This window comes from Rhinolophus sinicus, linkage group LG04 (assembly GCF_036562045.2).
Source record: "Rhinolophus sinicus isolate RSC01 linkage group LG04, ASM3656204v1, whole genome shotgun sequence".
Taxonomy (NCBI): domain Eukaryota; kingdom Metazoa; phylum Chordata; class Mammalia; order Chiroptera; family Rhinolophidae; genus Rhinolophus; species Rhinolophus sinicus.
Window position 1 is genome coordinate 188,156,510 of NC_133754.1, and position 242,284 is coordinate 188,398,793.

General features: G+C 57.3%; 8 protein-coding genes across 25 annotated transcripts; 4 read left to right on the top strand and 4 right to left on the bottom strand.

The window, feature by feature from the left end:
• The first annotated feature begins 24,900 nt into the window (after window positions 1-24,900).
• UBAC1 (UBA domain containing 1) lies at window positions 24,901-45,373 on the top strand. 2 transcript variants are annotated; one of them, XM_019756776.2, is made up of 11 exons: window positions 24,901-25,177; window positions 29,598-29,718; window positions 30,546-30,619; window positions 34,477-34,584; window positions 35,613-35,715; window positions 36,058-36,166; window positions 36,825-37,044; window positions 39,888-39,974; window positions 40,730-40,868; window positions 42,400-42,502; window positions 44,797-45,373. In XM_019756776.2, the coding sequence occupies exons 1-10, from the start codon at window positions 25,040-25,042 to the stop codon at window positions 42,456-42,458; spliced, it is 1,158 nt and encodes a 385-aa protein (XP_019612335.2). In that variant the 5' UTR covers window positions 24,901-25,039; the 3' UTR covers window positions 42,459-42,502; window positions 44,797-45,373. The 2 variants fall into 2 exon arrangements, with proteins under 2 accessions (XP_019612335.2, XP_019612334.2); XM_019756775.2 differs by lacking the exon at window positions 42,400-42,502 and having other exon boundaries at window positions 24,903-25,177.
• A 6,425-nt stretch (window positions 45,374-51,798) lies between these two features.
• CAMSAP1 (calmodulin regulated spectrin associated protein 1) lies at window positions 51,799-109,976 on the top strand. Of its 6 annotated transcripts, none has more exons than XM_074331375.1 (19): window positions 51,799-51,931; window positions 52,081-52,240; window positions 71,423-71,685; window positions 72,572-72,733; window positions 82,070-82,150; window positions 83,091-83,126; window positions 85,677-85,818; window positions 92,982-93,121; window positions 93,213-93,309; window positions 97,303-97,480; window positions 97,915-98,006; window positions 98,506-98,590; window positions 99,240-101,577; window positions 102,391-102,527; window positions 102,800-103,008; window positions 103,158-103,260; window positions 104,722-104,840; window positions 105,276-105,394; window positions 108,137-109,976. In XM_074331375.1, the coding sequence occupies exons 2-19, from the start codon at window positions 52,081-52,083 to the stop codon at window positions 108,437-108,439; spliced, it is 4,764 nt and encodes a 1,587-aa protein (XP_074187476.1). In that variant the 5' UTR covers window positions 51,799-51,931; the 3' UTR covers window positions 108,440-109,976. The 6 variants fall into 6 exon arrangements, with proteins under 6 accessions (XP_074187476.1, XP_074187471.1, XP_074187472.1 ...); XM_074331370.1 differs by having other exon boundaries at window positions 104,725-104,840; XM_074331371.1 differs by having other exon boundaries at window positions 83,094-83,126.
• A 4,689-nt stretch (window positions 109,977-114,665) lies between these two features.
• Window positions 114,666-178,554, bottom strand: KCNT1 (potassium sodium-activated channel subfamily T member 1). Of its 12 annotated transcripts, none has more exons than XM_074331379.1 (32): window positions 178,337-178,554; window positions 166,058-166,216; window positions 143,376-143,455; window positions 142,714-142,813; window positions 140,404-140,460; window positions 139,409-139,457; window positions 139,258-139,317; window positions 139,057-139,131; window positions 138,906-138,989; window positions 138,260-138,354; window positions 137,007-137,187; window positions 134,470-134,634; window positions 134,136-134,272; window positions 133,186-133,249; window positions 132,837-132,945; window positions 132,350-132,458; window positions 131,499-131,648; window positions 130,968-131,203; window positions 130,364-130,589; window positions 129,175-129,280; window positions 127,629-127,801; window positions 127,139-127,210; window positions 126,835-126,969; window positions 126,387-126,498; window positions 122,345-122,446; window positions 121,812-121,895; window positions 121,595-121,723; window positions 121,300-121,320; window positions 120,218-120,539; window positions 118,721-118,783; window positions 115,839-115,923; window positions 114,666-115,685 (listed from the first exon to the last, which is right to left on the bottom strand). In XM_074331379.1, exons 1-32 carry the CDS (start codon window positions 178,456-178,458, stop codon window positions 115,565-115,567), a joined length of 3,783 nt encoding a protein of 1,260 aa, XP_074187480.1. In that variant the 5' UTR covers window positions 178,459-178,554; the 3' UTR covers window positions 114,666-115,564. The 12 variants fall into 12 exon arrangements, 11 of the variants coding, with proteins under 11 accessions (XP_074187480.1, XP_074187483.1, XP_074187477.1 ...); XM_074331382.1 differs by lacking the exon at window positions 178,337-178,554 and adding an exon at window positions 177,270-177,289; XM_074331376.1 differs by lacking the exon at window positions 178,337-178,554 and adding an exon at window positions 167,871-168,145.
• Window positions 178,555-181,838: 3,284 nt separating this feature from the next.
• SOHLH1 (spermatogenesis and oogenesis specific basic helix-loop-helix 1) lies at window positions 181,839-186,421 on the top strand. Its single transcript, XM_074331552.1, has 8 exons — window positions 181,839-181,903; window positions 182,193-182,339; window positions 182,851-182,998; window positions 183,366-183,487; window positions 183,576-183,673; window positions 184,855-185,041; window positions 185,433-185,503; window positions 186,094-186,421. Exons 1-8 carry the CDS (start codon window positions 181,839-181,841, stop codon window positions 186,309-186,311), a joined length of 1,056 nt encoding a protein of 351 aa, XP_074187653.1. The 3' UTR covers window positions 186,312-186,421.
• Window positions 186,422-195,702: 9,281 nt separating this feature from the next.
• On the top strand, window positions 195,703-204,534 carry GLT6D1 (glycosyltransferase 6 domain containing 1). The gene is made up of 4 exons (XM_019756689.2): window positions 195,703-195,767; window positions 199,051-199,098; window positions 203,228-203,365; window positions 203,865-204,534. The coding sequence occupies exons 1-4, from the start codon at window positions 195,703-195,705 to the stop codon at window positions 204,532-204,534; spliced, it is 921 nt and encodes a 306-aa protein (XP_019612248.2).
• Window positions 204,535-207,774: 3,240 nt separating this feature from the next.
• Window positions 207,775-211,946, bottom strand: LOC109460889 (lipocalin 1-like). Its single transcript, XM_019756690.2, has 6 exons — window positions 211,836-211,946; window positions 211,326-211,459; window positions 210,502-210,575; window positions 210,187-210,300; window positions 209,383-209,478; window positions 207,775-208,662 (listed from the first exon to the last, which is right to left on the bottom strand). The coding sequence occupies exons 1-6, from the start codon at window positions 211,944-211,946 to the stop codon at window positions 208,619-208,621; spliced, it is 573 nt and encodes a 190-aa protein (XP_019612249.2). The 3' UTR covers window positions 207,775-208,618.
• A 1,067-nt stretch (window positions 211,947-213,013) lies between these two features.
• Window positions 213,014-216,992, bottom strand: LOC141571380 (beta-lactoglobulin-1-like). The gene is made up of 6 exons (XM_074331596.1): window positions 216,894-216,992; window positions 216,036-216,175; window positions 215,356-215,429; window positions 214,232-214,342; window positions 213,416-213,520; window positions 213,014-213,196 (listed from the first exon to the last, which is right to left on the bottom strand). The coding sequence occupies exons 1-6, from the start codon at window positions 216,990-216,992 to the stop codon at window positions 213,180-213,182; spliced, it is 546 nt and encodes a 181-aa protein (XP_074187697.1). The 3' UTR covers window positions 213,014-213,179.
• Window positions 216,993-225,560: 8,568 nt separating this feature from the next.
• Window positions 225,561-230,706, bottom strand: LOC141571278 (beta-lactoglobulin-1-like). Its single transcript, XM_074331553.1, has 8 exons — window positions 230,608-230,706; window positions 229,749-229,888; window positions 229,069-229,142; window positions 227,942-228,052; window positions 227,126-227,230; window positions 227,013-227,034; window positions 226,819-226,906; window positions 225,561-225,671 (listed from the first exon to the last, which is right to left on the bottom strand). The coding sequence occupies exons 1-8, from the start codon at window positions 230,704-230,706 to the stop codon at window positions 225,561-225,563; spliced, it is 750 nt and encodes a 249-aa protein (XP_074187654.1).
• Window positions 230,707-242,284: the final 11,578 nt, after the last annotated feature.

The window sequence follows — 242,284 nt, forward strand, 5'->3', positions numbered from 1 at the left end:
GCTGGGGTCCTCAGATTCAGGCCTGGCAGCCGTCCCCCCTTTCTTCCTGTGTTGGATCCACAAGAACCTTTCTGAGATCCCCCTGGGCCCAGGCAGGCGGGGTTTTGCATCAATGTGTCCAGTGCGTGTGGGTCAGGGCTCTGGCCCTCGCACTTGCTTCCTACAGCTGGACGCCTGCGTGGCGGGGTCCTCACTTCCTTCTGTCCTGCTATGGTCTCGTCCGAGTGGCCACGCTGACCCTCTAGAAGCACCTCCGCTCTGGGGCCTCGCAGTCCCTGCTCTGTCCCCGCTAGGATTTGTTTGCTCACGTGTTTATCAGGCAGGGTCTGTACGTCTGCTTCCTGGTTAGGTTCCCAGAAGCGGTCCCTTGGAGCCATGGCCAGCCCAGAGCAGGACAGCGTCTGGTATCCAAAGGGCACTTTGCCCTGAGGGCCCTCGCAGCAGTGGGTATGCTAGTCTGGGGTTGCCCTGCACAGTGCCCTCCTGCAGGCGCCACGTGACAGTTTCCCCAGGAGTACCCAAGCAGCCTGGTCCCAGGCGGGACCAGGGAGTGCTGGGCATGCATGACCCCACCCGGCTGCTAAGCCCAGCTCTAGCCACCCCAGTCAGTGCCTGGGTCTCAGCTTCCTGCTTCTGGTCTTGTTTGCAGAGCTGTTCCTGCCACTCCTGGCCTCGAAGCCACTGGGTGGGGTGGGTTCCCAGGTCATCCACCTGGGCTGGTGGAGATACCCAGCCTCTGGGCCTCACAGCTGAAAAGCCCCAAATCCCCATCACAGGCCTCCAAGTGCCCCCACCCAGGAAGACCCCAAGCCCCTTGGCAGTCAGGACAGGTGAGGTCCATGGTGTGTATTGGGGGTGGGGGCCAGGGGTGCTGTGGCAAGATCTTGGCTGGAGCCCGAGTCCGGCGTGGTTCCTCTGGGATGGCTGCCCAGCCCCAGTGCCTCCTGGTGAAGTGTAGGAGGGGAGCCAGGCACCTGCCAGCCTGCGCTCTGTCCACTCTGGCCTCCGTCCTTCAGCTGGCCTTCCTGCCCTTGCAGCCTCCCACAGAAACGGGTGGAAGCATCAGAACCTTTGCATCAGCCCTTCCTCGGTGCCCTCAGCCTCTCCCTCCCTCACCCCTTTGTCCTGTTCCCAGAAGAGGGTGTGGAGTCAGCAGGCCCCAAAGGCTCTGCCCAGAGCCCTTTGTCCTTCTGCACAAAGGGTTGGCCCCCCTGGGGGTGGGGGTGGGTCCTGAGCCTGTGGGGAAAGGCGCTGCTGACCCAGCTGGGGGAGGCAGAGGCCCTGGGGAGGGCCTGGCCAGCACAGGGGTGAGCGGGGTAGGTGGGAAGGGGGGCTGGGGCTGCATTGACCACTTCGTGCCAGCTCCCACCGTGATTGGCAAGCTTTGAGCAGCGTGTTTATAACGACCCCAACCGTTCCCGAGAGGGGGAGATGTGCCCTGTGGGCAGAGGAGTCTCCAACTGCCCCCCACACACTGAGCACCCCATGCCGTGCTGGCATCACCCAGCCAGAAGGGGGTCCCAGCATGTCCACTGTTGACGAGGAGGCTTGGGGCGGGCTAGTCACAGCCCTGTGTGTGTCCATTCTGTCAGTGGGCCCAGGAGGGTCTAGAAGTGGACACAGGTACTTGTCAAGGGACCACTGTGGGGTCTTCACATCAAAGGGAAGGAGAGCGGTAGCAGGTGGCCAGCAGGTTAGGGCCCTGAGTCAGGAAGGGAGGGGGTGGGGGCGGGGGAGGAGGGTTGGGGTCAAACCCTCCCTCCCCCAGCTGCCCCCACAGGTCTGAGCACAGAGGGACAATCAGTGACAGTGTCAACAGGACTTCTGCTGTGACAGTGGAGGTAGCAGGCCTGGGTGAGGTCCCTGTGCCCAGGGAGGGGCATGAGGCCAGCTCACACTCAGGCTGGCTTCTCAGGCTCCGGTGGGGTGTGTGTGGCCAGCGGTGAGGACTGGAGCTGGGAGGGGACTGCTTTGGGTCTGTGGGCGTTACACCAATAACAACACCCACAAAAACACGGAGCTCAGAGAGGGACAGGACCCCACAGGATCCCACGTCGGGGACCCAAGGGCTGGGACGGGGCGGGGGGCGAGAGAGCATCCATGGACAGCCCTGCCTTTGGCCCCTGTGCATGTGCCCCCTGGTCTCTGTGCTGGAAGCGGCATTACCTCAGGCCTCACTGCGGGGGAGCTGGACCCGGGCCGACCTCTGCCGGGCCCCACTGAAGTCCCACCATGACCCTGTGAGGTCATCCGATTACAGCCCCGTTCTCCAGACGGGGAGGCTGAGGGTCAGCAGTTTAGGAAGTCGTCCGGTCACAGGTGGAAGGTGGCAGAGCCAGGATCTGAACCAGGTCCCTGCAGGGTGCTGACCCCACTGCCCCTGCCTGGGCAGTGCCCCTGGCCGAGGGGAGCAAGTGTCCCCAGGTTGGCAGGTTGGATGGGCTCAGCCAGGGCCAGTGGAGGATGCTCCAGCTCCTCCTGCCACCAGGTGCCACCTGTCCGTCCACCTCTCTGGTCAGGCGGCGGGGGCGGGGAGGGTGGACTGCCTGTGCCTCCCCCGCTGCAAGGAGCGTCCTCAGCCGTCCCTCTGAGGAGGAGCCGGAGCTGTGCTGCAGGTGACCCGAGGGGCACTTTGAAGAAGGGAAGAGCAGCAGAGATAAGAGCCAGCTCACAGCCTGGCTCACCTGGGACACCTGGGAGGGGGAGGGGGAGGGGGAGGGGGAGGGGAGGGGAGGGGGGGAGGGGAGGGGAGGGGGAGGGGCATGCCCTGGGTGCCCACTTGGGGTCTGCACACAGGAGGGCACAGGCAGCCAGGCTCCGCTGAGCTCTCGCCCGAGGGGCTCCCCACACACCGAAGACGGGTGCTGGGGACGAGCCTCACGGGTGCTCTTTCAGACAAACCGGCTCCCACGGGGGGTGGGGGTTCCCAGAGGGAAGGCAGGTATGGCCCCGAAGAGCCACTCTATTCACGGTTCATGGTGGCTTTGATCTCAACAGCCAAAGGTGGAAGCAGCCCCAGTCAATGGTGGATGCTGGACAAACTAATGTGGCACCGCATGATAGAGAGGCCCTCGGGCTAGCCGAGCTGGCCGCACCCCAAAACCCGAAGGAGCAGCAGAGAGATGGCCCCCACACGGCTGGGAATGGGTCATCTGCCCAAACCCGCCAAGTCGGTCAGCCTTGAACGCGACTTTAGAAGCCAGACCAAGATTCGTGCGTGGCCTGTGGGGCCTGGGACAACCAGGATGGCCCGCAGGGAGGCTACTTGCCATAAAAAGTGGCTGAGGGAAGCCCCAAGCTCCTCCCTTTCTGGAAGCCTCTGCCTTGCGACCCTCCAGGAAGCCTGGGTGAGCAGATTTGGAGGGAGTGCCAACCTCCACACCCCAGAGGCCCAGGCATTTTTCCCAGCGGGGGCCCACACGCCAGCCTGCCTGCTCAGCTCTCTGGGTCCGACTCTTGCTCCCCGGGGCCTCCCTGGCGCCCATGCCCTCTCCTCATGTCCCCGCCCCCCACAGCTTTGCTCTGCAGCAGCCCCCTTCCTCTGTGGGAGACACCCCAAACTGAATGTTGGAACACCTGTCCGATGCCACCTTTTCGTACCTCAGTTTCCCCACATGTTCAGCCAGGGAGGGGGACTAGATCATACTTCTTAGGCTCTGTTGTGCCTCTGATGCCCTGGGCATCTTCGCCAAGTGCAGTTTCTGGTTCTGTAGGTCCATGTCACAGACAGGAATGTGCTCCAGTCCAGGGGTCCACACTGCCAGACGTGATGTCCCCTCACCGTGGACCCACATGCAGGTAACCAGTCCCCAGCAATGGACAGGGGAGTGTCCAGACTGGTGGCCGTCCCACCTCTTTGCTCCGCCCCTCTTGGCTGGACCCCAGGGAGCGCCCTGGGGAGGTGTCCACCCCTTTAACCCCCAATGGCAGGCCAAAACCCACACTCCGATCCGCCGTTTGAAAGTCCATTAGCAAAGTGTCTGGCACGTCTTTGTCTTTCCTTTTGGTGCTGACAGCATCCTTACCCTCCCAGGACAGGCCTGCCGTTGGCCCCAGCCGCTGTGTCCTCTGCGGGAGGTGGTAATGGCTGAGCAGCAGCTCTGATTTGTTACGTCCATCACCTTGCAGTAACCCCACCCCCAGACCCAGGGCAGGACAGACATGCCTGCACACTGTCTTGTGGGCGCAGAATCCAGCCGTCCCAGTCTGCTGAGCTGGGGGCCCCTTCAGTGAGAAGAAGGACTGGGCACCTGAGGTCCCTCCTTGAGGAAGGATCCCCCACCTGGCTGACGGGAGAGCGGATTAGCCGCGGGGCTGCAGCGGAGCCCACTGCCTAGTCTGTGTGGCTGCACCACAGCCAATGCCAGTAAGCCCAGAGCTGCGTGCTCGAGAGGGGAGGGCCAGCGGTCCTGGGAACCACAGGCTGCGTCACCGAGGGGGACACGAGCTGTCTGCCCATCCCAGGCTGGATGAGACTGGCAGGGGCAGGGCTGAAGGGCAGGGAGGGCACAGACCTTGAATCAGAAGGGAGAGGCCCCTCCCTCCGTGTCCCCGGGCATGAGGGTGGGGGGCAGACAGCTGTCTCAGCGGTGACCCTGCCGGCTCCTGCCCATACTCTAGCCTCAGTCTCTGGGGTCACAGTTTGGAAGCGGTGAGAGCTGGACTCGGGTGTAGAGCCTCGGGCCTCAGTCAGGGTCAGCAGGGGTAACTGGTCAGTGGTGATGCTTTGAGGGGAACATTGCATCCTTTGCAGAGCTACAAGAACCCTCTGGAGGGGTAGGGGGTAGCCAGAGACCCCTGGAACTCAACCCCCAAGGCCCTCATCAGCCCCGGGAGGCCCTCAGCTCCACAAGGCACCCATCTGTCATGAGGGAGTGATCTCCTGTGGCCACACTCCCCATGACGCCGTGTAGATGCAGAGCCCATGGCACACTGTGGTCCGCCCTTGGCCTCTGCCCTGCCCTGCCCCTTGGAAGCCACCGAGCACTGAGGGCACCCTCCCCACAAGGTCAGGGCCCTGGGGTGGGGGCTGGGCAGGAGCGATGGGCTCTGGGCAGGATGGGCTCCCAGTCTTGGATGGCTGCCCACTCTTTGCCTGCTTAGTGGGGTGAAAATGAGGGCCACCGGGCGAGGGCGTGGGTTGGGGGAGACGGGCGGTGTTGGGCAGCAGAGGAGGAAGGTGAAGCCGGATCCCACACACAGCCCAGAAGTGCTGCGGGGGCTGATAAGGGTCCTGGGGTCTGCAAAGGGAACGGAGCTAAGGTGCTGGAGGTCTGTCTCCCCACACCGGCCCTGGGAGGTCATGTGGCTTCAGCACGCCACCCCACCCTCCGAGAACCCCCAGGCCGGGCCTCCTACAGACCCAGAGGCTGGCTCAGTGCCCTGGCTGCAGCCTCCCTGGGGGCTCCAGGTTTTGAGTCCACCCTGGGGAAGTGGACTGCCCCATGCTGGGCCCAGAGTGGCGCCTGCAAGACAGAGCCCTTCTCAGAGGAGAGACTGGACATTGGTGTGGAAGGGGTCACTGAGTAGAGAGGATCACCCCTCCAGGCGCCCTGGCTGGGAGGGAAATTAGATCACTGGGACGTGACGCGGACACGCACAGATGAGACCGGCACGCACGGCGGGCCTGCTGGAGGCCCAGCCCAAAGGGATTCATAAGTGATTAGGATGAGAGCCCGGCCATTTAGCTTTATTCAATTGGCAGAGAGGCCCACGGTGCCCTCTGCTTTTTGCCGTTTGATTATACATCTGTGTTCAAAATGCTCAAAACACGTTCCTGGAACCAAGGAGGCTGCAGGACTCTGGAATGGAAATCAATTTGATTAGAGAGCAGTCAATTACGGTGAGGACTGCCGACCCGCAAAGCCAGCTCGCCAAACATGGGAAACTTTCTCAGGAAATGCATGCTGGGCGGGGGTTTGGAGGCGGGAAGGGGCTTGAGGCGGGAGGGGCAGACCTCCCAGAGAGCACCCTCAGCTCTGCACAGTGCCCAAGGTGGGCCGTGTGAAGCGGACCCTGCCACTCACACGCTGTGTGGCCTTGGCACGTGCTTAGCTCCTCTTGCCCTCAGTTTTCTCCTCCATAAAATGGGACCATGCTGATGCTGCCTCTCAGTATTTCAAGGCCTTGGAGAGGACATGTTTACAAAGATGCGTTGGTGCCTGGGCATAGTATACATTCAGTGAATGCAGGCCAGGTGGGTTCTGCTCGGTTAGGCAGGGCAAAAACTCAGCAGGTGATTTGGTACCAAGAACTCTGGGGAAACTGGGTCCCGCAGCCGTAGGCAATTACCCGGGAGGCAAGGAGATCGAGTGGAGACAAGCCCTGGGCTTACATCCATTCTGTGCACCTTGGCCTGGCCACTCTGAGCCTCAGTCTCCTCTATAAATGGAACAGTAACTCCCTCCTAGGAGCTGTGGAGGGAGAAGGGGTACGGTGTGCCAGGTATGTGGCACATTGCAGGGTCATGGTCACAGTGGCCTCCCCTCTGGTTGTCCTCTGCTGGGAGCAGGAATGTGGTGAGTCTGGACCCTCAGCCTTCACCCCACGTGGAGGCTGGCTGCGCCCTGTACTGCCTTCTCCCAGTGGTGCCTCCGGCAGAGGCTGGGGCCCTATAGACTAGTCCTGCAACAGAGGTGATCTGTGCAGGGCTGTGGGAGGGCAGTGGGGAGTGGGGCGGAGAGCTCCCTGGGTAGGCCTGGCACTGGAGGAGAAGCCAAGATGCTGACCCAGGGCTCTGCGTCTAGTGTCCAGGGTGGGAGTGTGGTGGGCCCATAGGCATCCATGGTGCATTTGCAGGACGCCCGAGCTGTGTCGAGTGAGGGAGGCGACAAAGGGTCTGGTGCTCTGGGCCATGGTAAGGGGTCAAGGAAGGCTTCCCTCTGGAGGTGCCCAGGGTGGGCTCCTAAGAGGGCCCGGGCAGAGACACAGCCTGGACAAAAACGGGGTGCCCAGAGCCAATGCTGCTCTACACCAGCCCGAGTGCCCTCAGCCTGGCGAGACAGGAGGACTGCGCCATCCCTCTCTCCCGGCAGATACCTGTGCTGCCCTGAGAGCCGGGCCGGAGGAGGGGGCCAGCCCCCAGGAGTGACAGTCTGCGTGTTACCCGGTGCCTTGGTTTCCTGGCGCTGCTCTGAGTCACGTGCTTCCTGCATTTGTATGTGGAGAGGAGAGCAGATGGTGGGTGCAGTAACACTTGAAATTAAGGATTCCAAAAGCACATTCAATTTAGATTTAATAAGACAGTTACGGTATGGAAATTAGAGACCCGTCAATTACTCGGAAGTGCTGAGGTCTGGTCCTTCACCCCGTTGGTTATGTGGAGGGCGTGTGAGTGCACTGAGGGGGCGGGCGCCCTGGGACCCTCAGTTTGCAAAGCCTTGTCCCTCGGTCCTCACGCCAGGACTCACAACAGCTCCGGTGGTTGAGCCCCAGAGGGCCAGGTGCCTCCTAGGGCTGTCTGGCAGGTGCCATGGAATCCTCTAGAAGCCACTCTTACTTTGTCCACTTTGCGGGAAAGGAAACTGAGGCTCAGAGAGCGGAAGGGACTTGGCTGAGATCACTCTCAGAATCGGGTGTGCCAGTGTGGAAGGCTGATGTAGTGGGGTTGGGGCCAGGGAGGGGGACGCAGTGGCTGGGAGGAAGGGGCCTGGTGAGAAAAACTGCTGGGCAGGGACAGTGCTGGGGTCTTCTGGGCCGCGGCCCCTCCCCGCCTCCTCCACAGACCTGCCCACGCAGTGGGGGTTGGGAAGGGGCGATTCCAGGAGCAGGCCACCCCCACCCCCACCAGCCAGCCCATCTCAGCCCCCAGCACCCGCCCTCTCCCTCCGAAACAAGGTGCTGGGAGCTGCTAAGTGCATGATGATCTCCTATGGCCACAATAAATCTGGTCATTTTGTCCCTCCCAAGACAAGGGAGGCTGGGGTCCTGGGTCTCCAGAGTGGAGGAAACCGGCTCTCCCTCTCTCCCCGAGCTTAGTGCCCTGGTTCTGTTCCTGTAACTGGCAGTGGTGCTGTTAATAATCAATCGTATAATAATCCACCCTAAAAGCAGATGTTATCACCTGCTTCCCAGGAGCCTGCAGGAGGCCTGGCGGGGGGGGGGGCAGATGCTGAGGGCCTGCCCCCAGTCCTGCAGGTGCCCAGTGAGGATGGCCGGTCCTGGGGCGCTGGATCCACCTGGGGCCTGCAGTGCCTCGAGCCAGGCCTCCAGGGACGAAGGTTGGCACCAGCTTTGTCCGTCAAAGGTGCTGGTTTGTGTGGGGCCTGGCTCAGCGCTTGCCTCTCCTCAGTTTGTCACCTCTGGGAAAGGACTTTGGGTGAAGTAGCCAGAGAGCCAGGAGGGGTGTTGTCTACCAAACAGAACCCCCTGCCAGGCTCAGGGTCACTCCCCAGGAGGGCAGTGCTCACATCCCCCCGTGGTGACAGTCTCCCATCTCCATGGCTCTTTGTAGGTAGATCTCACGTGAACTTGAACTGGGATCTGTGTCTTCCACTCTCCTTGAGCTCAGCCCTGGTCTGCTCTGACCAGCCCTGGGCTGGGCGCAACACTGGTCCACGGGGTACCCTGCCCACCACGGCCCACAGACTGGGCCTCTGTTTCCTCATTTGTAAAAGGGGACATGGTGGCCATCTGGGAAGTCTGGTTCCTGGTGACAGCAGAAACCACCTCAGCTGCTTTTCTCGAGGGACAGTGAGGACCCACAGAGTCATGGGAGAGACAAGAGGAGGGTCACAGGAAAGCCCAGTGGGAATGAGGCAACTGCGTGGGCACCAGTGCCCTTCCCTCCACCCTGCCCCCACCCCACCCGCCAGTACAAGTGAAAGACTGAGCCTGAGGGTCAGGGCTGCTGGGAGCCTCTGGGGCCTCAGAGTGGTTGTGGGGGTGAGCTCTGCTTCCAGCTAGGTGCACATATGGGGGATCCCCGAAACAGAGACCAAAGGAGGAGGGCCGGGGTCAGCATGCATCATCTCTTGGGCTGTTGGGAAGATCAAACGTGACCAGGGACCTGAAAGTCTCACATTAAGCAGGGAGAGCTGCCTGCCTGTTCCAGGGGGGCCGACGTGTTGAGCCCTTTGGACCCTACTCTGCCCCCCTCCAGGGCCAAGGCCAATTTACTCTACAAAGCAATTCCTGACACAGTTGCATTATGTATTCCTAAATTAAAACAATAATAATAAGGACAACTAATAATGACAGCGCTTGCTGTGTGCCTGGAGGGTAGCTGGTGTTTTAACTCTTAAGTCCTCCCAGTAACACACAAGCACCTCTCTGCTTGTAGGGGCCCCCACACCCCCAGGGCTATCCAACCCCCACTCCTCAGCCCTCTCGAGTAGCCATCTCCCCAGAGCTCTGCACTTCCTCCTAAGGTAACAGTTTCCTGGTGTCTCCAAGCTGTGGGGGTTCAGGTTACCCCCTGGCCCCTCCACTCCCCCATAGGACCTGGAACAGGGACTGAGTAAGTGGCCGACGCAGCCCTTTAAAAAACTGAGAACCTGCAGACTGCCCCTTAGAGAATGGGGACATTGGGGATGTTGGGTCACAGAGGGGAACCTGCCCAGGGACCACTGCTGTCCCAGCTTGCAGATTAGGAAACTGAGGATAAGAAGAAGTCCAGGTGCCCCCTTCGGGTCTTTCTCTCCCCTCCACCCCCCCACCCACAATGCAGTCGCCCCACCCTCCAGGCTGCCTGTGGAGCTTCAGGGGTTCTCCCTGTGGTGCCCCCCCCACCCCGTACCTCCCACATGAACTGAGGGCCGCACACTGAGGCTGGTGCCCAGACCGGGCTCCTGAATTCTGGGCAGCTGGGGGTGGCAGAGCCACCTCACGGCTGGACATGCACACACTTGTGGGCTCAAACACTCAGGGAGACTGAGGCACTCAGGCCCTCCACTCCATGGGAGACAGGCAGGCAGTAGGCACCCACCCACCACACAGTATGGCAGACACAAAGGCCAAGAACGATTTGCCCAAATTCCTTCCCAGGCGAGGATGGCGAGCCCAGCCCAGCCTGGCAGTCCCCTGGAGGGATGGGTAGAACAGGAACCCCTGTCAAAGGGGCCCAAGGCCCACCCCCAGATCTCTCCCAGGGGCCACTGTCCCCACAGGTAGCAGGAGGGAGAGCGTGGAGAGTGGCCAGGCTGGAGGGGAGGCACCCTCTGCGTCTCCGCCTGCCCCACCGGCTGCTCACTTCTTCTGTTTAACTGGTGGGGTTTCAGCTGGGAAGCTGTCGCCCGCAGTCTGCAAACATCCCTTCCCGCTCTGCTGTGCGCCTGCCAAGTGCCACCGCCAGCTTGGCTCACAGGCGTCGCACAAGCTGCCCAGCCTGGCACGGGCTCCGTGCGGCCTTCCTCAGAGCCGGCCTGGAGGGCTGTCCCCAAGCGCCCTTCGTCTTGAAGCCTCGTGACCAGTCTCCAGCCCCTACAGGTCCCAGCCTTCTCCCTCACTGGCCTCGGCAGCCCCTAAGACCCCGTGGACCCAGGAAGAATCTGGAAACCCTTCAGCTTGAAGACACCTTTGGAGGAATCACAGAACTCTGGGGAGAATTAAGGGGCCCGAGGAGGGAGCAGTGTCACTGAGCCTTGGGGTCAGGCCTACCCAAGTCACTCCACCCAGTTTGCCTTCGGGGTCCCCTCCACTGACCCCTGGTTGCTATTCAGGGTCATAAGTCCCTTCCGGAAGGGTGTAAACTCTGCTGGATTGGCCCCCTGTAGGCATGAGGCTCTGACTTGGTCACACCCCAGTCAGACCCCGGGGTATGTGTGCAAGACAGCCTCTGAGGAGATCAGAGCGGGACTCCACAGCTCCCCTGCAGCCCAGACCACTCCAGGCTCTGTGGCCCTGTTCCCCCCGTTTGGGCCGTTCACTGACTGGCGGGAGGGAGGGGTTTATCTGCTCCCGCCCTCGCCCCCCCCCATTTTCCTCTTTGCCCCTCCAGTCCCGGCACCTGGAGCCCCCAGCCTCTGAGCTGCTCAGCCTTTAAGACTGGGTTGCACAGTTCAAAATTAATAATCTTACCATCTCGTGGCCTCATAATTAAGTGTCTCTTCTTCCTGATTATTGCCACAGAGTGATTTGTTGTTCTCTGGCAACAAAACCAACCTGCTTGGAGCGAGGGCCTGGGAGCAGCTCGGATATCTCCCCCCATCCCCCCCACAACCTGCAACCAGGAGCCCTGAGGATGGGGCCCAGCTCCAGCTGCTCTCAGATTGCGAGACCCTCCCCGTGGTGTTCATTTCAGACACCCTGGGATCTTGGAGGTGGCCCTGGAACTTCCTCTGTGCACTTGGGGGCTGCCAGGCAGAGTGGGGAGCAGGGGGAGTCGCCGGCATCCTGGAGCCTGGGCTGCCCTCGGGCTCAGGGGTTCCAGGAGAGAACACGAGGGTTCCTGGGGTGCTGTGTCCCCAACCTGTGTGCACTGCGCACATGTGAATGTGGCACAGTCACTCCGCGGCCTTCCTCCAGGGCTGGGGGAGGAGCCCCAGCTGGGGGTCTTTGGGCCTGGGTTAGTCTTGGCTCTTCCATTACAAGTTCCAGTTGGGCCTCAGTTTCTCCACTATCAGAAAGGGGTGATGATCTCTGCCCACTCCCTGTCTCCTGGGAGTGAGGGACAGAGTGAGGCTCTGCCCAGTGGTGGGTAGAACAGAGGACAGACTTGGGAGGCCTGCAGGGTGTGTGCCCGCGGCCTGTGCTCAGCCTGCAGCACGCTGGGCGCTGGGCGGCAGCCGTTCAGGGCGTGGGTCGCATCTCCCCCCATTCCCCTCCCCGCACCCTGCCCCGCCTCGTCCTGCACCTGCAGATCTAGCCCCAGGCAGAGGATGAGTCCATTTTCCTTTGAGCATTTAAACAATTAGGGCCGGAACATACATAAAAGAGATTTTTGCGAGGGAGGAGAAAATGTGGAAAAATGAGCTAACAAAAGAAATTTGGTCAAACATCATCTTCTAACAAGAATTGGCTTTAAAATTATGGTTATTAGCTATATTTCCATTCAAGAGCAGTTAAAGACGCTTCAGAAGGTGAGGTAATTAATTTTTAAGTTTCTATTGCACATTACAGCACAGTGAGCCATTAGGAGGTGGCGACATTCACCTTCACGTACTTGGCAGACACAACTGTGGACCTCATAGGACACTGGCCACACGGCTCTGGCACCGGGGCTCCACCCGGCATCCAGGCTGGCGGGGACGGTTGCCTGAGCCTTGGGTGGTGGATGATGTCCACCCCGGGAGGGACGGAGGTGGGCGTGGGCTGCACAGGCCCTCCTGTGACTGCATGTCCCACAGCTGGTAGACGCAGGACAGGGATGGGGCAGAGGGTGTTAGGCTCAGTCAGGGGTGGGGTCAGAGGTCAGGGCTGTCTGGGTCGGAGGTCAGACATGGGGCTGGGGTCTCTGTCACGGCCTGGTTGATGATGTGGGGCTCTGAGAGCCCTGCTGTCCTGGAAGCCAACTTGGGGCGTGTGGAACGCCTGGAAGCTGATGGCTGCCCCGGGGGGGCGCCCATCTCTGCCAGGTTCCAGGCACCAGGACTCTGCTCCACACTTTCTTCCTCCCAGCAACCCCTCTTTGCAGGGGAGGACTCGAAAGTCAGGGCACTGTGCTGGACTCAAGCTCACGGTCGACAGGGCTGGAGTCTGCTCCAGTTTGGTATGACCCCAATGCCAGCACCCTGCCTCTCCTGGGTCTCAGTCCCCTGACCTGGAAGCAACTGGCTGGGCCAGGTGTCTCTCGGGGGTCCTTTGGCTGCCTTTAGCTGCTGCTGGCATCAGCTGGGGCAGAGGAGGCGGCTCCAACCATAACTTAGAGGGCTCTGGGGGCTGGAGGTGGGGCCTCATGGGAGTTGCCCAGCCCTGGCCAGCCACGCTTCCTCATGCCCCCTGTGTTCCCTCTGCAGGGGCCTGGGTGAGCATCTCAGCCAGCTTTCAAAGCAGTGTCTGGCCGGCTGCAAGAATGCAAAAGACAGATGCACTGGCGGTGCCATCTCAGACCTTGCCGAGTGGGGAGAAGCTTTGAGTTGAGTCAGACACAGGCCCTGAAGACTGGCCCAAGGGACACAAGGACAAAGAGGACAGCCTGGGGCTAGTGGGGTGTGGGGGGACCCCACTGCTCCTGTCTGGGCTTTGAACAAGTTCTCTGGGCCTGGGAGAGAGGGGCGCCCAGCCCCCACCCCCTCAAGCAGGTGAGAATTCCTGTCACCCTCTCAGGGCTCCTCTTAGACACGTCCTGGTTGGAGGGCCAGGGTGATCCTTAGTGCCTTTCCTGAAATTTGACCCCTTTAAATGCTAAACTCTATTAAACCACTTTTGTTGGGAACTTTGGCGCCCTGCCTCTCAGGAGGGGCCGCTGAGCATCATGAAAGCTGCTAGGGATGGGCCATCGTGGGGAGTGCCTGGGCTCCCAACTACTCTGACCCCCATCTGTCTCCTCCAGCCCCCTCTGCTTCTCAGCCACCACCAAGCTTGGGGTAGGTGCCCCAGCCTGGAGACATTTTCTTAAGGAGAGACAGTCACAAGGGCTTGGGGGCTGTTTACCACTCCCATCTGGCTCTGTACCTTCCGCTCCAGGTGAGTCTGCAGCCCTTCCTGCCAGAGTGCTTCCCCCAGGCCCTGCTTCCTTCCTAAGCCACTTCCAGGTCAGTCCTGCCCACAAAGGTGGGCTTAGGCTCAGCACCTCCTAGGGCAGGTGGGGAAGAGGGAGGGGAGGGGGGTGATGGGGCAGCCACCCCCACCTCTTGCCGTGGCCTCTGCCAATGAGGCAGACGGGGCTGCAAAGTCCCACACCTATAACTTTAAATTAAAAAGCCATAGGCTGTTTATGGGTTCTCCCGGCAGCTCCGGGCGGCAGCCCCATAAAGATGACATTATAGTACAAGCCATTATGTGCCGAGCTGACTATATATACATTTCTAAATGGTTCAGCACACAGCAGCCCACTTACGGCCGGGAAGGGGAGCTGGTTCATTTAGGGTAACAAATGGTCCTTGATTTGATTTTAAATGCAGTGACAGCCAAATTTATTTCTTATTTAATCACTTCCCTGTGCTGTTGAGAGCAGGGCGATATTAAACTCCGCAGCGCACAGCCGACTCCGGCAGCGGCAGAAAGAGGCGCGCGCATAGATTATGTTTATAGGGTTGAGCGGGATCGAGGAGGAGCACGTAACCAGAATGGATACTTTTGTCATTTATACAGTAGCTTCCATCATTATTTCTTCCCGCTTCCAATTTTTCAGTAATAAAAATATAGGCAATGGGATTCTCTTTGCATTACAGAGAAACCATCTTGATTCTTTATTAAATATTTTTATTAACTAAAGTACTGCGAGGCGTTTGCGCAGATAAATCAGACCGGGGCGGCCGTGCTCTCTCCGCCTGCTCTCCACAAAGTGGCCTGTTCCGGAGACGCCATCCCGGAGAGGAAGGCCTCCATATTCAGTGCCAGGCTCCCCCTGTCCCTGTTGTATGGCCATGTGTGCTCGGCAGAAGTGGTGCCAATGGCATATTTGTTCTTCAAAGTCTCACCGGTTTGGGGAATGGCTCTGCAGCCCCCGTTTTCAGTTCTGTTTAATTAGGAATAACTATCAGGAACCACTGGCACCAGCTGGGGGCTGAGGGGGAGTGGAAGTGTCTCTGGGGCTCGGGCAGCACCCACTGAGTGTTTGAGGCCCAAGAGGCCACTGGGGTGTGAAGTGGTGGACAGGCAGAGGGTCAGCTGCAGTGGAGACCCTGACCTTGGGGTGGGATGGCTGAGGTGGGGTCCTATGGGGAGCAGAGGGCAGGGAGGACAGGGTGCCAGCTCTGGCCAGCTCCCCTTTCCTAGGTGGCCTGGGGTCAGCCTGACTGTCCCCTTGTCATGGTATGGGACATATGGGTGGAGGGCAACAGGCTGGGGTCACCAGTGGGGCAAGTTCTTGATGGAAAGCTCTTTCCAACCACTGCTGTGGACCCACCCCAGAGCCCAGAGGGTCACTTCCCTGGGGGCCTGTAGGAGGTGGTGGTCTCTTGGCCCCCAGCTGCACCCCACCCTATGTCCTGCCTCCACCCCTCCCCACTCATTTGCTCCTGGGGAGTGTGGTTAATGCTGCCTCAGGTTGTCCAGGCTCTAGGGACAACACAATAGGGGGGGCACCTTCTGGGGGGTGTCTGCTCTTGGATGAAATGCAGATATCCTCCCCAGATCACAGGGTGTCTGTGAAGGGTTGGTGCTGGTCCCCAGGCCCTGGGGGACTCCAAGGGCCTCCGGGCTGGATGGAGGTTCACACGGCTCTGGGGATATTGCAAGGCAGCCAATAAACGGGCAGCGGCGGGAAGGGTGCAGGCTGAGACGCAGCTCCGGCCCCGCCTGTCTGCCCTGGCCACCACCCCCACCTCGCCTCTCAGCCTGCCCCGTGAAGGACAAGGCCCCACAGGCCCGCCTCTCAGGATCCGTGGCAGGGTCGGGTAGGGGCTCTCAAATCTCTCAGCCACGAATCCTCCCCACAGAGGAGGGTCCTACTGACCCCATGTTCAGGGCCCATGTGAGGCTTGGGTCAGGGACCGGCTCTGCCAACCAGGGGCTAGTGGCCCCACCCCACGTCCTCCATGCCCACCTTCTGCCTGGCAGGGCTGCTGGGGTCCTGGTGGGCCCTGACCTTAGGCCCTGGAAGGACACCGCAGGTCCACCTCGGCCGGGAGACACTAGAGGAGCAGTGTGAGGAGGCTTCACGGAGGAGGCCCTGTGTCCAGTGTGGGCCTGGGCCCGGGAAGGAGCAAGCCTGGACGTGCAAGCACGGGGCAGGGAGCAAGGAGGACAGCAAGAGGCCCAAGGTGCCAGGCTGTGGAGCTGGCATGACTACCCAGGGACGGTGCCATTCAGCTCCTCGTGCTGGGAGGAACGACCAACCACAGGGCACTTCTGAAGCGCTGCCTGGGATGGCCACACATTCAAAGTGTCAGGTGTCCCCTGTACGGTGGAGAAGGGGGCAGAGCCAGCAAACCTCAGTCAGGCCTGAGACCAGGGCCCATCTGCACTTGGAGGAAGGAGGGGTGACCTGGAACCACCACCCAGTCCAGCCCAGACGCGTCAGCGAGGGCCAGGCTTATGCCCTGTGGGGCTCCTGGCATCCCAGCATCGGGGCAGGCGGGACCCATCTCTGACTTCTTTCATTTACAGGCTGGGCGGGGTGTCCTGAGGGTCTGGGCTATGCATAGTGTGTGTCTGGGGTAGGCAGTGCCCGGGACCTCAGCTGCTGCTAAAAGTGCCTGTGGAGGAGGGAGTGTGGGTGGCCGTCTGGCCAGGCACCAAGGGAACGCCGTGTTCCCACCACCTTGGCTGGGGCCTGATCTGAATACGATGCGTGCGCCAGGCCCAGGCCCAGGCCCAAGTCCAGCAGTGCCAGGCTGGGGGAGGGGAGCGGGGAGGCTGTGGGCCTCCAGCAGCCACCCCACAGGAGCCCCTGACCTTCCCAGGGAGGCCCCTCCACGGCAGAATCAGCCTCTGGGAATCCTGCTGCTCCCTGAAGCTCTGATCTTACTGGGGGGCTGGGGTGGGGGTGGGGAGCTACTTAACTTCAAGGAGCTGCCCAGTGCAAGCAGTTACCCCGTCTCCGTGCCTCCGTTTCCCCATCTCTTAGCCAGACTTGCCTGCAGGACGGGAGTGGTGACCATGTGAGTGAGAGGGCCTGGGCACAGCCAGGTGGGTGCCTGCATTCTGCTCCCGCCAGTGCCCTCTCCTGGCCTAGTTGAGTTGCCCCACAGACTGGGCGCCCAGGTGCAGGAGGGCCAAGTGGCTGGGCACACGTCCTGCCTGCACTGCCCTGTGGCCGTGTGACCAGGAGGGACTCTCAGTCCTTGCCCACAGAACAGGGATGAAACCTGGCTCTGGGGCTGACAGGGCCTCCTGTGAGCCAGGCTAACACGCTCTCAGCACAGGGAGAAGGAAAAGACGAGGTGAGGCCGTGTGTGTTCCTAGAGGGGCGCCAGGAAGCCTGGAGGCCCACAACGTGCCAGGTCCCAGGGTCCAGAGATGAGAAGGCAGGGGCCTGAGGCCCTGGGGCGGACAGTGGGCAGGAGAGCAGCACCCGTGCTGACCTGGTGGCAGCTGTGTGGAGAACCGTTAGCCAAGGTACACTTGGGCTGGGGAATCCGAGGGTCCGGGACAGCCCCCTCTGTGTGTCTGGAGGTTGCCCTGCTCCTTGAAGGGTAGGGTGCCTTCCTGGGGACTGACAGATTCTGTGGTGGTCAATGAAAGTATGGTCAAAACATTCTTGGAGGTACTCAGCCTTAAAAAGGGAGTTCTGACACAGGCTGCGGCATGGATGGCCCCTGAGGACACTGCTCAGTGAGATGAGCCAGTCCCAGAAGGACAAGCCATGTAGGACCCACTTTTGTGAGTGCCCCAGAGGAGTCAGATTCAGGGACAGGATGTAGATGGGGGGGGGCTGGAGGAGGGGTGGGAGTGAGTGTTTACTGGGGACAGAGTGTCAGTTTGGGGAGACGAGAAAGTCCTGGAGATGATAGAGGGGGTGGGCACACCTCAGGGTGACTGTGCCTGGTGCCACTGAGCTGGCACCAAAACGTGGCTGAGATGGTCAGTGTTACGTGTGTTTTACTACAATTTAAAAATTTAAAGGGACCCACATGAATGGAATCCATAGGGGACACAGGAGCCACCTGACCGTGCCCCCAGCACGCCAGAGCTGAAACAAGTTGAACAAAAGACAAGTGTTGGCTTCTAATCCAAAGTAGAAGATGAATACCCATGAGACCCCTGATGTAAACAAATAGTTGAATAAATAAAACACACACAGACACCCCGGGGGAGCATGACCCCCTCCTTAGGTGTGTGCTACACACGGTGACTTCCTTCCAGAGAATGAAATATGAAAAGGAGGAAAGAGTGATGCCACAGGGGAGAAACCTGACAAACACACCTCAGCCCGTGACCAAGGCCAGCACCAGAGGTGACGAGTCAGGTAAGAGCAGCCACCGCTGAGAGGAGGCTCCTCACCTGTCATCTTTGTCCCCAAACCCACCCCAGTCTAAGCATGAGAAACACATCAGACACATCCCAATGGAGGGACATTCTACAAAATCCCTGATTAGTCTTCCTCAAACTGGTCAACGTCATCAAAACCAAGAAGAGTCCGAGATACTGTCACAGAGGAGCCTAAAGAGACATGATGACCCAACTGTCACCTGGGTCTTGGATCCTGGGAGGGACAAGGACATTAGGTAAAAACTAAGGAAATCTGAATAATGTATGGACTTTAGTTAATTAAAAAAGTACATTCGTGGGGTTGCCAGGCAGTTCTCAGGTAAGATGTGAGTTCGGGCGAGTCACGGCCTCATGACTGGATGCCTGGACCAGGGCGTGTGCGGTTCCCTCCAGCCCCTCCCCCACCTTCCTGTGGCCAGAGCCGTCACTCCAGCCTCCACTTCCGCGTCTGAGCCTGTGCTGCGTGCAGGATCGTCCGGATGTACAGGTAAGTGACGCCTGTCCCGGAGGAGGGGAGCCTGGTCTAGAACACATGGACTTGAAGACAGAAGAGCCAGGCAGACAGAGGGACGAGTGGGCCTGGCGCTCAGGGGGGAGGGGCACTCGGAGGGAGAGTGGCCGGAATAACCACATTTTAACCCATCATAATGTGGACAGTTTTGTTATGAAAAACACCAGAAAGCCATTAATGTAAATCATGAAATATTCAACAAGGAAGTCGCTTAAATGTCTCGTGTTCCCAGAAACAGTGCCGAGTGCTTCCTGCTTCGGGGCGCTCAAGCATCAGCTCTTTTGTGCGTCTTCAGAGGCCATTATCTCAGAACTGGGAAGCATTAGATCATTGCTGCGGATGGCAGCCTTGTGCAGGGTGGGTGACAGGTGAAAGGACAGAGCGGACAGGTGATCCCGGGGCAGGGGCCACCCCCTCCCTCCTGCGTATCTCCATCATCGGCATGTGCTCTTGGGGCTCCTCTGGGCTCCCATTAGCTGCCCCCCGTGGTTCCGGCTACCACAGATGGCCCAGCTCCTGGGCCCTGGTGTGCTGTCCTCAGGAGACAGCGGGTGGAGGGGAAACTGTGGCCACTGCCCATGTCTGGGGACTCGCTGGCCCCTCCAGGCCTCCTGGCTCTCCAGTGACCTGTGGAGCCATCGTCCATATGAAAGGCCCCCTTACACCTGCCATCCTTCCGTCAGTAACGATGACCATAAAAGAGCTGCCATGTTTTCACATATGCACCGTGCTTGGCCCCTCACAAGCCTGCTCTCAATCCTGCTGACGCCGCCTAAGGTCACATAGCTGCTGAGCGTTGAGGTGAGGGCTTGCATCTACCTCCTGCAAACACAAGGCAAAGCAAAACACAAAAGCACCAGGTGGCAAAGAAGATGAGGACGCACCCATGGGGACGGCTACTATCAAACAAACAGGAAACAACTGTGCTGGGAGGATGGGGAGAAACTGGACCTCAACATCACCGGTGGGAACGTACCATAGTTCCACCGGGTAGAAAGCAGAATGGCGGCTCCCGAAAGATGAAGCGGGGAATGGCCCTGTCACCCAGCAATTCACTCCGGGGTACAAAGCAAAAGAACTGGAAGCAGGTCTCAGAGGGAGATTTGCACCCCACGTCCACAGCAGCCCGGGGGTGGGAGCACCCCCAGTGTCCACCGACAGAGGACCGGATACACCAAATGGGGTCCCTCCACACAGTGGAATGTCACAGCCCTGAAAGGGAAGGAGGTCCTGACACCCGCTACCACGTGGATGGACCCTGAGGACACTGTGCTCAGTGAAACGAGCCTGTCCCAGAAGGACAAACCCTGCAGGACCCCCTCACAGGAGGTCCCCAGAGGAGTCAGATCAATAGGGACAGGAAGTAGCGAGTGGGGGTCAGGGACTGGGGAGGGGAGGGGTGTGAGTGTTTAATGGGGACAGAGTGTCAGCTTGGGAAGATGAGAAAGTACCAGAGAGGGATGGTGGTGACCGTTGTACAACAACGTGAATGCACCTAATGCCACTGAATTGTGCTCTTTAAACTGGGAATATTGGTAAATTTTGTGTTATGTGTGTGGCACCACAATTTTAAACATAAAAATAAAAAGATGAGAATGGTGAAGAGGCCTTATGAGTCCAGGGAGTGACGGTAAAACAGGAATGCACAGGCAGCCTGCGGTTGAAGGGACGACGCCAGCCAGGAGGGTGGCCAGGTGCCAGGGGTGTGTTTCAGCACCTCGGAGAGGGACATGGCCGCACCTTGACTGCCAGGAGGGAGGCTCTGGACAGGCCTGGAGCAGGAGGTGCTGGCCGGCCACTCTGAAGTCTGCCTGCTCTGGGGTCTGGCGACAGCAGGAGGGTGCTTGGCCAGACTTGCCAGGACTTTGCAGGTCTGGCTTTGCAGGGCTCCCCTGGCAATGGGGGCTGTTCCTTCCTGAGGCTGAGCACATGAGGGCTGCCCCCCCTCCCATGGGAGGAAGGGTCAGTTTGAAAGTCCCTCAGGGGCCTAGATCCTGCTTTCTGCATTGCGCCCGCCCCCATGACCTTGGGAAGGCTCTGGTCCCTCACTGGGCCTCTTGACTCCAATCACAGCCACTGGAGATTCCTGAAACCAAGGTATCTACATACGATCGGGGCAGGGGTTCAGGTGAGGCCAGCTCAGGGAGGAGGGGCATCTGTTTTCCTTCCTGTGTGCTCCTGTCTGAGACCTCCTTACAGCACATTCTCACCTGGGGTGGTGTGCCCCCCCCCCCAGACCTCCTTGTTCTTGTCACAGGGAAGCAAGGGGGCGTGGTATTGGCATTAATGCAGTGGGGGGTGGGGCGGAGGGGCCAGGACTCACGCATGAGCCAGCTCTGCCCCCAGGATCCTCCTCACAGGGCTGATGCTGTCCCTGTGACAAATCACTTCAAGTTCCATAAATGCCATTTCAGCAAAGAGCACACAGCCTTCCTGAAACGGCGCCTCGGGAGGCCCCGGCCACTCAGTCTCCGCAACAAGATTCCCAGGGAAGGTCAGAAACATCCGGTCACACTAGAACTCCTCTGGTGCTGAGGCAATCGTCTCACCCCGGCCATCAATGCCTCATGTGAGTACAGCACTGTCTGTCCACAGAGGGGCACGTGCTCACCCAGCACGGGTGTGTGCTTCATATGGGGGTGGAAGAGGAGGACCTCACCTTGTAAGATGGTGACTTCGTGGTCAGTCCCATCCGGGGCCCGCATGCCACACTGTGGGTGTCAGCAGAGGACACTGCGGGCCCCTGGACGTCCCAATCCCATTTCTTCATGGTATCCTATATGACTCCTGTGGAAAGTGAGGAGTGACATGATTCCCTGGGAGCAATTCCTTCGTGGATCACGCTATGTAAATGCCTCTCCTTTCCAGCATGAGCCTGTGTCACGGGCCCTCTGGTATGAATTCGTTCATTCATAATGAACAAAACCTTGGCTGTCACCTGCTCTCCCATGAGCCCTGTATTAGAGGCTGAGGTCCTGGAAGCAAGAAGACCTGGGGTGGAAGGGAGGGCAGAGCAAATGGGGGAGATGGGAAGCCCTGGGCTCTGGCCCCCACGGCCCTGAGTCTGGGGGGCACTAAGAGTGACCCGAACTCAAACCTGGTGGAGGGGTGGTCAGTGGGCCTGGCGATGCAGGGACGCTCCCGCTGAGATGGTGATGGTGTGACCCAACCTGCAGACTGCAGAGACACAGGGGCCAAGGCGCCAAGGGGAGGGGCCAGGGCACAGCACCCAGATGGCTCACTCAACCTTGTTCCTTGGGCTGACCCTGGGGTGTAGTGGGAAAGCCTGGCACCCCCACTCCACTCGCTGCAGGGCGGCGACTGGCTCCCTGGAACTGTCTGGCTGACCAGAACAGTCACCACCGTTTCATCATTTTGGGGCCTGGAAAATTACTATTCATGACAGCAAACTTAAAAATGCAATAATAAGTCAGTCCTCTTAAAAAGCAAATTGCAGTGACAGAATATTCATGAGCTGTGACTTCACAAGAAGTGGCAGCAGCCAGGAGATTACCATTTGGTTAAGTCAGCAGCGGAAGAATTTAGGGAAATGGACTTGTCACTCGGAGGAAACGAGTGATGAACACTTTCTTGTTTTGGGGCCCCTTCGCGGGTGCATTTTTAATGTAATAATTAACCTTGGGACCACTCGCATTTCCCGGGCTCCCGTGGCCAGCTCCCTGTCCCAGCCCCACACACGGCGGGCATTTGGCACTGACCTCCACTCAGAGCCCAGAGGACAAGGCCACATCCCACCAGCCTCCCACCAAATAAATACCCGTGACCCTTCAGCTGGGGGCTGAGTAGGGTTCCCCCCAAACTTCTGTCCACCAGGAAGCTCAGAACGACTTTCTTTGGAAATCAGGTCTTTGCAGATGTAATTAGTTCAGGATCTCGAGATCCTGGATTACGACGGCCCTCGATCCAATGACTGATGTTCTCTAAGAAGAGGGGAGGACAGAGGCACAAAGAGGGCGACTGGAACACAGGGAGAAGGCCAAGGAAGGTGAGGCAGCCATCGGAGGGAGGTGTCTCTAAGCCAAGGGACACTAAGGGTTTCTGGTGACATGGAGAGCTGGGAGAGGCCTGGGACACATCCTCCCTCACGGCCTCCTGGAGAGCCAGCCCTGATGACATCTGGGTCTCAGACTTGTGGTCTCCAGAACCCAGAGACAGTAAATTTCTGTTGTTGGAAGCCCCCTGGCTTGTGAGACTTTATTCCGGCCACACCAGGACACTCCTTCAATTGGTGACCTTTGGGAGGTGCTACTGGAAGCCAGATGAGGGAATGGGGGAGCAGGGGGTGGCCAGGAACCGGCTGTGAAGCCTGCTGCTGGCTTTTTCTGGGAACGGGGTAAGTGACAAGGTACTGTCCCTCCTCTCTCTGGGCCCGCGGTCTTCCGCTGCAGGGGTGGGGCCAGAGCTGTGGTTTTCAGACTGGGTTCCCCAGTGCACCCACAGGCATGGGGGGGGCTGTTTCCTCTTGTTGGAGAGCTCAGTTCCCCCTCCCCACGTTGCTGCCTGGTGGGCTCCTAGTTACCCTTCGCTGCCCCTTCCCATTACCTTTCCTTGGAGGTGCTGGATGGGCTGCTATGTCCTTGGAGTTCAGCACACGTGCACCGCGTGTCAGGCTCCCAGCAGGGGCCCTGACGTGGTTGAGTTTAGCCCGCTGCTACCTGGTCACCCTGCTCCTTCCCAGTCACCCTCCCACCCAGGCAGGACCACAGCTCGCCCCCGCCCTCTTGTGGCTGCCTTGAGGCACCACCATTGGAGGGTTTGGGGCCTCACAGTGGTTGGCCTTTCTGTGGGCGAGGAGAGCCTGGGTGGGCATCCCTCTGGGCCAGACTTGGAGTCCTCTTTGCCGGGAGACCCTCCCCAGCCTTCCCAGCCTGGCTGATGGCTTCTTGGGGACCAGGGACTGAATCCAGGTGGAACTCAGTGAGAGTGGGGAGACCATGGGAAGAGGGGCGGGTCATTCCCTTGGCTGCCACCACCCAGGGCAGCTCAGGCTCTTTCTAAAGACTGTCGGTGCCAGGCAGGAGCCAGGGCCAGGGTGGGCCCTGCCAGCAATGCTGGACTTGAGCCCTGTACATTCAAGCGCCTCCTGGCAACATCCGCTTGGATGTCCCTCTACGCACCCAAGTTATCACGTGCAAGGCTGAGCTCACACACTTCCCACACCACCTACTCTTCCTCCTCCTTTAGGTGGTGGCCCCTGTGTGCCCTGTCACCCACGCTGGGAGCATTCATGTCATTCTTGATTTTGTTCTTATTTACCCTGCTTGCCCCGGGTCTCCTGTCATGTAGACTGTGTAACAGTCTGCACTTCTGTCTCCCGCACAGAACACCACCCACAGGACTGCACCCTGGTCTCCAGCCTCAATCACCAGTATATGCTCAGTGAGTGGCAGGTCTGGCTCATGGAGGTAATTAGTAAACACTAGACTGACAAGCTGAATTCAGACGCAGTTGAATGATCACATGGGAAAACTGACAATGTGTGTACGAACTGGTGTGGAGTGACACCTGGAGACGATGGATGCTGGGACCTGTCTTCCTACTTAGACCACCAGCCTGGAGAACTGGGTGGCACTCATCTCTGCTCAGGAAAGGTTTTTTGTGTGAATGAATGAGTGAGTGTAGTTCACCCACCTAGTCCAGGGCTGGCCCAAACTGCAGCACAGAGTTTTGTCACGCCCCAGGAAGGAGTGTGCTGCGTCCCTGGGGGGCTTCCTTTCCTACAGGTGTCCAGAAGCACGCCTGAGTGTATGTCAGCGGCTCTGCAGCCCCAGTTGAGGCCCTGGTAGAAGAGGGTCAGGCTGGGCAGGAGCCCCTCACACTGCTGACCAGTTCCCAGGTGTGGCTGCTGGTCTGGGGACCACACCTGGAGAAACTCTGTTCAAGAGCAATTCGTTCCAAAAGAAGCACAATAGCAGTTACATATACAATTTAAGATTCTCTGGTAACCACCTCTTTGAAAAGCAAAAAGAAACAGGTGAAAACACTTTCAATATACTTTGCTTAACCCAATGCAACCAAACTATTATTTCCACATGTAATCAGTATACTGATATTATTGATGTACTTTACATTATTTTTTGTTGCTAACTCTCGGAGATCCGGTGTGTATTTCACACTTGGGGCCTATCTCAATACGGGCCAGCACGCTCAACGGTCCCAGCTACAGGCCCTGAGTTGCAAAGCGCAGGAAGGTGCGGGAGGGAGGGCGCGGCAAAAGAACTACGCCTCCCAGCAAGCTCCGGGCGCACGCTGTGACGCACTTCCGGCGCGGCGACCGCCGAAGAACCACATCTCCCGGCGAGCCCCGGGCGCGTCCTGTGACGCACTTCCCGGCAGCTTGGCCGCGGAGCAAGGCGGCTGCTCAGGCCGCTGCGAGTGACAGGCGGCCGGCCGACGGACCCGGGGCGGGGCGGCGGCGGCCCGCGAGCGAGCGCGCGGGCGGCCTGGCCCCGCCCCCGCCCCGCCCGGCCTGCCCGGTGACCTTCAGGGCCCCGGCGGCGGGCGTAGGCCCGGGCGGGCGGCGGCGGCGGTGCGATGTTCGTGCAAGAGGAGAAGATTTTCGCGGGCAAGGTGCTGCGGCTGCACGTCTGCGCGTCCGACGGCGTCGAGTGGCTGGAGGAGGCGACCGAGGACACCTCGGTAGAGCAGCTCAAGGAACGCTGCCTCAAGCACGTAAGCAGGGCCGGCCGAGGCTCCAGGCCTCTGCGCCTCCCTCCCGCCCTCCCGCCCTCCCTCGGCCGCGGGGCGGACGGCGCCTCCCGCCCCTTTTCTCTGCCGCCCTCTCTCGCCGACCCCTCAGCGTTCCTCCCCGAGCGGCACCGGGCTGAGCGCTTTACATTCAACCCTCTCGTTTGACTTATACAACCGGAGAGGTCGGGGCAGATCGGGAAACTGAGGCTCGGAGGGGCGAAGTCGCCGCGGGGAGCAGGGCCTCGTGGTTTTCGAGCATTTGTGCTGACTTGCTATTGGGGTGAGGGCATTGGCTTCTTTGCAGCGGCCCCAGGAGCTGGGAATCAGCGCCCGAGCACGAAGGGGCCCACGGTGGGAAGTCCCTTGCCCTTCCCGGCGGAGCCTGCTCCTTGGAGCCGTTTCTTGCGGGCTGGCGTGCGGGCCGGGACCTGGCTCTGGCCACGTGTGCCTCCTAGATGGAGTCCCTTAAAATAGAGCCTCTGCTTTCCCGTGGCCTTTAAATTAAGCGGGTAGGTCCAAGGAGGAGGGTCTCCGCGCTGAGAGAGCACTTTTTAAGGGTTTTTCACGTGAAATAGTCTTGTAGTTATTTAGCTCCTCAGGCTGCTCAATTTTGGACCTAGTTCGTGATAGCTTTACTTCTGTCAACGTCTCCACTCAGAAAGGCAGGCTGACATGTCTGTCCCCTGGCTGCCTAAAGAAACTCTGTACTTAGCATGAAGTCTTGTTTCCTTGTCAGAATTTAGGTTAAAGGAGGCCTCCGCTTTCAGTGTGGATTTCTTGTGATAAGGTCCATATCTATACTTGTGACGAGGTTTTTTTGTTAAACTACAACTGAGGATAAACGTGCAGTCACAGTAACTACCCACAGAGATACTGTGAGTCACCTCCGTGACTGGGGTTCTGTGAAGGTGGCCTGTAGGTGTACGAGGCAGCCCCCAAACACGCTGGGTATGAAAAGCAGCGCTGTCTTGGCCCCAGGGATGCACATCCAGGAGGAGGGGCTCCCTGCTCACACCCTGAGAGGCAGGGATGTCTGGCCGCTTTCTCATTTTCCTTCGGACCCCGTTGGTGGGGCTTCGCCCTTTAGATAACCGCCAGGACAACACTAGGCTGGAAGGCTCGGGGTTCCATGGGTGTCTGGACTGTGCGAGCCAGGCAGCGAGATGCTGTGTCCTCCGCCACCCAGGAAGGAAGCTCCCTGGGGACCCGGCTCTGAGTGGGCCCAAGACAAATGTGTGGGTTAATGGCAGAAACCAGAAGCCTGGGTTAAGCCAGTCTGTCTTGGCTGACACGGCCTGTCACCTTCTGAGGCAGGCAGGGAGAAGTCAGATGGTAAATCGGGTGGCATTTCGTTTAACTCATTAGTGGTACAGATTTACAGAACTATTTCCCCCGAAAATAAGACCTAACCGGAAAATACGCCCTAGCATGATTTTCCAGGATGACATCCCCTGACCATAAGCCCTAATGCATTTTTTGGAACATAACAACATAAAACCCAGTTTTATTTTCGGGGAAACATGGTAGAATATTCCTTTATGAAGAGGAACAGGAAATGAGACCTATTTGATGCACAGATGCTTGCTAATGAATTTCAGGAGTGCTTGGGGTTAATTAGGCAGCCAGTTTCAACAGGATGCCGATTATTTGATTCCTGATGTTTATTTTTCCAGTCAGTATTGAGATGTATTGCTTGGGATCTGGGGACACTGTCCTACTTTAAAACGAGATTTCATTCCCCTCTGCAGTCTCTCCAGGCGTGGAGGGTCCAGCCCAGGGGGTTTCACACCCAGAGAGCCGACATAAGCAGGGGCCTGAGAGCTGAGCCTCGGAAAGTGTGCCCCTGCCGTGCCCGTGCGCTCTGGAGGCACCGCCGCTGCCTCTTGAGCCAGTCAGGCATTAGGTAGAAAGGGGATTCTCAAGTTGTGTGCTTGAATGTCGCCCTGGAAACCAGTCCCGGAATGTCATGCTGTCCGGCCTGTGTGTCAGCTCACACTCCTCCTCCCAGGTGTCCCCTGGGGCTTGCTGAAATGCTCTCGTTTTCTTCCTTCCTCTCTCCCCTCACCCACCCGTGAGGGTTTCTTTCCCCCCACAGTACTCCTGGGAGGGTATTGCTTTATTAAAGGGGCCTTTTCTTACCGTAACTCTTAAAGTCGCGGGTTGTCTCTGGTTTCATATGAACGGAGATCCACATGGTGGTCGCCAGCCTTCTTGGCCCGGGAGTGGAGGAAGGTTGTGAGGTTAAGAGGAGGTCAGTGATTTTAAGAAAATGACACCTGTGATGTGGTGGGGTGTTTTCTGTGTCTGGTAAACTGTTACGCCATTGCCAGTACGTGGCATGGTATCTGCTAGTGTGGCTGTGAGCATTTCTTAGGTCACATGAATGTGTGGCTTCGGATGACAAATTACATCAGGTGTCAGAGAAACTCCAGCTCCATTCTGGGGAGGAAGCAGGTTCAGCAGGCGTCAGAGCCTCCCTGCCCCGGCCCTGGGCCTTGTGGGCGTTTGGCCCCGCACCCTGCCTTGCTCCTGCCTGTTTCTCCTGAAAACAAAGAGACTGAGTGAGAGCCCTGTGTCCTGTGGTGACTCATGGGCACATTTTCCTCCTGGCAGCTGGTGACAAGCCGAGCCGGAGTAGTACTTTCAGGAACCAGTGTGAGGATTGTTTTGGAAAATCGTGCTTCCTAGACTGTGTTCTGAACTTGTCAAATCAACTAGCCTGCACATTTTGGAATTAGAAGAAACATACCCAGTATTTCTGGGAGCAGAGCCATTGTCAAATTCAAGGGAAGAGGTGGGTGTTTCTCTGCTCTGTCATAAATGGTGAAAGTGTATCTTACTACTGGCTGGATTCCCCCCTCCGCCCCCGCCCCACCTGCCAGTTTTGTGGGCATGTACGACGGCCCCTGAAGTGTCCACCATCCTTTTTTCCTGTTTCCTGTTAGATTACTGAAAATTCTATTAGGTTGGTGCAAAAGTAGCTGCGGTTTTTATAATTATTTTTAACCTTTTAAACTGCAATTTCTTTTGCACCAACCTAATAGTTGTTATTAAAATGCCAGGGCTGAGAGGTGGGGTACGTGCTGAGGTTTTTCTTTTCTGGCAAGCAGTTGTGTGTGCTGCTGTCCAAGCCTCCGTGGTGACCAAGGGAGGTGGTGAAGCTGCCCATGGGGTCTGCCCTGCTTAACATGAGGACCCTGGGGCTGGGGGCCATCCCGAGTGTGGCCGCAGCCGCCCTCCAGCCTGGACACTGCTCCCACCCACGGCTGTGTGGGTAGCAGGTGCTCAGAGCGCCCAGGGAGTGTGTCCCAGGCTGTTGCTTTCCTGGGCTTCCGTTATTCCAGCATCTGACCTCAGGAAGCCCCGGGGCCAAGGGAGTGTTCAGAGCCCAATGGCGTCAGTCAGCCCTGGCTGCAGAAGTGTCTGTGGGTCTCGTCTGAGTTGCCCCGCGTGCCCACCTGCTCCACTGACGCTGGCTCATGGGAGGGGCTGCAGTCCATCAGGTGGGTGCTGTTGTCGAGGGTGATGGGTGCCACAGCAGGCAGGTGCGGTGTGCCGCGCTGCTGGCACAGGTGAGCGGCTCGCTGCGTGAACGGCTCGGCAGGGACCTGGGGATGGGTGCATTCGGGGCGCAAGGAGGGCGCGCTGCCGTGTGCGCACTGGAGGGTGACTGCTGGTTTGGTCCTGCCCCTCACTGCTGCCCCTCGTGCCGTCCACGCGTGGGGGAGGACTTCGGTGCGTCCTGTCCCCCTGCTGTGTTCCGGGGTGTCTGGGGCCCTCGTCAGTGAGGTGCCCGACAACCCCCTTGGAACTCCCTGGGAGGGCCCCCCAACAGCATCTGCACCTTGCTTTGGGGTGTCTGTGGCCGTCGCCCGGTGAGCCAGGAGCTGAGGTGACTCCAGGAGTGTCTTCTCAGGGTTTTGTGGGCATTTAAGTGGTCAGGCCCCCAGGCGTTGCTCTCTCCGGAGCGGCCTTCTCTCTTTGCTGCCTCTCTGCTCCCTTTCGGTGGAACTACTGAGGAAAACTAGCATACAAATCACACGTAGAACTTTGCAGTTTCAGGACACAACGGACCTGCTCTTTTCATTTTAAAATTATTCTCCAGATCTTTCCAGACTCAGGAAGCCATTCAGGTTGCCACTAGTCACAGCAAGGGTATTTCATGGCAGGCTGTCACCCTATTTCAGGCGTCCTCAGTGGGCTGGCGAGCAGATCTCTGGCCTGGGGGTTTGGCATTTCATTTGGCTTCTACCGTTGACAGGGGTTCTTTGATTTATTTATGCTTTCATTTCTTAGCTGGTAAGAAAAACCAGTAAATTCCTGGTGTGGCTTGGGGTGCCGGGTGCTACGTGTAAGTATTACACTTTATTTTTATCTTCAAATATTTGATTCTTTTTCCCAGTGTGCTCATGGCAGCTTAGAAGACCCCAAAAGTGTAACCCATCACAAATTAATACACGCAGCCTCCGAGAGGGTGCTGAGTGATACCAAAACCATCTTGGAAGAGAACATCCAAGACCAAGGTAAGAGCACCCCCGTGGCCGGCTGCAGTGGGAGGGGGCCTGGGGAAAGGCCCCCCGTAGTGTTGAGTCAGTGTTCGCTTTGGATCCCAGCAAGAAAACCGGTCCACTAAAATGACTTTATTCTCCCTTACGAAAAGCACAGTGTGCATGACATAATACAGGTGGAAGCGGCTGAAACTGGGCAGCAGCATGACTCTGGGAACCCAGATGTGAGCTTTAGTTTTCATTCTGTGTCAAAGCAAAACGAGGTCTCCAGAGCTGCTGCGAGTTTCACCCCGGCCCAGAAGTGCGCGGGTGGCGGCTGGGTCAGGTTTTCGGAAGGTGTTCTACTACACGTCTCCATCTACCGCTCGTGGCTTTGTGTTCGGAGGCCTTCAGGGAGAAAACCCTGGTTTTCTGTGTGCCATTCAAAAGAAGATTTTGATTCTGGATTCCCTTAAATCAGATTTGAAAATACTGGGAGTGTAGTTTACAGACCTCTGTCGAGTGTGATTGTCAAGCTTAGAACAGGGGTGGGGTTGGGGGGGCAGGGGGCATCGTGCTCTGTGGCTGACCTCACCTCACCGACTTCCAAACAGAGCCCATTGCAATGAGAACAGTTTGCAGCATTTCCACCAGTTCTCTGCGTGGTTGTCACAGCCGGGCTGTGTGTGCCTCCTGGGCTACCGGTCACCGGTGGTGGCCCACAGCCGGGTTCTTGCCAAGCCCGAGCCTGTATGTGAGCCTGGGGTGTGCAGACATGAAAACTGAGGGAAGGATGGGCTTGTGTAGACACTCGGTTTTCTGTGCTTGGGTCATCTCGCTTGATGGACACGTGTTTCTGCTAGATGTCTTGTTGCTGATCAAAAAGCGTGCTCCATCTCCGCTCCCTAAGATGGCTGACGTCTCAGCAGAAGAAAAGGTAAGTCTCAACCTCTGGGATTGGAGGTCCTTGTTAGTAAAAACCCCGGCTGGAGACCGTTAGGAAGACGCGTGTGCTCAGTGTTCACAGAGCCAGCCCAGTCCCATAGTTAACAGGACCATAAGGGCTTTTCTGTCGTGGCTGAGCTGAGTGACTGACGCCTGTTCTGGCTGCTGGTCATGTGACCAGCACAGGGAAACCTGGCTCTGCTTTCAGGCCGGGAGAGGAGAAGGGAGGGAGGGGAGGGCAGGGGAAGGGAGGGAAGAGGCATGCTGGCACTTTCTCGAGGCAGGCTGAGGTGTCGAGTGAGTGCTGCCCTCACACGTGCCTGTGTGTGTGCATGCCTTCGCTCCTCAAGCCCCCGAAACAGCCCTGACAGAAAGCTCAGAAAGTTCCTGAAGAACCCCCCCCAAACAAACAAGGAACATGAGTGCAGAGGGGGCAGCGAAGGGCGCACTCACCCTCACCTGGGAGTGAGTCCTGGGGAAGCCAGGCCGCCTGTTTTGTCTGCGTCTTGCACGGCAGCTAGATGTCCTTGGAGTTTGGGTTCCTCTGCGTGTCCTCTCTAAGGCAGGTGCCTTAGAACCGAGCAGGGGCTGCCCAGCAGCTCGTCCTCTGGAAGCAGAGCCCCCCGCCCACTGGAAGCTTCATTCTGTCCACTGGCCCTTTTCTGCTCTTCCATCCGGTCTCAGGCCTGCGCCCACATGCAACGTGTGCTGTTCTAAAGGGGCAGCCATGTTCAGGTTACAATTTCCCCTTACTTATCTCTAGGGGACAGCTTCTTGCTCGTGCTCTGAACTGCTGGGAGGGCGTTCACCCCAGAGGAAGCAGGCCAGGCCATGGGGCTGATAGTGGAAGGAGCTGTTTTAGGGTGTCCACTGGGACAGGTGGTGAGGGAGGGGTGCCTTTGGGCTTCGGTTGCCCTCCTTATCTGCGGCCACACCTGGCCCCAGCCCAACTGCTCGCCCCATCTCCAGAAGACAGACCCGGGCCTGCCTCTGCCTGTCCCTGAGTCAGGCACGCTTCTGAGAGCAGCCGGGTCAGTCACCGTTCTCAAGTTCCAGTTTTAATATTGACGGCAGGGTCCCCACCGCCGCCAGGGCTCTGTAACCTGCAGGGTACTGTGGACCTTACTCGGCAGCCCCCCTTTTCTCTGCACACATTTGCAGAATGAACATTGTACGATGTTAATGCCTATGTTTGTGAGTTACTATTTGTTTTTAAGTGAAAGTAACACAGGCATTTAAAAAGTCAAGTAATGCTGTAAATCTTTGAATGCAAATGAGTGGTCTCCCTGCCCACCTGAGTCAGGCTCCCTGAGGGCAACCCTGTGCACCTCTGCACTGTTGCTTCACTAATTCTCTCCTTGGTTTCGGATTGGACGGTCAGGGTTAGACGCCCTCGGCTGCCTCTTGACCATCTCGGTGTCGCCCCTGCCCCAGCCTTCCCTCTGTCTCTCCTCCCATGAGTGATGTCTCACACTGCTGGCTGGGGAAGGTTTCGTTACCATTAGTATTATTATATCAATGTTGTTTTCACTCTGGGCGAAGTGTGCTCAGATTAGCCTTTCTTCACACAGCTTTCTTTTGTCTAGAGTCAGTAGTTGCCTCGTCGTTTTGTTTTCTGTAGGCTAATCACTGATTGTTTCAAATTCTTCACCAGAATTGGTAAGCTCCTCTGAAAACGGGGTCACGGGTGCGAGGCCACCTGCCAGTCCCCACTTCCCGGGAGACCCCCTCCAGCTCCTTGGCTGCGTCCGTCGGCATCAGTTGCATCCAGGCCTGCAATGTGGCCCGGGCTTTCCCGCTGCACCCGCATGTCAGAGCCTGGAAATCCTCTAGGTCTGTGTACGTTTCCTGGTGCCGCCGAGCACACTGCCACAGGCCTGCCAGCTTACAGCAGCACCCAGCGCCCAGTCTATAGCTCCGCAGTCTGGGTGGCTCAGCTGGGCCCCTCTCAGGGTCTCAGAAGTGAGATCAGATGACAGCGGGTTGGCGTCCCTCCCTGGACGCTCTGTGGCTGGATCTGCTAAGGCAGAGTGCAGTCCTGCAGTGGAAGGGCTGAGGTCCCGTGTTCCTACTGGCTGTCAGCGGGCGGGGGCTGCTCTCAGCTCCTGGGGCTGCTGTAGTCCTTGCCACATGGGCGCCTGTGTCTTCAGAGCCAGACTGGCTCGTGTGGAATCCCTCCGGCCAGAAAGAACCTCGGCCTTTTTAAGGGCTAGCCTGGTTAGGCCAGGCCCACCAAGGGTCACGTCCTTTTGGGCTGTGCCACGTGACCCGACCTAACCCCAGAGTGCATCCATCCTGTTCACAGGCCCAGTCATTGTGCAGGGATGACTGCTGGGCCAGGAGCTGGGGGCCATCTGGAACCCTGCCCACTGCGATGCGAGCGTCTTGCTCCTGACTTGTCTCCTTGGTATGGTGGAGCCTGGCTTCCTCTAGCGTCCAGGAAGGGAAGGCAGCCTTGAGGCCCTGTATTCCAGCATTCAGGGCTGTTGAGTGCACACCGGCCGTTGTGCCACATGTGACAGATGCGGTGGTTCCATGTGCAGGTGGGGGCCATGGGCTCTGACCCTTGTTCCCCGCCCCCACCCCATCGGGCATCGTCCAGGTTCCCCTGATGCTCTGAAATGTCCCCTTGGCCGTGCCTGGCACATTGACGCTGGAGATTCACGGTGTTGAGTTCCAGAAGTTTTTCTGGATGTTGGGATAACTTCCCTGTTTCCCTGTCTCTGGAACGCCTGTTAGTTGGACGTTGGACCTGCTTCTGAGAGATTTCCTGGGCTTCGTCTTCTCACTCTTCTCCAGCCTTTTTTATCTGGCAGTAATATTTTTATGTTTTCCAACTGGACTCTTATTCTCAGATTATCTTGATGGCGTCCTGTTGTGTCGTGTCTCTCAGTGCAGCGGTGTTTCCTGGTTGCTAAACGCTCTTCCCTGCGTTCTCTTTCACGCTTCTTTCTTTTACCCGTTTTTATTTTGGTACCTGTCTTCATGTTGGAGGCCTTCCCCACACCGCTGACTCTCCTTGGCTGTTGTCCATCCCCCTAAGAAGGATGGGACGGCTCACGGGCCGCTCTCTACCTCGGGGTTGTGCCTGCTGTGGCTTCACGGGGGCGGAGACCCAGCCCCTGTGCCCCTCCCGCCCCACAGCTGCATCCCTCCTGCCCAGCGTCCTTGAAGCCAGGTAGCACGGTGGCTGGGTCTCGATCTGAGGGTTGGGATGGCATCTCTCCCTCTGCCTAGTCTGGGCTTCCTGGCTTCTCAAGTTCGCTCTTTCCGTGGTAATTGCCGGCTAAGCAGGTGGTACAGGAGCACCGCTGTCCTCCCCCGGCCAGGCGCTTCCCTCGGCCTGGGCCGGACCCCAGGCCGGGCTGCTCCGCAGGCTCTTGGTCTTCTATCGTAGCCACGCCATCTTCACTTGCTGTCCATTTTCTGGGAACTAGCCGCCATCTCTTCTGGCTTGTTTCCTCTCCCATCCTGTTTCTTCTCATGAGTTTCTGCCATCTTTATTCCTTTACTGTCGCTTGAGGTGGGGGGTGTTCCCAGTGGCCAGGCCTCGCTGCAGGTGTCTGTGCTTCCTGTGAGGGCCACGCCCAGCCCAGCCCCAGCTCATGTGATGGCCATTCTGTGGCCCCAGACACACTGTCCGTCCTCTCCTGTCCTGCACTGCCACAGTCTAGTTACGGAGGCAGGGCTTGTGTTCTGAGCATCATGTCTCCTGTTCCCAAGGGCATGCTCAGAAGCCTCCAGAACCCTCCCAGCGCGTCTTTCCGGGTTAGAGCTGTTCAGCTGACGTGATCTTGCCTGTATTGTTCTTATATTCATTTCTGACTCTCTAATTACTTTGATGTGAAGAAAAAACAAGAACAGAAGGCCCCAGATAGAGACGCGATCGTCCGAGCTACTGCCAGCCTGCCCTCCTGCAACATGGACCGGGCCGTGGTCCAGACCAGCATGAGAGACGTGAGTGCTGCCAGGGGCCTGGGGGTGTCGCCGCGCGTGGGGGCCGCAGCAGTTCGCATGAGTGCTGGGGAAGCTGGCTGAAGTGCTTCAGGAACTGTGTACCTGTTGCTACTTTTCTGTAAACCTAGAGTTATTTTGAAGTAAGAGGTTTAAAAAGACATCTGAGGCGGGATTGAAAGCATAGCTGCTTTGGGGAAAATGTCAGTTTTGTCCTGAGTTTGGCCCAAACTTTTAGATAGAAACCTGATAGGACTGAGTTCGCTGGGATCGGAAAGTTCTAAGCTAACTGCAGCGCGTGCGCAGTGCTCCAGGGGAGGCCTGGGCACCCGTGCATGCGGGAGCGGAAGCGATGGTGCCTCCCCTGCACCCATGCCCATCTGGGCTACATGCCACCCCAGCCCTGGTTCGTTTTAGCAGCAGACCTCTTTGGGGGGCTCTTCCAGAGAGTTCCATGAGGACCAGGGCTTCGGCGCTCTGGCACTGTCTCCCCCCAGCCTGTGTGCGTTTGCCCTGGTGTGGTGTCCTCACACGGTGGCTGAGGCTTATTGTGAGTGAGAGGGGCAGCAGGTCCCCAGGCCCACCTGTGCTGGGGACCATTCAACAGGGCATCTGACTTCTTGTTGAGAAGGTGGAGTCACTGCAGCAGACACTGTTGGTGCTGGTCTTTCCTTCAGCCAGGTGACAGTGCAGCCTCTGGGACCAGCCTGTTGACCTCATTGAAGCCAAAGGAGGGCTCTCAGCTTCCTCAGCGATTGGGGGGGCCAGATGCTTGCCTTGTTGGCTGAAGGGCCGAGCGATGTCACTGGGTGTTCTCTGTGTCAGCAGCTGTCTGTGCCCACAGAGCCTTCCCTCCTGCCCGCTGCTCAGCCCTCCTGAGTGTGTTGTGTCTTGCACTCTCTCCCTTTTTCTCAGTGAAAAGCAACAATTCTGACTCGCGCCTTTGGAGTTTAGGATGGGCATGTAGCTGCGGGTCCAAGTCAATTTGTTGGGCATTTGGTGAAACGAGACCCCTTGCTCCTTCCCTGCAGTTCCAGACGGAGCTCCGGAAGATCCTGCTGTCTCTCATTGAGGTGGCACAGAAGCTGCTGGCGCTGAGCCCCGGTGCTGTCGAGTTGTTCACGAAGGCGAACGGTACGCGTAAGCCTGGAGGGCGGCGTGACCCGCGTGCAGACCCCGTGTCACCCCACCTCGGGGGTCAGTCCCTGCGGCTCCTGCCCTTTGCTCCACGGCCCTCGGCACTGAAACTGGGAAACTCCAGATGACTTTGTACTTGGATGCCCAGTGAGCTGCTTGTGCCTCATCCCTGTTCGTATCGGGAGAGCTGGGTCACATCTCAGGGTGTCGGAGGCTCAGTTGCCACAGATGTTTGGTGCTCAGCCGAGGTGCTCGAGCTCCAAAGGGGCCCCAGGAAGCAGCCCTCGCGGGCCGGGCCCTGCCTGCTGTGGCCCTCACCGGCTGCCATCTCTCCTGCAGCGATGCTGGACGAGGACGAGGATGAGCGAGTGGACGAGGCGGCTCTGCGGCAGCTGACGGAGATGGGCTTCCCGGAGAGCAGGGCCGTGAAGGCCCTTCGGCTGAACCAGTAGGTTGGAGCCAACCCCTCGCCGCAGGCCTCGGGGCTTGGTCTGCGGGGGCTCGCTCGCGGGCGGCAGCCTCCCTCCCTGTCTGACTGGCTCGTGTCTAGTATGCGTGAGTTGTTCGAAGTCACTATATGGGGCGGAGCGTCCAGGACACTGAGATCAACTCCCTCGCTGGCAACAGGACATAGTGGTGGCTGTGTAAACGCTCCCCGGGCGTCGTGTCTTGAGAACGCAGATCGAAGCCCATTCCTAGCAGGGGCGCCAACGACCCAGAGGTGGCCTTGTGTTGTCTGTAATGCTCTTCCTTAGTTTGCTGGTCTCTACATCTCAGGACAGACCCAAGAAATAATCCGTGAACCAAAGAGCGGGCAGTGGGCTACCCTCTTTTTGGCTCCGGTCCTCAAGTCCTGTGTACCTTGCATATTGTGTTCCCTTTGCTTACAAAGGGGGTATCTGTGGTCTGGCCATGACCTTGGGGTAGTTTAGGGCAAGAGCCAGAGTGCCAGACATTAAGAGTATTAAGAGTTTCATTACAAGGGTGGGCAGCTCATGCTAGCGAAGTCTTTGAAATGGGAGTGGCTTTTCTGAGGACGTGAAGGACATAAAGGGCTCTGGGTGAGTGGCTGGGAGCGCTGCAAAGCATCTGTCCTTACCTTTCAGCATGTCGGTACCTCAAGCCATGGAGTGGTTGATTGAGCACGCGGAGGACCCCACCGTAGACACACCCCTGCCAGTCCCAGCCTCACCCGGAGTGGCGGGGGCCGAGGCCTCAGCCGAAGCTGCTGCCGGGCCTAGTGAGGGAGACGAGGAGGCCAGAGACGAGCTGACAGAAATCTTCAAGAAGATCCGGCGGAAAAGGGAATTTCGGCCCGACGCTCGGGTACGTGTCAGGGGACCTGGCTCCGGCCAGGTAGAGATGCTGTCCCCACGTGAGGCTGCACCGCGACAGCCATGTCTCTGACTGTGAACAGCTGGCCCCAGCCCTGGTCCTGGAGGACGAAAGCTGGGTGCGGCCTGGGGGCCGACTGAAGTTCCCAAGTCCAGTTTTAAGTCCTCATTGAATCCAGGTGGCTGTATTTTCCTCTGAATGACTAGTCAGCATCCGTCATCTGCTGAAAAACTCACACTAGGTTCCTGTCCGTGTTACATGGGTCCGTGAGCTGTGGGGGTGCTGGGGGCGCTGTGTGGGATTGCCTGCTGACGAGGAGGTGGGTGGAGCCGTGGGTCTGCAGGGTTGGGGGAACTAAGGCCCGGGACGCCTGGCTGTGCTCTGCCAGCTGACATGCTCATGTCTATGGCCACCTCTTCACGTCACTGTCCCCTCCTTTCTGACGTTTTTGCATCTCCCTCCTTCATTCCCTGGTCTGTTCCTTTATTAGGTGTTAATGTCTTCTTGGATGCTTTTCCCACTGGAAGCGTGCTCTGTGCCTTTCACATCATGGATGTGTCAGCTCTGGCCCCACGTGTTCTGACTGCCAGGGTGCAGCTGTCCATGTGGGGTCTGTCACAGTTCTCCTGTGACTGGGACCGTGCTCCTGCGGGTTGAGTGGGACCTCATTCAGGGACCCGCTTCCACGCGGATCACCAGGCAGGGTTGTGGGCCAGGACGTCTGACCCCGCCCTGGGCGGCCTCCCCTACAGCGGCATGTGCCGTGTCCAGCTCCTCTCCTCTTGGGACGCAGGCCTTTTCAGGGTCCTGCTTTAAGCTCCAACTCCCTAGCTGTGTGAAACCACAGCCCCGGGCCCTGCTAACGCCCCTCCCCGCCCCCACACACCCTCTTCTCCTGCTATTTTGCTCTTCCTGCTTTGTTTTTCTCACTTGGAGATATTTCTTTCTGGTGAGTTCAGCTGTGTGTTTAGAAGTGTTTCTGTCTTATTTTAGTCCACGGTGTCTGGGTCTAGAAGGAAGTGAGGGGACCAGGTCCGTGTATAGCACTGAGACCTGTTTGGCCTGGGTGGCCGCTCTCTGGGAGCCCTTTGTGCTCAGCTGTCAGGCCCGTGTCTCCTCTGTGGTCCTGTGAGGCCTGTGTCGGGTCATTTCATAGGCTTGGTTCCGTCTTAACCCTTTCATGCAGGTGTCGTTCTCAACGGTCTTACTGGACATGTCCCTTTTCCCAAATCCCCATCTGCTGCCCCGCCTTCCCTCTCCTCTCTGGTAGAAACACCCCGCAGGTGTCTTCTTTCCTAACAATCGTCATAAACAGGTGTTGAGGTTGCAGGGGCCAGGGCGTCAGCCGTTCTCCTACTCTGTGCCAGTCGGGAGTCGTCCTAAGGACTGAAATGCCAGCTTAGTTCCTGGGAAGAGTGGGTGAGAGGGCAGGGCTTTGGCTCACGACCGAAACGGGCTTTTTGCTGCTCCTTCCCAGCTGTCACCTCTCGGAAGTATTGTCCAGTGCTCCCCATGAGAAGGCCTTTCCTCATCGGCTGGGAAGAAGGGTGGGGGCACGTCGCCAGGTGTCACCTCTCAGAAGTATTGGGGCATCATTTCCTGGGCCGAGATAGAAATGCAGAGAGAGGATCCTTTTTATTGAGACTAATGGAAGAAGCCATCCTATCCTTGTATCTAGCAGTGGATCCCAGGTGACTTTCTGTGGCTTTGATATGAAAACATGGTGTGGAGGGCTCTTCTCCCAGCACTCAGTGGTGGAGCCCCAGTGTCAGGACGTGGAATCCATTTTAAGTAGAGAAGACTGGCTTCCGAGCTCGCCGGCCCCACGGGCTTCATTTGCTTTTTCCTGAGTAGCTCCCCAGCTGACTTCTTTCCGTTAGCTCCTCTTTGAACCGCTGACAGTCCAGTGCAGGCGTGTCCCACAGAAGGTGGCGTTTGTCGTGCCTGGGGCGCCACAGCACTGGCCTCAGGAGCCAGCGGAATTAGAGCAGGTAACCATGGTGGGAAGTCGAAAAGAAAGAAGACATTAGGGACTTCAAAAGAGCATGATTTGACCTTCAAAGAATTAAGAGAAGTCCTTGAATATTTGATGAAGCCTTTCCTTTTTTTTTTTTTTAAACAAAATTGAGCCTTTTAGGGACTGTATGTTAAGAACAAAGCCGAGGACATACTGTCTTGTTATTTGATTTTTGTCTTGAAAACATACATACCCCCCTCAAAAATAAAGAAAAATTGATCATTGGGCTATTGGCCCCTCCAAGAATTAGCAAATGTTTATGCTAAAAGCTTAAATTTGGTTCAATGTCAGACATTTAAAATTAATTTTAGTTTCATGATTTTAAAGATAAAGTCTGAAGAAAACCCCTTCTTTACAAATTGCTATGCTCCTTTGTCTCCATTTGAATTGGACTTGCGTCTGTGACCTTTCTGTAATGCCAGTCGTCCTGGTAATAAGGTCCTTTGGGATGAGCTCACGTGTGGTTGTGAAGCCGGTACTAGCCCCCAACACGGGGACAAACTTCAGGGACCTGAAGTGAGCCTGGCCCGCCTCTAGCCCTTTGGTCAGCCAGTGTCCCCATCAATGTGCGGCCCCGACCAGCCAGGTCCTGCCAAGTGCAGCGCGCCCCTGCACCCCGTCTCTAGGCCCTTTGTGGTTCACAAAGCCAGGAAGTGTTCCAGTGGAGCTGTCAGGAGACCGTTTTGAAATAGATGGTCCCGTGGCACTATTTTCAAATCCCTCTGCTGAGACACTGTCCGTGAGCTGCGGCCTGACTGCACAGGTCCATGCCGTGTCCCCAGAACGTGGCACTGAGTGACCCCAGCCTCTCCCGCAGGCCGTCATTTCCCTGATGGAGATGGGGTTTGACGAGAAGGAAGTGCTCGACGCCCTCCGAGTGAACAACAACCAGCAGAATGCAGCCGTGAGTACCAGGCCCACCAGTCCATCCCCCGCTTGCCAGCAGGTTCCTCACGTCACCAATGTGATGATGGCTGCATGAGGGGTGGCCGCGCCGTTGCTTTTGAAGTGAAACAATAGGGAAGATGTTTTAAGTGCTGAGAAAATTCTGGGCTCGGCCTTTCGAAAAGAGTTCGTATTCAATGAACGTGTAATTTGTTTATTCGTTAGACGGATTCTAACAAATTGAGATTGAGTCCCATTCTGTGAATACACACTGGCTGCTCACGAGAGCTGCCAGGAGAGGCCGACGGTGGGCTGATGGCAGTGTCCACTTGCGGCCAATAGAGCCAGTGGTCACATGAAACAGACACGTGTGGCTGTGCTCTACACGTCTTGGGACTCACTGGTGAGCCGTCGCAGGGACTCAGCCATACCCAGGCCTCTTCCCTGGAACAAAACCCGGGTTAATGCATCTCTTAATTCCTCTCCCAGTACTCTGGGCGGGTCGTGCGGCACCCTGTTCAGTGATTGGAGAAGTTGCAGCTGTTAAATTGAACCTCAGTGCCGGGAAATGCTCAGAAAACCAGGTTGGCACTTTCTTCTCTCGGTTGGCCTTTCCTGATGTGGCCGCACCGGAGGCCAGCCTGCTTTGCTTTTGTGTTGAGGTCCTTTCCAGTTAGAGCAGCCCTGGGCTGGCCAGGTGCTCTCTGTGCAGTGTTTGACGGTGATGGTGGGTCCAGAAGGAACTGACGGCCGCCTATCTTCTTGCCTCTGCAGTGCGAGTGGCTGCTGGGAGACCGGAAGCCCTCGCCCGAGGAGCTGGACCAGGGCATCGACCCCGACAGCCCTCTGTTTCAAGCCATCCTGGATAACCCAGTTGTGCAGCTGGGCCTGACCAACCCTAAGACACTGCTAGGTATGTGTGCCTCCTTCCCGCCCTCAACATGCGGGTGTTGCCACACCTGGGAGCTGTCCCTGCCCGCTGGGGCGGCCTCAGCATGGCTCCTGCCTGAGTCACTATAGGCTGGAAACCAGGTTCTGCTCGTGGTGTGACAAGCTCCTGTGCGGATGGGTCCATGCGAGCTTTGACAAACCAGATACAGCGGATTATGATGGCCCAGGAGAGCGGCCGCACCTGGCGAGCAGAGGCCTGAGTGGGCCTGGCCCTCACGTGTCAGGACTTCTTCCTTTGTTTGGCCTGTGAAATATATGCACAAAAGCAGATATAACTTTTGAAACTTTAAAGAGTAATAATGAAACTGATAAGCATGTAGCTACCACTCAGCTTAAAAAAACAGTCTTTAAGCCCAGAGCGTCCCAGGCCCTGTGGAGCCTGGGCACCCTCCCCGCGCCCCTCCTGCGCGTGACACCATCCGGGTGTTTCTCACTCCTTTCTGTCCTTGGGAGGGCTGCGCGTGCAGACGTACCCACCCTGCTTCTGTGTGGGCAGAGCCACGTCCTCGGCAGGTTCTGTGCCCGAGGTGCTGTGCAGTGCTCACTGAGCTCCTCCGTTCTGCTGGCCAGGGGTACGAGCTGGTCGTCTCATGCCCGTCCCCTGCTGCACGCACGAGGGCCTCTGGGCCCGTCCCTGGGGCCAGTGTGTGCCTGAAGAGCCTGTGTCAGGACCGGTGCAGCGCTCAGCCCTGTCACTCCCCAGGGTCGGCGGCCCTGGCATGTGCTGCCCCGCAGGCACAGGTGTTGGTGTGCTTTGCCACCGCCCCGATCTGAAGGCTCAGCCCTTCCAGAAGGTCGGCACTGCCAGGACCTCAGCTCTGGAGGCCTTCGGCTCACTTCTGGGCCCCTTCTCTTGGCTTGTTTTCCTCATTCAGTAAGTTCCTCACCTGTGCTGGACACGGGTCCTGTCTGTTGTTTGTATTGTGAATACTGTTTTCCAGCTTCTGACTTCTTTATTTGCTCACATGGCTAAACAGAAGCCCTGTGTTTTAATGTAGTTAAATGTATCTGTGTTTATGACGTGACCCTGTGGTCCCAGGGTCAGAAGACGTCTACCTTTATTTAAGTCTGTAATCTACCTGGCCGTGTGTTGGCGTGAGGTGGGAATTTTCCCTTTGTACCCAGTTCCGAACCTCGATGACATCCGTGTCTTGCTGTGTGTGTATTCCCATGCTCTGGGCCAGGCCCCTGCAGCCCTTCCCCCTGGAAGCATCGCTCCTGCTTCTCCAGGCCCGCTGCCTGGACTGTCCCAGCGCCTCTGCTAAAGCGCTGTCTCTCTGTACTTCACCATGGACACTGCGATTAGCTGCAGGCTTTTTTTGTATCTTTTGAAGATATATTTGGTCAGATTAAGGAAGTTCCCTATTTCCTCCAGTTCAGATGCCGGGAGTTTTGAGACCCGAATGCGTGTCAGTTTTACTGCTTTTTCCCTATCTATCAAGATTATCATGGGGTCTACATTTGTTAACGTCCAGCCTTCCTCGCGTTTCCAGATCAAACCACGCAGAGTGAATACCGCCTACTTGGTGGGGCTCCTAGTCGGTGGAATTGAGCTGAGAGCCGCTGTCGCTGCCACACGGCGGGACTGCACTGGAGGTAGGGCTCGGGGCGCTCACCATGCTGCAGTGCTGCCTGCGCCCGGCCGGCCCTGGTGCCCAGCCCCCCGCAGTCTCAGACTCACCCAGAGAGAATGGCCTGTCCGTGCTGAGGTCCACGGCCCTGCCTCTGCGGCCACACGCTGCCCTCAGCTCATGTTCGGACATTTCTGACGTGTGTTTTTTTGCATCACCGTCATTGTTTTAGATGAAGTAAGATACTCATTATAGAACATTTGGGACATGCAGGGAAGGATAAGGAAGCACGTCGCAGTCCCTCTAACGTCGCCATTGGTGGGTTTCCTTCCATTTCTGTGGGACGGGTGTGGTGACAGCGAGGTCCGGTGTCATGCTGCCTATTTCGTATCACATCGGGTGTCTTGCCTCGTCTCTACTGTTTTGAAAACAAGAGATTTTAGGGGGTGCAGGTATTTCATTCTGTAGCTATGCCACAAATTAACAAATGCTACTTCCTTATTTCTGGTCACTTACATTATTTTCATTTTGTTGCTTTTGAATCTGCGGCTGCAGTAAACTTTGTGCCCACTGCTTTGGGTCCCGCTCGGATTTCCTAGGATAAATAATTTGAAGTCAAAGGCCAAGTCAAACAGTATAGAGAGTTTTTTTTTTGTTGTTGTTTTTTAATTCCTTTTCTTTTTTAATTGGGGAATATTGGGGAACAGTGTGTTTCTTCAGGGCCCATCAGCTCCAAGTCGTCCTTCAATCTAGTTGCAGGGGGCGCGGCTCACTGGCCCATGTGGGAATCAAACCAGCAACCCTGTTGTTCAGAGCTCGTGCTCTAATGAACTGAGCCATCCGGCTGCCCCAGTGTGGAGCGTTTTAGACTCTGTTGATAACATCCTGGCAGCTTGCTGTCCCATCTTATAGCGGAAGCAGCCGCCAGCGAGTGCCTGCCCACCGTGCCACACTCTCGTCCACGCCCATTCCACAGACAGCCCTGGTCACTGCATTTCTGTTCCTTTGTTCTTAGTAAGTTGAGTATGTGTCTGCCGGCTATTTGCATTTCTTCTGTCATATACTGACTCTGTCTGTTGTCCGTATTTCAGTTGCGATATTAATCTGAGCCTTGTTAATAGCTCTTTCAGTGTTAGGACTCTACTCTTTGTCGCATGTTGCAAACTTTTTATTTGCCCTTTCATTTTATATGGAACTTTTTTTTTTTTTTTTAATTCACATGCAGAAGAAAGTCCTTCCTCAGATAAATATTCTTCTGTGTGGATTTTCATATTTAACTCCTTTTTTTGTCTTTTCGTTCAGCTCTTTCTTCCTTCTGGAATTATTTTGCTGTGTGCTGGGAGGAAATGGGACACGAGCTTCCTGGCACTGTTCATGAAACTGCCCTTCTTACCTCCGTAATCTGCCTGCCATGTGGCCGGACTTTATATTTCATTCTCCTAGATGCCAAGTTGTCTTCCTGATATGTTTAGCTGGTTTTCAGAGGATTTTAATCAGGGGGACCCCTGGTGATTGTCTCAGAGCTGGGAGGGTTGTCAGGTCATAAGCAGAATGGGCCACGGTCCATGGGACCCTGAGTAGCTGTGAACCCCTTGACTGAATGCCTCCCCTGAAGCCTGTGAGCGTGGGGCTGCTTCCTGTGGATGGCTGAGAGTTTGCTGAGGTGCCGGGCCTGTGTGAGACCTCGTCCCAGATGGCAGCGCGGCTACCTGCCCTGCAGCCTCTGCTCTCCTTCCTAGCCATGTTGTGTGGATTGGAGAGCGTTTGGCTGGTAAGGCACCTCTGTTTTCTGGGAGGACAATTTTGTAAAACTGGAAAGTCAGTTTTCATTTTAAAGAACTGCTCAGTTACATTTTTCAGGTGCTGTTTTTTTAAAGTCGTGTTCTTAAGATTGAACATTTTGATTTTTCCAATTAGACATTATCAAATTTGCAACATTATCTTCATATGTAAGTCTTTTCTGCATCAGATTTTTTTCTGTCAGGGTAGGACTGGAAGTGGAATTACTGAGTCACGGGCTGAGACTGTTCTTAAGATTCCTGATAGCTGTTGCCAAATTGCTTTCCAGAATCGGTGTTCCAGGGAACACACAGAGGCATGTCCCCCCCGCCACCAGAATGGAGACACTGTCTTCTGATTTCAAGCCTATTGGTTTGATAAGCAGACCAGACACTGTGGGTAGTGGTTAGTAGGGATCTCTGCGTGACCTGGGTTTCCTAGGCAGGCCGTCTTCATTAAGAACCTGTGGAAGGTTACTCCAGTGCGTGTTTGCGCGAGAGGAGGGAGCAGTTACTCAGCTTGGCTCTGTTTTCCCCACAGCATTTGAAGACATGCTTGAAAACCCACTGAACAGCACCCAGTGGATGAATGACCCCGAGACGGGGCCCGTCATGCTGCAGATCTCCAGAATCTTCCAGACCCTGAACCGCACGTAGGCGGTGCCTGGCTGCTGAGCCACCCCAGCGGCCTGGCCAGGAGGGGGTGGGTCCTGGTCGGGAGGGGGCGGACTTCTTAATTTTCAACCAAGTGTGGGGAGAGTGGGGAGACCCCTGGGGTAGGGGGACTGTCCCCGGACCCCGCCTTCAGAGCCCGGCCCTGGATTGTCAGGGCGCTGGGCTGCTCTCATGCTTCAATCTTACTGCTTAGAAACTTGGGTGCCGGCGTCCAGCCAGCCTGCGACAGTGTTTACAAACACGTGGTTGTGCACAGGGAGGGGCGCCTCCCTCCAGGGGCTCCCTCTGGGTTCTTGAAACGCTACTTGAATTGACCCATAGGCGCTGCTTGTAGAGTCCACTTGCTGTTAGGAAGAGGCTGTTTCAATCCCGAGTGTTCCCGTGACTAAGTAGAGGAACTCACACATGACTTTTCTTTAATAAATTACCCTTTTCCTACTTTCTCTGTAGTGTTATTATTCTAGTGCCAGAGAAGTTGTATGTTTGTGTCCTTGATAAAGTTAGTGTGCTCCCCACCACCTGGGGCATGTGCTGCACCACATCAACATGTTGGCAAATCCTGTTTTCATTGGTGTTAGGGGACTGACAGTCTCTGAAGCCCAGTGCCATCCCAGGTCTCTAATGGCAGAGTCTGAGCACCCGCAGACTTGCCCCACCCTGCGCCTCTGGCCGCCTTTTGTAAAGACATCTGGGTGTTAAAATGAGAAAGTGGGTTTCCTTTTTCTTTCTTTCTTTTTTTTTTTTTTTTTTAACTCTGCTTGTATTGTTGGATATGATTTCCTGAAACTTCTGAAGCAGCCCCACCTGCCTGGCCCCCTGTGTGCAGGTGAGTGTGTGCCCGCTGCTCGCCACTCCCGCCCATCTCTGCTGAGCCAGGATGTTTGAAGAAGATGTTTTCAAACAGTTTTCATTGTTCTTGAGATTCAGATTTAAAACTTTTGACCAGAAATAATAAAAATACTTTTTTTTTTTTTTTTTTTAAAGATTTTATTGGGGAAGGGGAACAGGACTTTATTGGGGAACAGTGTGTGCTTCCAGGACTTTTTTCCAAGTCAAGTTGTTGTCCTTTCAATCTTAGCTGAGGAGGGTGCCGTTCAGCTTCAAGTTGTCCTTTCAGTCTTAGTTGTGGAGGGCGCAGCTCAGCTCCAGGTCCAGTTGCCGTTGCTAGTTGCAGGGGGCGGAGCCCACCATCCCTTGCGGGAGTCGAGGAATTGAACTGGCAGCCTTGGGGTTGAGAGCCCACTGGCCCATGTGGGAATCGAACCGGCGGCCTTTAGAGTTAGGAGCATGGAGCTCTAACCTCCTGAGCCACTGGTCTGGCCCATAAAAATAATTTTTAAAGTGAATCTCACATCTTCTAAGCCTCACGTTAGACATTTAGAAATATCTGTGAAGCTGTAGTGTGAAGAGCTTGGGGGATTTGCTCGGCACTCCACTTCTGTTTGACGTCCTGGGCACTGGCCTAGCATGAGCCAGTAGGGAGGGTGCAGGTGGCCGTGCGGAGCGCCTGGGGTGGGTCCCAGACTTGCCAGTGCACCTTCTTTCTGTCACATATCAGGCGTGCCGTCCCTAACAAGCACGCGGTGCACAGGTGGGGCTGCCAGGTCCCTTCTCCTAGGCTGTCCACTGTTGGAGCAGCCCGCGCTGTGGGCTCTGATTGAAGAAGCCCTGTACCTTCCACACTTGGAGCAAGAGTTCGTGGCCTTGGCGGCCAGCCCTCCTTCAGACACGATCCCCAGAAGCCCTGGCAGCCCCTCCTCAAGGCCGGGGCCACCCAGGTTTTCCCACCTTCTCCTGGACCAGGAACTTGGGAGCTGCCAGTTGGCACTCCAACCTGGACCTGCTCCCTGTCCTCTCCTTATTGCCACCTGCCATCCTTTTGAAGTGGCAGCGCATGATGAGGGGTTTGGGGCCTGGTGGCTGTCATAATGTCCCGCAGGGTGGCCCTCCCTGCACTCTGTCCCTTCAGGAACTGAGGGGCTATTTTACGTCAAATGACGGCCAGAAAGAAGTGGGGAGCATCTGCTCCAGTCAATAGGTACAGTGCCTTAGGCACATCTGCAGAATTTATCCTTTTCCAGAGCATTTTGCCTCTAAACTCAGAAGGTCCCAAAGAAGGGGATGTTGGGAGCAGGTCTGCCCCAGTCATTTGTGTTCCCAGGGGCAGCGGGGTGTGTTGCTTGAGGGTCATTTGGCCAGAGTCGAGTGTTCCAGAAAGTGCTGGCCCTGACCGCAGGGCTGGGAGACCCCAACATTGGACTGGGGTTATGGGGACTTGAGGCACATGCCGAGATCCACACCGAGGCATCCCCCCCACCCCGTCCTGCCACGAGGGCTGGAACCCAGGGCCGGCGTGGGGGCTCCGTGGCAGGAAGCAGTCCACTCTCTCTACTGCCCAGTTGCCAGCAATGGTGATGCAGGACGGCTGCAGCGAGAGGATGGGGCTGGCTGGGGGCCAGGCAGTCGCTCCAGGGCGGGAGGAGGCTGCGGTGGTGTCACACGAGCCCTGGGGAACCACACAGAGGTGTGGGCTCACCCATCTCCAGGAACCTGAGGCGGAACAAGGGCGCGAGCCAAGAGTAGAGTGCAGCAGGGGCCAGAGGGGCCGCCTGGTGGAGGACGGGCTAAAGCAGGAGGTATCCTGGAGGTCACAGGAGCCAGGGCTCCCCGCACGGGGGGAGGAGCATATGTAATGCCGCCTCCGGCACCACTGAGTCCCAGGTGGGTGACAGCAAGCCCTGTCTTGTGGCTCCAGGTTCTCACATTCGGCAGATGCTCTTGGCTCCTGGAAGCCTGAGTTTAAAGGTGAGGGACAGGCATGAGCCAGCATCAGGGATGATGGGGGGAAGTGGCGTGGATGGGGGATTGGAGTCCTGGAGGCTGATCCTGTGTCCCACATCATCTGTGCTGAGACCCCTCACACAGTGTGGGCAGCTGTTGGGCGTTGAGTTGTGTCCTTCAAAACAGATGCTCAAGCCCTAAGCCCAGGACCTTGGGAGGTGACTGTGTCTGAGACGAGCCTTTACAGAGGTGAGTGAGGTGAAACGAGGTCACTAGGGTGGGCCCTGATCCCATAGCACCGGGAAGGAGGCAGCCACGTGAACACAGACCCAGAGAAGGTCATGTGCAGATGGAGGCAGAGATGGGAGCCCCAGGACGGGACCCCACGGGAGCCTGGGGGGACCTGGAGCAGAGTCCCCCTCAGCCTCAGGAGGAACTCCCAACACCCGATCTCAGGATCTCAGACTCTGGCTCGGGAACTGACAGAACATTGTCATTTAACAAGTACCAGCAACCCTGGGAACTCACGTCCCCTCTCTCCCTTGCCTCCTTCCCATGGTCCTCGAGGCATAGACAGACCTGGAATGTGTACTGCTGGTGCCACTGCTTGGGGCCGTTTGGAGCGGCTGTGGTGTGTCACAACTGTACCTTCAGGGTGCCTCACTTGTGACACATGTCACGCCTTGGAGCCTCTGGTTCCCCTTCCATTACCGGGGTAGGAGCGCATTCTGCTTCTGGCAAGAGCGGACTGTCAAAGCCTTGTGTTGGAGCCCAGGTCCTAAGGTTTCAGAGAAAGAGGAAAAATGACTCATTCCTAAATCCCCAAGAGGTGTGTAATTTGCACCTTGAAAACTACAGAATGAAGTTTGCAGCCTTAAAACGCTCCCAGGAGGGAGAAGGGCTCAGCAGCCCGGTTTTGCACTGTATCAGCCGGCACAGGGGTGAGCACCAGTGCAGGCCCCCCGCGAAGGATGACGAGATTGCGCAGAAGCCCGTGGCCGGTTTTGCACAATGTGGTGCCTTCAGGGGTCCCCAGGCCACGAGGGGTCTGTGCATCACAGGTTTGGAAGTATGGGCGGCAGACACACTGGTGGCTGTTCCCAGATGCTTTGTCCTCGAGGAAGGGGAGGGGAGAAACCACATGACTCTTCTTTTCAGGTGGGAGTGTCGAGGAGGTGAAGACATGAGGTCACATGTCCCTTCACTCAGCGCAGCTGGAGGAAGGTGTGAAGGGCAGGCTGGGATCCAGCTCCCAGGCCCAGGGAGGCACTGCCAACCCCCACTCCAGTGCCGTGTGTCTGCCCAAGCCTTTGCAGTCCCCAGCTGCCCTTAAGCCCTGAGTTCTCCAAGGGGACTGATACTGTCCCCAGGGGTGGAAATCCCTTTTCCCTGGGGGAGGGGACGCAAAAGAAATTTGGCGTATTACAGTGGTTTGAGGTCTTCCACAGCCCAACCGACCCAACAGTCTCCCCCTCCTGTTTAATTTCTCTCCCAATGGGGAAATTTTAATTAATTCAATTAAGTTTAACTTGAATTAGCATTTTTCCCCCTGGGCGAGCAGTACTGAAAGAAAGTTGGGAGGTTGAGCTCCCCCGAGGCCAGCTGGGGAGCATTTGGGCCAAATGTCCGGTGCCATGGTTGGTGGTGGCCAGGTCAGAGTTAGGAATGGTCGAGCCCCCTGCACACATTTAGAGTGACAGTTTTCACTGGAAGGGTCCACAGGTTTCTCCCAGTGGTTGGTTAGCTGTGGGATCATGGGGTCCACTGTACCTACGAGGATGGAGCCCTCGGGGGCTGGGCCTCCCCATACCTGGTCTGCGTCCTGCAGTGCTGGTTTGCTGAGGAGCTGCTGTGTGCCCTGCTGCGCCCAGCCATGGTGACTTCCCCGTCACACCAGGCCTGCTCAGACGCTACCAGCATTAGACAGAAGGTCTCAGCAGTGAAGTACCAGAATGGTGACTCATGGGGACCTCAGCTGTTGGTTGGGGAGGGACAAGCACATGGAAGAGTGTCCAGGCAGGGAACATCAAGGGCCCATCCAGTGGAAAGGGGCACAGGACTGAGACCCCTGGAGGAGCTGGGCAGGAGGGGGAAAGAGCTGGCAGAACAGAGCAAGCCTGGGGCTCCAGCAGCTGGTGGGTTCTCTGAGCCTTGGAGCTGCCGAGGGCTGCCCAGGCTGGAGGCTGGTCTTGAAGCTGGGGCTGCGTAGCTGGGCCCGAGGTTTGTTTTGTTCTTTTAAGTGATAGGTTCTGTTTTTTAGAGCAGCTTTAGGTTTACAGAAAATTGATACAATCCCCCCACCCAGTCTTTCCATGACTTCCCATCTCATTCAGAGAAGAGGTCAGAGTTCCTGTGCCAGATCTGCCCCCACCTCTCCAGCCACCACCTCCATTTCCCCCCAGTACCTCTCCATCCTGGGTTCTGGACTCAGTGGCCTCCCTGTTTCTTACAACCAGGCACTCCAGTCTCAGGGTTCTGTCTGCTGCACCCCCAGCCCACAACACTGTGCCCCCAGAAATGCTCCCGCTTGCCCCTCACTTCCTGCGTCTTTGATCTGATGCCCTCTCCCAGTGTTCCTGACAGCCGGCCCCCAGCACTCCTATTTACCTCTCCCACAGTGCAGCTCGCTGCCTCCAGCACTGTGCAGTGTTTGGATCTCTCATTGGACCTTAGCTCCATGGGGGGGGGTGTGGTGTTTTGTTCTCTGCTGTGAGCCAGAGTGAGGCCCAGGCCTGCACATGAATGCATCTGTTGACTGGCTGGCCGGGCCTAAGTTTACATCACTGTATAATCTGGGTCTTCTTTCTGGCTGAGGTTGGCTCGTGAAGTGGAGGTTGGTAGCACCTTAAAAACCCCTGGAGGCTGGGAACCATCCTGTGCTTCACTCCCAGGACACCTTATCCAGAGGAAACTTTCTTCCTGCTTTCCTCAGCCTTGGATTTCTGGACCGTGGTGGGTGGTCCAAAGCCAGCACCCCTTTGTGTTTGGCTGTGAGGTCCTCAGATAAGCACCTGTACATACAAGATTTCACGGTGTTGTAACTATTAGCTGAATACAGGCCCTCTGGTGCTGACCTCATCAGGATGAAGCGAGCCCCTCCCGGGGATGTCCGAGGCGCCTCCCCATGGCCCCGCTAGTGCAGGGTGAGGACAATGCAGTGTGTCTTAGGTGTCCAGACGCCCACCTTCCCCGGACAGTACCCTGGAGACCGTGGCTAGTGCCCACTTGGGGCGCTCCCAGGCACAGCGTACTCTGGTAAGCTCTGGGGAGCCCTCAGGCTCTAAGCTCTGAAAGGGGGGAGGGGAGGGACTTGGAAGCTGCTCTGGGGTGGGGTCCCCGGGGCTCGCTGTGGGAGGGTGCGTACCCTGGTTCCAGCGTTGCTTTAGGGGAAAAGAGGTATTCCCGGTGCTGCTTCCAGTGCCACTTTGGGGAAGGGACCCCTTTGCACCAAGGGCCGCTATGGGGGTAGGCGTCCCCTGGCTCCCAGCGCTGATTTGGGGGAAGGAGGGAGTGCATCGCCGGGGCTGCTCCCAGGGTGGGGTTTCCGGCTCTTAGCCCCGCTGTGGGAGGGGACGGCCCCTGGTTCCCAGCGCTGCTCTCTGGGAAGGGGAAACCCCGCGGTGGGGGTGGGGGTCGCCGTCGGCTTTCGCTGGGGCTGGGCCCGCGCCGTCCCCCAGGGGTGCAGAGGCCTCCGCGAGGGGCTCGGCCCCGTCGGGCAGCGGCTGGGGCCTTCGGTCTGGACGACCCAGTGCCGGAGAGGAGGAGGCGCGGCGCAAACAAAGGGATGCTGCGGGACCCTCCGGGGCCTGTCAGCCCGCGCAGTCAGCGCCGCGCGACCTCGCGCCCAGTACCCGCGGAAAGGGGCGGACCCTCGGGTAGCGCCCACAGCGCCTGCGGAAAGAGGCGGGGCGGGCAGGGCTGGGGGCGGGACCGCGCGGGCAGCGCCCTCTGCGCGTGCGGAAAGGGGCGGGGCGGCGGGCCGCGCGCAGTGCGCCTGCGCAGGGCCTGGGCGGTGTGCGCGCTCTCGCCGGTTGGCCGCCCCCTCAGCGGTCGTCGCTGCCGCCGCCCCCGGGTCCGCGCACGCGCCCCCACGTCCGGCCCGCGGCCCGGCCCGCGACCCTCGCCCGCTGCCTCCCGGGCCTCCCGGGCGACCGCGGCCAGGCCCCGCAGCATGCGGCAGCAGCAGCACCCGCGGCGGCGGCGACGGCGGCGGCTCTGAGGTGAGGCAGGCGGGCGGGCCGCGCGGGGGCGGGGCGGCCTCCGGGCCCCGCGCGGCGCGGTCCGTGCAGTGTGTCCAGCCGCGGCCCCACGCGGCCCGGCGCGGCGCCTTTGTTGCCGGGCGCCCGCCGCAGCGCCTCTCTGTGTGCAGATGGTGGACGCGGGCGGCCGCGCGGCCGGGGACGGCTGGAGGAGGATGGAGGCCGCGCCCGACGGCGCCGCGGACATCGTGCCGCTGGACCGCTACGACCCGGCGCGCGCCAAGATCGCCGCCAACCTGCAGTGGATCTGCGCCAAGGCCTACGGCCGAGGTGGGCCGGCGGGGCCGGGGCGGGGGCCGGGGCGGGGCCGCAGGTGCGCGGCGGGCGGGGCGGCCTTTGTGCGGGGCGGTCGCTCGCGGATGGCCTGGCGCGCGCGGACCGTGGAGCGGGGGTCGCCGGGTTGGGCTTCGGCGTCGCGGGGTCGGGGCCGCGGGGTCGCGCCTCCCTGCCGCTCCCGCGTTCGTGCGGGTGGGGCGCGAGTCCAGAGCAACGCCGGATGCCCAGCGGTTCTTGACGCCCGCAAAACTTCACCTGCGGAATTCCCGAGCGAGAAATGGCTTTCGCGTGGATTGTGTTCACTCGCATCCTCACGCCCGGCTCCCTCCTGCTGTGAAGAGCCGGTCAACCGGGGGTCGGGCCCAGTTTGTCAGGCCCTGAGACGTGGGTTAAGACCGGTGCTCCCGTCTGTCGGAATGTCACAGACCGACTGATTCCCATGATTGCTCGGCCCGGAAGGCTTCCCTTATTAATTTCAGGTGCTTTGTGTCAGGTACAAAATTAGGAGTTAATACCGTGTCGTCCTCTTTCTTTCAGTGTGAAGCGTTTTAAAAAATTGCCTTATTCTGGGGAAAACATTTGTTTGTAGAGTGGGAGCGAGATGGACAGTGCACCCTTCTAGGGAGGCGTGTGGCTGACCGGTCTCCAGACTCGCTGAGCAGGCGTTTCCCTGGGTGGGGTCTCACCAGTTGGAGTGGCCTGTGCCACAGCGAGACTCACTCATGAGGACCAACACGCTCCGCAGCTCAGAGGGTTAAATTCATCACCTGATTTTAAGTGGAGTTTCTCGTGTGCAAGGAGAGTTGTTCTCCTTTGTTCGGCCGTTTTCAGTTTTAGAATTCTTGTTTACAGCTGCATGAAATTTATTCATTGTCCACGTAGTACCCTGGGGAAATGCTTGCCACGCGCGGGAATTCACGTGATCTGGGAGAAAAGATGGAGTTGATCAAAAGTGTATGTAAAAGTGTGTATAGACTTTAGAGTAAGGGATGGATAGTAGCACCAGCGTGGCCACGCTGGATTCTAGCAGTGGGTTTAAGGAGAAGCTCGGGCCGTGGACCTCTGGGGGTGTGCGGCCTGCGCTCACACCCGCTGGTCTTGTGCTGGCCGTTGATTCGCCTTTCTCTAATTCACCACAGACGTTCCCATCATGGACCTGTGTCGTGTAGTTTGACGTGTGTCGCACCATTCGTGATGTTTTCTCTGAGACTGCTTTACTCCACGGTCCGTCCTTAGAGCCTCCCAGCCTCATGCCCATTGGCCTCCGTGCCGCTGTGTAGCGTTTCACGGGAGGCCTGCCCACCATCCTGCGTGGGCACTGTTCTTTGCCCTAAGCCCAGTGCATTCTCAGGCCTGGCTGCTGGGGCGCACGTGCAGGCCTCACTCCCGTGACTGTAGAAGATGTTGCCCTTGGAAATGGCCGCGGCTCTGGTAGTGACGTGCTGGAGACGGTACTGGTACGAAGCCTCTCCTGTCTGCCCTCCAGGTTCTAGCCAGTGCGGGTGTTTCTCTGCTGTTGCATTTGACTTTGGCATTCAGCGTGGGATTTGTCAGCTATCTGGAAATAAACGTGTGTCTTTCTCAGTGTTACTGTTGGGTTAGTCTAGTTTTATTTCCAGTATGCGGTCGCTCTTTAATCCTTGTTGACTCATCAGATAGGTAATTCAAAAGCTGGTGTTAAAATAGGCTTTCCAGTTTTGACATTATTAAAGATGGGTATTTATAGAATGACGAGCAGGAGCTGAAGGACACTACTGTGGTTTCCCGAAAATAAGACCTAGCCGGACAGTCAGCGCTAATATGGCTTGTGGAGCAAACATTAATGTAAGACCGGGTCTTATATTAATGTTTGCTTCATAAGACGCATTAGAGCTGATTGCCCGGCTAGGTCTTATTTTTGGGGAAGCACGGTAGGTGCCTGCTGAGGACCTAAGGCCGAATTGCAGGTGCCCATCAGTCACCATCGGCTGCCATGTGCCCGTCAGCCACTGATTTTAGGAGGTCTGGCCTCTGTTCCTTTTTGCTAAATGGGATGGCTTTTCCATTCTGTACCTTGCTTCTGGAAGGGGAGCAGATGTGGAGTTTTCCTGGTTGAGAAGGTCTCTCTAAATTTACAAATTTGGGAGCTCTGCATTCAGCTGAAGGGATTTCGTCTATGTCGATGGCATGGTGTCATGCCTGCCCAGGCAGCCTTGTCACCACTGCCCGGTGTGGGGCCAGTCCTCAGGAGTGGGGTGGGGAGGGGACTTGGGTAGGGTGGTATAGATTTTGTCCCCTAGACTCCTCCTACTCCAGGGGCCATTCTTTATTTCTTCTTCTGGATGTCTCCGTGTGCCTTTGCAGCTTAGTCTTCAGTGAGTTAGACATGGTTCTTTTAGTCTGCATGCTTGACTCCTGAATCAGTTTTTGAGGGGTATCATGGTGAAAGTGCTTAAATATTTTGCTTGTTATGTGGCTGTTCACAAAGTAGCCCAATGTGACAGTCTTTCTGCCTGTGCAGGAGAGTTAAGCATGGACACCCCAGGACGACGTGCTCTGAGGCTGCCTTCTTGGTCTGCGTTTGCCTTTTGGGACTCTCAGTGTCCCTGGGCCGTTGGCCGCCATTAGTAGTGAGTGGGGAGGCTCAGAGCACACCCGTGGCTGGGCCTTGAGGCGGTGTATGGGTCTGCGACTGCTTCCTCCCCCTTCTTCATCTCGGGGCCACAGCCAAGAACTGTGGGCCATCTTGTGTTGTTTTTAGATTCTGCCCCTCCTTTTGGGGGAGTAACTCGTTTCATTAACAGTGTTTTAATTATTTTTTAAGAAATAATACGTTGGACATGTTGCAAGTTACTCATTTAACAGTGTCTTACTATAAGGTTTAGAACCTGCTTAGCTGGAATATTTTGTGATGTATTTTTGGGTGAAAGTTGTAGTAAATTGGTGAAAAAGTTTAAAGGGTGACTTGAAGTACTGCTTGTTTTACAGAATAGAGCACTGATGGGCTCCTGTATTCCTGGGTTTTTATTTTAGTCCACGACCGTAGGAAACTTAACGGTATCTAGGTCTCAGTTTTGGGATTTTGAATAATAGCTTTTGTTACCTCTCAAGAACAATGCTGACAGAACAACCAAGGGAAAGTACTAGAAGGCACCCACTATTTGCAGTCATGGTGCTGTTAGTGCAGTGGTGGTGATGTCACCCTCAGAGGAGCCTTGGAAACCAAGTGGAGACTCACCAACAACTCACCACAGGGCTGTGCTGCTTGGAACAGGGCAGGACCGTAAGGGCCACCAAGGTCAACCTTCTCGTTTTACTGGCAGCAAACGGGTGGAGAGGCCCTGGGGCTGTCCAGAGCCCGCTGCTAGTGAGGGGTTGACGCTGTCATCCTCTCCCTCTCTGGCCGGAGTGAACTACCGGTTTGGGAACCGTGTTGTGGGGTGGGAGATCCTTGCACAGACGTCTTGGTCTCTGCAGCCATGGACGGGATATGTGATCCAGTCGCTGTGGTGCGGGCTCACATGGGCCACAGAAGAGCTTGGACTCTCTTGGCTTAATTGATATCAGGAGAAAAATCCCTTCATGTCAACTCCAGGAGGTCACCACCTAACTTTGTTGTGGTGACACTTGGGTAAAATGAACCGCAGGCTCAGAACCCCTCTCCAGGCCCCAGAACTGGCAGTGAAAGCCAGCTTCTGCTTTTGTCCCTGGGCTAGAGGGAGCACAGCCACCACGCGAGTCTTGGGGAAGACGACCCAATTCATAAGCATACTATTAGATTTTTAACGTGACGATTTGCTCAGATTATTGGTTTATATAATCTTTTTAATAGTCCTTTGATCCTCCAAGGGATTTGGGTGCTTCTGAGATGGGGGGGGAGGTCACAGAGCAACCTGGGCGTATATGCTCAGTGGTACTAGATACTGGGGGGTTGTGTCGCTGGCATGACTTTGCTTCTGCTTGGAGCACTGAGGGCTGCTCCGGGGTTACGGCTGTCGTGCTTATGCCATGTCTACAGGACAGAGTCAGTGCTCACCTATTTGTCAGATGATTAGAGGAGCTGGTGACAAGTGGGACAGGTGGAAGAGAAAGGTGTGCTTTATACTTCTGGCCTGGTGGCCAGACATGATGAATGTGTATTGCTAAAGATGAATCTGTCTGCACGTGCTCTCTTTCCTGTCTTGATGCCGCAAGTTAAATATTAACCAAGGAGCATAAATCCATCGTTAAGTTCAAACTGTCCTAATCCTTTAAGTTAGAGTGACTCTCAAAAGGGTCACCACTATTGTGCTCCAGGATGTTAAATTTGTGCAAATGTTCTTCCAAAAGGCCCTTAATACTTTCTTCTTCGTGTTACATTCACGACCTAATAGCTCCTAGGCTTTTCCCACTATTGATTTTTTGGTGGCCATATCACCAGTATATGTACCAGTGTTCTTTTTCACTTCCTAGTTGAACTATTGAAAAACTCACATTGCTCTCATTTTTCATCGAATCTGAAGGTGACCGGGATGGAGCCAACATTACATTCATTCATCTATTAATAGTTGCGTAGCTTTCCTGTGCATAATGGCTTTTTGCACTACAGGAAGTACAGGGGGCAGTTAAATGATGCTCTCTCTTTAGTTGCTTAAAATTCGCATGAACTATTGACGTATACGAAGGAAAATTAAATAATGCAAGGACTGAAATGCCACCGGACATCTCTCCAGGAGCTGTCTGAGGTAGAATATGGAGCTGTCAGGGGGAGGAATGGGGCCGGACTGCCTGGGCTCCAGGGGTAGTGGTCCCTGCAGGCTTTGAAGAATGGGCAAGGTATGGGCGGCCTCCCAAGTCAGGGGGCGCGTCTGGCCAGGTTCCTTGCAGAAGTGTTTGTGGGCACTTGATTAGCCTTGTGACAGGATTTGTGGACTGAAATAGTAGGTGATTAGTTTAGAAAATAGCCTGGGCCAGATTGTTCACAGTGTTCCAAGCTGGCCAGGGCTTTCTTCCACCATGTGTGCCAGGGAAGGTTTTTGTGTGGGGTGGTGTGATGAGAGAGAGCCTAGCAAGAGTCTAGCAGGTTCGAGTGGGTAGAGGCTGTGGTCAGGTGGAACATCTGGGGACTCATCTGTCCTGGCTGCTGTGACGACACCACACCCTGGGGCACTTACGAATAACAGACATCTACTGCTCACAGCTTTGAGGCTGGAAGTTCAAGATCCTGGCGCTGGCAGCTTGGGTATTTGCATAAGGCCTACTTCCTGGTTCATGGAAGGCTGTCTTCTTGCTGTGTCCTCACAGGGTGGAAGGGGCACTGGTCCCGTTCACAAGGCTCCCGCCTCCTGGCCTAGTCGCCTCCCAAAGCCCCGCCTCCTAACACCACCTTGGGGATTAGGCTTCAGTATGTGAATTTTGGGGACACACACACATTGTGTCCATAGCAGGGCTGATGTTCTGGCTTGAAGTGCCACGGCCTGGCCCCGCGGGTCTGCAGGGGGATGAGAGGCTGGAGCGTGTTAGGAAGCAGAGGCCATGGGCCTGGGTTGATTGTCGGTGGGGTGGGAGCTGGGCAAGTGGGCAGAAGTCTGGGGCAGCCGCCTCCAGCCGGCCGGCGCGCCTTGGATGGGCACATTCATAATCTATTCCATGGAGCTTTTCTATTTTCCTGGCTTTGTTACCACATGCAGAAATGTCATCTTTGAGTTTTTATTTCTATTTCTGACTTCTTTCCTGTGCTCTCGCCTCACCCTGTTTTTCCTAACTGTTCATGCGAACTAGTTCACTTAACTACCCTTGGTCACTGTCCTCCAGCCACTTCAAACTCATTGAGCACGTGCTGTGAAGTGTGGGGTCTCCGCACGCTTCTCAGGGCCCGTAGAGTGACGTGCCCACAAAGACCTACGATGCGAGGCCGTGGACAGTGGTGCCTGAGAGCAGGGCAGTGCTGGGGCAGAGCGGTAAGGGGGGCAGAGGCGCTCCCCTGGGGGTCTGGGATGTGCCAGTCAGGAAAGTGAGGCTGAGGGGTGGCCCAGGTGGGTAAGACCCGGGTGGAGGACAGGGAACGCACAGAAACCAGGACGGGGCAGGAGTGGGGTGTCCTTCACGCTAAAGGAAAGGCTCATGTTCTGGGGATGAAACGCGGATCGAGCTGCAGCAGAGGTGGAAGGTGGCCGGAGCTTGGGAAAGATGCCTAGGGCCAGATCTCGGAAGGCCCTTAGTGGCTGCTGGATAAATGGGGGTTTTGTGTGTGTGAATTAGGAGCCATTGGAGGAGTCTGAGGGGAGAAGCTGTGCTAAACCTGGGCTTTTCAGAGAAGGCTGTGTAAGTGGGTTAATGCCTATTGGAAACACATCCCAGACCCCCAGGGGAGCGTCTCTGCCCCCCTTACCGCTCTGCTCCAGCACTGCCCTGCTCTCAGGCACCACTGTCCACAGCCTCGCATCATAGGTCTTTGTGGGCACGTCACTCTACGGGCCCTGAGAAGCGTGCGGAGACCCCACAGTTCACAGTTTGGACCAGCGATTGAAGTATTCTTTCCACACGGTAAGATAGATGTGCACAACCTTAAGAGTATAGTGTGATGACGTTAAACATACACAGCCCTGTGGACAGGACCACAGTGACATAAGTACAGCCATCACTGCCGAGTGTTCCCTCGAGTCCCTTCAGCCAGGCCCGACCCAGGGCCTCACCGAGTGTCCCTGTCACTGCTGACTAGAGTTGTGCGACCCTGCGGTCACACATCAGGGGGCCTCTGTGGGCTTCCTCCCACAGTGCCGTGGCTTGGAGGCCCACCCACGAGCACACCTTCCCACTGAGCAGTCGTAGGCTTCATCGTCGGCTGCCCACATCTTACTTCCTTGTTCACTTGTAGTGGGTGCATGCATTGCTTCCAGTTTTTGTCTATTACGAGTAGACGTATGTTTGCATGTGTCTTTCTGGGTCATATAGGGGTGTTTAACTTCCCCCCTTTTTCCCAAAGTGCTGTGTCATTTTTATTTCCACCAGCAGAGAGGGAGAGTTCCAGTTGCTCTGCATCCTTGCCAGCATGTGACCTCGTCACCTTTCATTTTAGCCATTCCAGGGGGTGGCTTGTGATTGCTCTGTGGCTTCGTAGGCACTTCCTGGGCAGCATTTTGTTACACACTTTTATTGGCCGTTTGAATCTTTTTTTTCCCCCTATGAAATGTCTTTTCAGATATTTGCCCAATTTTTAAAAATTATTAAACTCTTATTTTGAGACATTGTATTTTAATGTGCAGTTTTTAAAAAGATCATACAGAGATATCCTGGACTCCGTTTCCCCCGTAGTAACTTCTTGCAAAACCATAGTATAATATCACAACCGGCTATTGACATAGTATCATGTAGATATAGGACATTTCATCCCCACGGGCCTCTTCTGTTTCAATTTGAAGTGAGTTTCTTGTATAGTTGTGTCATTTATTTTTATCCGCTCTGCCAGTCTTTGTCTTTTACTTGGTGTGCTTAGAGTATTTACATTTAATGTAATTGTTGCTGTTAGGGTTTAAGTCTGACATGTTATTCTGTTTTCTGTTTCTTGTTCCTGTTTCCTTTTTTTTCTTTGCCTTCTTCTGGATTACTTATTTTTTAGGATTCCTCCCTGATATTTATATTGTTTTGGGGTGTGTCTCACTGTACAGGTTTCTCAGTGGTTGCTCCGGTGTTAGAATATACACACCTGACTTGTGATTGTTGACTGGTATTGTTTCACCATTTCCAGTGAGGTGTGGAAATCTTTTCCATTTATGTCCCGCTGTTCTCCCCACTTCTAAATACCTGTGCCCTGAATATCTGAAGGTGTAGTTTTTGTTTGTCGTTAGGTGTAATTTAGAAAACATGTAAGCAGAAGGGTAGTCTGCTGTGTTTGCTGTCTTACCTATCTCTTTCTGTTATTCTTTCTTCCTTCCTGATGCTCCAAGATTCCTTTTTATCATTTTCTTTGAATTGAAGAACTTCCCTTTTTTTTTAACTTTGTCTATCTTTATTTGTCCTTCATTCCTTAAAGATTGTTTCACCAGATGTGGAATCTGTGGTTGACAGTTCTTTTCCTCAGCACTTGAAAAACGTGTGTCCCTTCCCTCTGGCCTCCATGGCTCCGAGGAGAAACCCACTGTCATCGAGTCAGTGCTCCCCCATGGGAAGGTGTCATTTCACTCTGGCTACTTCAAAATATTTTGTCTTTAGTTTTCAGAAGTTTGATTATGATGTGTCTTGATGTGGATTTATTTGAGTTTATTCTACTTGGGATTCACTTAATTTATTGAAATCTGTGGGTTTATATCTTTTGCCATATTTGGGGAGTTTTCAGCCATCATTTCCTCAAATACTCTTTCAAACCCACTCATTTTCTCTTTGGGGACTCCAGTGATATAACGTTATTATAGATCTTTTGTTATTCTCCCACACATCCCTGAGGCTATGTTCATTTATTATTTTCAGTGTATTTTCTATCTGTTGTTTAGACTGGGTAAATTCTGTTTATTTTTCCTCAAGTTCACTGATTCTATCCTCTGTTTTCTCCACTTTTCTATTAAGCCCATCCAGTGAATTTTAAAATTTGTTACTCTATTTTTCAGTTCTATATTCGGTTCTTTTTATAATTTGTTTTCTTTGCTGAAGTATTCTATTTTTCTTTTGTTTCGAGAGAATTTGTAATTGCTTGTGGAATCATTTTTATGACAGTTGCTTTAAAATCTTTGTCAACTAATTCCAACATTTGGCTCATCTTGGGGTCAGTTGATGTCTTTTCTCATTCAAGTCATGCTTTTCCCAGTTCTGGGTGTGACGGGTGATTTTCAATTATGTCCTTGATATCTTGACTGTTATGTTAGGAGACTCTGGGTTCTGTTTGACTTTTTTGTTGTAGCAGGAAGGCTCCCTGTTTAGGTTCAGCACGCAGGTCCTGGCTTACTACTGGGGACTATGGTTCCAGTGACAGTCCAGTGTTCAGGGCCTTCGTGGTGCCAGTCTGGTTTGCCTGGGGCATCTGCTGGGGCTCCCACTGGCCCTGTCGGCATTGCTTTAGGAGGTAGAAGGAGGTTCCTGGGGCTGGACAGCCTGGTGCCTGTGGGTGGGTGGATGGGGTTCTCTGCCCAGGGGACAGAGAGCTTCCAGGTTGGGTGCTTGGTTGAGGTAAGTGTCCCAGGCTGCTTATTAGTGGGGCTTCCCATCCATCTGCCGGTTCCGCCAGGTGGCCCAGTGTAGTAGGTGGGACTCCCATTCCGCCTGGGGCAGGAAGGAGCCCGCTTGGCTTGTCTTCTGTTGCTAAGCTGGGGGGTCAGGAAATACAAGGCCTGGGTTACCTTCTGTTGGGTGGGGGGTTGTAGGGTACCCTGTTGCTGTGCTGTTCTCTAATTTGGGGTCCCAAGCCAGTTTGCCGTCCTCTGCCACCTGTCAGGGTTCTCCTTTGATTGTCTTTTGACTTGTTTCCAAGATTTATAGCTGTACTTAGTGGAGAGGAGCAGGGAGAGAAACCATAGCGAGGTGTCTGTGCTGTCTTGTCCTGACCAGAAATCCCTTCTGGCTGCTTTAGAAGGTTTCTCTTTGTCTTTGGATTTCATCAGTATTCCTGTGATATTTGGTGTGTAAATTGCCGTTTTTATCCTACTAGGTTTCATGAATTTTACAAGTATTGGAAAATAATTGTCCGTTATCTGTTGAAATACTATTTCTGCCCCATATTTTCTCTCCTTTCTTTCTGGGCCTCCAATCACACTTCTGTGACACATCGTCTGTCAGTTTCTTTTCTTCTGATCTACCGTTCAACATTGTATAAAATTAAGTTTAATTACTGTATTTTTCTGTTGTAGAATTTTTACTTGGTTCTTTTTCTAATCTGCCAAGTTCTTTTTTCTTTCCTTTTTTTTTTTTCATAATTTCCATTTTTCTGCCAAAATTCTTAATCTTTTTACCCCCCTTTTATGGTTTTAAGCATATCAGGTCAGACAATTAAGTTTGCGAACTCATCCTAGAAAAAGTGCCACATACCTCATTACTGAATTCACTACGGTCACCTTTGAAGGACTCCCCTTGGGAAACTATGCACCGACACCAGTGCCTAGTCCACCCTTCAAAGCAATTTTGGAACTCTTTGTCTGGAATGGCCATCAGAGCTGTCATGGTATTACCCTTGATGTCCTGAATGTCACCCAAATGTCTTCCTTTCAATATTTCCTTTGTCTTCGGGTAAAGAAAGAAGACATTGGGGGCCAGATCAGGTGAGTAGGGAGGGTGTTCCAGTACAGTTATTGGTTTACTGGCTAAAAACTCCCTCACAGACAGTGCTGTGTGAGCTGGTGCGTTGTCGTGATGCAAGAGCCATGAATTGTTGGCGACAAGTTCAGGTCGTTTTTGTCTAACTTTTTCATGCAGCCTTCTCAGCACTTCCAAATATTAAGCTTGGTTAACTGTTTGTGAAGTTGGTACAAATTCATAATGAATAATCCCTCTGGTATCAAAACAGGTTAGCAACATTGGTGCAACAAGTTCGCAAACTTGGTTGTCAAACCTCATAGTCACTGAAGTCTGTGGCTGAGCCGTGTAGTCGGGGCGCTGTGATTCCATCCTTGATTCTCTGCAGTGTGACGATGAAGTGTGGGTACAGCTTTTCTCACATTGCTTCTCTTTGGGTTTTCTGGGCTTTTAAGCCTGTAAATTGGTGTCTCTTACCAAATATGGGGTGATTTTAGCCATTATTTACTTAACTGCTTCTTGTGCCAGTGTGTCTGCAGTGACACAGAGGTAAGACCTGTGGTGCTGTCCCCGCCTCCCAAGGGGTCTCCGTCTCCTCGGCCTCTGCTCTTCACAGTGATCATTTCTGTTGACCCACCTTCAAGTTCACCAACTCTTTCCTCTGTCGTCTTCATTCTGTTGAACATCCTTGACTTTTCTGTTGATACTATGTTTTTTAGTTCGGCAATTTTAGTTCCTTTTTAAAAACAGTTTTTATTTCTCTGCAGAGAGCTTCTATCTTTCCATTTATTTCAGAAGTGCTTGCCTTTAACTCACGGAGCCTGGTCATATTAGGTACTTCAAGGTCTTCGATGAGTCTGACATGTAGGTCCTCTGAGGTTGGCATCTGTTGATTGTCTTTTCTCCTGAGAATTGATCACATTTTCCTAGTTCTTTATGTTGAGTGATTATGGACTGTGTCCTGGACATTTGGAATATTACATTGTGAGAGTTCTCTGGGGCCTGCTAAAATCTTTTGGATACTGGTGATATTTTTTGGTCGTTTGTTTTGCTGCTGGGTTGCAGTAAACTGTGTTAGGTCCTCTGTTTCAGCATTTGTGGGCAGGGGCTCCAAGGTCACTTCAGTTCTTTGGGCTATTCTGCACACATGCAGCTCAGGAGGGAGCCCAGGGTTGTGTGGGTTCATACACAGAATTAGGGGTCCCCTTTCTGGCTCTATCCTTGAATTCCCCTCATACTTTGTGGTTCAAAGGACCCCCTCTTCCTTATCTGACTAGAAAGACAGGGCTTCACTCAGTTTGAGCTACCTGTGCTGTCACTGTGCAGTTCTGCACAACTGGGGCCACTGTTGGGGCCATATGGTGGTGACAGAAGAGAGGAAAAGTAACAGGCACCCCTTATGCTGTCTGGACCACTGAGGCCCCTCTCCTGGCTCCTCTCGGCAGTCAGATGAGTTTCTCTTAGAATGTTGGCTGCCTGTGCTGTCTCTGCAGCTCTGTGACTGTGGCAGGCTGGACAAGAAAAAAGGGAACTAAAACCCAGAATTCCCCACCTCCCTGCACCCTACTGTCCAGCCTGCAGGGCCCTTTTCCTGGTCCTCTGGCCAGAAAGATGGGGTTTCTCTCAGCATTTGGCTGTCTGTGTGTGCCGCACAGTGCTGAGTCGGGCTTGGTCAAAGCCGGGGAGGAAGAGGAAGCGAACCAGCACCCCAGAAGTGGGGCTTCTTAAGCTCCGCCTCGCTGCCCCAGGTTGCCTGCTCTGGTTTGCGTGTCAGATCCCCAGGTGGCTGTACTGGTCTTCCATCCAGGGTTTTGGTTGGGGTCACTGGGCTGACTCCACCCTGGCAGCACCACAGGTCCATGAGCCTGTGTCTGTCCTTTATTGTCCTGGGTTTTGGTCGGGATACCTTGTCATTTTGCTTATCTGCTTGTTTTCCACCTGGACTGAAGGTGTAATGTATTAGAAAGATTGTAGGAATCATTTGAGGCCTAAGATGTCACTTCCTCCAGGAAGAGTTATGTTTGCTCCTAGACACACAGCCCAGCTCTGCTGCTTTGGAGGGCTACAACTGCTTCGGGTTCGTGCTTGCTCTTAGGGTGCAGCCTTTGAGGGTCCCAGTGCAGAGAGCATGAGAGGTTACCACGGTCCCCTTCTCCCTTTGCCAGTCCCTGGAGTCCATATTTTGTCCTTTTAACTTGTCCAGAAATGCTTCCTGCCACCTCTGGAATGGACAGAACCCCCTGGGGGTGGGGGTCAGGGAGCTAGACCGCCCCCTCAGGTGAGAGTGGTGTCAGGATGTTGGGGTCTCTGGACTGCAGTTTCCCTGTGAACTTGGCCTGGTGACCCTTCACCATGTTGTCAGCTCACCCCAGCCTGCCCTGTGGCTGTCTGTCCTGGGAGGACTGATGTGAATGAACCATGCAGCCCACGGTTACTAGGAGAACACGGGCCACTCGGTCCACAGGTACGACTGTTTAGTTGGCGTCTGCTTGGTCCTGAATCTTCCCTTGCCAGGTACAGACACATTGGCTGTGCTCCTGAGCCTTTGTTTGTGTTGGAAGCCCTGGGATGTTAGCATGTGGGGACGCTTGTCTGGGGACAGGGGCAGAGTCTTTGAGGCGGGAGTGAGGCGAGTTACCTCAGCCTGGAGAGATGCTGCCATTCGAGCCTGTGCTTAACCATTGCCATTTGGCACCTTCCCACTGAACTGTTTTGCCCCTGGGAAGTCTGTCCCTCTCCCTGGCACCGTCCTTGGTAAGAGCTGTTCTCCAAGTGAGTTGTAATGGAGGTGAGGAGCACGGGGTGTTGGGGTGGATGGGTCCGCTTCCCGCCCGAGTTGGGTTCCCCGGTGTCCTGATGTCCCTGCCGCCTGACTGTCGCGCCGTGGATGGACAAAGCTGCGCTGTGGGGTTTTCTGCTGGCCGCCGCGCCCCCACCTGCGCCTGGCCCTCCGTCCGTCTCAGGTCTCCCTCTGTCCTGGGACTCTCTCCCCGGGCTCCTCAGGGTTTTGTGTCAGTTCTTTTTTGTTCATTTAAATAGTTGCCCTTCCTCCTGCCAGCGCGGTTGTACAGACTGCCCGCAGCGTCTTGGTGCCATGGTTCTGATACCTGGGTCCTCGTGGGGTTGGGTCTGTCGGCTGCCTTTCCCGGGACTTGTAGGTTCCCTCTCGGGTTTCCAGGCGGGAATTCCTGCCTGTTCTCAGGAATTTTTTTCACTTTCCCGTTCTTAAATGCTGAGATATAAACTATTTTCTGTTCTCCACGATGAATCGTTTCCACAAAGTGACGACATACTACCAACCACCTGGGTTCAAGGAGCCGATTTTCCCGATTTCCTGACCAACTTTTCTCAGGATTTGGGATCGGGAAAGCGAAAAAAATTCCTGAGAACGGGTGGGAATTCTCACCTGGAAACCCTAGTTCCCTCTGTTGTCTTTGTTGAGTCCATTTGGGTTGTGTCTTGGCCAATCTGACGCTTACGTGTGAGACTCTGGGTCCTGCTGATCTTTACCCAGGTCGCCACCACCCCCTTGGCTGAGGCCGCGAGTCCTGGTGGCTCCCCTCCATGTCCGCAGTCCCGTGCTGCCTGAGCCCTCCGAGCCTCCGTGCGCCGGACACCAGTGTGCGACCTGTGCTCCGGTTCAGTCCTCTAAGGCGTTGCTGTGCTGGGTCCAGTTAGCGTCACACATGGGCCACTTGGGTCACCCAGGACTGTGGACACAGGTTTGGGATCCCTTCTCCAGCCGCTCACCTCTGTGACATCCCAACCCCAGGGCTTCCCAGGGCTCTCCCTTCCTGGTTTTCTGACTGCAAACAGCCTGCGCGCTTCCTGCCCCTGAGCAAAGGGGAGAGAAGAGAATCTGGGGGTGCCACCTACCTACTACTGCCCCTGCTGGGACGTGGTGACGTTCTCCGCTCCCTGGGTGTAGGGAGGACGGGCAGTGGGCTCTGCCTGGCGGGCTTCTTTCTCTGCTGACTGGCACCCCCAGCACCGGGGTCGGGGTCTGGAATTAGGAGCCCTGTGGTCATTTTCCCCTCACATTATAATTATTTGTACTTATTTTCACGAGAAGCCACCTTGGAGCACATGTAGTGGCGATTCTCCATTCGTGGTGCAAATGCTGCTGCCGGGTACCCAGAGGACATTCTGATAGTTGGGGGGGGGGGGGCGCTGGACAGCTCCCGGTGATGCAGACGCGCTGTCCCAGTGTGTCGTGTGGCTGCGCAGTCTTCTCTAACCTCAGACTGAGTTGGAGGCCTCAGGTTGGGGTGGCCACAATGGAGGCACCTTTCCAGGGTCCTTGCCACCCCTGTGTGCTGCCGCGTCTCCCTCGTCCTGCCCTGGGTACCAAGATGTGGCCTCGGTTGACAGGGTGGGGAAGCTGTGACAGCGCTTGGGAGAGTGCTTGTTTGCACATCTTTTTGACCTCATGACAGTGGTCTATACTAAGAATAATAGCTAAGATGGTCTCACTGAGCTCCTGCCTCTGCTGTCTGCGACGTGACTCACGTACGTGCCTGACTTAGTCCTCACCCAGCCCCAGGAGACCGGCTGTCTCAGTGTCCGGAATTTACACTGGGCGCTGAGGTTCCCAGAGGCCAAGTAAGACGCGTGCCTGGGTCCTGCCCTCAGCCCGCACACTGTCCTGCCTTCCAGGGACCCTGGGCTCCACCCTACGTTCTGCCCTTTGCCAGGTGCTTGTGCTTTGGGCTTCGCCCCCATGTGGACTGCAGGCTTGTCAGAATCCTCTGATCATTCGTGCTGCCTTCCTGTCACGTGCCCACACACCTGCCGAGATCTCCAGCCGCCACGCGAGTGAGCCTGCTTTGCCTGCTGGGTTCTGGAGAATGACAGGCTGTGTCACTACAGATCACGCTCCCTCAAGCCCGGGTCCTAGGCCACCGTCCCTCAGGCTCTGTCCCAGTCCGTCAGCAGGCAGTCCTGCATTAGTGCATGTCGGTGCCCTCTCGCCTGGGCACTTCTGCCCAGTGGACGCTCCGCCTCCTGCTTTCCAGCAGGTGTCTGCTGGGCATTTCTTCACCCTGTGTCCCCGCCACATGCTTACCTGCCGCTTCACCACCCTTCCTTCCCTCCCTCCCTCCTGCCACAGCCAGGAGACGTGGCTTCTCCTGGCTTTACACGCTTGTCCTCCACCCTTGTGCTTGTCCTCCACCCTTGTGCGCTGCAACCCCAACAGGGAGTGTCTCGTGCTCCTCCAGCTTCTCCGACCCACCTGGACTGGTCCTGTCCCTTGCTGTGGGCCCTCAGAGCTCCTCAGCTGTTGTCTTCGGTCTGTCCTGTGCAGGCGTGCGCTAAGTGCACCTTGGGGACCTGCTGAGTGACTCAGTGACCGACATATCCAGCCGTTTGCTGCATGCGACCCTGAGCGTGCCGTCTCCTGGGAGCCTCTCACGGGTCATTTCCCTCTGTCCCCTGCCTGCCTCCTTCCCTGGGTGGGAAGCTTCTCCGCCCTCCCACCCCCACGGTGCTGGGCTGGACGGCTCACCTGCACCCCAGGGCGCACCCAGCACGCTGTGTGGAAATCGGTGATGTCTCCTTGTCTTACTTAAAAGGCTCTGCTCCTGAGAGCAGTGACGTCACCTCCTCCTCGGCTTCTGCACGTTGGTGCTCAGTAAGAACTGCTGAACAAATGAATAATCCTCACAACCTATCTCACTGGTCTAAGGGGAGATGAAAACCAAGCCACTAGAAATAGGTTGGAGGCTTTTACAGAGAGGCTTTCTTTTAAATACACTTCAGAACTGAGCATAAAACCCTCACACTCGCGGACTTCGCGGAAGCGCGTCGTTAGCTGACTGAGCCCGTCTTGGGGCAGGGACTGGCCCCCACGGGCCTGTGGGCACGAGGCTGGTGCCCTGAGCAAAATGGAGCGTTCATCTGTGGTAGATGCAGCATTTCCCCTTAACGCTCATTGTCTTCAGTTTGTAGTTGATGTGAATCGATGATGTGATTCAGATTCATACATTGATGCTCACGGATAGTTTACAAATGGATTCTATGAGTCAGTTTATATCATTTTTGAATTCCACCAAGTGGGCTGCCCTGGGGAAACATTTCTACTGGGTCGATGGTCAGAGAGAAGCTGGCTTCAGAGCCATGGTCGCTGTTCTCTGGCCGTGCCAGGGAGAGTGTCTTTCTGCGCCTGCGCCCGTGCATTCCTGTCCTTGTGCACCTGTGTCCCGTCCCCTCCTCCCAGAGCCATGACCTGGAGGGATCTTTGTCTCCTGAGTCGTGCAGGTCCCTGCTCCCTCAAGGAAGCCCGTGAGTCATTCAGTGGAAGGTGAGGGTGATTAGGCGGAGGTGGCGTGGTGGTGGCCATGGTGTGATGGGAAGCTGTCATTTGCTGGATTCATTTCAAAGGGAAGGGCAGCTGGAATGAGCAGGTCATGCTGCAGCTTTTGGTCTGAGCCCCTGACCATGAGACGAAGCACAGGAGGGGCAGGCTGGGGACGCGTTAGAGTTCACTTCCGAGCACGCTGGGTTCCAGGGCCACTGGGCCTCCAGGTGCAGCCCTCATGGAGGCAGAGGGGTGCAGGAGCCCAGGGAAGTGGCTGGGGTCAGATGCGTTTGGGGGTGACCACCACGTACACGTGGTCCTTTAAGCCACGAGACTGACGGTGGTCGCCTAGGCCGTGAGGTTGAGAAGTGAGAGAGCTGGCAGAGGAGACAGAGGTGGGACAGGCATTGAGAGGAGGACGAGGGAGAGGACATGTCCTGACACTGTCACCCGAGCCCTGGCTGGCGGGGCTGCTGCTGCTGAAAGTGACCCTTGCATTCTTCCCCCAGCATCTGGCATGAACTTACGAAAATGCAATAGGATCGTGGGCCTTCCTGGCTCAGCGTCCTCCCCTGACTCTGTCTCGTTCGGAACAGGTCCCATGTCCTCCCAGGCTGCCGTCTGTTCCCTGGGACAGCTCCCTTCCCTCCCTAGCTCCCTGCTCACACATCACCGAGGAAAGCAGGACTCTCCCCACTGTGCGCTATCTCCGGGCCTCTTTATTGTTGGTAAGTTTTGCTCTGTTGCAAAGCTCTAGATGATTCCCAATGAGGGTGACACGCGTCCACTAAGCCGGGGGATGTCCTCCAGCCCCCCAGGGCTGCCGTGGTGCTCCAGTGAGACGTGCACACAGTGCCTAGAGACTGAAGTGCTGCAGAAACAGCAGCCCTGCTCACCGCTGGTAGAAATTAGAAACCAGTGTGAAGTGCTGAGAAGACTGGCGAGGCCACAGGCCCGGATATAGCGCCTGTGAGGAGAGTGAGGGGAGCAGGAGGAAGCAGAGCGGGGCTGGTGGGCATCACTTGCAGTCGCCGGCTCCGGGGGTAGAGAGTGGGAGCGTCTGGGCAGGCTCAGGTGGGGAGAGGGCGTGCGGCGGCATCCTGGGCCACCCTCGGGGCTGGGGCCGGGTCTCCTCCACCAGTGGGTCTGGAGAGTCAGTTCCCTTATCCGAGGGCGCACGCTCAAGGACCCTCCCTCAGTGGGTGCCTGAAACCAGGGCAGTGCGTGACGTCTCCTATGTTGCTTCCTTCACACACACCCCCGTCTTGAAGTTTAAGTCATGAATTAGGACAGGAAGAGGTTAACAGCAGTAACTGATAATAAACGAGGACCTTAGTGCAGGAACACACGAGAGGAACGGGTGTGAGTGTGGGCGCTTTCCCACGGTGCCTCGCTCTTCCGCGCTCACCGAGTCACTTACAGGAAGCGCTCCGCTCCTCTTGGGCGAATCGGAATCGCCACATCACCAGTCCTGTGCTTTGGGGCCGCCATTAAGTAAATTAATGGTCATTTGAACACCACCACTGCGATACCGCGACGGTCCATCTGGTCACTGGGATGGCTGCTGAGTGACTAACGGGTGGGGAGTGTCCACGGCATGAATATGCTGCACAGAGGGGCGCTGCACGGCCCTGGCCAGCCAGAGTGGGACGGCGCGAGATTTCATCACACTGCTCAGAATGGCGCACAATTTAAAGCTTATGACTTGATTATTTCTGGAATTTTCCTTTTAATATTTTCGGACCGTGGTTGACGGGGTAACTGAAACTGCGGAAACTGAAACCACGGGTAAGGGGCACTGCTGTACTAGGCTATCTGAACTCTTCCGGAGGTGGGATAGTTCCAGAAGGCATCGTGGGGGTGGTCTCGGCATGGAGCGTGTTAGAGGTCAGCTTAGCTCTTTAACGTGGTATTTCCCCGTGTACTTGCCTGCAGTGTCCCCCTTTGGGGGTAGCGATTGACATCTTGCAGAGCAAGGGTGAGGGACACTGTTGGGGAGACTGTCAGCCATCCAGAAAGTGGGGTCCCCAGCTTCATACAACTGGCTGGTGTGTGTGTGTGGGTGGCATAGACGCTGTGGATCAGACTGTGGGTTCACAGTTGGTTTCTGCCTTTCGTGACCCTAGACACATTGCTTACTTTCTCTGTGCCTCAGTTTCTTCATATGTAACATAGGGACAGAGTCTTGACTTGATAGAATTGTGGTGACACTGAGGTAAAATGACTCCTGTCGAGTTTAATGCCACCTGGTCCAAAGGTGAAGGCCTGCTGCCGCTGTTCTGCCTTCGTCACGGTGGCAGCAGGCCTGGTGCTCTCTTGTAAAGACCATGGTGTGTGACTTGTCATCTCCCATTGCCATCAGAAAGAGGGTGCACGGTATGACCAGGCGCGAGCAGCCCCAGCCGACTGCATCTTGGCTCCCTCTGGCCCCACGTGCCCCTCAGGGCTCCCACACCTGCTTCTCGCTGTCCTGCGTCAGGAAAGCTGCTCCAGAGGCCATGATGGTGATGTCACTAAGTGACGTGCATGGTCCGTATCCCCCGCGTGGTGCGTGCAGCCGTTGTGCCAGTCGAGGTAGTGGGGTCGTGAAGTGTCCGGGGCCTTCTTACGCTATCAGTGCCCATGTTACGTATGGCAGCTGTGTCCTCTGAGCGTTCTGAGGCTGCCTGTCATGCTGACATGTCACCTTTCCCTTGGCCCAGATAACATTCCCGAGGACCTCAGGGACCCCTTCTACATCGACCAGTACGAGCAGGAGCACATCAAGCCGCCGGTCACCAAGCTCCTGCTGTCCAGCGAGCTGTACTGCCGCGTCTGCAGCCTCATCCTGAAAGGAGACCAGGTGGCCGCCCTACAGGGACACCAGTCTGTCATCCAGGCCCTGTCCCGGAAAGGGATTTACGTGATGGAGAGCGACGACACCCCCGTGACGGACCCCGACCTCAGCCATGCCCCCATAAAGATGGTGAGTGGCCCGTGCAGCCCCCGCACCCCCAGCCCTACTGTGTCATGTGCATGTGCTGGGGGCGGTGACGGGCTCCAGTGTGACAGGCTCTGGTGTGGTGCAGCAGCCTGCCGTGTCACCAGCTGTCCCTCTGCAGCTCAGTGGCACGGGAGAGGCAGAGTTGGCCTGGAAATTCAGGTGTGGGATGGTCTTGAGTGTGGTGGCCTCCTGTGTCATGTGTCACTGAGTCATGTGACTGTTTTGGCAAGTGGGGAGAAGAGCGGCTTCGTGTCATCTGTCCTGTGGTGGGTGCTCTGCCAGCCGGGCCACGTGCAGCTCCTATAGGCATCGGGAGGCGGCCTGTTTGCAGATGTGATATGTGATTGTTGAGCCCGTTCTCAGGTTGTGTCATGTGTATCTGGCGAGCATTTTTGTGCCACAATAGAGATAGATGTCCTTTCGTCCCCTCAGCAGCCCCTCCCCGCCCTTCTCTGACGGCCACACCCTGACATGACTTTTCCAGACCATTCCAGGTCTGAGCCGTTGGGGGACGCCTCCTGCTTGCTTATGTTTAGGCCATTCGCTGCCATTCTGTGTGCTGTCGTTTTTAATTCTTGGACTTGGTGGACGATGGCTTGTGGGTCATGGGGATGTGACTCAGATTCTGAGAAGAAGCGGCATGAAGGCCTGGCGCGGCTAGTGCACAGAGCAGCTCCTGGGGGTTCCCGGGCCGGTGGCGGGGGTGCGGCCTCGGGCGCGTCGGGCCTCCCTCTACCTTCCCCCACAGCCCCGCAGCGAGGCTGTCCCCAGGTGGTCAGGAGGCGAGGAGGGGCCGAAGCCCTCCATGCCACAGGGCGCCGAGGGGGAGGGGGAGACAGCAGGTGACGGGTGGCTGCTCTGCTCGCAGGGCGCACACATGGCGATGGTGGACGCCCTCATGATGGCCTACACCGTGGGGATGATGAGCATCGAGAAGGTGGTGGCCAGCGTCACGCGCTTCTCCACCTTCAGCGCCTCGAAGGAGCTTCCGTATGACCTGGAGGACGCCATGGTGTTCTGGATCAACAAGGTGAGTGCCCTGCTGGGGGGGCCCGGGGGCTGCGGGGCGGATGTGCTTGTCCTGAGCTCGGGGAGGAGGTGGCGTGAGCAGGGGTGAGTGGGCAGCGGTACCAGTCCCTTCTGTTTGTGTCTTGGGCACCTGTTAGTACGTGCGTTAAAGGACGCACAGATGTGAGACGGCATTATGATAAAGAGAAAGCCCGCATCTTAAATGCCGTTTGCTCTGTTTAGAAGCTTCCAGTGGGATCTCTTACACACAGCGTGTAAAGAATGGTTATTTTTAGTAGCATGTGATTATAGGATTACCTTACCCAAAGCCTTTTGGTTATTAATCCTTTTTATTTACAAAAAGATGTTCCGTTAGGAAGCAGAAGATTGAGCAGCTCCTTGCAAAGTTGTGTGCAAACAATGCCAGGTCACTCCATGAGGCAGTCTGCGTTGTTCTCTAGAATGTGAGGGCTTTACAAGACGGGGGATACACATCAGTGGCCGAGGGATTGGCCGAGCGTGGCCACACCAGGCTGACGCGTGCGCTGGTCACCTGGAGGGGCCGCCCGCAGCAGTGACAAGGCGTGCGTCACGTGCATGGCGACTGCAGCGAGGGCTGGCCCTGCCTTTACTTGGTCTGCTGCCTTGATGCGGGTTTGGGAACTCAAGTTGGTGGGCAGGCCGAGCGCAGTGGGTAGAGACCTTCAGGTCCTGATCTGCACTCAGAAGCTGGCAGTGCCCATGAGGTCGCCCCTGGGTGGTGGGCACCACACCTTACTCATCCCCGGCTTCACATAGCACTGTGTGTGGGAAGCACCACGAGAACTTGCTTAGAGAGCGGTTCAGGACTGGTGCTCACTTCCACGGGCGCCGAGCCTGTCTGATGGCTCTGCTGTCTCAGCATGAGCTGCCTGTGGCCAGAAGTTCAAGTTGTAACTTCGCTTTTTCCTTTAAAAACTTTTGTTGATTTTTTTTTCCCTTCTAAAGGAAATGATTTGGTTACTACTGAAAATTTAGAAAACACGGATGAGCAAACAGAACAAAACATAAATTCCCCATAAGCTTACCGCCCATAAGTGTAGTTTGATACAGATGCTCATAGTTTTTACTTATTGGGCATAAATATGTAGACTTAAAAGTACAGGTGGGTCTTCTCTGGCGTCGGACTGGAGCTGAGGTTTGCATCGGGCAGGCGTCGTGAGCGTCTCTCCGGAGGGCGTTCTGGGGCCGGCCGTCTGCCGAGGTCTCGCTCTAAGCTGGGTCTCCATGGGCGGTCACCACGGATTCCCTCCCACTCGTTTCTGGTGGGCAATGATTGCAGTTTAGCCGAGGTTCATTTTTAAAGACTTTTGATCAGTTTTTGCCAAATTTCTGATCATAGAGATTGTACTGTTTTCCTCATATTGTTTGTGCAAGTGTTTTTTCCCCAGGTCTTCCCATATGTTGGCTATTATGTAAAAATACTTGCCAATTTGAAAGGTGAAAAATAGTGTCTTTGACTTTTATTTTGTCATTCACTGGTAAAGTTGAAATTTGAGAAACAGAGTAAATACAATATGGAGATTCCTCAAAAAGTTAAGAATAGAACTATCATATGATTCAGCAGTCCTTCTTCTGGGTATTTGTCTGAAGGAAGCAAAAAACTAACTCAGAAAGATGTCTGCACCCCCATCTTACTGCAGCATTACAATGGCCAAGATGTGGGAACAGCCCTAGGTGTCCATCAGCAGACGAGGGGACATGTATACATGGAACATTCCTCGGCCATAAAAAGGAAATCTCGCCATCTGTGACAACATGGATGGGCCAAGTGGGCATTGTGCTGAGTGCGATACGTCAGACGGAGAAAGATGAGAATACAGTATGATTTCAATGATACGTAGAATCACAAAAACCCCAAATAAATGAATAAACAACAGAAACAGACCCATAGATACAGAGCGGGGAGGGGAGGCAGGATGGGTGAAATTGAAAAAAGAGTATGTGTTCGGCTAGTTATCTTTCTTCTTGTTAAATTGCTTGCTTGTTACCTTTGGTCATACTTCTTTGGGGAGGGTTGCTGTCCTTTCTCTTCGGGGAGGGTAACGCTCCTTTTTCCCCCTGACCTGATCAGGTTTCTCATACATGTAAAGGATATTGCCCATTTGCCATGTTTTTGTAACTGACTTTCCCAAGTGACTGTTGCCTCTGTCTGTGCGCTGGGCTGACCACAGAGGATCTTCATACGGTTGCAATGACATCGCTGTTTGCTCTCTCGAATGTTCTGGTTATTTACCCCATATTTTAGAGACACGGCCTCTCTGACCTGTCTGTCTGCCTCTGACTTCGATTAGGAGAGACGGTGACTCAGCTCACAGACCCTCCCCCCGTCCTCGCTGTTCTGCCCTGGTCACACGGCCGCCGGGTCAGAGCTGCAGTTGGACTTGACGCTGCGATGACTGGGTGTGACTTTTTCACAGCTCTGGCCCCTTCTCCACCGTTTTTCCTGGAGTTAATACTTGTTCTGTTTCTCATCTCTATTTTTCCCTCGCCCAATATTTATATTTTTATTTGGTGTTTCCCAAGTTTTGCTGTTTTCTTGGCATTTCCGTATGAATAAGTTTCTTACATGAATGATTTTCCATCGTGTGCAGCCTCCGAGGCTGGCTGAGCTGTGAGCTGCCAGGGCTCCCCATCCTTGCTGCTTTCAGGGAGGCGTGCTCCCTGGGGCTCCGTGTCTTTGTGGGGCTCCTCTGAGGTGTGACTTCCCAGCTGCAGGACCAGATGCACTCCCACATCCTTTGTATTTGGAGACTTGCCCCAGCGGGCGTGGCCGAAGCCTTTCCCACCCGCCATTCCTAGTCTCAGGTGTGGCTCCCCTGACGCCCCGGAAGCTTTCCACCTCGGGATGCTGATGGTTGCCTTCCTTTGGGAATCACTGCGCGCTTAGTAAGGCGTGGGTTCTTGCGAGGTGAGCGTGTGGTGAGACCTCTCTCCGGCGTCAGTTCTTTGACGCCCAGTAGGGCCGGAATTCTCTGTGAAACACTGGTCATAGGTACTGTTTCCAGTAGTCCTGCCTGCCGTGTGCGTGCACCTGGGTGCAGATTTAAGCTCCCTCACAGCACCCTGGCCTGTGTCCCACCTGTGAGGACACCTCTGGGGGTTCACTTCCTTTTCATATTTGCCTGTGGCTGGGGGGGTCCTCATCCCTTTCAGTAACTTCTGGAGTCAGAGTTGGGCCTGTTAGGTGACCTCTACGAGTCTCTGTGTGGCATCACTTCCGGGGCTGTCCCACCCCAGGAGAGATGTCTGCTGTGTAGACCTCCTGCACACGTTTCCCCTGGGACTTGCCTTAGGGACCCCTTGCCTCCTCCCTGGGCTGCCCCCGTCCCCTCCGGCCTGTGCCTCTGTGCGGGGAGTGCGCCTGCAGTGCGCTCCGACACCCACTCAGGCAGGCCGCAGCTGTACCTTTCCCCATGGGGCGCTCTGAACCAGCCTCCCCACCCCCTGACGATCAGGCACTCAGCGGGGAACCGCTCTCCCCAGGACTGGGGGGCACGGGAGCTGCTGTCTGGACTCCCCGTCCTGTGGCTGCTCTGTCCCAGGAGTTCTGGGTTTTACCATGAACCATCTTGCTGTGGCTTTTTACTTTTTATCGATGGCCAGCCAGTTGCTTTAGTCTTTAAAAAACAAAACAAAACCAAACCCAGCTTTACTGGTATATGACTTACATGCAATAAATGGATGCAGTTCTTTGCGTTTTTGACAAGTGACCGCCGGTTTAACTTTCACAATCAAGGAAACATTTCCATCACCTGGAAAAAGTTCCTTCCTGCTCCTTTGCACCCCGAGCCCAGGTAACTACCATGTTTCCCCGAAAATAAGACCTAACCGGAAAATAAGGCCTAGCATGATTTTTTAGGATGACATCCCCTGACCATAAGCCCTGATGTGTCTTTTGGAGCAAAAATTAATATAAGACCCAGTCTTATTTTCGGGGAAACACGGTACTGACCTGCCTTCTTCATGAGAGGTTACTTTTGCCTCTTCTAGGTTTTGATAAAAATGGAATCATGTGGTATGTTCTCTGTCTGGCTTCTTTCACTGAACAAAGTGTTCGAAATGGAGTCACCTCGTTGCGTCTGTCAGTAGTTTCGGTTACGCTTGGTAGAGCCACGTTGTATGAACAGACCATTTGTTCACATGCTCACTTGTTGGTGGACAGGTTGCCTCCAGGTTCGCCTGTTAGGAATAAAGCTGCGAGGGGCATTTCTGTGCAGGCATGTTTTCATTTCTTTGAGTAAATACTCAGGAGTGGAATAGCCAGGTCATGTAAGTATATCTTTGCGAAGAACCCACTAAAATACTTGCCAAAGGGATTGCACCGTTTTCAGCTTCCATTCGCAAGAGAAAAGAGTTGGAGTTGCCTCGTCCTTTTGCCAGCACTTCTGGTGGAGTCTGCCCTTCATCTTAGCCATTCATGTCCCGGATGGTGTGGCTTAGCGTTTCCCTCAGGACTAGAGACGCTTGTGTGGGTTCTTTTGTTAGGCGTTTGTTCAAATATTTGGCCTACTTTTTTTTTTTTTTTTTTTTTTAACAGGACTTTATTGGGGAACAATGGTCAAATTGTTGTCCTTTCAATCTTAGTTGTGGGGGGTTCTGTTCAGCTTCAAGTTGTTGTTCTTTCAGTCTTAGTTGTGGAGGGCACAGCTCAGCTCCAGGTCCAGTTGCCGTTGCTAGTTGCAGGGGGCACAGCCCACCATCCCTTGCGGGAGTCGAACCGGCAACCATGTGGTTGAGAGGACAGGCTCCAACCAACTGAGCCATCCGGGAGCTCAGCGGCAGCTCAGCTCAAGGTGCCGTGTTCAATTTTTTTAGTTGCAGGGGGCGCTGCCCACCGAGGAATTGAACTGGCAACCTTGTGGTTGAGAGGACGCGCTCCAACCAACTGAGCCATCCGGGAGGCAGCTCAGCTCAAGGTGCCGTGTTCAATCTTAGTTGCAGGGGGCAGAGCCCACCATCCCTTGCGGGACTCGAGGAATTGAACTGGCAACCTTGTGGTTGAGAGCCCACTGGCCCATGTGGGAATCGAACCGGCGGCCTTCGGAGTTAGGAGCACGGAGCTCTAACCGCCTGAGCCACCGGGCCGGCCCTGGCCTACTTTTTAATGGGGTTGTTTCTCTTAATGAGCAGTAAGAATTTGTTTTTCTCACACACACACACACACACACACACACACACACACACACGAGTCAAGTGCTTTGTTGGATATGTGTTCCTGTAAGGTGTGTTTTATTGTTTCAGTGTCAGGGTAATGCTGGCCTCAGAAAATGGGTTGGGAAATATTCCTCCTCTATTTTGTAAAGTAGTTTGTATGTGATTGGTATTATTTTGTCCTTAAATCTTTGATGGAATCATGGCCTGGAGTTTCCTTAGCGGGAAGGTTTTAATTAGGAATTTTAATTTTTTTAGTATGCTTATAAGGTATTTAGGTTTTTCTATTTAATTTTGTGTCCATTCAGTAACCTGTGACATTCAAGGTATTTATCAGCTTTATTTAAATTGTCAAATTCATTAGCATAAAGTTCATAATGTTTATTATCCTTTTAATATATGTGTGATCTGTGGTGATGTCCCCTGTTTTCTGCTTTTGGTTTTTACCAATTTTTTCTGTTGTTTTCTATTTCATTTCTCCTCTTGCCTTTATTATTTTTTCTTTCTACTTCTTTGGATTTAATTTGTTCTCCTTTCCAGTTTGTTAGGTAGAAAGTGAATTAGTTTCTTTAAGTCTTGCTTTGCTCCTTCCAGAAGCCTCTGAAGCCATTACGCCCTTTAAGCAGTGTCTCTCGTGGCACCTTGCACATTTTTACATGTTGTGGTTTCCTTGTTCTCCTTAAAATATTTTGTGTCACTTGCAGATTCTTGTTTTCGCAGTGGCTTGTCTAGGAATTCGTAGTGTTGTTCCCCAGTATTCGGGGTGGGGATGGTCCTAAGTGTCTCTCATCGCTTCCATTTTTACCTGGGCCGTGGTCCGAGAACATGCTCCTTGTGGTGCGTGGGGACGTGTATGGGTGGGGTCTCACGGGGCTTCACGTGCATGTGAGCAGAAGATGCACTGTGCTGGGTTGGGTGGAGGCTTTGTAAGTGTAAGTTCCGGTTGGTTGGTGGTGGTTGATCTGGCGTTTTCTGACTGTCACTCAGTTACTGGCAGTGGAGGTGACGTCTCTCGCTGTAACTGTTTTATCTTTTGCTTGTGTCCTGTGTCAGTGTTTGCTTTATCTATTTCAGTCTGTTATTACATTTACACACTTTGAGGATATTTATATCTTGATGAATTAACCCTTTTGTCATCATGAAATGTCTGTCTGTGTCACAGGTGAAAACCCTGGTCCCAGAAGTGTACATCATTTAATGCGCTGCTCCAGCGTCCTTAGGACTAGTGTGTAGGAGCCAGAGCTCTTCCCTTCCTTTTATTTTTAACCTCATGTCTTTCTACTGAAAATGAGGTTCTTACGGATACCGTATGGTTTTCGCACATCTTTATTCACTCTGACACTCTGGTCTTATGGTTGGAGTGTGTGGACCAATGACATTTAGTGTGGTTATCCAGATGGCTGGATTTTACCATCATGTCTGCTTTTGCTTTATCTCATTTTTTCTTTTTCTTTTCTGGCTTATTTTGGATTGGGTATTTTTTAGTATTCCATTTTACCTCCAGTGTTTTGTAGAGGCTGCTTTAGGGTTTACAATATGCATCTCTCCGTTATCATGTTTGCCTTCAGATAAAATGATGCCATTTCACGGGTGTGTCCTCTGTGCTGCTGTTGTCATTTGTTTTATGACAGCCCAAGATACTGTTAATTTTGCTTTCAATGGTTTATTATCTTTTAAAGTAATTAAAATGGAGGCTAACATTTATCCACATTTTTAATTTTTGTTGCTCTTTGTGCCTTTGTATAGATAGAGCACTCAAACTTTTTGGTCTCAGGCCCCCTTTACATTCTTAAAAGTTACTGTGGACCTCAAACAATTTTAAAAAATAATGTATCATTATTTACCATATTAAAAGTTAAGAACAAGAAAATTTAAAAATATTTATTTACTAAAAAAATTTTATGTTACTATAAATAATGTATTTTATATGAAAAATAGCAATTTTCCAAAACAAAAAGAAGCGGTGGCATTTTACAGTTTTGTGTTTCTTTCCTGTCTGTCTCGCTGGAAGGCAGCGGTTCTCTTACCTGCTTTTCAGTTTGATCTGTTACAGTCTGTTGTTTTTGTTGAAGGGTGTGAAGAAAATCTGGCTTCACATGAATACAGAGTTGGAAGAGGGAGAGCGTTTCATAATCTTCTCAGATAATTATGCACATCTTTTTTTGATTCTACATCAAAACGTGACAAGTGGTAGTTTCTGGAAGGTTCATTGCAATGTGGAAAGTTATCAATTAACTTTTTAAAAATTGAGATATAATTCACATGCTGTAATCACTGTTTTAAGTGTACCGTTCAGTGGTTTTTAGTATGTTCACCGGGTTGTGCAGCTGTTACCGTTAATTGCAGACATACCTGTAACACCCAAAAGAAACTGTCCGTGTCAGCTCATGCCCATCCCCCCGCCCATCCCCCACTGATATGCTTTCTGTCTGTGGATTTGCCTGTTCTGGACACTCCACGTAGATGCAGTCATACAATCTGTGGCCTCTTGTTCTGACTTCTTTCATTTAGCAAATGTTTTCAGCTTTCATCTGCGTCGCCACATGTCAGCACCTCGCTCCTTTCTGTGGCCGAATCATTGGTATGTGGATAGATACGCCATATTTTGTTTAGCCGTCCTCCGCTGACACATGTTTGTGTTGTTTCCACCTTCCGGCCATTGTGAATAAAGCTGCTGTGAACATTCATGGACACATTTTGGTGGGGTATGTTTTCACTTTTCTTGGGTAGCTATCTAGGGGTAGAATTGCTGGGTCGTGTGTTTCACTTTCTGAAGACTTGGCAGACTGTTTTCTAGAGCAATGGAACCATTCAGGTGTCCACCAGCATCCCTGAGGTTGCCAACTGCCAGCCTCCGTGCTAACACTTATTTCCCGAGCTCTGGAGGGTGTGAGGTGGTATCTCCCTATGGTTTAGATTTGCATTTCCCTGGTGACTGAGGACGGGCCCCCTTTCTGTGTGCCTGTTGGCCATTCCTAGATCTTGTTTGGAGACATGTTTCTTCAGATCCTTTGCCCACTTTAGAGTTGGATAACTTGTCTTTTTATTGTTGTAAGAATTCTTTTCATATATTCTAGTACTAGATCAATCAACTTTCTGTACCCTCTTATGTCAGTCTATTTCTTCCTGGCCCTCTACTCACCGATGATTTTGTAACCTTATATATTGGTCATTAGGAAATTGTTTCATTGAGTTGCATAGATTTTCCCCAGTGTTGTCCCCTTTCAAAAATTACGTTCATTTGTAACAGCTTTATATGATATCAGAGGGTAGTAGATTGGGGGAAGGGAGTTATCACTTTGTGAGAAGTATAAACGTCTAGTACATTGTACACCTGAAACTAATAAAAACAAAAATTACGTCATTAACATCACCAAGAATCTAATCAGAAAATCCTTTCCATATTAGGAGGCTATCTAGCTTAATTTTCCAAAGGCATTTTTTTAGTCCCAATATTTTTTATGAAAAAATTGAAACGTGCAGAAAAGTTAAGAGTTACACAGAGAACACCCATGTACCCACCACCTAGATTTTACAATTAACATTGTACAATTCTTGCTTTACCACTTACCCATCCGTTTATCCGTGTCTTCTAATTCATTTATTTTTAAATTTATATTGATTTTTCTTTTAAAAAACAAATTTTCAGCCTTCTTGATTTGAATAGCCTGAGTTCACGTCTCTATTCGTGTGTAATAATAAACAATCCGCCTCTGTGCCTTTCATCCGGTGATAGCTTGCCCACGTTCCCATGCGTGCCAACCAGTGTTTTCCTCCTTGGTATTATTTTATAATTGCAATTTTGATTTGACCTTTGAGTTGTTCATTCCAGAAGAGGGTACTTCAGTGTTGTGTTGGTATGGTCCGGGACCGTGGGAGCCGCTGTCAGGCTGTTTCATCAGCAGCCTTTGTGGATGGTGGCGGAGGACGGGTGCCGGGCGCTCGCCGGCTGGAGGTGGGGGCACTGCTTGCAGGCAGGAGGTCCCCACACCAGGTCACACAGCTTGCAGGTCACGTGGGGTGCATATGTTTCCACTTATGTGTAATGGGCCCAGTAATACCTGCGTCTAAGAGTGTTAACAGGGAGGTGGGGTCTCTGGGTGGTGACATGGTGACCAGTGTGAGAAAGCAATTGCCTTTTTAATGCATTTTTCTTCTACTTTAGGTCAATCTTAAAATGAGAGAGATAACAGAGAAAGAAGTTAAGTTAAAACAGCAGTTACTGGAGAGTCCAGCTCATCAGAAGGTAAAGGGCGAACTGCAGTCTCTGCAAAGCACAAGTTCATGTTGCTCTCCGTCGGAAAGGGCTGTGCCACGTCCGCCACCTGCTTACTCTTTATTTTATTGTTACTCACAAGGAAGGAGCGAGTCTCCTGCACCCCGGCAGGCTGGGTCTGTGGCACCTCCGTGGCAGTGGGAATGGCAGCTTGCTGCCCTTTCTCCCTGGCAAGGGGCCTGTCTTATATTTAACCTCGTGGGTGGGGGATGTTGGGAGGTATTGGGAAGCCTGAGTATGGGACATACAGGGCACTGGGAGTAGTTTCTAGATGTCAGCAGTGAGGAGAACAGTGCCTACTGCCAAAGGCACCTGGCTAAGCTCTCACGGCCCTTGGGGTCCGGGAGGCTGCGTGGCATCGGGGGAGCAGCGCCACGCAGCCGATGGAATGACGCACATGCTTCTGTGCATTCGGTCATTTCCGTCCTTTCTTTCCCTGACGTTACTATTTTTTACCAAGCACGCATATGACTTGAACGTCTGCACCACGTGGCCTGGCTGTGTTTGTCCTCTGGCGTCCTCTGGTTCCCTCCCTCCACTCTTGGACTGGGGTGGGGTGCCGGGCACCACCCCCGTGCCCACTTTTGTTCCTTGTCCCTCAGATGGGCACAGACGATGCACTGAGCCCCTCCCGAGTTGCATTTGGCATCCGTCCTTTTTGGTGCACACCCTGTGCCGAGTTTCTGGAGTGTTCTTTGCCCCGCTGAGGCTAGTGTTGTAGAAGCGCCTGGGACCTGGTTCCACTTCAGGCATCTGGTAACATAGAATGTCCAGGCCCACGGGCGCTGGACGGTGGGACTGCTCAGAGGGCACCTCACCTCGCGTGTAGACATGAAAGTGTGTAAATGCCCGTCCACACGTGGACCCACACGCTGATGCTCCTCTCCTGCCTTTCTCCCTTGCTTCCCAGCAGTCTCCCTCCAAGTGGTACTGGAAGTTAGTGCCTGTAAGTGACTCCATGCGCGCCAGCTGCCATCCGTGCCATCCTGTTGCAATCACTTGCTTCCATTCAAAATTGCTCGCACCACCCGAACCTTTTCCTTTGTTTAAATGTCCTCCTTGCTATTGTTATTATGCTTTGTGTAGTGCGCGCGGTGACCTGATTCTGGCCTGAGAGGGCTTCATAACGTGGCGCTTTGGAGTTCTGAGTTGCATGTCAGAGCACAGAGTGGTCTGCCAGTTTCTTAGGGGATCTTCCAGGTAGACTTTGTGTTTCTTCTTGGGACACGTCACTGTGATGAACGTGAATGTAAATGGTAGGATCCGTTCTCTGTTGTCATAGACACCAGGACTGACCGCTAAGCTCCTGGGTCGGTCCCGTGTCACCGTCCCTAGTGGTGTGAGTGAACGTGCCAGCTTGCAGTAACGGTAGCGTGGGGCGTCTGATCGGGAAGGTGGCTGCACTGTGGGAGGGCGCCCACTCATGCGGCAGGGAGGGCCTGTCCCTGCACGGTGGGAGAAGGCCATCCCCTTGCTCCGCCCCGCTCGGGGGCCTGCGTCAGGTCAGCACAAATACAGGGTTTCTAGAACCAAGTTAATGTGAAGTGTGAGTTTTCCCATATAAAGGAAGGTGAAAGGTGGTGATTTGCTTCTACGCTGTGACCCACTCTGGAAGCAAGAGGGTATTTTCCTAGTGGAGGTCTGGAGTTCAGGGCTTTGCAGACCCCATTAACCATTTGGGTATATTAGAATTCTTCTTGTGAAGGAAAGACCAGGGATACAGCTGGGGGAGTGGACCCGTGTGAGGGGGACAGGGTCTACTGGTAGCTCACAGTCAATTTAGCTTCTCTTGAAATTTATTAACGAAGAAGAAAGCATTTTTTGTGAATATTTACATATCTTTCAACTTGAATCCTGAAGGCCAAAGAGCTAAATATTAAAAAGTTACGTGCTTTAGTGAGGACGTAGTAAAAAATTGAGCTCTCCTCTAGGAAGTAAGGTTTCGGATGAGAGTTTATAGCAATTGAAAGATTGACCAAGAGCAATGGCCCTTCAGGTTTCCTGTTAGCGGCTGATAGCCATGCCTGTCGGACTCCAGTGTCCCACAAGTAGGCTGATGAGGATGAGTATAGAAAGGTCTGGTCAGACGGGCAGGTTCCGAGCTTTCACCATAATGTTCTACAGCTGAGAGGTTTAACAAACCCGACCGGAAGGTAATTACACAGCCCCCTGTGCCCTGTACTTTGGTGTTTTCCCTCATTTGAAATTCACACCATCCATCTTCAATTGAGAAACCATTTGCTTTACTGCATGCTGTGCTCGGTCACTGTGTGTGCTGTCTGTCTGTCTGTCGTGTGGGAGCTGGCCTGGCGCATGCCCGCACACCTGCCTGCTGGAGCCAGGACCTGCCGGACAGTGGGCGTGTCCGCGTCAGAGCCTGTGCTGCAGCCCGAGAAACAAGTTAAAGAGTCCAGCACACGGATGTCAGGGACATTAGCTAAGCCTTAGTCCTGCTTTCAGAAGGATGCGTTAGACACGTTCTATACCAGATATCAGTATTGCTGATGCTACGCTCTGTACTTACTGAGGTGACGACTTGAAATTCTAGATTGCTGAGAGACCGTTTTTCTTTGGGTTGAACTCCTACAGCACTGAGAAATCCACAGTTGTCAATATAGACAGCTGGTTTTCTTCCTCTGATTTGTCTTGTGTATTTTCCTCCTCTGGAGAAAACGTGGCTGCAGGATACACCATGTTTTAAAGCTGTCTTATGAACGTTAATGCAGAAATACAAGGGGACAGCGGAACGTTTGGGACACTCTCCTGTGCTGACTTCCCGTCCCTTGGCGGCCCATGCGTCTGCACACACTTAAACCGATGCCCAGTTATGGGGGTGGCACCGGGGGCTTTTGGCAGCACAACCTGTGCCCCCGGTTTCCCCTGAAGGCGGAGTCCAGAGATGCTGAGAAAACAGGCATTTTACGTAGCTCCTTGAATGCATCCAGGTTCCTGATGCTTCGTTGCACTTATTAGACGGGCTATTGATGTAGTAGACAACATTTTGTCTAACCTGCTTTCGGAAGTTTCTCAAATATATTATCAGTGCTGTTCTGCACTTGTCTCACTGGCCGAGGTGAGTGCTGATAATACCGAGACGAGTGACAGTAATGCGGAGTCTTCCCAGCTTCCGCTGTTCACCATTTAACTTGTTTCTCCTGTGTTTATAGTCTGTTGGCTTCTGGTAGTGTATGTGCCTTCTGCCTCCTTTCCTGTCTGGGCCACAGCTCTCTTGACTGAGACGGCCCAGGGGTCATCAGCAGCTAGTTGTTGTCACCCCATGTACCCACGAAACTCAGTCCCCTGGATCTTGACATATGTGTTCCAGGCAAAGTATGTGATCCAGACATTTGGAGCTTTTATCATGCGGTGGCTGCTGTTCTTCTGAGCATTGTCCAGAGGGCATTGTGTTAATTCTAGATGTCACAGTCTGCCTGTGACATAGGTGGCAGTGAAGCACATCATGTGTAGAGACCATTTTTCCTCTTACCGACTGCAGGTACGCTACCGCCGAGAGCACCTGTCTGCGAGGCAGCCACCCTACTTCCCGTTGTTGGAGGATCTGATGAGAGACAGCAGCGATGGGGCCGCCCTCCTGGCTGTGGTCCACTACTACTGCCCCGAGCAGATGAGACTGGAGGGTGAGTGGCGTGGGCCTGGCACCATAGCGTGTGCTCGTGCCAGGAAGGAACCCTGAGCCCTGAGTACCACGGGGCTGCGGGCATGAAGGTGCAAACATTTGAGGCTGGTGTGCATGTGCTTAACCTGCTTTCTGTCTGATGAAGAAATTGGACTTAGACAGTGTTTGGATAATGTGTGAAATATGTGTGACTTAGGTCTCAGAATGGGGAAGGTTTTGTCGGTCCTGCTACAATTGTTTTGAAACACCTGGAACTTAGTTTGAGGCTGGAAAATGAGTGCGAATGCAATCTGTTTACAGACCGTTCGTGAACGACCCTCCATGCTCCTTGGTGACGCCAGTGCGTGTCTGCAAGGCAACCACAGTGACGTTTGTACAGGGCCATGCAACAGGGATTCTGATGCAGGTTTTGCTAAGCATCCTTCTTCCTGAGGGAGGAAGACACCAGGCCCAGAGAATACCCAGAATACTACCCACACGTGAAATGGGAGGCTCTGGCATGGGTGGGGCTGGGGGTGAGCTGACGGTCCTGCTCCTGCTCCAAAGACACAAGTGCTGGATTATACGGCTCCTGTAGACAAAACAGTTTTTAAAACACAACGCTGAAGTCGAGAGAAGGAGAATTCGGGTTTCAAGAGAGGGTTTTTATGTTTGAGTGAAAACCCACGAATCACACATGATTGCCCAGGGGCCTGTTGGGCCTGTGCTGCTCGTCTGACCTTGGGCCTGTGTGGTTGGGAGCTGTGACCAGGACCCTGGGAAGGACCAGGAAAGCTCCAGCCACCAGCCAGGAACTAGGGAGCTTGGCCGAGGCCGCAGCCCTAGGGGCGGGGGCAGGCACCTTTCATGAAGAAAGGGAGCCGCCAGGCTGGTGGGAGCCCAGGACTTGTGAAGCTCGTGGGTCCCGCAGGAGTGGGCGCGGAGTTTTGAGGTGCAGGAAGACTGCCACAAGCCAGGGCATGCCAGATACCCAGAGAACCCCGCCGCCGGAAGTGGGGCTCTGTGGAAAAGCCGAGCCACACGACAAGACAGCCTTCACCAGAGTCCCCAGACGCAACAGATAGATTTGGCTCCAAGACATCGGTGACAAAGGATATCTGAACAAGAACACAGTGTTTAATGTGACAAAGACAAAAAAGAAGAAATAGAAACCATAAGAAAGATGAGGGAACGGGAGTATTACCTGTCTCCTGGAGTTTTCCCTTGTCCTCAGCACCTTTTCTCGTGTTTTCATCCCTTTCCCCTCTTATTCTGGACGTTTTCTCAGTCTCCCTCCAGTTCACTGACCCAGGCAGCTCTTGCTGCAGTCGTGTCAAGCCGCTTCCAAGCGCTCCACTGGGGGTGGAAGACAAAGGGGGACTAGGGGTGCAGGACCTCAGGGACATGCAGTGTCAGAGCTCATTGCGTCTAGTGGCAGAACATCAACACCGAATTCCAGGGAGAAGTGAAGCGCCACACGCAGAAGCGGGTTGAGGAGGAGGTAAGGGGCAGTGCGGCCGTGAGTGTGGCACAGGCGTGGTCCAGGTACCCGCCGTTCCTGAGCACCTTGAAAGGAAGTGAAGGGGGTGTAGTTACACAGCTGGCCTCCAGCGAGGCCACAGAGCAAACCTCAGCAGGTTGCAGAGAGTTGATCGTCTCCCCTCAACACAGGGAAACACGAAACCAGTGACAAACCACGCACCTGCTTTCTCCAGACCTGACGTCGCTAATGTTTAGAAACCACCTCGTGGATCAAAGTAGAAACCGTCGTGGAGTTTTCTAGTAAGAGCTCTCCAAGGGTAGGGATTTTTATCTCTTTTCTTCACTGGTGCATCCCAACCATTTAAAGTCGTGTTTGGGACAAGTCGGTGAATAAATGAGTGAACAGCATCCATGTGAGAGCTTGTGGGCTGCAGCTCAGCGTGGTTGAGAAAAGGAAACTCAGTGTGTATTCTGGAAGGAAGGAATTTTACAATTATGAACTGGCTTAACCTCAGTGGGTCAGGAGAGAACATGGACGTGAGCCCCAGAAAGTCGGAGGAAGGGAAATGCCAAAGAGTGTGAACCTGTGTCCTCTGGTCAGACAGAGTCCGCCCGCACCAGGGGAAGAACCCAAATCTCTCCAGTTTCTGGGCAGCAGCACCTGGTGAGGGTTCAGGACGAGGAGAGGCCAGTGGCTCACTCCCGGAGGGTCCCAGGAGGGCTCCAGCGGGCCTGCCACGGATGTGCCACGGGCACGGGGCAGTCGGGCTGGAGAGCAGCGAGAGCCCAGGTCCCTTTGCCCCTTCAGACAATGATGACACCTCCCCATACACCCTCAGGAGATTGGGGGGAGACGGGCTCTGTTCGCAGACCCCACACATATCAGGGATGAGGTGACGCCGGGAAGTCAGGCTTTGTGGAGACCGGCTCTCGTCCCTGTTTGCCCACCCAGGAAGCCGCCTTCCCTGACTTGGCTTCATAATGCTGACCTGCCTGTGGGGCCCAGGGACCAGGGATGGGTTCTCTGCAGAAGCTGGCCTCTGGCCTCGGCAAACGCCCACCGCCACTGCCATGTCCTTTACAGCCAACTGGCTCCCGCTCAGTCCCCTGCCACGAAGCCCCCTCCCTGCCTTACTCTTCACTCTGGTCTGCTGAAGATCCGACACTGGAGGAAAGCCACCGTCCTGAATGGGAAGCCCGATGGACCGAGCCCTGCGGGCGGGCAGGAGCAAATGCTGGTGGGGAGAGCACCGGGCATTTGTGCCCAGGGCCCAGCTGCTGGAAGAGGACGGGCCAGGTGTTAGTGTGTGCAGGGTGCGTTCTTACTGACATTAAGAATTCACCAAGTGCTGGGTGACAGGAAGTGCTAGGCCCACCTGGTGACTCGTATATCAATGAAGGGCCACAGCTGAGCATGTGACAGCAGCTCCAGAACTCCTGGGACAGAGTGCCCACAGGACGGGGAGTCCAGACAGCAGCTCCCGTGCCCCCCAGTCCCGGGGAGAGCGGTTCCCCGCTGAGTGCCTGATCGTCCGGGGTGGGGGGAGGCTGGTTCAGAGCGCCCCATGGGGAAAGGTACAGCTGCGGCCTTCCTGAGTGGGTGTCGGAGCGCACTGCAGGCGCACTCCCCACACAGAGGCACAGGCCAGAGGGGACGGGGGCAGCCCAGGGAGGAGGCAGAGGGGTGTTCAAACAAAGGACGTGGAAAAATGAGGCAAATATTAAATCCAGGAAAAATGGAACACTGTCAGCTCAGCAGCAGGAATAGTTTCTTGGTGATGTGAGACTCAGCTGAATTTAACCACACACACTGCACTCTGACCCGCAAGAGGGCCACGTGCGCCCTGCTCACCCTCTGCCCCGAATGCACTTCACAGGTGGTGGCCCTCGGGCGGGCTGGACAGAGATGCTTGCAGGCCAGACGCCGAGGGTGGCAGGTGGCGGTAGGCTGGCCAGAGAATTGCTGTTTTGCTCAACAAGCTCCTTAAATATTATTTGACTTTATAAAGACTTTTTATGTACTTTGTTAAAAAATAAAAGTTAATATAAAATTTTTAGGTCAATTCAATAGCAAAAATTAATAGTTCAGAAATTTTAAATGTGTAGAACTAAAAGCATTCTTGTAAAGGATTGCTAAAATAGTCCTCTGGAAAGACTGATCAAGAAAAGATGGCAAAAACAAAGACTAGAGTAGCTGAGATTAAATACAGATCTAGTGGGCACTGAAATAAATACTAAGGAAAATACTGAGAATACTGTAGGCCATACATATTTGAAATGTTAGATGAAGTGGGCAGTTTTCTGTGGAACCAAGAAAAGATGAGAAACCTAAGTGGACCCGTAACTGCAGAATGCATGGACGCGGCTTTCAGAACATGTCCCCATGTCCCCACAGGCTGGCTGTTCACCGGACGTCAGACAGGGCCAGCTCTGTCCGCCTGCCCTGCACAGTCCTATCAGCTCTTAGAATGTTGTGAACGAAATGAGCTTGTGAGTAAACTCAGCAAAGAAGAAGGAAGACCCCTGGAAGAAACTGAACTTTTCTGTAGTACTTGGGAGAAGACTTGGACCGTATGCTGAGATGCCAAGAATAGTATAAAAGTGTAATTTTCCCAGGTCATAAATTTATTGCCAGTCCAGTAAATAATTTTTTTATTTCAGAAATTGACGCAATAATGTAAAAATTCATGTAAAGGGTAAAGGCCAAAGGGACAAAATTAATGTTTGTAGCATTTTGTTTTGATATGTTTCAATTTACAGAGGAATATACAAAGAATTCCTGCATGCTTTCACCCAGATTTTCTAGTCGTTACATTTTGTCACGTTTGTGTTACATTTGTTGGTCTCTGCCCCATTGGAGAGTACCTTGGAGAACAAAGTGAAGACCAGGAAGCTTCACAGTGGTACAGCACTAATCTGGTCCTGTGTGGATGTTGTCAGCTGTCCCGTAATGTCCTCGACCCCAGCAGCCCCGTGCAGGCGCTGGCCCGGCGCACTCAGCAGTCGTCAGCTTTCTGGTTCCCAGCATCTGGTTGGAGCCCTTTTCCAGCCCTCCGGTGTCTTTCTTGAAGAGTACACGCCACTTAGTTTGTTGAATGTCCCTTGTTCAGTGTTTCCTCCTGATTAGATTCAGAGTGTGATTTTTAGTAAGGACGCCGCAGAAGCGATGTGTCTTCCCAGTGCATCTGATTGGGGACCTGATGGCAGTGCACCCATGACACCAGCTTTGGTCCCTTGGTTCAGGGGACAGGTGATGGGTTTCTCCACTCTGAGATCACTAATTTTGCTTTATAATTAACGAGTAATTTGGGCGAGAGGCTGCGAGGCTCACTTCCTGTTTCTCATGAAGCATCTGCCCGCTAGTGTTACTACCGTGCTTTGGGAGCACGTGCAGCGCCTCTCCTCCTACGCCTGTCACGTGGCCATCTGCCGAGGGGAGCGCCTTCTCTGCGTATTCGTGTGATTGGTCTTAGATGGCCTCGGGTTCCAGCTTTATTCAGCAGATTATAATCCATCGTGTTCATTAATCTCTAGTTTCGATTGTTCCAGATTCCAGGCAGGCTGATTTTCAAGAATAAGAAGGCAGGGTCCTCGCTGTACAAAGACTACGCTGTTTAACTGCGTGGGCTGGACCAGTGTGGTTGGGGCTCAGGAGGAGTCAGTGGCCCAGGGGAGCTGTGCAGAGAAGTCCTGACAGTGACTGTGGAGGGAACCCAGGGCCTGTGGGGTGGCCCACGGGTGCTGCGAGGGGGAGGGTCCTGGCCGGGTCAGAATGTGGGGCCGCTTGGCCATCTGTATGGGGGCAGCGCAGTGAGACAGCAACAGCCCTGCCCCGCGTGAAAGACCTGACATACTCGTACGATGTTGGCGTTGGGACAGATTACATACATTACAAAAAGGCACAGATAATAGAAAGGACCTTGATATTTAACCAATTTTTATTTACTGGAACATCAGCAAATAAAATTAAGTGATAAAACTGTATTCATGAAAAAGTATTTGCAACAAATGTAAGTTGTCAGAGGACCCGCCACAGTCCTTCTGTAACCGTAACACGTGAAGAATTCCTGCAGATCAGTAAGGAAAAGACGAACAACCCAGAGCCACAGGAACAGGCTTTGCACAGAAGAGGGATCAAGAGTGAAAGCGCACCCGTGACCAGGGACACATTTCACAGCCGTGTGTGTGTGTGTGTGTGTGTGTGGGTGGCGGGCGGTGGCGGGGGGCCCGAGCTCCAGAATGCCGGTGGGTTGTCCTGCTGTGAGGCCTGTGCGGGTGCAGAGAGCATTTTTCGTGACCGTGAAAATTGCGATACCGCGTGGCCGTTCACATGAGTGACTGATGTCTGCGCGCACCAATGGAGGTCTGTGTGCAGATGTAACACTGAGTTCAGGGAGAAAACGGGTTGCACACGAGGTGTAGTTTGTTGTCATGAATGTACATTTAAGAAGCCAAGTCAGCAGTGTCCTGTTTCAGGGCACCTCACTAAGGGACGGACACAGGCCAAGTGTGATGAAAACACTGACCCCGCATAGAAGAGTCACGCAGCCCTGGGGGAACGGCTGGCCACCTGGTGGGGGCTGGTCTCCTGCACCGTGTATGGTGCTTCTTACTGGAAGAAAATGGTCTGAATCACGTAAGGGCTGACGTTACCATTCCATCTGGGTACAGGTACCTGGGCGGCTGATGTTTACGTTTGTGATGGTTTGTGATCAGAACTTGAAAGAAACATTTCTCAGTAATAGCAGCGTGCACAGTCGGTCATCTTCTACCGGGTCTCTTTGGGACTTCCTGGTCCCGGACGCCGTCTAGGACAGAACTCAGTGAGTCGGGCTTGTGCAGGTTTCTAAACCCTCAGAAATGGCTTCTTAGAAATCAAGTTAGTTTATTTCTGTTTCGCAAGACCCTGTGTCCTTACCTGTCTGCCTTATCTGTCTGCTTACAGGCCAGATTAACTTAAGTCATCAGTACAGCCGCTTCTCCTTCAGCCCTGAGCTGTGTCTAGTTCTAGTGCTTCCTAGCTGAGAGCAGTTGTCCCCTGCCCCGCCCCCAAAGGGCATCATGCTCAGGGGATGGCGTTTTCGTGGCCCCCGGACACCTGTGCTGAGATTGGCCAATCGAGCCCTGCGGAGCACCCTGAACTGGAAAGGTGTCCGGCCCCAGAGGGTGATCACCCCAGTCCCCCATCTCCTTCCCGGAGGGACACCCCGGCACGCACCGTGGCCTGAATTCGTGATTTGTACTCTTTCTGTATTACTCCTTGGATAAGCCTGGCTTTCCTGATGTTATCCCTCCTGCAGTCCTGCAGGAACCCCATCGGGATTTCTGATGGTAAAGAAACTCGGCGAAACATTAACTGGCTTGATGCGGCCAGTCCTTTCATAAACTGGAAGGCGGTTGTTACTGTCCGTTTTGGAAGCCCAGTCTTAAAATCCCATGATTTCTGTTACGCGTTTTAGATGTTAACAGTTAAATTCAGATCCCGGACACTTCTCAGATCTTTTTCTCCAGTGTTTTCTCCTATATTTACTGTTACTTATAGTACTTATTATAATGTTTAAATTTCTTAATGTTACTACTTTTTAAAGTGTCACCACTACCTTCATTTAAAATGTGTTTCAGTTCAGAGTTTATATTTATGTACACACACTTATGAAGCAGAATATCTTTATAATAAATTGTAGTTTTCTTTTTATCTATTAGATATATGCTTGAAGGAGGTAACATCGATGGCTGACAGTCTATATAATATTCGGCTTCTGAGAGAATTCTCAAATGAATATCTTAACAAATGCTTTTATCTCACCTTAGAAGATATGCTGTATGCTCCCTTAGTGTTGAAGGTAATAATGAATTATTAAACACACATTTTTAAAACCGTGTGTGAATAAGCTACTTACCGTGTCCTTGGCTTTTTTTGTTTTTTTCTTCTAGCCGAACGTTATGGTTTTTATTGCTGAGCTCTTCTGGTGGTTTGAGAATGTCAGACCAGATTTTGTTCAACCCAGGGACGTGCAGGAACTGAAAGATGGTGAGTGACGAACTTCGGTGACTTGCTAGCTGTTTCCTCGGAGAGCTTTTCGGTACTCGGGTGTCCTTAACCGGTGCCTAACGTTCTGTACAGCAGTGCTGTTTCAGTTTGAATGGTTTCTCTGGGGAGGAGAGACCTGTGTCGTGTCCTGGCTGCCCGTCTGGGGCCCGTCCCTGCAGGAGCTTTCCTAGACTGAACAGCCCTGGGACCGTCCTCACCGCACAGCAAGCACCCGAGGGGCAGCAGGGTTCTGATGGACGTACTTGGCAGCAAGTGAACCCGACTGGTCTGTGGGGGCTGTTCTCACCCTCCACAGCTCTCACTTTCTGTCCCTCAAACAAGGCAGAAAACATCTGTGTTGACCAGATTAAGACCTTTTTTTCATTAAAAGATGATTAAAAAGAAAAACAAACCAACTGTCTCCAAGGGCTGACTGGCACCTGGAATGTATAGAAAGCTCATTCACATCCATGAGTGAAAGAAAACCCAATAGAACAATGAGCAGAAGACTTGACCAGATCTTTCGTGAAAACGGGCTCCACATGCTCCTCCAAGTCCTGGAGGCGCGTGGCTTCGCTGCTGGTGCCACTGAAACTGTGTAGACACCCCCACCAGGTGGTGGGCCGGCCGGGCCGGTGGTGAGGGCGTGCCCCTCCCCTGGTCCCCAACTCGGGCACCTCCATGTCTCCCCAAGCCGGAAGGGCCATCGGCCTGTTCCCTGCATCTGGTACCCACAGGTGTTCTGAGAGGTCGTGCTCTGTACCCGCTCCCTGCTCACCTCGGACCCCAGTGTTTTCCCAGGAGTGTGACTCCCTCCGTCATGGTCATTTCCTGAGCAAGAGGCAGGAGCAGGACGCTGTGGGGCAGGCACTGGGGCTGTAGCGGGCGCCCGGGAACGCAGCGTGGGGAGCCACACCTGCAGTGTCTTGTTGGCGACCTCTCCTTGCAGTGGAAATACCCAGGAAGCAGCTGTGGTGCCACTCATTCCGGGCTGGGCATGACCCACAGGTCTCGTGGTCACGGGCCCACTTGTGTACTTCCCTCTGTAAGGCGTGTCCCCATCTGCGGGGTCAGTGCAGCCCGGCACGCGCTCTCTTAGCTGCTGGCCAGTGGGGTGGCTGGCCCGGGTCCGGAAAGGCACACGTGAAGCAGAGTATGTGTGTGTCTGACCAAAGTGGTTGCTGGCCTCCCCGAGGGCCCAGTGAAGCTGACAACCGCTAAGTGGTCAGCGGGCCGCTTGGAAGACTGTGTGCCGGGGGCTCGGCATTGGCCCTGGGCAGCTTGGTCGGTGGGAGTCTGTGCCCTTCACTCTCATGCGTAGGTTCATCCCTGCCTCTGGCCACTTCATGCGTGTGCCCATTGTTCCATGGCGGTGGCTGATGACAGGCTGGCTGGCAGCAACCAGCAGCATCTGTCTGCATTCTTCTGTCGGCTGTCTGTTAGCCAAACTCAGGCCAGAGCCAAGGCAGTGCTGGTGCCAGGGTCCTAAATGACATGCGGCTTGCAGCCCCCACAGGCTTAGCCCCAGGTACCTTGTCTGTCAGAGATGAGGGGCGAGCTCGCCCTTGTGACTGGGAGTGTCTGGCAGGACTCCGCTCGTGACGCATGCTCACTAGGTGAGCCATGGCCAGTGACGCCAGGGCTGTTGTGGGAAGGTGTGTGGTTCTTTGGCGCAGCAGCATGGCCTGCCCCAGAATCCGGGGTGCTGCTCTGTGCTTCTCCCACTGGGACTGGCCTCGGAGCGCGCGGCCCTTTTCCCCACTGCCAGCTGCCATGCCAGGTCTGCTGGGCTATGTGGCCCGGCCTGTGGACGAGCCCTTTCCTATTCGGTCCCCATTCACAGCACCCATGTCATTCTCTGGAGCGGTGCCCCAGGTGTGCAGCGTGCCACCTCCAGACCCTCCTTCCAGTGACAAGTGGGATGTAGAGGTGTTTGTGTTTTACTCTGGGTGGCATGACCTGGCGTGCCCCTAAAACCGTCACTGGCATGGCAAGATCCGGAGTCTCCATCTAGGCACGGCGTGACCGGGCCTCTGCTGAGGGTCTCAGGCCAAACCAAGGTGTTGTTCTTGTCTGGAGGCTGCTTCCAAGCCTGTCGTCGTTGGCATTTATCAGATTGAGGTCCCCATTTCTGCACCGGGTCACGGGCCACTCGCTGTGTCCTGGAGGTCGGAGGTTTGGCAGGACAGCTGCCCCTTGGGCCTCCTGCTGGGCCGACTCTGGCCAGACTCTGTCGGGTTTCCTCGGGGTGGCCTGGGGAGTGACATGGAGATTCAGGGGCTATACTCGGCATCCTCTAGGTCCTCAGGGTCACGTTTCCTGCACCCCACATGGGGTCATTACTGGTTCTCGTTTACCACCTGGGGGGCGGTTTTTAAGGCTCTCCTCGGCCAAGCCAACTCCCAGTGTGGCTGGTGCACCAGCCACCAACTACATTTACCCTGGCCTGTGGGTGCCCTGGACCTTGGCTGGGCCTTCCCTCTCCCACCCGGATGGGCAACGATGACACTTTGGGCCTCTGGGTATCGATGCCAGCTCCCCCTCCCCAGCACGCAGGCCTCTGAGTAAAGGTGTATGTCCCTGTGGGGCAGGCTTGGGTCGCTGCCGCAGACTCCTCTCCAGGCAGTTGGCTCAGGCACAACCAGTTCAGGCCCAGAGACAGCTTAGAATAGGGACTTCCTGGGGGTGGCTGCTGTCCGTTTGCCCCTGGGGAAGCTGTGTTCCGTTCTCGTTCCACAACTCTGCTGCCCCGCCTGGTGGCTGCCCTTCCGCCTGGCGCATCACAGGCACTGTGTCCACGTGGATTCTGCGGGCTCACGCAGCCGCCTGGCCCCCCGGGGGCAGTGACGCAGGCCCTGTGTGCTGCCTGCCACTGGCCCCCACCTTGCTCTGCCTCCTCGGCCCTGCACATGCCACGCAGTTCCGTCACTCCCCTCACGTAGCGAGGGCCCTGCTTTTAGTCGTGCGTGCAGCTTGCCTGGTCGCTTCTGCATGGGTCTCGGGAGCCCTCCCGAATCGGACCTGCTGGCTGCCCCAGGTGGCCCCTTCCTCCTGTCAGGCCCAGCCATGCTGGTAGGCCTGGTGGCCGGCGGGGGACGGCCAGGTCCTGCAGGGCACATGCCATCTTGCAGGAGGCCTATGAGGTCTCCAAGCCTGGGGGCTGGGAGCTCTCCACAGGGAGGGGCCTACGGAGTCCCAGGGAGTCCAGGAATTTGAGCTTTTCGATGCCCAGAATTCCCCATCCTGTGTGTCAGGATTGGCATAGCAGCCTCCACAGCCAGCTTCTCTGCCCACGGGGCCTGGGCCTCACCCCGGCTGCCCGCCGCACCCTCTGTCCTCCGCTCTCACTCCGGCTCTTGGCCGCCTCTCGCTGTCTCAGCCTTTCCTTCCCTGTCTCCTCGCGCTCCAGTGGGTGCGGGCAGCCACCCAGCCTGTTGTTCCGGAAGCTCCTCCCCACGTTCACGTCACCTTAGCTACTGTGTCTCCCACAGTGGACTGCCCCCCAGGCCAGGGCTATCTGGGCTCCAGCTGCCAAGCTGCTGGCTCCTTGTTGCCAGTTGGCCGGAGAGGGTCCAGCCTGAATCCAGCTCCTGCTGCCGTGGACTAGCCCTGGCACCACGTCTTGGGCCAGCTCTCTGGGGAGCAGCCTGAGAGATGGGGTTCCTGTTCAGGACTGGAGCCGAAGTGACTGCTGGGGTGGCTGCTCACACACTGGAGGCTCCACGTGGCTGTCAGAGGCTCTCCTCGTCCTACTCGGTGCCGTGTCTTACTGTTGGCACTCACTTTGCTGTGATATTTGTAGTATTTGTTATTACAGAGCACATTTGATGAACTAGAAACCAGGTTTTTGGGAGAAGTTTGGTTGCAGGTAAAAGTTGTGTTATTTTTAGTGCTTACAAAAGCTGTAGGGGTTTTTTTTTTTTTAGATGCTTCTTGCTAATGTAAGTGACTGTAAATAACGTGAACATTTCTGTAAAATTGCTATTTCTGCAGCTAAAACAGTGTCACACCAAAAAAGCAGTCGGCCCCCTGTTCCCATCTCCAACGCCACCAAGCGCAGCTTCCTGGGCGGCCCCGCAGCAGCGAGCCCGGCCGAGCTTCAGCCCCCTGCCCACCTGCCAGCCGAGGGCTGCCACCGGCACCACCTGCTCCCCGAGGAGGCGGAACATCTGTGAGTCTGTCTGCTCTCGCGGCTGTCAGCGTCCTGGTTCCCCTCCTCGTTAGTGTCCAGTTTTAATTGAAGTTACCTCTTGAAAGTACCGGAGTCGGTAGTGACAGGTTTTCCCCCCGCCCCGTCCCCTCTGGCCCCTGCCCCCCCCAGAGAAAAATAACTTGGATTTTGCTGTTAGAATTTGGAACTTGTTTTATTATAAATTGTAACCAGAAGGCAGCATGTCCCCTTGTTGCAGTTTTTGGTTATTTATCCCAAGTTTGAAATTCTTGGTACTATTTTGGTTCATTTTTATAACAATTTTTCCCAAAGAACCTATGAATTTCCCACAGATTAGTGTGAATTCGTGAGTGTCTGTAGTTCCTTTTACATTGGCTTTTGAACTTGAAGATTGCTAAATAGGTGATTTTCTCTCCCATTCTTTTTCCATCTAGGGGGAAGGGCGCTTCTGCCTTTAGCCCATCGCATCCTTTATTGCCTTTGAGGCAGAAGCAGCAAAAGACGGTGCAGGGAGAGGACCCCCCCGGTAGGAACGCCCTTTCCACTTTCTCTCTCCTCCTCCTCAGTTCTTCTGACGGTAGTTCACCAAAGTAACAGTTCTCAAAATTAAACTCTTACTATGACGTAATAATTTTAGTTAAGACTAACTATGGCATCATAAATTTCAATTTGTATTGATGTACCTTAGTATGTATAGTCTTTATAGTGGAAATATCGTTAAATCTAGTAAATTATATGAAGTATACAGTATATGCTGTGTTGTATTCTTGCAAGAACTTAACATGTGTTGATGACATTCCCTGAGAGTCCTGATTATTTCACTTCATGGTGTGGACTGAATACTGTTGAATTGTACATTCCTTACTATTGATATTATTGAAAATTAGGTTGCGATTATCTGCTTTCCTTGAATGGGTGTGAGTTATGATGCGTTTCCTTGAGAAATGGTTTTTGTGTTGAGTTTCAAGTGATTTAAAGTTGGTTATTTAACGCTGAACACATGTACTGTTTCCTTCAATCACCAGATCAGCGACACCGATCTAATTCTTTAACCCGAGTGGATGGTCAGCCACGGGGGATAGCAGTAGCATGGCCGGAAAAAAAAACCAGGTAAACTGTCTACATTTCAAATAAGTTTCCGATTGAAATGTCGTTAGACTAGCAGCAGCTGTCCTGATGCAGACCGGGACCCCTGGGGCTCCCCGAGGTCCTTCCAGGGGTCCATGGGCCAGAATACGCCGCTGTGTTATCTGCGTCTCTGCTCCTCTCTCAAGCAGACGACACCCATGACGTGTGTTGTCGCAGCAGATCGGGACTGAGTCACAGTGAGATATGAGAACCCGGCCAGGTATTGGAGAGATTTGCGGAAGTGTGAAGTGACGCCGCTCATCTCAATATTAACTTCCTCAGTTTAGAAAATACGGACTTTTTTCATGGGATAGGTTTTTTATTGCATTTTTTAATCTTGTTTTAAAATGTCTTGGCTTTCATTTCTAGTATGGTAACTATTAATATTGATAACTATAATAAGTAAAAGCTCTTCTCAGTAATTTTTAAGGTGTAAAGGGGTCCCAGGAGCAAAATGTTTGAGAATTGCTGAACTGAAATCACCTGTGGTTTTCTTCTGCCCACGAAAAGGGTTTCACTCTCCATAGTTAAGATTCGCGTTCTGTTGTCATAACTGGTGGTGGTGTCACTGTTGGTGTCGCCTCTCGTGCAGATAGCGACATGTCCAATGGGCTTCTTTCCCACATTGCAGGCCTGTGTCAGCGGCACCCTTTGCTGTCCATCCTACTACGAGCTACGACACAGACGCTGGCTCTGGCGACAGCATCAGCCTGGCCCGCTCCATCAGCAAGGACAGTTTGGCATCCAACATCATTACGCTGACCCCACAGAACCAGCCGCACCCCGCAACCCCAAAGGCGCCTGGAAAAAGCCTCCTGAACAATGTCGACATTGAGGATGAGGATGAAGAGCTCGTGGCCATCGTTAGAATGGATGGGGCTCCCCACGGCGGTGACCTGGGCTTGACAGGTGCCAGGTCTCCCCAGAGGCTGGCAGACACCTTAGAAAGTAAGCCCGACAGTTTCTTCTTAGAGCCGTTGATGCCGGCTGTCCTCCGGCCGGCCAAAGAGAAGCAGACGGTTACCAAGGAGGACGAGTACGGAGAAGGGCGGCCGAGGACCTGCACGTCCAGGAGGCCCGGCGAGAGCCACCTGCCTCTGGGGCGGCGGAAGGCGCCCGGCAGCCACATCAGCCGCGACTTGAATAGGACTTTTACCCCGATCTGCTCAGAGCCCGCTGTGGGCCTGGCCCCCGCATCCACTGAGGCCGGGGAAGCCCGCAGCAGTGCTTTTGATCCGCTGTCTCAGGGACAGTCTGCTGACGGCTTCTTTCTTCATGTGGCCGGAGTGGACGAGGACTCGGAGGGCAGGCTCTGCGTTGGCCGTGAGAGAAGCCCCCGCGCCCATGACCCAGAGCCATGGACGGTCCTGAGGCAGGACTCCGACTCGGACATCGCTGACTTAGACGAAGCGGGGCCCGAGTTAATCGGCGAGGACCACGCCGTGCCGACCGCCAAGTATGCCGGCGAGGAGGAGTCGGCCAAGCTGCAGGAGGACATGCAGGTGAGGGAGCACGAGGACAAGGACGACGCCAGCGGCCGCTCCAGCCCTTGCCTGAGCACGGTCTCTCAGGTCAGCAGCGTCTCCGTGGCCAGTGGGAGCGTGAAGATGACCAGCTTCGCAGAGAGGAAGCTGCAGAGGCTCAACAGCTGTGAGACCAAGTCCAGCACGAGCAGCTCCCAGAAGACCACGCCCGATGCCTCAGAGAGCTGCCCGCCCCCACTGACCACGTGGAAGCAGAAGCGAGAGCAGAGCCCTGGGCCACAGGGCCGCGACCACGCCAGCCTGCTGGCTTCTGAGCTGGTCCGGCTGCACATGCAGCTGGAGGAGAAGCGGAGGGCCATCGAGGCACAGAAGAAGGAGATGGAGGCGCTGTCCGCGCGGCAGCGGCTCCGGCTGGGGAAGGCGGCCTTCCTGCATGTGGTCAAGAAGGGCAAGGCGGAGGCGGCGCCCCAGCCTCTGAAGCCGGGGCTCGCGGCCAGGGAAGGTCCCCAGCACAACGGCGAGGCCTTCGGGGGCAGCGCGTCCAGAACAGAGGAGTTTCTGCTCAAGGAGCAGCAGCCAGATGTTAGCGAGTGTCAAGATGGGGACCGAGAAAGCCTGGTTTTCCTTCAGCAGCACAGAACCCGAGACACTGCACTGCACGGGCTGGAGAAGAGCAGAGCGCTTTCTGCCGCCCTTCTGGGGGATGCGGGCGAGGTGGCCGACGTGGGCGAGTGCGACCTTTCCATCGAGAAGCTGAATGAGACCATCAGCACGCTGCAGCAGGCCATCCTGAAGATTTCCCAGCAGCAGGAGCAGCTGCTCCTGAAGTCCCCGGCAGTGCCAGCTCCGGGCTCCAGAAACAACTGCCAGGACCAGAAGGTCAAGGCGGGCATCCACTTCGTGGAGCCGCTGTCTCCGCCTGGGGTGCCAGGCCCCCGCAGACCTCCCCGTCTCGGTCAGGGGCGCAGCTCCCGCCCGGGAAGGCCGGCTGAGCTGAAGGTTGCAAAAGACAGGCAGCAGGGTTCGTCCCGAAGCAAGACCCCGACCCCCAGTGTGGAGGCCCTGCCCCATGTACGGCCTTTCCCGCCGAGGACGCCCTCCGACCCCGGCTGGGACGCAGACCCCACCAGTGACCCTCACGAGAAGTGCTTCTTCGACACTTACCGCCTGCACGATGAGAACAACCAGCGGGCGTTGGTTCTATCATCTTCCAAAGACACCAACGTTTTGTCGGAACAGATGAGCTTCAGAGAAGTTCTGGAGAGCAGTGTGAAGGAGGCGGGGCTCAGCGCCCCCGGGGGTGTGGTCGTGGGAAAGGAGGACGTCCTCGGGGACGGGCCCCCCAGGAACAAGGCCAGCCTCATTGAGGTGGACCTGTCGGACCTGAAGGCCCCCGACGAGGACGGACAGACAGAGGGCCACGAGAGCACGGTGGACCTTGGCGGTGAGGGTGACCAGAAGCCGGGGGTCGGCTTCTTCTTCAAGGTAAATAGCTGGGAGTGTGGTGGCAAGTGGTGGCCAGGTGGTCACTTCGTCCTGGTGGTGAGGGTGTTAGCAGAGCCTGGCTGCAACCGCTGTCTCTGTCAGGACAGCCCCAGGCGAGTGTGGCTGTGGGTGGGCCCTGGACCGCCAGCTCCCAGTAGCTTCGTGGCTCATGAAGTGCTGGTTTTCTTTTGATGATTTGCTAATCATTTTAAAATGTGAAGACAGTCTTAGTTTACAGGCTCCACAGAAACGGGTGCTGGGCCCAAAGTGTGCTGAGCCTGCTCCAGAGTCTGGATGGCTGCAGAAACACTGAGAAACGTTTCTGATTCTGATGGTGCCTCACTTGTCCTTCTTCTTAGGGAAAAAAGGAAAATGAGCTGTGAGCACTTCTTTTCTGTTCTAGTAGTGTCGCCTTTCCTCCTGGCAGTTACGAAGGTGGTGCCGTAACTACAGTCATCTCGTTTATCTTAGCAAGACGGCTTGCTTTATGTGGCGGCAGTGCCTTTCAGACATGAACAGATGAGCCCATGGGTGTTGGCCCACCTGTGGCAGCACGTTCAGTTTTTGAGGCAAGCTGAACCCAGTGCAGACCTTTGCAAAGCTGACAGGCTTTATGACGCTTTCTCAGCAGTGTGGTGTCTTCTGTGTGTTTGTAGCATCATGAAGATATGCTTATTCATCAATTAAAATGAGTAAGGAAGCCTTTGCACTGAAACTTCCTAAGCCTGTATTAGATACGGCTGCTGGGCGAAAGGAGAGCCTGGGAGATCTGAGGGCTGTGTCCGGTAATGTTCAGCCATGTCTGTTCTGCAGGATGAGCAGAAGGCGGAAGACGAGCTTGCCAAGAAGCGGGCGGCCTTCCTCTTGAAGCAGCAGCGCAAGGCCGAGGAGGCTCGTGTACGGAAGCAGCAGCTGGAGGCGGAAGTGGAGCTCAAGAGAGACGAGGCCCGGTGGGTGCCCGGGGTCCCGCCGCTGCCTGCCCCAGGACCATGTCTGTCACGCCCCCTCCCCTCCGTCCTGCTTGGGCTTACGTACTTCCTGGAGTCCCCTCCCTGAATCCCCACCCCAACCCCGGGAGCCGGATGCGTTTATCCTGGTGTCATGTGCCGCGCACGGGAAGTGTGCAGAGAGGTGTGGTTCTGACATGGGGCAGTGATGCGGGGCCCCCAGTTCCCTGGCGTGTCCCTCTGACCGGGACGGTCCTGACGTATTCGCCCCTCAGCCGGAAAGCCGAAGAAGATCGGATCCGGAAGGAGGAGGAGAAGGCGCGGCGAGAGCTGATCAAGCAGGAGTACTTACGACGGAAGCAGCAACAGATCTTAGAGGAGCAGGGCCTGGCTAACCCTAAATCGAAGCCGAGAAAGCCGCGGCCCAAGTCGGTCCACCGGGAAGAGCCGCGGGGCGACGCGGGCACCAAGTGCTCCTCAACGCGTGAGCAGGCCCAGGGGTGTGGGCACCGGCCCTGGTCCCCTCACCCGGGTGACACTGTGATGCGAGGACGTGCGGGTGGCTTCCCCGGGTGCCTGGTCCCGAACACAGACACATACATGTCTGACGAGAGCGTTTCTTATCTCCGGCAGCGGATAACCTGAGCCGGGCCCAGTCGGGCTCCAGCCTGTCCTTGGCCTCCGCGGCGACGACCGAGCCCGAGAGCGTCCATTCGGGGGGCACGCCTTCCCAGCGGTAAGGAGGCGGCGCCACGTTCGTGGCAGACAATGTAGGGAGGTGGTGCTGGAGCTTGAATTGGTAATGTCTCCGGTTTGGAACCGTTGCAGTCATTACACAGGGACTCTGAGATGCCCGGGCCGCCAGTGGGCACGTGCACAAATGCTCGTCACCCTCTCCCCTGCCTCCTCAGCCCACGCCGGCAATTGCATTTTTACACTGAGGTGGGAGCATCGTGTGTTTTGTTCTTAAATGCTTCAGTGTGTATCTCCTATGGATGACGACGTAACCAGCGTTGTCAAACAGCACCTTGATCGGATCCAGTCCTCGTCCAGTTGTCACCTGTTGTCCCAGCGAGTCCCTGAGAGCCGTGCTTCCGCACTTGAGGGTCCTGGTCAGGCCTGTGTGTCCCCCATCGCTGCCTCGGAGCAGTTCCTCAGCCCGTCTTTGTCGTTCTTGACCTTGACACTTTGGGCATGTGCAGGCCAGTCGTTTGTTGACTGCCCCTCAGTGGGGGTCGCCCACGAGTAGGGTCCGGCTGCGGTTGGGCTGGGAACAGCCCAGAGGGAAGTGTGTGTCCCGTGTCCTCGGGTTGCTTAAGGCCGGCTTCTTCCACGGGCACTGAATGAGTCCCTGAACGAGTCCCATTAGAGCGAGTGACTCGGGGGGAGATGCTGGGACCTTGTCGGTACCGCTGGGCTTTTGCTCAGTGCCCTCCTCACCCTGCGCATCCCCCTCACTTCCTCTTCTGGCATCAGGGGCCCCTCCCCCACCTGTCCTTTATTATGTGTGTGCATCCATGGCCGCAGCCAGTGTCCTGGTGGCTTCTTATTGCCTGGGCTTCGTGAAGGATGCCTCTCAGGGACTCTGGGTGCTGGCTGGACTTTGGTCCTGGCGGTCGGCTACCTGAGCTGGGTTCCAGCTCCAGCCCTGCCTGCCTCCCTTTCATGGGGCGCTATGTTCAGCTGCGCCACCAGGGGGCCTCTGCCGTGTTCAGTGCAGACTGCTCTGCAGGGACGCAGCTCAGGCCTGCCAGGAATTGGAGTGTCAGTGAGGCCTGGGGTTTTGCACTCGGCCCACCGTGTCGCCTCCCCTCTTCCCAGGGTCTTGTCCCTTGTTTGGCCCAAACATCATCTTCCAGCTTCCCCAGCCAGTTCCTGGACAGAGGCTGCATGAAGGCGAACCTCCTCTGATAGGGGTGGCCCCTCCGGTCTGGCCGCCTCCGTCACTCTAGTGCCTCAAGTGCTGGACTTTTGTATTAGCCCAGCGTTATGATTGCGTTCGTATGGTTGCATTCATGGGTAGCAGAGCGACGTGCGCTCGTCCGCCGTGGTGGAGCCCCTGCCACTGCTGATGGTCCTTGCACTGGGGTGCAGGCTGGCCCAGGTCAGGCTGGAATTCCACAAGCCAGTGCACAGTTGTGGGGGAGAGGACGTGTGCACGTGCCTGTCCCTGCTCACCCGTGTCCCTTTCTTTCAGCAGAGTTGAGTCACTGGAAGCCTTGCCCGTATTAAGCCGCAACCCCAGCAGAAGCACGGACAGAGATTGGGACACGGCGTCCGCAGCGTCCTCCCTCGCCTCGGTGGCTGAGTACACAGGTGACAACCTCATTCTCCGTAGTGGTCCCAGGCGCACATCTGGTCGGGGTGGGCACTGCTTGGCCCTCCAGCTGCCTTGGTAGCAGGTGACGCATCTACGTCTGCACAACTCCATGGCTGGAGCGTGTCCTGGGCGCTTTGGAACCTTGGACATTAAAAATGATTAATTCCTGGTTTTCTTTTGCCTTCCTTATAACCAACAAACTGAAATTAGAAAGGGGATACTTTGTTAATGACTTTAGTCTTTTTAAAATTTATTCAAAGTTTATAACTCAGAATTCTTTCAGATAACGTTTGAAGTGGCTTTTCCCGTTTTCATACAATCATAAACATCCCGAAGCAGCCTGCCCATTGCTTGGTTGTGAGACATTGTTGGGTTTTTTTGTGTGTGTGCCTTGAATCTTGACCTTGCAAATCTTGGCCTGGTTTTCATAGGTCCCAAGCTGTTTAAGGAGCCCAGCAGCAAATCCAACAAACCAATCATTCATAACGCGATATCCCACTGCTGTCTGGCTGGAAAAGTGAACGAACCTCACAAGAACTCAATATTGGAGGCAAGTATCAAGTTTTACTGCTCAGTTTTTGTGTAGAATGCAAGGTGTTTATGCACTAGGGTTCTTTGTGAAGGAAAACACCCTCGGTGCGCACACCTGGGGCTCATCCCTGCTCGGTAGCAGTTCGTACACGTGTAAGAACAGGTGCTCGGGCCTGAGGGACCGCACGACGTCACTGGCGCCGGAGGACAAGCAGGAGTTGGTTAGACGGACGACACTGGACGGAGCTGGGAGCCTGGGGCAGTCCCTCCAGTGAGAAGCCCTCTTGGTCCAGGGTGGGGGACCCGAGGGGATGTGGTGGGGAATGGAAAACGGGTGTCATTTTTGTCAAAGTGGAGGAAACCAGTCAACTTAGTTTGGTAGCTGAGGACTGTGGTTTCAGGTGGAGAGCGGGAGGGAGGGCGGTGTTGTAAGGACGGCCTCGCTGTGTCGGGGGAGGCAGGAGCCGGTGAGGGTGGTTCTAGGGATGGAGGGGATCAGTGGACAACTGGAAACTCTGGGGGTAAAGTGCTTGTCGTGACTGCCACGTCCCTGAGGGCAGCACTGTTCTTCACATCAGCAAGAACACTGTCGGGCCCTGGGCCTTTGTAGAAAGATCTGGAAGGCAGTTGGAAATAGAGGTTCAAGGTTAGGACTTGCTGCCCTTAAGCGGACTGAAGCTCAATCTTGGGTGGGCGACGAGGTTCCCACCATGCGGGAGGCAGGGACTCCTCTTCGGTTAGTGTTGTCGCGCTGGTCTAGGTGGGGAGGGGCGGGGAGCAGCCCTAAGGACTGGGTCGGGGGCTGGCGTGCTGGGCTGTGGGGCGGCCCCGGTAGAGGGGTCACAGGCCAGACAGGAATGGTTTCCAGCTTGGGCCACGGTCCATCGCTCAGCTCTTGATGTCGTAGCGCGAAAACCACCACAAATGGAGCGTGGACAAACAGGCATGGCTCGGTCCCCATGACACAGTGTTCATGGAACGGGGGCCCCGGGGCAGCTGCAGGGTCATAGCGGGTCAGGGTGGCTCTTACTAGAAAATGATGTCTGATCAGAGACCTGGAGGGAGGGAGGGAGGGCTATACAGGTTTGAGGAATAAGGCTCCGGAGCTCCTGGGAACCCAAGGGCTGCAGTGGGAGCTGGGATCGGACGCCTCGGGCAGCAGAGGGGCTCCAGCTCTGCTCTGAGTCAGACGGCGAACGCAGCTGTGGGCAGAGGGGTCTGAGCCGACCCGCCTCCGGAGCAAGAATGGACGTGAGGAGAGCGAGGGTGGAAGTGGGCTGCGCCGGGTAAGGAGCGGCAGAGGCGGGGCCGAGGGACGGGTGGGGGAGCACATCAGGCGCGCTGCTGTTTGCATCTATTTCTGTTCGTGTCTGATCACAGTTTTTATGGAGTTGGAATCAGTATCACGTACATAACGTCTTAATCTTTTAAAATATGTATTTGATTATTTAAAGTAACGAACCCATTATTTGCTGACAAAAACAATACGTTTGTGAAAAATAACTATTTTTAACACAAAAATAGTGAGAAGAGTGGCGTTTTCGTTTTACACGTCTTTCTAATGCCCAGCTTTGGAGCGGTCAGCGGGGTCCTTACTGCTTCCTCATCCCGTCTGGTACGAGACCACTTGTCTCATAGCCTCTGGGAAGCTCCCTGAACGCTAAGAGGGCCGTGAAGAGGCAGGTGGCATCTCAGCTTTGATCCTGGAGACCCCTGAGCAGGTCTCAGGACCCCCTGGACCATATTTTGAGAACTGCTGGGGTAGAGAGTTAAACTAGATATTGTCAAGCATGATGTGGGCGTATTTTTAAAAGTTACCACCACAAAAAATTCAGAGTTCAGAGGTGAGATGCAGACACTACCCATAGGCGTGCTGGCTTCAGGTTCCTTTTGGGGGCACACCACTCACTCCTGTGCCCTAAAGTCCCACGTTTGGGGTGTACGACTCTGGGGCTGAGTCTGTTTGCAGTCGGCACAGCCATCACCACTGTCAAATTCCAGCACATTCCATCTCCCAAAACCGATTACCACGCCCCACACTCCTGCCCCAGCCCCAGGTCCAGGAATCCGCTGCCCGTCTCCGGACCAGCCTCCTCTGGACACGTCACATGAAGGGGTCTGTTCTGTGCATCATGTTTTCGAGTCTCATCCATGTAGCACGTGCCGGTGTTTGTTCCTTTTTATGGTTGAATAAGAGCGCACTGTGTGGGTGGAGCACGTTTCCTTTAGCCACTCGTCCGCTGATACACGTTGGGGTCGTTGCCATTTTTTGGCCACTGTGAACAGGGCTGCTGTGGACATTCCTGGTGGCTCACTCTCGGCATCGCCGAGTCCATGGTAACTAAAGTGTAACATTATCAGCAGCTGTGCCATCTCCCACTCCCCGCGGTGCCAGGCCTTCAGTCTCTCCACAGCCTTGCCAGCGTCACTGTCTGTCTGTCTGTCTGATTGTCGCCCTCCTCACTGGTTGGATGTGCATTTCCCTGATGGCCAGTGCTGGTGGCACCTCCTCACGCGGCTTTCCACCTAATGTGAGAAGCCTTGTTTCCCTTGCATTCCTGCTGCTTAGGTTAAAAAACACCTCGGTGGCGTCCGGTGCTCCTCTGAGTGGATAATCTTAGTGTCAGGAAGGAAGGGAGCTGTTGCTGGCTATCAGTGAGCTTCTGGGGCTCGCTGGCCATCGAACTGTGGAGCGCCGCAGGTGGGGGCCGTGGGAGCCTCTCTGAAGCCCTCCTGTCTCTTCTTTACTCCCTCGATGCAGGAGCTGGAGAAGTGTGACGCCAACCACTACATCATCCTGTTCCGTGATGCCGGCTGCCAGTTCAGGGCGCTTTACTGCTACTATCCCGACACGGAGGAAATCTACAAACTAACTGGCACAGGGCCCAAGAGCATCACCAAGAAAATGATCGACAAACTGTACAAATACAGCTCGGACCGAAAACAGTTCAACCTGATCCCAGCCAAAACCATGTCCGTCAGTGTGGACGCGCTCACGATTCACAGCCACCTCTGGCAGCCCAAGCGGCCCGCGGTGCCAAAGAAGACGCAGACCCGGAAGTGAGGCGCGTGGGCCCGCGGCGTGCACTCCCAGGCCTCGCAGACAGGCTTCTCCCGGCAGAAGAGACCCCCAGCTCCCAGCGCGCGGGGATGCCGGGGACAGCGAGGATGGAGGGCCGGGAACCGTGCGCGGTGCGGCCACAGGGCTCCCGGACCGGGGGTGTGTGGAGCCGGATTCCTTTTACTTGAAGTTCTTCAGCAAAATTGGAAGTGACGTACTTTGCTTTCTGGTCTCGCCCCACCCCCTTTGCACATGACCCGGGCCCTCACCTTGGCGGCTGTGGCCTCGTGAGGTTATAGGACTGAGACGGGCTCTTGGGTCAGGGTGTCTGAATGTCTTCAGGAAAGGAATTCATATTGAGGAAACTTTTCCATTTGGGAAATTGTATATTTATTGATTGATTGTGTCTACTGCCAACGTTTATATCCCGCTCTGAGGTTTCTGAAAACAGTTCGTGTTCTTTGCTGCTCAGAAAAAGTTTACTGAAAACACCAGTCCCCTAGAAGCACTGAAATCTGCACAGTTGTCTGCTAGAATAACGTGTACAGCACGGCGATGGCTCTTGCGGGCACGCTCGTGAGGACGGCAAATGGTACCCTCAGCTGGTGTTTGCTAACTGAAGATAGGCAAGGTAGCACGTTGCAGCCCTCGCTCGTTAGTCGGGGTAGTACTCTAATGATTTGTTCACTTTAATAAAGACAGATTTTGGTGAAGTAGAATATTTTTCACTCTGAGCATGTTTCTCTTAAAGGTGATGCACGTGAGCTGACAGTTCTTCTAGCATTTTTATTGTCGCGATTCCTGCTTCCGGCACAGCACGGCCTGGAGGAGTGCGGTCCTTGGTCCACACTGGGCACTTTGTTTTGCTGCTGACTTAAACCGACATTTGCCGTTTTCTCGGAGCTCCGAGTAAGTGGGATGGCCTCAGGCTCCCCCCTAGGCCTAGCAGTCTGCACGCTTCTCCAGAGCAGCCGTTGGGGGGGTAGGGTGGTCAGGCGGTCCATTGCAGCCACCTGGGCGCGTGGCCTGACCCTCCCCCAGCCTTCACGTGGCGCTGCAGCTCTGCTGACACCTGCTTGACAGCCAGCAGCTCCTACTGCCGGAAGATTCTGGAGTCACTCGTATTAGTTTTGCACATATTTTCTTGGGAGTGTTACTTGAATCTATCTCGAACTGCAGTAAACACAAAAGCTCGGTAGAGAGGAAGTCAGACAACTACAACTATCCCATAATTTTAGATAGATGAGGAGGGCGGAAACATGGTACGAAACATAGAAACACTAGACTGAATCGTAGGTCTTGTCCTGTCCTCCGAGCAGAAAGTTTGTTGCAATTGTGTATATACACGTGTCAACCGGGGCTTTGCCCTGTACGCGTGATGGAAGGTGGTGTGGTTCTAACGTCCCAGTGAGCTCTCCTTACCATGCTGTTCACGTGTGCTTTATTTCTCACTGTATGTTTGATATTATATGGTATTTATTTTAAGAAAACACTCCACTGTAATAAAGTAATTAACTAATTGCTTTTTGCTAAGCACGTGTGCGAGGTTGTCATGGCTCAGTTTGTTGCTCAGCGTGCCCAGCTTCTTGCTCTAGAGGAGTTGCACATTGTTTTTAGTTAATTTACTAGGAAATCACCTTCTTCTGCCTTCTGGAGCAGTGAGGCTTTCCAGCCTCTTCCTGTAGGAAGCCAAAATGGGTGACAGCTTCCCTGTCACAACAGTCCTGCTGAAGTGAGTGCAGCCCGGTGGTTTCTAAAGAGGATTCAGGGGTACCTCTGGCACAGTGCCGGCAAATGGCATTCCTGCCAGACTCATGGAGTTGTCAACATACGGAGCATCCTGAAATTGCTCGTTAACACGTGACAGTTTCCCTGGTACGCCAGCCAGCAAACAGTGACACAGCAGCTGCCACTTCGAGCAGCTGTCCCAAGTCTCTAGGCCGGTGCTGCTGGACTGGCTGCCAGACGCCTCCCGGTCCTTTGTGCGTCGATCGGCACAGTGACCTTTTCCATTTCATATGAAAAGTTTCGGACAAGGCTTCCCTTTGGGGAGGAGAGTTCAGTCCTTTCTGGCTTGGATGTGGTCCCGCCTTGTTATTGTTTGTAGACCTGAGCTGTGAAGCACCTGAAATCTTTGTGTCATGTTGTAAGTGTCTCAGGAGGGCGCAGTCGTGTGTCCTTGACTGCCTCTCCGAATTACTGAAGACAGGCTGCCCTTGTCTAGCCATACATAGAATTTCACTTTGTGAAGAAAGTGCTTGTGTGGTGAAGGTTCTGTGAGTCCTTGCTGCTCACAGGATTCTGGGAGCCCCAGGGGGTTGGTATCTAAGGTAAGTGAAACTTAAGAGTGCTCGAGTCCTGTTGTTTCACAAATATATGTGCAGGTGCATTTATCTCATCCCCACACGCACGTGTGCAGGAGCGTGCACACACAGGGATGTGTCTGTACACACATGCCGAAGTGACTGCCCTCGCCGTGGCCCCGACCCAAGGTTGTCAGCGTGTTCCTACAGAGCAGTCTCTCATCAGGTCTTGGGACCGAAGCTTTACTCTTCTCCCAGGCAAAACTTAAAAGCAGAATAATTGTCAAGCTACTTCAAGATTAGATTTTTATTGCTTGAAACTGTAGTTATTTGCAGCGCGGGGTGGGAGAGGGTGGGAGAGGGGAGTACCTGAAGTAAGATTTGCTGGTAAAATTAACTTGGATAACCTTTTATAATTGATGCTGATTATTCTGTGAGGCAGCGTTTGACTTTTCAGAAGTGGTTCCTTCAGGTGCATTTCCAGCCGTTTCTCTCAGTTGTGTGGTGGGAGGACCGGCTGTATCAGCATCACCTGGGAAGCAGGTACCCAGGGTTCCATCTCTCAGGCCAGGCTTTTTCTTTTAATTTTAATTGAAGAGTATTGGGGAACAGTGTGTTTTTCCAGGACCCATCAGCTCCATGTCAAGTCGTGTCAATCTAGTTGTGGAGGGCGCAGCTCACAGGCCCATGTGGGAATCGAACCGGCGACCTTGGTGTTATGAGCACCGTGCTCTAACCATTGAGCAAACTGGCCACACACTGGTGGCTCAGCTAGGCCAGGCTTTTTCTTAGAGGAGCCCAGAGAGGGCCTCCTGTGGTCCGAGCCCTACAGGGGCTGCGTCCTGAACAGCACCCTGGGGGCTCCCTAAAGGGGCTGTCGGCTCCTCTCACGGTCCCCACTCGCAGTCATTGATGACATTTGAAGGCCCAGGTGTGACATTGTGTGAGATCTCAGGGTGGAACTTGCCTTAGTGGAAACCTCAGGCTCTTTGGCCTTCCTTCTCTCCCTGTCTGTCCTCAGTAAAACCAGGTTTCCCATACAAATGGCGTCTAGGCAGCAGTAGTATGAAGGTCAGAAGCCAACAAACTGGGCCCTGGCGTCACTTCTGTGGGCCTGTTTTTCATGCTGTGATTGGCGTCTGTCGTTGAAGGCTAAGGTGCCTTCACTCTGGAGGCAGCCTACCTTTCAGGGGTTCCTTGCACGATGTCCCCAGTCCATGCGTACAGCCAGCCTTTATGGGGACGTTGGCTGGGACCTGAGCATGACGCCCGTGTTGGGGTTGCATCGAAGCACGCGACCCCGCTTGTCCTGTGGTGGCAGCAGCATCACATCCTAAATGAGGGCCCCTCCCTGACGGATGGTCTTAGAGTTCCTGCTGCCTCTGCGTCCTCGGCGGGGAGCCGAATGCAGGCCCCGGGTACTGACCAGGGAAAGAAACCGTCCTGGCTGAGCAGGTGGGGGGTCTGGGGCCTAGTCCCCAGGGGAGACAGGGCTGCAGGGAGAGCAAGGCACCCCCAAGCCTGGTCCATGCCTCCCTGATCCTACAGTGACATGCTGGGGGCCAGGGGGCCCCCCACTGCAGTAGGACCGCAGAGTGTGGGGCCAGCCTGCGTGGCTCACGAGGCTGTGTAAGCCACCCCCTCCAGGCCAGTGCCCCTGCAGGGCGCCATGGGCACGGATGGCCAGGCCCAGGGCCACCTGTCCAGCCCTGATGGTGTGCTTCCCGGCTCAGCGCTCTGCGACCAGGGCATGGCGGAGACACCAGCAACACTGTGCTCATGCAGAGAAATGCTGCCGGGCTCGGCCCCGCCAGTGGGCAGTATCAAGCCAGAGGCCCCACGCGGGGGTTCCCTGAGTCTCCCAAGCTCCTGTTGACCTCACCGGGGACGAAGGCTCTGGCCAGCTGGCTGCCCATGGTCCTGGGATGCCAGCTGCTACCCCAGCCCTCGGAGGCCCCAGGCAGATGGCTGAGGTCCTGGACTTGGAGCCACTCATGCCAGCTGCCCTGGACCTCGGACCTTGGTGTGCTATCCAACCTGCAGGACCATGGGACCCCACCCCTGGCCCGCAGGCACCGTTAGCTTGTCTGTTTCAAAAGGAAACTCCCGGCTTCTAAGACAGAGCCAGCCACCCATCACAGCATGTGCAGCTTACGAGGCTCCTGATGCGAGCTTGAGCCCCAAAAGGAAAAGGCACCTTGAGGCCATCGGGTGTGCACCAGCATAAAGATGAGGTCCAAGAATGGGGGGGTGCCTGCCTCAGTGGTTCTGTGGAGACCAATTGAAAGCCTTGCTGTGGACTCACATGCCAGCTGGGGTTAGAATCCTGCAGCCCAATCGCATCGACGTGTGGGGTGGGGTATGACGGGCCGATGTTCCGCCCACCGCGGCTGGAGCCTCGGTCTTCCATCCGCTCTGTGGGGCTGTCTTTTGACCAGTGTACTTAGCGCTGGGTGTGACCACTCAGCGTGAGCACTTGGTGTAAGCACTTAGCATAAGTGCTTAGTGTGAGCACTTGGCAGGGACACGCGGTTTGGGCACAGGCATAGGCGGTGGCTTGGCCTCTACCCTGCTAACTGTTGCTCTCGCTGCCGTATCCTGTCTTCCTAGCTTCCTCTTTCCTGCCTTCTCTGGTTTTAATCAGCGTTTTGTATAATTCCACATCCTTTCCTCTCCCAGCATCTCTCTCAATTGTACTTTGAGATTTCGGTCGGTGGCCCTCAAGTTTGCGGTACACATTCAGAGCCGGGTTTGTCGCCACCGCGTCATGGGGCATGTGGCCACCTTATCACCAAGTCCCCACCCCTGGCCCATGGGCTTCTCTGGCATTCATGTAACTCTTGCATAAGCGACAATCACCCAGTGCGGTGTTCTGTTATTTTGAGCAAACAGTTTTCTGTTAGACTAGGAATGAAGAAAATAAAAAGGTTCTCGCTAATTTTGTTTGAAAACTAGTATCACAGAACATTGGGCAACACCTTCTCTTGGCCACTCAGGGTGGTGGCAAGTCCTTCAGCCTTTGCAGGGACCCTCGTCTTCCCTCAGCCTGTGGTGAGGGAGCCGTCCCGGGCTGGAGGGGAACCACGCCCCACCCCCCGTCCTGTCTCCTGAACTTGTCAGGTGGCTTCCCAGCACACCATCCTCCCGTTCAGGCTTCGAGGTGCTGCAGCCCCTCCCTGTAGAGCCCCTGGTCGATGAGGCTGGCAAAGTCCCCTCTCTCTTCCGTCCCTGCAGGTACCCCCTTCCCTCAGGGAGCTGGGGCATGGGTGCCAGGAAGTGGCAGGAGCCCTGCTGGTGATGTCGCCAGAGGGGACACTCGCTGGTGGGACTTGGGAGCCACTGACCTTGCAGGGACGGGCCCTGGTCCTCCTTGGTGGCCCATCACTCCATCAGGGGCCCTGGGCTTTCCCCACCCTGCTCAGCAGCTCCTTCCTGCCCACCCAAGGGCCCCTGGTCACACCCCTCCCTCAGGGCTGGTGCCCTACCACCTGGTGCTGCCTGGTCCTCGCCCTTCCAGCCTCTTGGGTCCTTTGAGGAAAAACTCAGGCACCCGCTGCTGGCCAGGCATATGTCCCCTGCCCCCTAAGGGCCCCCACAGCCAAGTGCACGGCTGTGGGCAGATCCTGGGCTCTGTGTGGTCACCCCAGGGGCTCGCCCAGGCTCTGGAGCTGGGCAGGTGGCCCCCAGTCTCCCCCAGCCAGGCTTCCCAGCTGCCAGGACCCAGATGCCACCCCCTTCCCACCAAGTAGGCCTTGCCTCCTGCTCCGGGTGGGCCCAGGCCAATGTAATTTCCTGGGTGCAGGGGCTTCCCTGCAATGTCTGGAGGTGGTCACTGCACATGCTTCTAACTCTTGAAACCGGGCAGCTGGGAGGGGAGACCAAGGCCCGGGGCATGAAGCCACCCAGGAGATGCCTTACAACCATCCTCATGCTTGCGGAAAGCATCCATTTAATAGAAGGTTCCAGCATGGCCCAAGCACAACCTGTCACAAACAGTTATGGAGGAACCAGGGTGGCACCCCGTGGATGACCGCCACCCAGTCCCTCCCTCTCTGAGGAGAAAAGCTGATTCCAACGTGGCCAGCAGGTCCAGCGGCTGAATTGTGCTTCAAAACGGAGGTTCAAAGGGCGTGGAACAGGCTGGGAAAGCACTGCCCACCACCCGGGGCCTGCGAACGCAGTGGCTGGGGAAGTTCAGTTAAAAATAGAGGAGGATGGCTTCTTACTCGCTTCCCCCAGTCAGTGGCTGCGGGAACCCCAGTGTCTTGGCAGGCCCAGCTCCCCTCTCACGTGCCCAGGCTGCCAACATGCTGTCCAGTGCCCGCCCAGCTTCGGGCTCCTGGCTAAGCCGCAAGGCCTCTGTTGCTCTGATTTTCTTCTGGGAGGGGCTCCCCTGGTTCTCCCACCAGCAGGGCAGTGCCTTGGCTTGACTGTCGTGCGCCCAGGACCAGCTGGGGCCCGCAGAGTGGAGAACACGAGCACATGCCAAATCCCCGTGAATAAACGTGGGTGCATGGCCCTGAAAACGCAGCTGTGCCCGCCCAGGGGCAGTGTCCAGCCCCCACCCCGTAGCTGCTCCTCAGCAGGCCCGGGCACGAGCTGCAGTACATTTGTGCAGACTTGTGTTGATCTGTAAAAACAGGTTAAAAAAGGCTTCCCCGCCTGCGGTCTCGCCCCCACCCCGCGTGGATTCTCCTCTCTCGGTCCCCTCAAGTCTTGGGAACGGCTTCAGGCCAGGTAGGCCAGGCCAGCGTCGCAGACCAGGTCCCTGCACACCCACGCGTCACGCTGCGTGCAGACTCGCAGGGATCCATGCAGGGCTGGCTCAGAGCTGCGTCTCGTCACGGGTCTCAGGGTTGCAGGAGGCCAGCTTGTTGCTGCAGCTGCTCTTGCGACTCTGGGAGCTGCTGGCCACGTGGGCCAGGGGGTCGCAGCGGATGAGGTACCTGCAGTGGGCAGGAAGAGCCTGGTGCTGACGCCGCCCTCCGCTCAGGGCAGCCAGCACGAGGCCAGGGCTGGACGCCCGGCCTGGGGGTGCAGTGTCGACAACAGTAGTGACCAGAGCGAGTGTCTGCACTGCTTGGGGACACAGTACTTACACGATGTCATTGGGCTCCAGCCTCGTGTCGGGTGGGGGGTTGATGAGGACGTAGGAGAGCGTGTTCTGGTGGTCGTTCATCTCGTCTGCAAAGGAGACAGGGCCCGACCAGCCATTACCACTCAGGCCCACCCACCCCGCTCTGCCCAGCGCAGGAGCCGGGTGCTCCAGCTGCACAATCTTCCAGCCTTTCTGGCCATCCTGCCCGAACCCCTTGACCTGGCAACTCAGCCAGGACTGGGCAACCATGAGGGACAGTGGGCACTGGCTCCAACCCACACCCCAAGCATCTTGCTCAGCCCGAGCAGCCAGCATCTCAGAGGCGTTGGCCCTGAACACAGGCACCGAGCACACCTGCACACACCTGCCACCTGCACACACACCTAACCCAGCCCTCAGGCTTGTCCCTCACCCCTCAGTGCCCTGCATCCCTGGCCCACGATTATCAGGAATGAGAACGGGTTCTGGTGAAATATCCGTGACCTCCCAGGTGTCTCCCTGGCCAAATCCAGGGTCAGGGTTGGCCACTCCTGGGAAGTGGCCCCGAGTACACTGGCAGGGAAACGATGGCTCGTGGCCTCAGTTTACCCATCTGTGATGTATAAAGGCGCCTCATAACGCTCGAGGGGTCCAGACCTGGGTGACCTCTGCCCCCAGCTACCCCCAGTTCCTCTCTGTGCAGCGCCCCCTCCTGGCAGGAGTGTACACGCCTGGGCTACTGACAAAGGGACAGAATTCTCTGCAAAGCTGGGAAGCTGGGGCATTGAGCTGAATCTGATCCCCACAGCGATCAGGACCCCCCAGGGCAGGTCACGCATGTGCTTCCATGCGAGGAGGGGCCCCTCCCAGCCCGGAGTGGCCAGCGTGCATTTCCAGGGTGGAGAACCGGGTGCCTGGAGCGTGCAGCAGGGGTGATGCAGGCAGGAGAGGGAAGCAGCACTTGGGGCCCCCGCCCCATGGACCATAGCCATCAGCAGGTCGGCCATGTGGCTTGCGGACTCAGTCAAGACAATGAAACCGATAGGACGGGGCCCCCAGTTAGTTTCTCTCCCGCAGGCACGGGGCACCCATCTGTGTGTGGGGCATTGGTGCCCGGGTGAGAGCCAGCAGCCTGTCTTCACTCGCTGGGACTTCCCGCTCGGCCTGGCCCCACCCCCTGGAGTGGATGGACCACAGACCTAAAGAAACAGGCAGAGCTCGTGGCTGGGCCAAGCTCTGTACTCTGGGCGCTGAGCTGAGAGGTGGGTGGGGAACGTGGGGCCCCGGCCGCACTCCCGGGTGGGTGTGGTCAGTCATCAGACACTGACCATGATTTTCCCAGGACAGCCAGCTTCATCATGACCCACGTGCTCAAATGGGGCCTGGGTTGGGGGTGGGGGCTGGCGATGGCTCTCCTGGCAAATGTCCAAGGGCCGTTCCCCCTCACCCTTGCCTGTGCCTACACTCCGCCCCCCACCGTGTGCTCTAGGCCTCTAGGGGGCCCCCTTCCTAGCCCTGCAGACCACTTGGCCCCACGGTTCTGGGCGTCCACACTCTCCTCTCGCACCTCCCCAGTTTCCTCCTCTATGAACTGGGAGCCACGGTAGTGCCTCCCTCTGAGGGTGGATGTGAGGAAGGTGTTGGGAGTGGGGGTGCAGCTGAGAGCCCTGGGGGGGGGGGCTCGTAACCACTCCCTGCCCAGGATGGACCACCCTGCAGCCCTGGCTAACAGGGCCACCTCTTCCACGGTCACGCCTCTTTGGTTTTGTGTCCTGGCCCTTGATGTCAGCACGTGGTGGGGCGCTCAGCCACCACCACCCAATGAGTCCTGGTGACTGTGGGGGAGGCCACCCCCACTGGGCACCTCAGCACGAAGCAAGATGCAGCCAGGCTCAGGGAGGGGCGACACTGTCATTTGTGGAAGCCGCCAGACTGATCAGTGCTGGCTTGGCAGGCCTTCCAGGAACGCCGTTGAGGGTTTCGGGCAGGGAAAAGCACAAGACCCCAGGAGATGCAGTGCCGGCCCTTCTGGCCCGGGCTGTGGACCACGGAGGTGTCCCTCCTGGGCCTGCCTGACGGCACCCTCTGAGCTAATGCCTCTCTGGGCCCAGGTTACCCCTGGGGGCAGAGGCTGCCCCAGGGGGGCCAGGCATGTGGGCTCTGACCTCAGCTACGGCTGTGAGCAGCCTCCTGGGAAGGAAGGGGTCCTGGCAGCGAGGCGTGTGGCCTGGACTCCACTCTGACCTCTGCTGGGGTCTTGGGGCAGGTCTGGGGGCCGTGGGGTGTCTTCTTGGAAGAAATGGGGAGCCCAGACCAGACATGGGGTACCAATGGGCTTTGTCTCAACTACAGAGAGAAATGCCCCTCTTGAAGCCCCAGCTGGGGTGTGGACAGCAACTGTCCACCTGGCTCAGGCGGCCCACAGAAGCTGAGGGCAGAGCAGACCCACTCCCAGGCGGGAGGACCCTGGCTTGGGACCATCCATCTGGATGCTTCCCAAGGGGGAGCTGGGAGGGTCGGGGTCCTTGGGTATCCACGGGGTTAGCTGCAGGCTGGGGTGGCCCACCTGTGAGGTCAGGGCAGACTGACACAGGGCTTATCATCTTAGACAACAAACGGGAGAGGAAGCGCTGGGCGACCCCAGAGCTGCACAGTGACAATCTGGGGACCAGCATAAACCATGCGCCTTCCTGGTCAGTCACCAGCAGATGCTGGAGGAGGAGAGGAGTGTCAAAGTCCTTGCAATGGGGCATCTGGGAGCACCGAGACCCTGCCTGCAGGGACCCTCTCGTCTCCTGTTCTGTCTGCCTGTCTGGCCAAGGCGGGGCGGGCACCAGGCTGCCCGTCGGCGGAGGGTGGGCATGCCCCCTTAGGCGGCGGCCGAGTCCGCCGGAGCAAAATTACCTTGCAAATATCCCAGGTTTACCCGATTCATGACATCACTGGCTGTTAAATTTGCTACATCCTCTACAGAACACACAGGAAGAGGGACAGACAGAAACAGAGAGAGAGAGAGAGAGAGAGAGAGAGAGGGTCAGCAAGCAGAGCGGCGGCCGGCACAGCGGGGTGGGGCGGTCAGCTGCACCGGGACCATGGGGGCCAGTGCCAGCCACCTGGAAAGCAAGTCTGCGTCTGAATGGAAACCGGTTCCTTCTCTGCCAAGCTCTGGGTTGGCCGGCGGGGGTGGCGAGGCCGAGGGGGTTGTGAGCAGGAGCCAGCTCTGGGAAGACGATGGGCCGAAATCTGAACCCCAGACACCCCACTTGGAGCCTCAGCATCAGTGTACCCCAAAAAGGGACAGCACAGGGGGAAAAGGTAAATTGCGGGGCTGGGACGTGATGGGGACAGGGCTGGGATGGCTTTCATGGGTCACCGATCCCCCAAACCCTGACTGCTGAGTCCCCGCCCGCCCCAGGTCCAGGTCTGCACAGCCAGTGGATGGCCTGGCCCGAATGACCCTTGGGCAGCTCCTAGGAGAGCCCTGAGCCTCCCTGACCCAGGAGACAGACGACAGGAAGCAGGGTGGGGAGAGCAGGTGCTGCTGGGGCAGAGCCAGGCCTGAGCGACGGGCAGAGGCCGCGAGTGGAACCCAGTGCAGGCCAGAACCTCGATGTAGCCCAGGGTACGGACATGGCCAGGCAGCAGCGGGAGCTCAGGCCCCCCTTCGGTCCCATCAACAGAGGCAGTGTCTCCAGAGTGAGGGACACGATGAGCTTCTCTTCTGAGTCAGCCAGGCCACCCAGGCCTGTTGTTGGTCAAGTTCAGAAACCTCCCCAAAACAAGCTACAGTGAGAAGGGGCTGCCTCCATCTGCTGACGAAGACAAATGTCACCCCAAAGCAGCAGAAATGGGGTGACTGTGCCACACGAATGGCAATGGGGTTCCATGGGGCCAACAGCCGAGTGTGTGGTGCCATTTGCCCAGCTCCCCGGCACATCCCCAAGCTCTGGCTGCTGGGAGGGCCAGGCTGGGGGTCCTGGGGCCCTGGGGTCTCCCTGCCACGTCCCTGATCTCTACGAGGGCACAGTGGGCAGGGCTTGCATTCCTGAGGTCCAGCAGGACTGGTCGGAGGTGGCCACTCTGTCCCCACACCCTGCGCCTTGGGCTTTCAGGGAGCCCAGCCTGGCTTGCCACACCCCACAGCCTCCTCCAGGTGCACGGCATGTGGGCTCCCCCTGCTCCAGCCCCTTTTTTACAGATGGGGAACCTGAGGCCCCAGGATGGTGGGGATAAGCTCTTCCTTATGGGCTCAGCACCCGTTGGGGAGGAGCCCATGCGCTCCCCACACCAGAGGGCTCTGACCGGCCACGTGGTGGTGCTGACAGGAGGCCCGCGGGGACCCCTGGCCATCAAGGTCACCTGCTGTGGCCGATCTGGCCCAGCCGTGCTGCTGGTTCTTACCATAGCCGGTGGTGGGCAGCCCCAGGTGTTTCATGCGGTTCTTGACCAGCTCGGAGAGCTCCTGCCGCTCGGAGCGCCGGTATAAGCTGAGCCGCTGCTGGCTGATCCACTCGGCGGCCGCCTTCCCCACCGGCTTGGGGGACTTGCGGCTCAGCTTGCGCGCCCACTGCAGGCTCTTGCGCCGAAGCACTGGGTGCTCTGCCGGGTCGCCCCCAGCTGGGTGCCGGCCGTGGGTGCTGCCGCCGCCCGCCGCCCGCGGGCCCCAGGACCCCTTTACGTCTCGCGTGTCCTCACAGTCCTCCATGCTCACCGAGATCTGGGACTGGCCAAGGCAGGAGGGGGTGAGGGCCGGAGAGGCGGGACCCAGGAGGGGGAGGGCGCTGCTGGGGACAGGAGGCGGGTGGGCCCAGGGCCCAGGGACACGGTGCTTTCCTTCTCCAGCTGGGGAGGGGGCGCCAGGCCGGAGCCTCCCTCCTGAACCCCCGAGTGCCTGGCCTCCAGCCCTGACTGCAGGCCTGTCTCCATCTGCTGGGTGGGCAAGGATGGCTGCCTCACATCTGTGGGCCCTGTTTCTGAGGGTTCCCTCTGGGCCCTGCATGTCCTGATTTGGCCGTGGAGGGTTACCCCCTCTTGGTCCTTGGTTTCCCCATTTAGGGACAGGAGAAATCAGAGGCTGGGAGCATGATGGACTGGGAAACGCCAGGGCCTGGGCCTGGCTCAGTGGGCACGTGGGGCTCGGGGTGATGTGGGGAGCCCCATCCAGGCAGCACTTCGGGTGGGGCCACCCTTGCACAGAGGGGGATACCCGCCATGGTGGGCCACAGCACGACATGCAGATGGCACGTGTGTCTGGGGGAGCTCGGGCTTCCCACCAGGGGCTGCAATTTCCCCAGCTGTATGGGCGGGTGACGCCATGAGCCCTCTCTTAGTGGACCCATGGCCCACACATCCCGGGACTCGCTCCCTGACGCTGGTGCTGCCCGGAGCCCAGCGCCCTGCGCCCTCCCACGATGGGCTGGTCCACGCTCAGGTAGGACTCTGCACAGCAACACCTCGACGGAAAGCTTGACAAGGCCGCTCACCTGGGCTCTGAGGTCGTGGGACTGTAAAGGAAACCAGGAGTGGCCTGGGTACCCAGGGTGCTTCTGCTTTCCCCCCAACGCTGCCTGAGGCCCTCGTGGGCATCAGTGGTTCCAGGAGGCTCAGCCTCCCCTGCCCCATCCGCTCACAGCTGCCCAAACAGACGTGCCCTATGTGGGGCACGTGGACCGGACCCCTGAAGCCAAGGCCCAGATCCCCAAAACAACCAATGGGGACGGCCGAATCGCACAGGGAAATGAGGGGCTGCCTGCACTGCTGCCCCGCCCACTCGCGAACCTCCGAGGTGGAGAAGACGTGGCACTCGGTCCTGTAGACGCCAATGGGGATCTCAGCACTGGAGGAGCACAGCTTCTGGAAGAGGCGGCCGTAGGTGCCGATCCACAGGTCGTCCTCGGTGATCTTCATCTGTAACGTGCAGGCACCCTGAGCTGAGCCGGGCCAGCGCAGCGGGCAGTGCCCAGCAGCCCGGTGCCCAGCCGGCCCTGGCACTCACAGCGCAGAGGTAGCCGGAGCCCGGCGTGGTGTCCAGCCCCAGCAGCAGCCTGGTGATGGAGATCATGTAGTCCTTCACGAAGGACTGGCCGGGAGGGAGGCCGCAGTGAGGCAGGGCGCCCACCAGGGGCACGTCCACCAGGCTCCCCGAGCCTCCAAACACGCACACGAAGCCACCTGCTTGCCAGTCCCCAAGCACAGCTCAACGAGCAGACAGCTGGGAAGCCTTCGCTGGCCTTGGCCAAGCGTGTCAGGTCAAAAGAGACCAGAAACAAAGGCTGCCGAGAGCCACGTCCCTGGAGTGACTTCTGGAGGGAGGAGGGCTAGGAACACTTAGAGGGAACCCCTGCTGTGCCAGGGCAGGGACGGGACCCAGAGCCACCCAATGTTCTCTGGGCTCCCCAGGACCCAGGGAGGGCTGCTCAGCGGGAGGTACATGACTCAGAAATGGGACCGACGTCAGCAGAAGATGGAGACAATGGCCAGGGCTCCCAGCGGGCACCACGGGCCTCCCCACCTGTCCCCCCGGCTGACCTGATACAGCAGCGTGTCCAACATGCTGATGCTAAAGACGCGTCCGGCGGCGAACGGCAGGCGGAACATAAAGGCCAGGTTGGAGCCGTTCTCCCGCTCCCGCTGCAGGAAAGGGAGGCTCAGATGGGCCAGTGCCCACAGCCATGACGGCGCGTACGCGTGCAGGGTGTGAGCACGAGCACAAGTGCACGTGTAAGTACGAGCGTGCACAAATGCGTGCGTGCATGCACCGGCAGACAGCCAAGCGAGTGCCCGGCTGTGTCCCCACCGGTCACATTGGGGCCCGAGCTCAGGAGTAGTGTTTCCTGGCGGGAATTCTCGCCCGTTCTTGGGAATTTTTTTTGCTTTTCCGTTCCCAAATCCTGAGAAAAGTTGGTCAGGAAATCTTGAAAATCAGCTCCTTGAACCCAGGTGGTTGGTAGTGTCGGCTGTCACATTGTGGAAATGATTCAATGTGGAGAACAGAAAACAGTGTATCTCGGGATTCGGGAATGCGAAAGAGAAAAAAATTCCTGAGACCGGGCAGGAATTCCCGCCTGGAAACCCTAACTCGGGAGTAAGGATTCGGGGCCCTGATGAGAGAGAAGTGGGGCCAGGGGACGTGTCACACAGGCCCCAGGCTTGGGTGACTGCTGGCTGTTGCTACCCCAAGTCTTAATCATCTTGGTGACGTCATCCTGGAGGTTGTGTTTCGTAAGTGAAGGACGATGGCACAACAGTGTGTGTGACAGAGCCCAGAGAACCACATGCACCGTTTGTACCCGGTGGTCCATGAGCACAGAAGTAGGGGACCCACAGCACGTGTCCTGTGGCCACTAGGACAAATCCCTGAGACATCGCAAGTTTATTCTCTCACATTCTGGAAGGCCACAGGCCAACGGGCTTCCCGGGCCTGGAGTCCAGGTGTCATGGGGCCCACACCCTCTGGTGGCCCTAGCAGACAGTCCTTTCATTCACCATTTCCAGTTTGTTTCTAGAAGGCGATCATTTTCTTGGCTCAGGGCCCTTCCTGCACCTTCCTGGCTCCCAAAGGACCCCAGTGACTGCGTGGGGCCCCACTGGGGACCCAGGGCCATCTCCCATCTCAGGGTCCTTAATGCAACCCCAACTGCAAAGTCCCTTTTGCCACACACCACATTTCGTACAGGTCTTGGCAATTAGGACGAGGATGTCTTCGGGGACATTATCACCACAGCACAAGGCACGTCCCTGACTGAGGAGCGGGCTGTGACAGCCCCAGAGGCCACGACTCCCGCTGGAACCACGTCTCGCTTTCAACTCGAAAAGAAGGTGCGAATCAGAGGCCAGGGAGCCGCTTGCTGCCATTCTGACTCTCGCTGCCTCCTGCACGGCACATCTCTCACTGCAAAGGACACGACCCTTTCCTTCCGGTCCCTCCGTACTCGGCAGGACATCTAGGGTGTCGCTGGCAGATGTGGTGGGGCGGGGAACTGACAGTGAGTGAGTCTGGGGCACGTGTCGCTGTTCCTTTCAGCAAGAATGAGATGCGTGTGACCGAGGAACATGAGAACCACGTGACCGTGTAGATTCCCCAGCCAGACACATGTGGCATTTAGAACTGGCACAGCACGTGATAAGAGTGACAGATGAACTTCCCAAAATCATTACGATGTCATGTCCTCAGAATGGTACTGACAGGTGGGAAGACCCAGGCCAGGCCCAGAGGTGTAAGAGCCGTCAGAACTCCTGCCTTTTGGACAAGGCCACCTTTTCATTCTGCAGATTCCCAGGCCGGCCCTGGGGGACCTGAGACCTGCGACCAGAGCACCAGGGTACAAACGACAGCGAGATGCAGGAACACGTGTGGACGAGCCCTTCCTGCGACCCTGGGGCCCAGGAGCCTCACGCAGAGCAGGAAGCAAGATGGGACTGGACGTGACAGGCAGCCACGGTCAGAATGGAGTGTGTCAGAACAAGGAGGCCACTGAGGGGCCCTGGGTGCAGGGACGGGGAGAGCGCCCCTCCCTCTCATGTCCGGCTTTTGGAGATTTTCCTGAGCACGACCTCCAGGGAGCCGCTCTACTCTGCAATCCCAATCTCTCAAAAAGCACGTTAACCTGAAAGCCGGAAATGTCCAGTGCTGCTGCCGCTTCTGCGGTGAAACCTGCCCAGGGGAACACAGCAGCCCCTGCCTGGCCCCCATCCTCCTGCAGCGTCCTCTCTGCCTGGGAAGCCGCCGTGACCTGTGTGGCCTTTGTTTTCTTCTTCATACTTGTAGAACACACGTTTATAACAAACATGCACACTTTATAACAACAAACAACCGTGCTTTAAAGAAATGTTCCGAGCTGTTCCTGTGGGAAGCTGTCACCATTCGTTCGGCCATCTGTCTAAAATGTCAGGAGCTGGGACGTGCTTAGGGTGGCAGAGACCTTCAGGGGACCCCAGGCCAAGTCTGGCCAGCACGTGAGAAGACAAGGGCTCCAGCGGCCTCCTACATGGGCCGGGTACTTGCCGGCGGTGGCCAGGTGTCAACTCCGACTATCTACTAAGAGTGGGTATTGTTCCATGGCTCTGCTGGCCCTCTCTCTCCTCAGCCCCCCAGCTCCAGGGCTTCAGTCCCATGGGGACCTCGGAAGGGCCAGGGCTGTTTCCTGAGGCCGCCTCTGTGGTCATGCATGCCGACGGCCTGCTGCCTGTCCAGGAAGGACCGGGGACTGGAGCGTGTGCGCCAAGCTGACCCACTTTCAGCCCACCTCCCAGAACAGGTGGGTGCGAGGCCTGCAAGCAGCTTGGTCTGCTTGAGGGACCCGGGGAAGGAGGACCCTGCCAGGACATCAGCCTGGAACCCGATTCCACGATGGTCACCTGTCGTACTCAGGTCCAACTGGACCTTCCACATCCTGAAACTCCTCCCCAGATCCGGAAGCAGCCCAGCATGTGGACACAGAATCCGACTTCCCACAGTTCCAACTCCCAGTGTATGGTGGCCCCGGGGGGCTGCAGGGCGGCTCTGGGTGGCAGGCAGGTGCTGTCCCTGAGCTGAGGTCAGGCGGCCGCCTCCAGGCAGGGGCTCCTCTGTCTGCTCCGCAGGCCTGTGGAATGCCTGCCCGGTTTCCGGCTACCCCTCTGGCAGCAGTGGAGCTCCAGGGTCCCCTGGGCATCCTGGTCGTGGCTGGGTGGACCCACTTCTGTGGTCCACCCCAGTGCAGGGTGGATGGATGACACTCCAGCACTTGTCTGGTGCTGATGGCCAGGCCCAGCTTTAGGGTCACCGTGTGGTGCGGGTAAGCCATGCAGGTGGCGGGCCACTCCCTGAGGAGAACTTCAGCCTGGGTTGGGGAGCGCAGGTTCGCAGGGAATGGTGGCTGCTCCTGACCACGGTGGCCGCTGGGACACTCTGGAAACTCGCTGTTCCCTGGTCTCAGCCTGGGCAACCTGAGCTCTGCCCTCACCCCACCACCCAGCCGTGAACCTTGCTGTGGATGGCGGTGCTGCCACTGGCCTGAGCAGGGGCCTGGGGAGGGGCTGGGGTCAGTGAATATGCCAGGGTGACACCGCCAGGGCTGGAGCCTGTGTCCCTGGTGGCCGATCCCGCTGTCCCTGGCTGGTACCTGTGTCCTTGGTGGCCTGACCCCATGGCCCTGGTGGGTCCCCGTGCCCCTGCGCTCACAGCCCTCCCCAGCTGATGCCCTCACGGAGCCCTGCTCTGCTCTGGGACCTAAGGAAGTGCCTCCCTCTGATCCCAGTCCCTTGTCTGTACTGGCGGTGACCACATGCACCTGCTGGGCGGCTGACAGAAGGGACACATTTCAGGATTGGATGCGGGGGCTGGGCAGAAGAAAGCAGTCACGGTGTCACCTGTGTTCGTGTCATTGACACGACAGGCTCCCAGGCCAGCACCTGGTTGAGGGAGCGATGTCCACCCCCAGCCATGGCCCCCTGGGCTGGGGCTACACAGTCAGGAGCCTCACAGGGAAGCTGAGTTCCATCTCTGAAGCCCCTGTGGGAGGAGGGCAGTGCCAGGCCTCCCGTGGGCCCCTCCCACCCCTCCAGGCTTCAGCAGGTGCAGGAGGCTCACCTTTTCCAGTTTGGACAAAGCCAGCGAGTAGCTGTCCTTGGCGCGGAACTGCATGAACCGCATGTTGGAAGGATGGGTGAGCTCCGTGGTGATGCTGAGGCTGGGGAAGAGCCTGCGGGGGCGGGGAATGGGGTGGGGCGGTCACGGGGGCGGGGCCAACGTGGGGCGGTCACAGGGGCGGGGTCAAGGTGGGGCGCCACGGGGGCGGGGCCAACTTGGGGCGGCCACGGGGGGCGGGGTCAAGGTGGTGGCGTCGCGGGGGCGGGGCCAAGGTAGGGCCGCCGTGGGGGCGGGGCCAAAGTGAAGTGGCCACAGGGGCGGGGTCAAGGTGGTGCCGGAGAGCGGGGCGGTTCAGGGCAAAGTGGTCACGGGGTGGGGCGGTAGAGCTGATGGGGGCGGTGGAGATGAGAGGTCCCCACCCTGCCCTGGGTGTGGCCGCCGCCCTCACCGAAACATGGTCTGCACGTTGACGATGGTCTTGGCGTCGGCCATGTAGTCCTCCTCTGCGCTCATGGTGCTCTCTTTGTCCACCACTACCAGGTTGTCGGCGTAGATGATGCCACACTGCAGCAGGCTGTCCAGGCTGGAGGGGCAGCCAGGTGGCCAGGGGTCCAGGAGCCCCACTGGGGTGTGCCTGCCTGCCCCCACCTGTGGCCCACCCCACTCCCTGGGGGGTAGGCCGTTAACTTCTGCTAACAAGTGGGCAGATGCTGGCCTGTTCTGGGCAGTGGGGGCGGGCGGCCGGGCCTTACTTGTCCACGGAGCCCTCCATGTAATAGACCATAGGGAAGCAGCAGATGGCCTCCAGGAAGTGGTGGTCGGGCCTGTGGGGACAGCAGTTCCTGGAGGTGTCCGTCCTGCCCTGCTGCCCACCCTCTGCCCTGGGTGAGTAGGGCGGGACAGAGCAGGGGTCCCCAGGACTGCAGCATCTCAGGCCTGGGGGCCTTTAGAGGCCATTCAGGCTGTTCTTACTTTACCCCAGGGGAAACTGAGGCCCTAGGGGGTGGGACTTGCCCAGGCCAGACAGCCAAGGCTGGACCATGGGCTCTGGGCTGCTAGGCCTCTGGGGGGGGCCTCCGGGGGCTCACAGTTGTGGGGGGCAACAGGGACACGAGAAACCATGAAAAAGGACGATGGAGCACCACCCAGGGCCAGAGCACACGGGAGCCGGAGCTGGTGGGGAGCCAGGGCGGTGCTTTCGGTGGGAAAGACCCTGGGGGCCCCCGCCCGGCAGGGCCTCACCTGTTGTCGAGCAGCAGCACAATGGGGTTCAGCTCCTTGCGGGCCCTGTAGTAAGCCCGCAGTGGCACAATGAAGTTGTACAGCCCGTTCCCCGCCGTCTCGGCCGACACGATAATCAGCTTGTTCTTAAACCCGTAGGCCTTGGCGTCTTCGTAGCTGTTGTGCTTGCAGCCCTGCAGACAAGGTGCCGGGACCCACGCTGCCGCTGCGGCGAAGCCAGGCGCCCCAACCCCCACCCTTTCACAGCCTGCATGAGCCCCTCGGGAGCCTCACATACCACCCAACCCGTCTGCGCTCGCACGTGGCTGCTCCACAGGGAAGTCACATCAGGGAGGGAAGAAGGTGTCTGGAAACACATGGTCTCGACAGAGCAGCAATAAAACACGTGTGGTGTGTCTGCATGTGTGTGTACCACTGAGCTGCCCAGACGTAGTGACACCCCAGCAGCACTGAGCAACCCAAGTGCCCGGTCTTGGTTTCTAAGCATCATTTCCCACTAGAAGGAGTCTGCTCCTTGGAGAAGTGGGTGGTTCCAGGACTGAAGCAGGGCAAGTACAAGGTGGGGCGGGAACACGATGGGCTGGGAAGCATGGAAGTGTTCAAAGGGTGACAGGACCTGTCGTTAGGACCCGGAAGCCAGGCTGGAGGGCCCCCACCAGCAAAACCAGGAAAGTCCGAATGTCAGAATACTGACGTGATGAATGAGGATGTTAGAACGAGCAATGATTATAACCCCCAAATAAGACAAGAACCTGGGAGCTCACAGTGGCTCATGTAAATGGGGGAGAACACACTCGCTGGGCAGGGGAAGGCTTCGCACAGCAGCACGTCACAAGTGAGTACAAGGACGCGGGATCATACCACAGACTGACGCCTCACACTAGTGGAAGTGCGGGAAGAGCAGCTATTTACCTAACCCCCACACCTGTCCCCTCAGTGACCTACTAACTGCAAAGGCAAAACCAGAGTGTTTTCACACTGGAGGACCCTGGCCGAGCCACCAGTACCACGTGGTCGAAGACGGTGTCACCACGGATACCACCAGAAGGACACACATCAGCTGGGGGGCGGGGGGGCTGACGCACAAGCTGAGTCTTCTCACAAGAAAACATCTGCAAACCCACCTGTGCTCTCAAAAACGCTAAGATCAAAAGAGCCAAGGGAGGGCGAGGAAAGTTCCAGATTGAGAGAGAGACAGGACAGCTAAATGCTGAGTGTGGCTGGGACAGTGTCGCCATAAAGGAGGGCTATTGTGACAACTGTGCATTTTGAGAATGGTCCGTGGATCAGACACCCGTGTCTCGAGTTTGGTGAGCTGTGGCTATAACAGGCATGTCCTTGCTTTCAGGAAACAGCGGCTGCCAGGGCTCCCGCCCACTCCCAGGTTTTTGGAAAAAACATGCCTCTAAAGGGGAAACAGGCCAGGGAGAACAAGAGAGAAGATGGGCAAAAGGGCATGAGCCAGGGGAAGGGCCAAGGATTTCCTCGTCCTTGCAATTATGACAAAGTGCAGAATCACGCAGAGCGAGGCCAAGAGGAAACCTACCTTGTCCAGCCGGAGGCAGCAGAAGGGAGCTTTCACAGGCAGAAGGTGGCACAGGGTGGGGGAGCTGCCGATGTAGGGCGAGTTGGGGGGGTAGCCCTTCACATACCTGGGGTGGAAGATGGACACGGTGGGCTCAGAACGCGCTCCTACCCCCAGCCTTGGGCAGCCAGCTCCTCCCTGTCCTCGCCCCTAGCCAAGTGTTCCCTGCAGGCCGTGCTGGGTGGCCACATGGGGTGCCAGACCCCACGGACCCATCCCTGCTTGACAGCCTGGTCAACCCCTCCCTGATGCCCCAGCACCCCAGGTGACAGGTGGACAATGGCCCTCAGCCCCTTCTCTACTTGCTCCCCGGGACCAGGCTGGTGTCAGCAGGCTGCCACCCTCCGTCCAGCAACCAGTACACACCCCTGGGGGTGGCAGGCAACCACCCTGCCAGGACACTGGCTCAAGCAGAGTGGAGAGGGGCTGGCTTTCTACTCTCCTCCAGCTAACTTACGGGACACACCCTCAGAGGCAGCCCCGCCACCTGCCACAGTGTCCAGCTGCTCTGGCTGGTCCCCCTGGATCTCAGCGCTGGTCCCCACAGCTGGTCTATCTTTATAGCATGTTTACTTCATCCCAGAGGCAAAGGTCAGAAGCAGAGTGGCCATGGTGACGGCCCAGCTTGGGAGGACTGGGAAGTCCAGGCTGTAGCTGGCCAGGGCCATTGTCAGAGCACTGCCTGTCTGTCCCACCCGAGGCATGTGGCCGAGAATTGCTGAAGACAGACGGGACAGCAGGAATGACAGCAGGACCTGGCCCCAAACTCAGGGCTGGATGACAGCTCAGGATGGGCCAGTGGCCTCCAGGCCTGGAGAATATGTCACCCAGAGCTCCCCTGTCTGTGACCTCTGCAGACCATGCTGAGGACAGCCACCCCACCGAGTGGGCTGTGGTGTCTGTGTGTCAGGGTTCCAGAACATTCCATTTGCCAAACAAGGTACCCCGTGAGGCTATTTAGAAGCCACAGTTGAGAGCAGGGGCATGACCCAGGACCCACACCCGTGGGAGCCCAGTGTCACCACCCGCTGGCCTGTCTCTTCCTGGGTGCCTTGCACTCACTGGGACACTTCCGGCCCCTACGTCTCCACTCAGCAGCCCATTTTCTCCCCCTCCTGTCAAAAGCTCTGCCCCCCCAGGCAACACTCACTCCACCACCGACAGCCCCTCGTCATCTGATGGTGTCATCTCGTCTTCTGACTGGTCACTCAGAAGGTCGCAGGGCAGCAGGGCTGAGCTGTCGGCCAGCTCCAGGACGGGCGCGATGCTGGGCCGCCGGCTGCCTGAGCCGTTCTCTGTGGGCAGTGCCAGCTTGCCGGCCTCGCCGCCTTGTGCCGGCGGGCACTCCGTATGCTGGAAGTCCATGGCAACAGTCCCTGGAACAGAGTGGCCACTTGGCTGGCAGCCTCTCCCCCAGGCTCACCGTGGGGTGGCAGACTCCCGGGGAGGTGGACACAGCCAGCTCCCAAGACCCAGAGTCATGTTCAGCTGCAATGCCCTACGGGCATCTGGAACCTCTCCGAGCCTCAATTTCCCCCTCAGTATACTGGGACCAATGGTCCTGACACAGGGTGGCCTCAGCTGGGGCAGGCACTTGGCCAGCAATGCAAAGTCCCCGCAGATGGCAGGGGTGCCCCACTGGACAGATGTGCACACTGAGCCCCAAGGACGGAAGAACTGGGTCTTGGGTGAGGTCTCCTGCACCTCCCACTGGGGCCGAGTCACGTGCCTGTCCCCAGGACCTGGGGCCTCACCCACAGAGGCGATGATGCTGTGCACAGGCAGGCGGGAGGGGCCCTGGCCCCCACCGGGCCCCACGAGGCCCCGCCGCTGCTTCTCCTCCTGCTTGAAGATGAAGGCGGAGTTCTCCTCCTTCGTGATGTTGATGTAGAAGCAGGTGTCGGAGGCCGCCAGCGTGTGCCGCGGCCCCGGGTTCAGCAGGATGCTCTTGTTCTCCTCCCGCTTCAGCCCGATGAGGCACACGCCGTACCTGGGGGGGGGCAGCTGGATGGGGGCCACTCAGGTGCGGCAGGCCCACAGCCACCGTCCCCGCTCCTTGGAGGCCAGCTCCAGGGCCCCATTTGGGGTGAGGCCCTTGGCTGAGCTCCTCTGGTGGGCGCCTCCTTCCACACTTGACCTGAAGACCCGAGGTCAGAAAGGGGAGGCCACGCTGCGTGGGCAGAAGGGCCAAATGTGGCCTCTGACGTCCAACCCAGGGGCCCCGCCCTGACCGGACCGGGTGTGGGGTGGGCGACCCCAGGCCCCACCCACCCGCCTGCGCGTACTTCTTGTGGGCGTGGAATGCGGCGTAGGTGAAGCTCTTGCCCTGGTACTCGCGGAAGAACTTGCTGTCGCCCATGCGCACGTGGTACACCTCGTTGCCCGAGCAGCGCCCATACATGCGCTGCCACTGCTCCGGTGACTCCTGGCCTTCCCTAGGCGGGCAGGGCGTCACCTCAGCGGGCTGTCCCCGCCCTCCAGCTTCTGGCCAGCTTGACCCTGCCCCCTGCCCCCTCCATGTCTGGCTGAGCCTCAAGGGTGACCTGTGGGGTCACTTGGCCAGTTTTAAAAAGCTGTGAACACAAGGGTCTGATTCTTAGGGGGCGCCAAAATGTTTTGGAGTCAAGGCTGGCCTCCACAGCCAGTGGGTGCACCTCCCCTGCCTGGTGCCTACCCCAGGGCCACACAGGCTGCACAAGGAGCTGAGGGCCGCAGCAGGGCCACAGACTGGTCTCCCCACAGAAGACAGCGCCCCTCCTCTACCCCAGGCTATGCCCGGGACCCCCACCCAGGTGCTGAGAACCAAACGCACCTTGTCCCCCAGACCAAGCCCCCCCAGCCAGTGCTGGGCCCAAGATCCAGCTCTTCCGCCGGGGCCATAGCCCTTGCTGTAAGTGGGCCCTGCCTGCAATTCCCAGCAGCCCCTGACCTGCCCCCCATTTGTCTGCTCAGAGCCCCCCACACCTGCTGCTTCCTGAGTGGGCTGGTGTCCTCTGCCGGGTCCATACCAGTGACCCCCCCAGGCATCCAGGCCCTTTCCCTGGGGCTGCCCACCTCCCTGGGCAGTACCTTTGCCCGCTGCTCGCCCTCCCCGTCACAGGCCTCCCAGCATGGTGCAGGGTGGGCGGGCACTCACTGGCCGCGGGACGTGTGCACCAGCAGCGTGACGAGCGTGGACGTGGCCGGGCAGATGCAGTTCAGGGCCAGCATGGCGTACTTGCATTCCTCCTCGCATACCACGTGATCTGTGGGCAGGGCCGTCAGAACCGCCCGTCCAGGTCGCCAGGCCGCCCCGCGGCAGACCCCGCCCCCAGGGCCCCGCTGCTCCTCAAACTCCCGCTCACCTGCTCCCCCAGGTCCCCAGCTTGGGCAGGCCCATCAGGAGCACCTGTCCTCCTTACCTTGGCTCCTGCCCTCACTGACCGGGCCCCCAGGTGCAGGACCGGCACCTCCGGCAGCTGGACCCGCAGGAGGCCCCCTCCACCCGCCCTTGGTGAAGACGGAGCTGTCCCCTGGCGGCGGCTCTGCACGCTCCCAGGCCCACGGTACTCCAGCTGCCCCCACCCCAGCCCTGGGAGGTGCACACACATCTGTGTGCACACATGGACCCCAAGTGTATGTACCTGCGAACTTGACGTGAAACTTGTTCTCAGGCTTGAGGATCTGGACGTAGAGGGGGCAGTTGGGGGCAAAGTCCTTCACAGCCCAGGCGCGCAGGATGGTCTGGTGGTCCTGGGGCGGAGGGGGGGGAAGGGGAGGGGGAAGGGGCGTGGTCAGTGCCAGCAGCCCTCTGAGGGGTGGGGGCTCTGCGGGGTGGGGCTCTGCGGTGTGGTGGGGGCTCTGTGGGGTGGGACCTTTGCAGGGCCTGGGCTCTGCAGGGTGGTGGGGGCTCTGTGGGGGGGAGGTGTTTGCAGGGCTGGGGCGTCTGTGGGGCTGGGGGTCCCGTGGGGCTGGGGGGCCTGTGGCACTCACCGCCGCTGTGCGGTCCACCTCATTACGGCTGCTGAGGATGAAGCAGGCCTCCCCGTTGTCCATCCTGCAAAGCACAGGGCTGAGTGCCGCCTGGGCCCATCCACAGCCAGTCTTGGCTGTCGGCTGTGGGCAGAGGCTAGGCGAGGAGGGCCGCGTTGAGACCCCTCCGTGCTAACAACCTGACCACCGTGGGGGCCCGTTAACCCAGGATGGGGCTGGGGCATCGAAAGAAAGGGAGCACTTGGTGCCAGAGATGCTGAAACCCACCTGCCAGCCTGTCCCCTCCTGAGACAGACTGCCCAAGGTCTGGGGACCTGTGACCAGTTCTGCTCCCCTCCCGCCCCTGAGAGCTGCTGTCCACTCATGCCCGGCCCCTCCCAGCACATCACCCTGAAACCCGTAACCCCCAGCAGCCACTGCCTCTCTCCACCGCTCAGGCCTGGAGTTGGGCAGGGGGTCACCAGAGGGGTGCATCTCCTGGCCACCACCACTTCCAAGGCAGGGGACTTGATTCCTGTCCCCAGTTTTACGGGTGAGACAGTGGGGCCCAGGGTTCAGGAGGTGGGCAGGTGAGAGGACCCGGGCATCCCCTGGGCCTCTGTACAACCCACACTTCACCACGTCAGTCTCCTAGAATAAAGTTTTGATGAGGGTGGGGGGGCTCCTGGGATATCCCTGACGTGTGCGGGCACATTCTGGGAAGTTCCACTTAAGAACTCAGTCTTCTTTCCTCAAGTTACTCTGTTGGCTTGTCTTTAAAAGAAACGCGCCCACAGGCAGGTCTTCCCACCCGACGCAGCAGTGACCGCCCCACCCCGTCCACGCTGAGCTTCTCTAAGACCTGGTGAAGAATGTCCATCCCCCAGACGCCGGGCCCGGGGGTGGGGGTGGGAGTTCTGGGGAGCCAGCCTCGCGGGGGGCTTGCCCGGAGGCTCTTTGCCAGGGCTCACTTGGCTCGCATGAGGTCCTGGTCCTTGAGAGCAGAGCCCTGGAGGTAAATGACCCGCTGAGACCACAGGGGGATCTGAAGGACCCTGCGGACCTGGATGTCCATCTCGGTGGGGCACAGGATGACCACGTAATAGTCCTGCAAGTGGGGGCATGGGGTCAGCACCTGTGCAAGCTCGCCTGCCCCTGCCCGCCCTGCCTTCCTGTTTTCATACCCGCTGCCCCTGGGCCCCAGCCCTCCCTGTTATGGCAGATCCGAAGGGAGGAAGGTGGTGTGGGAGACTATCTGGGAGCTCAGGGCCATCCTCGGGACCGGGGCTGTGGGTGGGGCCTCACCTGGAGCCGGGGGTGGGCGTAGAACTCGTTCAGAAAATCCATGAGCAGGTCAATCTTGAGGGAGCTGACGCACAGGACCACATGCCTCTCTGTCTGGGCCCGGTGGCGGCTGTAATTCCCCCCAGACTTCTGCCGCTCCATCCACAGGTAGACGAGCTCCTCAAACTGCAGGTGACAGGGGGTGACAGCAGGTGAGTGCCAGGGGCCCGGCCCGAGGGGCTGCGAGGGCCCCGAGCAAGGCACCTGGGGTCCAGCCATGGGGTGACGGTGATGTCAGGTAGGGCCCTTTCCCTCGTGGGAGCAGAATGCACAGAGTGGGGCTGGCAGCTGGCAGCACATGCAGGGGGTGAGGGGAGGAGGGCGGCTGGGCAGGGGCCTGAGCAGGGCAAAGATGGAGCCACGTGCTGACCACGTCTCGGACTGAGGGTGTGCTCAGCACAGCTCATGTGGGGGCCACGCAAAGGCACAGTGGACATCACAGTTGGTGCATAGGCTAGCCAGAGACACAGCACCTCCAGCTCCCGGCCCCAGGAGGCCAAGCAACCATTAGTGCATGCCAAAGTCTGCACTCTGGACAGCCAGGAAATGATGAGACCTTTGGGTCTTCACCAGCACCTGAGACCCATTTTGGAGAAACGTGAAAGTGTGTTAGGAAAGTCTCAGCCACAGAATTAAGAATCCAGCCCCTGGTGTGAAGAAACACGTCCAGCTCTGCAGTTACCAGCCCATGTCGACTGTGGACAGTTCGAGGCTGCAGGTCTGGGGACACCATCTACCTGGCCCATGCTTCCTGGATGTCAGCGGCAGGTGCTGGGAGCCATTTTAAATCAGGAATATGTAAAAGTGGGCGTGGGGTGAAACGGCAGGGCTCGGTGGAGCTGTCCAGGGTGCTGGACTGTCCGAGGCCTCGCTCCACAGTCTCTCTGACTCCACGTCTGTGGGACGGAGCCGGACATGGTGGGAGTCCCAGCCTTCTGTGTGCAGCACTGAGGTCACTCATTTATCTCACACACTCACGAGGCACGGCAGCAGCACCCTGCCTGGTCACCTGCACTGGGCAATGTGATGTGTCCCTTGAAATGAGATCACCTTGTTGAGTTTATCGAGCGCCTACTGGATTCCGGTGACAAGACCCCATGGACTTGAAGCCCAGGATTGGCTCCACAGCCGAGAGGGGCCCGAGACCCCAGCGTGATCCCCGAGGCCTGTGCAGGGTGGGACTGATGGCAGACACCCTGAGCTGAAACCTCACTTGCCACAGGTGTGTGGCTCTGAGCCTCAGTTCCGTCATCTGCAAAATGGCATGGCGTGCCTGTGTCCCAGGGCTGTGATGACCTACATGATCTACCTGGAGAGGATTCCACAGTGATCCCTAAAATTCATGTCCACTCGATCCTCCAAATGTGACCTTACTTGGAAGTAGGTCTTTGCAGATATAAGTGGTTAAGATGAGGTCTGGCAGGATCAGGGTGAGCCCTAAACCCAACGGCTGGTGTCCTTATAAGGAGACGCTAGGACATGGCGAGAGACACAGTAACAAGCCATGGAGTGACGATGGAGGCAGGGACTGGAGCCATGTGGCCACAAGCCACAGCCGGCCGCAGCACCAGAAGCTGGAAAGGCCTGGAGCAGACTCTCCTGAGAGCCTCTACGAAGAACCAGCCCTGCCCACCTTGATGTCAGATCTGGCCTCCAGAACCAGGAGAGGACGTTTCTGTTGCTTTAAACTCCCACGGTTTGTGGTGCTGTGTTATGGCCACTGCAGGAAGCCACCACACTGACGTATGAGGGCACACAGGCCTGAGCCGGGAGGATGCTGTCATCTGTTCTCCCTACTACCTTCCAGGAGGGACATTTCCAAGTTGGCATTTTATCTTTACTCCTCCAAGGGTGTAAACTGACAACTATAGTCCCGTGGAAAAATGAAGACTATTGGAACCACCCCCTTCTATCCCTGAGCAGATGCTCAGTGTTTCCAGACTAATGGGGGCAGGGCAGGAAGTGTCCCCAACAGTGAGTGCCTAGAGCAAGCTGGCCCCCTCTCCAGGCCTCTAGTTGTTATAGCTGAGCACTGATGAGGACTGGGCTAGGGTCTTGCCCCCACCACAGCTCAGTCAGCAGATTGACCTTGGTGACAGGTAACAAGGAAGCAGCTGGGGACAGTGGCAGGTGTGCCCACGTGGTCCTATCAGCAACTGCTGCACCAGCTGAGGGCTCCTGATGCCTCGCCCACAGGAGACCCTGTCAGCCCCTCCTGCTCCACACCCTGCACACAGCATGCAGAGACCCATGTCTCCCCACCGAGAGAATGCCACCCCCCCCACCTCACTGCACTGATGGCCGTGGGCCTTGCTATTTGCTAGTTACCAGCCCCCCAGGAGCCCATAGTAGGGTCCATGGGAAGTGGGGCCACCCCTCCCTCTCCCAGCCCCACCAGAGTCTCGGCCTCGCTGCCCCTCCCTGGAGCACCCTGCTATGCCCTCCTCTGGCGTTGCCCCTCGTGGCTGCCCCGCTGGCTGGGACGGGGGCGGGCTCACCTGCAGGGGGAGGACCACCAGCGCCACGCAGATCATGACGACCACCAGCAGCTGGGACGGCCAGATCTTGGGTGTCACGTCGCCGTAGCCCACCGTGGAGAAGGTGACAATGCAGAAGTAGAAGGATGTCAGGAGGGACAGGTTCTCGCCCGCTCGCTCCAGGTGCTGGATGCCGCAGGTCCTGCAAGGCCGAGCGGTCAGGGGACAGTGGGCGGGGCCTCGGCCCCCTCTGGGCTCCTGGAGGGAAGCTCTGCCTCCCCATGAGACCTCATCACGCAAAGACTGAGTGATGAGTCACCGGGTCACCCAGAGGCACAGGGCTGAGCCTGGGTGCCCTGTCACTGACAGGCCCCCAGCACCTGGACCAGTTTGGCCAGTGCTTCCCTCCAGAGCCAGCACACCCAGTAGGTAGGGCTTCCCCCCAGACCATCCTTTCCTGCCTGGTGGCTCTTTTGAGGCTACTGGAAAGTTCACTGGGAGTGTGGACAGAGCTGTAACGGTTGAGTGAGGACCTGGGGGTCAGTGGGGGTGGTGTGGCCCCCAGGCTGTGAGCCCCACAGGCCACCTCACCTTTTAAGGCCTCGTCCTCACCCAGCAGGTCAAACGATATGAGACACTCAGTCCCTGGGTGGCACAGAGCTGGACAGTCCTCCCCAGGCCCGACCCGTAGTCCCTGTCTCCCACCCCAGACTAGGAGGTGCCGACCGCAGGGCCTGGGGGCCCACAGCACACAGCATGGGGCAGCACGCAGTAGTACTCAGGAACCTCCCCTCACCCCACCCCAGCCCTGCGCAGACGGGTGGACTTGCTGGCTGCCAGTGGGGGCCGGGAATGGGCTAAATCATCCTATGGACGCCCCACCCAGCTCTGCTGAGGTCCGTGTGTGTGTTGGCAGGAGTGGGGAACGGGAGGCAGGAAACCTGCCCTGTGTCCCTGCTGGGGGACAGCAGGTGGTGACCAGCCTCACCAGGACCAGGCTGGGCCTCGGGGGCAGCACTGGCAGATGCGGGGTGCCACGTGCCCCCCTTTCATTCTGGCTGCTCCCAGACCTTGCTCTCAGTTGAACCTCATGCCAAAGGGTCCCCACCCGGCAAAGGGCCAGGGGCCGGGGCCATGGAGCTGCCTTCCAGTCCGCAGTGCCAGCTGGGGCTCTGTCCGCCACCCTGAGGCCGCCCTGCCTGTGGGCACAGGGGCTGGTGCTGCCCGGGGACCTGCGGCCAGTGTGTGGGCTGCCCCTGGGCAGTGGCACTCACCCTGTGAAGAGCAGGCACAGCAAGGTGCAGAAGAGGATGAGGACCTGGTTGAACATGGCCGACTGCGTCCGCAGGATGGCCCGGTGGAAGTCATTCTGTGGGACATGGCACGTCACCGCCACAGCCCGCGTGCCCTGGAGCCCGGGGCCCTGCCCACGACCGGCGTGTGCCAAATGTACATGCGCATAGTGCGAGGAGAAGGGCGCCACCTGTGCCGCCATGGGGGTGGGGAGTGAGGGCTGAGTGCTGTACCTCGCTCTCTAGTTAGATGCGGGGAGACCCAAGGGGCCTGGGCTTGGAGGGGCTGGCTACTGGGGACAAAACAGCCCTCATGCTGCCTGCTGACATTTCTGTGAAAGGGACCTTGCTTAGACACTCAGCAGGGAGTCTGCCGTGGCCCCAGGCCATGTGGTCCTGGTGTCTGTGGCCCTGGTGTATCCTCCCCCAGCCACTTACTTCCCAGGGTCAGGAAAAGCTCTGGGTGCGTCTCTTCATGGGGACAGAGATAACATATTTCCAATTGTCACCGGGCCTCCTGGGGCACTGAAGGAAGTGGCCAGCTGGCTGCCAGGCCAGGGGTGTGGCAAGCGGCCCCACTGGGGTCCTGGGGGGCCGGGTAGAGAGGAGGTGGGACACCCCCGCTTACGATCATGTTCTCCAGCGCATGCTTGGCCAGCCAGCAGTTCAGAAACACAGGGATGAAGAGATTCCTCAGAGGCGCCCAGAATATCTGCGGGAGACACGGGTCAGGGGCTGGGGGTCCTGGCGGCCCCTGCCTCGGCCAGCAGCTCACCCACCGTGATGATGAAGGGCAGCGTGTTCATCATCTCCAGGACGAAGGAGACGCGGAAGATCTGCTCCCAGATGTTGCCCTGGGAGCCAGGCGGGGGTGGGGAGGGGCACACAGGGGTGAGGCAGGAAGAGAGACAAACCAACCGCTGGTCAGGGGATGGGGCTGGCGGCTGGGGAGGGGGCCGGGCCGGGGTGGGGACACTCACTTTGTAGCTGAGGTAGATGAGAAGCATGGTCTCCAGGAAGCTTATTATGGCCACGATGACCTGGGAGGAGGGCAGGAGCCTTAGAGCGGCTGGGGGAGGGCTGGGGGGGGGCTGGGCCCACCCTAGGGCCACGCCTTCCCTACCCACTCACCTGAATCGCCCACAGAGCGATCTTCCTCTCCACCCACAGGATGGGTGCCCTGCGGAGAGAGGGCAGTGAGCCTGGGCAGGCCTCCCCCAGCCACCCGGGCCTCCGCTGAATCCTAGCAGCTCCTCAGGCTGGACTGAGGGCACCAGCCTTGCCCTTGGAGGGGACGCAAACTCAGAGGGAAGACGAGGCTCCCGAGAGAGGAGGCTGAGCAGGCTGCCCTGGCGGGTCTCCAGGGAGGTGCCCGCGAGGCCAGGGCCGAGCGCCCGATGTGGGGCAGGGCTGCAGGCCAAGTCCCAATGGCCCAGGTGGCCTCCCTTTCTCTCCCCAGCCCCTGGGGACAAGGCTCCTACACGTGTCACTGAGCGGAGGTGCTAACAAGTGCCCCTCTCGTTTTTCCTGACCTGTTTCCCTGGTAGGGCTATTGTGAACTGAAGTGACATGGGGAGGGGTGTCCCTGCCAAGATGCAGCCTCTGCACCAACGCTGGTTGTAAAACGCAGGACCAGGGCTGCTGGCAAGGCCCCTGGGGGCTGAGGGAGGGGTAGGACGATCGCTGAGAGGGGGCAGTCCCTACATCTGGGTGTTGGAGGCGGGAAGAGAGACGCGCCCCACAGGGTCATGCCAAGCCCCGGGGACGCGTCCTAACCTTGGGACCAGGCATCCCCGGGGCTGGGGGTCACTTCCCAATGCTTTATTCACAGGAAGGTCCACCCTGCGTCGCCCCTCCCCTCCTGTGCATCACAGAGGTGGGGGCTGGGCCGGCTTCTGGTGATACTCCCCATTCTTACATTGCTTCCAGAGCCCTCAGGCTACCCTGCAGGGATGCCCCCAGTGCTGCCCCCCACTTGCTGGCCTGGGGTCAGCTGGACATGTCCTCAGGGAACCCAGGGGCTCACGGGCTGAGGCTGAGCACCTGTCACGTTGGGTCAGGCAGTGTGAATCTGTGTCCATCCACCCCAGCCCTGGGCCTCCACGCAGAGCCGGCTGTGAACTCACCAGTTGATCTCCGATGACGACTCATTGAAGGTGTACTTCTGCTTCGGGCAGCCCCAGCTGTGGAGAGACAGAGCTGGCCCGGCCATAGCCCCTCCCAGCACTGTCCCTTTCCAGGGCTGCTGTGGGGAGTATGGGGGGCACCCTCTCCACCACCCAGGGCCAACACCCTGCATCTCAGACGGGCGTCTGTGCTCAAACACTTGGGTGAGGAGGCAGCCTGCCCCAACCCTGCAGCCCCCAGGGAGGGTCTCTAACAGAGATGGGCAAGCAGGGTGAGGAGGCTCCACCCCTCGGTGATGTGAGAGGTGTGCTCAGGAGGCGGCTGGGGTTCCTCCTGGTCTGATGGCAGGCTGCTGGGGAAGAGCTACACATGGCCAGAGATGCCACAAACAAGGCCGGACAATGTCCGCGAGACGCGGAGAGATGCCGCTCCCACCCCAGGAGCTGACTCCAGGAGGCACATCCCTAAGTGACTCCTGAGGACAAGCCCCCCGGACGCCCGGCTGTTGGGAAGGCGACGGGCATGGCAGACATGCTAGTTCTGCCCCAAACCTTAACCAATGCCAGAGTCGTGGACCACGGGGACCTCACTCTCACAGAGCCCATGGTGACAGGCAGCTCCCTACCCCTTTTCTCAACTGATTCAGGCCCCCTGAGCCTTACTGTGGCTGTCCAAACTCAATGCCCACAGAAGTGGATGATCGTCCTCCCATCCATCCTCCACCCACCCACCCATCCATCCATCCATTCTATGTACTTCCACCAGCCCCCTCACCCATCTATTCACCTCCCACCCATCCATGTGCCAGGCACTGTGCAATGACCACCACAGACCTGGTCACATGGGGATGGGGAACCAGATGCCCAGGTGCCTCTGGGAGTGGGGGAAGGTAGGGTGAGCCCATCAAAGTGGTGTGGGAATCAGCGGGAGCCCCCAGTTTTCCTTCTCAAACCACCATAGTGGGATGTGCCCTCCCCCACTGGGATGAAGACAGGTTTGTTCTTAGCAGAGGGTGAGAGTCTGGCCTGGGGACGCCAGGCCCCCCGTGCATGGGGGTCATGTGCAAGCTGGCCCCGAAGCCTCCAGGCCTGGCCTCCTTTCCGGCTCTGCCCCCCAGGAGCCAGGTGGCCCTGCCTCACCCTCAAGGGAAGAGGTAGGAAGATTCCACTCTGAGGAGCCGGCCAGAGAAGTGAGCGGCCCACCCAGATGCCAGCGACGAGCAGGCCCCGTGCCCTGACTGCATGCAGGCTGTCGCATCTGAGTGGCCACCCTCAGTGGGGCAGCGCCAAGGGTGTGCATGAGGAAGAGCACACAGGAGAGCGCAGGGGGGCAGGGCTGAAAGGGGAAAGGGTGCCGCGGGAAGGCAGTGCGGTCTGTCGCAAGGACTGACACCTACAGACAAGGATCCCGGGAAGTAGCAACCCAACTGAAGAACTGGAGGTAAAGCTAAGGAAACCCCCAGAAGGAGCAAAAGGGGCAAAGTCGGAGAGAGGGCAAGAAATGCGCAGAATCCCACGTCCCAATACCAGGGAGTCAGATGCGCAGAGCAAATGGGAGGTGACCTTCAAAGACCTCATTCAAGACAAGCCCGGCCCTGTGAGGACCCCACCTGGCGTCCCCCGGGACCGCCACAGAGAAGAGAAAGGGGCACCGAGGGGATCACACCAGTCTCCATGGAAAAAACTGCGCGGCCCACACGATCCCAACGCAACGGGAGTGGACATCTCACCAGCAGCCATCGCAGCAGGAAGGTGAAGCAGCCGGGCCATCCTTGTGGGCCCGGGAGCCGCCTCTGAGAGCCGCCTCCGACCTGAAGGCGGCAGGCAGCTTATTCTGACCGCCTTTCCCAGGAAGTCACGGAAGCACGTGCTCCATGCAAGTGAAGGGGAGCCTAAGGGAGCGGACCCCTGGGGGCCCAGGCAGAACCAGGAAGGGGCAGAGACCCTCCCCAGCTCGCATCCGGCCAGTCCAAGGGGCCTCGCGGCCCCTGCCTGCAGAGCTGAAGGGAGCCCAGGGCCACTGGCTGAGACCCTCCTGAGCACCACGGGGTGGGGGGTGGCATCCCAGGCTCTCCAGGGCCCAGAGCAGCTGCAAATACACCGTGATCCACGGACAGGGGCACCCTTGTCCCGGCGCTGAGCCTGCTGGCCAGCAGGCCCCTTAGGGCAGCATCTAGCCATGGCTCCCTGGGGGATGGACACTGGGACAGGGGTCACGTTGGGGAAGGAAGGACTCCGGCCGGGTATTGGGCACAGAGCTCCACGCCCACCCCGTCGGCCTCTGCAATGGCCCAGCCCCAGGTCACCCACCACCCGATCCCCAGGGCCGGGTCATCCAGCAGCACACGGACTATGTAGAGCAGACAGGTGAGCAGCTTCAGGGAGAAGTTGAACAGCCGGATCCTCAGGCCTGCAGGAGAGGGCGCATCAGGGCTGCTGGGGGCGCTGCGTCCCACTGGTCTCTGGCCAACAGCTCCTCCCCCCACACTGGGACGCCTGATCTGGGCGCCCCCAAAGGACGGCGGGGTGCTCTGCATCCCAGGGCGTGCTATGGGGCCAGCCCCAGGGGCGGGTGGGAGCAGAGGATTCCCACGTGGCTCCCTCCTTGGGGCAGGACGGTGGGGACCTGTGGAGCACACCCGTGGGCTAGGACCAGGGGCACGACCTGCACCCCATCCTGCACCCAGGACGTGGCTGAATGGCCAAGCTCCTGCAGTGGGATGGAGCCTGCCGGGGGAGGGCTGGGGTACCCCTCAGGGTGAGGGCAGCAGGGCCGGGTTGGCCACAGTGGAGGAGGCTAGGCGGGTGTCCTTGACAGCCACAGCCCAACCGCTTTCCAGCCGGGGGCAGGGTCCCACCTCCAGATGGGTGGAAGGTGGAGCCCACAGTTCAGTGTGCCATCGGCTCCCCACAGGCCCCGCCCACAGGCTCCTGCGCTCTCCTCACAAGCCTGCCCCAGAGGCACCACTCACTGGATCTCTGGTTTTTGATGAAGAACAGCTTGAGCCTCTCCTTGAAGGTGTTCTCGTTGACGTAGAACTCCACCTGGACCCTGGGGACAGGAGAGGGGTGTGGGGGCTCTGGGCTGGCGGGCTTGGCCGGGAGGCAAACCCAAAAGCCTCCAGCAGACTGGCTTGTCCCAAGCTGCAAGAGCCAAGAGGACAGAGGGATGGATGACAGCAGAGTCCACCTGGGACCAGGAGGGTCCCCAGGTGCCGCCAGCAGATCTGCCTTCTGGACCTTCCAAAGCCGCTGAGCACACCTGGCTGCCAGCTGCTGCTCCCTTCTCAGCGCCCAGGGCCCTCCAGGCCCCTCCAAGGTGAACACTCATGGGCCCCCAGCCTCAGTTGTCACAGCCACCACCAGGATTAAACGTGCCCTGTGTGGCCCTTGGCATGGGGCTCAAAACACGTCACATCCTCTACACAGAATGTTCTAGAAGCAGATGGCGAGTTGCTCTGTATGATGGCCCCTGGTGGCTATGCCCGGAGGCTCACTGCACCTGCACGATGGTTGGGCAGATGGGCCACCTGCACCCCTGGCCAATCCCCAGACACCCCGAGGCCCTGCCAGGCTCCCAGTGTCCTGGGCACAGACCCCAGTGGTCCCAGCAGGAGCATGTCAGGTGGACAGGGCAGAGTGCAGAGGGCCATCTGGTCTCCTGGGTAATGTGGGCCTGGGGACAATGAGCAGCTGCCCAGACATCACAGCTGTGCTGGCCAGGCGAGGGCTCGTCACTCCACGGGGATGAGGCCCCCTGTGCTGACAGCAGGCAGGATGGATGGAGCAGGTAGGCATGGTGATCTCGCACTGTTTCCCTCTGGATGCAGGGGACATACGCCCCGAGTGGCCCATGCCCGGGGTGCTGGTCCTGCCTTGCTCTGAGTTGGCATGGCCACCCCACACGCATGGCCTCTTGGGCCCTCTGTCACTGGCTGTGTCTGTCCCCATTGGCAGGACGGTCTTAGGAATCCCGAAAGACCAGCCCGTGGGCGTTGCTATAAGCTGGACTCCCCCATAATGACACAGAGGCACCAGCAACCCAGGGGTTTGGGGCAAGGCTTTGGGTTGGAAAGGCCATGCCCTGTGCCTCGCCTTCCCCAGATGTCAGGCGGAAGCAGCCCGCCTCCCTGGGGATGGTGTGGGGTGGGACAAGCCCGTCCAGGGAGCACAGCGCCTGCTCACCCACAGTTCCATGCCACGATCGTGCCACAGGAGGCAGAGGGACTGAGCAGTTCTGCCCAAGCGATCCTGGAGGCCTGGCCAGAGCCACTGTGGCCTCTGCTGGTCACGGGACTCAACAAGAGCCCTGGAGGACCTGGGGATGTGGGCCTTCCCCACTCTCAGGTCTTGGGACAGGTGGGTCACCCAGCCACACCCTGGTCTCCTGGGGCCGGGGCCTCAGGACACACCTCCCACAGACCAGCAGGGTCCCAACCCAGAGCCAAAGTCAGTGCACCCAGCACTCCCACTGCACCCCAGCACAGACTGCTTTCCCCTACCCTGCCAGGTCACCTCTGAACCCCTAAATCCCGCCCTCTGTAGGCACCACCTGGAGCTGGGTCAGGGGACACCCCAGCAGGTCTCAGAGGAGTTGGTCAAATGAAGATGGGGCTCAGACAAGCCAGGCTGGACCTGGGCCCCATCTGGTCAGCTCGGGGGGCAGATGCCCCACAGTGGGGCCCATGGTGTCCCCAAGGGACACACGGGCCCCAGGACACCCAGCTCAGAAACACACCCTCCCCGACACTCTCCTGCCCTGTCACAGCCAAGCCTCAGTGGAGGGGTCTCCCCACTCTGCCGCTACACTCAGGCATGCCCCACACAGAGCCCTTATCTGGCCCCCTTGGCCCTCCCTCCTATGCCATCACCCCCCCTCCCCACTGAGCCCAGAGCTGGGAAACTGAGGCAAAGGCCAGGAAGCCCCCAGTGGCTGGCTCCTCCTGCTTCCTCTGCCAGGGACCCTCCCAGCTCCTTCCCCAAGGACCCCAACCCCAATCACAACCCCCCTTCCAACCGACCTTCACTTCCAGACCCCTTGGCCCCTCCCCGTGCCCCAGAACTGGAACCCAGAGTCACCCCTCAATGGTGTGAGTGCTGGCTGGCCGTTGGCCCCTCGCCCAGGTGGGCGTGGACCCCGTCTACATAGCCCCCTCGGCCTCAGAGGCAGTGTCCACCTCCAGAGGGAGGCGCTCTCGGGGCGCAGACCTGGGCCCATGAGGTCGAGCCTGCAGGGCCAGGGATGCTCCAAAGCCTCTTCCCTTTTCATCTTTCATGAGCTGTGGCCGCCCGCTCCTTGTAGCACCACCACACAGCGTTAATTACTAACTAGCCTTTTGCCCTGAAGCACATGTAAGGCGATGGGCATAATTTGGCCCAAGTCTGGTGGGTGCTGGGCAGACCTGGCTGATGCAGAGCCCCTTGGACACTGCCCGGACCGGCAGCCCCCAGGGCTCACCACGGATGGTCTGGCCTGGCAGTCAGAGGCCAGACATGGGCCTGCCCCTCACCTGCCCTGCCGCTCAGCACCCTCCACCTGTCTGAGCCTCGGCCTCCTCACCTGGGGACCAGGCAGTGACAGGGACCGCCTGTCCTGGGTGTTGTAGGGTGCCTGGCAGGGGGTGCTGTGACAACAGAGAAATTAAGCTTGTGTTCTACTGGCCCCTGCCTGTGCCCGGGGTCCTGCCCACACCGGGTGGACCTGAGGAGGCCCCTTTGTGCGCACACCCCCCACCAGGATGGGACCTGCCAGGCAAGGGCGGCCACCCAGTGACGAGGGGGCTGGGTGGAGGCCGGGGGCGCAGCTCTCCTTGCTGCCCCGCAGACTGACCGGCAGGCTGTTCGGGGACTCCTGGCAGGCAGCTCTGGCATAGATGGCCTGTGCCAGGAAGCTGTAAGCACAGGGCCAGGCACCGGGCACACGGCGGGGCAGGCCCACGCTCCAGGCCACGACAGCCGTGCACTCACATGGGGCCGAGGTCAGCCTGCCTCCCTCTCTCAGTCTTTCGCCGCTGCTGGTGACTTTGGCAGGCACCTGGGGCTCCACTCACCAGCCCGCAGAGCCAGCGGCAAAGGGACCCAGGCCTGGCACCAAGCTGCAGCCGGCGATTCTGAGACCTGGCAGAGCCTGTGAGCGGCCCAGGGGCCCAGGCAAGAACAGACAGGTGTCTCCCCCGCCCCTCTCCATGCAGCCCCATGTCCTATGGGTGGGCCAGCAAAGAGCTGGGCTGGAGTCACAGAGTATTGGGGGGCAGGGGCTGCGGGGGATGGGGCATGAAGGACACTTGGCACCCCACTCCCAGCCCAAGCCTGCTGCCTCCCCTGTGGGAGGCTGGTGGGGGCATCAGCAGAGACCCCTGCTGGGGACATCCCTCCTCTCCCCATCCCCCCAGACGCTCATCAGGGGTCTGGATCCACCTCAAAGGGTGGCTGGAAGGGGGTGCAAGGCTGTCCTCTAGCTACTGGCCCCCTGCCACAGGCTAGCTCCTGGGGCCACCTGCTGTTCCAGGCTAGCCCGCCACCACAGACACCCTCACCCCCACCTCCGTCCTTGTTGGTCAACCTCCTCAGTACCTGTGGGTACAGAGCAGCCTGGGAAACTGAGGAAAGGGAGGGTGGGCAGTGACTTCTCAAAACAACAGATGACCTGGCCTGCGCCCCTCCCCCCATAGGCAGCCCCGCGGCAACCACAGCACTCAACTCCCAGCGGGGCCTTGTTCTGGCACCTTCCCGCTGGGTCAGGGGCCAGGGGCCAGGGCGAGCCTCCTTGGGCCTCCACGGGCCCAGGAACGTCTGCTCCATGACAACTGTGGGACAGCAGGACCCACAGCCTCGCCCTCAGGCAGCTGCAGACAGTCCACTCCCTCCCACAGGCCTGACCCATTCCTGGGGAGCCCGGGGTGGAGCTGGGGGGGCCTGCCAGTGGTGGAGGCGCCTTCCATCTCACCGCACCCGGGAGATGTGGCCAGGAGACCGAAGTCCAGTGTGTGGCCCAGCCCCGGAGTCACAGGCTGGCATCACCGAGGGAGGAGGGAACGTGGCTGCTGAGGCAACCTTAATCATGAAACAACTAATCAGGCCGCACTTGGTGACCACACGGAAGGCCGTGGGCCTGAGCAGGTGGGGCTCTCTCCCGGGAATGCACTGGGACCTGGGTGCTCCGAGGGGGCTCTGGGCCCCGCCTCAAGACCAACCTCTGCCTAAATCTTAACTGAAGCCAGGGAAAGCACCTGAAGGCCTGGACCTGCGAAGGCGGCCCAGGTGGGCTGAAGCCGGGGGTGCCAGCCGTCATCTGCCTGCCTGTTCTCCTATAGGCACCACGGTGGGGCTCCTCGATCCTACCCTCTGGCCACCACTGTAGGGGGACGTGGGGTATCTGCCTCTGGACAGCCCATTTCCTACTCCTGCGCTCCACCCTGGGGGACCACCCACCATCCTGTCCCCAGCCTCGCCCCACCCCCCAGGCCCAGCAATACACTGCAGGGGGGTGCTGGCCACCACACCCCACCCCTGCCCTCGGGCTGCAGGGCTGGTGGTGCGGGGAGACTGGACTCTCCCTCAGGGCTAGCACAGCCTGAGCTGTCCTCCTCCCTAGGTCCGCTGGGGTGCGAGGACACTTGTGTGTCCCCTCCCCTGCAGAGCACTTACTGAGACAGAGAAGAGTCCAGGCTGAAATCTTCCACATGAAGCCTGGAGACAGACATGGAGCAGACAGGTCAATGTGGAAGATGAGCTGATGGACAGGGGCCTGGCCTCCTGGACCAGGCGGTGGCACAGGCAAGCAGGGAGGCTCCAGGCAGGGTCCGAGGGAAGAGGGTACAGTACGCCCATGCACACACACCCCTGCCCCTCGGAGCCCCCAGGCCGGCGGGAGGAGCCCACACTCTGACCGGCCCTGGCCCCCCTCAGTGCCTGAGACAGCACAGGGTGTGGTGGTGCCAGCGCATGCCGGATGGGATGATGGCCGCACCTGAGATGCCTGCACACGAGGACTGGGCCACCGGCCTCCAGCTAAGCGAGCAACAGCCGATTGGCAGGCTTGACAAGTGCTCTGTCGCTGCTCCTCTGCAAGCCCACCCAGGCACCAAGTGACCCCCGGCGTCCAGGAAGGGGCATGATTAGCCTGACTTTACACCCAGGAAGCTGATGGCAGCAAGGGGCAGTCCCTCCACGGGGCCACCTGGCTAGATGCGACAGCCAGGGCTCGGGTCTGCAAGACTGCCAACTTCCCCTGCACTCCCCTGCCCTCTATGGGCCACGGCACCACCGGCCCTGCTCCTCAGCACAGGCCCAGGTGGGGACCTGATGCTTCTTGGGGGACCCTCAGGTGCACCCCCTCCGCTGGGTCTGGCCCAGGGTTTTCTAGACTGAGATGGTGGGCGTGGCCTGTGACAGAGGGAAGAGGCTGGTGGGAGAGCCCAGCAGCTCTGAGTACTGGCGGGGGGGGGGCTGGGCAGGGTCCACTCTGCTGATGATGCAGGCATGGGGCCAGCTCCTCCGGAGGATGACAGGGCCTCTCGTAATCCTCAGAGCAAGAATTTTCCAGAAGAGGAAACCAAGGGTCATGGAGGACCACTGCCTTCCTGAGGAGGCCACAGCAGGGAGGAGTGGGCAGGCCTGCAAGGGTGGGGTCGCAGGCACATGCCCACCTGCCATGGTGCCGCCCACCAGCTCCTGGTGCCTGGGTGGGCCAGGTCTTGCCAGGGTGGGGTGCAGGGCTGGGAAGTCAGGGCTTAACTGGGAGGGCTGGGGTCGCTGGGAGCTTCTGGAAGACTGCATGTTTGCTGGGCTCAGGTTCTCTTGCACTGGCCTGGGTGCTGCCCCAGCTCTGAGGTGAACTAACAGCTGCATCAGGGGGTGGCAGGAGCCTGACAGAACTGCAGCCTGTGGCAGCGGGACCAGGAACTCACCAAGAGAGAGTAGGTGAAGGGGTGAGGGGGCTGACCGGAGAGAAGACTCAGCACGTGGAGATTGTCCAGTTTCCTGGAGGGGAGGGGCCACGTGTAGGTATGGACCTGCAGGGAGGAGGGGGCGCAGTGGGAGCAGCCCCAGGACCATCTCCTGAACCTATGGTACCAGGGGGAGTGGACTTGGGGTCGGGGCGGGGTTCAACCACAGTTGAACTCTTGATAGGCCAGAGGTCACCGCTGACACGGGACATTAACGGCACGAATTCTGGGAGAGCAGCAGGAGAGCAGCGCCCTGAGACAGAGGCTGGGTGCTGGGCTGAGAGCTTGGGGGCGGGGAGGCAGGTGTGGGATGGAGAGGTCTGTGTGCTCAGAGCACGCCTCAGGCCAGGCGTGGGCATGCAGAGTGGGCCCACTCGGCCGCAGCGCAAAGTGGATAGTTCTGGGCTGGCCAAGTGGGGAGCTGACAGGTGAGGGGTGCTTCTTGCAGTCCTTGCTCCCCTCCCCTCCCCAGCCCCCATGGTTTCCAGAAGCCCCCAGTTGCAACCTGATCCTCCAGGCCTGTCCTCAGTGGACAGAGATGCAGTCAGGTTAAGAGGGGGTCCTGGAAGGTCAAGCTGGCCCCCTGGCCACTCTCTGCAGCTCCAGCCTGGGGCTGAAGCTGATTCCATTGCCCAGCCAGGGCCCTCGGGCCACCTGTGCCAGCCTCACTCCTCCCAGGCCCCGCCCAGTCTCCACCAGGCCCCGCCCCTACAAACCAGGCCCCGCCCCACCTCCACCAGGCCTTCTCCCTAGGCCACACCCCACCTCTGGGCCTTTGTTCCTCCCTTCTCCCCAAACCCTCTGATGAGTCCAGCTCTGAGCAAGCCCCCCTCCTCTGATGGATGTTCCCTCTGACTAAGGGTCCTGGGTCAGTGAGCCCCACCCCTGAAACTACCCGATGGCAGGGGGTGGGGATGGAAGGGGTAGGAGAGGTGTGGGGGTGGAGGGGGCCATGCTCAAACAGCCTGATTGCCAAGCTCACTGGCCTCACCTGTGGTGGCATCCACTCCTCCATCCTCCCCTCCTGTGGACCGCTCTTCCCCTCTTCCTGCCCTGAGGACCCCCTTGACCTCTGCCCGCTGCCTCCCGTGGAACCTCAGAGTTCTGTCCTGGCCCCTGGCTTCCTGCTCCTCACCTTCCCAAGGGCCCATCCACACCTACATGAGGGTTCCCACTCCCCGGCCTGAAGCTCTTCCCCTGCTGTGCTTCCAGGTACCCCAAACTCAGCCATCCCGAGCACTCCCCACCCCGCCAAGGCCACTGCCATGCCTGCCAGCCTCCCCCAGGGGTCCCCACCAAGAGTACACCAAGGAGCCCCTCGCTTAGGGCAGAACCCAGACCGTGGGGGCAGCTGAGGAGCCAGGCCCTTCTTCTCCAGCCCCACCTGCCCGCCCACCCTACCCCTCTACCTAGTTCTTCCTTCCAGGTCAGCGCACCTGGCACTGGAGCCCCAGCCAGGTGTGAGGCTGGGTGGCAGACCCCAGGAAGGGTAAGGCCATCTCGCTCCAGAGTTGCTGGGGGCATGAAGTGGCAGCAGCCCAGCCTGACCCACCTGGGGAGTTCACTACATGGCCAGCCCCTCCCTCACTGGGCTCTTTTGCTCAAAAGCTCTCACATGATATCATCCTTACCCAGGTCAGGCCTTCTAACCTCGCACTGTGCGGGGCAGGGCAGAGAAGGAAGGAGAAGACCCACGGGCTCTAAGCCCAGGAAGCCCAGGCTGGGGGGAGGTGAGGCCCACAGCATCCAAGAGACAGAGGGGTGGTGCATCCGCAGCTCGGGCATAGCAGGCATCGGGGGTTTGGGCATAGCAGGCACCTCCCTGTGGCTCCGTCCATCAAGGGCAGTGGAGACCCCTCCTTCTGCTCACTGCCTTCCCATCAGGGGTGGGGCCACCCTGGGGACCTTGGACCTAGTGAGTCCCGACCCTGGCTGGCTCCGGAAGGTAGCCAGGCATGTGGGATGGGGCAGCTGCAGGAGCTATGGCCACAGCAGCTCCCTCTGACGGAGGGCACCCGTCTCCCTCCTTGCGAGTCCTCCTCTTCTTAGGAATCTGCCATGGCTCCCTACTGCTGCTGTCTAGAGAAAAGTCTGCAGCACGCGTCCAGCGCCTGGGGAGGGGAAGCTGTAGGGCACCAGGCGGCAGGAGGCTGTGATGGCCTCCTTCTCTGCTCTGCAAAGGAGGCTGGTAAGGACCCTGCACTTCAGGGGCTGCTGGGGGACAGAGTGAGGCCGCCCTTATCACGGGTCAGCACAGGATGAGGGGCAGGCTTCATGGAGGAGGGGTCCAGGCAGCTGCAGCTCCCATGCTGCACTGCGGGCTCAGATGCAGGAACTGGACAGTGCAGGGAACCAGACCCTCACAGGGGCCAGGCTGGCTGAAAGCAGAGCCTCCGGAATCACTCCCCCACCCGCAGCATCCAGGAAGAGGATGCAGAGCGGAGGAATCTGTTCCCCAGGGCCTTGGCGAGCACCCACCTTCCTCCTGCCCAGGGGCTGCCCACTAGCTGCTGGAGGGCCTCTTAGAAGCACTTACTGTCCAGCCTTAGCAGTCTACTCCGGCCAATGGGAACACCGCTGGCCGCTTTCCCCCATGAGGCTTTGAGAAGCAGAAAACAGGGTGTGAGAGCAAGGAAGGGACTGGCCAGCCTGTGGCCGGGTAGGAGGGGCCGGGGAGAGGCTCCCCAGGCACCCTGGGTCTTGCCATCTGCCAGGCCAAGTGTCTGCCACCCCCCCCCCACTGCAGCCCTGACATGGCCCATCACCCCTCCCCAGGCTTTGGCCCTGCCAGTTCCCTCTGCCTGGAAGCCCCCTGCCCATGTCCCTGTGCTCCAGAAAGTCCCTGCTGTCCTTGCCCCAGCCCAGCCTGCACCTCTGTCTGCCAGGCACAGGTTTCGTGCCCACGACGTGTGCCCACACCGGGGCAGCTGTGATTCATCTCCATTCCCCCGCAGCATCTAGAAGGGCTCCCGACACAGGAAAGGTGCTGGCTGGCGTTAGTGCCGTGGACCCAGCCGCAGTGTCCTCATCAGTGAAATGGGGGTGCTGTGCTTTGCCCACACCTACAGAGGGGCCGGGGAGGGGTCGGCTCTGCCCCCTGCCCAGACAGGCTCCTTTCCTAGAGAACTTGCCTCCTGCAGCCTGGCGGCCACCAGCTCCAAGTGCTTGCGCCAGGGAGCCTGAGCCTGAGCCTTGACAAGCTCCAATCTGCTGTGCAGCCTTCCACCCGTCCCGGCCTCCCTGGGCCTCACACTGTTCACCTCTGAAGTGGGGACACAGATGCCAGCCCTGCCTCCCCTCAAGCAGCCACTGGAACCAACATGAGTGTGGTCTCCAGTGGGACAAGGCTCAGACTGGGGTCACTGAGCCACAGGGCACAGCGTCCAGGTCCCCACTTCCTTTCTTCCCTCCAGTGTTACCTGCAGGCCCACTCTACTCAGCCTCTAAGAGCAGGGGAGAGCAGGGTCCCCAAAGCGGCCTGGAGACACATTGGATGGTCAGGGCGCTTGGGTGGGAGTTCGGAGGGGAGACCCCGGCCGTCCCCCCACTTCCCGGGGCTGCAGGCAACCAGGCAGATGCAGCCCAGCGGAGCCAGTGCAGGATGCAAGCGGCGGGGATGCAAAGCCCCTCCCCGCGGCGGTGCCCCCGCCCCTACCTCTGGCCCACGTCGCTGCCCACGGAGCCCCCGCCGCGGGCCGGCAGCAGAGGGCTGAGCCCGTGCGGCTCCTCGGGAGCCGAGGCGCCGGCCGGGGCCCCCCCTGGGCCCCCTTTGCCCTCGGACGGCGAGCGCGGCAGCTTGGCCCGCGCCATCCTGCGGGAGCGCGCGGCGGCGGCGGCGAGAGGCGGGGGCGGCGCCGGGCGCTACCATCTCGGCACCGCCTCGCGCCCTCCCCGCGTTGCCGCCGCAGTGGAACGGCCAGGGGGAGGGATAGGGGAGCGGGTGCTGGAAAGCTGAGGGGAGGCGGCCGCTTCCCCCACCACGCGCCGCCGCTGGCAGGGAATGCCCAGGCTTATAGCCTTCCCCACCCTGAGAGGCCCCCAGCGCAAAGGACGCCCCATGCAGGAGGGGGTCTCAGCGCCCCGCGGCTGCTAGGGGCTGCCTTGTAACGGAAGTAGTAGTAATAATCCTAATGACGGGAGGAGTGGCGCGGTGACAGCTGGTGGCTCTTGGCCATTCACCTCCGCATTGGTGCTGGGCCATGTGCCCAACTCACACCGCGTGCGGGCCCTGGGCGTCCAGGTGCTGCTCAGAATCCCTGCTCAGAGCCCACCTGCCCGCCCCTGCCCGGCTGCCTGCCCAGGTTGGGAAACTGCTGTTTGTCCTCTCTCCTGCAGGCACTCAGGGCCCCGTCCCCTATCCCCTCCCCTCAAAGCTATCAGGGAGTCCACATGGACATTCCTTTATCCATGCCCATAAGCCAGGCTCGGCTCAGTGTCGGGCACGCGATCCCAGCCGTGGGGGAAGCAGCTGTTTGGTGGAATGCTGGTCTGCCAGACAGTGGCAGGCACTGAACGGCTCACTGAACACGGACACCCGGAGGCAGTGCAGATTTCTGTCCCTTTTGCGAGGTGGGGAAGCCGAGGCCCTGAGGGAAGAAGTGGCTTTCCCAGGAGACCCAGACAGTTAGGAGAGGAGCAAGGACTCCCTCCACCACTGCTGATGGAGCTTCGTTTCTCTCTGCTGCATTATTTTCTGCCCAGCTCCTTCCATTTTACAGACAAGGCCCGAGGCCGGGAGGGTAACTAACGGCCAGGTAACAGGTGTTGGTGCTGGGAGGACTGGCTCCTGGTCTGCCTGCCCTGGAGCCCAGCTGGGAGAAGACGACTCAAGGAGTCACAGCTGTCCTCAACAGCCGCCAGGGGCTTCAAGCCCTCCTGACTCGCCGGACCGGAAGCTCAGCCTGCACGGCCTGTTTCTTCACCCCACTTGTGACCCACCAGCCACCAGGGAGGGCCTGGCACTTACGAAGGTTTGTGGGAGGAAGGTGGGCCTCAGAACACCCAGCCCCTGCCTAGCCCCTCCCCAGACATCGCTGGGCTATTGGTGGTCTCGGCAAACACACGCGCATTTCCCTGACCGAGGTTCATGACCTGTATGTGCCCGAGAGACGAGGTGTTTGCCCCTGCCTGCCCTGGGCAGAGGGGGCAGGCAGGTGGCGTCCACTCCTCACCCTTCCTGTGACGACACAGGGCAGCAACTGCAAAGAATGAGAGCTGGCAGTGTCTCGAGCTGCTGGTGCAGAGACATACCCTGTGAGAGGCTGAGACACAGAGCGAGCAGGACCACAGGCACGGGCAGTGCCCTGCACAGCCCAGGGGTGCCGCCCACCCACAGGGCAACGCGGAGGCCATCCATGTGTCTGTCAACGCACAGGAGGTGCAGGGAGCTACAAGAGGGTGTCTCAGGCTGCTGGACCCCTGGGGACCTGCCCGGGCTTCACAAAGAGAACACGGTGCTTGTGTGCTTGGAGCAATGGCAGCAAACCACAGCCATCTCAGGGGGCTCAGGGTGGCAGACGGGTCACATCCATCCACTGGAAGGCTCAGACCCGGGCTCGCCCACCACAAGTGCAGGTGTCTTTTCCGTTCCTGGCTGAGTGCTGTCTGTCCTCAGGTACCAATGGCGTCTAAGGGCCAGGGTCAGAGTCACGTGACAAGCAGGATGCCCAACATTTTGTATGGAGAGATGTGGTGAGAACTGCCGTGACGTGTATGGAAAGACCACCAGCCAACTGCCAGCATTGGTTACAGCTGAGTGGGGTGGGGCGGCCTTTTCAGCTGGGGGCTGCTCCATTTATGAAAGGTTTGATTCACTTTTAAAACGATCATCCGCTTTTGTCATAGAAAGTCGAGTATTTCCTGTGTGGGGAGGACAGACAGCCCCCCTGCAGCGGTCTTGGGGCACTGTGAGAAGTGTCTCTCTGGTGGGGGGGCCGAGGCCCCCAAGTGTCCCAGCACTGCCCACTCCGCAGAACTAAGGCAACCTGGAGCACTGCGGCAGTGGGGGGTGGGGCAGATAGAAAGACCACTGACCTTTTCTCAAGCACTTAAGCCTCCTGTAAACACAGCTTCCTTCTTAGAGCACAGCAGCCCTGTGGGGCGGGAGGGGTGGTCATTTTGCCTCCTCTATGCAGAGTGGGACTGCCAGCTGAGCCAAGGAGTGGACAGGCGTCCAAGGTGTGTTTGAAGGGGAAACTAGCCAAGCTTCCTGCAGGACTGGATGGGAACGGGTACATCAGGGTGAGGAAATGGGTGGTGGTGACACCCTGAGATTGAGATGGGGACGGGAGGTACAAACAGGGGGTCGGTTACATTCTCAAAGTGCCCACCAGACAATGCTAGTGATTACAGGGAACGTCACAGCCCTGAAAGGAAGGAGGTCCTGATACCCGCTACCACGTGGATGGACCCTGAGGACACTGTGCTCAGTGAAACGAGCCAGTCCCAGAAGGACAAACCCTGCAGGACCCCCTCACAGGAGGTCCCCAGAGGAGTCAGATTCAGACAGGAAGTAGATGGGGGGCCGGGGCGAGGCGAGGGGAGGGGAGTGAGTGTTTAATGGGGACAGAGTGTCAGTTTGGGGAGACAAGAAAGTCTGGAGATGACGGAGGGGGTGGCCACACAATGTGTGACTGCACCTAATGCCACTGAGGTGGCACCGAAACGTGGCTGAGATGGTCAGTGTTATGTGTGTCTTACCACAATGAAAACACAACAGGAAGAAAGGGTACTGAATGTAGCTGGAAGGGCCCCTATGACCCAGATAGGGACAACTGAGCATCAGCGGGGTCGTCACTAAAATATGGTGTATGTGTTCCCTCCAGCTACGTAACAGATTACCAGGAACTGAGTAGCTTAAAAACAACACAAATTTATTATCTTCCAGTCCTGGAGATGAGAGACCTAAAATCTATTAAGTGTGGGTGGGGGCTCCTCCTGGAGGTGTCTGCCTGCCCTGGCTGGGCCCCTTCCTCCATCACTCCTACCTCTGCTTCCGTTCTCACTTCTGACTCCAGCCCTCCGGCGACTACAGGGGCCCCACCAAGATGGCCTCCCCATCTCAGGACCCTTCATCACATCTGCAAAGTTCCTCCTGCCACCTAACATAACATATCCAGAGGTCCCAGGGTTAGGACACGGACATCTTTGGGGGGCACCGTTCAGCCCCCCACCCATGGTGTAACTCCACGGGTCAATACAGGACACCCAGCAGAGGAATCCAGGGAAAAACTGCCCGCAGTGGTTCCTGTTCGAGGCTGCGTCACTTTTAAAGCTGGCGAGTAAAGAGAAAGGCAGCGTGGGGCGTGTTTTCCAGCTTTCCAGCAGGAATTGCATTGTGGGTACATGCTAGCGCTCCTGCTAGAGGGTACAGCTGATACTCACACCGGGACACAGAACAGCAAAGGCGGCCCGCGGGGCTCAGTGAGGACCTTCCGTGGGGGCTGGGACTGATGTGCACATGGTGACGGGTCACTTGAGGTGACAAGTGGGGAGCATAACGGCCCCATGGAAGGGTTGGGCTGTCATCGCTAACCCAGGGTGTCCATCTGGCCATCTCTAATGGAGGGACAACCAGGACATGAGGCCACACGGAGGCCAGTGGCACTTAAAATGCTCTCTTGCCTAAATCATTCAGGCTTGGCCCACCAGGCCTTCAGGCCCCACATCTGGTTGACAAGGATTACTGGAGGCAGAGGAAAAAGGGAACGGCCTCTGAGAGGCAGGCGGACACGTGGAGACGGCGGGACGGTCGGCAGGTCCCAGGCCTGGTGCGTTCGCTTTCTCTGCTGCGTAACAAACCTCCACATCTTCGCAGCTTAAAGCCGCACTGTGCTCTCTCTCAGCGCTGCTGAGCTTGGCTTTCAGTGGGCAGCTCGGGGCTCCCAGCTGGAGCTCTGGGACAACTCGGCTCCATGCTCATCTGTCACTGGCAGGTCCTGGTAGCTGCAGCACTGAGGGCCCCGTTTTCTGCTGGCTGTCAGTGGCTCAGTTCCTAAAGGTCGCCCTCATTCCTCGGCACGTGGCTCCTCCATCTGTTAGGCCAGCAATGGCATCGCAAAACCCCTGGGCCTCGAGTCTTCCGCTTCCAGCCAGAGAACTGGCTCTGCCTCCAAAGGGCTCCTGAATTTAGACTGAGCCCACAGGGGCAAGCTCCTTTGGATAACTCAAAATCAACTGATTGGTCACCTTAATTGTACTGCAAAGTCCCTTTTGCTATGTGTATAAACTTCCTGGGGCTGCTGTAACAAAGCACCACAGACGCCCAGGCGGCTTAAACAGCACACATTTATCGTCCCACATCCTGCAGGCCAGAGGTCCAGGGCAGGGCTGGTTATCCTGAGGCCGTGAGGGGTCGGCCCCAGGCCTTTCTCCTCGGCTTGAACTGAATGTCTCCCCTCTGGAAGTCTATCTCCAAATTTCCCACTTTTTCGACAGCAGTCATACTGGATTAAGGCCACCCTAATGACCTCTGTTCACTTAATTACCTGTACAATAAGTCCACGTTCCGAGGTGCTGGGGTTAGCGGCTCAACAGGCGAATTTTGGAGGGATGCAGTCCGGCCCCAACACGGTAGAACGCACCATAATCCTGGGTGACATCTCACTGTCCTGGGGATCAGGGTGGAGGTCTCAGGGGTCATCCCAGAGTAGAAGAGGTTTGTGAATCCTACTTGCAGGACACAACACCATTTTCCTGCCCTGAACAAGCATGATGGACATGCTGGTGGCCACGGGCAATGTCTGCCCCAAGCCAGGTCTATGCTCCCCACCCCCCGGTACTACCAGCCCTGGCTCCCCAGACCCAGACTCCTCACTCACTCACCTGCAGGCTCTCGAATCACCTGGCATCACATGGGGCTCCCTGAGTTCTGGTGAGGACACTTTGTCTCCTCCTGCCCCCTCCTGTGAAGGGCGTGAGTCTTGGGAGATGCCCCATAATCGCCACTCGAAATCTGTGCTTCCTGTGGGAGGCTTACTTCCCACTAAGTGGTAGGGTGGGGGCCGGCCTGGCCACTAGCTGGGGGTGGGCAGGGCCTCCTGACCTTGAGGTTCATTGGTCTGCTTTCTACCCCAGATGGAAATGAGGTGATCACTGTGATGGCATTTAGGGCACCCCAGGACAATCTTCCTACCTCCAAATCCGTAACCTGATCACGTCTGCAAAGTCTGCCATATAAGGTCACATCCCCAGGTTCCATGGGTTAGGACTGGACATCTTTGCAGGGCCGACATCCAGCCAACCTGAGAAGGGTCCTGGACCCTGCCTGGCTGTCCTCAGCCTGGGCTAATCCTGACACCTCCCCACGATGCACCCCATTTCCTGCCCAGAGGATCCAGAGGGACGAGAGAGGGCTGGTGTGTGGAGTGCTGGCCCTACACAAGGGGGGCTGCCAGGGCGCTGGTGCCACAGGCCCCCAAGGGCGTTACAGCCAGGCACGGGTGGAGTCCTTGGCCACCCTCCCCTCTGGAAGGGGACAGCGGGCTCATGGGGTCCCTCTGACTGGGCCCTGGTGAATGACTCTGGATGGGTCCTCTAGAACAGCAGCAAAACTGGCAAAGAAGAGGGTGGGGAGAGAGGCACACAAGAGTGAGCCTCTAGTCAGCTAGGTGGGGGTGGGGCCAGGCAGGCTCAGCAGGTCTGAGGCTCCCCGGTTGGGGGGGAGGGGCGGATGGGGGTGGGCGGGCGGATGTTTCTCCTTCCAGAGGTGACCTCAGTTTGCCCTGTCAAAACACCTGAGGTGGCCACTTGCTGAAGGGCCCACCGAGGGGGTGAGGAGAAAGGGGGCCCAGGACTCGAACCCCAACGAGCCTGGGGCTGAGGGTGCAGCCAGAAGGGACCGAGACACAGCAGGGCTGGCCAGGGCCCCTCCAGGCTGGGGAGCTGCCCACCACAGAGCCATGGAGAGGAGCTGGGGGCATCCACGTGTAACCCTCAGCCTCCCCCTGCATGGCCTGCACCTGGCCGAGCCCGCAGCCCAGCCCAAATACCTTCCCAGCTGCTCCTGCCCCCCCCACACTCCTGCAGGCCTTTGCCTCACCCCTTGCCACCCTTGGGGGGCTCACAGGGAGCGTCCCCACTGGAGCCGTGCTCCTTGGGTCTCCTGCCTGGGCTCTTGAGGGGTCAAGGTCATGAAGGGTGCAGGCACCCCGCCCCGCCCCGTGGTGTGACCCTTCCAGGCTGTCACCATTGTTCCCTGGCTGGGGGCGGCAACACTGCTCCCCTCTCCTGCTCCCACAGCCAGAGGGAGGGGGTCTCTTCTCCAACATTTCCGCTTTGGAGCACATTTTCAATCAATTGAGGACCTGCCCAGGAAGACAGCCCAGCAAAAGGACAGGCCATATTATTCACAGGCTGTCCACCCTCGGCTGCCTGAGGGTCCCACCTGACAAGGGCAGACACCACCCTGCAGGCCCAAGCTGGAATCTTCCGTAGTGACCAGAGGAGGAGGCAGGCGCCAGATCACTAGGGCTCCGGCTTGTTGGGGTTGCCCTGCCACCACACTTATACCCTGTAATGGGGGGCTGTCAGTGTCCTGGGGCTGCCATAACAACGTACCTCGAACAGAACCTTAAAACAGCAGCAATTCATTCTCTCAGTTCTGACGCCAGAATTCAGAAATCCAGGTGTGGGCTGGGCCTGGCTGCCTCCAGGGGCTCTAGGGGCGGGTCCTGCCTGCCTCTCCCAGCACCTGGGGGCCCCATCCCTCCCCACTCTGTCTGTGTCCTCTCCCCTTCTTATAACAACACCGCCATGGGAGTTAATGCCCACCCTGCTCCAGGGTCAACTCATCTGCATCATTACCTTAATAACACCTGCAAAGTCTCTACTTCCAAATAAGGTCACATCCAGAAGTTCCAGGTGGACATGACTTTCTTGGGGAGACACAATTCATAGCACAACAGACTCCCTCCTCCTGAAGTTCCCCCAATTAGCTGTGTGACCCTGCACAGCTCCCTTTCCTGTGGGACTAGCCTCCACCCACCAGGTACCTCAGCCAGTCTGGAGAGGGGATGGGGAGCTTGAAGCAGGCTCCCTCTCCAGGGGTCCTGGGACACTCTGGATGCTTAAGGACTAAAATCAAAGCACTGCTGAATCCCAGGAAGGCTTGCCTGCCATCTCCTTTGGTGTCAATTTCACTTCACCAGCCTCCTTCGGACCAAATGTCGTGTCCCCCAAATTCACATGTTGAGACCCTACCCCCAGGAGGTGGGGCCTTGAGAGGTGACTAGGGTCAGATGACCTCACAGGGTGGGGCCCCCTGATGGGATTAGTGCCCTCACTGCATCTCTCTGTGTCCCCCACCCCAACCTTGTGAGGACACAGTCGGGGGGCATCTGTAAAGCAGGAGAGCCCCCAAGGCCCCCACCATTCTGGCACCCTGATGGAGACGTCCAGTCTCCAGACTGACACACGGTGTGTGCTGTTTAAGCTGCCATCGGTGTGCTTGTTACGCGGCTCGAGCCGACTGGGACGCCTGAGCACCATCACCCTCCCATCTCATTCCCAACAGCCCATCTGATGCAGGACGCCCCCTTTCAGTCTAAGTGGTGGGCCACAGGGGCTCCAGGAGTGAGTGGGAATCGCAATCTGAAACCGACGTCATTCGTGGTTTTCGTGACACTGGAGGGTGCTGGCCACCCCCTCACTGGACATGCGGGTCTGCTTCCCACTAACTCAGGGGATTTAATTTTGAGTCATGAACACGAGACCTCGGGAGGCAGGCTTAGAGGCAGAGGGGTGCCCCAGGACACACAAGCCCCGGGGCGGTGAGGCACGGCTCCTGGGGGACGTACACTTCGCCATCTCAGGGTCCCCGGACCCAGACAGCCACTGGACGCACGACACAGATCTTACTCCCTCTCACCGTACGCATACAGCACACAGAATCAGCCAGAACCTAGCACCAACCCCAGGATTTCCCTTGATTCAATCATGTGGGCAGAGGAAGGGCGAGTCCCAGGGACACAGGGACACGAGGGGGCAGCCTGGTGATATTGGGCCTGGCTCCTGGGGTCCACGTGCCAGCACCCTTGCCACCGTCATGTGTAGTTTAAAGCTTGGAACTATGGACATGGGGACACTACACAGGCTGGGAGGATGAGGGTGCATCCGGAGACGGACACAAGGACCCTGGGCGTCAGGTCCGAGGGAGCTGAGGTGGACGTGGGATTGAGGCCTGGGTGAGCTGGGGCCCATCGGAGAGGAGGGTGTGAGGGAGGGCAGCTGGCGGGGGGGGGGGGGGGGGCGACTGAGAGCAGGCAGAGGCGCCCAGGAGAGCCCTGGGACCTGGGGCCTGAACAGCCAGGTGGCTGCTCTGGGCTGGGGAGGGGCTCAAGGAGTGACAAGGGCTTGGGCTTTAGACGGGTGCACTCCTGGGTGCCAGCGACATGACCCCCCTTCCCTCACCCAGGGCACCACCAAGTACTTCTCTGCATGGAAGCAATGGTGGCAGGAGACCCCCAAACTTGCCTGGGCCCCAGCAGCCTGGGCCACGGCCAATTCCCTGGCTGGCCTGGTCCTCGTCTTGTGGCTGCACGTTTGCGATGGACACGGCCCCAGCAAGGGTGGGGTGAGGAGAAGGGCCTGGAGCGGGGCTGGGATCCCACCTCACCCCACTCTCACTATGGCTCGGGAGCCACCAGCCCAGCCCAGCCCAATTAGTCACCTGTGCGGAGCAGAAGGAGGCCTAAGCTCCGCCACCCTGTGCGGGCAGGACCCAGGGGACAGGGCCAGCAGAGGGGCCGGAGCAGTGGGGCTTGGCCCGCTCCAGTGTCAGTGTGGGGCTGCTGCCCAGCTCAGCAATGTTGAGTTACTAACAACTACAGGTGAGCGGTTCAGAGCACCGGCTGTTCCCCGAGACCCCACGTCCTCCAGGGGGCCTTTGCCCCACAGGGAGAGCCTGGAACCCAGGGACAGCCTGCCTGATCCACTTCTGCAGCTGCGGACAGGGGCAAGCCCGCAGCCAAGACCCCAGCCTGTCTGGCTGTCAACAGCCCTGCTGGGCAGGGCCAGGTCTGTCCTCACGGCTGCCCCCACGCCCCCAGCAACTCGGGCTGCCTGTCCTCCCCCTCTGGCTTGTTGTGTGAAACAATATTTGGCATTGCTCAACTCCATCCTCTGTTGTCACAGGAGCTCAGGGAAACAGCAAAGGGGACATTTTGGGGTGGTGTCAGACCCCCTGGTCTCAGTGTCCTTCCTGCAACCCCCCAGCACTCCCCAGAGCCTGAAGCCCCTAGATGCTTCTCACTGCCTGGGCCTCCTGGGAGGCACGGGAGTGAGGGGAGGGCACAGACCCTGACATCACCCCCCACTGTGGCTTTGGGGACCCCCTGGGCTGTGTCCCATCAGGCAGGCAGGTGTGGGAAGCAGCTGGCCCTGGGCATGCAGGCCAGGAGGTGGCACCTGGCAGGCTCTTTCTCACCTGTGGCTCCTGACCCCAGCCTTCCGGTCATTCTACCCTTGTGGGGGCCAAGCCCGTGGTGTGGCAGCCCCCAGCTGAGCCAGGGGGGGTGCTGAAACTGCATGCCCATGTTATAGACCAGGGGCTGGGCGATGGGACACTTATAGTGACCAAGCACCCATCTGCAAAACCCTTTCCCACCCACTCTGTTGCTGCCTCATCACAGCCACCCTTTGTGGAGCAGGGGCTGTCTTCGCCCCCTACAGAAAGGCTCACAGCCTGGCTGGGGTCTGCAGCCCCTGAGCAGTGGAGGAGGCCCTGACCCCCAAGTCTGTACCCAGGACCAGGTGCCAGCGCCCTGGTCTCCAGGCTCACTGCAGGGCCAGCGCTGACAGGAGGGGCCAGTGCTTCCCTCAGCAACTTGGCTCCTGGGCGAAGGGGAGGTGAGCTGCCCGCAAAGGGGCAGGGGGCCCAGAGCCCCAGGCCTTGGGACCCAGCTGTACTTCTGTGAGCCTTGCTCTCCAGGAGCTCAGCTGCCTAGGAAGGTGTGGGCGCTCTGGCTCTGCAACCCCTCCCGGAGAGGCCGCACAGCAGTGTAGCCTCCTCTACCCACGGGGGCCGAGCCCCTCCTGCCCCCAAAGGCCACCTGTGTGAGGCTGTGGTGACTCATAGCTGTGGCTTTATTTCCTGGGAGAGCAGGAAGCCCATAGCCCTGCCTCCCACACACAGCCTGCAGGAAGCTGGAGGTGGCAGCACCCCCACTCACCCCACAGAGCCTGCCCTGGGGGGTGTGAGCAGGGGTGTGGAGAACAGGGAGGAGGGAGAGGATTCTGGGGCAGGAATCCGGGAGAAGGCTGTGTGGGGGCAGGTCAGCCTGTGCTGGAGGTGGGTTCCCCACCGCTGCTCCCCACAGTGAGAAGGAGGCCAAGCTCAGCTGTCTCTGACCCTAGATGCCCCTCAGCATGGGCTTCGTCCAGGCTGCCGGCCCACCCCTCTGCAGCCCAGGCCCCATTCCAGCACCCCCGAGCTCTGTGGGACCATCCCTGGGGTATATCTACACCCATGTGAGACCCTGAGCACCTGCTGAATGTGCCCAAGGCATGCGGGGTGGTGGTGGGGGGAGGGCAGGTCTTCTGTGCCTCAAACTTCCCCGGACCTCTGGCCACCCCAGACCCAGACCATGCTCGCAGTCCCTCGTGCCCAGGGGAACGTTCTCACCACATCTCCCTACACTCAGAGGAGTCTTGACAGGCAGGGAGAAGCCTGCTCCCTCCCCCCCGCCACACACACACAATGGGAATCAGCGATGGGGCAGGGACCCAGGCACTGAAGATGAGGTGGGGTGCTGAGGGAGGGCAGGGACGTGGAGGCTCTGCGTGCCTATGTCACAGGCACGGGGGGGGGGGGGGGCTCCTATCGCTGCCCCTCCCCTCCCTGAGGCTGGGGTGTCAGCTCAAAGCCCAGCTGGAGCCTCTACAGGTGTGTCCTTATGGATGAGGACTCAGGTGACCTCAGGACTCTCCAGGTGCCCTGTCCTGGTTTCCTGCACTGCCTGCCCCGATGACACCTGAGAGAACAGCCTGAGAACACAGGGGTTCATGAGGGGCCAGCCCAGACTGTCCAGCCCTGCCGCCGATGCCACAACCACCACCTTTGGGCAAAGAAGGTTTGAGAAAAGAGAAACACTCGTGATGGGACTCCCTGTGCAGCTAGTGGGAGAGGCCCCCACCAGGCCCCATGGTCCCTGCAAGACCCCACGCACCCCTTGAGGCCCCACAATCCCCTCTAGGCCTTCTGACCCCTTGCAGGCCCCCACCTCACTCCTCAAGGCCCCCACCCCAAGGTTGGCCATTGCTGCTGTGCAACCCGCAATGGTTTCTCAGTCACTCCAATTACATCAGCCACAGTCACTGGCATTTATTGAGGCACCCGGATGCCGTGGGCCTACGCGGGGAGGCAGCCGCCGTTCTCTGCGCGGCACAACGCTCTCTGGGGCTGCTGCATTCAAGAACCATGTTTAGTGGAGTGGGCACCAAGGGAGCGGGTGCTGACTTAGCAAGATGCTGAGCGCATGACCCAGGGAAGCCCCCAGCTACATACACCCTGCCAGGACTGGCCTGACCACCTTCGCCTCTGCCCATGCAGGCAGTCAAAATAAACTCTGACCTGGGACATGTGTTCTCGGGTGGATTTATTTATTACTATAGCACTCAGTCCAAGAAGATGAAACAACATCGCAATTAGAAAGCCTCTTGCTGGACTCGAAGCCCTTGATTCTAAGCGGTGAAGACGCTGGGCGCAAGCTCTCTTCCTGACCTACTTGGGGAATGCGACTGACCGAGTCCTGTGAGGTCTGGCAGCACACTCCGTCTCCAGCAGCAGAGCGATTTGCAGCCCCTCCCCACAGCTTGAGCAGATCCCTGTCAGCAGGTCCTCACTCACGGTCTGACCTTGCTCACTGACATGTTTTCCCAGCTGCAGTGTCAGCCGTGGATTATTCTGAGCGCTCAATCTGCATCCTGACACCTTTCAACCCCTTGTACCCTATGCACAACTCCAACAACTGGCCTGTGGGGGGAACTGCAGATTTGCTCACCCAGCCCAGGGTGCAGGCAGCGCCCCGGCCCCGGCCCCAACGCACTGTGAGGAAAGCAGAACTCTTGGGATCCCAAGCCCACAGACTCCAGCCCAGCAGGAGTCCTTGGCACTCTCCTTCCCTGGCAGGCGTCAAAGCGCCTCCCCTGAGGCCACAGCGCTAAAGTGCTGGGTGTTTACCAAGACAGCTATCTGAGGAAAAGGCAGAACAAAGCAACATTTCTCCCAGCTTCCTGTCAGGCACTCAGCGCAGGAATTATTCCCAAAGGCTCATTCTGGGGTCCTTTACCGGAAGACTCAAGTACATTTTGCTTGTTTCCGCCCAGGAGAATTTAAGGTGACCGGCGTGAGCTTGAAAGACACGATCCCTCAATTAATAATAAATGACCACAGCCAGAGTCTGGAGGGCACCAGCCCTCCGCCAAATTGTGGGGCTCCGCCACCGGGGCGCTTCCGACCCTGGCTTGTCCTAAAGTCAGCAGAGCTGCCAGCGGTGCTGGGAGGCCAGGCCTGGAGTCGGTCTCTGGGGAGACGCTCTGGCACAAAGCATCCTGTCCCATCCTTCAGGCCCCCACCCCCATCCGAAACTTCTGTCCCGGAAGCCAGAAAAAGTTGAAGGGCTCGGCCGGCCTTCAGCACCGCGGACAGCTCCACGCGCGGACCCCCCCCACACTTCCCTCCCCTCTCCCCCCTCCCGCCCCCGCCCTACCTGTCGTCGTTCTGGAATGATTGGTCGCCAAGCAGCAGGTCCCGGAAACGGTACCGCGGCGGCAAGGGCAGCACCTCCGACTCCAGGTCGCTCATCTTGAGGCCAGCGGTGTTCAGGAGCACGCCGTCCCCGCGGCCGCCGTCCCCGGCGCCGGGCTGCCTGCGGGGACACGCCAGCGCTCCCTCAGCCCGCACCGCCCCCTCGCTCGGCCGCCCGGCGCACACCCCGGCCCACCCCGCGCAGCCCCCGGCTGATCTTGCGCCGACCCCCGCCTCCGCCCGGCGTGCTCACCGGGCGCAGACCCCCGCCCGCGCGCTCACCCTGCGCAGCCCCGGGCTGATGCCTCGCCGACCCCCGCCTCCGCGCCCCCCCCCCGCCCCCGCCCACCCGTGCGATCACCTGGCGCAGACCAGTCTCGCATTCTCAGCCCTCCTACCCCAGTCGCTCTGCCCCGTCAGCGAAGCAGCGCACCCCTGCAGCCGCCATGCCCACCGCACCTGCCCGCCTCACTCGGAGGCGCCTCCGGGACTTGCAAAGTTTGTCATCACCAACTCAGGTGCAGGCGCTCACACCACCCCTGGGCCCCCACCGCGGCGATGCAAGCCTTTCTGGCTCCCCCACACAGCCTTTGCCAAGGCTGGCTGACCACACAGCCTTCCTCAGGGTCCAGGACACCCACCACGGCCCCCAGAGACCTCCTCTCAGACCCTCAGGCTGCTGGGGGTTGGTCGTGACCAGGAAACTGAAAAGACCCTTGTCTGGCGCCTCCCTGGGCCACACAGCTCAGATAGGATGAGGACATGGCAGGCGGTGTCTGTGGGGGAGGGTTGGACCCTTCTGGGCCCTGAGCTGCCCTTGTCAGCATCATGACTGTAGGAGCACGGAGACCCCTGCCCCAATCACATGAGTTAAGGAGCCCCTGGAGGTGTGGGGCAGGGAGAGGGGCCAGGCTGGGAGGTCCTTGGTGATCTGCAGCCTTTGGGGGTTCAAAAATTGGTCTTCTGGGCCTCCGCACCCTTCTTGCCCCCTCCCCACATAAGTGAGGTTTGGCTAGTTACATAGCGGGTGTGGGCAGGGGGTAGAGTCACCACCAGGCTACTGGGGCAGCAACCCCAAGGTCCTCGGAACATCAGAACCAGGACCTCTCTGCCCTCCAAACCAGAGGACAGCTAGACACCCCCCCCCCAGCCCCATCACAGCACGGTGGCATTTGACCCAGCAGAGCAACCACATGCCCCCATTAACAGGATGCCGTGGGGACACATCACAGAACAGGTGGGCACATGGAGGCTCGTGCTGTTGGCACGAGTGGGACACTCAGGTCAGACCTCAGCGCTCCTGGCCCCAACCAACCCTGGACTGGTCCTCTAGCATCCCCTGTCCAGGTGAGCCCAGCGCCCCCCCCCACCCCCCCAGTGCTGCCCCTGAGACAGCCCCAGCCGGTGCTTGTGAGGGGAAGCAGGAATTCTCCCCCTGCAGCCTCCGCCCGCTGGGCTCAGCCTCGCCCTCACCTGGCTCCTCTAGGAGCCAAGACCCCCCAGGAGGGCAGCTGACTCTTCAGTGTGGGTGACTCAAGAGGGGGTCTCCTGGGCCCCTTCTAGTGGCTCCAGGGAGGCAGAACAAGCTTGGGGGAACGGGGCTGCCCACCCTGTCTGGCCTGTCCCCTTAAGGCTGCATGGCTGGCGGGAGGGCAGCAGGACAGAGGAGCTGGCTTGGCCTCCTGGCAGGTGCGGGAGTCTGCTGACCACACTCAGCACCTGTGCTGGAAAATGGAGGGCAGGCTGTACCCAGAGCGGGAGTGAAGGCCACTCACCTGGAACTCAAGGTGCACGTAGACAGACAGGTGCTGGGAACCCTCCTCTCTCTCCTCAAGCCAAGAAGGGTGGGCACATGCCCTGAGCACCCCTTCAGGGCCCGGCCCACGTCCCTGGCCCCCCGGACGAGCAGCTCGCATGTGTCAGCACCCCCATCCCACAGCCGTTGGGAGCTGCTTAAGGACCGTCTTAGGCCAAAGCTGTTTTCCCAGGTCACTGGTTCAACCCTGAGGATCTGGCAACATTTGAAAAATAACATTTTCCTAATTGCATCAGCACTGCATGTTTTTCCTCAGTCACAAGCTGGCTGGGCCGCGGGGAGCCTCACGGCCAGAGGAACGGGCTGTGTTCTCTCGGTTTTGCCCCTTTCTTGCTGAAAACCCCTTCAGTGGCAGAACCCCAAGAACCCCCCGGCCCCCCAGGCATGGCTATCGTCCCCATTTTGAGCTACTTGGGTTCTCTCCTGGCCTCAAGGCCCAGACTTGGTAGGGCCTGTAGACGAGCTCGGAGGGAGGGCCTCTTGTTAGCTTGACGGGGACACGGGGAAGGAAGGGCAGCAGGAGTCTGGAGGCCCGTCCCCTCCTGAACGTGGTCTGGGGACGGTGACAAGTGTACACTGCCCCTCTGCCCTCACGGTGTGGCTGTGACACTGGACATTCAAGTGAGCTCAGGGTGGTGAGCTGAGCTCCTGGCACCCTGCCTCGTCCCCCAGCAGAGCCCACATCCACGCGAGCCTGTTTGCAGTGCTGGTCGATGACCAGGGGCCCTGGGGTCTCCTGGAAAGGTGCCCGTTGTGGGAGGGATGTGATCAGCTGCTCGCCTGGTCACCGGGGTCTGGTTGAGGCCTCTCCCCGGGCCCAGAGGCCTGCATCACTCAGAGCTGTTGGGCACTCGGGAGTCAGGGGGAGGGGTCGGTCCTTGAAGAAGCTGAGATGGTCTCGGGGGCGTGAGAACATGGTCCTGGCACAACCGCCTGGACACAGGGGTCGCCTCACAGTCTATGCCTCCTCCTCTCCCATCCCATTCGCTCCTCCCTACGTTACTCTAGGGGGCCCCGGAGGAAGTCTGGGGCCCCAACACCACGCCCGTTATCTCATCCTCTGTGTGATGGCTGCACCAAAGGACTGCCTATTTCTGCGAGGACTCTGTGCTTTGGTGGCTTGGGAAGGCGCCCACCTCCCTAGCCCTCATGCTTCTTCAGGACAAGGCGTAGAGCCTGATCTGTGGGACTTGCCGTTCCCCGGAGTCAGGGGACAGCTAAGTGCCCCTCCCAGGCCAGGCCAGGGAGCCCCTGCCCCCTGGGGACTTTCAGAGCCAGTCGGCATAAAGGCGCAAACCTGCCAGGCCCAGGGAGCAGCTGAGGGTCCTGAGGACCTGAGTGTGGCCTTGTCCTGCCCTATCAGTCCCTGCTGGGTGGCCCTGGGGAAGTCACTTCACCTCTCTGAGCCCATAAATGAATATCCTGATGCCACGGACCCTTACGGGCAGATGGTAGAGGTGGGAGGAAGCAGTTCCAGGTGCTCAGTGTAGTGCCTGGCATATGAAGGCTCAAGTTTTTAATTGGGGCTGGTCAGCCAGCCGTTTGGCCGAGTTCTGGTGGACAAAGGCCCTGATCCTGAGCACCAGCTCCCCACGATGCCCTCTGCAGGTCAGTGGGAGGACCCTCTGGGGAGCTCAGATTCGGTGCCATCGAGGGATCCAGCCAGCGAGGCCCAGATGAGAGAGGCGGGGCACATGCGGGCACTCACGACAGGCAGCCCGCCTCAGCAGCCTGCGCACTCGCAACTTGGCCCGCCAACCCCACGGGATGGAGAGCCTCAGTAGGAGTGCCAGCTGCATGCCAGGTGCCACAGGCCACTGAAGGGCGGTGTACAAAGCCAGGACTCTCTAATGCGATGAACACCTGGGGTCAGAGCCCAGGGAGCTCCACCGAGCTCCTGCAGCTTAGGACGAGGCCCACTGGGTTGGGAGCTGGGCAGCCCGACACTGAAGCCATGCTGCCGGCAGGTGGCAGGGGGCCGCTCTGCGCCCAGCACTTCTGCTTCTCTGTCCCTCCCACATCTGCCCCCTTGGTGGTCAAGCAGTCAGTCAGCAGGACTGAAGGGAGGGAGATGGGTCAGAACCTGCTTCTCTGGCCCAAGGCCCCAGGCCTGATGGTTTACAGGTCAGGTTCTGCTGCCTCATTCAAGCCGCTGCAAAGCACAAAACAAACAGAAGCTACTCTGTTCATTGGGAAGGCCGGCCGAAGTCGGATGTGGATAGCCGGCAGGCCCCCTTATGGCTCCAAGTGCAAAAACCCTAAGGCAGCTGCTGGTAGATGGAACGTGGCAGTGTATTAAAAAACAATGCACCGCCAAAGGTGAACAGGGTTTGTTCTAGAAAAAATGCAACACACTTCACAACACTAAGAAATTACAGGAGGGCGGCCGAATGGCTCAGTTGGTTAGAGTGTGAGCTCTGAGCAACAGGGTTGCCGGTTCGATCACCACATAGGTGAGTGAGCTGCGCCCTCCACAACCAGATTGAAGACAGTGAGCTGCCGCTGAGCTTTCAGAGGGGCGGCCGGATGGCTGTTGATTAGAGTGTGAGCTCTCAACAACAAGGTTGCTAGTTCATTTCCTGCATGGGATGGTGGGCTGCACTCCCTGCAACTAAAGATTGAAAACAGCGACTGGACTTGGAGCTGAGCTGCGCCCTCCACAACTAGACTGAAGGACAACGACTTGACTTGGAGCTGATGGGCCCTGGGAAAAACATACTGTTCCCCTTCCCCAATAAAATCTTTTAAAAAGAAAAAAGAAAGAAGAAAAATCCCCAGGATCACATTAGCATATACAGAAAAATGACTTAAGATTCAAAATCCACTAATAAATTACAGAGGGAAATAGTCTTAATCTGACGAACGACAAAAGGAACTGACCAGAAATCTAGGCAAATGTCACAGCCACGGTGAAACTGGAGGCATTTCCACTAAGTCGGGGGTGAAGGTCTGCCCAGGATGGGTGCGCATTCCAGCCTGGACACTGACAAAAGAGTAGTGAGCCCAAGAAAGGGACAAAATGCTGTTTGCAGCCGGTATAATCATTTACCTGGGAAACCTGAGAGAATCCACTGAAAAACGATCAGAACACATGAGTGCCTGTGCCAACATGGCCAAACCATCAGGACAAACGTGACACGGCCAGGCCTCAGAGTGTCGCTCAGAACAGCAGCAAGAGCAGGAAGCCAGCAGCAAGCAACTAACTGGAGGCAGAGCCTTGCTCCCAATGGCTGCAGACAGGCGAGCAAGTTAACCAGCACCCATCAACACACATGGCCATTTTCTCAGAACCTGACAAATTAATCCCAAAATTCATACCGAAGAATAAATGTGCATGAATAGCCAAGACGGATATGAGGAAAAAACAGAGTAGGGACGGGCCCTGCCAGCTGAGGGGACTGACTTGTAGCCACAGCACTAGAAACCCTGGGCTGCAGCACAGGATGGGCGCACAGAAGGGGCATTAAGGACTGAGAAGAGGGCGGTGTGGGAATGAGAGCAACTCTACCATCCAAGGGCTGACTCGATGTCCTAGCAGTGGGGACAGGAAATGGAGACACAGAGAGGTGAGGTGACTCACCTAACCTCAGCAAGGCCAGCGCTGGGACCAGGCATCCCAGTGGCTCAGACCCACCATGGCCCCAAACTGGGGAACAGACAGGGGGAGAATACAGAGAAATATGCTTAGTGTCGAGAAGGCCCCTTATTTAATCCACGAAACCAGAATGCGTAGAGGAACAGTTTTATCGATGTCCGTGTCAGAACAAGAGGCTTCTGTTTAAGTAAAGACACGTCAAGAAAAGGAAGGAGCGGCGATGAGGTGTTTGCAACGGCAGTCACGTTGCAGCCACTGCAGGAACGCCCGCCAGTCGTGAGGGAAACGCGGCAAAGGACAGGCAAGCAACAGCGGCTCAAAGGAAGAGAGAAGGAAGGACTAAGGCATCAACTACACAGACCTTCTGCCTCATTGTCAACGGGCAGCAGGGTCCCGGTCACAAACACGCAGGGCAGGGAGTGTGCAGAGCCGAGTGGTCATGAACATGCAGGGCAGGGACTGTGCACGCCAGTCTTGTGCTTGTGTCCATGAGTGACAGCACTGGAGCCGAGAGCCACGTACCTGCCGTGACATTACAGCAGCTCTTTGATGCCGGCCCTCTACCCAGGATGCCCGACAGTACACAAGGCGTCCTGGGAACAGACCCCGCCACAGCTGCCTGGATGTCCACTGGCTTGGGACAACGTGGTGCTATGAGCCCACCCACCCCAGTGTCATCTGGCTGCAGCGTAGGCGTGTCCCTGCCCATCCCTGGGTGGGCCCTGGGGAGGAGGGGCTGCTTCTCAGCCTGGCCATGTGACATCCTGGGAGAAGGTTCCTTCCCCTCTAGATTGCTTGTCACGTTCAGACTGACCTTTCAGGAGCCGGAGTGTGAGTGAGGGCCACCCCCTTTGGCTGAGGGACTTGGTCCCTCTCCTAAGATGCATTTTTCCATCGTTCACACTCAGATCAAAATTTCCAAGGAGCCTGGAGCTGCGTTTGACAGAGGAACTGGGGGCGGAGGTGTGCGTGCATGTGTGTGGGCGTGCGTGTGCATGCAGGCGTATGTGTGGATATGTGCACGCACATGTATGTGCATGTGTGTACAGGTGTGCATGCGGGTATAATGCATGGATCTGTGCACACGTGTAGTGACATGTGCACGCACACATGCATATGCATGTATGTGCACACGTGTGTGCACAGCTCACATATCCCTGCCGTGACCTGGACAGTCCTGCGGACACTGCAGTGTCACCCGCGTGGGGGCAGTTGAGCGCTGGGCTCAGTGCCCAGGCAAGGGGAAAGCTGCCAAACGTCTCTGCTGATCACAAGACAGCAAGTGAAGCATTTCCTTCGCACAATAAAAGCCCGTAGCTGGGGGAGGGCATCTCTGGGGGGCCCACTCTCTCCTGGGGAAGGGGCTTGGCCGCTCACCGCCACCTCAAGAGAAGATGCGTCACATTCTAAGTAGAAGCTCAGACACATCGCTGAGCTGAATTCAAACTGAAGCGTCATCAAAACTGACGCTTCTAGCAGCTTCTGTATGCACTAAGCAAGCCCAGAGGACAGGGAGGAAGGGCCCTGCAGCAGCAGTGTGGACACAGGGGTGGGGGGGACCATCACCACCCTGGCCTTCCCCGAGCTCACAGGTCTGCCCCCACGGACACACGGCGAGGCAGACACCTACCACCCACCTGGCCACCTGCCCGGTCCAGCCTCTCCAGAGAGTCCCTGCTGAACACCTGTGTCACATGCACCATGCCCGGGCCATTCAGTGTCTGGGGGAGTCCAGTCCAGATCGCAGGGCCCAGCAATCACCCCCAGGTGCCTGAGACCCTTGTCCGGTCTGGTCCGCAGGCTGCATCCCATCCTCTGGCTGAAGCAGCCTGGACACATGGTGGCTGCTCAGAGGGACCCAGGGACCACACACAGACCTGGGCCGAGCTGCTGGGGCAGTGCTGACCCAAATCGGGAACTGGTGTGCAGGGGCGGGGGCTGCCCCCAGAGCTTGAGGCGGGGACATGGTGCCCCCTCTGCTACAGCAGGGTGTGGAGGCTACACCTGGAGAAGGAGGGCGCCCTTCAGCCCCATTTCCACGGCTGCAGGCGGCACCACCACACCCCTGCTCAGCCCCAGAGTCACACGAGGTCCCTGGGTCCCTGTGCTGGCCATGCCAAGTAGCTCCAAGTGCTGGCACAGCCTGCAGAGGTGCTCCAGGCTTCTGTGGAAACTGAGGCCCGAGGGGGGACACCATCGTGCTTACACACACCTTATACCTTGCAGGACCCTTAGGACTTGTGCCCCAGCGTCCCAGAGAACCCGACTGCCTGGGTGGCTTCCTGGTCCTTCGTCCTCCAGGCTCACCTCTCCCCCTGCACCCTAGGGGCTCCCATGTCGGCCACGTGGGATGGAATTCTGCACTTGCCCCACACCCAGGGCCTCTATCGCTGACTTGAGACTCAGCTCTTCCTGACACCAGATGCAGCCAAGAGGCGCCAGCAGGGGCCTCTGGCCCAGCATCCAGGGTCTCTGCAAAGATCTCTGAAGGCTCACATGGGGCCTGTCCCATGAAGGGGTGGGGCCTGTTCTGGGGGGAGGGGCTGCACCTGCAGTCCAGGCCATGGTGGCCTAAGGGACCCACGAGGGCTCCATGCCAAGCTGCTGGCCTCTCCAGAGCCCTGAGCCCGCGCTCACCTGGAGATGTCACAGCTGGTACAAGACCCCCAGCTGTGGCTCGGGTCTCCACCTGGGCAGTCAGGAGAATGGAGTCACCTGGCTGGACAGGGGAGACGTCCTTCGGACCTCGCTAGCCCCACAATACATAGCATCACGGTGCTCAACGCAGCTCAGGGACGACCCCCTCAGGCCACCAGGTCCCCCGGGTCCTTGCCTGCTGGTCCGTGCCATAAAACTCATCCCCTCCCTCCTTTCTCTTGTGCAGTCATCACAGATGCCACGCATGGACGCTGAGCACGACCTGCTATCCGCCCCCGGCTTCCTGCCGACCTTGAGAGGAGAAACATGGTTTCATGCTTTTTCATGCTCTGTTCAATGGATGACAGATCGCTCAAACTGTTTGGCAGGAGTGGAGCTGAAGGAGGGACGAGCTAGGGCCACCTGCCCGCACAGAGCACCCCTGCAGGGATCGCCCCCTGCCACAGGCACTGGTCAGGTCCCAGCCACACCACCCTCCTGGGTTCCCAGGGCCTCTGGGCTCTCTCCACTGGCCGGGAAGCGGTAGCTGCCCTTCCAAGGCAGAAGCACTGGACCAAGAGACCAGTGCCACTGAGGTCCCCTCATGGAGCCTGTGGTCTGGGCACTGTCATCAGGCCCAGCAGCGTCACAAGCCAGCGAGGGCTGTTGCCAGGCAAGCCTGTGTGAAGCTGTGGCTGAAGGTTGGCTGGCCTGTCCTCTGCCTCTGCGCCTCACTGCCCTAAACAGAACAGGCCAGCCACAGCCAGAGCGACTGCACAGGGAACCTGTGAACAACTCACCCCCTATCCCTGTGGGAGGTCCCAACGACAGAGCAGACCTCTTGGGAGAGGACTTCCCGGGCCCCTGGCCCTGCCTCCATCCCCTGCAAATGTTTTCAACTTGCTGGCATCCAATTTGGGCCTCACATCCCAGGGCTAGGCCCCTGGCTCACGGCCGAGTTCCATACTGGGAAGAGGTTTAGGGTGGACATGGATGCCTCACCCCCACTCACAGCCTGGAGAGTTCCCAGGACACCTTTAAATGTCCACGTAACCAACACCCATCTCGGGACTCCACCCAGAGGCTCCCATGCACGTCCAGTGCTCCCCACCCCAGCCCCAGGCAAAGGCAGCACCGGGTCTCCCACCTGGAAAGCACAAGGGTACACACATGCACACACACACTCAACTATGTGTGTTTGGGGCCGAGGTCCGTGGACAAAAGTGTGTGCACACTCCCCACCCATCAGCACCTTCTCCCACGAGGACTGGGACATGCATGCGAGTACTCCCATGGCAGAGAAACCCCGGCGTGTGTGACACAAGCACAGAAGCGCCATGTCCCCAAGGTCGGGCGCACCTGGGGCACTGGCTGCAAACCACCAAATCCTCTGGGGGGGCGGGGGTGCGAAGGAGAAAACTCAGGGGAAACCCTCCCAGGAAAGGGATGATCTCGGCTGCACCAGACGGTCCTAAGTAACATCAGGGGTTAATCAGACACAGACACCTGGACAGGCTGGGACACCCACGTGGCTGGTGACCAGGCCTGTACACTCGGAACGTGCAGCAGACCTGGGCATGAGGACACAGGTGACACCAAAACCTGAACTCAAACAGAAGCAGAGTTCTGAGCGGGTACTCACCTCTGCCCGTCTGAGACGGCTGCTGCTGTAGGTACCCCCGGCCAAAGGCAGACCCCTGAGTTCCCTCCAGCCTCTCAGACCAGGAAGCTGACCCTCCTGCCGGCCATCCAGGGCTGGGCTGAACCTCAGGCCCTGTGAACCTTTCCTATGGAGCCCAGGCCACTTCCTGCCACTCTGCAGGCACCACTCCCTAATGGGACCTCCGGCCAGGCAAATACCCTGGCAGGATGCCAGTCCCTGATTTCTGCACCCTCTGCCATCAGGGCCCAGAGGCTCCCACGCTGGCCCAGGGGCTGTTGGGAACTAGCAGTTCTGGGAAAGGCCAGGTCAGAGCTCTGATGGGAAAGCCATTGGGCAGGACGTTACACTGGTGGGCCCTGGGGCAGCCGGGACCTCCTCATGGTCCTCTACCCAACAGCTGTCACCTCCAGGACAGAGGCATCTGGACCTGGGGAAGGAGCCCAGCAAGAAGGGAAGTGCCTGGTGACCTCGGCATGGGGTCCACACAGGGCCAAGCACCAGGGCAGACTCCCAGGACCCCCACCGCCTGGCCTCACAGCTCGGAGGCTGGCCCCCACCTGGGTAGAGCGGGACAGACACTGGGGTTGAGGTGGGGTTTCCCCCCAGCACCCGCAGCCGGAAACACAGCGCTGTGACTAACACCATCCAGGACAGAGACCAGCTCAAGATGCAAGGAGGAAGCAAAGCCAGGCCACAGGACCCCGGGGCCAACCCGCTGTGAAGCCTGGTGCAGGCGGCTGCCCGCAGATCTCCCCCCACCCAGACCTGCATGTGGCCAAGAAGGGTCTTCCCTCTCCTGCTGAAGCCCACCTCCCTGAGGGCCACCAGCCTGACCTCAGCTGCTCCCATCCAGCCCAGCCAGGCTCTACTCCCCCACCCAGCCTGGCCTTTCCTGGGGGGAGGGGAGTCCTCACTCAGCCTGGCCTTTCCTGGGGGGAGGGAAGTCCTCACCCAGCCTGACCTTCCCTGGGGGGGTCCTCACCCAGCCTGACCTCTGTGGGGAGGGTCCTCACCCAGCCTGACCTGTCCTGGGGGGAGGTTCCTCTCCCAGACTGACCTTCCCTGGGGGGGTCCTCACCCAGCCTGACCTTGGCCCTGGCATCCACTCCAGACATGCCTGCAGCATGACAATAGATCTGGAAAGAGAGGCCAGCCTCGACTAGTGGGGAGGAGGCTGTCCTCGGCAGGCAGGAGGCAAGCCAGGGAGATGGAGCTGTCTGGGCGCACTGACCCACCGGGCCCAGACCCTGGGGACACAGAGCTCCCGCCTCATCTGGAGGTCAGCAGGCAGGTGGACTTGGAGATGGAAAACCAGGAAGGGAGACACCTGTCCGAGAAGGAAGATGGGCAGAGGGCCAGCCTCTGCACAGATGTGGGCATGAGCCCTCTCAGGGTCACTCTGTGCCTGGTGGACATGACCTGGTTGACCCCTCAGAGTGGCCCGAGGTTCACGCTACACTCACTTCATGGGGTGAAGTCTGCTTCCCAGAGACACCACAGTGACGGCCAGCGCTCAGAGCACACGCTCCTCCCCCAAGCTGAGCCCCCAGCGCCCCCACGGGGGCCAGGCCAGGGCTGTCTCTGTGGAGGAAACAGCCTGACCTTTGACACGTGACTAGAAACCTGCCCCCCTGAGCCTGGTTCCACACCAGAAACGCCCCTTAAAGACCATCCACTCCACCCCTCCTCACTTTACATACTGGGTGACCAAGTCCCACAAAAGAAATCAGCAGCAGCAGAACCTGGCCTCAAACCCAAGCCCCCCACCTTCCAGGCGCGCTTGTCCACTCATCTCTGGCCCCAGACTCAACCGTGCAGGACCCCGAGGACAGGGCTCCTCCCAGCCACCTGGAAGCCCTTGTCAGTTGACCCTCTCCTCACATGGACGGGCAAGTGGAGACCCGGGAAAGAGAAGTGACCAGCTGAAAATCACAAGTGGCTGGAGCCCAGGGCTCCCGCCCTTCACCTGACAGCACCCCACACGTGCACCCCAATCAGGGCTCTTACTAGGAAGAGAGGCCCTCAAACACTCACTTCTGTGTGGGTACTCATGCCCCACTTGGGCACAGTGCTGCCACACCCAAGCAGGAGCACCCCAAATGGGCCCGTCCTCCAGGCTCCACCCAGTGGGGACTGGAGGGCTCAAGCAGCACCCGGCCCCTATGGTATGCCTGGCGCCCAGCTTCCCTGTTTTGGGGGCTGCACCTCCAAGTACGCAGGAGACAGCTCAGCCCTGCGTCTAAAAATGGCCTTGCTCGGGCCACCTGTGCTTTAAGGGCACACAGATGAGCACCACCGGCCATCGGTTGAGCACTGGAGCGAGTGCCCGCCGCCTCGCCCGGACAGGGTCCTGAGGGGCGCCCGTTTCCCACGGTGGTCTGGGGATGGAGCTCGCGGTCCTGGGGGAGTGGATGGTCCTGGAAATGGGGATCTTGGGCATGTGGGGCCCTGGCGGTGGGAGGGTCCTGGGGGACTGGCGCTAGCCCAGACTGAAGTCCCTCCGCGTGCGGAAGGGCGCAGCCGACTGTACCTGGTGGCGCATCGGCCGTCATCGAACACGAAGGTCCGGTTGGTGTGGCCCCCGCCCCGCGCCCTGGCCCGCGCCCCACTGTAGACGCCTCCCGGGTTGCGCACCCCGTCCGGGAGGGGCATGCGGGCCGGCGGCAGCTAGGACCCAGAGCCGAGGGAGAAGCGAGTCGGGAGCGACAGGAGACTTCTTCCCTCGCTTAGTCCTGAAATACTTTTCTATCTCCGCTTAAGGACGCAAAGAAAAACGTGTTCTGTCTAGGATCAGGTTCGGGCGTCTGTGCCTGCGCGCCCCCTGCCGGCCGCGCCTGGAACCGCGGCAGCGAAGGGAGGGGCTGGGGTCCGCCGGCGTCCCTACCCGGATCTGCCCCGATCGCGGCGCTGGGAGCCTTCCGACCTGGAGGAACTGGAGGGGGCTCTTTAGTGGCTAGAAAACCTCAAGCGCGCCAGGGCCATGCGCCCTTAGGGGTTGGGCTCGGTGGTGGGAGGGGACTCGGTCCCACAAGAGCCTCCGAAGGGGCTGGTAGACTCCGGGACATTTGTATTTAAAGCGCACAAGCAATGGTGACGGCACCAGGCTGCTTGGTCCTGCCTGTCTCTGAGCTGATGGGCAGAGCAGCAGCTCCACCACCCCATCCACCTACCCGCCCAGAACACTGGTCAGTCCTGTAGAAACCTGCATCAAGACCCGGCAGTCGTAGGCACCACACCTGGGAGACCCAGTTGGGCCTGAAGAGAGGGAAGGGCCCTCTGCCCCCCGGGCCAGACTGGCTGCAAGCTGCCCTCCCCCCTCCCCCCCTCCTCTGCTCTCCCCCGTCTAAACAGGCAGTGAGGCGCCGAGCTGGGGCAGAGGGCCCCCACCCTGCTGCAGCCCCAGACCCCAGGGAAGGCACCCCCCGGAAGCAGAGTCTTGATGCAGGGCCCGAGCACATCCACCCCTGGCCCCTGCTCACACCTGGCTCAGGTGCCCTCACGTAGAGCGCCAGGCAGGTATGGCCCTCCCTTCTGTCGTAGTGCCCAGGAGCCTGTTGCTCTCCAGACTCTCAATGAATAGGAGCGTGACAGAGGGAGAGAGAGGGACAGACAGAAAGAGGACAGACACACAGAGAGACTGAGCAAAGGGAGAGGGGCTGGGAGTCAGACAGGGTCGGGGGAGCAGAGCCAGCCTCACCCACAGCTTTTCTCAAGACCTGGCACCATCCCAGCCTCCTGTGGGGTGGTCAGGGCAGGGGATCCCCAGAGCACAGCTGGGCCAGGTGATCCGGAGGGGGGCATGGTGTACCTGGTGGTCCCCTCACCTGCAGTGTCTCTCCTGAGGTCCTGCCTGTTTGCTTCCAGAAGACAGCAGGCTGAACACAGATGCTTGGGGGGGGGGGGGCATTTGGCAGAGGCCTGGCACACTCCAAAGTCCCCAGAAGGGGTGCACCTTGCACCCCTACCTGGCGCAGCAGTAGTACCACGTTTCCCCGAAAATAAGACCTAGCCAGACAATCAGCTCTAATGCGTCTTTTGGAGCAAAAATTAATATAAGACCCTGTGTTATATTAATTATATTATATTATATTATATTATATTATATTATATTATATTATATTATATTATATTATATTATATTATTATATCCAGGCTTATAGTAAAATAAGACTGGGTCTTATATTAATTTTTGCTCCAAGAAAATGCATTAGAGCTGATTGTCCGGCTAGGTCTTATTTTCAGGCAAACATGGTAGTACATCTTGGGGGTTTTTCCCTCTCTGTCCAGAGCCGTGGACACTGCCGCAGGGTCTCAGCCTCCCCAGCCGGGCACAGTCCCCAGGAGGACTCTGACCTCCCTCGGGACACCTGCTGGTGTGTGTCCATCTTGCAGACCCCTCAGCTGGTTGCTCAATGATAGATCAGCGTGTTCTCAGCAATGGGGACTGACAAGCTCTGTGACATTTCTGAGGGCTGCAGGGAACTCGAAACTTGGCCCCACTCTGCCGAAGGAGCCAAGCCCCAGAACCTGCTTGAAAGAGAAGGGGTCTCCATACTCCCTCTTTTCCCTCCCTTCCATCCGTCTTCCAACAAATAGCCACTGAGCAGCTCTAGCCTGCCCAGCACAGCCAGGCCCAGGGACCACTCGCTCTGAGCACCGGGACCCCCCCTCCAAGGAACCTGCTGGAGACGGGGGCTCTGAGGAGGGCCCCCCTGGGGTGACACTTGAGTTGGGGAAAGGATCCAGGCAGAAGACAGGCAGGAGTGAGACGTGTCACAGCGGAGCTGCAGCTAAGCCCAGGGCAGGGGTGGGGTAGGCAGGAAGGCCAGGCAGCCTTCACTCAAGCTAGGGTGCTGGGGAAGGCACAGGGGGTGGGGAGCCTGGGGGTGGATGGTGCTGGGAGGTGTTCAGGGTGCCTCCTGCTCCTTGGTGGATGGTGGCCCTCGACTTAAGCAGAGCACCCTAAGAGGATGCAATTTGGGGGATGGGCACACATGAGCCCTGGACTTGCTGGCCGTGAGGGGCAGGTGGATACCCTCCACCTGGTCTTTAACCAGCCCAAGTCCCATATATCTTGGCTAAACAGTTTTCAGACAGACCAGCCTCCCCACTCCCTGTCTGTCCCCCCATACCTGGTTCCTACTCCCATCTGCCCCCCAAGATTCGAAAAATCTTCATCTGCTCCTTATACTGTGTTTTCCCCAAAATAAGACCTAACCGGAAAATAAGCCCTAGCATGATTTTTCAGGATGACATCTCCTGAACGTAAGCCCTATTGCGTCTTTTGGAGCAAAAATTAATATTAAGACCCGGTCTTATTTTTGGGGAAACACGGTAGGCCCCCCTCTGCTCTCAGATTAAGACCAATTCCTTCCCCCAAGAGGGGGGTCCTACTTGCCCACGTCTGGGCCCCTGGACAGCAGGCCCACTAGCCAGTCCGGGGACTAGCCGGGCTCCTGTCGTGTCCCAGCTTGATACCCAACACCATTTCTCCCTGAGGACGCCCCCCCTCCTGCCCTCTCCCTCCACAGGCCAGTAACTTGTCTGTCATGTCGTGAGCTCCTTTAGGGCAGGGCCCACACCTCCAAATGGCCAGCACCTAGCTCAGAGCTGGCACCCAGGAGGCACCCATGGGCGGGTAGGTGAGGGGAGGCCACAACCAAACGGGAGCTGGGCTGACCCTCCGTGGAAGTGGGGCAGGACTACTCAGGGTTGGCCTGCTACCCCAGTGCACGACTGGGGGCTTGGAGTGGTCACACCGGTCACCACTTTCCGGCAACTTCTCCGTGGGAGGAACGTTGGGGCACACAGGCCAAGCCCGCCAGGAGTGGAGCGCAGCATGGGACAAGCCGCGTGCGGAGGCGGGGCAAGGGGCAGTGAGTCAAACACGCAGTGGGTCAGGTGCTGGCTGGCGGGCTGGGGAGCACGTGGGGGCGGGCAGCGTGCACGTGAGTGGGCGGGGCTGGCAGGACGCTCACGTGTGGGGCGGCGCGCTTACGGGTCCCAGGCCTGTTGCGCCTCGTGCAAAGTTCATGGCTTCCCAGGGCCCCCAGCCCAATGCTGAGCTCCTCCAAGTCCCCATCTCCAGGGGATGCAGGTGAGGAATTGGGGCCTGGGGGCATGAGAGGGGATGAGGTGAACAGCCTCTGCCCAGGGGTGTTCGGTGTCCCCGGGCCCGGCGCTTCCGCCCAATCAAATGGACTAAGTCCCCAACCCCACCCAGCGTGGCCCACCTGGCCGTGGGGGGAGGGGAGGCCGGGCACCTGCTGTGTTCCTGGGCCACCCAGGCCCTGTCCTGCAGCGGCACTCAGCCGCCCCCAAAGACGTCTATTACCGCATCTGGGGTCTGGCGGTTTTCTGGGGTTCACGGGAGCCCGGTGCTGTTGACTTCTTAGCAGCAGCTCTTCCTCGACTCGTGGCCAGTTGCGCTGCAAGGACCATGGTCGGGGCTCTGGCCTGGGCAAGACCCCCGCGGTGGCGGAGGGTGCCAGCTGCTGCCTCCCACGGAACGTGCTGAGCGAGAGGGAGCGCAGGTGGGCATCAGCTTCCGTGGCGACGCTGGGGGTGCGCTCACCTGGCCTGTGAAGGGGAGTGGGGGGGAAGTGGGTGCCAGAGGTCAGATTTGTGGCTGCAACTGGATTTCAGGCAGCGGGAACAAGTTTCTGGCGTCTCTTCAGTAAGGGAACTGACAGCCTGACCCCACGGGAAACAAGAAAACCCCCAGGGTGGAGGCAGGGGCCACGCCTGCAGCCCTGTCTAAGCCCTGACACCCTGGGCATCTTGAGGTTGTGCATTTGGGCCCTCTAGACCCCAGACTCTGCCTGGGCCCCAGCCCCTGCCCACACCCCCAAGCAGTGATGCCCCAGATCTGTGCCTTGACACGGATCCCTGAGGGGCTCAGACCAGTCTGAGGGCCAGCTAGTGGCCTTGGCCTACGGTCCTACCTGCGAAGCCCCAGAGCTGTTCGGAGGGGGCTTGTAGTTCTTTCTCCTGGTCACGGCCAGGTCGGCTCATGGACGTTCGTTTGTCACTTGTCTGAAGCAGGAAGCGAATCTCAGCGAGCTGTGAGCGCCTGCGGGCACTTCTGCCCCAGTTCGATGGCCGGCGGGAGGACATGGCTTCGGTCCTGGAGATGTCGGTGCAGTTCCTGCGGCTGGCCGGCACCCTGGTCCCCAGCCGGGAGCAGCACGCGGTGAGTGGAGTGCACAGCCCCGCAAGGAGTGGGACTGGGGGGCAGCTCCGCCCTGCACAGCCCCGCTGGCCGCCTTGGTGCAGGCGCTCCTCTGTTTGTGTGAAGTGTCCCTGTCACTGTACTTCCTGTGGGCGTGACACTGTGGCCTCCACCTCCAGCCCTTACGTCCGTTCCCTGCCCACAGTGCCCAGGGCAGCACGGGGTCACAGCTCCTCACCCCGCTGCGCCCAGTCTTGAGGACCAAGGTCTCTGCTCAGGGTGGATCTCTGGGAACCCAGGCAGGGCAGCCAGTGATGGACCACAGCCCACTTTTCCTGTGGATTTTCCGGGTCATCATTTCCATTTTCTGTGCTTATTTCACTTTTAGGTTCTTGCTCCTTCCAAGGAGATATGGCACAAGTGGCAGAAGGACATTTTGCAGCTGGCCCTGGCGAGTCAGACCCTTGCGGGTGCAGCAGACATCGGGATGGGAGCGTCCAGTGTGATCATGTTAGTGTCCCCTGTGGGGCTAGGGGACCCCTATGAGCTGCAGGTGTAGACTGCTCAGAGCCCCCCCTTTTGTCTTTGCACCATTCAGGCAGCAGGTCCCCCCAAGCTGTGCGGCCACGGGTGTGGACGAGGGTGAGGCCCCCACAGGGGTAGCCGAAGTGTTGGACAGGCCAGTGGCCCTGCCTGGTGAGTGTGCGTGGGTACGGGCATGATGCAATCCTCGCCCGGGGGAGACCGGCAAGCTCTGCAGGACGGCTTCCAGGCCTGGGCATAGCAGGGTCTGTTTCTGAACAGGCGTTGGACACTTCCCATTGAAACCAAGCACGGGCTCCCACAAGGGACAGGTGTGTGGGCTGTGGTGCCTCAGGTGTCCTGCCAGAAGTGGCTGGCTGTCCCGTCGTGTCCCTTGCCAGGACGTCCCTCTACCAGGGATCGGGGTCCAAGCTAGCAGCTCTCCCAACTGCCCCTACCCCCAAGGACAGGGCCCCACCCTGTCCTTCACTCTGGGCCTCTAGGGGTCTCTGGGTCCCCCAGGAACGCAGGAAGCGTGGAAGGTGGAGGGACTTGCTCTATCCCCATCGTCCGTGCGCTCACTTCTGTGTGCAGCTCCTGAGAGCAGCCCTTGCCATGCAGAGGCCTTGCTTCCCCCCCCCCCATCCCCACCCCTGGCTGCCCTGAGCCCTGTCACTCGCTGTTCTGCAGTTGGGTGAGTCATGGGCCTGTGGCTGCTTCCTCCCCTGCCTGGGGCTTTTGTTCCCTGACGCTGCCCCCAGCGAAGCCCACAGGGCACCTCTGATGGCTGCGTTCCCCTCACGCTGGACTCCTGCCCCCGCCTGGCTATTTGTCACTCCTAGTGACAGCATTTAAGCTGCCTTCCTATGTTTGCTATATGCCATTATCCTCGAGTCCCACGGGAGGCGAGGCGGTGCCTTCCCACTCACCGAGTGCGCCCACTGATGAGGGGATCAGTCTTGCTGTGGAGAGGGCTGTCCACAGCACTGAGGCCACCAGGGGACTCCAGGACCCACAGGCAAGACATGAGGGTTCAGAAGTCACGCAGCAGGGAGCTGGCCTGAGGTGGGCCTGAAGTCAGGGGTTGTGGGGCAAATGGAGGGTGAAGCTGGTCACAGCCGAGGACCTCCAAGTGTGAGCCCCACATGGCTGCCCTGCGGTCAGGTGGGCCCTGCCTCCAGGTAGCGTCCCTGGCCCCAGGTGTCAGGCACCTCACCTCTGGGTGTTTACCTTCTCCTGGTTACCTGCCTGCCTCTGCTTCTGAATTCCCTGTAGGGCTCAGGCAGGAGTGGACATTTCCAGGGGAGGGCCACTTGCCACTGGACAGGCTGACCCACCCCTCACTTCTCTCTTAGGACCTCCCAGCCTGGTGCCCCGGGCCCCTGCCCTGAGTGCCTCCAAGGACCCACGGCTGTCCCAACCCTGGTCTCTCCACTCTCAGCCACCGACCTGCACGCTGGTGAGCGAAGAGCCTCCGAGCTGCCTGGGCCAGGCTGGGCCCCCGACCCAGGGGACTGACAGGGCTGTGACTCCAGACCCCAGGTGGGTCCCCGGTGGGCGTTTGCACCTTCCAGCCCTGCCCCCCGGGAGGTCTCTGCCCCTCACCTTCTCACTGTGTGTGTGGACAGCCAAGGCCCAGGTGAGCCAGGGCTTTCTGATGTGTTTCTGAAACCACTTTTGTCTTGCTAATTGTTCTGTTTTGGTTGATGGTAAATGAGCGTGAGCTTTGTAAGCACCAGCTGGGCTGTGGGAAGGGACCTGGTGCCGGCTGATGGGGGCCAGTGGGCCATCCATGCTCCAAGCTGGAGCAGACCGGGGAGCAGCTGTTCTGTGTCTGACCCTGAAGCGCCTTCTGGGGCCACGCCTTCCTTGAGGACCAGGACAGGGTCCACCTGGGGCGAGCACTCAGGGTAGGGTTTCCTTGTCCCTCCAGGTGTGTTTCAGGATGCGACGTGGAAGACGGGGCATCCTTCCTGCTGACTGCCAGTCCAGACTGGTGGCAGGGTGAGTGAGGGACGCTCGGGGGGGCCACCTCCCCTGATCAGGTACAGGCTGTGGGGCCTCAGCCATCCTGATGTGGGGCTAGGATTGTGTGATGTGGCCAGCGTGCTGTGTGACACCAAAGTCCCAATCTCTGATGCTGGAGTTGCCGTTAGCGAGAGAGATGAAAGGTGGCTGTGTGTGGTGGTGGGAGTGTGTGAGCGTGAGCGTGAGGACACAGTGTGAGCGTGAGTGTGAGGACACGGTGTGAGCGGCTGGTTGTGTGTTGTCTGTGATTCACCTCAGTGCCCTTTGTCTAGACTAGACTCCGACAAGGGCGTCTGGACGTGTGCTCACTTGAGCGTCTGCAGGATCTAACGCTGGGGCAACAGCCTAGTAGTTCTGGCCAGCGGGGTCCGCCTGGGTCGCGAGCAGGGCCAGCAGGCATGGGCCCACCCCAGTCATGGCACCTCCTGTTCCCATGTCACAGATGAGCAGAGAGCTCTGAGTTGGGGCGGGCAGGCAGGCACAGGTGGCCCTCTCTGCACACTGACCCACCCTGCATTTCTGAGGCCCCCGTGCCTGCCCCGCTCATGTGTCCCTTCTGCTTCCAGGGTCGCTGGAGGGCAGAGGTGGCGGTGTGCCCTCTCGTGCTCCAGCCAGGAGCAGCCCACTGGACAGGACAGAGCTGGGCTTCCTTGCAGACCCTGAGCCCGGCTCCCAGGAACTTCTGGACGGCCCCCTGGAGCCTTGGGGCTCCGACGTGGGGTGCCCCAGCCTGGCTCTTCGGGAAGAGGTGGACAGCATTTTCCCTGACTTCTTTACCTGCTAGGCAGCTGGGTCCCACCAGGCCAAGGGGAAGGGCACACATATGCTTGGGCACTTTATTTCGGGTTGGGTGCATCTGTGCTCTAATCTGAGTGAGGCTGACAGGGCCGTGACAAGCGGAGGCTGGATATTAAAGAGGAAAACCAGTTTTCCTAGAGGAAGCAACCTTTTCTTGTGTAATTAATGCGAGTCGCTGGGCACCTGGCACCACTTCCGTTCAGAGTGCGGCACCTACCTGGGGTTTTGTTTCTGTGCCTTCTCAGCCTGGTGGACTCTGGAATAGCCCAGCCCTGGAGCCCAGGGAGGTGAGGGGCCCACAGACTGAGCATTCTGTGTTCTGGGCAGCTCCCCGGAGAGGTGGACATGGGACCCAATGCCTCGTGTCCATGAGGCTGGCCTGAGGGGTCCCCAGAGGGTCCATCGGGAGGCCCTGGTGCCTTTTCTCCAGGCCAGGGTGCCCCCACGAAAGGGCTAGCATCTGCTTTCCTGCCAAGGGGGTATTGGGGAGCCTGGGACAGAGACCACCTGGCATTGGTGTCTGGACCCTCCCTCCCCACCATGGTGGACACGGCTCCAGTTCCAGCTGCTCCTGTCCCCAGGGTTACCGTGAGGGGTGGCCCAAGACCCGTGTCTGGCTGGGCTGACTCTGCTGTGAATCCCAGTGCCTTCCAGCCACAGCAAGGCAGGTGGTCTCTGACCCAGGTAGCCAGGGGCTTACCCTGCTCATCCCCTTCTGGAGACACTGGGCTCTAGGCCCCCCACGCCCCCCAGGCCAGTGAAGGCTCCAGGGCCCAGAGGATTCTCTGTCCCCCAGCAGGGAATGACCTCAGACTCTGCTGTCCCCTGCCCCCATCTCCTGTGCCTATACATACACACCACCATCACCACCACCCCCAGTGGAAAGTTCCATTCCTTCCTAGTGTGAGTCATTGAGACAGCTGAGGAGTGGCTGGCGTGGGAGGAGGTGCAGCCCGTGAGTGTCAGTCACAAATCCTGGGCCCTGGGTGGAGCTGGGGAGCAGCAGAGCAGGGGCTTTGGGGAGGGGCCTGGGAGAGGCCCAGGTCCAGGCTGGTAGGGGGTGCCTGTGGCCCCTGGACCGCTCTCTGCAGGACCCCATGCCCTGTGAGTTTTCTGAAGACCTGGAGCAGAGCTGCGGTCAGTGGGTATCAGCCCTGCCTCACGAGCCCCGTCTCTGCAAGGATCTCCACGGGCCTAGTTTCCGGGGTTCCAGAAACATTCCTGACCCTGAGAGCATGAGGGTGTTGGGCCTGGTTCCCCCATAGTCATCACGTCCTGGAAGACGACGTATGCATGAGCATGTGTGCTCACACACGTGTGTGTGTGCTGGTGTGCACACCATGGAGGTTCGTGTGCATACGTGTGTGTGTGTCCAGTATAGGCCAGTGCCTCCCCTTGGGGGGTGGGACACTGCAGGTCCCCTGACACCGGCCCAGAGCTCTGGTGCTCCTCGCTGGCCAGCGCCGCATCAGGCTGAGGCCAGCACCCGGCCCTGGGCGGTGAGTTAGGGTTCCAGGGGCCAGGAGGGGACCCAAGGCAGAGTTACTGAGCTGTCTGAGCCCTGCCACCCCCGCTCATATGGGAGCAAGCCTGCCTACTGGGCTCTAGGCAGGGCTCCATCGAAGCCCCTGGTGTCTGTGGCCAGGCCGACCTGGATGAGCCCTGCCCGCTCCCATGTGCTGACCTCACCTTGACAGCCTGTGAGGGAGGTCAGGAAGCTGGGACTCCAGCCCTGACCAGGGCCCTGAGCGGGTAGAGATGGGAACCTTTCCCATCCCGTGAGGGGCGAGACCCCACGTCTGGTGTCAGGGAGGGCTCACCTGTGCGGCCTGGAGCCCAGGGTGGGGGTCCCTGGAGCCAGTGTTGAGAATGACTGTGAGGGGCTGGCAGCTGGAGCGGTGCCCGCCCACTGCAGGCCTGTCCTTGGCTGGCTGTGGGGGCTGGCCGCCCTCCTGAGGCTGTGACAGTCTGAGGAGTGATGACAATTCTTCTGAAGCCTGAGCCCCCAGGTGAGTGCAGAGGAGGAAGGACGGTCCCAGGGGCTGGAGCTGAAAGGAGCCATGGGGGTCCAGGAACCGCTTTCTTCCTGCCCCCTCCTCTCCTGGGGCCCTTTTTGATCCAGATTACAGCTGTCGTTGGCCATAATTGCGTGTTCAGAGGCGGGTTTGGAAAGCCATCATGCTGCTGATTGCAGCTTATTTTGGGGCTTTCGGTTGGGATGGAAACTTCAGCACAACCCCCTCTCCATCTTCAAGGCCACTCAAACCCCTCCCTCCTGCCCCACCAGGAAGTAGGACACAGGGGGACATGGCCCAGCGGGACCCCAGACCCTGTCAGGCCACACCCTCTCCAGGCACACCCAGCCTCAGCTGGGACATTCTGGTGACAGTATTTGGCTGGGCCTTGGTGACAGTGTTCCAGACTGGGAGCTGACCAGCTGTTTTGTCCTCTCTGCCCCGCCCGCTTGTCCACCGCACTGCCCACCTTGCTCCTTGGACCTCAGGGACATTGTGGTCACCACGTGTCAGGGTTTCGGTAGAGCTGCCCAGTGCTGCCCAGCGTCTTTGTTCTCTCTGGAGCCCACGCTGGAGTCCGGCACAGCTCAAAGCTTTCTGCCCACCTTAGTGAGGGCCTGGGACCCCTGCCCTACACCAGGCAGGTGCCTACCCATCCATCTCCCAGCCCAGGTGCCCAGCAAGTGAGTGAATGAGAGGAGACCCTCCCCAGACCCTTGCCCGACCAGCCAGGCCCCCCCGTGCCAGCACCCACCCTGCATGGACACCTGCCCAGGAAGCTGGACTCAGCTGTTACGGGCCTCGGGAACCAGGAACTGGCTGGGTCCTGCTCCAGCCCTGCCATCTACCAGAGGTGCCTAGCTGTCTGTCACCTGAACATAGTGAGCACCCCTGGCACAAAGGTAGCTCCCAGGGCAGCCATCCCAGGCCCACCGCAGCTAGCACAATGGGGCCACCTTGCTCCGTTGGTTTCCTTCAGGGTTGTACGTGACACCAGGGAGGGCAGAAGCTGCGGCCACAGTATGGCCCTCCCACGGAATTCACACCTCGTCCAGGACCTAGATGTCACCTGTGGGGGGCCATGCTGGGTCACCCTTCAGGGCCCACCACAAGTCTGTCCCACTCTACCTCCTTTTTCCAGAACCTTCTGGAAACTGCCTGGGTCCAGAGGAGAAGAGGACACCCCTCTGGCCACGTGCTGGTGGACATGGCGAGGGGAGCTGGGCCACATGATGGTGGTGTGGGGGTCTGGAGGCGCAGGGGGAGTGAGTCCTGACCCTCCTCAAGGATCTCAGCAGGAATGGGCTTCAGGGATGGCAGAGGAAGGGGTGCGGACAGATGGGAGCCCACCCCTATCCTGGGGACCTCTCCTTCCCGCCATCTCTGCACTCCTGGAAAACTACAGGCAGCCCACCAGCTCCTGGATGCAGGCAGATGATACCCTTAGAGCCGCTGACCAGGTAGGGCCCCACCAGGGAGGCCCTGGGGCCTCATAGCGTCCACTCGTGGGTCAGCAGATCACAGCCTGCGCACTGCTGACAGTACAGGAGGGGTCATAGCGGTGTGCAAAGCCAATGGTGAGGGGCCGCTCAGAAGCTCCTGGCGTTGGGGGCTGGGAGTGGGAGAGGGGAGTGCCCACCAGCTCCAGCTGGTGTCTGGTTTTGTCCTGGGGGCCAGCTGGCCTTGCCCTCAGGGGTGCCCTCGATGGTGCCAGTTCTAAGGAACATGGGTTCTGGGTCCCTAGGATATGAGCGCCTCTGTCTCCCGGGGGCTGATGGGAGAGAAGGTTCTGGATACTATGGATTGAGCTGACAGACCAGTCCCCACGGTTACCTCCCAGTGAGTTAGACCAGGTCTAGCTGGACATGTGGACGCTGTGTGCTGCCTCCTCAAGGTGGAAAACAGAGTCACATTGCGCCTTTTAGGAACTGGATTTTATCCTTGTAAAGTATGAAGTTTAGTTATACTCACTTCGTCTGAATGCTGGGGACACTAACCGGAAAGGTAACAATGGGGCAGGTGCAGGGTGACAGGTGGAGGGGACACTGCACATGCAGGAGGGTCAGGGCTGACCCTGCCCTGTCCCCTGCCTGGCCACCACTGGGCTGCTGGGTTGTGTGTCCCAGTGCTGGGTCTTCTCCCGACCAGGCCCTCCTGGGGGCAGCATTCTTCCATGAGTGGTGGCCGCCCAACCTGCTTGGGTACTGCCCCAGGAGTGCCTCATGTCTGGATTTGGGATAGACGTCGGGGGCTGGATGACAGCACAGTGGCCACCAAGACACAGACCCCTCAGGAAGGGAATGAACGCTGGGCCTGGGGGCTACCCTGGCCTTTCTGTGCTGCCGAGCTGGGCTGGGGTCCCGGCACTTCCCCGGGGTTGCGTGTGGCCAAGCGGTCCAGGCAGCCCAGCTCGCCAGCAGCTGGGAAGTGCCTGTGACCCGGACGCGGTGTGTGCTCACTGCAGTGCAGAGCTTCAGCAGTGGGCTGGGAGCAGGAGCACCGGAGACCCTGGTGCACGGGCCCCTTCAATGGGCCCCTGGGGCTGGCGGAGAGGGTCTTAAGCAGCACAAACGGACACTTAGGAGGGGTCGTCCAGATCTGCCGCATCCTCACCCCTCATGATGGTCACTCCAGGGGTCACGTCCAGCTGGGTCACAGGCCAGAGTCTGACTCTCCAGGGTGACTTGGGAAACAGGGCCTCCTGACCCCACCTCCCTCTCTCCTCTAAACCCATGGCCACCTTAAAGGCTTTTGCCTTACAAATCGGGGGGATCCCAGGGGCTAAAACACCCCAGTCATGTCTTTGGTGCTGTTGGGGCCCCCAGGGGGAGGGTGTGGGAGCTCTGACCTTGGAGAGGGGATGGGCTTAGCTCTGATGATGGGACCCAATCCCTTTGTTCTTATCTGGCCCCCATCACCCCCTAGAGTGCACTGGGGGTGGCATTCAAACTGGGTGTCAGGAAGTGCCAGGGCTGCCCGCCACTGCCTTCCTCGGCCAGGACTGGGCAGCGTGCTGCGCCCACGGGCTGTCTGTAGGGCGGACAGCAGTGCCGTCGGGCTGCAGGCACCGTCCAGTGGGGAGACACCTGCGGTTCCCAGGGACTTGGTGTCCTGGGGTGTAAACCAGAAATGAATCACAGAAAGAATGGGAGGGTCACTGAAAACAGGCTTTCGAGTCAGTGCCCCAGGAGGCCATGTGGTGCAGGCCAGGGCCCGGCTCAGGTGTGAGAGCAGCCTACGCTGAGGTGAAGAGGCAGCAAGGAGACTGGAACCCCAGACACCACCAGACAGGCAGACCTAGGCGATGGCCAAGGGTCGGTGCTGCCCAAGGATGAGGGCTGGATGCTGCAAAGGATGCAGAAAGGAGGAGGGACACCCAGTGGCCGTGACCTCTCGTGGGAGCCAGCCAGGGCCAGGCAACTGAGGCCACCCTCAGAGAGACGGAGGCAGCTGAGGATGGACGCGCTGGCTGCTGGGTGACCTGAGGCCCTGGGGACCAGCAAGAGGGGCAGCAACCTGATGGCTGAAGGGTAGGAAGGCTCCCAGTGTCAGCTCCTGCTTGAGGAGTGAGCTGGAGGGAGGGAACAGGTGGGGTCAGGGGAGGCAGATACAGGTGGGGACGTGGGTCTGGGGGAGCAGACAGGTGGGGTAGGAGTAGGTGGGGGTCACAGAGGGGAGCCGACAGAGTGGGCTGGGGCAGAGCCACCCAGGATACAGCCTTGACCCCTCACCAGGGCTGGTTGTCGGAGGCCTTGGTGCCACTTGGTAGAGCCTGTCCTGACAGACATTGTCGGGGGAACCTGGCCCAGGGGAGTGGGCTTCATGCATGGCCTGAAGATGCTGGCCCGCTGTGGGTCAGGGATCCTCCTGGAGGCTGGGCTGCAGCGGAGGGGGCCTTGGGGGGCTCAGCTGGACCTCCTGGGCTCCTGCATGGGGCAGTGGGAGCCCTGGCTCGGCACTGTGTGCACAGTGGGGGGCTGCAGGCAGGTGCCCACTGGGCTCTGGGGACTCTGGGAAGGCAGCGTCCCCTGCTACCTGCCCAGCGACTGGCCCTGCCCCCAGGGTCTCAGCCACTGTCATTTAGGGGAGACTCGAGTGTGCTGCCGGAAGAGGCCCCCTAAGCTTGGTCCATCCTGGAATCAAGGGACGAGGCTGAGTGGCTCGGCTGGCCGAACAGACCAGGGCTGGTCCCACTGCAGCAAGACCGCTGCTCTCACCACCAGGTGGCAGCCCAGGGACCGCCCCTGACCACAGCCCAAGACGGCACCAGCGAGGTCGTGGGATCCGGTCTCACCCCTCCCTGCACTGTCGCCCAGTTTGTGCTCTGAACGTGTCCTGGTGAACCCCAACTGGCTTCCCCAGACTGAGTGGACACGAGCCCTCGGTGGCTTGGTCTCAGCAGAGGGTCCTTATCTCCACCCCAGTAGCCCAGGCCCTAAGATGGGGTGTTAGTGGGCAACTCCCGGCCACTGTGTGGCCACCAGCCATACTGGAGACACAGAGTGAAGCCCCCTCCCCACAGGGAACGCATTGTGGGGACAATCATTTAGACACACCAGGAAATATCCAGGAGGCTGCTTCCTGGGGTACAGTCGAGGGGCTCCTTGTGTTACCATGATTTTCTGGTCCTTCAGTGAGCGTGGCAGAGCGCCTGGGAGACGTCCCTGTGAGCAAGCGGGGGCATGGTGGGTTCAGGGCTGGGAGTGGGGGGCAGACTGGGCAGATCTGCAAGAGGGATGGGGCGGGCTCCCCCCACTGCCTGGGGCCTCCCCATGGGCAGGGATTGGAGCCAGCTGTCACAGTGCAGGACCACCCCCCACCCGCTCTCCCACACCCTTCCTCCTACAGACATGTGTGCACCTGACCCGCTGCCCTGCCACCTTGCTCCCCCAGCACCACCCATCATCCCTTGCAGGACTCGAGGAATCAAACTGGCAACCTTGTGGTTGAGAGCCGGCGCTCCAACCAACTGAGCCATCCAGGATGCAGCTCAGCTCAAGGTGCCGTGTTCAATCTTAGTTGCAGGGGGCGGAGCCCACCATCCCTTGCAGGAGTTGAGGAATTGAACTGGCAGCCTTGGGGTTGAGAGCCCACTGGCCCATGTGGGAATCGAACTGGCAGCCTTCGGAGTTAGGAGCATGGAGCTCCAATCGCCTGAGCCACCGGGCCGGCCCTCTCTTGGGCTTTTCTACATGGAGATGACTCGATAGGATGGTTCTCCTTTCAAACTGGGGTTTCTGGCACAAAGAAGGTCATGTTGCTAATTTTGAATACTGGAAATTATTGAGTTTTCCTGAATTTTTGCCAATGTGATGGTTGAAAAATAGCCAGCCTTACTGCTTTGATTAGCATTTCTGTGCTCGTTGGCTGAAGCACGCATGCATATCTTTATCTGTCATTTGAATTTTTCTTTGGTGAATTGCTTCTTTGCAGTCTTTGCGTGTCACCGGCTTTAGGAGCCAGTCCATCCTATGGACCCAAAATAGCGTCCTGGTGGCAATGAAGCCCCTCAGAGCGGGGGCAGAGGGAAAGCCAAGATCTCTTCACCCTATGGCTTGTTCCCTTGGCCCCCGAGCGGGAGGGGCAGCTGAGCAGCCTTTGCCACTTGCTCCGAGGAGTCTCCCAGCGGCTGCAGTGCTGAGGCCTCTGCGGGCACTTTGGAGGGAGGTGTGAGCTCATTCCACTGAAGGTGCACGTCAGTATCACTACTCAAGATGGTACCTCAGGATGGGAGATGACACGTGTTACCAGGCACTGTGCTTCATAAATCTGGCAGGTCTCAACATGAGAAGTGTTGTTCCTATAGTCAGAAAGATGGGCACTTAGAAGCATGAGAAGGGCTTTGCCCTCCTGGGGTGACTTGGACATTGCCTGGGGGACAAGGGACAGAAGAGAGGGCCACAGCGCCCGCCTCAGCCATATGCATGAGCACAGCCTGTGCCAGCCTGTCCCTGTGGGCAAGGGTCAGCCACCAGGGAGCAAGGAGGATGGCAGAGGAAACAAAAAAGCACAAGAGCATTTACAAATGTCCCTGAATTTTTCCAACAAGACTGAGGCCCGTCGTCTGGCAACCGCAAGAAGCCCCCACTGGCCGGTGCATCATTGTGATGGACTTGCCAACACTTGTGTCATCAAAAGGCCTGCTGACATCACCAGCCACCAGGAGGGCTGAGAACAGTGGCCCATGATTTCACAAAGACCCAAAGACAGAACGCTTGGAAAACACCTGTCCTCACAGGACATTTTTGGGTGTCTCATGTCACCATAACCAAGGTAAAGCGACCCATCAGAGGGGATGTGGGAGGTCTGGATGGTGTCACCCTGTCCTACCCTGCCCATGCGGCATTGCTTCGACTGCGTTGTGAGGTCACCAGGGGGCTAGCCAGAGGGAGCAGGCCTGGTGGTAGAGTCTAAGAACCATCCAGTAGAAACATAACACGAGCTGCGTCTGCAATGTCCAGTTTTCTAGTAGCCACGTGACCAAAGGTAAAAAGATGCAGGCGAGTTAATTTCCGTAATGTGTTTGTGTTTAGTTCAGTGGCTCGAGACTATTATCGTTTTATACGATCAATATAAAATTATCGATGAGACATTTAAGTTCTTTCTTCCGACTTGTCTTCAAACCCAATGTGTCTGGTGCACTCATAGCACCTCTTAGACCAGCCACGTTCCCCGTGCCCTGTGGTCACATGTGTCCAGTGGCTGCCCAATGGGTCGGCACCAATCGGAAGGGCTTGCTGGTCACACAAGGGCCAGGGGTGAAGCGTCAGGAGCCCCCTTGTGCTCCAGCACCCCCCACCCCCAGTGGCCTGGTCCCTGCAGACCTGTGGACAGGCGCCCATGAGAACGCCCCACACAGCGGCCGGGGCCATATCGCAGCATCACGCCTCTGGTCAGGCTTCAGTCCCTGTGTACAGGCACCTACCTCGAGAGCCCGTGTGTGTTCAGACAACCGCAGTCGTGGGCAAATGACCCACGTTACCACCTCTGTGAAGAAGAAACTGTCAAACGTGGGCGCTGGGGGCAGACCACACCCTCCCGCTCAGGACACCCTCGGCATGACCTCGTTTTCTTTCCCAGCTGAGCAGGGAGAGATGGAACATATTCCTTTTATGCAACAGGGTGGACTTTCATAAGTGACAGGAGTGTCACAGGCTGTGTGTGCTCAGCCCCCAGAGGGCCAGGCGGCACCCAGAGGGCATTCCAGCAGAATAGGGGTTCCCTGGCCCCTGAGCTGAGCCTTTGGGAAGCAGACATTTCAGATGGCGCCCCTGGTCTGTAAATGAATCCACTGCTGAAGATGGCTGAGGGGTAACGTGGTACTACTTGAAATTGACTTTTCTCCTTTCCCTCCAGGACAGAATGAATTCTATGAGAAAGCTGCTGCTTCTGGCCTTGTTTGTCCTGTGTGTTGAACGCTATTTCAGGTAAGAGTAAAATATCCATGACCAGTAGCAACTGGCAGACGTGATCTAAATGAATCTGGTCCACAGATACTAATAACACTTGAAATTGGTCAGGCGTATCCCTCCTGTTTGTGGGACAAAGCACGCGCATGTTGATTCTTTCCATTTTAAACATTCAATGATTATTTACCAAGTGCCGTCTGAGCAGCAGCAATGAAGCGTCGTGTGGGTCCCGGGTGGGACCCTGGAAACGCGAGAGTGCACGAGGGGAAAGCTGGAGGGGCTGGCAGGGCGGACCTGGGTGCTGCTGCATAACCATCAGTGTCGTCCAGGTTTTTGGTGACAGGTGATGGGCTCGGGGCCTGCCAGGTGCTATCTTCACAGGTGTTTTTTTTTTTGGTTTTTGTTCTTTTTCTGTAAAAGTTCTCTAAAAATAAAGTGTATTTAAAAAGGAAGGAGAAATACAGTAAAATAAATGAATATGCAAAACCAAAGAAGAAAAAGTCACCCCACTGCTTTGGTACCCTGCACCATTTTGCATCTCTTCCTGTGGCATCTCACCCGAAGGAAAGGGGTTGTGGCCAGGTGCAGCAGTACTCAGGTCGGCTCTGCGATGACAACAGTGACCCACGTGCCCTCCTCGGCAGGAAGGGGGCTCTGGGCCCCACGCTCACCCACTCGTCCACGGCGGGACTCTGGCATGGCCCACAACTGTCAATCCCCCCGGTATATAATAGGTGCTCGATAATTATTGGGTTAAAATAAATGGATCTGAATTCTAGAATTTTTGTGATTCAAATTGCAATAGGCCTTGTTCAAATTCAAAACTTAAATAACTTTTTCATTTATCTAAAGAGTGTTGTTTACTGACCCTTTAGGGCTGACAAATTTAGGCACGAAAACCACAGGATGCTGAGTTATGGCTGAATTTCTGATCAACGGTGAACGCTTCCTGGCAGGCACCACTGGGACTTGCACTAAAACCTCCCTCGTTGCTTATCTTAAACCCACATGGAACCGGAGCCCGTGTGGTGTCTGGCAGACCTGCACGTCTGCCAGCAAGAATCTGTGGATAAAGATCCCACAAGCTAGAGAGCAACACTGCAGGAGCCAAGCGGTTCCAATTTTCTGGCAACAGAACCAGAAAAGCAAAGACAGAAACCCCCAAAGGCCCCCAGTGTTGGCTTCCTGCCTGTCGGTTCAGAAGCAGTCTAGAGGTGTGCATATCTGTGTGTCGGTTACATGTATGTACTGTGAGCACACGTGTGTGTGGAGCAGGGAAGGCACAAAACACGAGATGGCAGTATTGCACCAGGTTTATTGAACAGCAGCCCTTCTGGAAACAGTGCTCCCCCACCCTGAAGGGGAGTGGGGAGGGTGCAGCCCGTCTGGTTGAAGTCACCAGCAGCTGGGAGGGCGTCTGTGGGTCAGACCCCGAAGAGCAGCAGAGACCGGGTTTGTCTGTGTGGTGAGCGGACGTGGGGCTCACTTCCATGTGTAGCAGGCTGACCTGATGCTTATTGGGCCTGCATTGGAAGCGGCTGGACATGTGAGAATGCGGTTTGGGCTCAGGCGTGTACGGCACAGGAGCCTGTGGTAACGTCCCCCTCCGGCCTCAATGGCCCGCGTCCCCTGCTTGCCCAGGATCAGGCTGCCTCTGCCAGTCGTTCAAGTGTCCCTCTCAGGTCAGGACCCCTTCAGCCAACCGCGGTCCACTCATCCGTCATTCCGTCCGAACTCAGGACATAGAATGTTGGTCCACAACACCAACATTCTAAAAGAAGGACCACTTTTTCGTAAGTTTCTTCTTTGTCACTTCATGTTTTTAGTGACATTTGGCCTGGGCTTTGACAGTGTTGTCCTGGGGAACCTGATAATGACGTATCTGTGGCTAAGGACGCCTCCGGTAATGTCACAACGGGACGCCCTCCCAGAGTTATTTCTCGTGTTGGCAAAATACCCCAGGGTTATGGAAGGAAATTCATTGCCTAAAAGGTTGGTGATTGAATAATTAAAAGCATAATAAAACCCTAGATGGGGCCAGCCCGGTGGCTCAGGCAGTTAGAGCTCCATGCTCCTAACTCTGAAGGCCGCCGGTTCGGTTCCCACATGGGCCAGTGGGCTCTCAACCACAAGGTTGCCAGTTCAATTCCTCGAGTCCCGCAAAGGATGGTGGGCTGTGCCCCCTGCAACTAATAACAGCAACTGGACCTGGAGCTGAGCTGCGCCCTCCACAACTAAGACTGAAAGGACAACTTGAAGCTGAACGGCACCCTCCACAACTAACATCGAAAGGACAACAACTTGACTTGGAAAAAAGTCCTGGAAGTACACACTGTTCCCCAATAAAGTCTGTTGTGTGGGAGACCCTGCTCGCTGCACCACTTTCACGCGGGGTGTCATGCGGGGTCTCAGCTCCCGCTCCCCACATAAGAACGCAGGACATGGTGAGGCCAAAAAGGAACACCCACGGAGCCATAGGTAGGGGAGCCATACCACTATATTCTCGCTGGCGGCTGGGTTGGAGAAACAGGAGCCACACAATTCGCAACCCTCACTGCACCGCTTGCAGGCTCAGCCGCCATCTTCTTGCTAGCCCCCATTTTCTGCTAGCGTAGCCACAGCTGTTATATTAGTGGCCAATGGCTCACTGGTTACAGCTGACGGCCAACTAGCCACAGCTGATGGCCATCCAATCACAGTTGATGGCCATTTACTACCTGAGCCAGCACCTTTCCACGTGAGGCCGAGAGCCTGGAAACTGCTTTCTGGGGCTCTGCCCCCACAAAGTCCTATTCACATCCCCCAATAAAACTTTAAAAAAAACAACCTAGATGAATCACATATTTTAATGAAAATTAAAGACGCGAGACTCCTACTCCAACCCCTTCACGTCAACACATGACAAAGCCACTCGTGCGTGATGAATGGGTGAGTGAATTAAATCTGCATTTTGTGTGGATATGCTTTCTCTAATTTTCTTGCCTTCCTGGCCATCACCTCCTCACCCTACACCCTTTCCTGACCACCTGTTCCTTTCCTGAGCCAGGTGAGCTGTCCCTTCTCCAAGATGCTTTGGGGTGAACTTGCCACTTACGCTCCCAGAAGCCCTGTCTCCTGTTAGCACCTCCTGCCGGGATGATTTCAGGCTCCTCTGCCATCAGCTCCCCCGGGCAGGTCTGGGCTGTATGTTCATAGCAGCAGAACCAGCACCAAATGCACCCACCTTCCCCAACACGGGGCTCAGCAAGGAGTTGTTGAACAAATGAATTATGTGATAATTCGTTTTTCCCTTCGCACTCAGGAACTACCAAGTAGAAGAACCTGGGCTCTCAGACTGGTTTAATCCTAGGTAAGAGCAAAATGTCTGCTCACACAAACACGCACAGTAGAACTCAATTTGGAGTGGTAGGGTTTGTTCCCCCAACCACCAAGTTTTAGCTGTCCTGGGAGGTGCCCAGCAGTTGGGGTTTTAATTTTCAAGGCTGTTAATATGGACAAACTCCACATGGTTTACCCTTCCTGTTCATTCAGTGAAAGACAAAATCTCTTGGGTGGCAGCTTGAAAATGTCAGGAACGACCCCTCTGGATTTTGGTACCAGCTCCCGGGGTGGGGAGGTGCTTTTTGTGATAGTCACGGAGTATTCCACTTGATGGTTATATATGTAATTTATTCAGCTCATTCCCTATTGGTTTTAGATTGTTTAGACTGTTTGGGGCTTTTGCAAGCGATATTTTAGTGACTAACCTTGTACTTATATATTTTTACACTGTCACGTGGCTATATCTGTTGGATAAATTCCCAAAACAGAGTTATAAAATCAAGGAAGGCAGACATTTAAAATTTTGATGGAGGTTTGATAGAATTTGCCCTTTAACAATCATGCCATCTTCTTTTCTTATCTACAACAGATAAACTAAAGTATCATTAACTCTTTTATTCTTGGCAAAACTGCTAGTTAAGATATCCCAATGCAATGTGCATTTATGTAATTATTATTACATTTGAGCATATTTTAATATGTTTGTCATTCATTTGTATTTAATCTTCTGTGAATTCCTTTTTCGTACTAGACAAAGACTTTAACTCAGCTCTTTTAAATATGTTCAAAGAGCTAAAGGAAAGTATGAGGACAATGCCTTGCCAAAGAAAGAATATCAGCAAAGTATAGAAATCATAAAAAATAACCAAATAGAAATTGTGGAGTTAAAAAGTGCAATAACTGAAATAAATTTGCTAGAGGAGTTCAACAGTAGATTTGAGCAGGGGTGGGGGCATGGGGAGGGAAGAATCAATCATCTAAGAAGCTCAGCAAAGTCCAGATAGTACAAACTCAAAGACACCCACTACTAGGTAGATCATAAATTAACAAAAACCAAAGACAAAGAAAGGATCTTGGAAGCAGCAGAAGAGAAGTGATCCAATAAGACGAACAAGATTTTTAATCAGCTCCATGGAGACTAGAAGGCAATGGGATGACATATGTAAAGTGCTGAAAGAAAAAGAGCTGTCAAATAAGAATTCTCTATCCAGAAAAACTATTCTTAAAAAAAAAGAAGAAATTCAGACATTCCCAGAAAAGCAAAAACGAAGAAAATTTATCATTAACAGAATTGCTGTACAAGAAATACTAAAGGGAGTTCTTGAGGCTGAAATGGTAGGACACCGAACAGTAGCTTGAATCCATGTCAAGAAATACAGGACATCAGTAAAGGTAACTACACAGGTAAATATAAAAGACGGATTACACATATTTTCGTTTGCAATTTTCTCCAATCTGATTGAAAACACAGCTGCATAAAGTAACAATTATAAATCTGTGTTGGTGGCAGCAGAGTGTATAAAGGTGTGATTAGTCTGACAACGGCACAGAAGACAAGAGAGGAAATGGAGATATATAGGATTAAAGTCTGTAAACTATTGAAATTAAGTTGGTATTAAGTGATCCAGATTGTTATAAATTAAGATGTTAATTGTATCCCCAATATAGACGCAAAAAATTTCAACAAAATACCAAATATATGGTGATGGAAGGAGAATGGACTCTGGATGGTGAAAACACAATGGGATTTATAGATGACGTTATACAGAACTGTACACCTGAAATCTATGTAACTTTACTAACAATTGTCACCCCAATAAACTTTAATTTAAAAAAAATTTCAGCAAAATACTAGAAAACCAAATCCAGTAACACATGAAAAAGATTATACACCACAAACTAGTGGGATTTATCCCAGGGATGCAAGGATGGCCCAACATATGAAAATCAATCATGTGACAGATCACATTAATGGAAATGGAATGAGAAACAAGACCACACCATCATCTCTACATATGCAGAACAATTATTTGACAGAATCCAACATCCCTTCACAACATGCATGTTCAACAAAGTAGGAAGGGAAAGGAACTTCCTTAGCCTGATCAACCAAAAACACAACAAAAGAAAACAATGGATTAAATGGATTTCATTTTTAAATTAAAACATTTTGTGAATCAAAGGGCACTATCAAGAAAGTGAAAAGACAACCCAGAGAATGGGAAAAATACTGGCAAACCATATACCTGATAAGGGTCTAGTATCCAGAATATATAAAGAACTCTTAAATTGAAATGACAAATAGCGGTTAAAAATGGGCAAAGGATCCATATACACAGGTCTCCAGAGAACACACACAGATGGCCCGTAAGTGCTTGAAAAGATCCTGTCATCATTGGTGATGCAAATCTAGGTCATAACGAGATGCCACTTCACACCTATGGTGTGGAAATGTTGCAGGATGATGCGAATGACAATGTTAGACCACAAAAAGTATTGAAGAGAAGGTGGAGAAATTTACACTCTTATAAACTGCTGGCAGGAATGTAAAAATATAGAAGACAGCTTGGCCTCAAAAAGTTAACCATGGAATTACAATATGACCCAGAAATCCCACCTCTAGGTACCTACCCAAGAGAATCAATAACATGTTCACAAATGTGTTCAAAAATGTGTTTACAAATGTTCATAGCAGTATTATAATAGCTGAAAAATGTAAACAACCAAAATGTCCATCAATGGATGAATGGATAAAAAGTCCATATAATGGAATATTATTCAGCCATAACAGGAATGAAGTGCTGATTCATGCGACAACACAGATAACCCTTGAAGATGTGTTAAGTGGAAGAAGCCAGACATGAAAGTCCACAGTGGTGTGGTTCCATTTATGTGGCATTTCCAGGACAGGCAAATCTGCAGAGACAGGAAGTAGATGCGTGGTTGCCAGGGGCTGTGTGGGGATGGGGGGGCGGGGTATGGGGAGCTACTGCCAATGGGCAGAGGGGTTTATCAAAGTATTTTATTTTCTGGGAGCAACTGTAAATAGCATTCCATTCCTGCATGTCCATTAGTACTTAGAAATCAGATTAATTTGTGTATGTGCTGACCTTGTATCCTGTAACCTTGCTGAACCCACTTATTAGTTCTAGGAGATTTTTTTGTAGATTCCTTAGGATTTTCTGTGTAGACAATCAAGTCATCTGCAAATAGGGCAAGTGTCATTTTTCCTTTCCAGCCTGATGCTTTTATTTCCTTTCTTGCCTTATTGCAGTGGCTAGAACCTCTTACTCTGGTGAGTGGTATGGTTGCCTTGTTCCCAGACAGGGAGGAAGTATTCAGGCTGTCACCCCTGAGTGTGATGTCAGTGGCAGGATCTTTGTAGATGCTCTTTATCAAGTGAAGGTAATTCACCTCTATTCCAGTTTTTTGGAGAGTTTTTCTTTTTTATCACGAACAGGTATTGGACTTTGTATGATGCTTTTTTTCTGTGTCAGTTGATATGGGCACCCGACTTATTCTGTAGCTTCTTGATATGGTTGGTAGGTTGCCCTGAATGCTTTTCTGATGAGCCAGCTTTGCGTACCTTAAATGCTATTTTTATTTTGTTATTGAAAGCCAATCAGCTGTCTCTCTCCCTTTTTGAAGTGACTTTTCATGTCTGATGGATGGTGCAGAGGGACTTCAAGCATGAGGGGAAACTAACAAAATAAAAGCCCCCTCTATACCTTTTAGGAGGAGGAGAGAAGGGAAAAGGAGGAGGGACAAACACAGGGCACACAGGGTGGCATTGCTCCTGTGCCCACAGTGCTAGCTGCAGGCAGTAACCCGAGGATGCTCTGACTGAGCCTACGTTTAAGCTGCAGTGAGACCTCAAAGAAGGTAAGCCCTGGGCTCACAAGGAAGCAGGAACTGGCCGCGTCTCCCACCCTGAGTTGCTCTGGTTACTCTGTGGTACTGGGCAAGTCACTCGACCAGCCTGTGCCTCAGTTTCCCCACGTGGAGGACAAAGACTGTAATAGTGAACGGCGCACAGGGCCCTCAAACACAGTGCCAGGCACATGGCGGGCTCTGCAAGTGCCTGTGACTCAGGCAGCCTGTGCTGCGGTCACAGCCACGGCAGGGCCAGTGTCACTCATTCCTTGTTTGCTCCACAGAAAACGCCCTGACGTCATAGCAACCACGGACTGGCGTGCGCCTGTCATATGGGAAGGCACTTTCAATAGACAGGCCCTGTGGAGCCGTTACAGAGAGCGGAACCTCACCGTGGGCTTGGCAGTCTTTGCTGTGGGCAGGTAGGGCTACCTCTGCACTTTCTGGTTTGGGAGAAATGCAGTGAGCACCCATGGCCCTCCTGCCTCTGAAACGCTGTTCATGGCACCCAGGACCACTGCATCTGGTTGACCCGTGCTTGAGGTGTGACCTGGATGTCTCCCCATCCTTAGCTGGGTTGTATCTTTTTACTAACATGCATTTGGCACTACCGTGTTTCCCTGAAAATAAGACCTAGCCAGACCATCAGCTCTAATGCATCTTTTGGAGAAAAATTAATATAAGACCTGGTCTTATTAAAAGATGCATTAGATCTGATGGTCCAGCTAGGTCTTATTTTCGGGGAAACACAGTAGTTCTCTCTCTGTTTCCAACAGTTGTTCCAAAACTTCAAAGGCTTTCCTCAGGCCCCCAGCCCCCTGTACCCCTCAGCATCATGTGTCAGACAATACACATAGTGATGCGTGTTCCCCGGAAACCGTTTGGGACAGTCAGGGGGTCCCGCGTGGGTGTGTTTTGCAGGACCGTGGACCAGTACCTGGAGCTGTTCTTACGGTCTGCAAACAAGCACTTTATGGTGGGATACCGGGTTGTCTTCTACGTCATGATGAAGGACCCGTACGGAATGCCAGACCTGCAGCCAGACCCTCTTCGGACGTTCCAGGTGCTGACCATTGAAGAGGACAGCTGGTGGCACAACCGCGACCTCGTGCGCATGACGAGCTTAGGTGAGCACATTGTCAGCCACATCCAGGACGAGGTCGACTTCCTGTTCAGCATGACAGTGGAGCAGGTCTTCCAGGGCGACTTTGGTGTGGAGACCCTGGGCACCTCTGTGGCCCAGCTCCATGCCTGGTGGTACTTCAGAGACACTGAGAATGCCCCCTACGAGAGGCGGCCCCGATCCGCAGCCTGCATCCCGTTTGGACAGGGGGACTTCTTTTATGACGGTGAGCTTGTCGGTGGCACGCCCCTGCAGGTTTTAAACCTCATCGAAGACTATCTGAAAGGAGTGACCCATGACACCAAAAATGGGCTGAACAGCACCTATGAAAGCCACCTGAACAAGTATTTCTTCCTGCACAAGCCCGCCCGGCTGCTGTCGCCGGAATACAGCTGGGACGCCGCGTTCCTCCCGCCCCCGCAGGTTCGGTCAGTCAAGGTGCTGCGGCTCACAAGGGGGGCGCTGTAACCGTGGCCCCTCACCCCCAGGGGCGGGCAAGCCTCCAGCCCATGCAGCACAGGACGCCGCAAGATTTCCAGGTCCTCACGCAGGAAAGCTTGCCTCGGTCCAGGGGAAACTTCTTCTTGCGCTGCTGAACCATCATCCAACGTGGCCAATGCCAGACAAAGGATAAAAGAATGACTATTTAATGTTTCGTACACAGTGACGTTAGCGTCTGTATGTTGTAGGCAGCCTGGAAATAATTCTGGACGCACAAAATACATTATTTTAATGGAGGAAGACTCTCGTTCAGAAAAAAAAAGGAACAACAACATATATATATATATGTATATATATACACACACAAAAGGGGAAGGGATTGTAGGTGAAGGGAAACAGCATTCATCAACTCACTCACATGAAATACGAGTGCGTTCCTCAGATTTGGGGTATTTATTGCTGAGTCTAATACTCTCAAAGCCTCACTCTGCAGTGTGTGGCCGGACATGGGCGGCCATGTCTTTTATTGTTACGAGGAGAGCTCTCCAGTTTTTTAAAGCTCTAGGCATTTTATATGTCTTTTTTCTTAAGGAGAGACGTGTACTGAGCCCTGGGGTGAGGCACCCTGCAGGGGCCATGAGGAATGGAAATAGTTCAAAACAGAGCTATGCCCTCAAGCGGCCCGTGGCATGGCAGGAGACAGGAGGCTGTTGGTGGCATTTCTTTTGCAAGTTCAAAAGTGACGAGGACGTGGGTAGCCTGGAGCGCCGTGGAGGTTCATGAGAGAGAAAGGTTACAGAGTCCGTGTGAGGGCCGGAGGGCCCAAGGTCACAATGAGTGCTCTTCTTAGCCCCCCTTTTATGACATGAAAAACAGTTTAGTAAGTGTGTGGCCCGAATTGTGTCCCCTCAAATTCACAGGTGGAAGCCTCAACCCCCAGGACCTCAGAATGTGGCTGTATTAGGAGATGGGGTCTTTATAGGTGATTAAGGTGGAATGAGGTTCCTAGGGTGGCCCTGACCTTAGGACTGGTGACCGTATAAGAGGAGATGAGGACACAGGAAGGAGACGGCCATCTGCAGGCCCAGGGGAGGGGCCGTGGCAGGACCCAGCCCTGCCCACACCCGGCCCTCGGGCGCCCAGCCTCCACATGTGGGACGTGGACCTGGGGTTTGTGGTTTCAGCCGCCCGTCTGCGGTGCTTTGCCATGGCGGCCCACAGTCATGGCAGCTAAGACTCTCAAATGTTAAGGAACGTTGACAATGACTTCATGGGACAGAAGCTGGGGCCGAGAACGAGCTACCCACTGGTTTATGCTGAGACCTGCTGTCCCTTTCATTCGTGTGATGTCACCACCCCCTCTCCTGGTGCAGTCACCACAAAGACCTTCTTAGAGCTTGTACTGTGTTTCCTCGAAAATAAGACCGAGCCGGACCATCAGCTCTAATGCGTCTTTTGGAGCAAAAATTAATATAAGACCCGGTCTTATATTATATCATGTTAGATAAGACCTGGTCTTATAGTAAAATGAGACCCGGTCTCTCATATTAATTTTTGCTCCAAAAGACGCATTAGAGCTGATGGTCCAGCTGGCTCTTATTTTCGGGTAGTTGTCAGGGTGCAGCTTTGTCTCGCAGAGTCTCCTCTGACTGAACTGCAAGGCTGTTTCTGTGACTCCTTCATTCTGGTGTGTCACAGAGTAGCTCTTGACATTTAAAAAGACCTACACAGGTCTTAACACAGAGAAAACAGATGTCCCCTTAGCCACAAGCCCTATGTCCACTGTGACCTCAGGTTGGGCCTGGAGAGAGAAGGCGACTTGATTCCAGTGCTGCACGGAAACAAACAGAAACGATTTTTTCCTGACAATTTATGGCTATGGCTGCCACTTGAGAGCGGTTCTGAAATTTTACCTTAAAAAAAGCATGGGATCGATATGAAAGGTGATCTTGGGAAGGAGAACAGGTAAGCCCATGAATTCTACAGTTCCCAGGTCCAAGAACAGGCCTGTTTCCAGGTCATCCAGAGTGTCCGTTCCAGCTCCTGCCCCTCCTAGCAAGAGCACGCGTCCCCACACAGCGGACACTGATTGAGGTGGGGTTTTTTGTTTTTTTCCGTTTTGAAATTTTCACTTTGCCCATTAAATAAGCAAAAATAGCATCTCTTTCCTTGGATTCCTTGTGAGGTCAAACTTTCTTTTAAACTGCATTTATCAGCCTGTGATGTGTGTATGTGCAAGTGACCTGTTGGGTTCGTTTTGCTAACAGTGTTGCTTTTCGTCCTCCGGCGACCTTGGACATACAGCCGGTCATCGAGTAACATTCCGTTCAGGGTGGTTTCCATACGGCCTTGGTGAGATGCCCAGGCACTGACCCTTGACTGTGAAAGCTGCCGACGGTGAGTGGGTGCCGTCAGACATCGGTTCACGTGGCCTGTCAGTGACATTAGTGAAAAGTTACTGTCCATACTCACAGATGGGATATGAACACCGTCACATTTGTCGAAAACATGAATTTCAAGTTGCCGCTTTATGTTCATTTTATTGAGGATGTTTTCGACGTACCAAAGTCGAAGGTTTCAGAATGACCGTCTTCTCCCTTGGTCTTTACATCCACAGTGTAGACTTCCCATCCCCAGCTCACAGACAGTGCAGCGCGTACAGTGTTTCTTGTGACTCAGAATTCATCAGGAATTAATTTTAAGATAACGTGCCAAGTTAGATATCTAGCCTGATTTTTTTCCTCCAAGTATCTCAGCCACTTCCTTCAACACTCGTGTGGAATAAATAATGTTTTTGAAGATGGGCCATTTGTATAACATATTAAGTTATTATACTGGCTTGTGTTCACTTCTTGAGTTTATAACCAGTTTCACTGATCTTTCTTTCTGTCCCCTGAGCTAAGGCCACACAATTTTAGTCATTGGATCCTGATGTCAGTTGTGGGCAATGGTTGATCACTTTGTGTGACTCTTCTAAACCATTTCAAAACTTTCATCCCTTCGTGAGAATTTTAGACTCAGGTTCACAGTTTGGGGGAAATATCCCGAAGGATTTACTGACTGAAGTGCTTGACATGTACAGGTTAATTTGAGGATTAGTAAATATTTACGATGTTGACCACACAGGAATATCTCATATCTATTTATTCAAGTAATTTTTTCCATGACCCAGAGTAAGGATTTGAAAAAAGTTCCCCGCAGAAATTCTGCAGATTTCTTGCTCAGTGTCTGAGCATGTGCTCTGAGACGATGCTGTGTCCGTCCCACTTTCCCTCTTGGGTTTGCTGATTCATAGGAAGCTGCATGCGTTGCACACCTGTTCAGCACCAGCTTTTGTGTGAGCCACAGGTGGACCCCACACAGGTGGCCAATTGGTTCTCACCACCATGCTGACGACTGGCTGTGGTGGAAGCCGCCTTGCTGAGGTGTTTCTGGAATAGGTGCTGGTCATACCTGTCTCCCTGGCATTTCCAGACATAGTATCGAGGCCACTGATTCAGATTCCTAAGAGCCTGCCCGGCTGGTGGGTGGCCCCTGGCTCACCTGACAGAGGTGGGTGCCTTCCATCCAGGCATCACCCTCATAGGGCCCTGACACTCAGGAGAGGGCGGTGGCCTGTCTCAGCTCACCTGTCATTTACCTGGCTCTTCTGCGGAGCAAGTGCTGGTTCTGTGGTCACTTAACGCCCCTCTGACCCGGGTGGGGACTGCCTCAGAGCAGGACCCAGGTGGAGGCAGATCAGAGGATGCCAGCTCAGCCCCTCGCAGGGTCACCTTCCCTGAAGGACACCTCGTGTGGCTCCATCTGCTGGACTGTAATGCTGTGCCCACTGTGGCCAGGAGCTCCAGGCCATCTGCCCCCTCATCACCACCCACAGTGTTCTCAGGTCCATGCCCAGGCTGGGGGAGGCTGGGGGCCTCTTCGTTTTTGGCTGGCAGGACCTGGTAACCCAGTGAGGGAGAGGCAAGGAAAGGGACAGAGAGGGTGGGGCATGGCCAGTCTGGAAGGGCGTTGTCGGTAGCCGAGGGGGTGGGAAGATACCTGGGTGAGTGGGAGGGAGGGAGCAGGCAGGGAAGCGAGGGCCGCGTGGCAGGAGGGGCCGGCAGGAGACTCAGGAACTGGCCCTGGCATAGGCTGCGGGTGGGGGGCACTGGGCTGTGGAGGGAGGAGAACAAGGGGATTCTAGGCCTTTCTCCATTCATTTTGCAATTAAACACAGCACACAACCACTGTCCCTCACTGGGCCCCTAGTGGCAGCCCTGTGCCTCTCGATGACCCACAGACCCTCCCTTGGACTCCCAGTGCTCCTGCCACAAGCCCACACGGTTCCACCCTCCAGACAGCCTCCCTGGCCTTGCCCCTGGTCTCTTGTCCTGTCCAAAGCACAGCATGGTCTCCCACCCACGACCTCAGCACTTGTCCCTAACAAATTAATGACAGAACTAGTGTCCCCATGGAAACTGCACATGGGCTGGAGAATGTGCCTGTCTTGTTCGAACTATACCCCGAGCTCCCAGGATGGCCTGGTTTGTGTGTTTGTTGATCGACTGAATGATGCCCAGGGGCGGGGCTACAAGGGGGAGGCCAGTGCCCCCCAGCTCCTCTTCCCAGTTGTGTGACCTTGACCTTGTTTCTGAACCTTTCTGAGCCTCAGGGTCCACATCACAGAATGGAGACACATTTGTGTGCACATCACCACGTGACAGGGTCTCTGTGAGCGCTGGCAGCTGAGGTGCCTGGCACAGGCCTGACTATACCGGCTGCCCCACAGAGGCTGGCTGTGACTTTACGTGCTCTGGCCCTGTGGTTATGGATAGTGGGGGCTCCGGACCCAACCCCCCAGCCCACAAGGGAGAGGCAGTGGGCAGTGCTTACCATCCATGTTGAAGACTTGGGCTTCCTGCAGCTGGAATTCCCTGACGTACTCCTGGTATCTCCCCAACCACTTGGGGTCCCTGAGCACCCTTCTGGCTGAAATCAGAGGGGCTGGTGGTGAGGAAGCTGAGAAGCCAGAGGCTTTTCTCAGGCGTGTCCCCTGCTCCTGGCTCCTTGCCAGGCCCAAGCGCACTACCCAGCAGCCCCCTGGCCTGCCTTGGGTCCTCCAGAAGCCGAGTGGGCTCAGTGCTCCTGGAAGGGGCAAGTGAGGCCCTATCCCCTCGGGCAAGGACCCCCAGAAGGTCCTCACTCCACACGCAGGGCCTGCTGCCTGCATGACACGGCACCCCTACCCTCACCGCACCCCCATCCTTCTGTCTACCGGAACCCTGCTGCTGTGGCCCCCAACCCCCATCTCCAGACGCCCCCAGCCCCTCTCACATCTGTCTAGTCTTCAGGACAATGTGCTCTCCACTGCTTCCCGCTGTGACTCAGGGACTGTTATGTGGTTCATCAGGGAAGGGGCTGCCTCCCCCCATGGAAGACAGGGAGGGCTGTTTCTGATCTATCCACGGAAAATCCAAGCTCCCAGGACACGCCCAGCACACAGCAGGGAGGAGGTAGGGATGAGGCGAGCACGTGTGCGTGGGCAAGTGTGTGAACGGCGGGTGCTGGGCGGAGGGGTGTGGTTGTGCAGCTCTGAGCAGGTCAGGCTGGCACCCACACCCTCAGAACAACAGGCACTAAATGTGTGTCTTGGGCAGACGTGGGGAGTGTCCAGCGTTAGGGTCAGCCACCACCTACCTAGCAGCGCCCACAGGCTGGTGACCTCACCGCCGTCCTCGAACCGGACATAAAGAATGAGGCTGCTGTAGTCAGTGCTGACGAAGCGGACGAACATGCGGCCACCTCCCTCAACTGTGGGGACAGACCCCAGGGGGTGACGGTGGTGTCTCTGTCCTCCGCCCCTCAGGCCCAGACCCGCCCTGTGGGCAGCACTTGACCCCGGGAGGATGTCTGCTTCCAGCACCAATACTTCCCCCGGGCTGTTTGGGCATTGAGCTTCCCCTGCCCCGCACCGCCAGCATGGGACCCCGGCCAGAGAGCTGGGCTACTCACAGAAACCCTGGTACTGGCCGTGGGGCCCAGTTGGGTGGACGGTGACATTGAGTCCTTTGCACACCCCCTTTCCTCTGAAAAAAGAGAAAGGAACTTACACATGGTCGCCCTCTTGCCTTTCCCTGGCCCCCTGGCCTCCAGGCTGGTGCCAGTTCAGACTCTGCTCCCCGCTGAGGTCCCCTGTGTCTGCCTGAGGCTCTTGGCTCTCTGGGCTCTGGAGGGTCACCCAGCTGGGAGAGCACAGTAGGCCCATGGGGGTGGGGAGGGGCTGGAGTGAGGAACCAGGCTTTCTTATTTCTGGGATGCAGCCAAACCTCCCAGAAGGGGTTGGACCCAGTCTGTCTTTGGCTCAGAGCTGCAGGTCTCGGGGTGGGGGACGTTGTCCTGCTGTCCCCGATCAGCTGGGCTCCACGCACAGACTATGCCTTTTGGCCCCACCCCATGCCCCCCACCCTGGGATCTTTAGTTTTCCATTTGGGTGGGTGGGGAGTGGGCTGTGTGCTGACAGACTCTGGTGTCTCTGGCTGAGCATCAGTAGGATATGGCCCTGATGGTCTCCGGGGCTGTTTCCACACTGTCCTCAGTATCACTGAGTTCAGCACAGCCCCACCAGGACCCCCAGCTGATGGGCAGGAAGGACCCAGCTGGGGGAGGGTCTTCCCACCGGCCCTTTGTCGTAAAGCTTTGGAGCGTCAGACCTCTCAGGGCAGCGTCTCCAGCCCCAGTTCCGTGCCATGGGTCCCTCTGGTTCTAACCCCTGGTCACTGTCTTTTGGGGGGCCCTGAGCATGAACACTGGCCAGGACCTGCAGGGGCTGTGCTTACGTCCAGAACAAGACAAACTCCAGGTCCCTGTTCCAGGTCCGAATGGAATGGAGAGCGAGCCTCAAGGGGTCTTCTGGGGAGACCAGGAGTGTGTCGCTGGTGGCCAGCCGGATGGTCAGCCAGCGCCCCTCCACCTGCAGGGGTGCAGGTGGAGGAGTGGGGAGGGTCCTGTGCTGTGTGGCGCCCAGAGCCTCCAGCTTGGCTCCTAGGCACCCCCTCACACCCCCCACACTCCCCACGGTGATGGGTGAGGGCAGGTGGGTCCCTCCCTGCCCAGAGCCGGTGAGGGTTGTGCAGGAAGAAGACAGCCCCGTCCTGCCTGGGGCTGGGCAGGACAGCCAGCCCGCGGAGCATCCAGGGAGGCCGTGCCTGGGCCCGAAATGCCCCTCACCCCCACTGGCCTCTTGCCCTTTGTGTCCTGCCCACGACCCCCGAGCACAGCCTCCAGGTGACACTCGCACCCAGGTCCTCGTCCCAGGGCTGAGTATGGGACCCGAGCAGCACGGTTACCTTCTGCGCATCAAAGCCTGGCTGCACCGGCACTTCTTCTAGACTCTTCTGGGCACTGGCCAGGCCCAGGCTGAGGGTGAGCAGCAGGAGTGGCCCTCTCTCCAGGGCCATGACCTCAGGGGCCCAGAGGGAGGAAAGGCTGGGCAGCCTATACCCCTTCTTCATATGTGTCCTCCGGGGGCCACTGCCCAGCCCACCCCAGCTGACCCTTCCAGACACACTGAAAGTTCCAGAATCATTCCCACAGGAATGATGCTGCCTGCCTATGTCTAAAGGGCTGCCTATGTCAGCGTCTGGAGGCTGTCGGGGCAGTTCAGCCACATTGCATGTCAGTCCTGGGAACCCATGGGAGGCGAGAGGAGGACACGAGGCGTGTCTGCTCATCCCACAGGCCTCCACTCCCACCTGCGCTCCTCCTGGGGCATCCATCCATCCTCCAGAGCCAGAAAGAAGGACCACTCGCTACCATCCTCACTTCCCACTGTCTTATGGTGGGGAGTGAAGACCACACACTCCCTGAGGAGCCAGTCAGCTCACTGTGTGCTCCTACCAATGGCCACCACCTCTCTGGCCCTGGGAGCCCCGGGGACTGTCAGCCACACACACAGGTCAGGCTTTCTGGCCATCGTAGCACCACCTGTATCCCAGGGTGAAGTGCTGTCTGGCCTTGCCTCTCTGGGATCCACTAACACCCATGACATGGGAAAGAGGTTGAAGGGGACAGACCAGCCCCTGGCAGCGTCTCCCACTACCAGTCAGGCTGCAGAGCGGCCTCATAGAGCCCTCACCAAGGCTGGTCCCTGTGGGCAGCCAGGGTGTGTTCTGGGATCTCAGGTGACGCACCGTGGGGCCTTCGTCAGCCCTGGGAGGGGTCCAGTGACTGAGTGTCTTAGCAGTGGGTCCCAGCGAGAGGCAAGGTTGAGTGGACAAGAGAGTGGGTAGCTGTGTGTGGGCTGTGTGTTCTGAGCTGGGCTATTAGACTTGTGTGACTCACATGTGAGGATCACTGCTCTCTCCTGGCCTTGGGGGACCCAGTGCAGGGGACCCGGCCCCCTCATCCCCTAGAGCCGCTCATCACTCCATCCCACACCCACTGCCAGGAAAGACTCAGCAGCCAGGATCACTGGGTATTTCTTTATTGCTGAAGGGGATCAGCTCAGAGCAGCACATCCCAGACTGGACCAGAGGTGCCTGGGTTCCAGGAGGAGTGACGTCCAGCAGCGTCCCAAGGGGGAACAGAGCCCGAGGGAAGGGAGTCGGGGGCCCCACTGACCCTACACGCGGGCACAGGACGTGGGGGCAGGACCGGCACGTTACCCCAGGAGGCAATCCGCTGGAGCTCACCTAGACAAGGCATCTCTCTGCAGGAGGAGGGGGGGCATAGGGAGGTCACAGGTCAGCCACGACAGACCCCAGGCCCAGGGAGTTCTGCCAGGGGACCCCACCTCAGCGGCTCTGCACCCCCACCTCCCACTGCTTCCTGGGAGATCTGGGGGAAAGGGGAGACCCCCATGGGACAAAGGCATTCTCAGTGTCCAGGGCGCTCTGATGGGGAGCCACCGTGGGGCCCCGGGGGTCACCTTCCGCCTGGGTCGGGGTGAAACGGAGCCAGATGTGCACGGGCAGAAGCTTCAGGGCTGTGTTGAACTGCTCCATGACCCCCTCATCGACTGTCGGGGTTCTGGCTGGAAGGGACAGTGGGTCAGTGCTTGGACTGCAGGGGCTTTGATGACAGCTAAGGAGCCCAGGGACCTACCCTCGGAGTCAATGCAGGAAGGACTCATGGACGTCCTGAGGTCTGCAGAGCTGGGCCTGGCCCAGCTTCCCAGAGGTGGTCTCCAGGGCTCAGACCACCTGCCCTCCAAGTCCCTGCATCCCCGCCCCTCCGCCCACTGCCCCTCCTCCTCCCAGGGCAGCACTGAGGGGTCCGCATGGTCACAGGAGGAGAAGGACACACGGCCCAGCTGGCTGCTTTATGGACCAGGGGGCATCTTCAAAACCCAATGCCTGTGGTCAACTCGGGAGCCCTGGGAATGCCCAATGGCACCGCTTCTGTGACCGTGAAGATGTCACCTTATGTCTGTTCTCAGGACATTCTAAAGACATTTCTGTAGCTGACTCCTTTGGTGAAATGATTGAAACTCTCCGTAAGCAAAGACTGTAGGGTCTGTAGTAACTCATCAGCTACGTCGAGATTGTCAAACCTGTCACGGGTATTCTCCACCTACCTGCCCCTTCAGCCTGCGTGTCTGTCCCTCGTCAGCCACCCAGAGTGCCAGCACCCGACCAGCCCCAACCCACGGGACCCTGGGCCCCGCACCTCGGGACGCGTGGCCCCTGTGCCACCTGCCCGCCCACTCACCACAGTGAGGACCCCGCCGGGTCAGGGCACATACCCAGGTACTGGCAGGCCAGGCCCTGCCCTGGGGCAGCGGCGTTCTCCATGCACAGGAACATGTAGGTCTTGTAGTCGGTGTCCAGCACGTGCAGCTTGTTCTCGCCCAGGTCTGGAAGGAAGACCAATGCGCTGGTAAGTCTGGGCTCTTCTGTCCAGCAGGAGAGGAGTGCTGGTCAGCTCCGGCCGCTCGGCCACCTGGTGAGGACTGGGTGGGGACCAGCTCCTGTATGGCTGTCCCCTCCTGTGGGCTCTCGCTGTTAACTGTGATCCCCGCCTGAGCGTCCATCACCTCTGGGACTCAATCCAAGATGTCCCACCCCCATCCCCGAGTCCCGGGACCCAGAGCGGTTAAGAAATGGGGTTTCCATGCAGATCTCAGGTGAGACTGGGCACCGCCCAGTGAGGGAGGAGAGGACCGTTCTGAGGCACGGTCACGTCCGAGGGATCGGGGAGTGAGATGGGGCTGACCCAACTGCGGCCCCGGCACCACCGGCTGCACGGTAGACTCCCGAGCAGCTTCTGAGGTCAGGCCAGTGTCTGGACCCCACTGCGGGCAGATGCCGCTGGAGCCCCTGGAACCCCTGGGCAGCTGCCCAGCATCAGTCAGTGGTCATTATGTAGACTCAGATCACAATCGATCTGGACAGCTGGCCGAGGGAGGGCAAGCAGGACTTGGCCCAGGTTGCCGGTGGGGGGACGTCCCTGGTGGAAACTCCCCCATCCGTGGCCTTTCTCGTCTTGAATTCAGTGAGGAATGAGCAGTGGAGCGGATGAACTCCAAGTCTGGGAGATGGAGCAACCTACGTTGCTGGCCGGGTGCCCTGGGCATTGGGGGAACGGGCAGTGGCTCTCAGCTCCACATAGGGCGCCTGGGAGGACAGGACGGAGCATGGGCATGCACAGGTGCCCCCTGAGCTCAGGTGAGGGACCACGACCCGCCCTCTCTAGAGACAGGGCACACACGTGGCCTCGGCACCTCGGGGAGTGAGGCCAGCCCAGCAGGGACTTGTCCATGGTCCCCGAAGGTGGGGGCAGGAGGGCAGTGAGCTGGTGTTGGGACAGCGCCAGCACCTTCACCACCCCCCAGAGCCCAGGGGACATCGGCACAGAGCCAACACGTACAGCTGATCTTGAACTCGGCAGGGACCTCGGTTTTCTCTGCCAAGATCTTCCTCTCGGCACAGCTGCCATCCTCCCTGGAAGACATTGGTCTCTATGAGCCACCTGTGAAGATTCTGCTATGACAAAGACAAACCAAGGGGCGAGCAGAGCCACCGGCTCCAGGAGGGTCCCCAGGAGACAGGGTGTCTGGGCCCCCGGGGCTGGTCACTGGCCCAGATTGCACTACTGCAACCTCTCATAGCCACAGGCGAGCAGGGTGGACAGGGCCACGAGAGGTCAGACGGAGCCAGAGAAAATGGGCGGGGCGTGCCCTCGGCCGTGGTCAGGGGCACTGACCTGCGTTCGGCAGGCATCCTGGGGTTGAGTCCTCATCTCCGCCCCCCACACCGCCTCCAGGGGCACACAGGGCCATGGCAGGAACTTCCCAAGCCCTGACCCCAGGCTGCAGTTCACCAGTGACCGCCACACGGGCCTCTCCCCACACCGACCCCGGGGCTGCTCAGGGTTGTCGGTCTGTGGAGCCAGAGCCCTGGGTGGGGCTCCGAGGGGACCCGGAACCTGCCAGCCCCGCTGCCACCCCTGGGGCACCATGCTGCCCACAGGAGAGCAGGTCCCATCAGGAGCCCTCCCGCCCACCCAGCCTGGACCTGTCTCCCTGGGCCTCAGCCCGGGACACCCACCATCTGTTCAGGACGATCTCCAGGTTGTTCTCAGGGGTTGGCCGCAGCTCCTTCACGAACACTCTCAGAGGGGCGCGCTCGGTGTTAAGCAAGGCGATGCTGCTGGCCGCCATGGCCATGGAGTACCACGTCCCCGCCACCTGGGGGCGACGCACAAGCTGGGGCGGGAGGGTTCTCAGGGCGCCCCTGCCTCCTGCCGGGGCCAGCCCTGGGACCCCTCCTCTGCTGAGCGGAGCAGTGCTCTAGCCACCCCGTCAGAGCCCAAAGAAGGACCTTGAGGAGCCCATCTGCACAAGTGAGTGGGGAGTGTTTGCACCTTGGGAGACATGTGGTTGGAGATAAGAAAAGGTCGGGGTACATGGGGCCTTGTCAGGGGCTGAATTGTGTCCCCTCAAATTCATATGTTGAAATCCTGACGACCAGCAGCTCAGAACATGACTATTTGGAGATGGTTCTTTAAAGAGGTGATTAAGGTAGAATGAGGTCTCTAGCTTGGACTTTAACCCAGTTGATGGTGATCTTATAAGAGGCATTGAGGACACAGACGGGTGCAGAGAAAGACCATGGGGGACACAGGGAGATGGACATGGCGGTCTGCAAACCCAGGAGAGGGGCTGCGGGAGGAACGAGCCCTGCCCACACCCGGACCTCGGACTTCCAGCCTCCAGGACGTGGGACGATAAATGTGTGTTGTTTAAGCCACCCATCTGCGGTGCTTTGGTATGGCCGCCCCAGCAACCTCTCGCAGACCCCTGACATCACAGCCCCCTCTGTGCTCTGAGGCCCCAGCTTCCCGTCCACCTGCAGCTCACCACCCACCGCAGCCGTTCCCCGGCAAAGCAGCCTCTGTCCCCATACCTTCTGGACGTCCAGGTCCTCCGGGATGGTCCGGGGGACAAAGATGGCCTGGGTGCCACACACGAGGGCCACGCTCAGGGCAAGCACGAGGCACTTCATGGCTGCAGCTGCGGGAACACTTCTGAGCTCCAGTGAGGGAGGCCGAGGTGCGAGGCCGCAGCAGCGGGCCTGGGGCCTTATGTAGGAGGAGGGCCGGCCGGGGCCCCCGCCACGTGCTTCCCCGAATCCCCGTGGCTCATCCTCAGCCTTTGGTGGCTTCCTCAACCAGGACAATAGGGCGCCTTCTCTACCTGAGTCCAAACAGGAAGGACCCCTGTGTCCCCAGGGCCTGGACATTTCCCGGAAGGGTCCAGAAGGAAGGGTTGGGGCACGGGGCCAGGCTGGCTGCCAATGTCAGGGACACTTCCTGGGTCTGGCTCCCGGACATGACAGGTCAGAGGTAGCACTGAGGACAGCTGTGCCCGGGGGGTGGGCCCCAGGGCTGGCGTGCCTCATGCTAGCACCACGGCCCCTGGTTGTCTCGTCAGTGTTTGGCCATCCTTCCCATACAAGGGACCACATTATCCCCCCCAACATGTCACCCCTGTCCCACCAGCTTTACCTATCTCTCCCCCCTCCCAGCTGCAGGAGGCCTCCTTGACAGGCTATGGTCCCTACCTGGTCCTGTTTCTGCTTTACTCTCCTGCCTCAGGCACCAGCTCCTGCACAAGCTACAGCATGGCCTTGGGTGGACGGGCCTCCTGTAAGGTCACCACACCCCCCTGTAGGAGGGGTTCCGATGGACGCCTCACCTGCATTTGCTGCTAATAGTAAAAATGATATCAACAGTGACAGTCATCACCCATGTCACCCCGATGTGGTCCTGATGGAAACGAGCCCGGACCTCCTGGCGGGGTGCACGGCGAGGCAGCACAGCCTGTCCCGCACGGGTAAGTGCGATAGAAGTGTCCGCAGTGTCAGAATCTCCAATCTACCAATAGTGGGCTTAAATTGTAAGCCCACTGCAGCCCTCCTTCCACGCAACGTGGAGGCACGCCGCTGTGAACAGCCTGGAGCTGCGGTGTGCTGGCTCCAACGTGACCCTGACTAGTTTGGAGGGGACAGAGCAAGTCACACAGGAAGCTGTCTCGTTGATTCCATGTTAGCAAACAGTCCCACCGTGGGTGCGTGCCCTGTGTCCCATGCAAAGGCCATCGGCTGACGTCCCACATGGCTACCTGTTCATCGTGGGGGAGAAGTGGGCCTCGAGATAAGGGGCGGGTACAGCTGCCATTAAGGTGTCCTAGAGAGGAGCAGCCTCTGTCTCCTGGTGGTGGGGACCCTGGAGGGGTCGATCTCCCAGGGGACCTTTACAGGTGGGCCTTGCCACCCACCTGTCATTGTCACCATCTTGAATGGAGGCTGAAGCGTCTCCTAGGCTAGCTCTGCTTTATTATCTGGCCTCTGGCTTCTTTCCCATAGAGGCCATTTAGTACTATACTCAGAATGAGCCCACCCACAGGAGAGAAGACCCCAGGCCGTCCCCAGTGCCCTTTTCTACTGAGGGGGATGAAAAAGGAGGGTCTCAGGTGGCCCCAGCCCTTCCCAGTCAGCCAACTCAGGTGTGGTCCTCCTCTCCTGGTGACCAAGACCCACAGACTCTGCTTCTCACCGGGTGGGTGCCGGTCCCAGCATGGGCACCACCACAGCTCCGGGAGGCTTTGCATCCTCAGATGCCTCATGTAGGCCGTCATTCCTGAGCTGAAGCAAAGTGGGGTGGGCCTGGCAAGGAAATGACACTCACCGTGAGGAGACTCAGATGACCTGAGTGAGATGAACTTCCTAGCGCCTGCCATTTATCAGCAGGTACTGGGCACAAGGACCTGCCAGAGCCCCTCTCTGTACCGTCTCCTGTAATCCTTGCAACCACCTTCTCAGCTCGGTCTTCCCGGCTTTCGTGTTTCAGGATGAGCACCTCAGCATGCTGGGCTGAATGGTGTCACCCAAAAACTCATGTCGACCTAGACCCTCAGAAGGTGGCTATCAGATCAGACAAGACCATACTGGAATAGGGTGGACACTAGGCTAATGTCTGGTGTCCTTACAGGAGAAAACAGGGACAGAGGGGGACACAGGGAGAAGGACGGCAGAGGCAAATATGGAAGTGATGTGGCCGTGAGCCAAGGCGTACCCACACTGGGGGGGCAGGCGGGACCCTGCCCAGAGCCTCCAGAGAGAATGTGGCCTTACAACACTTTGGCTGTGGACTTCTGGCCTCAGAACTGGGGGAGAATAAAGTCCAGTTGTTAGAAGCCCCCCATGTGCGGTCCTTTCCTATGGCGACCCCAGGACACCAGCACAGGCAGCTTAGAGAGGCATCCACGGTGACCCAGGTGTCAGAGGTGACAGGCCGTCCTCTCAGATGCTGCCTGGCGGGGTCTCACAGAGCAGAGGGAGGTCAGCCAGGAACAATAGATATCCTGTTTCCTGGGAAGCCTGGGAAATACTGGCTGCCCCCAACCGCAGGGCACCTTTCCTGCTGTGTTTCTGCCAACGGTGACCGCAAAGCATGCTTCTCAGGCCACAGGCAGTCATAATTTCCAAGAAAGATGATCCACAGAATACCTTAAAAACAAAGGAAAAAGCAACTGTTGACCTCGAGCAGTGGTGTCGTCCAGCGTGGGAGGGACACTGAGCCCTGGGGGACACAACTTCCCCCAGGTTGCTGCCCAGTGAGTGGGGACCTGGAAGGAGACTTGGCCCCAGTGGCCACTCAGCCCCTCCCCCTGAACCCCTGAACCCTGGCACTTTAGAACGGGGTCGGAGGTCAGGCCTATAGTTACAGACGCGAGAAATTACTTTCTTAGAATGGGGACATGTCAATGGGCTTTGACTCAACTGGTTCTCAACTCCCTTCTATTCCCAACCTGCCTCCCCCAGGCCCCTTCCCCGCAGCCGTGAGTCCACGACACCGGGAAGCAGTAGTGCATTTATGAGCGCTAGTCTGAGTTCTGTGGTCATGACCGTTGCCCCAGCACCAGGCGCCCCCAAGCGTGCACCCCCCATCATGGGCCACTCTCTGCCAGGAAGGCACACCTTTCTGAACGCCTTCCCACACCACCAGGGGGCCTCAGCAGCGTCCTCCTCACAGCAAATAAAATCCAGCATGCCAACACTCCCAGAGTGTGGTCAACAGCGCCACTTACAGCCAAGTTACTGCCACCACGGGACAGTATGGCGGCTCCTCAAAAACTAAACACAATGCCCCCATGACTCAGTGATCCCACTTCTGAATGACACCCGAAAGAACTAGAAAGAGGTCTCAGAGGGAGATTTGCACCCCACGTCCACAGCAGCCCCGGGGTGGGGTGGGGTGGGAGCAACCTGTGTCCACTGACAGAGGACCGGATACACCAAACGGGGTCCCTCCACACAGTGGAATGTCACAGCCCTGAAAGGAAGGCGGTCCTGACACCCGCTACCACGTGGATGGACCCTGAGGACACTGTGCTTGTGCTCAGTGAAACGAGCCAGTCCCAGAAGGACAAACCCTGCAGGACCCCCTCACAGGAGGTCCCCAGAGGAGTCAGATTCAGAGACAGGAAGTAGATGGGGGGCCAGGGCTGGGGGAGGGGTGGGAGTGAGTGTTCAATAGGGACAGTGTCAGTTTGGGGAGACGAGAAAGTCCTGGAGATGATGGAGGGGGTGGCCGCACGACAGGGTGACTGCGCCTAAGGCCACTGAGCTGGCACCAAAACGTGGCTGAGATGGTCAATGTTATGTGTGTTGTACCACAATTCTGTAAAAAGCCAGATAGTCAGGCACACCACCCTTGAACGCGCCCCCTTTTCTGAGAGGCTCCCCCCTCACTTCTGTGGGAGCAGCCCTGGGAGGTGGGCTCTCCAGTACCTGTGGGGCTGCACTCTCATTTCCTCTGAGGCCACCTGAGCCCCTGGGTCTTCTGCAAAAGTGCCGGCAAGTCTAGCCTGTCACCTCCGTCGAGTGCATTCTCCCAACAGGTGTCTTCATGCTTTGCGCCTCACTCTATCCAAGCCTCAGCTACTCCACATGGAACGTCCCCTCCCCGCCTCCCTGTCCCCTCTGCACGTCCTTCTTCCTTATAGGGTCCTCCTGACCTGCTATACGGGTCCACACCACAGTGTGCTTCATAGACAATGACGGGGGTCCCATTCCCGCTGTGTCCGGTGCCATTGGGCCTGGGGACGCTGGGACAAGTGTGGTCATGAATGAGAACCAGGGACAAACACGTCGCTTTGGGTTCGGCTGTGGGCCTGTTACAGGAGACAGAAAAGCTGCTTCACTACCCAACTCAGTGCTGTCTTTTCGAAGGTTGGTGACAGAATGAGCACACACGAGCCGGTGTGCATCCCATGGCCTCAAGAGCGAGACGCTGAGTTGGCACCACAGACAGTAAAGGTGAAGACGGGAACCAGGAGGCACGGGCACCTTACTGTGGTCCACACAGGATTTCCTTGTCAACAGTGTGGAAACAAGCCAGGAGGTAAGGTCCCAGAGCCAGTCTGCGGGCTCCAGAAGCGCCTCTTATGCGGCCTTTGGTGGCGGGAGGGTGTCCCAGCACGGGGGCCCTGAGGACACATTCACACCCAGGACCCACGGCACCGACACCCACAGCGCTGTTGGTGGGATGGGAGAAACGCCTCTCAAGGCCCAAGGAGGGTACAATGGGACCGGCTGTGGGACAGGAGAGGGGCTGGGGTGCCCCGGGATCAGTGAGGGGGATGCTCAACAATGTGGACCCCCCTCAAGGTCCTGTGCGAGTCATAGCAAGTGTGATCAAGGACGAGGGGAAAGGCCATGAAAAGCAATGGAAGGAAAGGACATGACTATGGAGACGGCAGATACGAAAGGGGTAGGAGACCCCTGACAACTTTCTGCTTCTCGATTTGCAAGTGTAGATCAGATAAACAAATCCCTAGGAAAAATGAGAATCAGGAGTGTGGGCACCTTTATCATTCAGGTTATTGCATCAGTGGTTGAAAATATTCCCACACAGAAAGCACCAGCTCAGACAGTTTTACAGCTGAGTTCTGCTATATGGTGAGTAAACGTTGATATGTTTGAATCTACTCTGATTCCAATAGTATGCAAACACGTCCAGGGAACAGGAAATGGGCATGTTCCCTACCCCGTCCCATGAGGCCACTGTAACCTTGTTACAGCAGCCAGACGGACCGGTAGTGGAAGCTGACCCCAGAAATAAATGCGAAACTTCCTAAGCAAAACAGCAGAAAGTCAAGTTGGACTGCAGAGACATTACGGATGACACTGATGCGATTCACACCCTCAGCAGGTTAAAGAGAAGAATTACTTGGTGACTGCAGTCGATCCAAAGAACACATTGGTTCCAGTTTTACAGCAGCTCCTAGTTCAAAACAGAACAAAATTCACCTCTTGGCAACACAGAAATGGAAGGGCTTTCCTAAGGAAGGATAAACCAAAGCTCCCAGCAAAGCCATTCTTAGAAATGCTGTCAGCCTTATCACACGTGATCTGTCATTTTCTCTGTCACTGGTTTGAAGCGGTTGGACAGTGCCATACTCTGGTTTTCCTCCTGCTTCTGGGGTGGGTGTTAGCTGGGCGTCTTCAGTCTATGTGTTTATGGTTTTCATCAGATTTTGAACATTTGGGGTCTTTATTTCTCCAAATGGGTTTTCTGTCCTCCCCTGCCTCCCGGTTCCAAATGATACATACATTTATTTGTTCACTTGAAGTTGTTGCCCAGCTCCCTGTCGCTCTGTTTTCTCTCTGTCACGTTCCCCATCTGTGTTTCACTTGAATAACTTTATTTCTGTATTTTTAAGTTCACCGATACTTCCTCCTGCATTGTAACCCGCTGTCATTCCCATCCAGGGGGTTTTTGTTTTTCCATCTCAGACATCGTCATATCCATCTCTAAAATCTGGATGTGGGTCTTTTGCACCTTTTCTATGCCTCCACTTGTACGAAATTGAGCTGTAACAAAGGTTTTCATGTTGCTGCCTGGCCAGTCTAGCCTCTGTGTTAGTCCTGGGCTGGTCGGGTGGTTGGTTTGTCCTCATGAGCGGCTTTGTCTCCATTCTCCCCAGGCTGGGCCATCCCAATGGATGCCACACATTGTGAATTCGCCTCTTGGGTCCTGGATAACAAATATTTTTTTATCTTGTCTTGGGACACTGTTAGATCAGTTGGAAACAGTTCCTTTTCTTGTTTCTGGTCTTGCTTTTAAGGTTTGACCCTGAGAGTAGCGAGCGATGGAGGAGATCAGGGAAACCCACTGCGGTGAGGTGTGAGTCTTAGTTGGGTGAGAAAAGATTCCAGCCAGAAAGTTAAGGGGCGAACACAGGAAAGAAGGAAACTTTGAGATGGAATGTATGATGGGATTTATATAGGAAATGTGGGCTTCTTCCCCATTTCTGGCTCAGTGCTCCGAAAACCCTTGGAATTTTCTAAGCAATAAGAACAATAAAGGTGACTTATATTCTTAACAAGCCTCTTTGAACCACACCTGGGCTTATGTTGATGAGGTGACACGGAAAGCCAAGGGAACCAACCTATGGTTAGAGGGTTGGACCTTTCAGTCCCACCCCCACCTCTGAGAAGGGGAGAGAGGCTGAAGGTTGATTCAATCACCAATGGCCAGTGATTTAATCCATTGTGGCTATGAAGGTAGTCGCCATGAAAACCTCAAAGGATGGGGCTCAGGGAGGTCCTGGTGGGTGAACCGTGGAGATGTGGGGAGATTGGCACCTGGAGAGGCATGGAGGCTCCTCGCCCCTTCCCACATGCCTTGCCCTGTGCATCCAGCTGTTCCAGGGTTTTATCCTTTATAATAAGCTGGTATTCTGGTAAATAAAATGTTTCTCTGAGGGGTGGCCGGTTAGCTCAGAGGATTAGAGTGTGGTGCTGATAACACCAAGGTTACCGGCTCAATTTCCATATGGGCCACTGTGAGCTGCGCCCTCCTTAAAAAAAAAAAAAAAAAAAAAAAAAAAAAAAAAAAATCTGAGCTCTGTGAGCCAGTCTAGCAAATTAATCAAACCAAGGAGGGGGTCGCAGGAACCTCCAACCTGTAGCCAGTGCTCAGAAGCAGAGGTGACACCTTCCGATTGGCGTCTGAAGTGGGGGTGAGGGTGTGGGCGGTTCTGGCAGGACAGAGCGCGCACCCTGTGGGATCTGGGCTTTGGGTCCCGCTGGTGACTGTTCCGTGGGCACTAAAAGAATGTGTGTTCTGGTGCTGGGTTCAGTGTTCTGTGTCAGCCCGTGAAACCCTGCTGGTTGACTGCTGCTCCGATCAACACGCCTGCTGGTTTTACGTCCGCTGTTGTCTGTCATCTGTCAGCCACTCGGAAGGGATGCTGAAGTCCCAACTCTAATTGCCCACCTGTCCCTCAGGTCCGCTCGCCTCACGTGGTTGGTGCTCTGATGTGGTGTGTCCACCGGGCTGCGACGTGTTCCTAGGGTTGCAATCTGTCTGCCATCGTTTCAAGTCCCTTTCTGTAGTAATTGTCTTTGCTCTGGAGTCTACTTTATGGGGTATTAAAATAACCACTCCTGCCTCCTTCTTATGAATGCTTACCTGGCGTATATTTTCTGTCCTTTTACTTTCAACCTACTTGTATCTTTGAATTTGTTGTCTGCTCTCTACCATTGAGCCCAACCAGTGGACCTTTAATTTCTGTCACTGTATTTTTCAGTTCTATAACTTCCATTCATCTCTTTTATGCAACTTTTATTTCCTTGCTGAAGTATTCTACTTTTCATTTGTTTCGAGAGAATTTGTAATTGCTTGTGGAATCATTTTTATGACAGTTGCTTTAAAATCTTTGTCAACTAATTCCAACATTTGGCTCATCTTGGGGTCAGTTGATGTCTTTTCTCATTCAAGTCATGCTTTTCCCAGTTCTAGGTGTGACGGGTGATTTTCGATTATGTCCTTGACATCGTGACTGTTATGTTAGGAGACTCTGGGTTCTGTTTGACTTTTTTGTTGTAGCAGGAAGGCTCCCTGTTTAGGTTCAGCATGCAGGTCCTGGCTTACTACTGGGGACTATGGTTCCAGTGACAGTCCAGTGTTCATGGCCTTCATGGTGCCAGTCTGGTTTGCCCAGGGAATCTGCTGGGGCTCCCACTGGCCCTGTTGCTGCTGCCTCAGGGACAGCCGCGTGTCTTAGTGGGGAGGGGAACCTCCGACTGGTTTCCTGAGAGAAGGGGGGCATGTGCCCTGGTGGCTTACTATGAGAGGGGCCCCCATGGGTGGCCCTTGTCTCAGAGGGACCCCATTTGCCAGGTGGGGAATGAGCCCCCCTGGGCTGCCCTGTTGCTACGCTGGTGTCAGGAAACAGTGGGCTTGGGTCATCTGAATCTCCTGAGTGGGGGTACATGACAGGCCCTGCTGCCGCGCTGTCCCTCCGACCCGGGTGGCACACCACTGTGCCTGCCTCTGCCACCTCCAGGGCTCCCTTTGTGCTGCAGCCTGTGTTGGCCTCAGGGTTTCTAACTGTGCTGAGCAAGGACAGACGAGTCCCCACTCTCCTGTTCGGACTGGAAGTCCAATGGCCCATGGTCTTATTAGGAAACTTTCTGACTAATAAACTCAGTCAGAGTTGGTGTCGCTTGTTTTCAACTGACAACAGTGGTGGCAGGTGGTGCCCAGGAGGGAGTGTGCTGTCACACACCCTCCCCGGGCCGCTCCTGAGTCTGGGGAGACTTGAGGCTCCACTGCTCAATGGCAAGGATGAGGACAGGCGGGGCAGGTGGTGGGCGGGCTGGCAGCACTTCCTGTGTGCAGTCGCCAAGCAGGGCTAAGCCACTCTTTCTCTTCCCAGCCTCACCAGCAACAACCGAGGTCTGCAATCCCCGTTTTCACACAAGAAACATCCTGAGAGGTGAGGAGCTTGCCCAGGACACCTGGCAAGTAGGTGACAGCAAGGCGCCAGGCAGCCTGTGCTCCTGAGTGCAGCTCTGCCCGCCTCACCAGCACGAGGCCAGGATGACGGCTAATGAGCGTGGAACCCACCCCACACTCGCTGCCCCCCACACTCTCTTCCTTCCCACCCATCTGTGGCTACATCCTGTTCTGCTTTCCTGTCCATCATTTTTGTCCCTGCAGCTGGGATCTGGGTATGCTCCCTTCGGAGGGACTTTGGTGTCAGGTGAGAGCTGGGGTGTGGAGCAAGAATGACCTGGGTCCCTGTCCAGCTCCGCCTCTGACCTGGACACGTGGACCGAGCTGCTGCGCCCTGGGCTTGGTGAGGACAGAGGAAAGCGAAATGCCTGCCCGATTCTAGTCACTCCCCTTTCTGGGGGAGGGGTCACCTCTGCAGTTAGGTGGGGAGCCCTGCAAGGCAGGATGGTCCTCCCTGCCCTTCCATGCTGATCTCTGTGGACCACTGCATTCAGAGAGCAGGCTGCACCCCACCCCTGGAATTCTGACACCCCCACCTCCAGGAAGGCAGAAGGCAGGAGGTGCCAAGAAGCTTCCTGACATTTCTCTTTTAAGAAAATTAAATCAAAAGTTACAATTTCCAGGTGTATTGCCCTACCAGCGAATAGGGTTCCCACAGCCTATGATAGAGATGACATAAAGTGTGAAGGGAGATTGTGTCCAACCCCACTTACATGGGGGAAGACGAGGCTCCCCACTGGGGCCTAAATGGGGCTCAGGGATGGGTAGGGAGCTGCAACACCACCTGTCCCCAAGCCCACCCTCATCCCCAGACCCGCTCACCACTCCATCCCACACCCACTGCCAGGAAAGACTCAGCAGCCAGGATCACCAGGAATTTCTTTATTGCTGAAGGGGATCAGCTCAGAGCAGCACATCCCAGACTGGACCAGAGGTGCCTGGGTCCCAGGAGGAGTGACGTCCAGCAGCGTCCCAAAGGGGAACAGAGCCCGATGGAAAGGAGTCGGGGGCCCCACTGACCCCACACTCGGGCACAGGACGTGGGGGCAGGACCGGCACGTTACCCCAGGAGGCAATCCGCTGGAGCTCACCTAGACAAGGCATCTCTCTGCAGGAGGAGGGGGGGCATAGGGAGGTCACAGGTCGGCCACGACAGACCCCAGGCCCAGGGAGTTCTGCCAGGGGACCCCACCTCAGCGGCTCTGCACCCCCACCTCCCACTGCTTCCTGGGAGATCTGGGGGAAAGGGGAGACCCCCATGGGACAAAGGCATTCTCAGTGTCCAGGGCGCTCTGATGGGGAGCCACCGTGGGGCCCCGGGGATCACCTTCCGCCTGGGTCGGGGTGAAACGGAGCCAGATGTGCACGGGCAGAAGCTTCAGGGCTGTGTTGAACTGCTCCATGACCCCCTCATCGACTGTCGGGGTTCTGGCTGGAAGGGACAGTGGGTCAGTGCTTGGACTGCAGGGGCTTTGATGACAGCTAAGGAGCCCAGGGACCTACCCTTGGAGTCAATGCAGGAAGGACTCGTGGACGTCCTGAGATCTGCAGAGCTGGGCCTGGCCCAGCTTCCCAGAAGTGGTCTCCAGGGCTCAGACCACCTGCTTCCCAGGTCCCTGCATCCCCGCCCCTCCGCCCACTGCCCCTCCTCCTCCCAGGGCAGCACTGAGGGGTCCGCATGGTCACAGGAGGAGAAGGACACACGGCCCAGCTGGCTGCTTTATGGACCAGGGGGCATCTTCAAAACCCAATGCCTGTGGTCAACTCGGGAGCCCTGGGAATGCCCAATGGCACCACTTCTGTGACCGTGAAGATGTCACCTTATGTCTGTTCTCAGGACATTCTAAAGACATTTCTGTAGCTGACTCCTTTGGTGAAATGATTGAAACTCTCCGTAAGCAAAGACTGTAGGGTCTGTAGTAACTCATCAGCTACGTCGAGATTGTCAAACCTGTCACGGGTGTTCTCCACCTACCTGCCCCTTCAGCCTGCGTGTCTGTCCCTCGTCAGCCACCCACAGTGCCAGCACCCGACCAGCCCCAACCCACGGGACCCTGGGCCCCGCACCTCGGGACGTGTGGCCCCTGTGCCACCTGCCCGCCCACTCACCACAGTGAGCACCCCGCCAGGTCAGGGCACATACCCAGGTACTGGCAGGCCAGGCCCTGCCCCGGGGCAGCGGCGTTCTCCATGCACAGGAACATGTAGGTCTTGTAGTCGGTGTCCAGCACGTGCAGCTTGTTCTGGCCCAGGTCTGGAAGGAAGACCAATGGGGCAGGTAAGTCTGGGCTCTTCTGTCCAGCAGGAGAGGAGTGCTGGTCAGCTCCGGCTGCTCGGCCACCTGGTGAGGACTGGGTGGGGACCAGCTCCTGCATGGCTGTCCCCTCCTGTGGGCTCTCGCTGTTAACTGTGATCCCCGTCTGAGCATCCATCACCTCTGGGACTGAATCCAAGATGTCCCACCCCCATCCCTGAGTCCCGGGACCCAGAGTGGCTAAGAAATGGGGTTTCCATGCAGATCTCAGGTGAGACTGGGCACCGCCCAGTGAGGGAGGAGAGGACCGTTCTGAGGCACAGTCACGTCCGAGGGAACGGGGAGTGAGATGGGGCTGACCCAACTGCGGCCCCGGCACCACCGGCTGCACAGTAGACTCCTGAGCAGCTTCTGAGGTCAGGCCAGTGTCTGGACCCCACTGCGGGCAGATGCCGCTGGAGCCCCTGGAGCCCCTGGGCAGCTGCCCAGCATCAGTCAGTGGTCATTATGTAGACTCAGATCACAATCGATCTGGACAGCTGGCCGAGGGAGGGAAAGCAGGACTTGGCCCAGGTTGCCGGTGGGGGGACGTCCCTGGCGGAAACTCCCCCATCCGTGGCCTTTCTCATCTTGAATTCAGTGAGGAATGAGCAGTGGAGCGGATGAACCCCAAGTCTGGGAGATGGAGCAACCTACGTTGCTGGCTGGGTGCCCTGGGCATTGGGGGAACAGGCAGTGGCTCTCAGCTCCACATAGGGGGCCTGGGAGGACAGGACGGAGCATGGGCATGCACTGGTGCCCCCTGAGCTCAGGTGAGGGACCACGACCCGCCCTGTCTAGAGACAGGGCACACACGTGGCCTCGGCACCTCGGGGAGTGAGGCCAGCCCAGCAGGGACCCGTCCATGGTCCCCGAAGATGGGGGCAGGAGGGCAGTGAAAGCTGGTGTTGGGACAGCGCCAGCACCTTCACCACCCCCCAGAGCCCGGGGGACATCGGCACAGAGCCAGCACGTACAGCTGATCTTGAACTCGGCAGGGACTTCGGTTTTCTCTGCCAAGATCTTCCTCTCGGCACAGCTGCCATCCTCCCTGGAAGACATTGGTCTCTATGAGCCACCTGTGAAGATTCTGCTGTGACAAAGACAAACCAAGGGGCGAGCAGAGCCACCGGCTCCAGGAGGGTCCCCAGGAGACAGGGTGTCTGGGCCCCCGGGGCTGGTCACTGGCCCAGATGGCACTACTGCAACCTCTCATAGCCACAGGCGAGCAGGTTGGACAGGGCCACGAGAGGTCAGACGGAGCCAGAGAAAACGGGCGGGGCGTGCCCTCGGCCGTGGTCAGGGGCACTGACCTGCGTTCGGCAGGCATCCTGCGGTTGAGTCCTCATCTCCGCCCCCCACACCACCTCCAGGGGCAGACAGGGCCATGGCAGGAACTGCCCAAGCCCTGACCCCCGGCTGCAGTTCACCAGTGACCGCCACACGGGCCTCTCCCCACACCGACCCCGGGGCTGCTCAGGGTGGTCGGTCTGTGGAGCCAGAGCCCTGGGTGGGGCTCCGAGGGGACCCGGAACCTGCCAGCCCCGCTGCCACCCCTGGGGCACCATGCTGCCCACAGGAGAGCAGGTCCCATCAGGAGCCCTCCCACCCACCCAGCCTGGACCTGGCCCCCTGGCCCTCAGCCCGGGACACCCACCATCTGTTCAGGACGATCTCCAGGTTGTTCTCGGGGGTTGGCCGCAGCTCCTTCACGAACACTCTCAGAGGGGCGCGCTCGGTGTTAAGCAAGGCGATGCTGCTGGCCGCCATGGCCATGGAGTACCACGTCCCCGCCACCTGGGGGCGACGCACAAGCTGGGGCGGGAGGGTTCTCAGGGCGCCCCTGCCCCCTGCCGGGGCCAGCCTGGGCCCCCTCCTCTGCTGAGCGGAGCAGTGCTCTAGCCACCCCCGTCAGAGCCCAAATAAGGACCTTGAGGAGCCCATCTGTACAAGTGAGTGGGGAGTGTTTGCACCTTGGGAGTCATGTGGTTGGAGATAAGAAAAGGTCGGGGAGCACGGGGCCTTGTTAGGGGCTGAATTGTGTCCCCTCAAATTCATATGTTGAAATCCTGACGACCAGCAGCTCAGAACATGACTATTTGGAGATGGTTCTTTAAAGAGGTGATTAAGGTAGAATGAGGTCTCTAGCCTGGACTTTAACCCAGTAGGACGGTGATCTTATAAGAGGTATTGAGGACACAGACGGGTGCAGAGAAAGACCATGGGGGACACAGGGAGATGGACATGGCGGTCTGCAAACCCGGGAGAGGGGCTGCGGGAGGAACGAGCCCTGCCCACACCCGGACCTCGGACTTCCAGCCTCCAGGACGTGGGACGATAAATGTGTGTTGTTTAAGCCGCCCATCTGCGGTGCTTTGGTATGGCCGCCCCAGCAACCTCTCGCAGACCCCTGACATCACAGCCCCCTCTGTGCTCTGAGGCCCCAGCTTCCCGTCCACCTGCAGCTCACCACCCACCGCAGCCGTCCCCTGGCAAAGCAGCCTCTGTCCCCATACCTTCTGGACGTCCAGGTCCTCCGGGATGGTCCGGGGGACAAAGATGGCCTGGGTGCCACATACGAGGGCCACACTCAGGGCAAGCACGAGGCACTTCATGGCTGCAGCTGCGGTAACACGTCTGAGCTCCAGTGAGGGAGGCCGAGGTGTGAGGCCGCGGCAGTGGGCCTGGGGCCTTATGTAGGAGGAGGGCCGGCCGGGGCCCCCGCCACGTGCTTCCCCGAATCCCCGTGGCTCATCCTCAGCCTTTGGTGGCTTCCTCAACCATGACAATAGGATCCCTTCTCTACCTGAGTCCAAACAGGAAGGACCCCTGTGTCCCCAGGGCCTGGACATTTCCTAGAATGGCCCAGAAGGAAGGGTTGGGGCACGGGACCAGGCTGGATGCCAAGGTCAGGGACACTTCCTGGGTCGGGCTCCTGGACATGACAACCTGAACTTGTTTGTCCCCCCAACTCGCCCCTCCTCTGTGTCCCACAGGTCCACCTGTTTTGGTGGCTGGCACCAAGGCAGTACCCCCGTTCAGAACACCTGGGGTCACCATGGTGTGTTCACTAGGCCTGGATGCCTTCACCCCAAAATGATCTCTTAAACTCATCTTCACTAGTGTTCCCACTAACATTTCCCTAATTCTAGGCCACACAAACATTTGCTTATCAGCAAAATGATTGAAACACCCAGTTGATTTGCCTCCCTTCCCCTACCCCTCACTCATTCAGCTGCCAGAGAAAAGGTTCAGGTGCAGATACGACCCTATTACTCTTCTCTATAAACGGAAGTGACTCCATCTCGGTGTTGCCCATTCTTTTATATTTTTTAATTTTTATTGGGGAATATTGGGGAACAGTGTGTTTCTCCCGGACCCATCAGCTCCATGTGAAGTTGTTGTTTTCAATCTAGTTGTGGAGGGCGCAGCTCACTGGCCCATGTGGGAATCGAACCGCAAGTGTGGTGTTATGAGCACCTCGCTCTAACCAACTGAGCCAACCGGCCACCAGGTGTTTCCCATTATTTAGGGAGGACTTACCTGGAGGGTTCATTGAAATCATCTGGAGAAAGTTGCCAGGACAACGCTCACCTGGGGTCCACCCAGAGCCACTGAGGCAGGGACTGACCTGCCACGTTTGTGTGTAAGGCGATCCCCAAATGTGAATGTGGGTGGAGAGGCTGTTGAGGGGCCATCGTGAATGATAACTGTCAAGTGTGTGTGTGTGTGTGTGTGTGTGTGTGTGTGTGCATGTTGTGTGTCTGCAGGGAGCCAAGCCGTTCGTACCCCACCCCAACAACGCCTGCTGACCGGACTCTTCCTAGTGTGGGGCTGGGGGGACCCTGGCTGACCACTGCCCTGGGCATCCGCACACGTTCCAGGCTCATTGTTCAGATTCTTGCGAGTTCTGTGAGTACAGGACCATCTTGTGGAATCTTATTTCTGCTTAAATTAGCCAGAGTCGATTTCTGGTACTCGTTGTCAACAACTCTGAAGGCCCAGACGTGTACAAAAAAAAATGGGCCCTAGGGCCTCACCCAGAAGTCTGTGGCAGAGCTGGCCTCCCAGCGTTCCAGCGCCAGGCCTGTGAGACTGAAGCACGATGAGCAGGAACGTCAGGGGACAGAGAGACTGTGGGAGGTGCTGAGAGCCTGCAAAACTCATGGTGGGGACAGAGTCCCAGAGAGCAGATTCCAGGCTCTCTGCCAAGCGTGGAAAGGTGCTGGCTCAGGTAGTAGATGGCCATCAGCTGTGACTAGTTGGCCATCAGCTGTTACCGGTTAGTCATTAGACACTGATATAACTGCCATGGCTAAGCTAGCAAACGCAATTGCAGTTAGCCAGTGGGGTCAGTTGACAGAGAAGCAGACGGCAGGTTGCGGATCGTGTGGCTCCTGCTTCCTGTGTCCCTAACCCAGCCGCCAGCGAGACTATAGTGGCATGACTCCCCCTATCCATGGCTCTGTCGTCGGTGTTCCTTTTTGGCCTCACCATGTCCTGTGTTCTGGTGCAGGGAGCAGGACCAGAGACCCTGCATGACACCCTGCATGACGCTCATCCCACCCAACAAGATCGCACACGGACTGGAACACGTCCGCATACAACCATGATCACAGCAGCGCTGACCTCAGCGTCCAAGAGGTGAGGACAGCCCCAGTGCCCACCAGCCACCAGCAGGGAGAAGCACAAGGGCCCACCCACCCTGTGAGGAATCACTCCACCATGAATGGTGTGCAGCCCTCACGCTGCAGCTGGAGGGACCTGGAGACAAACTGAGTGGAAGAAGCCGGACAGAAAGGGCCACAGCGTAGGATGGACGCTCAGAAGACGCAAGTCCAGAGACATGCAGCCTGGAGGCTGTCGGGGCTGGGGGCGGGGTGTGGCATACCTGCTGATGGGGACGGGTCTCCCCATTAGCACAGAGAGAGTCCCCTACACCCCATGTCTCCAGGGAAGCTGGGCTGGGTTTACCCCTCCCACAGCAAGACAGGAGAACCTGGGCCAGGGTGGCTGGCTGTCAGGCAACACACTACTAAAGCCGCGGGGTGATTCTGGAAACTACCGTGATGACAGATTCAGGAGCAGAGTCGCACACGGGCTGGGGGCCCAGTGCCCTGCGGTCCCCATCCTGGTGGGCTCTGGGCTCCCTGGCCTTCTGCCTGCACCCTCCACAGTGGCCTCCCTCCTCACTCCCGCCACAGCCTCCAGCCAGGGAGGAACCGGAGAGCCAGGTGACCCACCTGCACACGTGTCCCCACCTCAGGGCTACAGCCCACGCTGTCATCCCCACACCCACCCCTTCTCCCCTAGCACACGACCATCCAGAAGCTGCAGAAAGCACCCACAGGACCTCGGGTGGAGAACCAGCACCCAGCTCCCCACCTGGACCCCTGTGCCCGTTGGCCTGTGGCACCCGCCTCTGAACCAGGACATCTCTGGGTCCTCCCGTCCTTCCCACCCCAGCTTCCCCACTCCCTCCCCATTCCTGGTCCCCCCCCGAAGGTCCCCACAGACAGGCAGAGTCACCAGGAACCACTGAAGCTCTTTATATGGGAAAAGGATGGCAGATCTGGGCTGGGGGGGAAGGGGAGCTGGGGGGTGGGGATGCACAGCAGGCGCAGGCCACAGGGTCCTTCCATGTCCTGCTGGGGGGGTCCTGGGGGCGCCGCCCTGGGGCTGCTGTGGAGCACGTTGCCTGCTGCCCTAGAAGGGGGGAGGGTCAGTGAGGCCAGGATGGGGGATGGCTGGAGGGGGCATACGTGGGCCAGGGAGAGATGAGAAGAGACATGCAGAGGGCATCTGAGAACCACGAGAATCCCGGTCAGGATGAGCCAACCCTGTGCACCCTCGAGCAGAGCAGGGCAAGTGCCCAGGTCCTCAATTATATCACAGCAGCCTGCCCAATGTTTAGGCTCCCGTCACGCGAGGAGATGCACGGCCAGGTTGACTCAGCCCCTGGGGTCAAAGCACAATGCCTGGCGTGGGTGCCGTGAGTGTCTGGGACAGTTGTGCTGTGGGCAGTGGACAGTAGGGTGCTGTGGGTGCAGGTAGGCACAGGTGACGATGACGTGAGCATCAACGGAGAGGCAGATCTGGCAGTGACCGGTCAGGAGTAGGGGTTGCGGGGCTCTGCAGAGGCCTCTAGCAAAAGCAGCAGCACTGCTGATTTCCAGCCACACAGAAAGAGGCACCTGGACAAAGGGACGGGCTGTGTCTCCCAAACCTGACCTTTAAGACGCCAGAGGAGAACCGTGCCTGTCTCGGAGCTGCGGTCCTCACTCTGAGCCAATCAGGCAGTTCCCAGCCCCATGGAAAGCCAGCATCAAACCCGTGAATACGCTGGTTTTAGCTGGCATGGCCGCTCCGTGGGGAGGTGAAGCTGTAGCAGTGACCACCAGACAGTGAAGCCAGGCAGACTCACAACTTCCAAGGCTCAGTTCCGAAATTACCACCTTCCTGTCGGCAAAAGAGGGCAAGAGATTCAGCTTTATCCCAATTCTCAGAGTTTCATCTGCTTCCTTTGTTCTGTTTTGCTTTGTTTGGGGGAAAGAGAGACATTATAGCTTCCAGTAGAAACCTATCGCAACCAGCCCCTTTCGAGTTTACCTTCCGACGATCCTCATAAACCCCAATTTCTTATGTTCCCTGGACTAAGGCCCATTGCCATCCTTAGTTAAAGGATCTCCTAAAAAACTGGGGACCCCATATGTTTGGTGAAGAATGAACACAGTTACTCACACTTACCAGCCTCGTTTCTCACATTTATGCCAGTTGGTCCATATGTTTGTTGGGGAGGGTCAAACCCAACAGTGGATGAAGCTTGCCCAATTGGAACATCCAGAAGGGGATTTAGAAAAACAAACCCTAATGTTTGGCAAAATGCTGGAACACTCGCTGGGGATGTCCCCCATGCAATGACAGCAGCTCTCCCCCCAAAGCCTGTTGGTTGAAACAAAACTCAGGCTTGCTCGCAGAAGCCCAACGAAGCTTTTCTTGACTGTTAAATGGACTTCAGGTTGTTTGAGAAGAAAATTCTGGCCTTTCTGCAGAGCTCGACCCCACGCGTAGCCTTTACCTCTGTGTGTGTTGACAAGCGGACCCGAGCCCTCTCTCTTTCAGAGAGCACCAGCAGGCATGCACTCTGCCTGATGTAAGTTCAAGAAACCAGTTTGAAAGGTTTGAATAATTATATTAAATTCCTCAGCAAATCCGTGGGGTCCTCGGTTACTTTAGGAAAATCTTTGACTATGGCTTGCGCAGTTCAGCTTTCAGGCAAAGAATGTTAGAAATGAGGGTTGAGCCTTCGCTCCTCCGAAGGCTTAATTTTGAAGGGACAGGTTCTGAAAGGATGACAGCAGGTGGGGCCTGAGACAAAGGAGTCACTTTGTCTCTCTGTTTGTTTGCCTCAGATAATCTTCAATTTGTACTTTGCAAAGAGACCATTTTATACTCCTGGTAACTTTTGGAAGCCTTAAAATACCAATTGAAATAGGTGTTCCGTTCCGTTTTGACAATTTCTGAGATACGGTTGTCCAATTTGGTTTTCAGGAAACTAAGCTTAAGGAGGTCAAAAGTGCCCCTAATGGCTATTGGTGTTCTAAGTTACTTTGGGTCAAATTGGTCCGTTTAGTTAGAAATGTACATGAGGAGGGCCCATGGCTCCTAAAATAAAATCGGCCAGGATCCCTGGAAGGGGGTAGGGGGTGTGCTCAACATATTGAGATGACTGGGACCCCATTTTTCAGAACCTTTTTCTCTAGAGTGAAAGCCTAAACAGGCTGCAGGCCAAACACCAGCTCAGTTCCAGTGGGAACAGTCCAGTCCACAAAGGAATCAGACCAAAGGCTGAACAACCCAGTTCCCCTGGAACAACCTGATTTTAAAAGTCAGGCCAAAGTGCCAACCAAGTACTCACACACAAAACAAGGCCTTACCCAGAAAAGGATGGAGTCTGGAGAGCCCCCAAACACAGGGAGTGGAAGCCCATGTCCAGAAGAAAGACCCCCTCAAACTCCAGGGTCGGCGAGGGAGCAGTGGGCCCAGTGGACACCCCACCTGCTTGCTCTCCAGCCTCAGAGTGTCAGGGTCTTCCCTGGATCCTCAGACAGTCCACCAAATCATGTTGACCTGCAACAGGTAGCCAGTATTTCTCCAGCAAAATTGATTTATTTGGGAACAACAAAGAATTGCAATGTGGGACGTGTTGGCTAATGGCAAACCATGGGCAAGTCAGAGAAACAAAGGAGAGGAAGGCTCTTTTATAAGGGAAAGGGGGGAATTCAGGGGGACTGTTGTAAACAGAGAGTCCATTGGAGGACACTGGGAGTCGGAAGTGTCGTGGCTTCTCATTGACTGGGCAGTTACTGGGCAGGGAAGTGTCTTTTCTTCCCCCTGCTGAGATAGTGATGTATTGTCAATTCCTGTCGGAGGTGCAACGTGCTCTCTTCCTGTTGGGGTCAGTGGTGTGCTTTGAGGGACGCCTGCATGAGAGTTCTCTCTTCCAGCATCACAACTCCATTTTAAATGAGGTTTCTGTTTATGAATTTTCACACTTTCACAAGCAGACTAATTTACACGTATGCGTGTCTGTCAGTTGAAATCACATATATGTGGTCCAACTGGTGGTTCCTGGATGCAGACGGTTAGTCCCCATGTCTCATATCAAAGGATCCCTGAGGTCTGTGTCTGTCGGCAGATAGAGATCCTGCACCCACATTAGCAGCTGCTCAGCTTCACTCACCGTGTGGACCAGGACTGGTGGATTTCACCCTTCCCATGGACATCAGTGTTTTTTCCAATTCCCAGCTATTTCACCCATGCTCTGATGGGTGGATAGTCTCAAAAATACATCTTTGAAAAATAGTGCATAATTTCTGTGGGGAACCTCCTAGGATGGGCACTGTCAGGAGGAGGCGAGCACTTGTGGACCTGGGATGCATCCTGTGCCCTGTTTTCCCAGAAAAGGGGCCTTTCCCACTTCTCTGCAGGGATCTGCTGGAGACTACTTCCTCACTTTGTCCCCAGGGCTGGTCACCCCCAGACTAGAAGCCTGCCAGTCTGCTGTCCACAGTGTCCTCTCTGCAGTGTTTACAGTGCATGTGTCCCCATCGGGGAGGGCGGGTACCTGACATGTACTGGTGTGAACCCTGGACATGCGTGTTTGCATGTTATCCCTTCTTGAAGTACTAACTTTCAAGAGTTCTCTGCACCACAGGGGTGCGAAGCCTTTCTCAGGCCCTGGCTTGGGAGGAGGCTTTCCAGGTGTGGTTTGACCTTCCTGCTTTCTACATTTTTCTGGGGTTTGTCGTGGGTACAGGAAGAGCTCACCGTTTCCTGCCTGGCTTCTGGCTCTGGGGTCACACTGAGAACGGCGGTCTCTACCCCAAGATTATGCACACATTTACTAAAAAGTCTTCTTTCTTTACATCTAATCTTTAATGCCTCTGGGATTTCCCTTTGAAATAACAAAAGTGCTATTTCAAATAAAAACAAAAATATGTGGGCAGACACAAAAAGGTATGTATGGTAAGATTCCATTTATAAGAAACACCCAGAACAGGTGAAGGAACAGAGACGGAAAGCAGATCAGGGATTCCCAGGGGCAGGAGGGGCGGGGACTGAGGGCTTTCACTGCCTGGTTTCCTTTTGGGAAAATGAAATATTGTGCACCACGATGGTGGTAAATGGCCACACAGCATTGAGAACACGCGTAATACTCATGAATCATGCAATTTAAGATCAAACAGTACATTTTATTATGGTTAACATATAACGTAACATAAATGACACCACATGAGATGTCAAAAGAAAATATGAAATTAAAACAAGAGCAAAAGCTCAGAAGGTAGGGGAAAGATGGTGGAGTGGGAGCAGGTTGGAGAAGAGGCTCCAGCACAGGCACTGAGGAAGGTTCCAGAGCCGGCTCTCCCAGCGGGGTGCTGGAGACTGAGCCTGCTTTGGGTCCCATGCAGGGGCTGAACCAGAAGTCAGAAGCCAGCACTCACTCCAGGCTGCAGACAGAATGGATACCTGTGCGGCCTGCAGTCCTGGAGCGGCTGCTGGAGGTGGCATGGCAGCCTGAGGGGGACATTCCACGGTCCTGGAGGGCCTTTCCCTCTGCCCTGGCTCCCGCAGCTGGGTCCTCGGTGTTCACAGGTGCTGAGCTGGGGCGGCTCTGAATCCTCGCTGGGGCTGAGGCTGGGGCTGCAAGAGATCAACCCCAGGCCGGCCTGCCCTGTGCCCTCCAAATCCAGGCCACATCAGAGCCTTCCTGAGGGGGCGCAGCCCGAGACCCAGCACAGGACGTCTTCCCTGCCCGCAGTCCCCCAGGTGGTGCTAAGGCCAGCCCTCACTTCTGGCCAGCGCCAGCCTTGTGCTCCTCCCCGAGTGTGCAACCCTGACCCCTCCGCGTGTGCACACATGCACCCACCCCACCCCCACCTTCCCATGTGCAGGCTCTGCCTCCGAGGCCTCCAGGTCCTCCAGGCCACTGGGCAAACGTGCACGTGGTGCTCCAGGCGGGAGCCAGAAACGCTGGGCAGGACCCTGGTGACCGGCCTGGATGGCATCTGTGCAGGCGGCCTTCCCAGCCACCCCTGGGCCCTGGTTCTGGAGACCCCTCAGTGGCCACACTCACCCAGGGCCTGCACTGGTCCTTGGTGGTGGCATGGTATTCCTGCCCCTCACTGAGGGACACGGAGCGGGTGTCCCCATCTCCTGGGGGGAGCTCTGTGGTGACAGTGACCACAGCCAGGGTGGAGTCGCCAGAGCCCTAGTCGATGCTGCTTCTGCCCACTCGACCCTCTGCTCCCAGATCAGGCCCAGACTTGTGTCTGCACAGACCTCCAGCCTGTGACATGAGGTCCAGGAGCCAGAGTAAACCTCGGGCAGAGGGCGCCGCTCCATTCTCCACGTGCACCCAGCCGACCTCGACCCAGGGGCGTGATCATGACCCCTCCTCAGCCTGCTCCTGCTGGGGGTGGGCCCTCCCCCAGTGGATGCCCGCCACACACACACACACACACACACACACACACACACACACACACCCCAGGAGGAGACACAGGCTGCCCAGGTGGGGTCAGAGTGGTGCCCTGGCCTGAACTGGACCGCCCTGGGCCTCCCTGTGTTACCTTTGGGTCCCTCTGGAGAAAGGGCCACAGGCGTCTGGGGTGAGACCTGACCCAACGTGTACAGCGTCTGAAGAGGATGTCACTGCTGGCTTTCTTGAGGCCACAGCCTCGGGACATGATGACATAGCAAGCGAACATGCTACTCTTTCGAGCGTCTCCAGCCAAGTGAGCTGGGTACAGGCTTCTGTAGAATGTGGCTCCCTGGTTACCAGGGTTCCAAGCTCTGCTGGGCTCTATGTCAGGAACCGATGTGACTGCCTGGAGTCCCCTACCTGGGCTTCCTCCTCAGACAAGAGGTCCCCAAGGCCGCACCCCACACCATACACAGTTCCACCAACGAAACCCGCCCCAGCCGTGAGGAGGCCTGGCTGCACCCCGGGCCCCAGCTCTGAGGACACGGAGCTGGGGCAGACCCGCTCCTCCCTCTCACCAATCGTGTAACCCTGGACAAGCCACGTCCTCTCAGGCTCCCCAGGCTCCCATCTGCACACTGGGGACCTTCTAGCATCTGCTCCATAGGGTGTCATCAGGGGTGTGGACCCATAAACACCTGCAGAGCCTGTGACCCCTGGACAGGGAGCATGTGGATTCACGCAGACTCTCCGTGGAGGATCACACAGGCTGGCTGGTGGGGCACAGAACACGGCAGCTCACAGCCTGGGTCTGCTCTGGGACCCAGGAAACTCACTTCCCCTCCTGCCCATGACCCGGGCTCCCAGGAGAGTGGAAATGACCTGAAAGTCCAACAGTGTCCCCTCTGGCATACAGCCTTCCAGGGCTCCCAGAGCTGAGTGTCTCATCTCGGCCTACGTGGGGGGCAGCCCCACAAAAGCCCCCAGCTTCCCGCCTCTTGCCCCACATCCCTGTGTGACCCCCTCCCCTCGAGGCTGGATGGACTTTGTGACTGGGTTCCAATGACTAGAATAGGACAAAATGATGTAGCATTCCAAGGTGGAGTTATGAAAAGTCTGTAACTTCTACTGGTTCCCTCTCCCCTGTGTTCCTTCATCTCTGTGTCCATCTGTCTATGTCTCTTTGTCCTCTGTGTCTCTCTGTCTCTGTCCCTCTGTCTCTTTGATCCCATGTTTTGAAGAAGCAAGATCAGATATGAGTTGTCCTATTGGACTCCCTGATTACCAAGGGGGTCCCCGCCCACAGGAAAGATCTGAAAACTGCCCCCGCCCCGGTCCAAACTGAACCCTGCCAATAACCCGTGATTGATCTCAGAGACAGACCCCGCCCCAGGTGAGCCTCAGTTGAGACCACAGCCCCAGCCGCCCAAGGGACCTTAAAGCAGAGGCTCCCAGCTGAGCCGAGACAGATCCCGGTCACAGAGACTGTGAGACGCTCAACGTTTGGTGTTGTAAGTCAGGACAATACTGTCACACAACACAGACAGCCTGCACGTCCCTCCAGGCCGCGTCTGGCCCTGCGCTCCTGGCTCCCTCCCTCCTTGCTGCCCAGCTCTTTCCAGCCACTGGTTGATTCCTCTTCTGCCTCCAAGTCTCTGTACCTCACCCCCACCCCCCACTGTTCCCAGACACGTGCAGGGCTGGTTCTTCTTGTCCTGCTGGTCGCAGATAAGTGTCACCATGCAGGCCTCATGGACCCCACGGAGGGGCCCTCTCCCCAGCACCTGCTTCATTTCCCTAGAGCACTTGCCCTTCTCCCCACCTGGATTTGCTTTCACCTGCCCCTCCAGGCTGTGAGCTAATGGAGGGCAGGGACCACGTGGGTCCTTTCAGCACCTACCCCAGGCCTAGCAGGGCCCCTGCTCACGGTGAGTGCAGGGGGCACAGAAGCTGAATGAATAAGGAAAGGGTCTCAGTGTCCCTCCTACCTCTGAGCCGCTTCCATTGTGGAGATGGGGGCTAACAATAAATGTGCATGTTGGTTGGAGGCAGGGAGACCCAGAATGACCCCTGGGTGTCCCTTTTCTGCTACAGTTGCTCCATTAAGCACAGTGGGCACCGCCCGCCCCCTGGTGCTCATCTTCAGAACTGCAGCCCCAGATAGAAAAAGCATAAACAAAATATGAACCTTCAGGGTCCTCAAGGCAGTGAGTCTACCAGGGCTCAGGAGGCAAAGGAGCAGGGGTCATGTCAGGGACCTCAGAAGCCTCTCTTGCTCCCCTCTCTCACCCCACTGTCCTGGTGTCCAGTTCATCCACAAAGCGTCCTCACCCCAGCCAGGACATAACTCGGTACAAACTTCCAAATGAAGACTCAAGGCTCCAACAAGGATGGCTTTGTCCCTGGTCCCCAGACAAGTGGTCCAGTGCTCTGTCACGTTCTGCACTACCCAGGACCCAAGATCCCCAAACCCCAGACTGCGTTCTGCTCAGAAGGACCTCGAGGGAGCAGACGCATTTTCCAAGGACTGGGAGAGCAGTGAGTCATGATGGAGAACCAGGGACACAGGCTCTTCTGCAGGCCGTGGGACCCCAGGTGTCACACCAGCTAGGTACCCCAGCTTCTCTTGGAAGCCCCCTCCATACTGAAGGGGTCTCCTCCTAGTTCCAGGTACCCAGAGTGGCGGACACAGGACGTCAGACCCCAGGCTCCTGCCCTGGGCACCTTGGGCACCCCCTGCCCATCAGCCTAGCATCTCTCTCCTCCCCCTGCTGAGCCTCAGGCATCTTGCCGGGGCCTGGATGTCCCTGGCCCATACAGAGCTGCCTCCAACCCCTTTTACCTCCCAGTGTGCTCCCCCTTCTGGCCCCCAGCTGGGCAGTCAGAGTGTGTGTGTGTGTGCCTGTGCCCCGTGGGGATGCCCAGAGCAGTGGGCAGCACATGGGTGGAGGTGGGCAGGGGTCCCCCAGGATCTCAGGGGCTCTCATTTCCAAGGCAAACCCCATGGGATGGCTGAGCCCTGGCCTAGGATCCAATCTAGGACATGGCCGTGGAAGCAGAGACTGGGGACAAACCAGACCCAGTGTGAAGTCTTTGCTGGGACCTCTGGAGGGATTAAGGTGTGTCATGTAGCCTCTCAAGCTGCACAGATGGGATCCTGGAACGCTCGAGGCACTGTCCCTCAGCAGGCTGAAAGACCCAGAATT

Bases quoted from the DNA above. Each gene is read 5' to 3' on its own strand.
- UBAC1 (XM_019756775.2), top strand. From the start codon at position 25,040: ATGTTCGTGCAAGAGGAGAAGATTTTCGCGGGCAAGGTGCTGCGGCTG. The intron at 35,716-36,057 runs GTACGCGTAAGC...TCTCTCCTGCAG, and splicing joins GTTGTTCACGAAGGCGAACG to CGATGCTGGACGAGGACGAG. The intron at 37,045-39,887 runs GTACGTGTCAGG...CCTCTCCCGCAG, and splicing joins AATTTCGGCCCGACGCTCGG to GCCGTCATTTCCCTGATGGA.
- CAMSAP1 (XM_074331375.1), top strand. From the start codon at position 52,081: ATGGTGGACGCGGGCGGCCGCGCGGCCGGGGACGGCTGGAGGAGGATG. The intron at 82,151-83,090 runs GTAAAGGGCGAA...CTTGCTTCCCAG, and splicing joins AGAGTCCAGCTCATCAGAAG to CAGTCTCCCTCCAAGTGGTA. The intron at 93,310-97,302 runs GTGAGTGACGAA...CTATTTCTGCAG, and splicing joins CGTGCAGGAACTGAAAGATG to CTAAAACAGTGTCACACCAA.
- KCNT1 (XM_074331376.1), bottom strand. From the start codon at position 168,130: ATGTTATTTTTCAAATGTTGCCAGATCCTCAGGGTTGAACCAGTGACC. The intron at 121,896-122,344 runs GTCAGCCGGGGG...CCTCCCGGCCAG, and splicing joins TGGACACGCTGCTGTATCAG to TCCTTCGTGAAGGACTACAT. The intron at 120,540-121,299 runs GTGAGCGGCCTT...TGCCTTGGCCAG, and splicing joins CCCACGACCTCAGAGCCCAG to TCCCAGATCTCGGTGAGCAT.
- SOHLH1 (XM_074331552.1), top strand. From the start codon at position 181,839: ATGGCTTCCCAGGGCCCCCAGCCCAATGCTGAGCTCCTCCAAGTCCCC. The intron at 183,674-184,854 runs GTGAGTGTGCGT...CTTCTCTCTTAG, and splicing joins CAGGCCAGTGGCCCTGCCTG to GACCTCCCAGCCTGGTGCCC. The intron at 185,504-186,093 runs GTGAGTGAGGGA...TTCTGCTTCCAG, and splicing joins CAGTCCAGACTGGTGGCAGG to GGTCGCTGGAGGGCAGAGGT.
- GLT6D1 (XM_019756689.2), top strand. From the start codon at position 195,703: ATGAATTCTATGAGAAAGCTGCTGCTTCTGGCCTTGTTTGTCCTGTGT. The intron at 195,768-199,050 runs GTAAGAGTAAAA...CTTCGCACTCAG, and splicing joins TGTGTTGAACGCTATTTCAG to GAACTACCAAGTAGAAGAAC. The intron at 199,099-203,227 runs GTAAGAGCAAAA...TTTGCTCCACAG, and splicing joins TCAGACTGGTTTAATCCTAG to AAAACGCCCTGACGTCATAG.
- LOC109460889 (XM_019756690.2), bottom strand. From the start codon at position 211,946: ATGGCCCTGGAGAGAGGGCCACTCCTGCTGCTCACCCTCAGCCTGGGC. The intron at 211,460-211,835 runs GTAACCGTGCTG...GCACCCCTGCAG, and splicing joins CAGGCTTTGATGCGCAGAAG to GTGGAGGGGCGCTGGCTGAC. The intron at 209,479-210,186 runs GTAGGTGGTGGC...CTCTGATTTCAG, and splicing joins CAGCCTGTGGGCGCTGCTAG to CCAGAAGGGTGCTCAGGGAC.
- LOC141571380 (XM_074331596.1), bottom strand. From the start codon at position 216,992: ATGAAGTGCCTCGTGCTTGCCCTGAGCGTGGCCCTCGTGTGTGGCACC. The intron at 215,430-216,035 runs GTGGGTGTCCCG...AATGTCTTCCAG, and splicing joins GAGATCGTCCTGAACAGATG to GGAGGATGGCAGCTGTGCCG. The intron at 214,343-215,355 runs GTACGTGTTGGC...TCTTCCTTCCAG, and splicing joins TGCCGAGTTCAAGATCAGCT to ACCTGGGCGAGAACAAGCTG.
- LOC141571278 (XM_074331553.1), bottom strand. From the start codon at position 230,706: ATGAAGTGCCTCGTGCTTGCCCTGAGTGTGGCCCTCGTATGTGGCACC. The intron at 229,143-229,748 runs GTGGGTGTCCCG...AATGTCTTCCAG, and splicing joins GAGATCGTCCTGAACAGATG to GGAGGATGGCAGCTGTGCCG. The intron at 227,231-227,941 runs GTATGTGCCCTG...TGTCCCTTCCAG, and splicing joins CCTGGCCTGCCAGTACCTGG to CCAGAACCCCGACAGTCGAT.